The 287739-nt window shown below is 39.6% G+C and overlaps 30 protein-coding genes across 36 annotated transcripts; 5 read left to right on the top strand and 25 right to left on the bottom strand.

Moving 5' to 3' along the window:
- The first annotated feature begins 17638 nt into the window (after window positions 1-17638).
- itgb8 (integrin, beta 8) lies at window positions 17639-38273 on the top strand. The gene is made up of 16 exons (XM_059350707.1): window positions 17639-18272; window positions 19854-19939; window positions 23293-23464; window positions 23616-23722; window positions 23974-24113; window positions 24520-24685; window positions 26685-26843; window positions 27869-27964; window positions 28113-28205; window positions 29243-29383; window positions 31257-31677; window positions 31775-31997; window positions 32128-32231; window positions 33947-34063; window positions 34848-35011; window positions 36540-38273. The coding sequence occupies exons 1-16, from the start codon at window positions 18179-18181 to the stop codon at window positions 36666-36668; spliced, it is 2412 nt and encodes an 803-aa protein (XP_059206690.1). The 5' UTR covers window positions 17639-18178; the 3' UTR covers window positions 36669-38273.
- A 1331-nt stretch (window positions 38274-39604) lies between these two features.
- On the bottom strand, window positions 39605-42162 carry sp8a (sp8 transcription factor a). The gene is made up of 2 exons (XM_059350335.1): window positions 41991-42162; window positions 39605-41308 (listed from the first exon to the last, which is right to left on the bottom strand). Exons 1-2 carry the CDS (start codon window positions 42009-42011, stop codon window positions 40109-40111), a joined length of 1221 nt encoding a protein of 406 aa, XP_059206318.1. The 5' UTR covers window positions 42012-42162; the 3' UTR covers window positions 39605-40108.
- A 20472-nt stretch (window positions 42163-62634) lies between these two features.
- On the top strand, window positions 62635-70733 carry sp4 (sp4 transcription factor). Of its 2 annotated transcripts, XM_059350592.1 has the most exons (7): window positions 62635-63195; window positions 63460-63530; window positions 64467-64817; window positions 64912-66112; window positions 66435-66633; window positions 67210-67409; window positions 68331-70733. In XM_059350592.1, exons 1-7 carry the CDS (start codon window positions 63189-63191, stop codon window positions 68600-68602), a joined length of 2301 nt encoding a protein of 766 aa, XP_059206575.1. In that variant the 5' UTR covers window positions 62635-63188; the 3' UTR covers window positions 68603-70733. The 2 variants fall into 2 exon arrangements, with proteins under 2 accessions (XP_059206575.1, XP_059206574.1); XM_059350591.1 differs by lacking the exon at window positions 62635-63195 and having other exon boundaries at window positions 63305-63530.
- Window positions 70734-72804: 2071 nt separating this feature from the next.
- cdca7b (cell division cycle associated 7b) lies at window positions 72805-80611 on the bottom strand. Its single transcript, XM_059350019.1, has 10 exons — window positions 80283-80611; window positions 78266-78409; window positions 78063-78163; window positions 77624-77831; window positions 77454-77516; window positions 76488-76670; window positions 75633-75776; window positions 75381-75530; window positions 74278-74414; window positions 72805-73860 (listed from the first exon to the last, which is right to left on the bottom strand). The coding sequence occupies exons 1-10, from the start codon at window positions 80298-80300 to the stop codon at window positions 73839-73841; spliced, it is 1170 nt and encodes a 389-aa protein (XP_059206002.1). The 5' UTR covers window positions 80301-80611; the 3' UTR covers window positions 72805-73838.
- A 5056-nt stretch (window positions 80612-85667) lies between these two features.
- LOC131985431 (lactose-binding lectin l-2-like) lies at window positions 85668-86200 on the bottom strand. Its single transcript, XM_059350546.1, has one exon. The coding sequence runs from the start codon at window positions 86187-86189 to the stop codon at window positions 85707-85709; it is 483 nt and encodes a 160-aa protein (XP_059206529.1). The 5' UTR covers window positions 86190-86200; the 3' UTR covers window positions 85668-85706.
- A 2461-nt stretch (window positions 86201-88661) lies between these two features.
- LOC131985000 (lactose-binding lectin l-2-like) lies at window positions 88662-89150 on the bottom strand. The gene has a single exon (XM_059350000.1). It carries the CDS (start codon window positions 89148-89150, stop codon window positions 88662-88664), a length of 489 nt encoding a protein of 162 aa, XP_059205983.1.
- Window positions 89151-91587: 2437 nt separating this feature from the next.
- On the bottom strand, window positions 91588-92076 carry LOC131984994 (lactose-binding lectin l-2-like). The gene has a single exon (XM_059349993.1). It carries the CDS (start codon window positions 92074-92076, stop codon window positions 91588-91590), a length of 489 nt encoding a protein of 162 aa, XP_059205976.1.
- Window positions 92077-94397: 2321 nt separating this feature from the next.
- Window positions 94398-95067, bottom strand: LOC131984989 (lactose-binding lectin l-2-like). Its single transcript, XM_059349988.1, has one exon. The coding sequence runs from the start codon at window positions 95065-95067 to the stop codon at window positions 94573-94575; it is 495 nt and encodes a 164-aa protein (XP_059205971.1). The 3' UTR covers window positions 94398-94572.
- A 2798-nt stretch (window positions 95068-97865) lies between these two features.
- Window positions 97866-98354, bottom strand: LOC131984993 (lactose-binding lectin l-2-like). The gene has a single exon (XM_059349992.1). It carries the CDS (start codon window positions 98352-98354, stop codon window positions 97866-97868), a length of 489 nt encoding a protein of 162 aa, XP_059205975.1.
- Window positions 98355-100818: 2464 nt separating this feature from the next.
- Window positions 100819-101507, bottom strand: LOC131984988 (lactose-binding lectin l-2-like). Its single transcript, XM_059349986.1, has one exon. It carries the CDS (start codon window positions 101505-101507, stop codon window positions 101013-101015), a length of 495 nt encoding a protein of 164 aa, XP_059205969.1. The 3' UTR covers window positions 100819-101012.
- A 2786-nt stretch (window positions 101508-104293) lies between these two features.
- LOC131984992 (lactose-binding lectin l-2-like) lies at window positions 104294-104782 on the bottom strand. The gene has a single exon (XM_059349991.1). It carries the CDS (start codon window positions 104780-104782, stop codon window positions 104294-104296), a length of 489 nt encoding a protein of 162 aa, XP_059205974.1.
- A 2654-nt stretch (window positions 104783-107436) lies between these two features.
- On the bottom strand, window positions 107437-107922 carry LOC131984999 (lactose-binding lectin l-2-like). Its single transcript, XM_059349998.1, has one exon. It carries the CDS (start codon window positions 107917-107919, stop codon window positions 107437-107439), a length of 483 nt encoding a protein of 160 aa, XP_059205981.1. The 5' UTR covers window positions 107920-107922.
- An 818-nt stretch (window positions 107923-108740) lies between these two features.
- On the bottom strand, window positions 108741-109386 carry LOC131984997 (galactose-specific lectin nattectin-like). The gene has a single exon (XM_059349996.1). It carries the CDS (start codon window positions 109360-109362, stop codon window positions 108877-108879), a length of 486 nt encoding a protein of 161 aa, XP_059205979.1. The 5' UTR covers window positions 109363-109386; the 3' UTR covers window positions 108741-108876.
- A 3367-nt stretch (window positions 109387-112753) lies between these two features.
- On the bottom strand, window positions 112754-113245 carry LOC131984990 (lactose-binding lectin l-2-like). Its single transcript, XM_059349989.1, has one exon. It carries the CDS (start codon window positions 113243-113245, stop codon window positions 112754-112756), a length of 492 nt encoding a protein of 163 aa, XP_059205972.1.
- Window positions 113246-115940: 2695 nt separating this feature from the next.
- Window positions 115941-116522, bottom strand: LOC131984991 (lactose-binding lectin l-2-like). The gene has a single exon (XM_059349990.1). It carries the CDS (start codon window positions 116520-116522, stop codon window positions 116034-116036), a length of 489 nt encoding a protein of 162 aa, XP_059205973.1. The 3' UTR covers window positions 115941-116033.
- Window positions 116523-119669: 3147 nt separating this feature from the next.
- LOC131984998 (lactose-binding lectin l-2-like) lies at window positions 119670-120271 on the bottom strand. The gene has a single exon (XM_059349997.1). The coding sequence runs from the start codon at window positions 120269-120271 to the stop codon at window positions 119786-119788; it is 486 nt and encodes a 161-aa protein (XP_059205980.1). The 3' UTR covers window positions 119670-119785.
- Window positions 120272-123060: 2789 nt separating this feature from the next.
- LOC131984995 (lactose-binding lectin l-2-like) lies at window positions 123061-123657 on the bottom strand. Its single transcript, XM_059349994.1, has one exon. The coding sequence runs from the start codon at window positions 123655-123657 to the stop codon at window positions 123172-123174; it is 486 nt and encodes a 161-aa protein (XP_059205977.1). The 3' UTR covers window positions 123061-123171.
- Window positions 123658-130021: 6364 nt separating this feature from the next.
- On the bottom strand, window positions 130022-130958 carry LOC131984987 (galactose-specific lectin nattectin-like). The gene has a single exon (XM_059349985.1). The coding sequence runs from the start codon at window positions 130924-130926 to the stop codon at window positions 130291-130293; it is 636 nt and encodes a 211-aa protein (XP_059205968.1). The 5' UTR covers window positions 130927-130958; the 3' UTR covers window positions 130022-130290.
- A 5049-nt stretch (window positions 130959-136007) lies between these two features.
- Window positions 136008-136816, bottom strand: LOC131984331 (galactose-specific lectin nattectin-like). Its single transcript, XM_059349189.1, has one exon. The coding sequence runs from the start codon at window positions 136624-136626 to the stop codon at window positions 136138-136140; it is 489 nt and encodes a 162-aa protein (XP_059205172.1). The 5' UTR covers window positions 136627-136816; the 3' UTR covers window positions 136008-136137.
- A 2164-nt stretch (window positions 136817-138980) lies between these two features.
- On the bottom strand, window positions 138981-140167 carry LOC131984329 (lactose-binding lectin l-2-like). The gene has a single exon (XM_059349188.1). It carries the CDS (start codon window positions 140150-140152, stop codon window positions 139511-139513), a length of 642 nt encoding a protein of 213 aa, XP_059205171.1. The 5' UTR covers window positions 140153-140167; the 3' UTR covers window positions 138981-139510.
- A 279-nt stretch (window positions 140168-140446) lies between these two features.
- On the bottom strand, window positions 140447-142268 carry LOC131984333 (lactose-binding lectin l-2-like). The gene has a single exon (XM_059349191.1). The coding sequence runs from the start codon at window positions 142093-142095 to the stop codon at window positions 141610-141612; it is 486 nt and encodes a 161-aa protein (XP_059205174.1). The 5' UTR covers window positions 142096-142268; the 3' UTR covers window positions 140447-141609.
- Window positions 142269-142315: 47 nt separating this feature from the next.
- LOC131984332 (lactose-binding lectin l-2-like) lies at window positions 142316-144216 on the bottom strand. The gene has a single exon (XM_059349190.1). It carries the CDS (start codon window positions 143348-143350, stop codon window positions 142862-142864), a length of 489 nt encoding a protein of 162 aa, XP_059205173.1. The 5' UTR covers window positions 143351-144216; the 3' UTR covers window positions 142316-142861.
- Window positions 144217-144402: 186 nt separating this feature from the next.
- On the bottom strand, window positions 144403-198932 carry rapgef5a (Rap guanine nucleotide exchange factor (GEF) 5a). The gene is made up of 26 exons (XM_059349187.1): window positions 198766-198932; window positions 188623-188673; window positions 185817-185923; window positions 185148-185269; window positions 184021-184198; window positions 175726-175807; window positions 175566-175614; window positions 175336-175409; window positions 171787-171972; window positions 163904-164049; window positions 162790-162890; window positions 157458-157536; window positions 157193-157337; window positions 155431-155522; window positions 155298-155328; window positions 154993-155071; window positions 154510-154659; window positions 153878-153975; window positions 152738-152860; window positions 152148-152326; window positions 151946-152036; window positions 151808-151858; window positions 151571-151658; window positions 151421-151485; window positions 148949-149003; window positions 144403-148617 (listed from the first exon to the last, which is right to left on the bottom strand). Exons 1-26 carry the CDS (start codon window positions 198907-198909, stop codon window positions 148499-148501), a joined length of 2685 nt encoding a protein of 894 aa, XP_059205170.1. The 5' UTR covers window positions 198910-198932; the 3' UTR covers window positions 144403-148498.
- Window positions 198933-212483: 13551 nt separating this feature from the next.
- On the top strand, window positions 212484-216412 carry LOC131984266 (interleukin-6-like). The gene is made up of 5 exons (XM_059349120.1): window positions 212484-212527; window positions 212618-212811; window positions 213464-213562; window positions 214015-214158; window positions 215077-216412. The coding sequence occupies exons 1-5, from the start codon at window positions 212512-212514 to the stop codon at window positions 215329-215331; spliced, it is 708 nt and encodes a 235-aa protein (XP_059205103.1). The 5' UTR covers window positions 212484-212511; the 3' UTR covers window positions 215332-216412.
- tomm7 (translocase of outer mitochondrial membrane 7 homolog (yeast)) lies at window positions 216197-220728 on the bottom strand. 2 transcript variants are annotated; one of them, XR_009395554.1, is made up of 4 exons: window positions 220566-220728; window positions 217906-217954; window positions 216505-216616; window positions 216197-216409 (listed from the first exon to the last, which is right to left on the bottom strand). XR_009395554.1 is itself a non-coding variant. In XM_059349121.1 (3 exons), the coding sequence occupies exons 1-3, from the start codon at window positions 220666-220668 to the stop codon at window positions 216601-216603; spliced, it is 168 nt and encodes a 55-aa protein (XP_059205104.1). In that variant the 5' UTR covers window positions 220669-220726; the 3' UTR covers window positions 216197-216600. The 2 variants fall into 2 exon arrangements, 1 of the variants encoding a protein (XP_059205104.1); XM_059349121.1 differs by having other exon boundaries at window positions 216197-216616; window positions 220566-220726.
- A 10576-nt stretch (window positions 220729-231304) lies between these two features.
- hycc1 (hyccin PI4KA lipid kinase complex subunit 1) lies at window positions 231305-253287 on the bottom strand. Of its 3 annotated transcripts, XM_059349757.1 has the most exons (12): window positions 253149-253287; window positions 245143-245224; window positions 244380-244481; window positions 243864-244043; window positions 242912-242992; window positions 242699-242814; window positions 240674-240769; window positions 239851-239967; window positions 238598-238685; window positions 236729-236891; window positions 235356-235699; window positions 233351-233489 (listed from the first exon to the last, which is right to left on the bottom strand). In XM_059349757.1, the coding sequence occupies exons 2-11, from the start codon at window positions 245191-245193 to the stop codon at window positions 235401-235403; spliced, it is 1293 nt and encodes a 430-aa protein (XP_059205740.1). In that variant the 5' UTR covers window positions 245194-245224; window positions 253149-253287; the 3' UTR covers window positions 233351-233489; window positions 235356-235400. The 3 variants fall into 3 exon arrangements, with proteins under 3 accessions (XP_059205738.1, XP_059205739.1, XP_059205740.1); XM_059349755.1 differs by lacking the exon at window positions 235356-235699 and having other exon boundaries at window positions 231305-233489; XM_059349756.1 differs by lacking the exons at window positions 235356-235699; window positions 253149-253287 and adding an exon at window positions 248419-248574 and having other exon boundaries at window positions 231305-233489.
- A 461-nt stretch (window positions 253288-253748) lies between these two features.
- Window positions 253749-257191, bottom strand: si:ch73-345f18.3 (uncharacterized). The gene is made up of 4 exons (XM_059349543.1): window positions 256737-257191; window positions 255904-255982; window positions 255553-255774; window positions 253749-255444 (listed from the first exon to the last, which is right to left on the bottom strand). The coding sequence occupies exons 1-4, from the start codon at window positions 256788-256790 to the stop codon at window positions 255056-255058; spliced, it is 744 nt and encodes a 247-aa protein (XP_059205526.1). The 5' UTR covers window positions 256791-257191; the 3' UTR covers window positions 253749-255055.
- Window positions 257192-257288: 97 nt separating this feature from the next.
- On the top strand, window positions 257289-267368 carry klhl7 (kelch-like family member 7). The gene is made up of 12 exons (XM_059349541.1): window positions 257289-257691; window positions 258469-258571; window positions 258907-259000; window positions 259162-259286; window positions 260697-260872; window positions 261285-261459; window positions 262417-262559; window positions 263097-263337; window positions 264002-264203; window positions 264386-264483; window positions 265107-265290; window positions 266895-267368. The coding sequence occupies exons 1-12, from the start codon at window positions 257563-257565 to the stop codon at window positions 267061-267063; spliced, it is 1839 nt and encodes a 612-aa protein (XP_059205524.1). The 5' UTR covers window positions 257289-257562; the 3' UTR covers window positions 267064-267368.
- Window positions 267369-267443: 75 nt separating this feature from the next.
- Window positions 267444-275343, bottom strand: aste1b (asteroid homolog 1b). 3 transcript variants are annotated; one of them, XM_059349540.1, is made up of 7 exons: window positions 275220-275343; window positions 273605-273855; window positions 272105-272371; window positions 271032-271984; window positions 270714-270945; window positions 269936-270128; window positions 267444-268206 (listed from the first exon to the last, which is right to left on the bottom strand). In XM_059349540.1, the coding sequence occupies exons 2-7, from the start codon at window positions 273840-273842 to the stop codon at window positions 267891-267893; spliced, it is 2199 nt and encodes a 732-aa protein (XP_059205523.1). In that variant the 5' UTR covers window positions 273843-273855; window positions 275220-275343; the 3' UTR covers window positions 267444-267890. The 3 variants fall into 3 exon arrangements, with proteins under 3 accessions (XP_059205523.1, XP_059205522.1, XP_059205521.1); XM_059349539.1 differs by lacking the exon at window positions 275220-275343 and adding an exon at window positions 274182-274258; XM_059349538.1 differs by lacking the exon at window positions 275220-275343 and having other exon boundaries at window positions 273605-274239.
- smarcc1b (SWI/SNF related, matrix associated, actin dependent regulator of chromatin, subfamily c, member 1b) lies at window positions 275102-287439 on the top strand. The gene is made up of 28 exons (XM_059349537.1): window positions 275102-275369; window positions 275717-275836; window positions 277352-277437; window positions 277519-277600; window positions 277686-277778; window positions 277895-277964; window positions 278061-278130; window positions 278222-278297; window positions 279103-279228; window positions 279452-279534; window positions 279632-279738; window positions 279819-279878; window positions 280015-280043; window positions 280708-280823; window positions 280911-280982; window positions 281085-281198; window positions 281429-281582; window positions 281692-281802; window positions 282011-282070; window positions 283532-283790; window positions 283999-284070; window positions 284523-284569; window positions 284666-284774; window positions 284862-284995; window positions 285541-285675; window positions 285831-285972; window positions 286919-287026; window positions 287128-287439. The coding sequence occupies exons 1-28, from the start codon at window positions 275193-275195 to the stop codon at window positions 287193-287195; spliced, it is 2880 nt and encodes a 959-aa protein (XP_059205520.1). The 5' UTR covers window positions 275102-275192; the 3' UTR covers window positions 287196-287439.
- The last annotated feature ends 300 nt before the right edge of the window (window positions 287440-287739 follow it).

Raw genomic sequence — 287739 nt, 5'->3', positions numbered from 1 at the left:
GTGTGGAACATCCTGAAAATTCATAATATATAAAAACACAGTTTACTTTAACCTCATCTGATAACTTCAAATAAATGTACTGGTTTAAAAATTCAAAACAGCTTGGATGTTATTTTTATGAAGAGTGTTTCAATCCAACTGCAGAGAAAAACATCAGCAGCAGCAGTAGTAATTTATCAGTTTTCGTTCGGCTGTAAACAGTTTTTTCCTTTTCCTACAGCTGTGTCACACATGCACAGTTCATCAATACAAAATAGAACAGATACTTAGATAAACACAACATCCGTTAATATACTCATAAATAGATATTAAAATTAAAAGAAACTACAGCAGTTATTGGTCTCACCGACTCAGAATATTGTTTATCTGAATTACAAATGAAACCTGACACCTTCCCTTTCTGTTGCTGCCCGTCTGTCTCGATGTCCTCACATTTTATGTTTGTTTGGCTTTCTCTCTTCCATCCTCACCCTGATGTGAGCTGGCTCACCTGTCAGTAAGAGGTGATTGTTTTGTCGAGGTCACATTGGCACGTTAACAGCTATTCATGCATTATCCATCTCAACAAACACACAGGGTGCCATGGGGCCTCTCACTATCCTTAAATGACCGCATGGTTTAATGTGTTTTAGCGCTTTTAATATTGAACTGGATCTGGCTGTAGTCACAAAACATTTTATCTTACCACTAGGAGGACTCCTAAATAACTTTTAAAGAGTTTCCTCTTAAAACATTTTCACAAAGCTGCTGGGACCATGTTGCTATGGATGATGTCATGTTTCATTCAACAGTGTCGGCTGATTTGGGTCTCATGATAGATTTACCGTAGGAGCTAGTGATCCCCCCCTTTATACTGCTTTCGGAGGTAGTAACAGATGCGCTACATTGGCGAGACTGTTTGAGGCGCGTGAGTTGTTGACATGCTCAGTTTTTAAAGACTTTGTCCAAAATCAGCGAGTTAAGAGCTACTTTAAACCTTAAGATATTTTGTCAATATGGCCCCTGGTTTTTAAGGTATAATAAATAAATGAACAACTTTAACAGCTACAAAATAGTGATAATACTTCAAAGACAGATGATAATAATCACTTGGGGGGGCTCAGCAGATTGGAGGGAAGATAAGGGAAATGCTAACAAAACTCTTTTTTAAAATAAACTGAATTCTTCTTAGTATGTGTTTTACTATAAAATATAATTTACAATAATATACAAAATACTGTATCTAATTTGCCATGCTCATCTTTCTAATTGCCTGCTATTCAAAACACCATTCATCACGTCAGAAGCTGTCAGCGTTGACCTGTTGCTTGTCTTCACCTGCCACAGAACGGATCTGCAAGCTAAGTCGCTAGCATCTAGCTAACTAGTGCTAACTTAAAACAATTGGACACGTATAAAAATGCAAAAGTCCTGACAAACTGACCAACAGCCTAGCTGACAAAAGCCAAAAGGATATTCATGTTGTTATTTTAATATTTGCTTTATTATTGTCAATGGGGTTTTTAAAGATATCTTCCAAAAGGGGGACCTGGTAATAAACTAATGCTTTTTGGGGCACCTTGGCATGAACCAGTTTGGGAACCCTTGGTGTGGGCTAAAGCCAGAGCTCATTACATATAGCCTTAGCTCATACAATTTTTAAACAACAGTATATAAACTACACAGTACAATTTACTGTTTATCTGACTACAAATCAGACTTTGTTTTCCATTACTGTTGAGGGACTTGTTGTGTTTTCCTACAATCTGCATGACATGAAAACCAAGTCAATGAAGCACCAAGCACTCAAATTGAGTGACCAGCTGATTTTCATAGTGAAATTATTATTATTAAGGGGCTCCAATTACACACATTTTGTGATTTGTATAGATACTGGGCTGTTAAAGAAAAAGAAAAAAAGATTATGAGATATGGCCAAAACAACACAAGTGTGTGTGCAAGTGTGTGTGTGTGTGTGTGTGTGTGTGTGTGTGTGTGTGTGTGTGTGTGATTAGTAATGGAAGTGAATGGTAAGCAAGACAGCCACAAAGCGCTATCTCTAGAGTAGAAGATCCTCATGGGAGACATCCTGATAATGAATCCAATTGAGGGTGACTCATTTTCTTAGAAAAATGAGACAATACTGATAAAAAGCAGCACATAGGTTGCATCATAGTGAGTTCAACCTAAACTAAAATAAGGAAACTGCTTTGGGGAATAGTCATCTTTTGTTTTTTTTAAATGTTAACACTGTGCTGTGATCTTTCTTTCCATATTTATTGTGTTTGAAAAGCAACAAGCATATTCTCTAAATTGTTCTCAAACAAATGTGGCAGACTTTGTGTTGACAGTGTCGAAATATCCAAACTGTGTTTTGTATCCGTTTCCTGTATTTTCTAAGTTGTATCTCTCAGCATTTGAGCAACATCTGCTGTGTGGGCAGCAGATCTGCCAAGTAAACAAGGCTCTTATTAACTATTAAACACTTTACAGCAGGGACCGCAGGACACACACACACACAACCACACACAGACACACATTTACACAAAGACGCACAAATGCAAGTAAGTTGGAGTGTGTGTGAGCCAGTGCAGAGTCAGTGGGCTCTTTTTTCCTCCAGTCACAGTGAAATTGGATCTGTCTCTCTCCATCCTCTGTAAGGAGGTTGTACACTTAAACACCAGCCGCTCCGCGTCCCTCCTGGACTCTAATGGACGGACACATGAATGACTTAGTAAGCAGAGTGTGAGCCAACCTGATTCAGCTCCACTACAGACATCTGAGACCTCAAAAACATGCTCATGTACGATCATGTGAGGGGCTACAGAAACAGTCTTTTAGCTGAATTAAGGATGTGTTATCTCTCGTGGACGCTGACCTTTGACCTGCTTCTATAGAGCCACATGCACAGGCAAAAACACGCCTCCACATCTTCTTATGAGACTTATTTTCATGGGCTGGCATTGAGGTTCAGAGAAGCCAGAAAGGAGAAAAGGATGTGAGATCCAGGATATTTCTGTCTCTTGTCCTCTCATCATTTCATGATGTCTGTTTGCAAAGTGGCACCACAAGAGGGCCCTGTCACACAGTCAGAGCTGTCAGTGTCCACAATAACAATATTAATAAACAGGGCCTCCAGAGCAAAGAAGTCAAAGATCACAAAACTCCTCATTCAGTTACAGTGGTGAAAATTATGGGAATGTATTAATTATACTTTTTTTATACACTTTGAATGCGATTATGTTGCTACTAGCAACTATTTCCATTCAAAGATCCGTCAATAATTTTTACTGATTTTGACTGAAGAAAAGAGGAAAACTGCCAATCACAACCAAACCAAAACCAAATATATCCAGTTTACAATTTTACAAAAACACAAAGGAAAAGCCTAAAATCCTCACTTATGTGAAGTCAGAAGAAATTGTAGCATTTTTTATGGATTAAATAACAAACATGTACGGTTGATCCAATGCAAAGTAACAAAACAGTACTACTAAAAATCCTTGAGTTTTGCAGTGTATTTACTGTCAGTTTGCTTTTACAATCAGAGTATCTGACACTCACATTATACAATACAGTTAGATTAGGCAACTGCATGTCAGTGGTAGAACATTACTTTTACTAATGTACCATTTTGAAGTATTTAACTTGAGTATTTCTAATTCATACTGCTACAACACATTTCGGAGGGGAATATTGTACTTTTTTCCTCTTCATTTATTTTGATAGCTGCAGCTAACATTTTTTCATCTCATGACACTTTAGATTTTCATTCTGACTCTTTGGAAGGTTGGGAAGCACAGTACTTCATAACTAAAGTAGTTCAAACTAGACCCCCCGTGACTTGTTTATAGATTGATGCCCCAGTATTCACATTGTAACAATGTCATATATAATCAGTGGTGGAAGAAGTCTTCAGATCCATTACTTCAGTAAAAGTACTAATATTACACTGTGGAATTACTCCACTACAAGTAAAAGTCCTGCATTTAAAACTTACTTAAGTTAAAGTACAAAAGTACCAGCATCAAAATGTACTTAAAGTACCAAATATATAAGTACTTGTTATGCAGAATAGCCCCACTCAGTTTGTATTATATAATCTAAATATATTATTTTATTTGTGCTGATGTATATATGTAAGCAGCAATTTAATTTAGTAAAGATAAGGCTCATTTTAACTTCTAAATATACTGTTGTGAGGTTTCATTTAATATAATGTCTGATTACTTTAAATTTATCATGTATTTTTCATGTTAAATCTCGACTTGAAAAGTAACTAAAGCTGCTAAATGTAGTGGAGTAAAACTATGAAGTTACATAAAATCAAAATACTCAAGTAAAATACAACTACCTCAAAATTGTACTTAAGAGCAGTACTTGAGCAAATGTATTTATTTACTTTCCACCTCTTTGTGTTTATTGAAAGGCGCTATAAAAATCTGAGTTATTATTCCTGTACCTTAGACACTTTAAGTACATTTTGCCGATAATATATATTTTTTTTAACTTAAATCAGAGTTTGAATAAAGGACTTTACATTGATGTAACGCTACTTCTTCCACCAATGAGCACATTCATTTATTAATGAATTAGGAATTAATTCATTAATAAATGTATACATGTACTTAGGAGACAATAGGTCCAAATAAATGATGATTGTTTGATGAATAACCCCACTGACTTTGCTTATTTTCTTAAGCTACATGAGGAACCATGTGTCATCTAAGCATGGTTGCTTTGTTTTCACACTCACTGAGACGTCTTACAGCCTTTTTTACGGATGCATAGCAAAAAACAAACCTACCATGGAAAAACTAGGATTACTTTTACAGTCTGAAGGATATGGGAAGCTGATTTTGGGGGAAATCATGAGTGTGTGTGTTCACCCTGAAGGTGAAAAGTTTGCCTTGATGTTTTCATTCTCCGCCTCTCTCCTGACCACAGGAGCAGCCCACTGAATGACACAGAAACTAGTTCACCCAGGAAGGAAACTCCCTGCTTGCCCAAAAGGACGTCAGTCCAAAGTCCACTGCAGCAGCTGTGTGTTTGTGTGCATGTGTTTATGAGAGAGAGACGGAAGAAAAGAGGGGGACTGAGTCAATAGACACACATTAGCTGACTCCCTCAAGTGTACCGCAAAGCATCAAAGGCTGAGTTTCATAGTGATACTCCGTTTGTTTTAATAAAAACAATCCTCCCTCTCTTTCTTTCCTCTGAAGTTGCAGTTGTGCTGCTGGTATTAGGAGATCAGAGAACTGCTGAAATGCAAACTATAGATGAGTAGTTACGATGACATGTCCATGAATGACGCATAGGGAGGGGGAGGGACACACACACACACACACAACATCACACCATCAACCCTACTTGGACAAATAAATTTACAGAGCGACACACACACCCACACACAGTTGTAGAGGTGATGTAATAGCTTCCTGGAGCGGCTGTTTCCCAGAGTGAATATCTAAGTGTTGGGCTCAACCAAATGTAGGACAGTCCATACAGTGGATACAGAGCAACAAAAGCAACACAAATCTATTTACACCACTCCCACAACTCCATCATACACCCAAAACTCAGACCTGCCCGTTGGAATAATATTTTATGAAGCACATAAACTTCTGTCTCTTGTTGTAATGCTGCAGACCTTAAGAAAAACTTAAAATAAATTAATTCTCACATCTTATCCTATCAATACAAATAACTTATGTTATAAGATATGACCATCCTATTTTGCATTTTGGAATGATCACAGTTTTAAACAAGGTTAATGTTGTGAAATGGAGCAATTTGTTTAAGTTTAGAAAAATGATCACGATTTGAGTTAAAATAACTGACTTACATATGTGACATATTACATACTATTTTTATGTGGATTTTGCACAAATTTTGAACAAATATAACTTTGCAAAGCTAATCAGAAGGCTACTTTCCTGAACAAACAACTGTTAAAAAAGAATATTTAACATTATTATACATTATATTATGTATTACATGTCAACCAATTCTGGAAAAAGCAACTGAGAAAATAAAAAAATAAAAAAAATATTTAAAAAATAGCAAAATAAACATAAAAATCATGTCACCAGCCAATTACTGCCTATTTAAATAAAGAATAAATAAAATAAATATATATCTACATCATCCCAAGCACTGTTTTTTGCATTATATGTTTTTTAATGATTTTTAAAAAGCAGAACGTAAATTGTTACAATGCACATGCAATATTCAAACATACATTATGTGTGTTTAAAACATACAAACACATTCAGACATTAAAAAAAGTTTTGATATTGGAGTATATTTTGGCAACATATTGGCAGATATCGATAAATGCTGATATTTCCATGATAGGCCAATATCGGCTGAATTTATCTTTCAACCAATATAACGATCTGGCTCTACTTTTAAGTTCTTATATTTACAGAGAGGCAAAGAAGCCAAGACACACAGGTCATCTACATTTTTGTAATAATGCTATATTTTGGTGGAGTAATGTAGTAAACTTTAAGATGGTTGCACATATAATAGACACATCACTTCCTTATTTTCTTGTTAACAGAACTACAAAGCTCTGGAAGTACAGATCAGTCGCCTACTAAATACTAACAAGATGGAACACAAAACACATATGCAGGATGAAAAATGACAGTTCACCCACATGAAAAAGTGTCAATGCTTGTATGAAATAGAGCTATTGACTCATTTTACAGCACAACTTCAAAACAAAACCAAAAGTCCTCAGAACTACAAAGCAACCCTGCACAGACTCACAACTAACAGCTGACTAAACAACCACAATATGCAAAAAGGAAGGAAGTCCTGATGATTCTTTTTGTGCTCACAGACATCAGCAAACACACACCAGCTTTAGTGTACAGGCAAACTAAACACAGCACATAAACACCAACCACTGCACAGCGAGGGGTTAATACTCAGGCAGGCAGGTGACGTCATAGTGACTCCTAACTATTTACTATTTACCAAAACAATTTGGATGTAGCGCGACTACTATATTTATGACGTATTAATCAATCATAGAAATGAAACTCAACAGATAAATGTTGAGCGAGAGTCAGTGGCGGCCCGCGTCACAGTTGCACGGTAGCATAACGGAAGGCTCATGACCTTTGACCTGCTGCTCATCATGTGACGTCATCGCCAGACTGACGGCTGCCAGGTCAATCTATTGATAGCTTCATAATTATTGATTGCTAAGTGTTCTTCACTTAAATGAAATGAATAAATAAACGCCTTGAAAAGGCACTTTGGACATGAACTATTTTTTGTTCAAACAATATCTCATTGTACACAAAAGAAACACAGAATGTCTCCATTGTGTAATAGTTTTATTGTGCAATAAAAGCTTGTGTATATAAAAAAAAAGATAATTTTCACTGTACTGCACTTTCAAAATGAAAAAAAGTAATTGTGCACATAAATGAGAAATGTCATTGTCATGCAAAATAAATGTTATTGTTGGTAAGTCTCATTGTTTGAATCAATGTATTTGTATCTTTCAAATATACTTAAATTAGATTTTAAGTAAGCTAAAATAAAGGTTTTGAATTTTTAATCTGATTAAACACTGGCCCCTCCTTGGACTCCACAGTAAAATTGGTCTAGAAGCGCCATTGGGGGCAGGTCCTTGAGGACCCTCAGCTGTCCCCTCTGCATATCCCTATCCTTACCAGACGCCCAAACCATCTTAAGGATGTGAAGTAGAAGTCAATTCAAGTCAAGTCAAACTTTATTTATAGAGCACATTTAAAACAACCGGGGTTGACCAAAGTGCTGTACAGATATCACAGTTGCAGGAAATACGGTAAAAACTAAAATACATAAACACAGTGCAACAATAGAATAAAATAAATTAAAAATATAATAAAATAAATTAAAAATTTAAATAAAATTTTGTTTTTGCAAGATGTCCACTTAAACTTGATTAAAAGCCAGGGAGAACAAGTATGTTTTTAAGGAGGATTTAAAAACTTCAAAAGATCCTGCAGATCGGATGTGCCAGGGCAGGTTATTCCAGAGCCTCGGGGCCGCTGCCACAAAGGCACGGTCCCCTTTGGTTTTTAGTCTGGTTTTAGGGGCGGCCAGTAGCAGCTGACTGGAGGATCTCAGTGTTCTGGCAGGGGCGTGGGTTTTAAGGAGCTCGGTCAAATATTGAGGGGCTAGGCCATTAAGAGAGGCTCTACTCGCAGCGAACTGCTCCAGCCACCCTAATGAAGTGTACCTATCCCAGCCAGGGTGAACCAGGATCTCCTACTGGAGCCAGAACTGACAGGGGGACTTGCTAGTGAGCGTCTGTTGGCCGGGCCAACAGATGCTCAAAACACCAACTGCTGGGTTGGGCGTGGGGGTCGGGTACAGTGTGTTACCTGGGCGTGCTGACCCCTGGCTTTGAAGATTGGTCTGAGTCCATGAATACACCAAGATTATGGCCTGTTTTTTGTTTTTTTTGTTCTGTAATGTTTAGCAATTTGGGGTGAGCACTGACTTTTAATGTATTCAGTTGAAAATATAAAATCACGTTTTTCTTATTAAATCATTGCACATGATTTTCCTGCTTTGCCCTCAGAAGTAAATGCATGGTGTTTACTGCATTCTTTGAAACTTGAAACAAGGAATTGATATTGTTAGAATAATTTGAATATTATACGTTGTTGAAAATGAAATGTTACTGTCTTCTTCTCTTCTTTTTCCTCTTTGTAATTTTTCTCCAACAGTCATCACAGGTCACTATGCATGCGTAATTCACTAAACCTTGATAATGTCTATCTCTATGCATTTATATTAATCAGGCAAAATGATTTTGATACAATGATTGTGTTTGTGTGGTAATGTTGATGTAGAAAACTATGATTACTTTGATTACATATATTCCATTTGCTTAAACTAATAAAGATTCTATAATCACGAAAAATAGTATTGTCTGTCTTATATTTTTTAAACTCTAAAAGAACATGTAGACATTGAAAAATAGTTGGGCTCTTGTTATATTTCTGTAGGTCATAACAAGGCAGTATGTTCGTCATAACAAGTTTGTTAGCAGGTCACAAGGCCTTGTCCTGGGCAGCAGTGATTGTGTTGCCCAGGTGGCCTGATGTGTGACTGTATGAAAGAAGACTGGCGAATCAGCGGAGGGGGAAGGCTGGACTTCCTGGAAGAAATCTACTTTCATGATATAATTAAACTATGTTAGTGTGGAACTGGGGTTTTTTTTTGCAGGGGAAGAGACAAGGTTTTCAGACTTCATGACCTGAAACCTGTCTGTGTGTATCAGGGACAGTTAAACTGATTCCTAAAGTGAATCCCAGAGCTCTGTAATTCACATTTCTTGACGTACTGTAATAAAACTATGTTAAACTGAGAACTCGGACGTCTCCAGCTCATCCTTTCCCCATCAAAGACTGCGCAGAAAAATTGTGAGGTTTTTTCTGTTGGTGACAGATTATAAATTTTCAAGGTTTCCTCATGCAATTTTTCTAACAATATAAAATCTGATAAATTGGCTGTTGGATTTTGTTCATTCTTTGACAACAACAGGAACAGGAACATCAGGTGTAGAAGAAGGTCTTTGACTGGGGCCACTGTATGCGGCAGTGTGTTCAACAGGACAAAGTAGAGGCATATTGTGGGCAGTAAAGTGGGGCAAAGACCCAGTAAGTCCTTCTCTCTTGTCTGCACTGATGCCAGGCAGATTTGCTTGGTGTTAATTTGAGCGATCTGTGGCACAGCAGCTTAGTGGCACCCACTGACATCACATAAGAAGATTAGCAAAGTTGAAAAGTTAAATTGAAGGAAGCTTTATACAAAGACTATCTAACGAAACCAAAGTAAATCACACACTGATATCTGTGGGCCGAGGCTGTGTTCATACTCCTACTCTATGAACTATGCAGTCTGACCTGACATTTCATGATCAGCCCCTAACAAATGCTTTTGATTTCATTACCTGCATCATGAAAAAACTATGTGAAACTATCTGTATGAAATCACTATCTTTGTTTACAGTGCTGACTGCCCTTGGTCTCAGCTGGCTCCCATGTGAAAAAACTGGAATGTTTGCTGGGAAGGAAGGAGGAAAAAAGCTGGGAGGTGAACCAGAAAACTGAGGCAGATGATAATTTGATGGATTTCCCCTATCATTTTCCCTGACAGTGACATCACCTTGAAACAAGACAACACAAAAATAGCTGCAAGACATGTTTTCTCCTTCTGTCATTACTGCTTTCCAAGTGTTTGTTTGTTTTTTAGAAGCAGCCTTACCCAAGAAAACAAAACTTCTCCGAACAGGACAGGTCAGGTTTCTCTTTTTGTTGCATCATTTTTGCTTGTGTCCAAATTACCATAATACACATTGAAACCACCTCTTTCTGCAGGTTTAATCTATACTTGTGTAGCCTTGAGGGAGTACAGCCCGTTAACTCCCCGGCCCTGAGTTCCAAGCGGACACAATGGCCACATTGAGGCCAAATTAGTCATCTACAGCAGAACTTCTGCTGCAATGGTAGTGGGTGTATTACCTGGAAATCTGAGCCTGTTTCCACATGAGTGCTGAGCCACTTTACATCACACACTGCATGGTTGTGTCAGGGAAATATAAGCTGGGTGGAGATTCAGAGGAGCTGGTGGTGAGTGTGGGTGTGTATGTGGGACTGCACACTGAACCACAGGATGGTATATCATTTTTACTCCTCCCTGCTGCAGCCCTGCAGTCCAGAATGTGTTATTCCCCTGAATATAGACGCTGTGGCTGAAAGTCCTTGGGACCAGTGACCTTTCTCCCCCTCCTCCCTCCTTTCCTCTCTCGCTCTCACTTTCTTTCTCGTGGTGAGGCTGGCACTGAGCCGGAGAGCAGCTCTGTTGGCCTTGATAGAATTACAGTTGCAAAGTGCACAGCAGCTGGCACCCAGGATGTGAGAGCACCCAGGAGAAAATCAGGGACTCTCCAAGACTCCCTGCTGAGCGGAAAAGGGCACAATGGGGAAAATAGATAACCAGGCTCCACAGGCGATACATTCTTCTGTTTCACTTTCGCATTTTGAGGACAAATGAGTTAGTGTTTCTGAAATGTGACACGACGATTTACAGTAACAGGTGGTCATCCATCATTGTTTCAAAGACAGGAATTAAAGTGTTTACAGGGAGGTTTATTAACACTTATTTACTAAAATTTAAGTAGATATTACCATGACATTTCACCAGTTGATCGCTTACATTAAGACAATCACTTTTTATATTACAAGTTTTCTGAAAGTATTTGTTTAAATATGGCACTATCTTGTCAAATATGTGATCATTTGCATATATTTTCAGAATTGTTTACAAAAATCTGCACATGGGTTGAAGCCAGGTTCAAAATTCTTGTTTAATTTTGTTCACATATTAGAGTTAACGGTTTTTACAGAGGAAATTTAAATTTGAATCTCTTGTTATCACTCCATAAATCTGAAAATACTGTAAACAGCCAAAATAATAATCATTTTTGCCATGTTTTTCAGAATAAGACGTTCTATAAATCAGGCTATGAATTCTAAAATGCTAAACCCCTCTGTGAAAATCTTCAATGAATGAAACTGGGAAGTTTAATTCCTATCCATTATTATGGTCCTTAGATTAGGCCTGTAAAAATATGTATTGTCAAATTCCATACATTTTGCAAAACACTACAGACGAACAGGGTAAAAAAAATGAGATAGATATCACAGTGAAACTTCCTCAAATGATTACTTACATGAAAACAATCATTTTATTTTGTCTTAAAGTTTTCTGGAATTGTATGTTTAAACGTTTAAACATGCAAATGAGGCATTATGTAATGCTAACTTTTGGTGACTTAAAAAAAAATTACAGATGTAAACAGACAAAGTGTAGTAAAATAAACCCCGAAAAGGGCATTTTGAATGTTTTCTTCCCACTACTAAGACATAAGAAAGTAAATGAAGATATAATTTGAAAAAAACAAATAAAAGCTATTTTTAAAAAAAATCAATAATTGAACACCATTTTGGTTGATTTTACCTTGATTTCATAATACAATACACAATTTAGCACATTAAAAAACTGGGATCAGAACAAACCAACAGCGTGCAGTTTGATTGATATTCCCTGGTCTGCAAAAAAAAAATAAAAAATACAAAAAACATGTTTATGTTGCCCATGTCTTCTTGTATTAAAAGCTTAGATTTCAGTGAGATTTTACTGAATCCCTAAAATGTCTCTGGGTTTTCTAAGTAATTATATTTGATCCTGAAGAGAGTCATTTCGAAGACTACTTACTGAAATTACTAAAATTTCCTCTGAAAAACAAAAACAAGGAAAGACTAACTGTGGTCTGTGAGTGTCTGTTATGTGCTGACAGTCATGCTGGTGGTTCAGTGAAGCGTAGGTGTCTGCATGTATCTGTGCGTACATGCATGACCACAGGGCCACTCATGGTTAACGTACATTTCAACACGGACATGATAAGAACCACGGGGTTTCCTTGGGTATTCCAGGCCGCAAAAACGGATGCTTTCTGAAATTCAAGTACGCCATTATTCCAACCATGAAACCCCAAAGGAAATATGTGATCCTGTTTGTCCCCAGTCTCAGATATGCATCTCAGTAGTTATACCACCTCACACCACCTAACATTCTGCAAGGACAGAGCTTAAAGTTTTCAAGGCAGTGAAACATAACAAACATGTTAGTAGCAAAGTGAAAAATGGATGAGGAAGTTTCACGAACATTTTTGCAGCAGTAAGCTTCAGGGTTTATGGGTATTGTGGTCTCAATATGGAAGAACACTTGTGCAAACAATACCACTGGTATGAGAGGGCGGGGGATTTCTTTTATTATGATTGTATCAAAGTATCTCTGACATTTTCTGCTGATATTTAGAGCTACGTAAAAAGAGTTTGCACTGTACTGTCATATTTTGCTTTCATTGCAAGCATTTTTTTCAGTTCAGTGTTTAACAGGGGTGGTGCACAACACAAGTACTGAGTTAGATATGAAGCCAATTTGCATGTGTGGTCTCTGGGCAGAAAAAATCTAAAAAAACAAAACAATACAATATGATGAACATTCATTATTCATTCATTATCCTTAACCACTTATCCGCACTCAGGTTGCGAGGGGCTGGAGCCGATCCCAGCCGACATTGGGCGAGAGGCAGGGTTCACCCTGGACAGGTCACCAGACCATCACAGGGCTGACACATTAGGCGTGTTTCCACTGAGTACTTTCTGAGTACTTTTTAGAAAGCGGCTGAGTGTTTTGGCTATGCCCACTAGTTAGTTCCCCTCAGCCTCTGTTCCCATACAGGTACTTTTGTAGCGGCTAACCAACGGAGTCCGTGTGACAACAGACCAACGTGGCAAGCAGTGTTGCCAACTTAGCGACTTTGTCAATAAATTTAGCAACTATTCAGACGCCTCTAGTGACTTTTTTTTCAAAAAAAGAGAAAATCGTCAAATCAAGCGACTTTTTCTGGTGTTATTGGAGACTCGTTCCTACTCTTCTTAATGAGTAGCGTCGTCCCAAAGCACTCACAAGCGGCCCTGTCTTCCCGCAGCGGTCTCTCCCGGCTGCAGGCAGCAGAGCAGGAGCTGTTAACCCCTCAGCATCCAGTTTCTCAACCGTATCCAATCAGTGTGGACTAGTTGGTGTCGCCTCAGAAAAGTACCTACCCGAGGCAGGTACTTTCTGAGCCACTATAGTGGCTCACTAGAGGCAAAAGTACCTAATGGAAAAACGCCTATGGAGACAGACAATAATGCTCTCATTCACACCTACGGGCAATTTAGAGTTACCTAAGTACATGTTTTTTGAGTGTGGGAGGAAGCCAAACTATACATTTCATAGTCTCAGAAAACAACTGTGGGAGATGCAGTCACAAAACTTTACAGGGGTGTAGTGGATACCAAAATGAAGGCAGACTTCAAAGATAGGTATGGTCGAAGCAAGGCGAAGGAAGTAGGGAAAGGGCCTACGCGCCCCGCTACACACAGAGTTTACGCCCCTGGACCGATTCACCGTTTGTGTCCTGTGTGATCCCATCACAAGATAATCTAATTATCAAGTTACTGATTAGCCATCACATTTAAGGTTGAATAATTAAAACTTATGGTATTAATTAACACTTCCATTGTTTTTTTTTATGTTATTACAAAATCCCTTTGTTTTGAAGATTAATTTGCTAAAGAGTACCTGCCTTGCAGTATTTTATACATTTGCTCTCCTCATTTATATTTTTCTGTAGACTCACCGTTCTGCACTGAAGGTCACCTCATACATTATTCATGAGGAACAGATGCACATTTATTTCCCATATGACAAACAAACAGCGCAGCTACACGACATGTTTTTTAAGTAAGGAACACAAATCTCAATTTCTACGGAACAAAGAATATCTCCACTGTTGTTATCATTTTTGATTACTGCACCAACAGCAGACACACAGGTGAATGTAAGCAGTTCTGGCATGTTTCTCTGATAGAATAAGTCCAATATTTACTCCTGTTTAAGTAAAACTTGTTAAAAACCACAGTGCCCAAATGTTTTAGGAAATTGTTTAGCTTTTCATTTTATTTTGTGACCAGAAAATTGCTGATCCCAAGGCAGCATTTTCCTGGATTGGATGGATTTGTATATGTCGTTCCAAAGGTCTTGGTATATTGATCTAATATTCTGGAGGGATTTGAACCATTTTCATCCATTATTGATATGAAGAAAATACAATACATAATACAGCACCAAATGTGTGTAACAGATTATATCAACTCAAAGATTGCTACAAAAACTTACGGGGCATAGTTGAACATGGAAATGGACTTCAAAAGGAGAAAAATGAATGTTCTGAACCCTCATACGCCTTAATAGGTTTATTGAATTAATTGATTAAGTCATGTTTATTTGAGATTTTTAACCAGAACAACTTAACACACAGTGCTGAGCTGCATCTGAAATTAATCTTCAGGTTCACAGCTTTCTGAGGACCACTTTTATGTGACATTTACTGTTGACCTGCTATCTCTCCCTAAACATCCACTGCCCATAACCCCTTATTCTCAATAAAGGTGGCCGTATGATCAGAGATTGCACGCTATATTTAAAATATTTTGAACGCTTTATCTTGTTGTCAGATATTCCAGTTTAGGTTTACGTGGCGGGAAGTGAAGATCCATGCTCTCATCAAAGTCACCAGACTTCATTGATAAATACTTTAGACCACCCTTGTTTTCTCCTTGCTTTCTTGTTCATTTAATGCCTGGTACAACTAAAGGTGCATTTCTTTGGACAAATATAATGATAACAGGGAAATAGCTGAGAAGAGTTTAATTTAAAAACTGATCTAGTCATTTTCCATGGTTTTCTTGATAATGATTTTGGTTATTATCGAGAAAGCCATGGAAAAAGGCTAGATGTCAGCTAAATTAAATACACACGCATCTGTTACATCATTTGGAGAATAAAACATATCACCACCTCACTGGGAATTCCTGTTGTCAAGCAATTGTGGTATAGTTCACGCAACAACTTGCTGATTGTTCCCACTGTGACGTTCAAAATAGTGAAGTGGTTACAAACAGAGACACGAGGACAAGACCAGACAATGTGACTGTCTGTGCCACAGTTGTTACTATCACCTGAATAAGAATTTCAGTTCTACGTTGAGTTTCCATGGAGGACTTTGACTATCAGTAGAAATACATAAATACACACAAAACAGGAACATAGAGAGCTTCCTCTGTACTATTTTTGGACTTTTGCGTCACAAAGTGAAATGTGCCTGTCTGCGGGTAGCACATGAATAATGGCAGAAGCCACATTTAAACATCTATTACCTCATTCCTGATTTGTGATGCACAGTTCTGACTGAAGCTGTACTTGCTTGTAAACTTCACCTGATTTGAAAAGAAAGAGTGCGTGTGTGTATGTAAATGTACTGTATGTGTGGGATGAAAATGCTCCGTTAAAGGGGAATTCACTGCACTAAATGCCAGACCTTGACATATAGAGGGGAACTCAGATTGATGTTTTTATATCTGATGATGAGGGAAACTTCTAAATAATAAGTGTGCAATTGTATGGCCCCCATTACAGTAAAGCACACAAAGAAAAGTATTACCAAAAAGTATTTTTCCTCACTTTTTGCACTTGTGGTGGTTAGTTTGGGAATCCCCACTTGGCACAGACATCACCTTTGACCCCGACTTTGTCCTCATATTAACTTAGCCAAAGAATGTGCATGCACCACAAAGGAGAGTGTGGGAGAAACCTCAGTGAGGGAAATCAGAGAGATGACTCGACTTTTAAAGGGGCGATTCGGATAGAAAGCTGTGCAGGTGTTAGAGGGGGAGTTTCGGTTCGAATGTGGACATGAATAACCGATGTGAGTGTGTGAGTGTGTGAGTGTGTGTGTGGTTGGATTGTGATGAGACCAGACCAGCGTGATGGAAAGCCCAGCCGACTGCTAACACAAACACACCACGGGGAGAGAAAGAAAAAAGAGGGGTAGAGGGGGGCAGGGAGGTGAAAAAGGTGGGGGAGGAATGATAGAGAAGAAGTGTGTTTTGTGTTAGCTTTACGACGATGACAGTAGTCGTTAGGATGCTGATGCTGACCAGTATTGACAGGGTCAAGAGAGTATTTACACCAGAGTCCATTATCAAGTTTACTCAGCGGAGAACAGATCCATATTTTGTCTTCCAGAAAACCCCCCAAAACCTTCCTGTCACCCGAGCCAACAGAGGACAGACTTGGGCTTGGAATCTGGATTTCTGAGATGTTTCACACACTTAGAAAACAGTGTGGTGTGTGTTTGCATCATTACCATAATTGAGAGTGACTGCTGAGAGGGCAGAGACGGGGAGGTGTTGGCACCCCCTCCTCCCTCCCTCCAAAAACTCCCATTTGACAAATTATGTGAATGAATGAGAGGAGAGGCGTAGCTGGCTCGGCCCCAGGCTCCTGAGCGACAGATGGGGTCAAACAGAGTAGATAAGAGACTTGTGCAGAGTGAGCTGCACAGGTTGGCACACTCACAATCACTGTTTAGGCTGCGTGCCAAGCAAAACATGTCCACTGTCTCCGCTACCGGAGACAAGCATATAGGATCATGCCAAAGATGGTAGACCATTGTGCCTTTTGTCCTTGCGCGGCTCTGTTTTCCTCCAGCTTAAAATGTTGAGTTGTTTAGTAAGTCTTTGGCTCCTGCTCAGCGGAGCAGCCGGCGAGGCGAGGTTACTCCATGTCATTGGAATCTGTGCACAATGGACTCGAACCTCCCCTCCTCCTTCTCCTCCTCCTTTGCACCAGCTTGTGAACCCCTCTGCAGGAGCTCTGGTTTTATTGACCCCCTCTCCCAACCCCAACCCCACCTCTTTACCCCATCATCCATCCACACACAGTTTGGGTCACACACACACACAGGAGCCCTCAGTGTTGAATGGCTCCCTGAAGAAGCAATATAAACATCAGTGTTCAATTCAAGGCCACGGTTCACTTGGAATGCACCCCACCACAACTCCTCGTAGTAAGCACTTTATGTCTCTCTTCCTCTCTCTCTCTCCTTATTTGTCTCTCTTCCCTCCCTCTTTAACTCTCTCTCTCTCTCTCTCTCTCTTTCTCTCTGATACAACGAGGACTGAGCGTCATTGCCATGGCAACGCCTGTCTGAGTCAGTACAGCGGTTAAAACACGGTCACTCTGCTGGCTCTTCGTGTGGGATGTTCAGTCAGCATGCTGGTGCGCACCGGTCGCGCTTGTCCTCGTGTGTGTAACTCCGCTGCGCTCTGTCCCGGGATGAGACTTCACCATCACCAGCTGTGAGACAGACGGATAGACGGACAGGCTGAGGGGACACGTCGCACACCTGCGGCTCGGATGGAAATAGATGGAGGGACTTGCGCCGCAGCCGCTGTCCCCGCACTCGACCCGATTGCTTCACCTCCTCTCGTGGTCCACGGGGGAGCGCGCTTGTAAGCTGATTTAACCCGGGGGATGTGAATACCTCTCCGGGATTAGAAGGTTATTGGGTGAACGACAATGCCCCGCGGCTCGGTCCGGCACTCCCGGCTATTGTTCGTGCGGCGGCGGAGGACGCAGGGTGCCCGGCTGGTTCATCTCCAGTAGCTTCTGCTCCTGTGGACCCCTCGCTGCTTCGCTCAGGTCGTCCTCCCGGTGTGGATAGGATAATATGACTTCCTGGCTCCGCACATACGGCAGCGTCCCTCTGTGTCTCCTGCTCTGCTGCTCGGTGGTCTCTGTCTGCGCAGAAGCCTCCAGTGCCGGTGAGTGGAGGCTCATTAGGGCCAATTACATCATATCCCATTAGCCTGCATCATGTATCATGTCAAGACATCACTGCGCAGCATCAGCTCCAGTGCTGAGCTCTGCAAGGGGTCGATGGTTTCCCTAATGCTTCATGTAAAGTACTCCACATCACTATCAGATCTTTTTATAAACATTTCCCCTCAAAATAAACCACTTTATGAGCAATTTAGGATTATATTTCCAAGCTTTGAACCAAGCAGCCAGGCTTATAAACTGTAATGGAAGATGCACTTTAGCAATACTAGGATACATTGTTAAAATACTCAGTTAGCTACAAGTTAGACCAGCATTTAAAATCTAAAGTAAAAGTAAAAACATATTTGCACCAAATAGCCTACCAAAAGTAAAAGTACTCCTTCTAAAGAATGTTCTAAATCAGAATATTATATAATTAATGGATTATATTTATGCATTATTTTTATAGTATTAATGTCGCAAGGTGGAGCTCAATTGAATGAACCTAAAATAATTCATAATCATTTATTCGTTGATTTATATTTTGTATTAATGATCAAAATCTGCAAAGTGACAAAATACTAAAATACATTTAGTCTTTGCCTCCAAAATGCAATGAAGTAAATTTTCAAAGTAGCATAAAGGGGAAATACTCAGATAAAGTACAGTACTTGAAATGTGCTTACAGCCCACAACTGCTTATAAACTGCCATATTTAACGTACATAAAGCAGGGGAGTAACAAACTTGTATTCCTTTTTGATGAGAAACTTTCCCAGAATAGCCTATACAACATCCACCTCCTGCTTCAGCATGTATTGATCAGTTATAATTAGAAGTTAAACGCTTCACCCCTTCTGAGCTTTGCCAGAGGCCAGGAGTGCTAATTGGGTCAGAGCTTCTTGTTAGTGGGCTGTTAGGACCTGCAGCAATTCTCTGTCCTACATTCCAACCCGGTAGCTCACTGAAATGGCTCTGGAAAATTGGATTTCAGCAGATAAATCACTTCAATGAATCATTAATCCCACTACAGTGAGCTCAAGGTTCATTTTGTGCCTTTTGTCACCCTTTAAAAATCTTCAGTGTCCACATCATGCTGTGTTTTTATGCTGATGTTGTATAAAAGTATCTTGTAAGAGTGATTTGTCACAGTGTCACTCTATTAATACATTACTGAGCATTTAGCATTTACAAATTGACTCATGATTAGTGTGTGCTCGTTGTGCATGTGTGTGTGTGTGTGTGTGTGTGTGTGGGAAATGATCCACTGCACCACTCCAACAATTCAAGCACCTGTTCCCACACTCCCAGCCGTTTTCCCACTACACGGCCGGCTGATACGTGCTGAATAGCCTCATATGAGATGCTAAGTGGTGCTTCCATCATCAAAAGTGTGCATGAGATCTCTAAATATCCACAGGGGCCCTGCTGCATGGCTAATTAGTGTTGACACACACATTCTTTCATATGCTAATTGCAGACTCTTCTGTTCATCCTATTTCTCCTCCGTCTCTGGCTGTCTGTCTCCTTTTCTCTTCACTTTGTACCACTTTCCACATCCCTTTTTTTTCTCTCTCTCTGCAGGTGACAGTTCGTGTTGGTCTCCCAGCATCACTTCTTGCACTGAGTGTCTCAGACGTGGACCACAGTGTGCCTGGTGCTTCAAGGAGGTAGGAATGTGCATTTTGTGTGTGACAGAGAGGGAAAAAAAAAGGAGAACGTGGCAGACATTCAACAGCATTCCTCAGATGACACACACCAATGCTTTGATGCCATCCGCAGATGCGAATATAATGTGTATGTTCGGGCTTAGTGGCCTGCCCTATGACCTGTGTGAGTGTGTCTGTGTCTGTGTGTGTGAATGTTTCCATGCACACTTTCTCATGCTGCAGCAGAGACAAAGCCACTTTCTATCTGTGTGTTTAGTCTAGGCGCACACTCAGATCTTCCTGAACCTAGAAGAAAAGACGCTATTTAAAAACCTATTTAAAGTAATTTAAAAGGATTTATTTCCTTTTAAAACATGTTTGTTGTAGTGCACTTGGGTCAGTCTTTTCCAAAAAAGTACATGACAGTACACTACATTTAATTTGTATAATTACAAATTACAAATAATTGTTTAACATGCTTTTGACTGCCTATAAATAGTTGTATACAAGTGAATGTTTGTGTACAAGGTAAATAATCTATGTCTGCCTTTTCTTCAACAATTAAAAAAAACCTTTTCTGCATCACTCACCGTTTACTGAAGTATAGCAAAAGGTGAAAATTTTGAAAAAGACCCATTGCTAAAATGTGTATTTTAAAAGCTTAGGACACACTTCTAAAGAACTAAATATAATATAGTAGAGATTCTCATAAAAGAAACCAGAGTGCTTATGAAGAACAGAAACAATGTTTCTTTGCAAATTTGACCACATATCCACGCTACTGCCATGAAACATGTTTGCTGCAGTTCCTCAATTTAAAAAAGACAGAGGATGTGTTGTGTTGGCCACACCCCCCTGTGTGTTACATCACTACGAAGCCCATGATCTGCTTTACATAGTGCATCAGGACCCAAATAGACTGCATGTATGTTGTTTGAAATAAAGGCCTCAGTGTCATGTACCCACGCTGATTTAACCGCATTTTGGCTCAAAGTGTGCTACCGCCTGGGTGTTTGTCTGTATCTGCTTCCTGGGTGTCAGTCTGTGTCGTAAAAAGCCCACCCCGAATCAGCCTTGGGACGCTGTAAAGCCTTCAAGCTCCACACCAATCACAACACACACACACACACACACACAAACTGCTCTGTCTAGACTGTCAACATGTGTGTGTTTACTGACTTCAGGTGCTTTCCCATCCTGTGAACCCTTAACTGACATCATTAAGTAGGGCTGGGCTCACTGGTGTGTGAAAGCACTCACACAACACCTCTTGTCTCCCTACACACACACACACACACACACACACAACGTCACAGAGTCATGGTTGGAAAAGCACTGTAAAGTAAGCAGGTATTTGTATATGCATGCTCACATTTTACCATTAACAGTCAGCGTCAGGCGAAGGGGCAAACTGCATGAGGAAAGTCCGGGGAAGTCACTGAGCAACTTTCTGGTATCCAGAGTGGTTACAGGACAAGTTATAGCCAAAGGGACAGCCATAAATAACCGAATGTAGTCTAGCGTCAGAGTTGACAGCACGCTCGTGTATTCAGTTGCAGTTTTTAGCTGTAATTGTTGACAATTGCTGCTTTGCTTTTCTGTTTCTAAGGTCGGAGAAATCTAAATTTATTGTGCAGCTTCATTCTCTGTCTGCATAATCAGCTGGATGATGTCACACTCATACCAGTCAAACTCGTGATAAGCTGTAAATACACACATCAGTGGTCTACTTTTATGTTTCCAGCGCTTTTCACTGTGTTTGTGAGTGTGTTTCTCACAGACGGAAGTACAAAAGGTCACTAATCCACTGCAAAGCTCCAATGCATGACGCTGTTATGCTGCATTGTTTGAGGTAAATAGCTAATAGACAGCAGAGAGGTTAGTTAAAACAAGATTCATTCACCGAAGCAATAATTAAATCATATACTAAATATGAAAAAGCCAATTGGACCATGTGATCTTTTTTCTTTTCATCAGAACTGCTACTTTCATTTTCATGGGATAGTTCGGATTTGTTTAAGTAGGTTATCTATAGTCAGTTACAGCAGATGGAGGTCAGTGCAGAGCAGGCAGGAGTGCAGCATGGAAGCTGTGGGTGGGGGTGGCTGCAAAAGGTATTTTAGCCACCTAAAAGAAATCAATATCAGGTTAAGTGTACATTTATATTTAGGATAGTTTCACTGCTTTGCCTTGCTGCCAGACAGCCCTCTGTGGCTGGCAGATGAAGCCATTATTGATGCACTCTTCAGAGCTGCCAGACTCCTTTAACTAAACAGTGATTTTACCTTTCAGAGGTCAGTAGTTTCTGGTCTAATTCTGCCTTGATTGGTTAGTCTGTCTGCGTTATTGTTTGTCTTTGGTGAATCTGAACCAACCCTTTGAAACAACAAAGTTGCACAATAACTCAAACAAACTAACTAACCAGCTTTAGACAGCCACTCCCATATTCTGCAAGGAAAAACAACTGTTTTTCTCAACAGAGTCTGGTGGCTGTGATGAAAGCATAGAACAGCTTCATTCCCCATATGAACTATTCTTTCCTCTGTAACCAGATACGACATTTGATCTGGACATGAATGAGTAAGCACAAACACGACGCTTCTTCCTCATACACTAAACAGATGGGCAACTTCAGAACCACACGGTAAAATGATAATGGTTCTTATTCCTGCCTAACGACATCACAGATCAATACAAGAATTAAAATGACTGAAATGAAACTGAGGTCAGTAATTGTGAAACTGGTTTCAATATGCCATGTGAGAAATGAAACAACACGCTTTGAACTAAAAGGATTAACACACTGTACTTTACAGAGAGATTAGAAAATAAAGTGGGTGAAAGAACACATGCATCACAAGCTCTGCACCCTGGTGCGTTTGTGTGTTTACTCCTACATTTGTGAATGGATGTAGTGGGCGGCATTGGAAGAGGAGTGGAGAGTAAATAAAGACTACAGGGATGCAGGAAATGGATTCTTCCGACCTTGAAATATTCGACTTCATCTGTGACTCAAGGAGATATGTGGAGATTACAGCTGCATGCACCAAACATAAAGAGCAGATTTGACAGACTATACATTCATGATGGTCGTATATTTGGCAGCACTAGTGCTTCTTGCCACAGAAAATAATGTGGCATTTAACTCCAAGCGCTTGTTCACTCGCTCATTCCTGAAATGCGATTACCCTGATAACATCTTAAAAGAGACAGCTTACTGTAGTTGCATTATCTTTATGACTGCCTGGCAGCCTTTTCTCCGGTGTCTTGTTTAGTTTTCAGTGTTGTTTTTCTACAAATGTTGAAAGAAGATTAGAGGGAAGGAATGGCAGAAACAGTCATAATCTCCCCTATTGATCTTGTGTGACCTCTAGGACTTTCTGGATGGGGTGGGGTCGAGCCAGCGTTGCGACCTGCCAGTGAAGCTGCTCAAGAGAGGCTGTGACCCGGAGTTCATGGAGCAGTCAGAGGTCAAGGTGGAGGTCAACGCCACCATCAGCAGCACACAGGTGTCCCCACGAGACATCAGCATCGACCTCAGACCAGGTACATGCCGTGCACCTCTGGATTTGTGCCTCGTTTGCAACTTTAAGTCAAATATAAAACAGTGTATCTCAGAATTGCAATGTTTTCTTATTATCATAGTTATAATCAAGTGTGCGTGTGTGTGTGTGTGTGTGTGTGTGTGTGTGCCTAGGGTCAGAGGCCAGCATCGTTGTTGCCGTGAAGCAGCTGGAGCGTTACCCTGTGGATCTGTACTACCTGGTTGATGTGTCGGCATCCATGCAGGAAAACCTCGATCATGTAGGTGTTCACGAATTTCTCTTACAGCAGCTACAAGGAGTTATGCTTATGAAACAGTCTCAAGTTATTACTGATGTATCAATATGGCTTATCAAATCAGCAAGCAATTATTAATGGCTGTATCGGTTCCAATCACCGCACAATTACCCCAAAAAAATTTGCTTTGCAACTTCTTCCTCCTCCTCTTACCGTCTTTTATGTCTGATTTCTCCTTCTTCGCCTCCTGACTCTGCATGTTTCCTGCGGTCCAGTTGAAGACAGTTGGTGTGGCGCTGTCTCTTCGTATGACGGAGCACTCCTCGGACCTTTGGCTGGGTTTTGGCTCATTTGTGGACAAACCTGTCTCCCCTTACATCAATGTCCATCCCTCCAAGATCAACAACCCCTGCAGGTAAAACACACACACAGTTTATTAGTTGAATTACTGAAAAAAGTCATTTTAATTCTCTCTATATAGATCAGTTTTTTAACTTCCCCTGCCACAAATAGAATATACATTTATCACCTTCAAAGTTTGCCTTGTTATATTCCTCTGCTAACTTTTTCTTCTTTTAATGAGACTAGAAGAGTGCTGATTTGAGTGATTATTTAAAAATACATCCAAGGTTGTTCCCATTAGTTGCTCCCAATTTAGTGTGACTCAGAGATTCGTCTGTTGTTGGGGAGCAACACAGTAATGATGATGAGCTGTGCTGCTAGGAGCTAAAACAACACACAGGCTTTTGACATTCACTTTCTTTGATATCTACATCCTTTAATGTTGCAATTAAAAACTTTTTGTCTCCGTCTCTCACCAGTGATTATGAGATTCGCTGTCGTCCGGCACACGGCTTCCACCACGTCCTGGGTATGACAGGAAATATGAGCGAGTTCACACGTGTGATTAAACGCCAGCGCATCTCTGGAAACATGGACACACCTGAGGGAGGACTGGATGCTATGCTGCAAGCTGCTGTCTGCCAGGTCTGTACAAACCAACTTAACATCATGCAATAGAGGTTAGATTAAGACAAACACGTAGTTGCGTACTTAACTTAAAATAACTCAACCATGACTTTTGATTTCACACGGGACACACATCAGTTTCCTGAGTCAACCCCAAACTCCTCCCTGTGCTGACTTTGTCACTCTTTACACCAGGGCTGTAGTAAAGACTTTTTGAATAAAAGTCAAGTCCAAGACGAGGTCCAGTCAAGTCCAAGTCCTGTTAAAGACCATAAGGGGCAATAGTTTATTCCCTTCCAGTGCTAATATAGTGATTAAGGAGTTAGTATAATAAACATAAATAATCTATATATAACCAAGACTTATCTATTTTCTAACAACAAACTAATCTAATGCATCATTTTTGTGGAATCAGCCAATCAGGCAACGTTCTGTAAAAGTGATCCTGAACAACAGCCAGAAACAACTGCACCAATAGCAGATCCTGAGACCAAGACAACTCCAAAGGGTTCAACAAGGCCCGAAAGCAGGACAAGGACAGGACTGACAGGAGAAAAAATGGATTGGACTCAAGCACCAAAGCCCTGCTTTATACTACGTCACCTAATTTCTCCTTAATTGCTTCTGTCAGAATTACTTCAGCCATTTAACAACAAATGATAAAAAATCAACTCAGTCGGCAACATAAATAGCAGTTGACATTTCCCGTTTCTGCAAGCCGCTGATTCAACTAATTTCAACATTTTTCAACAACAAATATGCTGAATATGAACATTTCCAAACTGCTGCAACCCATTCTTAATGAGACACGTGATGATCGCTGCTTTAACCGCATTGCAAACACGGGATTTCTGAAACACACTGTTTTCAGGCATCAAAACAACTCAGTTAAGATAAGGTGAAAAGAATAGGATAAAAAATAAACACAATTTCAGATTAACAACAACAACAAGACGCTATCACCAGTTTCTCAGGCCGGGTTGGCTGGTGCTGTCCACCTTCCCAATCTCCACTCAACAGCAGACCTATATGGCTTTAACATCACATTACTTTGCCACTGAAAACAAAATCCCATTATGGATCAACATATCTGTGGTTTGCAGAAATGTGAAATGCTGACATATCTTTCTGGCGCCTGGGCTGGGAGTAATAAGCTGCATAAAAAGATGACTCGCACCGCCATTTTTGGGTTGAAGACACATTGGTTTATACAGATAGTGGAAAATCTGGCTCACAGAAGCTCAGTGTGTGCAACAAAGAGAAAGGGAGCTACCAAAACATTTTGTTAGAAAAGTAAGATTTTTTTAAACCCCAGTGTTCTTCAGTATGTTGAAAATGTTCAGAAAATAAAGCATAACCCTAAATTTGTTGGTATATCTGCATTCTGGTGAAAGAGACATTTATTCTGGGTGGATGGTGACGCTCTGACTCAGCACTGGATATTACCACTTGGAATCCCACTAAGTAATGACACCACTGCTGGGGTATGGCAGACACACACACACAGAGCTGCTTATTCTATAGCTGCAGGAGGGCTGTGAGTCACACCACACAGGGGGGCCCTGAGTAACCGGCCCGCAGGGAAACACCATGGTGGTCATCACCAGAAATAGACTCTCCATTATGTCAGGCCTACTTATAAACTCACTGGGTTTCCTTAAATACACATGTGCGCACACACACACACTCACATAAACCCGTTTTTCTCACACTGTCGATGACAAGTCACAGACATAACGGCGGAGAGTCTGTGACTGGCGGAGGAATTTATGCTGCCATGTCTTTAATTGGGCATGACAGAAGGAGCTGATCACCACGGGAACTAATGTAGGTCAGATGAGTAAAATGTTTGAATGTGCAGTTTCTTACCACATGTGTAAGAAATATAAAGTATGCACATATTTTCCACATCAGTCTTTGCAGATGAGGGAATCTTTAAAAGTACTACAGAAACAGATTACACATGATTTACACACATTACTTCATTTCCTGATTCCCCTCTGTTTCCTTCTCTTAGAGATCGGTGGGCTGGCGACCGGAGGCCAAGCGCCTGTTGCTCCTGATGACCGACCAGCCGTCTCACCTTGCCCTGGACAGCCGGCTGGCAGGGATCGTGAGGCCACATGACGGCCTGTGTCACCTGGAAAACAATGTGTACACAGGGAGCACGAGGATGGTGAGAGGAGGGAAATGTAATCTTCCAAAACTGTACTCCAATTGCAGATCAACACATTACTGACTTACATACTTAAAGTAATAGCATGTTTTGCTCTCTTGCTGAGAGTTGGATGCATAGATCGATACCACAGGTTTTGTACAGATTGAACAAACAAAGTATAATGTGTTAAACTGCTGGAAGACAGATTTTGCTACCGAGACAGAGCTAGTTATTCATGCTAAACTAAGATGCTTCTGCTGGTAGCTTCACATTTACAGATTAGAGGTCATCCTCTATTCTAACTCCCACCAAGAAAACAAAAAAGCTTAAAAATGTCAAACTGTTCCTTTAAATTGAGGCATGTCTGGCCTTTATCTTAAATTAGTTACAACAATTCCCCTTTTTAAAAGGCTTTTTCGGACAGAAGAGTTCTGGGGACTCTCTAAGAGGAAATGTCCACTGGGGAGCTTCCCCAAGAACAACACAACCTTAAAAGACTTTTTTGTTGTTGTTCACCGTGCCAACAGCAACACGAAAGTGACTTAAGCTGTCTGGTATTTGACAGGTCAAAATTATGTGTATTTCTTATAACTACGTTCTTAGAAATATGGTAAAGTTCTTGCGGTCCAAAAACACTCTTAAAGTATCCACAAGACAAGAACTAGGAAGATCATAGTTCTTAGAAAGAGTGATGTAAGTGTACGTGGATTGGTAGAACATATGATCCAATGCACCATTTTTTAAAACCCATTAGCAGTGTAACACAGAAAAAACATCTAACAGTGAAGTCCAGGCTTTACTGAACATATATGTTGGGGAAACACAAGATGATTTTGAATCATCAGTCTTCATATTGGTATGTAGGTATGTAGTTCTCCAGGGAGCTCTACAGATTCCTGTTTGGTCTGAAAACATAATGGTCACATGCTAACATGGACTGTGTACTTCATCGGGTGCAGCTGAAATATGGACCATGTAGTCAAATTATATGGTTCTGGCAATGTAAAAGGTTTTTTTGTGTCTGTTGTTGGTCTCCTTTTCAGGACCATCCCAGTGTGGGTCAGTTGTCTGACAAGCTGCTTGAAAACCATATGTATTCCATCTTCGCTGTGGAGAAGCAGCAGTACCAGTGGTATGAGGTAATCTCTCCCACACGTGCACACAACAACATATATAAGTGAGAAAACACATGTTGCCATACATAGTTTTTAGGTTAAGGAGGCTCCAAGAGGGGGAATCAATTTTAAATCCTAATTTCTTTACCTTCATGTCCCTTTTCTTCTTTAGGAGTTAGTACGTTTCCTTCCTGGCTCCTATCTGGGAAAGTTAGGCCTCTTCCAGGCTCCGAACCTTATAGAGCTGGTGGTGGATGCATACAAGGTATGGAGCACTCACCTACTGTTTTCAATCTGCAACTTATTTCTTGTTTTGGTCCTTGTTTGGTTTATTATTCATCCTGTAGACAATAAGGAGGAGGACAGGGACGAGTGAAAGGTTAGAGAGAAGAGAGCAGCAGCACAGCATGAGCTGAATTCATGAGAGCCCACGCAGTATCCGTTCACAAGTGTTGAGGCACTAGTCTGCTGATCTGCTGAGGCAACATGAACTCAACTCATAGCACTAATAGCACATTCCTGTTTGCAGAAAAAACAGTTCAGGTTCAGGACGGTGCAGAATGTAGAGAACGACTTGTAATGCAAACCTGAATTCTGCAGTTTGAGCTGATTGATTGGAGATGTTTTTGGTCACTGAAGGCCTAATGAAACACAAAAACACAGATGAGAACAGGAGGTTAAGGAAGGGTAAGACCTTTAGTGTGTATGTGTGTGTGTGTGAGAGAGACTAGGGGTTTGTTCAGTTGGCTGCAGTCTAGGCTATAATCTTGCCTCAGGCACAGCGCTCCATTGTTTGCTTGGAGAATCTGCCGAATCCACAGATCCGGGTGCACAGCCATGCAGACGTGCAGACACACACACACACACATGCATACACAAGCAGCAGAGCCCGAACAGAAGCTTGCATTATAATAGCTATCAGATCCCCGTAGAAACCATGTGTCCTAATCATGGACAAATACAAAGATGCTATTTTTGGCCCCACCTCCTTGTTCCCATAACCACCCCCCACCCCCCCCCCCACCCCCCGTATTTCACAAAGAAAGGAGAGCTTTCTGGGGACATGTGACAACTATAATTAATCACACGTCTCCCTTTCTGTCTCTCTTTCTCACTCTTGCCTCATTACTTTTCACTCACACAGATTATAATCATTAAAGTTTTAAACTGTCACTGTTTTTCCCACTCTCTCTTATCGTAACCCACATTCCCTTGCAAACAGCATAATACATTGGATTTCTTGATATCAGGCAGTGAAGTTAATGTCACTTTCTAATCTCTTCCCACCCTCGCTCTATCCAGAGGTTGTTGTCGGAGGTGGCAGTATCAGTGTCAGTAGAGGACAAGGCAGTCAGCAGGTACTGGGTGTCTGTATCGCCTCTCTGTCCCAATGGATCCACTGCTAAGGACCAGAGCTGCTCGGGGGTGCAGCCCGGCCAGACGGTAAACACACAAGCATACCTTCAGCACCATCAAAGCACACAGCGGATTAAAACTTAAAACTTATTTATACAGATATCTTCATGTTAAGCTCTCAGAGACGTCTCAAGACATTTATTGGTTGTATTGGATTACTTAGAGACATACAAACACGCTCACACACACACGCCACTGAGAGCTAAAGATTTGGCAAATAATCCGAGTTGAGCGGATTACAAGCTGTGTTGAACAGGAAAACATTGCCATGTGATTCCATGACCTCTTCGTCCTGAAATCCTTACCTTGCCCAATATGAGAGACTTCTTTATGCAAACAAATAGGACATTTATATTTAGAAATAGGTCACTGGATATCCACTGCTGTCATACCTGTTCCATTTATTCATAGAGAGAAAGAAAAAAAAGTCTGCACCACTGCAGAAAAGCTTTTCTGTCGCAGTAGCTAATGGCTATACAAAAGGCTTCTGTTCAAAATGTTCAACTACAACAACCAAAGAAACCCCCTTTAGGTACTATTTACAACATTTTCAGTAGATTTAGAAATGTTCTTCCTGTTCACTCCCTACACTGCCGATGAGACTCCTCTCCTCCGTAACCCTTTTGGGGCTCCTAACTAAACACCAACATACTTAATGACTGCTCTATAGTCACTCCATTGTGCAAATAGACTGAAGTTCAGCTCTTTAATCCATGGGCGGATTAAAGCGAATTATGGAAAGTACCCACACTTACCAGAATGGCGATAAAAATCAAGTGAAAGGCCTGACTGTAGATTCAAAGCTTTGGCATGCACGGTTTTCCAACCACATGAACAGAATAATTATTCACCTTAAGAATGGCGCTTAGAACCCAGTCCCAGGTTACTTATGTTGGATAAGTCACCAGGAAGTATTTAAATCTTATCAGAGATTGACGTAATTATGCAATAAGAGGTGCCTAATTCTATGGTATTCCTGTTAGATATACAGCAAGAGTACATATTCACACTCCGCTTCATTTCTCTGGAACTGTGAAGGATCTCTGAAGCAACAGCAGACAAAGAAATTGTTGTTAGCTAGTAAATCATTCATCTGTTTTGTTGGTGTGTTTTTTTTAACCTGTCTTGCCTTGGCAATTCTCCCCTTTCTAACAGGGATGACAATTTAAATAAGCTTTGAGATTTACATTTTTGTTTTTATTTTAGTGCATGTCAGGACTTGAGAGCCATCTCACTCTTGACTCTCAAGTAGCATGAAGGGTGTGTTTGATTTCAGGTGGATAAGCCGAACAAACAACTTTGACCTAAGATTCCCATGTTTCTGTCCGGTATGAAACAAAAAGTCAACATACTTATTTGTAACGTGTAACTGCGCACTGTAGTTCAGTGAGGAAATTGTTGTTTTTAAGCTGAACCCTGATCTTATACCCTGACCTTAGTCAAGTGGGTTTATCGTGCAGAGTTAACCTTGCTGTGAACACAGAAATTTGTTTGAAAATGCAACTTTGCCAAGTGACACGTCCTTCCCGACTCAAACCAAAACTGAAGCAATGGGGTTTCCATGTTTGTGGGTATCACAGTAAAATGTCAGCAACTAACAGTCATAAATTACGTATGGGCAAAAGTTTGATATACAATATGTGAATTCATTAAAAAGATTGTCATTGCTACAACCTGAGGGGACATTTACTTAAATTTTCCTAGTCGGGAACTAATTTTTCTTAGAATTCTGATACCATATACATCTTTAATAAACACAAGCTTCACCATGTTCACCATCTTTGATACTGTACTAACATTTCCTAATTAGCTCTAAATACAAATTACAGCTGAGGCTGATGGGAATCATGTGTGTTTCTGGACCAAAGTGGTGATTAACTACTTTTGTCTTCCCCTGCAGGTCTACTTCAATATCACCATTGGAATGCACTCTTGTCCTGCCGATGGCAAAGATGAAGATGTAACAGTTATGGTTCGACCTGTGGGTTACAATGAATCCACCGTCGTAAGGATCCACTCTAAATGCCGCTGCAGTTGTGGATCAACAGGCAGCTGCAATGATGACAACCAATCACCATGCAGAGGAACACAAGACAGCCACAGTCAGGAGCAGAGGCTGGATCATGGGCCAATTAAGGACTCAGACAGAGATTCAAACTGGAGATGCAGAGCGGGTGGGTCAGATGTGGACTGCAGTGGTCGGGGAGTGTGTGAGTGCGGGAAGTGTGTGTGTGAGCGGAGCAGGCTTGGGACAGTGTACGGGAAATACTGCGAGATAGACGACTTCTCGTGCCCGTATGAAGGGGGACTGCTGTGTGGAGGTAAGTGAGGAACACTTCAGAGGAACTATAATGTGCATTCAGTTTCTAGACAAATCTGTAAAACTGTTTCCTCCCGTCTCGTGTCTGTCCTTCCCAGGACATGGTGTGTGCGTGTCAGGTGAGTGTGTGTGTGAGGATGACTGGACAGGCGAGAGCTGTGGTTGTCCTGTCTCCACCGCAACCTGCCAATCAGCCAACGGCTTGCTTTGCAGCGGGCGAGGCAGATGTGTGTGCGGCAAGTGTTTGTGTGACGACCCCCGACAATCTGGAGACTTCTGTGAGAGATGTCCTACTTGCCAAAGGACCTGCCAATCATACTGGTACTTGTCAGTTTCTGTTTGCTACCACAAAGCATGATGGGAGCTCTTAAATAAGTATTTGTAGTTGAAGCTAATGCTGGTGTACTCTGGCCTGTCTCTCTCTCTGTCTGTCTGTCTGTCTGTCTCTCAGGAAGTGTGTGGACTGCCACTTGTCTCATGGTCTCACACAAAAAGAGGCAGGACACTGCAACACAACCTGTGCCTCACTGGTGGGCTACATGGATGACATATCAGGTAAAGCAAGCTAAGTGAATAGATTTGCTTTTATATATGGGCTTTGCTGCATTTGCTTTAACTTTACAGTGGGACTATGAAAGGTTTTAGTTGAATTTAATCAATTTATCCTCATACAACAGCTGCTCCCTTCATAAATACAGTTATAAAGTAGGACTCCTGGCTAGCAATTATGTGGATTATATATGGAAATTACTGATGCTGGACTGCACTCATGAATGAGAAAGGAGACTCCAGATCTTTTAAGTTAGGAGTTGCTTTTATAAAATGACTCATGAGGAGAAGTTGCATTAGCATCAACTGTGTATCACAGTGCAGTGTCAAAGCCAGTTCTGCCTGACCTTCCCTCAGGTGTGGTATATATATAAATATATATATATCATCATTACGCTAATGTTAGGGGTCAAGTTCGTCAAAATATTACCAAATATGGCTCCTAAACCTATGCATACTTTGGATTAGTCATTGAATGTGCATGAACCAAGGCGCATCTTTCTGTCTACACAGAGCACAGATAGAAAGAGACAAATGCAACAGATCGACTTGGGGGGCTAGCTGTTATTGTCTGATGAACCCAAACAATTGAAGCTACTTGTAAATTGGAGTAAAGGTCGAGTCAGTGTCTAACATTTTTAAATAGGGCAGAGGTCACTCTAAACTGAGAAGATATAGAAACTTCTTTAATAGTGCCCTACTTTTTGTAGGTGTAAATGAGAACAGCTGGGTTTAATCCAATGCCTAGGCTACTTCTGAGCCGCCATCTTGTAAAAAAAAAAAAAGATTCTTTTGAAAGAGTAATTAAACACCATTTTACCCCCTGTAGTGACCCTCTGACCACACCCAACTGTGATATTGCAATGTACTTACCTACACTGGAGTACTCCACTGCATCAAGTTAACCCCCAGGAGGTCAGACAAAACACGTTCTCCAGCTGGTGTTCAGTTGCTCTTAGATGCTTACAGGCAGCACAACAACCTGTAAACACAGCAGTGACATATTTTATTACCACCATGTAAAGCTACTAAGCCGACCAAGTTAGCAAACCGATGCCATATACACATGCAGTAGACACAGAACGAGATTAGTATGGAGTTGAAGTCTTTTTTCTTTGATAGGCACTCTCCCTTTAGCTCTGTTTTGGTCTCCACCAACTGTGAAAAACATATTTGGGTTAAATTCTTCACCAGCTTGTCTCTAACATTTTTTTTGTTGGCTTTTGTAACCTATGAGTTTTAATTAAATTTTAATCCTCCACCAACTCGTGAACAACATATATATTCATATATACTATATTCACTAGCTGGTCACTAACTTTTTCTGTCTGCTGTTTGCTGCTGGGCAGAGAATATACTGCTGCAGAAAATGGGTTGATAAGAAAACCAAAATGAATGAAGACAAACAAAATGCATTTGAACTGCAGGCGATTTCAGAATTGAGTGACAATTTAGTGGATCTGTCACTACCAGTGACACCTTTCCCACTACACACAGTGATTTGGTCTGTTGTTAGAGCGGTATACAAGATTGATTGGTGCGGCTTTAAGGTGAAAACCGTGGAGCCGTAAAACACAGCAGCTCTCTTATAATGCTACTCTCATTGATTCTTTTGTTTTTAGTAATCCTGGAGGATTTGCACTAAGGCTTGGAGCTTAACATGTCTGGACTTAATAACATCTCACTTCAACTTTCTCTCTCTCTTTTCTCTCTGTTTTCAGTCCAAACAGGGGAGATGTGGATCCAATGTATGTACATCAGTAATGACAGCTGTCGCTATCGCTTTCAAACAAGCTCACAGTCGGGTCAGGCCCAGCTTCACATAAGCACAAGACCAGGTATAATGTCAGCACACACACACACACACACACACACACACACACACACACGCCTTTATTTGAGGTCACTTCCGTTGCTACCATTGCTGCACTACAGCACCCTGGTGTATTTGATTTGAGTCAGCAAGCCTGCTGTCAGAGTTACAGCTGTATTTTACATTTCCCCTCAGTTCCCAGCTCACCTTTTCACAGTCATACACACGCAAACACAAGAATTTAAAACCTACTAATCCACACACGCCCCGGGTTACACACATACACGCACTTTATTGCACATCCAAGTGTTACAGTTCATCTCCGCCTTCCCGATTTTTTGGAACAGCACGGTTCATTGTGCGTTCCCCCCGTCTCCCCCTGTCCCTTCACCCCCACCCCTCCACCCAACGGGACACTCTCTTCCGGCTTACGCCCACTCCTCCCGGGTGCAGCAGGAGCCAGGTCTCCATGGTAACCCTGTTACAAAATGTCAGAGCACTCTTTGGGCTCTTTGTGTTGAGCGATGAGCCCGTCATCCACACATGCTCCCCAGCAGATACACAGCCAGCTGACTAGTGCAGCACCACTGGCACAGCTGCCACTGACCGGGATTTTTTTGTTTGTATGGAAAGTAATTAAAGTGCAAACTCAAGTGCAATTATGAGGTTTTTGTATTTTACATTTTATGCTACTTTATACTTCTTCTCCACTGCATTTCAAAGGGAAAACTTTTAGCCCGTCACAGTGAAAGGCACCTTGTCCCAGTTCTAGACAGTGAAACCTTATGTGTGTGTGTGTGTGTCCACAGAGTGTGCCAGCAACAGTCGGCTGGTAGGAACATTCCTGAGTGTGTGTGCGCTGACAGTGCTGTGCGGGCTGGTGGTGGTGGCTGTGTCCCGGCTGCTGCTACAGAAGAGAGGCTTGGCACCAGGGGGCGCTGCTGAGGACGTAGGCTACCACTGCACTGGAAAGGTCAGCTCTCAAAAGTCAAGCATGCTTGAGGTTTTAATTGAGATGTCTCTGGAGTCCTCAGAATTCTTCAGGATATTTTGGTTCGTGTGTTCTGTACTCGAGTGAGAAATTTGAGCCTGCTGCTGGAGGTACAGCTGTATTTTACATTTCCTGTCAACTCCCAGCTCGCCATCTACAGTGTCCAGATTTGCGACTTTGCAATGATGTATGGCACCTTTGAGGAGAAGGAAATGATGGAAATTTTTAACAGGGGGCTTTCTGGGGATATGTGTGTCTAATCTGGTGTGAAAGTGCTTGGAAACCATTCATTAATTGTTCATCGTTCACTGCAGATCATTTGAATGACAATGCAGATTATACAGTCTGTTAAATAGATGCATCTGTTTGGGTAACATTTGAATTCTTACATGGAGCATAATTCCCTGTTGATGTCATGGTTGTAACATTACACTATCAGGGGAAATAAGGCTCATATTAACATAAACTGGAAGTTTTTGTGAAGCTATACTTCCTCAAGTGCCTGGATTGGACCAAAAAAAGGTGCCAGTTCCCTATTTTAGCAGTTGCATGACATGATCTTGTATTTATTTATACTGATTCATATATCTGGGCTACAAGGTAGTGTAGTGAGAGGGCCGCAGGTTTGAACCCAGCTTGTGGCTCCTCTGTGTGGAGTTTGCATGTTTTTCCCGTGTCAGCGTGGGTTCTCTCCGGGTCCTCCGGCTTCCTCCCACAGTCCAAAACCATAAAGCTTAGGTTGATTTGATGACTCTAAATTGCCCATAGGAGTGAATGAGAGCGTGCATGGCTGTCTGTCTTTATGTGTCTGCTGTGCAATAGTCTGGCGACCTGTCCAGGGTGTAACCCGCCTGTCGCCCAATGTCAGCTGGGAGAGGCTCCAGCCCCCGCGACCAGAATTCAGACAAGCGGTTAAGGATAATTAATTAATGTACACTTATATCTTGTAGGGATGACCCTGAAAATGTATTTGACCCATAGTGAAAAATGTGGGTGTGAATCAAAGGCCTGGTCTATTCGGTCTATATGTGGGTGCTGAATGTCTGAATTTTAGATAGATCTGGTTGGTTTCTTCCAATAAATCTTGATATATAATGTATGGCACAGCACAGGCATGGCTTGTGCTTACTGCAACTGCCAGAGCACAGACACATTCAGCTCATAGTCACTAGTTAACATAGTCACTCAATAATCCAAAACACTGGTTTTGCTGAAGCCAGTTCATATAAATATTTGAAGGAGTTTTATAAATAAATCAGTGAAGACTCCAACAGAACAAAATCTCACTTATTTTTGCAAACTACCCGCCAGGGTCTGAAAAAAAAAAAGTATGAACATCAGCCAAACGGAAGAAATGAACTAGTTTCTACATTTTTATCTGTGGACTGAACTTTGAGCAAGCTCTGTGAAGTTTGAACATGCACAACACTGTGCGTGTGTGTGTGTGTGTGTGTGTGTGTGTGTGTGTGTGTGTGTCTATTACTGACTGCATATGTCTGTCTCCCTTCAGGACCTGTCATACATCCCAACAAGCAATGAGAAGACAGTTACTTACAGAAGGGACCGTCTACCTGACCGCCCCGTGGAGATGCACATCCAGGTTCCCAAGATGCCCCTCAGTGATCACTGGCAGTGCTAGGTCAAAGGTCAAAGTCAGAAGGAGACTCGACTAAAGGCTTCTATTCTTCAGAAAACTTCAACCAGCTGCATGCGGAGACTGTGATGATAAACTACACTATGAAACCTCCATGGGATCACATTTGTAATATGAACTGAGCAAACTCTCATAGATTGTGTGACTAATGTGGCCAGTATCCTCGAGATGAAACAAAGAGCACATGCCCCCCACCTCTTCTTCCTCTGTAGCAGCAGGGAGGCTGCTCCCTCCACGGACTAAAGGGTGATCATTCCTCGCTTTCTAGCCATGCAGCAAATATTGCTCTAACTTATATGTGTGTGTGAGAAAGAGAGTGTGAGAGTGTGAGTGTGTGTGGCACAGGTAGATGCATTTATGGTCTATCAATGCTTTCTATTTATGATTTTATAGTAAAAACACTACATGTTTTAGGTTTATGTTATTGTGTGACAGTCCATCGCTCCAACTGAACTATTTCCTTGTCTTAGTCTGCCCCCCTGTGGCCAGCATGAGGTACGACATTTACTGTCAACACATTACTGACCTCAGCTGTCCTGCCTTGGGATTTAATCCATGAAGCACACCAATGACTCTGCATGCCTTTTATTTCTTATTTGTCTTATTTTTTCAGTCATTTGTGACATTCCTTGTCCTCTAGTGGTTTTTTCTTGCATTTGTTGTTAACTGATCAACTGCATTGGAAATTAGTGTTACTTTATGGCATTTTTCTATCATGATGAAGTGAGAATATAGTTTCACGTGATTGTCGGTTTTTGATTATCTGGTTAGACTTGCACTAGAGGAATTGTTTTGCATTATACTACTGAAAACTGTGGGATCTCTGGGGCAGGAGAGCTGTGATGGTGGGTTTGCTATATGTTGGGCATTAGAAGGCATCTATTTTTGCATTAAGTGCATTTGAAGCTAATGTAACAAATCCATAACACTGGAATAACTACGGACTGAAAAATCATATTTAAAAAAGCAACATACTGACAATTAATGACAACTGCATCATTGAACGCCTGCACATGTGGCCTCTATCTGCATCTGCTCATCATCCCAGAGCCATTACTGACGAGTTTAGACTCTGAGACCAACTCCGGGGCAAAAGTACAAATCAGTTGTGAAGGTACTGAGATCAGAGGTGGAATCACACCTCTCATGCACTAGATCCTCTGGATCCAGAGTGCCAGTTGCATGGCATCTTGTAAGACTTTTGTGTGCGCAATCCTTTTCCTCTTTTTGAATTTTATTTAACACAACATTGTTTACAGCAATAGCTGCTCTCCTTTACTGTAAGTCAGGAACACTAATTGTTATTTATTGTGATTTGTTTCCCCTTCTTTTTATTTATGTTAATTGTGCTATTTTATGATAAGGCTACTTGGGGAACAGGTAGTAAGGACTGTTTGTGTTAATGAAGAGCAGCCCCTATCTCTAACCATGAGAATAATTCAGCAATAAGGTCATAATCATCTCATCTAACCGGGCAATGAGTTCGGAGTAACAACAGCACTTTCCTGTGTAGTTTTGCTGACAATTAATGTGACTAGTTGTGTAGCATGAATGTTTCCATCACAATAAAATGTGCAAGATTTTTTTAAATCATTTCTTGAGTTGTTAGCTTTTATGTACCAACAGGTTGTATTTTAAAGGAACAATTAACCCCTAAATACATATATTTTCTCTCACCTGTAGTACTATTTATCAATCAAGACTGTTTTGGTGTAAGTTGCCAAACGTTGGCTTGACTTGTGATGCTCAATGCACAAAAAAATATAAGATAGGATCAGCTTTTGTCTGATATAATGGAACAGGATGGCACTTTGCTTGCTCAAAGCTGCAAAATATATAAAAATATTTCAATAGCTCAACAGTTTCATGTATGAATTACACTAGAAAGTATTAAGCTGCTCAAAACTAGGTCTGTGGATTATCTTGAGTCTGTGCCATGATATCTGTTAATAGACATTGCTGTTGAGCTACTGAAATGTTTTTTTTATATATTTTGAGCACCAAGCCAAGCGCCATCTTGCTCCATTATATCACAGAGAAAAGCAGATATCTCCAACACACTTCAACTCACACCAATCCAATCTAGATTGATAAATAGCACAACAGGTAAGAAGAAAAGTGTGTATTTTTATTTTTTTGGGTGAACTGTCACTGTTTTGTTTTTTATGAAAAAGTAGAAAATTAGTGCTGCATAATTCATACTATTTTGAAAAGTTCAACAAATATTTGTTACTTAGTCAATGCCAAATTCAGCAGGACTAATGTCTCGTATACAAGCTTGCGAAGACTTTTTAATGAATTAATGTGTGAATGTTTCAGTTCAGTTGAACATATGATTTTGTGCTGATCTTTCTTTTTAATTTTTTGGGATGCAACAAAAAGTACATAACACAAGGATGCGACCAACCCATTGGTCCCCCACAAAAAACTGGTGACTGTATAATTGTATTGAACTGAACACTAGGTGGAGATGCACACTGAGACAACTGAGACCAGTGTTAATTAACTATAACATAATGCAGCAATAAGCAGTTACAAGGTATACAAATGTTTGATAAAATATCTAACATCATTTTTTAACAGTGCAGCACAGACTTTAAATTTTAAAATTTCAGTGCCTTAATCTGGCAAATTGTTTTTTATAGGCCTCAGTTACACAGTTAAATTGTCGTTGTTTTTTAAATTATTGTTATTTGATGGTGCATGTCTGTACTAATAATGTTGAATATAAGAGACCTTCACCAAATATAATTTAATCAAATCAACAAAATAAGCTAAATAGATAAACTTTGGGTGCCTGATAAAAAGTCTCTTATACCGTGTGCTTAATTCCTGTAGTTTGTTGTTGTTGTTGTCTTTTTTTTTTTTTTTTTTTACTGGTTTGAACAGTTAAGATATTTACAAGTTATATATTGTTTTGTAATTCTCAGAAAACATATGCATACCCTTTAGTCATACATTTTAATGTACAAAAATGTAGCCTAGATCATATGCTTAGCAAGTCTATCTGTTGTATTGAGTTATTATCATGATTTACACGGAGAAATAAATCATAACAATTTAGGCTTTCACCCCCGCATATTTTAAAAGAACATTACAACACTATATGGCATAACCTTAAATCCAAATTGAGCGTGAATATGTCAAGAAATAACAAAGATAATGATATAACAGGCCATTTGTTTCATTCTAAACAGACAAAAATGTTTGTTTTTTTGTAGAATAAATAACAGGTCTTCAATAAAACAAGTCTCATAAACTGTAGAGTAAAATTTATTTTTTAAAGAAGGCTACAAATAAGATGAGGTAAGGACACAGTGTTCAGCTGAAGTTCATCATAAAGTGCCATTTCAGTTTTTTAAGTGTCCAAGAAAACACAAATGTGTCATCAAATGCCCACGTGTTGCTTTGCTTGTGTTTGTAAATTATTCCAGCGCACTCTGGCCCTCGGTGGTTTGGACAGTCTCACGCAGGTGTATCCCGGGAGACTGGCTCGGGCTACCGGAGAGACTATTGTCCGTGTCGCTGCTACCTTTACCGAGTCCCGGCTCCGCGCCGTCCTCTGAGCCCTCCGCGCTGTGCGTCCTCGAGTGCTTGCTCAGGTGGTCGGAGCGCATGAAGCGTTTGTGGCAGACCGGGCACTCGAAGCGCTTCTCCCCGGTGTGCGTGCGCAAATGTCGCTGGAGCTCGTCTGAGCGCGTGAAGCGTTTCCCGCAGAAGAGCCAATTGCAGACAAACGGCCTCTCTCCGGTGTGCCAGCGCAGGTGAGCCTTCAGGTGAGAGGTCTTGCCGTAAACTTTACCGCAACCCGGGATGTGGCAGCTGTGCACGCCCCTCCGCCGCGGGCTCGTGCCCCCTTGGCCGAGGCTCTCCGCCTCTTGGCAGTTCGGACAATCGCACGTGGCTCTACCGGAGTAGCGCCTCGAGGAGGAGCGGGAGGAGGCGGGCAGAGTGGTCCCTGTCAGAGCAGACCCCCCTGTCGTTGTGGACTCTGTGTAGGGAGCCCGGACAAGTGGCTTGCAGCCGTCGAACAGGTGCTGTGTGGCGGGGAGCAGGTGCTGAGAGGCGCCGGGGCAGAAGGAGGAGCTGTAGTCAGTGCTGTAGCAGCTCAGAGGAGACGGTAACCCGGTCGGGCTTTGTGTTTCCACCCAGCCGGTTCCCATGTCCCACCAACCCCCGTTACTGACATCTCCCACCGGCCAGGGATGCGCGTGCATTCTCGGATATATCCCTATGCCCTCCACCGAGGGGGCTAATTTGGTCAGAAACACAGACCGCTGTGCGTGCGCAGGGTCGGGCACGCTGTTGTCGGATGGCACGGAGGTCTGGTACATTGAAAAGTCATTTCCAAAAGGAGAGGTGGTACTGGTGACTGAAAAGGCGCTGGATGTCTCTGTCAGTCCGGTCCCGCTACTCCTGGAGGTCCCATCAGGAACCCCCAGAGAGGTGAAGCAGGCCCCCAGGCTGCTGGTACCTGGGGCGCCTCTTTTCCACGGGTGGAAGCCCTTCACATGTCCCGGAGCTCCATCAGAGAGAGCAGGAGAGCATGAGGGGCTGGGCTCGCCGATTCGGCTGCAGGTGGCGGCCAGCATGGCCAGCGGTGCGCTGCCAAAGCGGGGCTCCTCCTGAGGGGAAGACACAGACGTTAAGGCCCGACACTCCAGAGTCATGGCGAAATATGATATATGACATAAAGACGCGCAAAATATTAAGATAGTGTTAGACCTTCGATATTCGCAATATTTCGGGCCTCACAGATTAGTTCAAACTCGTAAATTAAAAAATGTAACAGGTTTAACTTTTACAAACAATGTCCCTTTGACTTAAATCAACCAGACTATGGAGGAGCGTCTCCAAGTGTTTTAACAGCAAACAGCACGGACTTGATAGCTGATAAACTTCTTCATATTACAAAAATCAAACTATATAAATGTCTATGTTAATGACAACTCACTTGCCGTATCAAATCACATTACGGCGAGTTTCTAAAATCAAAATTTGCTTTACTGTCTTTCTTTCTCTTTAATAAGTTTTTACTTCTGATAGCTCGGCGTGCATCAACTATTACTATAATCAGTGAAAACAACAGGTAATAAGACTGACGAATAAAAACAACTGCTTGTTGTAATAAAGAGCAAGTTAATATCATATAATATTCCTGGTTGTTGCTGCGACACGAGCTACAGGAGTTAAGTAACATAAAGAACGACGTTAATTGTGTTCCCTGAATGCCACAGACACACGGATACTAATATAGCAATAGAAAAAAATGTTTGTTTCAGCAAATACATAGAAATGTTAACTTACCCCTAGCAGTGTAGCAGCCATGGTGTGTGCTGGGATATCTTCGTGTGTGTGTCTGTGTGTGTGCTCGCGGTGACTGAACGTGACCAGTCTGTGTTTCCCCTCAGACTGCTTTAGTAGTTGTAGCTTCTTCGTGGCTTTGAAGTGGCGCTGAGAGCCTGAGGACCAATCAGAGAGCAGCTCAGGCTGTCACTAAACACTTGCGCTCGAGGTGATCGTAAATTTAAAAAAAAAAAAAAAAAAAAAAAGGGGGGGGGGGGGGGGGTCTCGCGAGCGGCGCGTTCTGAAATGCAACAAGTTGGAGAAAGATATGTTAAAAGACAATAAATTCAGTGGAGTTATTTGACCAGAACACCCTCACACTCACTCAACTTCAAAGGCTTTGTGGTTATATATATATATATATATATATATATATATATATATAGATATAGATATATATAGATAGATAGATAGATAGATAGATAGATAGATAGATAGATAGATAGATAGATGGTAGTTGTTGATTACCATTTTCTATTTTTTTTATCTTTTTTTTTATTTCTATTTTATTATTCATTATTTTTATTTATCCACCATTTATTTATTTAGCCTACTTATTTACAGAGCTCAAACACCACAAGGCTTTATAATGAAGCAGGCAAAGAGGCTTAGATAAGATAAGATAAGATAAGATAAGATAAGATAAGATAAGATAAGATAAGATATAAATACCATGAGATTAACTTTATTAATCTGACATTGGAGAAATTCACTTGTTACAGCAGCCCCAGGGTAAAAAAACAACAACTAACCAATAAATAAATAAAAAACTAGATATAAAAACAAGAAAGAAAAAAAATAACAATTTGCTATATAAAAGATTAAAAACATAATAAAAATAAACAAATATAAAATAATAAATACACATTTCTCTTTTAACCAGTTACATTTAAAAAATGTTAATTTTTTGTGAAAATATACACAGTTTAACCATTAAACAGTAAACATCTGAAAAACTCAAAAGCAGCGGCACTTTGTGCACCTTGTGGACAGTTTAGACAAATGTGTTTAAATGTGTTTGAAGGTAAAGGTTAACACTATAAGGTGTTGAATGTTTCAGACAGAGAAGCTTTGTTTCGTCCATACGGCCTGATGTTTATGTTGTGGAGGCATACAGAGGGAGAGGCTGATGAATGAGAGGCAGGCCGGGTCCGTCCCATCCTGTCCCTGGGGCGTATCTAGTCAGCCCTGGGGCAGGGAGGGGAGGACACCACCACTGCCTCTGCAATTTCATCTCATTCAACACAAAACAAATGTTGTCTTTGAAAAAAACACCTCTTCCTGTTCTATCCTCAGTTTATAGATCATTTAAGTCCAAGCTCAGACACAAGCCGTATACGCAGTGAAGGAAACTTAACTGTAAAGAGGTAAATAGATAATACCATTCTTAAATCAGGGACGGTTAACCAATATGATGACGCACACCCTGGTAATAACTCAGAATGATCCTCAGCCTCTTAATATATGACCAAAACCACAGAGCGAGCATTTCATTTGAATTTCAAATTTAATAAAACAGCAGGATTTAATCAATTTCCTTCATTTGTTTGGTATTAACTGCTTCCCTGCCCTTTCTTCATCTCTCTTGTTCTATCACCAGCCTGAATGAAGTCAGCTGGACACACATAGACGGAAAAGTTAATCACAATCCTCATCCACTCAACACACACACACACACACACACACACACACACACACACACACACACACACACACACACATGCACACACATACAGTGATTGATAGTGCACAAGATTAATTTTGGTGTGCCAAAGACAAATTGTTCACTCCATCAGAGAGCTTAAATTTCACATGGTCGGTTCCCTCAAAATGTTTGAGGGGATATTTCTCAAATTTAAAAACATAGGTAAGTTATTATTATTTGCCATTATTTTTGTGGCTAAAACAAGGTTTACAGATGCAGTAAAGATGCTATAAACTTTACACTCTATGTCCACGTATTCCACTATTTTAAACAGATTTTTGTGTAGGTAGTTTGGGTATAATTTGGTAAAAGGGTTATTATGATGTTGTTCATCTTAATCTCCAGTTATTGGACTGCATGATGTTCCACAGAGAGAGTTATATTAAATGAATAGCTCTCTCAAATGAAACATATCTGTGATTCACACAGTCTAATGTGGCAGGAGCCAATATTGATGTTGGAGAAAAAAAAAGAAAAAGCTTAAAGAAACTCCTAACTCCTACTTAAGCATACTATAGCTCAGCAAATGCAGTCTCAGCTTTTTACTTTATTGAAATACATATGATTTTGTGTTATTCTACCTAAGTTGTGAATTAATTTATTTCAGTATAAATATTAACAGTAGGGGGGCAGACAGACATGCATGTAGATAATAGAGACAATGATAAGCTATGGACTTTAAAGAATCAAGAATGTAGTTTATTTTCTGAAACAAGCTGAAAAATAATATTTAAGTGGTTTATGGCAGTAAAAAGGCCTAAAACTAAGGGATTATAACATTTTTATCTGTTATCAAACCACTTTCACTCAACTATACTTCTCTGGAGTCACTGCTTTCTGTGAGCTGTCCACTGAAGTTATTTAAATTTATCTGTAAATTTGAGTTCTGGGATTTCGAAAATAAGAATTTTAAAATAAGAATTTCATAACCACATTAAACTTTGGCCCATCATGAATCTTTTTGGGTGTCACTTTGCACTTTGCCCGGCAAACTTACACACACACTTCAAAGTGGAGCAAACAAAATCCCAAGCTCCCACGCTGGCCCTCGCTTTCCCCCTCAGCCTGAGGCACGGCGGTGTGCACAGGTGGAGTTTACAGTAGGCCATCTTGCCATCCTCACGAGCCACCCAAACAGCTGTCCCTCTTTTAAATGCATTCTTTTCCCACACTGAAAGTGTGTGTGTGTGTATGTGTGTGTGTGTGTTTGTGTGTGTGTGTGTGTGCGTTAAAGGCCCCCAATGAAACCCTGTCTGAGCCTCAACCTGTTCCTTTAGCGATGATAATGACCACATTATCACGCGCCATCGAACGTCAACAAAAAAAGATTGTCGTGTGCTTTCCAATCACTTTGTGGGCACTGAGACAGAAAAAGCAGAGAGAAAAGAGTGAAATAAAGATCTGGCACCTCTCGGGGAGAAGGATGGCTGAAGTATTTTATTTCTCCTTGGTGTTTTCCTCAACTCCTCTTTTGTTTGCCAGGGTTTAGTCAAAGTGATCCAGAGGGCAGGGCGGCCATCTTGGTCAGCTGCCCTGCTGAGACAATTAGCAGGAGAATCAGAGAATCAAAAGACAAGCTGCTCAACATGACACAAAATATTCATTACAACTCGGGGGTTTGCCACTCAATTTGTGCAAAATAAAGAAAATAAACTGATTCTGAGCTGCCCTGTGGTGCATTTGTGACAATGATGTTGCTGCTTGTGAAGACTCTTCCTACTAATAGTTTGACAATGTTCAAACTTTTAGGGACTTAAAAAACAGTTTTCTCTGAACCTGACTAAAACATCCCCTGAGTCTCTCTCATCAGCTTCATTTCTCCCTTTTTTTTTTCCTCATTTCCATCTTTATTCTATTGTTAAAGGAATATAAGGCAGTGATCTTTTTCCTTTAATATTTTTTGTTGCTTGGATTGTTTTTAGTATGAACTACTAAATTACTGTTGTTCATTACAATGACTGTAAAATTAAACTTCAAAATAAAACGAAGACTGACGAACACATTAGAACTGCACAGTCTACACTGACCATAGACAGGGAAAAAGTAGTGGCCAAGTGGAAGCTAGCCACCTTGACGTCACTCAATGGTTAACTTTGTTGCATTAATTCAAAATGAGCAGCCGACTCCTTAAAGTGTCTTTTAGTCCAACCAAATGCTGTAAAAGACACTTTTAGGCAACAACCATGTTACAATTGACATGACCTGAAAACACACTGTAAAAGGTATAAAGTTTGAAGATAAAAGCACACTGTGTACCTCTTCAATCATACAAAAGCACATCCACATTTATCTTCTATTTTACACTAAATCGGACTATAATTTACAAAATTAACATCATGCAGTATTGAAGCAAGCTTGATGCTAGCAATTGAGATCGTAAACTCATTATGAAAGTTTTAACTGAGGTAATAAACCAAGTGTGAAGTAGAGTCATTTTCTCATAGACCTCTACACAATGGAACTTTTTTTTCATAACCAGTGGAGGCGCCCCCTGCTGGCCATTAGAAAGAATGCAAGTTTAAGGCTGCTGCTTGCAACTGACAGAAATATTTTTCCTCAGAAAATAGCGCAGTTATATTTTTAAATCATAATTTTTTTTTTGGATGAATCTTCTGTGATGAGAGACCCACAATATTGCATATATTATGTTTTTTTTTTTCCTGTAAACCTATGATACTTCAAAGAAAGTACTCAGTCAGTAACAAGTTTCCAACGTAAAAAACAAATCAAAATATCCACAGAAACTCAAACATCTTGCATGCTGCACATGTGTATCTTTATAGATGGACAGATGTATGTGCATATGTGTAAAATTTTGTATGTTCCTTAATGTATAAATGGTAAGTTCATATTTATATGCCTTGTTAAGATGTTTTTTAAATACACTGTATGGTTCTGATTTATGTGATTTGCTTTTAGGTGAGGCAGAAGCCCGTGGCAAAATTAACCTAAAAGACAGTATTGTGAATTATCAACTGAAAGAAGTTTAATAGCATCAAGACATAAAGTTAAATACATTTTATTTTATTCTTATGTCTAATAACAGTGTTAACTTACTTTTGTTGGCTGCCACAAAAATTATTACATAATTAATGTAATTACTTAATGTCGCTGGCAGACTGACCTGAATTTGAAGTTTTGAAGTTTGAAGTTTTTTTTATTTTGCACAAATAAGACAAAAGACAAGGATAAAGAGATAAAAAGAAAAGGAAGGTGCAAGGTAGCGGCAAGAAACCCAAAAGAGCTTATACAGGGCCTCTAACTATATTAAACTTCACAAGTTAAATTAAAACAAGTAACTATCACACAAAAAATAAAATAAAATAAAAATATAGTAAATATATAATAGTGACCAGAGCAATCAGAGCAGCCACTAAATTGTTCTTATACATATTCAGAGAGGAAAACTGTATTGAACTATTAAATTGATCATTCCAGAGTATTGTTCCTCTGTATTTTAAGGAGAATTGCCCGAGGGTAGTACGATAGTGAGGAGGGTGTAATCTTGTTAATTGTCTAGTATTGTACTTATGTAATTGTGAGTTGACATGGAAATATTCACTGAAAGGTTTAGGAATGGAATTTGGAATATACATATATTTAAAGATAAAAAATTTGTCTCTTGATGCCCTTTAAACTCAACCCCTAAAACAAATTGAGAAAGGAAAAAGTTATCCAGGTGAGCAGTGTGCCAGGATGTGCCTGGAGCAGCTCCTCCTTAGCTTCCTGTAATTACTGCGTGGAGAGGGCACGTCCGCCGTCTGTCAGCGTGGGGCTGATGGACGACTGAGGCAGCAGAGCGGGGAGACGTGCTCGGGTTGCTGTGATGAAAACTTTCACATAAGCGATTTACAAGATCCCATTTCATCTGCACTTACAATAAAGGATCAATAAGTACTAAAAACCTCTTTTTTCTCATGCAAACACACGACCTCACTTCCCTTGTCTCGGCCCGTTTTGCTATGTTCATCTTTCAAGTTCTCACATGAAATAAGCTTACACCGCACAAACACACACACATGCAGGGGTCGGAAAGGGCATCTCTCATCTGTGCAGGAGTCTGGGCGAATCCTGGCCAATGTAATTACACTGTTGAAGCAGTTCATTCTCATTCATGTATACAGCACATCTACATACACCAGCAGACACGCTCATTCATGAAATGAGGAGGGAAGAGGTGGAGGAGGGTGGATTCATGGGTGAGGACTCTACTGGGTGTTTGTGAGGCACAAGTTTGGGCTGAAGGTGAATTGAAAATGTACTTTATGGGGAGCATCTCTGTTTTTGTCCCACACACACACACACACACACACACACACACACACACTTAGGTTAGGGTTGATGGATGCCTGGGGTTTGTTCAGTCATACATCACAGAGGTCATTTAAGCTGCCAACACATCTGCTGTCTCTGCCCTCAGAAAGAGAGGAAGAGGTGGAGAGAGGGGAAAGATTTATAAAGGCGAGGGGGAGAATTATGCAGGGTGAGAGAGAATGAGACTGTGATTAGTAACTGGAGTGGATGAAAAGCTCTCTCCCACACACACACACACACACACACACACACATACTCTCGTGCTGTAAAGTGGTATCTTTGCCGAAGCTGCTTGCGTTATGAGTTTCCCTGCTCCTCCATCAACTTTCGCCTTGTCTCTGCTAACCACTGACAATAAAGTTGCAGATTTATGCCGAGCAGCCTTTCTGCGCGCCAACATATTAATGAGATGCGTCTGAAGGAGGAGTCGCCATTGATTTCTTCAAATGCAGTTGACGTTTGTGAGGTGGCTTTATCTCAGACGTTTGAGTGTGTAAATGTTGACGGCAGATCAATAGCTTTTATCCACCCATAATGCACCCTGTTGACTTACAAGAGCCACCTCTTATACGGGTGTTATCACCTTTATTACTTAACCTGCAGCTGCCGTGAGGTCACCACCGATGGGAGGACTATTGTATACCTATTCATGACATACAAGAAAAAGGTTCTGTATTTGATCACATTTAAGAACACAAAGCTTTGTGTTAGCTGGTGAATGTGACTTATTTGAATTTTTCTGTTAAGCTTCTTTTGACACGTAAATACAGTCTGTATTTCTCACCTCCTGCCTCTGTGACATCAAATTAAATTTTTTCAAATTACGACTGGTTAGTTTGCGGAACATCACAAGGTTTTGATCACGCATTCACTCACTTTGCTCTCCTTGGTTGGCTCTCTTTTCTGCTTTCTTGGTGTTTCACCATCAGTTAGCCATCATTAGTCGACACAGGCAACGTTATCATGGTATCAGACCTGCAGGAAAACAAAAACACTTTTGAAGTTACTCTTTTTTCTCCCCATTTACTACATATATGTTCCATCACAGCGAATCATTTATAATGCTTCCTTTTAGATATTTAATATTAGTATTATTCCACCATTCCACGCACGCACGGTTTCCATTAATCCTGTATAATTTGAAATGCTATTCTCTTTAAACATTGTTTTTTTTTAGGTAGTATAATTGTTGTGTTGTATTTGAAGTAATGAAGCGCAGACTTTTTAAATCAATCTGCACTTAAAAAAAGAAGAAGTAGATGTAGTTACCTGCAAATTATTGTGATGAAGACTTGACTTTGGAATTTTGACCATTGCCCTCTCGGTTATCTGGAGCCAGGAGTGATAATATTTTGCTGAGGGGGTTATCAGTGAAAGCTTCCACTACTTTATCATCTATTTTACTCTAAATGGGACCATAATTTACAAAATAAACATTATGCTTCATTAAGAAGACTCATAAACTCATTAGAAAATTGTTTATTGAGCTAATAAATCAAGTGGGAAGTAGCATCATTTTCTCATAGCCTTCTATACAATGATTTATTTTTGCAACCAAAAATATATATAAAATGAGGAAATTATTGTTTGTCAAGATGAATATCCCACTTTGAAACTTAACTTCTTTTTCTTCAATTCTTTGCTTTATTTTGAAAAACAGAGCTTTTCTTTGAACCCATATAATCTCTCTTGTGCTACGCAGATAAACAGAGGAACCAGTAGCACTTATTATGTAGCGTGCATGTACCATGTGGTGACTGTTGTGGGGGTTAACATGACAAATAGCAGCGGATGTGGCATTTAAAGTCTGTTATTATGGTCTATTTGCCACAGCTGGCTCTGACACACAAATTGAGACATATCCAACACACACACTAGCACATCATCATTTCTGAATTACACACACTCCGATAGAGCCGTGTTTCACACACCAGGGAGGAAGGATGATGAGAGGGAGAGAAGAAGAAGAGGAGAAGAAGAAGATGAGGAGTGGGTAGGATGAAGACATAAGAACAGAAAGGCTGGTGATTCCACACGTCACGCATGTTTTGATTTCTCTAATCTCTTTTAAAGCTTGTGTAAGGTTTTTTTTTTCCTTGACTGGAGCTGGTGATGTTCTTCAGCCTCAAGAGCACTCAGATAAACGTCACTACACTCACATACACACAAACTTGTTCTCACTCTCTCCTTGATTAAATCCTGCTCTGACCGTGATCTCTGTTCTCTTCACCAATAGCAGTGTTCATCTCTCTTTCAGCTCTTCACACACACACACACACACACACACACACACACACACACACACACACACACACACACACACACACACACACACACACACACACACACAGTTCTCAGACAAGGAGATTAATTTACTCTAGTTCATTTTTCAAGTTCTGCGTCTTCTCTGTGTTTAATGTGTGGCCGAATGAGTGTGTGTGTGTGTGTGTGTGTGTGTGTGTGTGTGTGTGTGTCCATTGATTGATGCTTAGAAGCCCCGGAGCATAATCATACACTTCCAGACGTCATTTTTCACTTTCAGTGCTGATGGATGGACTTGATGCATCTGATCACTGCTACCTCAGCGTGGGGGGTCTAGGTCATCTTCGAGCTGTGTGTGTGTGTGTGTGTGTGTGTGTGTGTGTGTGTGTGTATCTTGGCTGTGTGCTTGTCTCACTGACCAGCAGTCTGTCTGAGGTAAGTAGTGATTGATTAGACTCCCCCATCCCCACCAGAAGGCCTGTTTGTGGGGTCTCTTCTCCCTTTGCTACCCTGAGGACAGCCGGCCATGACAGTCAACTGTGTGTGGATTTAAGCGGCATTTTAAAAGGTAAATTCCACTGTTTTACCCACCTGTTCTGTTGTGGAGATTTGGGAAATTTTGCTTCTATCATCGTGTATATGTAAACTGCCACTTCAGCTTGCATTGCACACACAATTACCTCCAGTGCTTCCACTTCTACTACAATTTCAGCTACTTTCACAGCTTAAACCTGAACTGATAATTGAACTGCTTTCAGCACTTAAAAATCAACCGCCGTTTGAATCGACAGTTCAAGTCTTCTTAACACTTTCACTTCAACAGAGGTGTCAGGAATTCACCCATAATAGGCATATCAACAGTTTCATCACCAACACTTCAACTCCTTTCAGTGCTAACACTTTAACTGACGCTTAAACTCTTAAAGGCATACTAAGCAGGAATTGTCACCTATTGTTTGGAAACAACATTCAAACTTGGCCCCTCCTCCGCGGCACGATGAAATGAAAGCAAACCCCAGATTCACTTGTTTTGGAATGAGCTTTGTCCGCTTGACGTTTCACCTCTTTAAATTTGCAGGGTGAGGGCTTTCCGCCATGTTACCCCTATTTTTGTAAATAGTAAAAAAGTTAAATTAAATGAAAAGAAAAAATACAGACAGAGACACTGCCACAGACTTGCGTTTGTATGACTCTATACATTTTATATGTTTTATTTTTTTTTATTTTTTTTATAAAACTCCTGCATAGTATACCTTTAAGTGCGGAGAACTGCTTCAATATAAATATATACTATGAATGTACAGGTACAACTCAATACATTAGAATATCATCTAAAAGTGAATTTCCAGTAGTTCAAGTCAAAAAGCCCCAACCAAGTACTGCGTGCATATAGATGGACATTCTTTTCAGAGGCCAACATTTTTTAAATAAACATCCTTTTTTAAAAATTGGTCTTTTGTAATATTCAACATTTTTGAAACACTGAAATTTTAGGTCTTCATTTAATGTAAGCCATAATCATTAAAATAAGAAGGAATTAAATAAATTAATACAAGAAATGTTTCATTCTGTGTGTAATGTATCTATATCATGTGTTATTCCCACTTTTTGAATAGAATTACTGACATAAATAAACTTTTCTATGATATTCTAATTTATTGAGATGTACCTGTATATACACTATATATATATATATATATATATATATATATATATGTGTGTGTATATATATAAATATATATATATATATATATATATATATATTTACTAGTATAAGTAGGCAGCATAAGTAGTACAAGGCATTTTAGTTTTTTAAAATAACATTTGCATCTTTTCTTGTAGTTCTGCTGCTTTAGTTTCCTGTGAGATCAATAAACTCTGTCTTATCTTAAACAACATGCCAATACAAATAATTAGAATTGTAAAGATTTTGAGTTTTTCAAACACTTGAATAACCAGAATCTTTAGGCATTTGAGGTGGTTTAAATGTTTCCAGTTTATGTGTGCGACACGTGAAGAGTCCACATGAATGTCATTCAGAAAAACACTAAACTGTGTGTACTTACTTTTTAATGTGCGGTGTGTGAATAGGGTAACCATGACTTAGTCTATGTGGACCAAAGCACTTTTCAGGACAAACCCATGCAATAACACCCAGCCATACACACACACACACACACACACACACACACACACGCACGCACGCACACATACACACACACGCACGCACACACGCACACGCACACACGCACACACACACACACACACACACACACACAATTCACGCTATGTTCCTGGTTAACTATCGCTCCTCCCACTCATTGCGCTTCACCTCGCCACAATGCCTGCCATAAAATTCGGGGGCTGAGGGAGCAGAAGAAGAGAGGGGGTTAAGAAAAGCACTGAGAGATGGCTTGATGTTAAATTGACTGGAAAAAAGCTGCTTGCTTTTTCATGCTAATTGCTGTGCAACAAATTGTTAATTTATTCCACAAAGAAATGCAAAACACCCCCAGATTTAGCTGGAAATGGTTGCACTATAAGGCAAACTTAAATCGAATACATTTGTTTTTACCACTATCACCATCCCTGCACACACAGAAACACACATATTCTACTTCATGTGGTCGTCAATTGGGTTAGGCTGGATAAAACAGATTGGAGAATTGAACGCAGGTCAATACACATCCTCTTTTCTCCTTCAGCCTCTCCCTCGCTCTTACTCGTTCTCTTTCTCTCACACACACACTCTTACACACATTCCTGCACACTCTCGGACCAGGTTCAGGTGGTTTTGAGATGATTTCATGGTTGCTGTTTTATTGATGGTTCCCGTCAAACATGAAACGCTTCTTTTCCCACCTAACCGCACACACATGCAATGCCTCTGGGCTGTCATTCAGGACATACACAGACAGCCAGAAACAAGGGGCTGGCGTCAGCTCTACCAGGCCCGCAAGTCATGTCAGGTCCTGCACTGAACTACACACACACATAAACACACACATTTACACACTTATCTTGGATCTTTATGGCGTGCTGCACCCTCCACTTAGCACTGCTGTAAAGGTCTTCCTGAACTCGTACAAGAGTACCATCTTCAAAGAGGTTCATGCACACAAACACACACCGAAGAGCCACACAGACTTCTAAGCGGACTTAATCATTTCACATTTGGCTTCAAAGAGACTGTTTAAACACATGCTTGCTCACTGTCTGAAAGCACAGCATGGGTCCCGTTCTCTTTAATAGTCTTGCAATTCAGCTTAATCCTACATCTTTGAGTTCAGTTGCATTCAGGGAGTGAAGTTATAATGGTGAAACAGCTGAGATAATGGAGAGCACATTTCCTTTTCAATGCATTACTCAATAACAACCGCCCCTCATTAACAGAGGGAAGGTTTCAGGGTCTTGACCTATACAAATCACCACGAGGAATCTTGTTATTCTTGCAGAATATAGATGATTGGAAATGTGGTTCTGCAACCTAAAATTTGAATAATTTCCAAGTGAAAAAAGGCATTTTTTGCCAAAAGCCCAACCAACCACGAAACATTTTCAACTACATTTAAAACTTCAGCTTAATGCATGATTTATGGAGTCACAGTTCAACTCAGAGTTCAGTCTCAGTTCAAGGTTTGGGCCCTATCTCTCCCATAATGATGTTACATCTTTAAGCATCTCATCTCCTGTCTTCAGGAGCTCTGTGTCGTGACCTTTGAACCTCTGGGGTCGTATACCTGCGTAGGCTGACCGCAGGTTGACTTTTACCCTCTGTTTGTGCACATGTAATGTGGATGTATGTGTTGATGATAGGGAAGGACTTGCTCTATGAACACACAGATGTGCAAAATGCATAAGCACATGCACACAGCAGCACAGACGAATGAGAATTGTAAATACCTGCAGTTGTCGCCAACATACACATTCTGCACATTCTGGTCATTCAGACACAATCTTTGAAGTTGTCTTCTGAATCGCAGGACATGTAATTATATTCAGCTCTCTGCCTCACTGTTGTTGTTGGAGCAGAGCTGCAGACAGAGCAGTAAACAGTTTGTTAGTATGTGAAGGCCTTTGAGTCGTGTTTGCACGCACACTCCTGAAAAGAAGAACTTCAACATGCAAGTTACATGTGTTTCAAATATATTTTCTGTTGGTAGCCAGTATTTCACAATCACTTCTAACTAACATTGCATGTCAATGACAAAAGAGTTGAGAATATTAGTCATATTTTAACCTCCAATGCTAAAACATGTGAACTGATTCAAGTATGGATGGTAATCTGACAAAACATTTTCTTGATTCATTCACAGTTTGGTATATAAAATGTTAGAAAAATGAAAAAAGAAAAAAAAAAGTGTATCAGCACAGTATATGCTGATACACACAGAGACTGTCCTCCAAAAAACAAGAGTTTATAGAACTTGAATTCCAAAATCGTGGGGGGATTTTCTAAAATGTAAAAAAAAGATAATTTGCTCATCCTTTCTGACATGTATTCAATTGACAACTGTATGAAGAGAGTATATTTTATGTTCATGATCAAAAGAGATACATTGCATTGTTTGTTTAGTGTGACCAATAGTTTAAAACGCAAATATGACAACCAAGGGTTCAGGTTTGGGACATTATGCACAGGGTGGAGTTTAGATGGCAAAATGTGGACTTTTTAAAAATAATCATGCAATACTGAAAAGCCATGCTGTTTTCCTGTAAATATGTTAACTTTGCAGATCAACGTTCTCTGTCCTCTCAATCAATGTGATGTACACATGTAATGTTTCATCATTGAAATACAGGAATGAAAAGCACCTGAGCACAAGCCTGTTTTTATTTATGATTAGCTTCGTCTATCATACCAATATTTCCTGTTGGCTGTTCACAAGTGCAGCCTGTCTTTGATATTGTGATCTTATAAAAAGATATATATTAGAAATGTGATCTCACATTCATTCATATAAGGCTATTAAAATTCAACAATCACTGAAAAACTGAAAGTTTTAGTTAAGGATTCATCATTTGTGCAAACTGTCATTTCCAATTAATAAATAATAATAATAATAATAATAATAATGCATTTTATTTACAGGCGCCTTTCAGGACTCTCAAGGTCACCTTACAATAAACAATTAAAAACAAAACAATAATAATAAAACAGCAATGGCAGTAATAATAAAACTAATATTAATACTAATATTAAAACTATCTATCCCTGCAGAGATCCCTGAATTATCTCACTGCCCAGCAAGTAATAGGCAGAAAGACAACTACAAATCTGAATATAATGCACAGTTAACAAAGACGGACTAAAAGCATGCACACCTTCTTTTCTATGTCCTTGATGCATGGATTCTGATGTTTGGAGTGTGAGAAATGTAACAAATGTAACAAGTTGTAAGATTTGTTTGAACTTATCAAAATGGGTGAAAAACGAGGAGTTTTTCTCCCTGGAGGTCTTCAAGAGTTTTATCTAAAGTCAGAGTTGATGCTCAGCCTCTGTGATGCGTTGCCATCCAGCCACTGATTGGACGCATCTCTGTTGGCTACCATGACAACTGTGGTTAACATTCCGCTCCGCACTCTGGTGTTCCGGGTAATTGCGAAAGAATTCCTCCTGCAACACTTCGGAGTTTAAACAGGCATGCCTCTCACACAGACAGACAGACACACACACATACACACACACACACACACTCTGGACCAGAAACATCCATTTTCAAGCAATAAAGGATTATTATTCCGCACAATTAAACCATATTTAACAAACGTACACTGACAGAATCTGCCAAATTTGTATCCTGATGACAGCCACATGCACAAACACTAATATAAACTCATAGAAAACATTGTTATTGACATTTATAAACACACTCACTCCTGTCAGCCTTATCAGAGTCTTGTACCATTTCTAACATGGACATTACATTTTAGAGGGTGTGACAGTCAGTCAGGCATGCAGCGTTATAAAAGCACAGATAATTATGATGTAGATGATTTGTAAACACTCCCTAATTTCCATCTGACACCCTATTTGCATGTTTTTGTGTTGTCGTTTAAAGGCGGTACATTGGTACATTCAACTTGTTTTGAGTGTATTGTGTAGATGTCCTTGAATCCCAGCGAGGGACAATAAAATATCAAATATCACCTGCTAAAGCTTTCAAGGTGATCTTTAAAGTATCACGGTTTAGGCAGCTTTTTGTTTATGATAGTCATTTTACTGTACTTTTCTTTCTTTTTTGCACAAGGAGCCCTTTAAGTGTACGCTTCCTTCAAATGAACAGCTTTTGTCAATGACATTCAAAATTAGCTTAATATCAGATATGAAAGTATTAGTTAGGGTACAATTGAAATACTTTGACTTTTGAGTGTTTTGCCATATGATGCAACCAACCAAGAGGTTCTGTGAGAGTTGCAGCTGTATTCATGTTTCAGGATATACCATGTTATGAAAATTGACGGTTATTATACCATGTACATTAGCTTATCTACATTATTTGATCAGACTTGACGACTCACACCACACACACATGCGTAGCGATAACTGATTTATTTCTTTTTTTTTTTTGGAACAATTTGTTTATTGAAATTTCAAAACAAATTCCAACATTTCAGTGTCAGTACAAATGACAATGGGTGTTAGATCTCCAGTACTGCTCCAGACAATTACATGCCCAAAACATGTGGAGAAGGGACCCCGTTTCAGTCTTACATCTAGGGCAGTGTTCAGAGTAGTTACTTAACTGATTTATTTCTAAAGAAAGATTACTTTTTTTTTTTTAAAGACGCTGGCTCTTTTTTTCCCCCCAGCTCCTTCATTTTGTTCAAACAGAAAATTTCTCATTATTTAACATACACAATGCATAATAACATTAAAACAATGGTTTCATATTTCAGTATTATAAAGGATTTATTCAATTTTTTATTTCTTTAAAGGGTCTTTTTGTAACTGATAATAATAATAATAATAATAATAATAATAATAATAATAATAATAATAATAATAATTGTGTAATACTGTGATGTTTGTCGTCCTGTGAAAATGTCATACCATTTCAACCCTATCTGTATTCTTATGAATCTATTGGATACTTTAAAAATCACAATCATCTACCACAGTAGATTCCCTTTGATATATTTATTTTCTAGTTAAAAACTAAAGACAATACCTGTTTATTTATAAGGGCAGATAGAATCACAAGTTAATGACAATTGCATAGAAAACAAAATGTGCACGCAGGTAGAAGGAGCTTTGTTTCAAAGTGTTCCAAAAATGTTGGAGAGCACACTCTGATACTGTAGCTATAAATAAAAAGTAAAATCTCAAACCACAGAGAAAAAATCTCACTTCAACCAAGGTGTGGGGTAGACACACCCACACCTTGAGCTGGCACCGTGCCCACTGAGACACACCGGTTGTTTTCCACTTGATCCAGACAGCAGGAAGCGTCAATCAGTCGACTATCATTAAAGTGAGACGATGCCAACTTTCACAGAGCGTCATGCCGGGCCAGTTTAATGTGATGTGTCATCTTTACAGGGATTAAAAAAAAAGTATCACGCCAGGATACTGCACTCATAGAGAAACAATTTAAATTTACAGCTACAGTTTCCCAATCATGCTAAATTGTGTGTAATACAAGTTGATGATGAACCTGTAAAGCAGTGACATCACCTGTTGTCATTCACATTTACTGGCACTAACGGATGAGTAAACAATGACTATCCACCGCACTCTATACTATCTTACGTTATCCTATCTATCTATCTATCTATCCATCTATCCATCCATCTATCTATCTATCTATCTATCTATCTATCTATCTATCTATCTATCTATCTATCTATCTATCTATCTATCTATCTATCTATCTATCTATCTATCTATCTATCTATCTATCTATCTATCTATCTATCTATCTATCAGCTTGTAGCTTGTTAGAGAAAAGTTACCTGAAACATGTCTGTTATCGAATGTCAACAAGTTCTCCAGGTCTGTACATAAACACACACTCACACACAACAGAGGCCTCTGCCAGAAGATTTACTCATGGTAGAAGTCATAAATCTCTTTGTCTTTACAACTTAACCTTTAGGAAACGGAGACATCCTGACGCCGAGGCCCTGTGTGACAAACGCACACCTACGCATACAGGTGCACAAAGCTTGGGGATATAGCACGCGAAAAACCATAACAGCATGCAAGACTGCACTGACTCATACATGCCATCATGCTTATGCATATAGGTGCACCCTTTCAGCTTTACATTCCCTGGCCTGCACACACACACACACACACACACACACACACACACACACACACACACACACACACACACACACACTCATGTTTCAAACTCACGAGACATCTGGAAGTGATGTGGACTGTGCAATCACCTCCAAGATACATATTAAATTCATCAGAGGTGTTTGAAATCATGTTGTACGATGTAAATTACTTTAAAATCTGTTCTTTTTTCACTTTGATTTGAGCCAATAAGGATCAATATTTGATCAGTATCCATGTTAGGATTTTAGAACATGCAGAAATACATGCATCAGGCCATCTACATTAAATCTGCGGTAACGCTTTATAATAAGGTCCTTAATAACCATTAATTAACAAGTAATAAGCACACAAAATAAGGTTTAATAAAGGCATGGCAAAGACATAATGGGTGGGTCATGGGTGTTTGTAATGCCATTATTAACACTTATATAAGCTTATAAACACACAATAATGTTAATAAGAATCTTGTAAGGACTTACAAGGGCCTTATTACTTGTTAATTAATGGTTATTACAAGGACCTTAATATAAAGCGTTACCGAATCTGCTCTTATATAGCTGTATTTCAGCTGATTCTGAGTGATGACATATCAGGATGACACTTCACTTTCACAGTCAAATCAAAGGCATTTTGCTCTGCTCTCAGTTGGAGTGCAGAAAACTGAAAGTGCACGGCTTTAAAGATAGAAAGTAAACCCTGCCGCTTACTCAAATCTAGTCACACAGTTTTTCTTTGGGGATTCAAAATGTCTAACATGCTCACAGTCTTTTTTTGCTCTCTGCTATCTGTTCATTCACAGTCTCAAATCTTGTTTTCACACTAAGTTGTAGTTGCCGTTGCTTGCTCAACAGTTTTGTCATTAATGTATCCAAACCTACTTTAACAAGTTTTATTGAACTCAAGAGAAATATACACTGTATGTTTATTGCAATGTTAGGCTCTACACGTGCTATAGAGGTATGACTTTAATTACAAGGAGAGAAGATAAATATAGTTATGTCTTGTGTATTTTTCTATGTATTGTTTTCTTTTAAAAAGATGGGGGTCGGTACAGACATTGACTTAAAGTACGCTAACTCAAGTACAATTTTTAAGTATTTGAACTTTGAGTATATCATTCATCACAACATTTCAAAGGAAATGATTGACGCCAAAAGTTACTTCACAACTTAAGACCTAGATTTAACTACCTAATAGTATATACAACAGCTAAACTAGCTCCTACTTGATGAGCTTAATTATTAACATGCTGCTTACAAAACTTATTTACGCATTAATCAGTAATACTATTACAATAATGTAAAAATGCATAATTAAAGCGTACTTTGCATATATTATATACTTACAAAGCAGAGCACATTAGAGTATTGCGACTTTTGCATAGTCAAAGCTAAACATTTTTTATATATATTTAAATATAATTGTATATAAATCTAAAATTGAAATTAAAATAATATGTAAGTATGTAATAATATATAAGTCTATGTTTTTAAAAATATTTTTAAATAAAACTTAATTATATATATACATATTTATATGCTTTTATATAGTAATTTTTAAAAATGTATTTATTTTATTATGAATTACTTTTACTTTCCTGTTTATCCCAGGTTATGGGAATGACTGTGAAGCCCCATCTGGTACATGGCTCCATCTAGTGGGAGCAGCTGGAAAACAAATATTACAGCCACTTCCACTTTGTTCACAGTGTAATGATATTAGTTTAATGGATATTTATATTATATATTTTGCTGATGCTACATTAATCCTACATTTTTAAAGCCCCTTAAGGACTAAAGTTACCGTTAACTTAAGTTAATTGTAACTGTGCTGAGGATTAATGCATTCTTTATTACAACAGAAAGTATTATAAAACTAAACATTGGAAATGGGTTTCCTAATGTATAGCAGTTATCTAAAACAGAAGCTAGCCTTCTCTCTTACCAGCCCCCCTCCACCACCTCCACCACCACACAATCACACAGGCAACAACCCTTCTTCAGACCAGACCTCGTTGCTTAGCAACGCCCTGCCGAGTGGCCCAGGGGGCGGGTACAAAGGCACTTGGCTTCCGCAGTAATTACAGTGCATGTGCATGTGTATGTATGTTTCTGGGCCACTCTAGGTGTGTGTGTGTGCATCGTGTGTGTAGTTCGACTGTGTGAAAACACGCTCAGACTACTGGCTGTCTCATGACCAAACACAGAAAACACAGAAGTGTTATCAGGCCTGTAGCAGCCATGTTTCGCATGATTCTCGTCCGATCAGATTTTGAACTCGTAAAGTTTTGATAAGAGTTGTTACAGCATGATAACACTCGTCAGTTTGATCCTCACAATGTTGAAATAATAAATGTGCAACTCAAATGTCCCATTTTCATGTATTTTGAGGTATCACAAAACATCTCAGAATGAATATAAGTGCACAGTTTTCAGTATTATCCGGACTTGGAGTTTTAATGTGACTGGGTGCATCTTAGATAGACAGTGACACTCTGGCTGACAGCCTATGAGCCTAAATATTTCCCTTGTGTGCCAGGGGCATATCCTCAGTTGCCTGCCCGCTAATGATGTTTTCTGCTCGGTGAACCAACGCTGTGACTCCACTTGGCTAAAGTCACTCATCGCTCATGGACGGTTTCTCTGAAGGAGAGGACGAACCGGGCATGAGAACCCCCTGCCTGGGACCATAGTGGCCTTCCACGTCAACATGTTGCAGTTTGCTGGGATGAATTTAACATATTAATTTCCCTTTGGGACATTGGCAGAGGTTTTGGTGCGTGGGTGGGAGACATAACTTCTGTTCCAGGCTGGTACATAAACAAGAAACGTCTGTGTGATTGCTGCCACTGCAACAAATAATAGCAGTTATTTTCACTGCTGCTTTTCCACAGTTAAATACCCATAATTCAACTCTCCAAATGCATTTGATGATCAAGAGCAGCAAAGACAGTTTTGACAACCTGGGCTTGAGTCGACTCATGTCACAATTTTGATGACTTGCAACTTGACAGAAAATGAATGGCTTGAGACTTGACATGGACTTAGAAGATACATTGAAACTAGAATTTCTGTTACATTTCAGTGTTGATCATATTTTAAAATATTCATGTATCATTTAATGTTGCATTAAATGGCTGTTATTATTAAATGCGTATGTATTATGTTGTACTTTGACGGGACTTGGCTTGCTTTAAGTCAGACTCACTCCACTCATTGAAACATAAACTCAAAACCCACATTTTCACTACAATACCTGCCTCCCACTGCCAAATCTGAACTGTCATAAACTATGAATACTGTTTTTGTTTTCTGTATTTTGTATTTAGTACTGCAATATAAATCCTGGCGATTATTATTATTATTATTATTATTATTATTAATAAGACTTGCTTCAGAATAAATAACTTGGGGCTTGCTTGTGACTTGTGATAAATGACTTGAGTCACTGGTTTCCTATCTATAATTATAATATAACTGCTGACAATTAGTAGGCAAACTGTTTCAAACCTTTCCCAGGTAAAGTACTGTAAAGTTGACTAAAGAAGTGGAACAAGGACTGGTGAGGTAAAAAAAAATATATGAAAGACATAAATAAATCAAAATATTTCATTTTAAATGCAACATTGTGACATAATTCACTCTTTACAAAAACCTTTCTGAAGCGAGTATACAATACTCCAGTTCTTCCTCTTCCTCTATAGCAGAGCTGTCATCTTGTGACACCAGAGAGTGGAAACAAACACACACCATCACGCACACACGCACACGCCTCCCTTTCCCGTTCGCCCAACCCCCCACAACACAGAAGTCACCGCCCTTCCCTCTCGCTCTCACACCAACGTGACTACCAACACACTCGCTCCCAACCAGGCCGACGCGCCGGAGCATCATGGGAGTCGTAGTCCCGGCTGCCCAATAGCGCTCGAGAAGGCGAGGCCTCACCAAAATACAACTCCCATCTCGACCCTCGCACGCCGAGCCCCGTCGTCCAATCTGAATATGTGGGAGGAGCGCGTCCGCCCACAAAAGCCACAGCTATCTCCCCGTATCTCCCCCTTAAAAAATCAACTGTGCACGAAAAAAAGGGAATACGCGTAAAATACAAACACTGGTGACGGTTTGTTTTCGGTGCACGACGGACGGCGACGAGGCGTCCCCGCGTCGCGCGGCGTGAGAAACGGCGGCGACAGGCAGGAGCAGCGGAGAGGGTGTTGTCCTGATGCTTAAATGGAAGTGGGTGGGCCTCCACGGTCACACACCGCCAACTTCTCTGTGGATATCACTCTGACAAGCTCTAATTTGCTCGTTTATGGACTGGCATTCCGGTAAAAGAGACATAGGACGGGGCTGCGAGGGGGCCGACGGGCCGGTGACGGCCGCTGTGTTCTCCGTTATCTCCGTTATTCGGGGCTGCTTGATTGTGCCTGCGCTTGGCACCGCCCTTCCTGGCCGGTGGGTGGTTTCGTCAAACGGGCAGATCCGCCACGGCCCAGCGCCGAACATATAGGCCGTCCTCCGCCTCTGTACCCGGCCGGCCTTCTACCGTGAACTACACCCTCTCCCTCTCGGTATATTAATGCGTTATGAGTGGTAGGTACCCTCCCCCCTCTCCGTCTCCACCCCTCTCTCTCTCTCTCTGTCTGACAGATAGGAAGCTCCCAATCCCTTTGATATTGATGATGAGGTTACTTGTTTCTGCTTTACATGCATTGATCATCTTTGTTGTGCTGTATCTGCATTATAATCACATTTTGTTTAGGCTACCTGACTGCCTTATCCTGAGACTTTATACTACTCAGATGTATGATGATATTACAACTGGGGATATTCTCACATTTAACTCTCTTTTGACAGACTCGAAGAAGGAATCATCTGGAACTGAAGGAGGGAAAGCATCGAAAAAGGGGAAAAGTTCTGGATCGCAGGTAAAAAATTAAACAAATAAGAGTTTATCATTACTTTTGCCTTGCATGTAAGGCCAAAAATGCACTCCCTCCCTCCCAGCCAGCCAGACACCTCTGGGGGCGTTTCTCTGGTGAATTCCACTTCCTGCTTCTGTGCAGCCCTGCTGAGAACCACACCAGAGCCTTTTGAATAGGCTTATACGGCTGTCACACTTCAGCCACTGTACTTTTGAATTGTCTGTTTGAATTAGGGTCAATCTGCATGTGGATTTATTTTAAAAACCTGCAGCGTTTGTATGTGGCTCTACAACTGTGGAACTTCTTCTTTTTTTTTATAGGTTGGCTATATCATTTTAGATTTATTTCTGCCTGGCAGTTATTCTTAAATGCATCTTTTGTTGTTAAACGTGTACGACAAGCATTGTCGCGGTGTTATTCCGCACTGTTGTATTTTCTACAGAATCTAGGCTCTTTCCGAGGTGTAAAGCATTAAAAATTTGCTTGCGACCTAGTTCCTTTGAAAGGGAGGAGAGAGAGAGAGAAGGCGGCATTTTCTTCCAGTGTTCTGAGAAAAGAGAAATGTGGTTCTCACACGCCCACCCACTCGCTTCCTGTAATACCGCCCACTTCCACTGACAGCTCTCTCTCTTTCTCTCAGCTTTTTGTGTTTCTTTTTTCCGCACCATGTTTCCCCACCCCTCGCTCTTTCACTCTTAGTCATCTTTGTTTCAAAGTGTTCGTTTTGAGTGCATAATGATACCTGCCCATCCTTTCCCTTTGGCTTTTTATACTTACATGTTGTACTTTCTTGTTTGTGTATGTATGTGAGCTTAATCTGTGTTTACATGTGTCTCTAAACCCGACAGGCTTCTCCTCCTTCCCTTGTCACTCCTGTTTAACAGTTTCTCTCTCTGCCCCTCCCATCCATCCCTCCCTCTTACACCCTTTTTCCTCCAGGATTCCTCGCAGCCCTCTCCGTTGGCTCTGCTAGCAGCCACCTGCAGTAAGATCGGAGGACAGGGGGGATCGGAGGGGGCCCAGGCCCAGGTGGGGGCCCAGCAGATCCAGGTCCAGGCCGGACAGATCCAGCTGCAGGCAGGTCAGCTCCAGGGTCAGATAGTGGTGGACACAGCTGGAGGTCAGGCCCTGGTGCCCCAGCAGCTGGAACTGGTCCCAGCTCAGTTCACGGGGAACGGCTGGCAGATCATTACTGCGGCGCCTACTATGGCCAAAGAGAACACCAACCAGCCGGTTGCAGTGACGGTGGCCACCACCTTGGCTAATGACAGCTCACCAGGTGGACGCAAGGTGAGGAAAGAGGGGGATTAGAGTGGGTTTGAGCAAATATTTTTTGTTGTCTGCCAATGTTTGTGCTCTTAACTTCTCCTTTCCTGTTGGGCAGGTGAAGGCAGTAGGTGGGACCAACAGCGTTGCAGCCAATCAGCAACAGCAGCAGTTCCAGATTATCCAGGTTCAGAATCTGCCCAATGCCGGGGGTGGGGTCCAGTATCAGGTCATCCCTCACCTGCAGACTGCAGATGGGCAGCAGATCCATATCAGCCCAGCTCAGCCAGCCTCCATCGGGGCTCTGCAGGAGCAGGTGCAGCTCATCCAGACCCAGAGTCCGGGACAGACCCAAGCTATTCTCCAGCCAGCCAACCAGCAAGCCATCCTGACAAGTACAGCCAATCAGACGGTCCCGCTGCAGATCCGCCCTGCACAGTCTTTCCCGCTGCAGCTGCAGACTCTGCAGGGCTCCCAGACTCCTGTTATGACCACTGTACCCATAAACCTTGGTGGCATGACCCTGGCTTTGCCTGTGATAAATAGTGTTGGAGGGGGCGGGGCTGTGCAGCTTATCCAATCAGCAGATGGCACATTCTCTATTGCTAATGGCAACCAGCTAGTGACAACAGCAGTGTCTGGGGCAGCTCCATCAGCTGGTTCGACGGTAGTAGCCGAAGGTGACACAACCGTGTCCGATGTTACACAAGTGGTTTCTGCTGGAACAGAGGCTGGACAAGCCGACGGCCAAATTCAGACCAGTGAGGCAGACTCTCAAAGCCAGAACCAGGCTAACGGGCTTCAGAACCAGACAGATACATCAGGAACCATTCAGCAGGTGATCGTGGGCCAGGTGGGGCACCAGTTTATGCAGCAGATCCAGCTGCAGCCTCAGGCACAGGGGCAGGGTCAGGCCCAGGGGCAGCAGCAGCAACCTCAGCACATTCAGACCCTCCAGCTGGCCCCAGGACAAACCCTACAGCCCATCCAGGCCTTCCAGAACCCAGCACAGGTCCTTATACGTACCCCGACCCTGTCTCCCTCTGGGCAGATCACCTGGCAGACACTGCAGCTGCCCGGCGGGGTTTCCCTGCAGGGTGGCCTCGGAACGGCCATGCCACAGCAGCTGACACTGGCCCCGGTGGCCGGTGGGACGACAGTGGGGAGCGGAGGGCTGGTCTCCCTGAGTGGAGCTCCCCTGACTCTGAGCGCAGCTCAGATCAACCCAGGGTCCGGGGTACAGACGGTCAGCATCGCAGGGCTGGGCACTGCTGGGGTCCAGGTGCAGGGTGTTCCCCTCACCATTACTGGTCTACAGGGTAAGACTGCAATAACACTAACTGTAAATGTGAACTGACTAATCTCACCCATCCATTCATTCACTACCATAAGCAAAAATGTGGTTAAAGCTATGTGGTTAGTTCTGCATTTGGAAACTATTACGCTCTAATGGTTTCTTTGCTCCAGTGGTTTCTAAGTTCACTACTTCATACATTTACTATTCAAAATTGAACTATTCCAGGATGTCCTGTTGGCCCAGTCAAATTGTGTCTGAAACTGTACCCACACTACCGCACAGACAATACAACTTGTTTTTGACCAATACATTTACACATTTTGTCATTTTTAATCACCTTTTAGGTCAACCACAGGGTCAGGATGGGGTTAAAGTTCAGTCTTCTCCCGTGACGGTCACTGTTGGCAACGTGGCGTCAGGCTCAGCAATGAGTCCAGACCAGCTGGGCTCCGTACAGAGTTCTTCTGACCAGGAGGGACCGCCCAGCAAGAGGCTTCGTCGCGTCGCCTGCTCGTGTCCGAACTGCAGGGATGGAGAGGGAAGGTAGGAATTACACACAGACCACCATGCATAGGTATGAAGAACTGCTGTTAAATTACTGGTTAATTTTTTACCATACAAAAATATGAATAAAGAACATTATACAGTAATTCACAAGGAATACTTGACAAGTTTACATTAACATGATTTTTCCAAAAGTTTTTTGATGGGTGTCATGTCATGGTGGGAGAACTGAACAGAACACAGTGTAGCTTGTATCCTAAAGTGAGAGATTCGACCTCTCACCATCCAGCACTTTGTAACGAGGAGCTGGCACCCAGAACATACTGAGATTATTCAGAGGCCAGTCAAATGTATTCAGTATTGCTAGAATAATCAGTGACTCCATTTGTTAAAAGTCTGACTAATTCACTCAGAGAAGTTAACTTTACAAAACCGATCATGTTTTTGCTTTAATTTTGCCATTGGGCATGGAAATTACTTTTAGGTAACCATAAAAAACCCATTCTCGCCAGAGTGCAGACCAACTGTGATCCCATTTGTTTCAAGTGATGTGAGCTTTTAGAAAAAACTTGCTCCCCACCTCCAGTTCACTCCAAACTCAACTGTGTGTTGCAGGAACAGCGGAGACCCCACAAAGAAAAAGCAGCACATCTGCCACATGGAGGGCTGCGGGAAGGTGTACGGCAAGACGTCCCACCTGAGGGCCCACCTGCGCTGGCACACCGGGGAGAGGCCGTTCGTCTGTAACTGGATCTTCTGCGGCAAGAGATTCACCAGGAGCGACGAGCTGCAGAGACACAGGAGAACACACACAGGTAACAACATACAGGGAGGTAGACTGGTGGTGTGGGTCACCGTGGACGTAAGGGAGGGGTTGATAGCATTTCAACAAATTTGAATCAATTACTGAATGCAAACTAAGGCTGCAACTGAAGAGCATGTTCATCACTAAATAATCCTAATGTATGGAATGTAAAACATTTTTTTTGCAAAACCCAAATGGCACCCTCAAATAGATTGTTCGAGAAAAGAAGCAGATCATTTTCGATTTTTGCTTGAAGAATCCATTATCAAAATAATTGCTGATTATTTTTCAGTTGACTGCTTTGTTTCAGCTCTGATTCAATCTCCTTTTTAAATCCCATAGTAAAGCATTTCTACTTTTTCAGATAATTCTAGTTTCTTTTCCAACAGCTTCACATGTATTTAGTGACCTGTGACCATCAAAGCCTTTTTCCCAGCTGAAAACAGAAGGCGCTCTTCTGAAAAACATCTAGCTGAGAGCGCTTTGGAGGCACAGCGTGTTTTCAGCTGAGTCCGATTGTTGCATGTAGTTACTATGATAGGGAATATCTGCGAAGTTTAAAATGTTGGAACAAGGTAGAGGGGTTTGGTCCTTGCTCTGGACGAAGGGAGTGCTAAAGCACGTCGGCGAAGAAACATCTGAGTGACCAGCGGGTTGTGTAGGCTGCTGATAGGAAGTTATGCTTGGTCTTTTTGGTATTTTTCCCACACTTTCTACACTGTGATTAGCCAGCTGGGTAAAAAGTGGCAGTAACAAATGCAGCATTTTACCTTAAAGTTGAACGTTTTCACCTATGGGCGACCAAAGAAAACATCAAATGTGCAGCACTCAGCGCAGAGCGGACTTATTTTGTCATAACTGTGAAGAAGGTATCTGTAAAAACCTCTTATTTTATTTATTTTTCGCTAATTCTTTGTCCTCTCCCCTGTAGGAGAGAAGCGATTCGAGTGCCCCGAATGCTCCAAGCGCTTCATGCGCAGCGACCACCTCTCCAAGCACATCAAGACCCACCAGAACAAGAAAGGTGGAGCTGCCGTGGCAATCATCACCACTGATGACATGGAGGAAGACGCCCCAGAAGGCCTGGTCGCTTCGCCTCAGATTGTGGCGGTGGCGACTCTCTCGCGTGACTCTGACCCCGCTACGCCCACCACCTCCAATCACCTGGAGGAAGAGGAGGAGGAAGAAGAGGAGTTTCAATAGGAAACTGATTTCTGTTTCGTCACTGAAGGCTGACTTCCTGTTTTTTTGGGAGTCTTTGCAGGGACTGTCGGGGTGGCTACTTTTTTCTTTTTTTTTTACTTTTAATTTTACATTATTTGACAAATGTCCTTCTCTCATGAAAAGAGACTCAAAAGAGACGGGATCATGTGATGAAACAGAAACAGAAAAATATAAGCATCACATTTTAAAATTAACTAACACATATAACAAAAATTTAACCTAAACATATGAAAGATTAGTTTGGCATTTATTAAATAAATCTATAATAATTCCATTCGCCGTGGGGAAAGGAATGTAAGTAGTGTCTAGATTAGCACAAGACAGGGGGACCTGCGAATCTAAAACCATCCAACATCGAGAGACATTTTCTTAATCGCAACAGAATCTAACTCTATGCACAAAGTTGTGTTCCTGTTTCATACCTGTCAGACAGTGCTGAGGGTCAATCATGGTACAGGGCTGTGCAGAGCAGTGTTAGAGCAGAGGCAGTCTTGGGATGGTGTGTGTGTGTGTGTGTGTGTGTACACATGTGACCTGTCTGAATGAGTGATGTTTGTATTCCCATGCTGCCACTGAGAGGATCTACCTAATTTGAGTTTTATTCATGGTTCAGGTTTAGTCCTCAGATCAGATTCAGGTGTTGATTCCTTCGAGACCAGTCAACGGATAAACTGTTATTGAGAATAAGAGAGGGGATAATTCTAAAATAAAAAAAATAAAAAAAAGTAGAAAAAAGCACATATAAAAGATTTATAAATAATGCATTCCTATTGAGGCGCAGTGGCCGTTAGAAAAAAAGGTTTCTATAGAGAAAAACAATCTAGCTTTCTACATCTTTGTTTGTGTAGTGAAAGCAATACTATAATGACAATCCTAGTGAAACCATGTTTACATTGTCAGGGGAAGTTTTCTCTGTTAATAAGACAAGCCAGTTCGCTTTATTATTAGTGACAACATCTGAAAGCAGTGCTGTCGTCTGAACAAAGCCTGTTACTTTGCAGATACCACAGGGTGGCTTTAACATCACAGCTGCAGTCTATCCAATGCCAGTTTGTAACTTTTATATGATTAATTACCATCAGATGGTGGCTGGTAGATGTAACGACAGTTTGGTTGGGCAGCGGCACCGTCACTGATTTAGCTTTTTGTCTTTCTGTGCTCCGGCGATGACCCCTCTCCACCTCTAACCCTGATGTGTGACCGATGCACCACAATTGCCTTAACACAAGCTGTGGTACAGAGGGAAGCCCAGAGTTAGCTGGACGGAGAAAGAGAAGAGCTCCCCTGCTTTATTAGGAGAGCACTCCGCAGCACAGAGAGGTAGAGTGAGACAGTGATTAGAGCTGTGGGTGGGAGTGGGTCGGGCTATTTAGCTATGTGGATATTATGAGATGTTTTCTGGTGGTGTTGCTGTGTGTTAGTTCAGTGCATACATTCTTTTTAAATTAAAAGATACTTTTATTTTATAGAATTTCTTTTAAAAAGTCCCCTCCCAGTATGTTAACACACAGGACCCCCCACTGTGTACGGCTAATTTATTATTTATCCTTAACTTTTACTATTTGCCTTTTGCTGGACTTGTATTTGTGTGCGTTGATTCTGAGGTTGTGTACAGCATGTTTGAGTTTTTTGCTGTAGTGCTGCTTCTCTCTTCTTTACTCTTTGTGCTTCTGTTTTCTTTTTCTACGTCTGACCATTGCTGTTCATTTCTTCTTCTTCTCTTTGCGCCATAACGTGTTTTTGGAGAAAAATAAACAACAAAAGAAGAAGAGAGCAAAAAAATTTACTATTGTTTAAAGTTGAAAAGGTTGATACCAAACAAATTTAGATGTTTTTGGTAATATTTTGTGTGACAACCAACTTTTTTTTCTTTGATATTTTGTAGTGACATCTCATTTGTAAATCTTTTTCTAAAAGATGTTTGTTCGTCTCCATGACATTTGATAATGGGTTTTTTGCCAGGTTAGCCTCAAAGGCCCCAGTTTATTGATATTTTTAAAACTGGTTTGTACAAACGTGTTATGTCAATAAAAAATAAAAAAAAGGACGACTTCAAGCAGAAAAGATGCTTTGCCTGCATAACACTTGACAATAAAGTGATTAAAACTGTCTTAAATTCCATTCTGGTTATTTGTGTGCATCCATCAATAGGAAATACATTTTAATAGAAACACCATTGCACCCCAACAGTATTTTGCATTGGTACACTTTGACCCTGTTTACACTTGGTTTTAAAATTGCATCTTGGGCGATCGGATCACAAGTAGACAGATGGACACATCCCTGTTTACACCTGTGTCTCCAAGGGCGTCCAGCTGACCACTTGTGTTCAGATTCCTTAATACTACCTACGCACATTTATTACATCAGATAAAAACTTGAGTCGTTGGTTGCTATCTAGCAATAAGCAGCCCGGTAACGTTATGAGTTGTCAAGTTTATTTGGACTGAATCTTCTGCTCAAATCGAGATTAGACATCTGGTTTCACTTGCAGCCCAACCATGAACATCAGTGCTCCTCTCCATTTTTTCAACTGTGACCACCACACAGCATGCACTGATGACACATTTTTATCAAAATATCTGCGTTTACACTACAAAATGTGGTCAAACCCGTTCTAAACCACCTCTGCAAGTGGATTGAGTTACACTCTTATAAAGCGCTGTTCACTTGTGATCTGATTAAAGAAACATTTTAAAACCAAATGTAAACGGGGTCTTAAACTTTAACACACAAACCACACAGTTCTACACAATTTCTTTAAGTTCTCACACCTTGTTTTTTACTGGGTAATGTCTCAGATGTGTTGTGACAGCAGAGATGGTGGTATATATCTGTGCTTCCATATGGGAAGTTACTGTTCCCAGTTACCGTTTGGCTCTTGATTGATTCCAAATTGATGCTGCAAGAATCAAAGACAATCTGTTACCACTCAAAAACACACAGCTGTTTTGACTGATGGGAGTTAGTTTTGCATGTATGGATGGATAATGAGTCTGAAACCATCTAGTTCAGAAAACACGATCTACAAAACACCTCAAGTGTAACTCAGTTACGATCAAAGTGTGACTTCTGGGGGTTCAGCATCAGGTCACTCTGACTGTCTGCCAGTTTACAAAAAGAATCACATAGCAGGCAGCTAACGCATACCTTTGACATGTCACTCCTTTGAAGAACTTCAAAAACACCCAAATCTACAACCTCTCTGCACCCTAGGGTGTTTTTGTTGAGTTTTTAAGGTAAAAGAGAGTTTAATGAAATTAACTCTAAAAGTATCAGAGCAAGTACAGATTTTTCATGTTTTGACTCCATTCTTTTTTTTCTTTAAAACTTTGGATGTACACTGACACATTAGTTTACATTTTAACCAGGAAAATAATCTCCAAAATGTAAACACTGGGCTGAAACATTCTCCAGGATATGGCATTCGTACTGTAAGACTGACATCATAAATAATTCGGTGGTTAGATAAAAGTTGGAATAGACCTTCCCATTTCTCACTCACATTGTGTGTCTCATAAAGATCCAGCGACCTCACGCTGACCTCTGACTGTGCCGTGACCCCTGCCCTGCAGCAATGCTAACTCCTCATTACATAAGATCAGCTGACTGACTCAAGAGCAGCAGTTGACCTGGACCTGACCAGAACACAAGCACAGCACTTGATGACGGCTGAGCAATACATCATACGCATCAGATTTTTCTATATTGTTTCTATCGCAATGTCAAAACAACTAATGGAATATTCACATCATTTGGTCTTTGCTTTATATGATCCGTGGGAACAAAGGTGGAGCATTCAGATGGGAGTATACAAAAATAGGCTCAACAATGTACTGATTTCATAGTGGACCATTTATCAAATGACTAGAAAATTTGTTTTTTTAATGATGTCTAATTTTGGAGATATGAAATGACCTAAAAAAATGAAGATTTTGGCCATATTGCCCAACCCTAGGCTTGATCCACTCTAAATTGCCCGTAGGTGTGACTGAGAGCGTGACTGTCTGTCTCCATGTGTCAGCCCTGTGATAGTCTGGTCACCTGTCCAGGGTTTACCCGCCTCTCGGCCCAATGTCAGCTGGGATCGGCTCCAGCCCCCCGAGTGCAGATAAGCGGAGAAGGATAATGAAATTAAAAAAAAATATATATGTATGCATTAAAAAAAACATGGCAAATCATTTAGATAATGCCATTCTTTATTAAAAATTTACAGTGGACTGACAACAATGTTGCAAAGCTACTCACTTTTAGAAAAGTAGTTGGTATACAGTATGAAATGCTCCTTTTGCATCCATGACATAGAACATAACCACATAACCATGTTACATTGGTCCTAGTGAACATAAAGAGTAAAAGTATTGAAATGAAAACTCACAACTAAAAACTGAGTAGACTTTAAAAACAACAAAAACATCCCTGCATCTCATGCAGCCCTAAATCAGGATATATAAAACATATAAACAGTGTATGTGCCTTATGTTAAAAGCCTACTATGCAGTATTTGTTGAGTTGGCCCCTCCTCCTCATCTCAACAAGCGAGAGCAGCAGTGGTTGAGTGAGACAGAGAGAGTGGATGATGAGGTGGAGCGGCGTTAGCAAAACAAAGAAATGTTTCGGACAAAACATTATTTTCTGATTCTCTGTTTAACAGCCACTTCATTGCGGGAAGGTGACACTTTGCCGGATTTTGTGTGAATGCAGTGAAAGCGCATGCTTCACCTCGTCCGCTGTAGCCTCTTTGCTGTGTGTGTGTGTGTGTGTGTCACCACCGGCCTGCAGCCAAACAGACTCACAGACCTGCAGCTCTTTATACATCCACAACACAGACAGAGAGAGCTGGAGTCAGTGATATGACCTGCTCGCTACCTTTTCTATAAAGCCCTGGTCTCAACTGTGTGCCGTTGGGAGCAACACATCCAATGTGCAAAGGCTGTGGTTACAGACACTGCACATATATTTAGTGGTTCGTATAGGATGAGGGACTGTATGAGTCTATACATTGCCGTTTATTTTTTTTGAAAAATACTGCATAGTATATCTTTAATGTGACATTAAAACAACAACATATCTTTGCTCTTCTTTCTCTAATTAGATAAAAGATTGATCTAAACCTAAAAATGTGCGTTAGAAATGAGTTCTACGGTACTGTGTAGCACAAGATCCTGCTCCAGGTTCTAGCTGTATGAGCAGGTTCTCCTCTTCTCTGTGGACTTTAGTCCAGATCCTTCCGAATGCTGCGAGGGAGACAAAACAAGACATGAGCTCTATCTGCTGCCAGCGATGATTATTGTGATTTGTCAGTAATATTTCTGACTAACCTCGATAAACACATCAGTCTAAAATATCAGAAAACAATGAAAAATTAAAATGGCAATTCAAAGATTTTGTCTTGAATGGCTTTTTTTGTCAAGGTTGCTGTCCAAAACCCAAAATATGTTCAAATTTTCAATTTATATATATATATATAAATATAAACAATTCTAGCAGAATCTCCTAAATCCATGCTCAATGCAAGACAACAGACATTATCCAAAACACTGACTTTTCTTAATAAAATACCTCAAATGTTCACATCATGGCATTTTTAGGGAGATAATTCTTCCCTCCAGGTTAGTGATATTAAACTGTACAGTGAGAATGAGGGGACGCACCTCTCCAGATACTCGTGGACATTGTCGTGGCCGTTGTAGCGGGCCAATCCCACCAGGATGCCGGTCGCACAGCGGCCCTCCTTCTTACGACACAGACTGCAGTTACACATCTCTCGGCAGATGGGACACCACCACTTCTACAAAGAAAAAGGCCCAGATTTAATGTGGGCGACTAGACCGCGTTGTTACTCTGCTACATAAGTGAACCCATGTTCAGGTTTTATGTTGCCAAAATTTGTGCAATAGCTCAGTCACATCTGTGATATTTCTTATACATCTTCAGGCAGGATGGTTACTGATGGGTGGTCACTGAATTGATGCAAAGAGTGGAATAGCTGTCACTGTAAAAGTAGATAAAATCCCACATTTTCCCATCAGATGCAGGGTGGTTGAAAAGTATATAAAAATATAAATATTTTCTGAGTAAATATAAATCAGCATAACAGAAAATGTACTTATCCAAAAGGCCCTCTGATTCTCTATTTTAAGCATGCTATTTTTTTTAAAAATTCTGCAATTGAAAAGTCAGCTATACAAAAAACACTCTTCTCACATCATTTTCCTGTTTCAAAATAATAAATCACGTTTCTCTACATTTTTAGTGGGGAAATCTTTGAAACAGTAAAGCAGCAAGACAGCATAACAAAGCAGGGTAATAAAATCAATACATTCATAGCAACTAGTCAATCACAAAGTAGCCTGACCTAACCATACCCGCTTTATTGTTTAATTTATTCTGCATAGTAATTATAAAATTAACATCATGCTGTATTAAAGGAGACTTGAAATAAGTGATTGACACCATTAAAGCCATTAGGAGAATGTTCTCAGACTTTTTCTACACTTCTTTTTGCAAACAGTGGAGTCGCCCCCGACTGGTCATAAGAAAGAATGCAGGTTTAAGGGACTTACGCAATGGCAATACATATTTGCTATTATTAGTCTCTTGCGTAGGACTCTGTGATATCTTTCTTATGGGACAGGATCCAAAAACAAATGAATAAAAATACATTTAAAAAGGTACAGTCTTGGATGATGCTACATTCATCTCTAGTTTACCAAATGCAAAATAAAATGTCTAAGATGTGTGTATTAGCACTGACCGGGTCAAGCAGCACGTCACGTACGTCCTCCCCATAGCGGTTCTTCAGGCACGGACCACAGAACTGACCTTTGCCCCCCACACAGAAACCACTGCGACACACTGTCTTGGTGTCCAGAGTCTTCTGTCTGCACTGGTGACACGAGCTGCCCTGGTAGAAAAACACACAGACAGAAATGCATTAGTAATGCATTCACAGGACACCTGGCAGGATCAGTATTTTACATTACCGTCAGCACTAAATGTCACTCACATTCTCTTTGTCCCAGATCTTGTCTTTGCTGCGGTACGCTATGTTGTCCAGTTCTTCTTCGGTGATATCGTCAACTGACCTTACGTTGTACTGGCTCTTCCTGGAACGCTTTATCTTTCTCCCATTGGCATATTCCTCATCCACCTGCCCAATCACAACACACAGATTGCAGATGAATGATCATTAATAAGTGCACTTTCTTCCAGGCCTTTGATTTTTGTGACATTATTTATAGAAAGCTACAAAGTAAAATAAATTCAGCCATATCAAATCAAACAAGCCAGATAAAAACCCGAATAAGGCCAAGAGCCACAGGTCCAGAAGAAGGCAAAATAGACAAGATCAAATAAACGAGAATAGAACTTTTTATTTTTAAATCATACATTCCAAAGGCTTTAAGCCAGAGAAAAGCTTTAAAAGTAGCAAGGGACTAAGTGTGTTTGCAGAGCGTTGCATAATGTGGTTAAAGTTGCTTAGATTACTAACTGGTGATAAGTATCTGATTGCCAGTTTATCAATATACAATCAAAGCATTTCCCTTCTATGAGAAAACGTATGAGGAAATTCTCAATAAAAGAAACCTCTCATACCAAGCAAGTTGACCTTTCCTATGAATTTCATTGGATTACACATCCATGAGAGCTGTGAGTTACCAGATGTAAACAGCAGATGTCAGTGTGGAGTGCATGCTGAGCACCTGACTTTGGCACCTCTCCAAAACAATAACGACATCTGTAGCTCCTCCATATGAATGTGTGTATTTATTGTGTTTCTGTCTGTCTGTGTATGTGTGTGAAACAACCGATTGAAAGAAACGCATTTCCCCAAGAGGAATAAATAAAATACTTGTCCTACCTCCACCAGTCTACTGATGTCTATAGATCTTTGGCCTCTGCGTTGGACTGGCTCGCTCTTTTCCTCCACTGCAAAGTTCTCAGGAGGACGAGCCTTACGGGACGGGTTTCTCCTTTCTGACCCAACCTCTGGTACATACTTGCGTTTCTGTGAAGTCACTTTCAAGGGCGACCGCTTCTTCTTCTGCAGAAACAAAACAAAGACACAGCTATGCAATTAGTCCTCCTTGATCTTAAAACAAGATTGTGCATTACATTTTAATGCCTCTCAGTAAAAATAAGAGATCCCATAAAGTGACACACATTACCAATGTATACACAACAAAAATAAATGCATGCTTGCTTAGGCCATAAATTCTATGTATGTGGCATACGTTGATGTTATACACAAGACTTTATACAAATAAACCACTCAAAAAAAACCTAAACGTGGTCTTTGTGATCGACAACCAGATTATTAACGTCTAGATGGCGAGAGTGTTCGCCATCAAAACTTCTTGTTCTGATGGAGTTTGAAAGCATGCTTTGAACAAAACAGTCATTATTATACAGTCATGGAAAAATTATTAGACCACCCTTGTCTTTTTTCAATTTCTTGTTCATTTTAATGCCTGGTACGACTCAAGGTTCATTTGTTTGTACAAATATAATGATAACAAAAATAGCTAATTTTCCATGGTTTTCTTTATAATAATTTTGGTATTATCAAGAAAACCATGGAAAATGGCTAGATATCAGCTTTTAAATTAAACTCTGATGAGCTACTTTTGTTGCTATCATTATATTTATCCAAACAAATGTACTTTTAATTGTACCAGTCATTAAAATAAACAAGAAATTGAAGGAAGTGTGGTCAAATAATTATTTCCATGACTGTATGTGATAGATGTAACGTTACCAGTGATCTGGTCAATCTTTAAATTATTTTCTTATCGGTACTAGTATGTATACTAGTGTGTATACTCACTTGAGGGGTGGTGGGCGGGGTAAGGTCAGCCACGGAGCTCAGATCAGCAAACAGCTTAGCCAGCTGGAAGACAACAACAGAGACCACCAGCGTCAAAGGACATGCGTCATTTTTAGTATACAGTTTGCCACAATATGGAGAAAATAAAAAAGGTTGTAAGTTCTTATTACCATGGCCTTGTTTTCCTGGATGTTCTTGTCGCGTTTCCTCAGGCTCTGAGACAGGCCTTCGTCTTCGTCTTCATCCAGCTGCTGCTGCTTCCTCTGCCTTCCTCTAGTTCTCATCTGTGCAGGAGGGGCTTCTTTGACTTTGTTTTCCTTTTTGGCATTTTGCTCTTCCAGTTTTTGTTTGAGGGTCGGTGTTCTTTTGTTAGGAAACCTGACAAACAATATTAAAAGATGATTAAACTCAATTATCATGTAAAAGGCAAGCGTTTCCTATCGTCACTTTTACAGCAATAAGCTGAATCCAAGCCCAATTCACCTTTTCTGGCCAAATTACAAATATTTGTGCTTGTGCTTTCTTTCTGATCAGGATTCAAGGCGACAAATGTGACAGAAAATAGCTTTATCCGTAATTGAAGTGGGACCAACGATAAAAGACACACACCTCAAGGCTACCAAAAGACTCTTCCTCTTTGGTGGAGGGTTCTCCTCGCCATCAGAGTAGAAACCTGTGTCCACATCACTGTCCTCCTCTGAATTCCCCATCTGGAGAAAGCCGGAGAGAAAGCAAATGTTAGTCTGGTGCTTTGGCTGCTGTATAGCACACATTTTCATCAAGTAACACAGCCAACAGTAAACGTTAAATACCTTGGTCTTTAGCTGTTTGTTAAGAGATCCTCTGTCCTCCTCTTGCTCATCCTCGCTGAAACCTTCAAACTCCTCCTCACTGTCCGAATGGCTGAACAGATGAGCCAGCTCAGTAGTGATAAACTTGGATTTGAAACGTGGAGTCTGTTGACAGATATATCAACCACAGTTTTGAATAAGGTTTGGTGGATATATGGTTTTTGACTTTTAACTATAAATGGGTCACCCTTTTGTTTATTAACTTGCACACGAAACGTGAAAAAATCCAGAGTGCTGCCACTGGTGTCACACTATAACACATATAACACAAAAGACATGGAAGAAACATGCAAGCTAGTAAGCATTAAACAATGCTGGCAAACTCATTTGCATGTATGTGTTTTGAGGAGTAACTGACTGTAACCAGAACTTTTGTTCACACAAAAACTCCACAGGACAATTTCTTAGATCAGTTTTCACATTTGACAGCAGAGGGAGCATCACCCCATCAGACAAAAGTTAATGATGCCAGAACAGAGAATTTAGTTCAGCTGTGCCACTTGCCAGGTAACCAGGGCTGTTATTAAAGTAAACTTGTCTTCTTGAATTTATTTTGGCGGATGCCAAACTAAACATGCAGACGTCCTTATCACTACAGGCCTGTGCATGGTAGGCAACGGAAATTTAAGACCAGTGACAAAGTGAAGTGGAAAAGGAACAGACACTTAACATTGGCATGGACTTCACTTCCTCATAGTTTGGGTCCCACAGAACCCAATGCTCTATGTGTAATAAATAATAATAACTTATTTTTCTAGGCCTTCCTCCTCTTTGTCAAATTGTTTGTTTCGGTCTTAGTCAACTAAGATTTATTTAGCCCATAAGTAATTTTGAATGTGTTTCTTGCTAAATTACTTATTTTGAAAAATACACTGTTGCATTATTTTTTGTGAAGAAACTCAGTTTTACAGATCTTTCTAATAAATCAACCATTTGTTTGGCAGACAAAATGTGAGTCAGCCAGTCTTCTGACCTAGGCTATCTAAAACTAAACATGTTTAAAAACCTTGAAGCGGTAACCCTCCAATATTTGGACATGCACATTTCATAAAGGTAATCAAATCCAAATGCCATCACATCATAGTTATTTCATAAAATAAGAAAAATGGTATGTTATATTATCTATGGATGAATATATTATAACTTATTTTGGATTTGGGTGGAGGTTTTTGTGTGTAAAAACGGTCCAGACCACCACAGATAAAAATCCATTGTATTTAACCAGATTTTACAGCAGGAGTGTAAGACACAGGAAATAACTAATGTATCTGTATCTGGCTTTATAAAAACATCAGTTCAGAATTATCTTTATAAGCAATTCCCATTCATTTAGGTACAGTCATCATTACGACAAGCTGATAAAAATGTTTTTCGAGCTATTAAAAATGGCCAAACACAATATAATAGCCACTAATGACAACAGTGTCTGTGAGACGATGATTTTTATTTAGTCAGTGTAGTTAATGTCCCAGAGCCCACTTGTGGATATCTGCTGAACCAAGACTTGAAGCTCTCCGGCCTTAACGGTGTTGACCTTTGACCTTACCAAAGGAGGGCGACACAGAAGGGACCCGGCTCCTTGACAAAACACTGGTCATTCACTGCTATATTTTGAGCGTCAGCTTTCAGGGATTAGGCCAAAATGTAAACGATCACCTGAACAGTTATGGGAGCAGATCACGTGCAAGCGGGAAAGTAAAAAGGCACGAAACAAGTTTTTACACACAACGTTAAAGATCTAACAACATGCCAGGATGTCTCTGTTAAACAACATACGTAACAGCCCAAACCACCATATTCGACATGAGAATATATATATATATATGAATGCATATTGACAATGAGCCAACTCGGCCAGCCATGCCAACAACGTTGGCTCTTAACAATGGTGTTCATTTGGACTCGTTATGACTTTTTTTCACCACAAAAACAACGTGCAAAGGCAAACTACGTCTAAACACATTGCTCTACGGCTTACCTTTGACGTGAGGGTCATTTTTAATCTTCTTTTTTCGACAAATATCCGTCCAACATATATTTTCTTCTTATAACATGAAAACCAATGAGTAGAAGTGGATTTAAAAGTCAACTACTACAGAAAGCCCGGTGACTGTAAAGGTAGGGGTTGTATTGTTGCTGTTTATACGTTAGTTTATGATTAAGTCCAATAAATGTCTTTTAAGACTCCAGTCATGACTAAAACAATGTGAAAAGGTATCTACTCAATTGCAGTTTTCGTTAAAGATGTATCTTTTTATGTTTAGGAGTAGCTTCTCTTCTACGCACCCCTCCTTCACTCACAATGGTGCAGTCCGTTCTTTCGCGGGAAAACGGCATATGGGCGTGGCTTTCCAAGAGAACCTGCCCCCTGCCTGCCCACGGCCCCATTGACTTATCGTCACCCTGTTAAAATAATCGCCTAACTCATTTTTTTCAAGTTTTGCAGGAAACACAAAAAACTTCACCCAAAGTGTAACATATGGCATTTATTGATCATTTCTGTGTGTTTAAATTATGTAACTTAAGAGAAATAAATGACTTAGGCAATTTTTTGAACATGCCTTTGTGACTTAAGCAAGATATGGTAACACTTTATTTTGAAGGTGTCTACATAAGAGTCGCACAAATTTTTAGGATCCAGTTTAAGGTTTTATTAATTGTTTTTAAGTACTTAAATGGTCTGGCACGGTCTTATTTATCAGAGCTTTTAAAACCCCATAGTACTTCCAGAGCACTTAGGTCGTCGTATCTAACCAGATGCTCCTGGTGGTCCAGACTCTGTACTCGTGGGGACATAGCCTTCTCTGTGGCGGCCCCAAAGCTGAACAGCCAACCTCTCCAGGTCAGAGCTGCACAGTCTGTTGAGCACTAAAACATTAATAAAAACATTAATAAAACATTATTAAAAACCTATTTATTCTCCTTGGTGTTCAGTCCCAGCTAGGCAAGAATCCATGGCTTTTTTTACTTTTTACCCTTTTATTTATTTATTTATTTTTATCTCTTACTTTTTGGATTTAGTTTTTATTAGCCTACTATTTTATTGTTTTACTGTTTTCAGTATTTTATTGTTTTTGTTGTTTTTATTTATAACTATATTTGTGTATGATTTTTATTGTATTTTAATTACTGTACAGCACTTTGGTCAACTGAGGTTGTTTTTAAATGTGCTCTATAAATAAACTTTGACTTGACTTGACACAAGCCTGTCAGAAACATGACATGACAAGTATCATGAGCATTAATGTTACTTTAAAGTCTCATTAATGTTCATGACACATCCCATGTCATGTTTATGACACGCTCATGTCACTCTTATGTAGACACCTTCAAAATAAAGTGTTACCATATCTTGCTTAAGTCACAAAGGCATGTTCAAAAAATTGCCTAAGTCACATTTTATTTTGACTTAGGCATAATAAATCTGCTTAAGTCACACACTTGACATAGGCCATTATCTTAAAGGGGTAAAATCACATGATCTGATCAACTGAGGATGTAGGTGATTTTACCATAGGTGGCTGGCGTCATGAGGAGATGATTAAGGCAAAAAGAACAACAATTTTGACAAAAAATGAATTAGGCGATTATTTTAACAGTGTGACGATATAAAGATTATTATATGTCTATGCATGGCCCGGCCAAGGTGAAAACATGTTGGGGGTTTTCCTGATTGTTGAAGCACTGGCACTTACCACAACTTACACAAAACCAGAAAAATGATAGTGTACAATGTATTGCAAAAGCAAGGAGCTATTGCAAAACTCTCTAAAGTCTTTTAAAATATGGTGTCTTGCATTAATACAGCACGTACAAAACATAATTTCAATAAATAGACACAATTTATTTTTTGTCATCTCAAAATGTTCTAATACTCTACAAACAATCTTTGTGCAAGAAACTTGAATAACAGGGGGAAAATGAGGCTATATTTTGCATTATTTCTCACACATAACGGCAAAATTAGTGACAACAGAGACCAGTGTTTATTTTGATTTGTAGAAGTGTCTTATAAAATTGGAAAATGTCTGTGAAACTGTGAGTTGTCTTCACAGTTGTGTATGTTGTAAAATTACAAACTGAGCTTGCATTCAGTTGGCACATTCCTAAATGGTTTTAGAAATAGTGCTTCAAGAATCACTGTGTATAAGCAGTGAGAGAAAAATAACAATTTAAACATACTTTCAGCAGTAGTGGAATTGAACTGCAAGTAAGTTTATTATTTTAAATGCTCTAAAGTCTAAATTTGCACTTGTACTTTACTTAGTATTCCGATTTTATGCTTCTATTATCTATTATCCAATTCACAACATTTCAGAACCAAATATTATACTTTTAACTCTACGGCATTTATTTATTCATTGGTTACTTTGCAGATAAACACTTTACATACGATCAGTTTCTAATGTGTTGATCTACCCAGTAATTAAAGTAGGTAATTAGAGTTGAAATCAGTGATGTTTGGCAAATAGATAGATAGATAGATAGATAGATAGATAGATAGATAGATAGATAGATAGATAGATAGATAGATAGATAGATAGATAGATAGATAGCTAGATAGATAGATAGATAGATAGATAGATAGATAGATCATATGAAACTGTATTTATTATAAATACAGTTATTAATTATATTAATGTAATTTTACTGAAGTAGCATTTTGAATCCAGGACTTGTGACTATGGTATTTACACTTTTATTTAAGCAAAGGATCTGAGCACTTCTTCCACCACTGTGTAGCCTAGTTAAGTCCTTATTAGAGCAAATGCACATTGCAATACCACCACTTTTACTTTAGTATATAATCTCAATATTTCATTCATCACTGACGTTCAGGTTTAACATTTCAGTGGAAATTGAATAAAATTTAAGACATTAGTTCTGATCGGTATTTGCTATCAATTTCCCAATATTTTTCCTGATGTTTCCTGGAACTTGTGTGCCATATTTCTTATTGGTTAGCTCAGTTACTTCAGTGGTGGCCTGGCAACTTCTTAAAGCCCAGAATTAGTCCACTGCATGGGCTATGACCTGAGTATTTACAACCCTGCTACTCAATGTCCATTGTATCAGCTTTCAAGGCCACTTGACAATTACACAGCACCTGCACCACACCACGATTGTCTATTCTGTCTGTTATTACTGCTTCATCCCCCACTGTTTAGTTGTCAGAGGCTTGCTGGGAAAAACACCCGTCAGGATGACTGCAAAATGATAAGGGTTAGCAGCATCAGGAAACCAGAACGTTGCACTGCGAGTCCAAACCACTTACCGCTTCTTGTCACAGTTCATGCCAGCTGGAACCAGCAGAGATGAGACAGAGGCAGCTGTTTACACATTGCAAAATTGTTCTGGCTTCCCCTTCACTGCCACCACAAATTCTCCACAATTAGTCTTTAACATTGAAATGGACTTCTCTTTTTTTTCTTCCCCCAATTCCAGCTCACCACTCCCCTCTTGTTCTGTCTCTCTCTCACAGTAACATGTCCAACACATGAAAGGCATGGGATCCATCTTTTTCTGTAAATAAACCTTAAGAGCATAGGTTAATGTTAGGTTTTTGTTTGAATTAATAAAATCTTTCCTGCCACATGCCATCACACTGTACAATAACAAATAGTCTGGTTCATTACATACTGTCTATGCACTTCATGTGTTTTTTTATGCACACTGTTCATTGCACCTTATTTGTTTCACGGCACCAACATTTTTATACTGCATATTCATATTTATTCTGCACTGGAATTCTACTCCTTAATACATACTCCTTCTTTAGACACTTTATTTTTACATTACATCTTATTGTATTTTATTGTATTTTTATATTTTTTTGCTTGAAGTATGCCTAGGTTGTTCTTTTTATTTAATTGTGTTGTCATTGTCTCTGTGTGTAATGCTGCTGCTACACTGTAATTTCCCAGCTTGGGATAAATAAAGTCTATCTATCTATCTATCTATCTATCTATCTATCTATCTATCTATCTATCTATCTATCTATCTATCTATCTATCTATCTATCTATCTATCTATCTATCTATCTATCTATCTATCTATCTATCTATCTATCTATCTATCTATCTATCTATCTATCTATCTATCTATCTATCTATCTATCTATCTACCTACCTGATCATTAATTTTCCTTGATATTTAAAAAATGTATTCACTCCATGCTTGCCACTTTCTAAATTCACTCTGTGCTGGCTTCAATCGTGTCTATCTTTGATTCCTCCAGACCACTTTTCATTTGACCCTCTGCTCTTCTCTCTATAACTGACTGACCCTGACTGTATGTGGCACATCTGTCTATTTCTGTCTATCAGAGGGAAACAATTCCATCACACCATCCTTTTATCAGAGTATTTTGTGGTGTGCAGAGTAGATTGAGAAACACACATGAGGCCAGTGGTGTGGTTTCTCCCTTTGACGCTTGTCACTTCTCATACAGAAACTGGTCACTGCACCGCCGCATCATGTCTGTCATTTCTCTCATAGAAACACGAGCTGAGGCGGTTGCATGTGCTGTGATACTGTGTGTTCAGATAGTTGCAGGTGTTAATCACTAGTGTTCATGTCAACATATTAGTAACTTTGAACTAGGGTTGTCACGAAACTAAAATTTTCAACTCGATACCGATACTCAGGAAAATATTCGATACTCGATACCGTTTTCGATACCACAAGGATAAAAACAAAGACCCCAAAATTTAACAGAAATATTTTTAGCAACAAGAAAAATGCAACATGTAAAAATTAACAGAACCACAGGTTAAATATTCATAATAAAAAACAGTTCAGTTATACTTCAGATACTCGATACTTTGAAAATGAGTATTGTATCCGGATACAACGTTTTCGTATCGATACTTTTTTGAGTATCGATACTTTTGACACCCCTACTTTGAACTTTTACTTGTGTTGAAAAAAAGTGATAACCTTGCTCTAACTCAGAAATGAGTACTGTTTTGTACATTTTCAGATTTGCATGAGGGTCCATATTAATACGTAAACTCAAAAAAACTCGTAAACTCAATAAAGAGTGTATGTGTGATTTTGTCAAACCATTAAACCTGGGATGTTCCCAAATGATGATGGGCAGCTGGTTGACACAAACACACAGGGCGCACAAATCTGTACATTGCAATGTTGTAATATTTATGGTGAATAGCTTTATTGTATTTTTATGTTTACCATTAATATTAATTTAACATCCATAAAGGTGTGGAAATATTCAATTGGATTAGTTAGAGTTATCTGTGTGAATGTCTCACTTTCATGAGAAGGAAGATTAGAGAATTGACTGACAGAGACTGTTGAGTGTGCATTTGTATCTTTATTGGGATGAAGTATGAAACGGCCATTTCATGAATGGTCATAAAACTAAAGAGCATCTCAACTACTAAGGACAGGATGTACGAGATACACAAACAGAGGGCAAAGCTTCAGCACACAGTCTGTCATTCCAGTAAATGCCAGAGTTGAGGTGAGCACAGTGTTCATTTCCTGCAGTGTTGTCTGGCTGTGTCGGATGCCAAAAGACAAAGTTGACCACAGACCCATCAGACCACATCCAGCTGCCTTCTTTGTGGATGTCAGTGATTCCAATCCAGGTATATCCCTCAGCGTGATCAAAGTTCTTGACCAGGGATTTGACGAAATTCTGTTCCCCCTGACTGTGGATAGACACCAGGTTGGCTCTCTGTGACAAACAGTGGAGCTCTGCATCAGCCCAGGTCATGTCTGTGGCGACGTACTTGTAGCAGCGGCCGTTGAAGCTGTACCAGAACATGGGACAGTTGCCACGCTGAAGCTTCACTTGCTGGTCGTCTGAAGGAGGCTCAGCACCCAGAGCCAGACCAAACAAGAAGAGGAACAAGAGCATGTTGTGATCTCTCTGTCACAGGAGCAGGATGACAGGCTGTTGGTTGGATTGGAGATGATCTGCACCGTTGGATGTGATCAAGACCCTGAAGGAGACAGGCGACAGGCTGCTTTTCTTTTATATGCTTCAGAGAAGGTGTCTGCACTGTTGGCATACTATAATTGGTCAACTGAACTTGGCAAACACTTTCAGCTGTACGCAACCATACAGGATCTGAATTTAGGCCAAAAAAGATCCATCAGCTTACCAAGAGAGATCAAACAAATCATATTAATTAGTTTTTAGCTGCTTTTGTTTTTAAACCAGACTACACGAGGAAGTGTGAGAAGAATATTGCATTGTGTTGTTGATAAATGATCCTTAGAAGGACTTTAATTTTAAACATGAGGACATCCCTTTGACTTGTTTCCTGTAATGGATCAAAGATGCTGTAAAATCACAGTTCTCCCCTGTCCATTTGATTCATTATGAATAAAGATTTATTTGAGTGTTTACTGCTCCGATCCTGTCTGCTCTCTCTGTTAATACACTTTAAACTTTAAGCTGCTCTAACTGTGAAGTAAATGTTGAGTTTTGTGAACATCAGTAGATATTCACGTGTTGGACAGGTCGTGTCCTTGTGATCACAGCAGCTGTTACACTTGTGCTGTTCCCATATTTATATAACACACAGAGACTGAACCAGACGTGGAAAACAACTTTAATATTATGAATCAATTTAAATAGGCAGGTAAAATAACCTAACCCTAACTTCTTCTCTTCTTAAGAATGAACTTCCACTTTGTTGAACCCCTGAACATGGCACATTAACTTTTGTCACCTCAGAAATACTTAAATAAACAATATCTTACAATAAATAAGTAATACAGCACAACTATTCTGCTCTTTGAACACAATGAGCAGAGGTGTGTTTGTGCATGTGTGCGTCATGTACAGGTTGATAGTAAAAATGAGGACCACAAGGCCTTTCTATGACACTGAATATGAACAGACCATGGCTCTGATTCATCAGCTCTGTAGAGGTCAAAGAATCACTGACTTGGTTTCACAAAAAGCATCTTTAAATGAGATTACAGAGAGAGAATAGCACAGAGATCCTCTTGTGTACAAATGAAAAGCTGAACTCACAACAAAATAAAATCTGGTATGACAGGTAGTTCATGTTGGCTAATGTAATAAACTTTAGATGAATAGCTGTATAACACTCAGTATTCTCTACTTGTGCTATTAAACTGTATAATCTCCCTTTAAAAGGGAAATTCCACTTTAAGAATTTATGAATAAAGGGTCATGCTCTTGTGATGATGTCAAACACATTAAACACACACACCCACACACACACACACACACACACACACACACACACACTTGTGTATTTCTATAAGGAAAACTAATTGATATTATCTTAAAAGTGAGAATAATATTATGTACGATATAAACTTAACCCTTATCACACAGGATCATGTGCAAGTGTCAGAGATGGGAAAACAATGAATTTGTGTAAAAAAAAAAAATATATATATATATAATGTATGATTTTTAATTTAAAAAAAAAAAAAAAAATGAGGAATCCCATCTCTGATGCAATATTCACAGGAAATAATCTGCCTTAAAATTCATTCAAACTGCTGACTTTACACTAACATCTTGCAGTTATTGCATCCCCTGTTTGGGATATTTAAACCGTTTATCAGTTGTTGTGGACGTGTTATAGCGACACAAGGATATCATATGAAATAGCCATAAATATGTCACTTCGTCAGGGGTTTATTTAATGCTAGAAAAGGAATTCCTTAAACTTATAACAGCGGTCGTTGACACAGTATCAGAAATATGTTACGTTAAACTGAAAGTGCTTGTTTTAATTCCATTTCAGAATATGAAAAAAGTTGTTGTGAACACAGTGTTCATTTCCTCCAGCACCATTGTTTGGCTCTCCTGTATTCCAAAAGACAAAGTCCACTGCAGACCCATCAGACCACATCCAGCTGCCTTCTTCGTGGACGTCACTGAGTCCAGGCCAAGTGCGTTCTCTTCTTATTGCATCAAGTCTTTCAGTATTATTTCCATTTCAGAGCTGTAAGCTATTCTGAAAATATGATCTATAACCTTTTTAATTGTAAAATGAATTATACATATCTCAATGGGTCCAAATAAACTTTACTAAGTTATGTATGTAACAGTGTAAAGTGGTGGGGATGAAAATATGAGTATAACTGAACTTATGCTAAAGCAATAGCAATATAGTCATCATTAAATAATTTCATTTTATTCATGAGTGGAGTTATATTTCAGAAAGCACTCACACATTTGTATCTTTATACTGTACAGATTGTAAAACACTCTGAGCCAAATCTGTGATTTTGGGGGATACAAATACAGTTGAACTGAACTGAATGCAGTCACAATGCAGAACTACACAGCAACAGGTGGAAAGTCACTGGGTTGAATCTCACAAATAATGCTTGTTTATTAAGGACACATTATGCGAGATGCACAAACAAACGGTAATGTACGAGAACATGGACGGTCATTCCATTTTGAATCTGCGCCATGGTTTATGTGTCCACAGTGTTCCTCACCTCCACCATTGTCTGGCTGTCCTGTATTCCAAAAGACGAAGTTGACAACACACCCTTCAGACCACATCCACCTGCCTTCTTTGTGGATGTCAGTGAGTCCGATCCAGGTATATCCCTTAGCAGGGTCAAAGTTCTCAATCAGGGATTTGACAAAATTCTGTTCATCCGGACTGTGGATAGACACCAGGTTGGCTCTCTGTGACAAACAGTAGAGCTCTGCATCAGCCCAGCTCATGTCTGTGGCGACGTACTTGTAGCAGCGGCCGTTGAAGCTGTACCAGAACATGGGACAGTTAGCACGCTGAAGCTTCACTTGCTGGTTGTCTGAAGGAGGCTCAGCACCCAGAGCCAGACCAAACAAGAAGAGGAACAAGAGCATGTTGTGATCTCTCTGTCACAGGAGCAGGATGACAGGCTGTTGGTTGGATTGGAGATGATCTGCACCGTTGGATGTGATCAAGACCCTGAAGGAGACAGGCGACAGGCTGCTTTTCTTTTATATGCTTCAGAGAGGGTGTCTGCACTGTTGGCATACTATAATTGGTCAACTGAACTTGGCAAACACTTTCAGCTGTACGTAACCATACAGGATCTGAACGTACACCAAAGCTGTTTGTTTGTTTTTAGCTCTTTGTGTTTTCAAATCAGACTACACGAGGAAGTGTGAGAAGAATATTGCATTGTGTTGTTGATAAATGATCCTTAGAAGGACTTTAATTTTAAACATGAGGACATCCCTTTGACTTGTTACCTGTAATGGATCAAAGATGCTGTAAAATCACAGTTCTCCCCTGTCCATTTGATTCATTATGAATAAGTGAATAAAGATTTATTTGAGTGTTTACTGCTCCGATCCTGTCTGCTCTCTCTGTTAATACACTTTAAACTTTAAGCTGCTCTAACTGTGAAGTAAATGTTGAGTTTTGTGAACATCAGTAGATATTCACGTGTTGGACAGGTCGTGTCCTTGTGATCACAGCAGCTGTTACACTTGTGCTGTTCCCATATTTATATAACACACAGAGACTGAACCAGACGTGGAAAACAACTTTAATATTATGAATCAACTTAAATAGGCAGGTAAAATAACCTAACCCTAACTTCTTCTCTTCTTAAGAATTAACTTCCACTTTGTTGAACCCCTGAACATGGCACATTGACTTTTGTCACCTCAGAAATACTTAAATAAACAATATCTTACAATAAATAAGTAATACAGCACAACTATTCTGCTCTTTGAACACAATGAGCAGAGGTGTGTTTGTGCATGTGTGCGTCATGTACAGGTTGATAGTAAAAATGAGGACCACAAGGCCTTTCTATGACACTGAATATGAACAGACCATGGCTCTGATTCATCAGCTCTGTAGAGGTCAAAGAATCACTGACTTGGTTTCACAAAAAGCATCTTTAAAACGAGACTATGTAACTTTGCAGAGAATAAATAGCACAGAGATCCTCTTGTGTACAAATGAAAAGCTGAACTCACAACAAAATAAAATCTGGTATGACAGGTAGTTCATGTTGGCTAATGTAATAAACTTTAGATGAATAGCTGTATAACACTCAGTCTTCTCTACTTGTGCTATTAAACTGTATAATCTCCCTTTAAAAGGAAAATTCAACCTCAAGAATTTATGAATAAAGGGTCATGCTCTTGTGATGATGTCAAACACATTAAACACACACACCCACACACACACACACACACACACTTGTGTATTTCTATAAGGAAAACTAATTGATATTATCTTAAAAGTGAGAATATTATGTACGATATAAACTTAACCCTTATCACACAGGATCATGGGCAAGTGTCAGAGATGGGAAAACAATGAATTTGTGTAAAAAAAAAAATATATATATATATAATGTATGATTTTTAATTAAAAATAAAAATAAAAAAATGAGGAATCCCATCTCTGATGCAATATTCACAGGAAATAATCTGCCTTAAAATTCATTCAAACTGCTGACTTTACACTAACATCTTGCAGTTATTGCATCCCCTATTTGGGATATTTGAACCGTTTATCAGTTGTTGTGGACGTGTTATAGCGACACAAGGATATCATATGAAATAGCCATAAATATGTCACTTCGTCAGGGGTTTATTTAATGCTAGAAAAGGAATTCCTTAAACTTATAACAGCGGTCGTTGACACAGTATCAGAAATATGTTACGTTAAACTGAAAGTGCTTGTTTTAATTCCATTTCAGAATATGAAAAAAGTTGTTGTGAACACAGTGTTCATTTCCTCCAGCACCATTGTTTGGCTCTCCTGTATTCCAAAAGACAAAGTCCACTGCAGACCCATCAGACCACATCCAGCTGCCTTCTTCGTGGACGTCACTGAGTCCAGGCCAAGTGCGTTCTCTTCTTATTGCATCAAGTCTTTCAGTATTATTTCCATTTCAGAGCTGTAAGCTATTCTGAAAATATGATCTATAACCTTTTTAATTGTAAAATGAATTATACATATCTCAATGGGTCCAAATAAACTTTACTAAGTTATGTATGTAACAGTGTAAAGTGGTGGGGTTGAAAATATGAGTAAAACTGAACTTATGTTAAAGCAATAACAATATAGTCATCATCAAACAATTTCATTTTATTCATGAGTGGAGTTATATTTCAGAAAGCACTCACACATTTGTATCTTTAGACTGTACAGATTGTAAAACACTCTGAGCCAAATTTGTGATTTTGGGCGATACAAATACAGTTGAACTGAGCTGAATGCAGTCACAATGCAGAACTACACAGCAACAGGTGGAAAGTCACTGGGTTGAATCTGACAAAAACACCTTGTTTATTAAGGACACATTATGCGAGATGCACAAACAAACGGTAATGTACGAGAACATGGAATGTCATTCCATTTCAAATCTGCGCCATGGTTTATGTGTCCACAGTGTTCCTCACCTCCACCATTGTCTGGCTGTCCTGTATTCCAAAAGACATATTTGACAACACACCCTTCAGACCACATCCACCTGCCTTCTTTGTGGATGTCAGTGAGTCCGATCCAGGTATATCCCTTAGCAGGGTCAAAGTTCTCAGTCAGGGATTTGACAAAATTCTGTTCCCCCTGACTGTGGATAGACACCAGGTTGGCTCTCTGTGACAAACAGTGGAGCTCTGCATCAGCCCAGCTCATGTCTGTGGCGACGTACTTGTAGCAGCGGCCGTTGAAGCTGTACCAGAACATGGGACAGTTGCCACGCTGAAGCGTCACTTGCTGGTCGTCTGAAGGAGGCTCAGCACCCAGAGCCAGACCAAACAAGAAGAGGAACAAGAGCATGTTGTGATCTCTCTGTCACAGGAGCAGGATGACAGGCTGTTGGTTGGATTGGAGATGATCTGCAGCGTTGGATGTGATCAAGACCCTGAAGGAGACAGGCGACAGGCTGCTTTTCTTTTATATGCTTCAGAGAGGGTGTCTGCACTGTTGGCATACTATAATTGGTCAACTGAACTTGGCAAACACTTTCAGCTGTACGTAACCATACAGGATCTGAACGTACACCAAAGCTGTTTGTTTGTTTTTAGCTCTTTGTGTTTTCAAATCAGACTACACGAGGAAGTGTGAGAAGAATATTGCATTGTGTTGTTGATAAATGATCCTTAGAAGGACTTTAATTTTAAACATGAGGACATCCCTTTGACTTGTTTCCTGTAATGGATCAAAGATGCTGTAAAATCACAGTTCTCCCCTGTCCATTTGATTCATTATGAATAAGTGAATAAAGATTTATTTGAGTGTTTACTGCTCTGATCCTGTCTGCTCTCTCTGTTAATACACTTTAAACTTTAAGCTGCTCTAACTGTGAAGTAAATGTTGAGTTTTGTGAACATCAGTAGATATCCACGTGTTGGACAGGTCGTGTCCTTGTGATCACAGCAGCTGTTACACTTGTGCTGTTCCCATATTTATATAACACACAGAGACTGAACCAGACGTGGAAAACAACTTTAATATTATGAATCAACTTAAATAGGCAGGTAAAATAACCTAACCCTAACTTCTTCTCTTCTTAAGAATTAACTTCCACTTTGTTGAACCCCTGAACATGGCACATTGACTTTTGTCACCTCAGAAATACTTAAATAAACAATATCTTACAATAAATAAGTAATACAGCACAACTATTCTGCTCTTTGAACACAATGAGCAGAGGTGTGTTTGTGCATGTGTGCGTCATGTACAGGTTGATAGTAAAAATTAGGACCACAAGGCCTTTCTATGACACTGAATATGAACAGACCATGGCTCTGATTCATCAGCTCTGTAGAGGTCAAAGAATCACTGACTTGGTTTCACAAAAAGCATCTTTAAAACGAGACTATGTAACTTTGCAGAGAATAAATAGCACAGAGATCCTCTTGTGTACAAATGAAAAGCTGAACTCACAACAAAATAAAATCTGGTATGACAGGTAGTTCATGTTGGCTAATGTAATAAACTTTAGATGAATAGCTGTATAACACTCAGTCTTCTCTACTTGTGCTATTAAACTGTATAATCTCCCTTTAAAAGGAAAATTCCACTTCAAGAATTTATGAATAAAGGGTGATGCTCTTCTGATGATGTCAAACACATTAAACCTGTTGTTTTTCCCAATTTAACACACACACACACACACACACACACACACACACACACACACTTGTGTATTTCCATAAGGAAAACTAATTGATATTATCTTAAAAGTGAGAATATTATTTACGATATAAACCTAACCCTTATCACACAGGATCATGTGCAAGTGTCAGAGAGGGGAAAACAATGAATTTGTGTAAAAAAGAAAAAAATATAATGTATGATTTTTAATTAAAAAAAAAAAAAAGAGGAATCCCATCTCTGATGCAGTATTCACAGGAAATAATCTGCCTTAAAATTCATTCAAACTGCTGACTTTACACTAACATCTTGCAGTTATTGCATCCCCTATTTGGGATATTTAAACCGTTTATCAGTTGTTGTGGACGTGTTATAGCGACACAAGGATATCATATGAAATAGCCATAAATATGTCACTTCGTCAGGGGTTTATTTAATGCTAGAAAAGGAATTCCTTAAACTTATAACAGCGGTCGTTGACACAGTATCAGAAATATGTTACGTTAAACTGAAAGTGCTTGTTTTTAAGTTCCATAACATTCAGAGTGCCATCCATGATTCTGATCCCTTTCTACTGTACAACCCAACACATTACTGGTCAAATATAGTTGCCATTAATAATGCTGTGCCCTGGGCCAGATGAAACTACCTTACACCACTACTGAGCTGTCTTTGAAAGAGACTTTTTAATGTAAACATTAGTTGTGTTTAAAAGTGGGTCTTTACTTTCTGCCTTGTAATGGATCAAATATGCTTTAAAACGCTGTTCTCTCTGTCCATTTGATTCCTTTTGATCTCTGAAATGACAATGAATTTTGTGGCACAAACATTTCCGCTTTGTTGCACTTCACCCACCAACAGAGCCTCAGTGACAATATTTGAATATTTGAAATATGTGTAAGTCTGTGCTGTTCCCCTGTTTGATTAACACACAGAGAGGAGAAAGACATGGGAATATAATTTAATAATAAAATCAACACAAACAAGCAGGTAAACAAATCGAAGGGTAAAATCTTTTCATATGATTATGGTTTACTCATAAATCTAGATCTGTTCAGATATTTCTTTGTTGCACAATGAATGAAAATACACTGATCATGATCTGAAAATGGTCAGCACCAGTGGTCAGGTGAACAGTGACCAGGTTCAATCAGACATATGTAACTATCTCAGGTGCTAAGGATGAATTATACGAGAAGCACAAACAGAGGGAAGAGTTGCAGAACATAGCCCGTCATTCCATTTCAGAGTCCCAGGGTAGTTGTTGTGAACACAGTGTTCATATGGTCCTCCAAGACCATTGTTTGGCTCTCCTGTTTTCCAAAAGACAAAGTCCACTGCAGTCCCATCAGACCACATCCAGCTGCCTTCTTTGTGGACGTCACTGAGTCCGATCCATGTCATCCCCTCAGCATGATCAAAGTTCTTTATCAGGGATTTGACAAAATTCTGTTCATCCAGACTGTGGAGAGACACCAGGTTGGCTCTCTGTGACACACAGTGGAGCTCTGCATCAGCCCAGCTCATTTGTGTGGCGACGTACTTGTAGCAGCGGCCGTTGAAGCTGTACCAGAACATGGGACAGTTAGCACGCTGAAGCTTCACTTGCTGGTCGTCTGAAGGAGGCTCAGCACCCAGAGCCAGACCAAACAAGAAGAGGAACAAGAGCATGTTGTGATCTCTCTGTCACAGGAGCAGGATGACAGGCTGTTGGTTGGATTGGAGATGATCTGCAGCGTTGGATGTGATCAAGACCCTGAAGGAGACAGGCGACAGGCTGCTTTTCTTTTATATGCTTCAGAGAGGGTGTCTGCACTGTTGGCATACTATAATTGGTCAACTGAACTTGGCAAACACTTTCAGCTGTACGTAACCATACAGGATCTGAATTTAGGCCAAAAAAGATCCACCAGCTTACCAAGAGAGATCAAACAAATCATATTAATTCGTTTTTAGCTGTTTTTGTTTTTAAACCAGACTACACAAGGAAATGTGAGAAGAATATTGCATTGTGATCCTTAGAAGGACTTTAATTTTAAACATGAGGACATCCCTTTGACTTATTTCCTGTAATGGATCAAAGATGCTGTAAAATCACAGTTCTCCCCTGTCCATTTGATTCATTATGATATTAACTTAGTGTTTAATGATGATGAATACATGAGGGACAAACATTTCTTCTTGATTGCACTTTACCTCCCACGGAGCCTCAGGGAGACAATATTTAAAATGTGAATAAAGATTTATTTGAGTGTTTACTGCTCTGATCCTGTCTGCTCTCCCTGTTAATACGCTTTATACAAACTCTAAGCTGCTCTAACTGTGAATTAAATGTTGAGTTTTGTGAACATCAGTAGATATTCACGTGTTGGACAGGTCGTGTCCTTGTGATCACAGCAGCTGTTACACTTGTGCTGTTCCCATATTTATATAACACACAGAGACTGAACCAGACGTGGAAAACAACTTTAATATTATGAATCAACTTAAACAGGCAGGTAAAATATGTAGAATCAAATATCTTCACATAACGATGAAGCTTATTCTTTTTATATGACATTTTTCTTTTTGCACAGTAAAGGAAAGACTGATTCTGATTTAAAATGGTCAGGTTCAATCAGACATATGCAACGTTTTCACATGCAAATGACAAGTTATACAAGACGCACAGACAGAGGGATAAGTTACAGAACAGAGATTTCACATCTGTAAAATAGTTGTAGTGAACACAGTGTTTATATTCTCTATAGCTGTCTGGCTGTTCTGTACTCAAAAAGTCTTTTAGAAAAGACTTTTTAATGTTAACATAAGGACTAGGCTACTCATAACATTACAGTTCTGTTTAAAAGTGGGTCTTCAGTTTTAGATCCTCTTTGAATTATTTCCTGTAATGAATCAAAGATGGTCAAAAGTGACAGATCCCCGTTCATTTAATTCATCATGATCTTAGCTAGGCATTGAATCCATGATGACACTGTAAATAAATTATCATAAGTAAGTGTGTTAGATAGGTAGTGTATTTGTGTTAACAGCAGCTGTTACAATATAAACATTTAAATCCACACAAACGCATGAAAAGTATGTAGAATAAATGGTTTCGTCATTACTCTTTACTGCAATGCTAATTCTGGCAATATTACATTTTTATATAAGAGAATTTAGGGGGAAATAAATAAATATTATTATTATTATTGTTATTATTATTATTATTATTATCATTATTATTAATAAATCACCTCTGTACACGTGTATATCCCTGCTTTGAAATTGAAGTCAAAAATAAAAAACAGCTTTACACAGTCATGAAAACAGCCGATAAAACACTAACTACTCTTTCCTGTTGGTTTCCTGTCCATTACAGCATTTGCCCCCTGAGGAAAGAGACGAGTGTCATCACACTAACTTGCTCTCTGCTGCCCTCAAGTGGCCACAAAACATAACAACACTTTTACATTCCAGCATTGCAGCTTTAAATCACAAACCTCTAAAAACAATATCCTACAATAAATAAGTAATACAGCACAACTATTCTGCTCTTTGAACACAATGAGCAGAGGTGTGTTTGTGCATGTGTGCGTCATGTACAGGTTGATAGTAAAAATGAGGACCACAAGGCCTTTCTATGACACTGAATATGAACAGACCATGGCTCTGATTCATCAGCTCTGTAGAGGTCAAAGAATCACTGACTTGGTTTCACAAAAAGCATCTTTAAATGAGATTATAGAGAGAGAATAGCACAGAGATCCTCTTGTGTACAAATGAAAAGCTGAACTCACAACAAAATAAAATCTGGTATGACAGGTAGTTCATGTTGGCTAATGTAATGAACTTTAGATGAATAGCTGTATAACACTCAGTCTTCTCTACTTATGCTATTAAACTGTATAATCTCCCTTTAAAAGGAAAAATCCACTTTAAGAATTTATGAATAAAGGGTCATGCTCTTGTGATGGTGTCAAACCATTAAACCTGTTGTTTTTCCCAATTTAAAACACACACACACACACACACACACACACACACACACACACACACACACACACACTTATTTATTTATATGAGGAAAACTAACTGATATTATCTTAAAAGTGAGAGTATTTTTTGACAATATAAACCTAAACCTTATCTTACAGGATCACGGCCAAGTTTCAGAGAGGACAAAACAGTGAACATTGAAAACACAATTCTTGTGGAGAAAAAAAAACTATTTATAATGTATGATTGCTGATTTAAAAAAAAAAACATACTTTAATAATAAAATCAACACAAACAAGCAGGTAAACAAATCGAAGGGTAAAATCTTTTCATATGATTATGGTTTACTCATAATGCTAGATCTGTTTAGATATTTCTTTTTTGCACAATGAAGGACAATACATTGATCATGATGATCTGAAAATGGTCAGCATCAGTGGTCAGGTGAACAGTGACCAGGTTCAATCAGACATATGTAACTATCTCAGGTGCTAAGGACGAGTTGTACGAGAAGCACAAACAGAGGCATAGATTACAGAACATTGCCCGTCATTCCATTTTAGAGTCTGATGATAGTTGGTGAGAACACAGTGTTCATTTCCTCCATGATTGTTTGGCTCTCCTGTTTTCCAAAAGACAAAGTCCACTGCAGTCCCATCAGACCACATCCACCTGCCTTCTTTGTGGAGGTCACTGAGTCCGATCCATGTCACCCCCTCAGCATGATCAAAGTTCTTGATCAGGGATTTGACGAAATTCTGTTCCCCCTGACTGTGGATAGACACCAGGTTGGCTCCCTCTGACACACAGTGGAGCTCTGCATCAGCCCAGGTCATGTCTGTGGCGACGTACTTGTAGCAGCGGCCGTTGAAGCTGTACCAGAACATGGGACAGTTGCCACGCTGAAGCTTCACTTGCTGGTCGTCTGAAGGAGGCTCAGCACCCAGAGCCAGACCAAACAAGAAGAGGAACAAGAGCATGTTGTGATCTCTCTGTCACAGGAGCAGGATGACAGGCTGCTGGTTGGATTGGAGATGATCTGCAGCGTTGGATGTGATCAAGACCCTGAAGGAGACAGGCGACAGGCTGCTTTTCTTTTATATGCTTCAGAGAGGGTGTCTGCACTGTTGGCATACTATAATTGGTCAACTGAACTTGGCAAACACTTTCAGCTGTACGTAACCATACAGGATCTGAATTTATGCCAAAAAAGATCCACCAGCTTACCAAGAGAGATCAAACAAATCATATTAATTCGTTTTTAGCTGTTTTTGTTTTTAAACCAGACTACACAAGGAAATGTGAGAAGAATATTGCATTGTGTTGTTGATAAATGATCCTTAGAGGGACTTTTAGACTTTTAGAGGGAATTTTAAACAACATCCCTTTGACTTGTTTCCTGTAATGGATCAAAGATGCTGTGAAATCACAGTTCTCCCCTGTCCATTTGATTCATAATGATATTAACTTAGTGTTTAATGATGATGAATACATGAGGGACAAACATTTCTTCTTGATTGCACTTTACCTCCCACAGAGCCTCAGGGAGACAATATTTAAAATGTGAATAAAGATTTATTTGAGTGTTTACTGCTCCGATCCTGTCTGCTCTCTCTGTTAATACACTTTAAACTTTAAGCTGCTCTAACTGTGAAGTAAATGTTGAGTTTTGTGAACATCAGTAGATATTCACGTGTTGGACAGGTCGTGTCCTTGTGATCACAGCAGCTGTTACACTTGTGCTGTTCCCATATTTATATAACACACAGAGACTGAACCAGACGTGGAAAACAACTTTAATATTATGAATCAACTTAAATAGGCAGGTAAAATAACCTAACCCTAACTTCTTCTCTTCTTAAGAATGAACTTCCACTTTGTTGAACCCCTGAACATGGCACATTGGCTTTTGTCACCTCAGAAATACTTAAATAAACAATATCTTACAATAAATAAGTAATACAGCACAACTATTCTGCTCTTTGAACACAATGAGCAGAGGTGTGTTTGTGCATGTGTGCGTCATGTACAGGTTGATAGTGAAAATGAGGACCACAAGGCCTTTCTATGACTCTGAATATGAACAGACCATGGCTCTGATTCATCAGCTCTGTAGAGGTCAAAGAATCACTGACTTGGTTTCACAAAAAGCATCTTTAAATGAGATTATGTAACTTTGCAGAGAATAAATAGCACAGTGATCCTCTTGTGTACAAATGAAAAGCTGAACTCACAACAAAATAAAATCTGGTATGACAGGTAGTTCATGTTGGCTAATGTAATGAACTTTAGATGAATAGCTGTATAACACTCAGTCTTCTCTACTTGTGCTATTAAACTGTATAATCTCCCTCTAAAAGGAAAATTCCACTTCAAGAATTTATGAATAAAGGGTCATGCTCTTGTGATGATGTCAAACACATTAAACACACACACCCACACACACACACACACACACACACACACACACACACACACACACACACACACACACACACACACTTGTGTATTTCTATAAGGAAAACTAATTGATATTATCTTAAAAGTGAGAATATTATTTACGATATAAACCTAACCCTTATCACACAGGATCATGTGCAAGTGTCAGAGAGGGGAAAACAATGAATTTGTGTAAAAAAAAAAAAAGGATAATGTATAATTTTTAATCAAAAAAAAAAAAAAAAAAAAGAGGAATCCCATCTCTGATGCAATATTCACAGGAAATAATCTGCCTTAAAATTCATTCAAACTGCTGACTTTACACTAACATCTTGCAGTTATTGCATCCCCTATTTGGGATATTTAAACCGTTTATCAGTTGTTGTGGACGTGTTATAGCGACACAAGGATATCATATGAAATAGCCATAAATATGTCACTTCGTCAGGGGTTTATTTAATGCTAGAAAAGGAATTCCTTAAACTTATTACAGCGGTCGTTGATACAGTATGAGAAATATGTTACGTTAAACTGAAAGTGCTTGTTTTAAAGTTCCATAACCTTCAATGTGCCATCCATGATTCTGATCCCTTTCTACTGTACAACCCAACACATTACTGGTCAAATATAGTTGCCATTAATAATGCTGTGCCCTGGGCCAGATGAAACTACCTTACACCACTACTGAGCTGTCTTTGAAAGAGACTTTTTAATGTAAACATTAGTTGTGTTTAAAAATGGGTCTTTACTTTCTGCCTTGTAATGAATCAAATATGCTTTAAAACGCTGTTCTCTCTGTCCATTTGATTCCTTTTGATCTCTGAAATGACAATGAATTTTGTGGCACAAACATTTCCGCTTTGTTGCACTTCACCCACCAACAGAGCCTCAGTGACAATATTTGAATATTTGAAATATGTGTAAGTCTGTGCTGTTCCCCTGTTTAATTAACACACAGAGAGGAGAAAGACATGGAAATATACTTTAATAATAAAATCAACACAAACAAGCAGGTAAACAAATCGAAGGGTAAAATGTTTTCATATGATTACAGTTTACTCATAATGCTAGATCTGTTCAGATATTTCTTTGTTGCACAATGAATGACAATACACTGATCATGATCTGAAAATGGTCAGCATCAGTGGTCAGGTGAACAGTGACCAGGTTCAATCAGACATATGTAACTATCTCAGGTGCTAAGGATGAATTATACGAGAAGCACAAACAGAGGGAAAAGTTGCAGAACATTGCCCGTCATTCCATTTCAGAGTCCCAGGGTAGTTGTTGTGAACACAGTGTTCATATGGTCCTCCAAGACCATTGTTTGGCTCTCCTGTTTTCCAAAAGACAAAGTCCACTGCAGTCCCATCAGACCACATCCACCTGCCTTCTTTGTGTACGTCACTGAGTCCGATCCATGTCATCCCCTCAGCATGATCAAAGTTCTTTATCAGGGATTTGACAAAATTCTGTTCATCCAGACTGTGGAGAGACACCAGGTTGGCTCTCTGTGACACACAGTGGAGCTCTGCATCAGCCCAGGTCATGTCTGTGGCGATGTACTTGTAGCAGCGGCCGTTGAAGCTGTACCAGAACATGGGACAGTTAGCACGCTGAAGCTTCACTTGCTGGTCGTCTGAAGGAGGCTCAGCACCCAGAGCCAGACCAAACAAGAAGAGGAACAAGAGCATGTTGTGATCTCTCTGTCACAGGAGCAGGATGACAGGCTGTTGGTTGGATTGGAGATGATCTGCAGCGTTGGATGTGATCAAGACCCTGAAGGAGACAGGCGACAGGCTGCTTTTCTTTTATATGCTTCAGAGAGGGTGTCTGCACTGTTGGCATACTATAATTGGTCAACTGAACTTGGCAAACACTTTCAGCTGTACGTAACCATACAGGATCTGAATTTAGGCCAAAAAAGATCCACCAGCTTACCAAGAGAGATCAAACAAATCATATTAATTAGTTTTTAGCTGTTTTTGTTTTTAAACCAGACTACACAAGGAAATGTGAGAAGAATATTGCATTGTGATCCTTAGAAGGACTTTAATTTTAAACATGAGGACATCCCTTTGACTTGTTTCCTGTAATGGATCAAAGATGCTGTAAAATCACAGTTCTCCCCTGTCCATTTGATTCATTATGATATTAACTTAGTGTTTAATGATGATGAATACATGAGGGACAAACATTTCTTCTTGATTGCACTTTACCTCCCACGGAGCCTCAGGGAGACAATATTTAAAATGTGAATAAAGATTTATTTGAGTGTTTACTGCTCTGATCCTGTCTGCTCTCCCTGTTAATACACTTTATACAAACTCTAAGCTGCTCTAACTGTGAATTAAATGTTGAGTTTTGTGAACATCAGTAGATATTCACGTGTTGGACAGGTCGTATCCTTGTGATCACAGCAGCTGTTACACTTGTGCTGTTCCCATATTTATATAACACACAGAGACTGAACCAGACGTGGAAAACAACTTTAATATTATGAATCAACTTAAATAGGCAGGTAAAATATGTAGAATCAAATATCTTCACATAATGATGAAGCTTATTCTTTTTATATGACATTTTTCTTTTTGCACAGTAAAGGAAAGACTGATTCTGATTTAAAATGGTCAGGTTCAATCAGACATATGCAACGTTTTCACATGCAAATGACAAGTTATACAAGACGCACAGACAGAGGGATAAGTTACAGAACAGAGATTTCACATCTGTAAAATAGTTGTAGTGAACACAGTGTTTATATTCTCTATAGCTGTCTGGCTGTTCTGTACTCAAAAAGTCTTTTAGAAAAGCCTTTTTAATGTTAACATAAGGACTAGGCTACTCATAACATTACAGTTCTGTTTAAAAGTGGGTCTTCAGTTTTAGATCCTCGTTGAATTATTTCCTGTAATGAATCAAAGATGGTCAAAAGTGACAGATCCCCGTTCATTTAATTCATCATGATCTTAGCTAGGCATTGAATCCATGATGACACTGTAAATAAATTATCATAAGTAAGTGTGTTAGATAGGTAGTGTATTTGTGTTAACAGCAGCTGTTACAATATAAACATTTAAATCCACACAAACGCATGAAAAGTATGTAGAATAAATGGTTTCGTCATTACTCTTTACTGCAATGCTAATTCTGGCAATATTACATTTTTATATAAGAGAATTTAGGGGGAAATAAATAAATATTATTATTATTATTGTTATTATTATTATTATTATTATTATTAATAAATCACCTCTGTACACGTGTATATCCCTGCTTTGAAATTGAAGTCAAAAATAAAAAAACAGCTTTACACAGTCATGACAACAGCCGATAAAACACTAACTACTCTTTCCTGTTGGTTTCCTGTCCATTACAGCATTTGCCACCTGAGGAAAGAGACGAGCGTCATCACACTAACTTGCTCTCTGCTGCCCTCAAGTGGCCACAAAACATAACAACACTTTTACATTCCAGCATTGCAGCTTTAAATCACAAACCTCTAAAAACAATATCCTACAATAAATAAGTAATACAGCACAACTATTCTGCTCTTTGAACACAATGAGCAGAGGTGTGTTTATGCATGTGTGCGTCATGTACAGGTTGATAGTAAAAATGAGGACCACAAGGCCTTTCTATGACACTGAATATGAACAGACCATGGCTCTGATTCATCAGCTCTGTAGAGGTCAAAGAATCACTGACTTGGTTTCACAAAAAGCATCTTTAAAACGAGACTATGTAACTTTGCAGAGAATAAATAGCACAGAGATCCTCTTGTGTACAAATGAAAAGCTGAACTCACAACAAAATAAAATCTGGTATGACAGGTAGTTCATGTTAGCTAATGTAATGAACTTTAGATGAATAGCTGTATAACACTCAGTCTTCTCTACTTGTGCTATTAAACTGTATAATCTCCCTTTAAAAGGAAAAATCCACTTTAAGAATTTATGAATAAAGGGTCATGCTCTTGTGATGGTGTCAAACCATTAAACCTGTTGTTTTTCCCAATTTAAAACACACACACACACACACACACACACACACACACACTTATTTATTTATATGAGGAAAACTAACTGATATTATCTTAAAAGTGAGAGTATTTTTTGACAATATAAACCTAAACCTTATCTTACAGGATCACGGCCAAGTTTCAGAGAGGACAAAACAGTGAACATTGAAAACACAATTCTTGTGGAGAAAAAAAAACTATTTATAATGTATGATTGCTGATTTAAAAAAAAAAACATACTTTAATAATAAAATCAACACAAACAAGCAGGTAAACAAATCGAAGGGTAAAATCTTTTCATATGATTATGGTTTACTCATAATGCTAGATCTGTTTAGATATTTCTTTTTTGCACAATGAAGGACAATACATTGATCATGATGATCTGAAAATGGTCAGCATCAGTGGTCAGGTGAACAGTGACCAGGTTCAATCAGACATATGTAACTATCTCAGGTGCTAAGGACGAGTTGTACGAGAAGCACAAACAGAGGCATAGATTACAGAACATTGCCCGTCATTCCATTTTAGAGTCTGATGATAGTTGGTGAGAACACAGTGTTCATTTCCTCCATGATTGTTTGGCTCTCCTGTTTTCCAAAAGACAAAGTCCACTGCAGTCCCATCAGACCACATCCACCTGCCTTCTTTGTGGAGGTCACTGAGTCCGATCCATGTCACCCCCTCAGCATGATCAAAGTTCTTGATCAGGGATTTGACGAAATTCTGTTCCCCCTGACTGTGGATAGACACCAGGTTGGCTCCCTCTGACACACAGTGGAGCTCTGCATCAGCCCAGGTCATGTCTGTGGCGACGTACTTGTAGCAGCGGCCGTTGAAGCTGTACCAGAACATGGGACAGTTAGCACGCTGAAGCTTCACTTGCTGGTCGTCTGAAGGAGGCTCAGCACCCAGAGCCAGACCAAACAAGAAGAGGAACAAGAGCATGTTGTGATCTCTCTGTCACAGGAGCAGGATGACAGGCTGCTGGTTGGATTGGAGATGATCTGCAGCGTTGGATGTGATCAAGACCCTGAAGGAGACAGGCGACAGGCTGCTTTTCTTTTATATGCTTCAGAGAGGGTGTCTGCACTGTTGGCATACTATAATTGGTCAACTGAACTTGGCAAACACTTTCAGCTGTACGTAACCATACAGGATCTGAATTTATGCCAAAAAAGATCCACCAGCTTACCAAGAGAGATCAAACAAATCATATTAATTCGTTTTTAGCTGTTTTTGTTTTTAAACCAGACTACACAAGGAAATGTGAGAAGAATATTGCATTGTGTTGTTGATAAATGATCCTTAGAGGGACTTTTAGACTTTTAGAGGGAATTTTAAACAACATCCCTTTGACTTGTTTCCTGTAATGGATCAAAGATGCTGTGAAATCACAGTTCTCCCCTGTCCATTTGATTCATAATGATATTAACTTAGTGTTTAATGATGATGAATACATGAGGGACAAACATTTCTTCTTGATTGCACTTTACCTCCCACAGAGCCTCAGGGAGACAATATTTAAAATGTGAATAAAGATTTATTTGAGTGTTTACTGCTCCGATCCTGTCTGCTCTCCCTGTTAATACACTTTAAACTTTAAGCTGCTCTAACTGTGAAGTAAATGTTGAGTTTTGTGAACATCAGTAGATATTCACGTGTTGGACAGGTCGTGTCCTTGTGATCACAGCAGCTGTTACACTTGTGCTGTTCCCATATTTATATAACACACAGAGACTGAACCAGACGTGGAAAACAACTTTAATATTATGAATCAACTTAAATAGGCAGGTAAAATAACCTAACCCTAACTTCTTCTCTTCTTAAGAATGAACTTCCACTTTGTTGAACCCCTGAACATGGCACATTGACTTTTGTCACCTCAGAAATACTTAAATAAACAATATCTTACAATAAATAAGTAATACAGCACAACTATTCTGCTCTTTGAACACAATGAGCAGAGGAGTGTTTGTGCATGTGTGCGTCATGTACAGGTTGATAGTAAAAATGAGGACCACAAGGCCTTTCTATGACACTGAATATGAACAGACCATGGCTCTGATTCATCAGCTCTGTAGAGGTCAAAGAATCACTGACTTGGTTTCACAAAAAGCATCTTTAAATGAGATTATGTAACTTTGCAGAGAATAAATAGCACAGAGATCCTCTTGTGTACAAATGAAAAGCTGAACTCACAACAAAATAAAATCTGGTATGACAGGCAGTTCATGTTGGCTAATGTAATGAACTTTAGATGAATAGCTGTATAACACTCAGTCTTCTCTACTTGTGCTATTAAACTGTATAATCTCCCTCTAAAAGGAAAATTCAACCTCAAGAATTTATGAATAAAGGGTGATGCTCTTCTGATGATGTCAAACACATTAAACCTGTTGTTTTTCCCAATTTAACACACACACACACACACACACACACACACACACACACACACACACTTGTGTATTTCTATAAGGAAAACTAATTGATATTATCTTAAAAGTGAGAATATTATTTACGATATAAACCTAACCCTTATCACACAGGATCATGTGCAAGTGTCAGAGAGGGGAAAACAATGAATTTGTGTAAAAAAAAAAAAAAAAGTATAATGTATAATTTTTAATTAAAAATAAAAATAAAAAAAATGAGGAATCCCATCTCTGATGCAATATTCACAGGAAATAATCTGCCTTAAAATGCATTCAAACTGCTGACTTTACACTAACATCTTGCAGTTATTGCATCCCCTATTTGGGATATTTAAACCGTTTATCAGTTGTTGTGGACGTGTTATAGCGACACAAGGATATCATATGAAATAGCCATAAATATGTCACTTCGTCAGGGGTTTATTTAATGCTAGAAAAGGAATTCCTTAAACTTATAACAGCGGTCGTTGACACAGTATGAGAAATATGTTACGTTAAACTGAAAGTGCTTGTTTTAAAGTTCCATAACCTTCAGAGTGCCATCCACGATTCTGATCCCTTTCTACTGTACAACCCAACACATTACTGGTCAAATATAGTTGCCATTAATAATGCTGTGCCCTGGGCCAGATGAAACTACCTTACACCACTACTGAGCTGTCTTTGAAAGAGACTTTTTAATGTAAACATTAGTTGTGTTTAAAAATGGGTCTTTACTTTCTGCCTTGTAATGAATCAAATATGCTTTAAAACGCTGTTCTCTCTGTCCATTTGATTCCTTTTGATCTCTGAAATGACAATGAATTTTGTGGCACAAACATTTCCGCTTTGTTGCACTTCACCCACCAACAGAGCCTCAGTGACAATATTTGAATATTTGAAATATGTGTAAGTCTGGGCTGTTCCCCTGTTTAATTAACACACAGAGAGGAGAAAGACATGGAAATATACTTTAATAATAAAATCAACACAAACAAGCAGGTAAACAAATCGAAGGGTAAAATGTTTTCATATGATTACAGTTTACTCATAATGCTAGATCTGTTCAGATATTTCTTTGTTGCATAATGAATGAAAATACACTGATCATGATCTGAAAATGGTCAGCATCAGTGATCAGGTGAACAGTGACCAGGTTCAATCAGACATATGTAACTATCTCAGGTGCTAAGGATGAATTATACGAGAAGCACAAACAGAAGGTTGGATTACAGAACATGTTATGTCATTCCATTTTAGATTATAGTTGTTGTGAACACAGTGTTCATTTCCTCCACCATTGTTTGGCTCTCCTGTGGCCCAAAAGACAAAGTCCACTGCAGACCCATCAGACCACATCCACCTGCCTTCTTTGTGGACGTCACTGAGTCCAAGCCAGGTAAATCCCTCAGCATGATCAAAGTTCTTGACCAGGGATTTGACGAAATTCTGTTCATCCAGACTGTGGATAGACACCAGGTTGGCTCCCTGTGACACACAGTGGAGCTCTGCATCAGCCCAGGTCATGTCTGTGGCGACGTACTTGTAGCAGCGGCCGTTGAAGCTGTACCAGAACATGGGACAGTTAGCACGCTGAAGCTTCACTTGCTGGATGTCTGAAGGAGGCTCAGCACCCAGAGCCAGACCAAACAAGAAGAGGAACAAGAGCATGTTGGTGTCTCTCTCTCTCTTCTTTGAAAAGGGCTCCAAACTTCTTCAACCAGTAGTAAATACTAATATTTGATTTTGGTTATAATTATTTTGTTAATTATTATTCAGAGTTCCAAACTGATAGTTTAGTAATTTTATGAGACTGATTGAGTTCAATTGTTATCTTTTCTCTGTTTTACAAAGCGGTGCCCAAATACAGGTTAATTAGAGTAAATAAATAATTTAATATACTAATTAATAATTTATGATAACTATCAATAATTATGATAGCCATCTTATCACACTTTTGAACCATGAGACCCACAAAAGTGGTGCTCAGGTTTGAGGCATATGTAAAACCAAACATTGTGTTGTTGTTACTTTTATTCTATCATAACAAATGTTATCAACATTATCACACCATTGAACAAAATAGGCCTAAGCTATGACAGAGTGGAAAGAAAGACAGAAGGAGACAATTTACGAATAAAAGAGCATGTGAGAAACATCTTCATCAAACACGTTATGATGGTTCTCTTCTTATTGCGTCATATCTTTCAGTATTATTTCTGTTTCAGAGCTGTAAGCTATTCTGAAAATATGATCTATAACCTTTTAAATTGTAAAATGAATTACAAATATCTCAGTGGATCCAAATAAACTTTACTAAGTTATGCATGTAACAGTGTAAAGTGGTGGGGTTGAAAATATGAGTATAACTGAACTTGTGTTAAAGAAATAACAATATAGTCATCATTAAATAATTTCATTTTATTCATTTAGTGGAGTTATATTTGAGAAAGCACATACACACACATTTGTATCTTTATACTGTACAGATTGTAAAACACTGAGGCAAATTTGTGATTTTGGGCGATACAAATACAGTTGAACTGAACTGAATGCAGTCACAATGCAGAACTACACAGCAACAGGTGGAAAGTCACTGGGTTGAATCTCACAAATAATGCTTGTTTATTAAGGACACATTATGCGAGATGCACAAACAAACTGTAATGTACGAGAACATGGACGGTCATTCCATTTTGAATCTGTGCCAACGTTTTTGTGTCCACAGTGTTCACCTCCATGATTGTCTGGCTGTCCTGCATACCAAAAGACATAGTTGACAACACACCCATCAGACCACATCCACCTGCCTTCTTTCTGGACGTCACTGAGTCCGATCCAGGTCTCTCCCTTAGCAGGGTCAAAGTTCTCAATCAGGGATTTGACAAAATTGTTTTCTTCCAGACTGTGGATAGACACCAGGTTGGCTCTCTGTGACAAACAGTGGAGCTCTGCATCAGCCCAGGTCATTCGTGTGGCGACGTACTTGTAGCAGCGGCCGTTGAAGCTGTACCAGAACTTGGGACAGTTAGCACGCTGAAGCTTCACTTGCTGGTCTTCTGAAGGAGGCTCAGCACCCAGAGCCAGACCAAACAAGAAGAGGAACAAGAGCATGTTGGTGTCAGAGTCTCTGTAGAAGTCTTTGAAATGATCAGCACTGGTGGATGTTGTCAGGAATCTTGCTAAAACTGTTGAAAGGCCACTTTTATATGCTCCAGAGAGGGTGTGTGCAGGTTTTATTCCTCTGTTTGTGTCATATCATTGGTCAACTGAACATGGCAGTTACACAGAATCTGAACATGATCAAAAACAAAACCTCAAGGTCACCCAGAGATGTCACGTAACTTTTTAACACAAAGAACTCCCCTCAACCAACACTTCCTGTACAACAATCAGACTTCTTTAGTTGTTTTTGGGTACAAAGTCAGTTTACATCAACATCATATTAAGTACTATAACGTGGCTTGAGTAACTTTTCAATTTGGATTATTTGGGGAATCAGCCTTTCAATCTGGTGAGCCTGTCGCCCTTTGAACTAACTCACACTTAATTTATGAGAGGTCACTATAGATACATAAAGCTGTTGTCATTTACTTTTTATCTAGCTCTGAGAAATTCATTGGAAAAATCTTGATTCCACCAATACTCAATTCAACATTACCATCATTAAACAATCTCCTTTATACATGAGTAGTTTTATTATTTTCAGTTATGTTGTTTTTTTCTCCAAATCCATGCATTTTTCTTGTACAAGGAAGTGTTGGTGACAACAAGTTATTAGCGTCTGTTTTTTAAGGCTAATGTCTTACGGCACATTGTAAACTTATTATCTGTTGGAACCAAAACAAAACAGTTCAATAATAAATGTGCGTGAGGAGTGTTTGGATGAAAATTAACCAGGACTCTAAAATGAAGACAAGGAAATAACACACAAGAAATAAATCATCAGTTTTTTTATCATGAGTTGTTGATCTCTATCACAATGTCTACTTCTGTTCATCCAATGTGTCCTTCACCCTCTGGAACAAGTCACTCAGGTCATGGGGGAAGTGATTTATCAGAACCCTTCATATAAATTATGAGTCTGATAAATCGGAAGCCATCACTACAGATCGATAAAGCTGTGGATTGTTCCTTTTATTTTGGCAGAGAGATTTGTTTTGGAAAAACACTTAGCAAGAGTAAAACAACAAAGTGTTACATGGATAGCCAGTAGTGATGTCTGTAATGTAATTTCCTGATGTTAAAGTTAATCTGCATTATTCTGTAATGGACCCAGTATTTGTTCTTAAAGTGTACTGAAGGAGCATATCACTGGACACATGTGCACCAACCACTGATCTTAAACAAAGTAAAGGTGGAACACATATACTGCCATTGGCTGTAAAAACAAAAAGTAACATTACACATTTTTAATACATTTTTAAAAAATGTACAGATGGCAGCATAATATTTCAATATCAGATTTTCTGCTGGTATTTTGGGGCTTCTGGTGGTTTATAAGCTTGCATTGGTTGCTCATACAGGATATAACAGTTGATGCAGAAACTGATCCACTTAATAGCTTTCAATGCTCAGTCTTTCTATTAGACTTTCTATTAACTATTTTTGTTGGACAATATATTGTCCCGGAAATATTGTGACAAATGATATTATTGTAATTTTAGACCCAATTTGTGCCACTGATATGATAATATAATAGGATTATAATGCAAATACACCCTTTTTCAAGAATAATAAACTTTTAATTCTTAAGATTTTTTATGCATGAATGTAAAAAAATATATCCTCACAAACTAAAACGTTTTTTGAGGCATATGTGAAACCCAACAATGTTTTATACTTTTATTCTATCGTAACAAGTTTTATCAACATTATCACACCATCGAACAAAATAGGCCTACGCTAAAACAAAGAGAGGAAAGACAGAGAATTTATAGACAGTCTGCACTTGACTACATGAAATAGTCAAAATATTTATGATAAGGCTTAATTTCATTAAAAAAAACGACAACCTTTCAATCCAGTGAGCCTGTCGCCCTTTGGACCAAGTCACAATTAATCTATGAGAGGTTGCCATTGATCCATAAAGCTATTATCATTTACTTTTATTTTGGCAGTGACATGTTCAGAATTCTTGACACCACAGTGGTACAGCAGTATGTTTTCGATGGAGTCAATGACATATTTTATTGCAGATAAAAAGAGTTATGTGACTCTAAGGTGCCATCTTCAGGTGGCCTGAAGCTTAACAAATGTTGTCTTTTAAAATTATACTAATCATGTTGTTGATAGATAGATCAAACCTTCATAAGCAATGTATGTATGACACAACTATCAGTTTGCCTCTGTACTATCCTATATTGAATCTCTTTGAAAGTATTACAAATAAAAGAGCATGTGAGGCCAGAATGCGTTCTTCCCAATCATCTCCATCAAACACATTATGATGCTTCTCTTCTTATTGCATCACGTCTTTCAGTGTTATTTTTATTTCAGAGCTGTAAGCTATCCTGAAAATATGATCTATAACCTTTTTAATTGTAAAATGAATTATAAATATATTATAGGGTCCAAACACACTTTACTAAGTAATGTATGTAACAGTGTAAAGTGGTGGGGTTGAAAATATGAGTATAACTGAACTTGTGTTAAAGAAATAACAATGTAGTCATCATTAAATAATTTCATTTTATTCATTTAGTGGAGTTATATTTGAGAAAGCACATACACACACATTTGTATCTTTATACTGTACAGATTGTAAAACACTGAGGCAAATTTGTGATTTGGGGCGATACAAATACAGTTGAACTGAACTGAATGCAGTCACAATGCAGAACTACACAGCAACAGGTGGAAAGTCACTGGGTTGAATCTCACAAATAATGCTTGTTTACTAAGGACACACTCTGCGAGATGCACAAACAAACGGTAATGTACGAGAACATGGAAGGTCATTCCATTTCAAATCTGCGCCAAGGTTTTTGTGTCCACAGTGTTCACCTCCAGCATTGTTTGGCTCTCCTGTATACCAAAAGACAAAGTTGACAACACACCCTTCAGACCACATCCAGCTGCCTTCTTTGTGGACGTCACTGAGTCCGATCCAGGTAAATCCCTTAGCAGGGTCAAAGTTCTCAATCAGGGATTTGATGAAATTGTTTTCTTCCAGACTGTGGATAGACACCAGGTTGGCTCTCTGTGACAAACAGTAGAGCTCTGCATCAGCCCAGGTCATGTCTGTGGCGACGTACTTGTAGCATGATTAAAAAAAAAAAAACATACTTTAATAATAAAATCAACACAAACAAGCAGGTAAACAAATCGAAGGGTAAAATCTTTTCATATGATTACAGTTTACTCATAATGCTAGATCTGTTCAGATATTTCTTTTTTTGCACAATGAATGAAAATACACTGATCATGATCTGAAAATGGTCAGCATTAGTGGTCAGGTGACCAGTGACCAGGTTCAATCAGACATATGTAACTATCTCAGGTGCTAAGGACGAGTTGTACGAGAAGCACAAACAGAGGAATAGGTTTGAGAACATGGTACGTCATTCCATTTCGGAACAGGACCAGAGTAGGTGTGAACACAGTGTTCATTTCCATTTGCAACGTTGTTTGGCTCTCCTGCATCCCAAAAGACAAAGTCCACTGCAGACCCATCAGACCACATCCACCTGCCTTCTTTGTGGATGTCACTGAGTCCAAGCCAGTTGCGTCCCTGAGAGTGATCAAAGTTCTTGATCAGGGATACGACAAAATTCTGTTCCCCCTGACTGTGGATAGACACCAGGTTGGCTCTCTGTGACACACAGTAGAGCTCTGCATCAGCCCAGGTCATTCGTGTGGCGACGTACTTGTAGCAGCGGCCGTTGAAGCTGTACCAGAACTTGGGACAGTTAGCACGCTGAAGCTTCACTTGCTGGTCTTCTGAAGGAGGCTCAGCACCCAGAGCCAGACCAAACAAGAAGAGGAACAAGAGCATGTTGGTGTCAGAGTCTCTGTAGAAGTCTGTGAAATGATCAGCACTGGTGGATGTTGTCAGGAATCTTGCTAAAAACTGTTGAAAGGCCACTTTTATATGCTCCAGAGAGGGTGTGTGCAGGTTTTATTCCTCTGTTTGTGTCATATCATTGGTCAACTGAACTTGGCAGTTACACAGAATCTGAACATGATCAAAAACAAAACCTCAAGGTCACCCAGAGATGTCACGTAACTTTTTAACACAAAGAACTCCCCTCAACCAACACTTCCTGTACAACAATCAGACTTCTTTAGTTGTTTTTGGGTACAAAGTAAGTTTACATCAACATCATATTAAGTACTACAAAGTGGCTTGAGTAACTTTTAAATTTGGATTATTTGGGGAATCAGCCTTTCAATCTGGTGAGCCTGTCTCCCTTTGAACTAACTCACACTTAATTTATGGGAGCTCACTATAGATACATAAAGCTGTTGTCATTTACTTTACTCTAGCTCTGAAAATGTCATTGGAAAAATCCACTAATACTCAATTCAACATTACCATCATTAAACAATCTCCTTTATACATGAGTAGTTTTACTATTTTCAGTTATGTTGTTTTTTTCTCCAAATCCATGCATTTTTCTTGTACAAGGAAGTGTTGGTGACAACAAGTTATTAGTCTGTTTTTTAAGGCTAATGTCTTACGGCACATTGTAAACTTATTATCTGTTGGAACCAAAACAAAACAGTTCAATAATAAATGTGCGTGAGGAGTGTTTGGATGAAAATTAACCAGGACTCTAAAATGAAGACAAGGAAATAACACACAAGAAATAAATCATCAGTTTTTATCATGAGTTATTGATCTCTATCACGATGTCTACTTCTGTTCATCCAATGTGTCCTTCACCCTCTGGAACAAGTCACTCAGGTCATGGGGGAAGTGATTTATCAGAAACCTTCATATAAATTATGAGTCTGATAAATCGGAAGCCATCATTACAGATTGTTAAAGCTGTTGACTGTTCCTTTTATTTTGGCAGAGAGATTTGTTTTGGAAAAACACTTAGCAAGAGTAAAAAAACAAAGTGTTACATGGATAGCCAGTAGTGATGTCTGTAATGTAATTTCCTGATGTTAAAGTTAATCTGCATTATTCTGTAATGGACCCAGTATTTGTTCTTAAAGTGTACTGAAGGAACATATCACTGGACACATGTGCACCAACCACTGATCTTAAACAAAGTAAAGGTGGAACACATATACTGCCATTGGCTGTAAAAACAAAAGTAACATTACACACTTTTTAATACATTTTTAAAAAATATACAGATGGCAGCATAGTCTTTAAATATCAGATTTTCTGCTGGTATTTTGGGGCTTCTGGTGGTTTATAAGCTTGCACTGTTTGCTCATACAGGATATAACAGTTGATGCAGAAACTGATCCACTTAATAGCTTTCAATGCTCAGTCTTTCTATTAGACTTTCTATTAACTATTTTTGTTGGACAATATATTGTCCCGGAAATATTGTGACAAATGATATTATTGTAATTGTAGAACCAATTTTTGCCACTGATATGATAATATAATAGGATTATAATGCAAATACACCCTTTTTCAAGAATAATAAACTTTTAATTCTTAAGATTTTTTATGCATGAATGTAAAAAAAAAAAATATCCTCACAAACTAAAAAGTTTTTTGAGGCATATGTGAAACCCAACAATGTTTTATACTTTTATTCTATCGTAACAAGTTTTATCAACATTATCACACCATCGAACAAAATAGGCCTACGCTAAAACAAAGAGAGGAAAGAAAGACAGAGACTTTATAGACAGTCTGCACTTGACTATATGAAGTAGTCAAAATATTTATGATAAGGCTTAATTTCATTTAAAAAAAATCGACAACCATTTAATCCAGTGAGCCTGTCGCCCTTTGGACCAAGTCACAATTAATCTATGAGAGGTTGCCATCGATCCATAAAGCTATTATCATTTCCTTTTATTTTGGCAGTGACATGTTCAGAATTCTTGACACCACAGTGGTACAGTAGTATGTTTTCGATGGAGTCAGTGACATATTTTATTGCAGAAAAAAAGAGTTATGTGACTCTAAGGTGCCATCTTCTGGTGGCCTGAAGCTTAACAAATGTTGTCTTTTAAAATTATACTAATCATGTTGTTGATAGATGGATCAAAACTTCATAAGCAATGTATGTATGACACATCTATCAGTTTGCCTCTGTACTATCCTATATTGAATCTCTTTGAAAGTATTACAAATAAAAGAGCATGTGAGGCCAGAATGCATTCTTCCCAATCATCTCCATCAAACACATTATGATGGTTCTCTTCTTATTGCATCACGTCTTTCAGTATTATTTCTGTTTCAGAGCTGTAAGCTATCCTGAAAATATGATCTATAACCTATTCAATTGTAAAAATGAATTATAAATATATTAATGGATCCAAATACACTTTACTAAGTTATGTATGTAACAGTGTTAAGTGGTGGGGTTGAAAATATGAGTATAATTGAACTTGTGTTAAAGAAATAACAATATAGTCATCATCTAATTATTTTATTTTATTCATTTAGTGGAGTTATAGTTGAGAAAGTACATACACTCACACATTTGTATCTTTATACTGTACAGATTGTAAAGCCCTCTGAGGCAAATCTGTGATTTTGGGCAATACAAATACAGTTGAACTGAACTGAATGCAGTCACAATGCAGAACTACACAGCAACAGGTGGAAAGTCACTGGGTTGAATCTGACCAAAACTGCTTGTTTGCTAAGGACACGCTCTGTCAGCTGCACAAACAAACGGTAATGCATTAGAACACTGCAAGTCATTCCATCTCAAATATGCACCAAAGTTTTTGTGAACACAGTGTTCACGTCCTTCATAGTTGCTTGGCTGTCCTGCATCCCAGAGGAAATATTTGACTGCAGACCCATCAGACCACATCCATCCTCCTTCTTTCTGGGTGTCGCTGAGTCCAATCCAGGTAAATCCCTGAGAAGGGTCAGAGTTCTTGATCAGGGATTTGACGAAATTGTTTTCATCCACATTGTGGATAGACACCAGGTTGGCTCCCTCTGACACACAGTACAGTTCTGCATCAGCCCAGGTCAGACGTGTGGAGACGTACTTGTAGCAGCGGCCGTTGAAGCTGTACCAGAACGCGGGACAGAAGCCACGCTGAAGCTTCACTTCCTGGTCTTCTGAAGGAGGCTCAGCACCCAGAGCCAGACCAAACAAGAAGAGGAACAAGAGCATGTTGGTGTCAGAGTCTCTGTAGAAGTCTGTGAAATGATCAGCACTGGTGGATGTTGTCAGGAATCTTGCTAAAACTGTTGAAAGGCCACTTTTATATGCTCCAGAGAGGGTGTGTGCAGGTTTTATTCCTCTGTTGGTGTCATATCATTGGTCAACTGAACTTGGCAGTTACACAGAATCTGAACATGATCCAAAACAAAACCTCAAGGTCACCAGAGTTTAACTATACATTTTTTGACACAAAGAACTCACCTCAACCAAACACTTCTTGTACAATAAACAGTTTTTGTGGGAAAAAATGTATCTGCATTAACATCATATTAAATACTATAAAGTGGTTTTCAATTTGGATTATTTGGGGAATCAGCCTGGGCTGCTGTAATGATGTCCACAGAACTGACCACTGACAGCTGCTCATTAGATGGTTTCTGTTTACAAGTGGGTCTTCATCACAACTCCACACTACATCTGTGCTTCATGAGTCCAATGAGACACATGCAACTTTTCAATCTGGTGAGCCTGTCGCCCTTTAGACCAACTCACAATTAATTTATGAGCGGTCACTATAGATCCATAAAGTTGTTGTCATTTACTTTATTTTAGCACTTTGTTTTTCTGATTTTCTCTATAATGAAGACAGGGAAATATCATACAAGAAATAAATCATCAGTTTTTTATCATGAGTTGTTGATCTCTATCACGATGTCTACTTCTGCTAATCCAATGTGTCCTTCACCCTCTGGAACAAGTCACTCAGGTCATGGGTGAAGTGATTTATTAGAAGCCATCATATAAATAATGATTCTGATAAATGGGAAGCCATCATATAAATAATGATTCTGATTACTGGGAAGCCATCATATAAATTAGGACTCTGATTTATCAGTAGCCATCATATAAGTTATGATTCTGATAAGTCGGAAGCCATCATTATCGATCCATCAAGCTGTTGACAGCCCCTTTTATATTGGCACAGAGATTTTCTTGGGAAAAACTTGCAATTAAAGTAAGACGAAACCTAGAATATGGTCAATATGCTAAATTGTTACATGGATAGCCAGTAGTGATGTCTATGATGTAATTTCCTGATGTTAAAGTTCATCTGCATTATTCTGTAATGGACCCAGTGTTTGTTCTTAAAGTGTACTGAAGGAACATATCACTGGACACATGTGCACCAACCACTGATCTTAGACAAAGTAAAGTAGGAACATATATACTGCCATTGGCTGTAAAAACAAAAGGGAAATTACACATTTTTAATAACTTAATTAAAAAAAAGTACAGATGGCAGCGTAATCTTTAAATATCAGATTTTCTGCTGGTATTTTGGGACTTCTGGTTGTTTATAAGCTTGCACTGTTTGCTCATACAGGACAGTAACAGTTGGTGCAGAAACTGATCCACTTAATAGCTTTCAATGCTGTCATTCTATTAGACTTTCGAGTAACTATTTATGTTGGACAATATATTGTCCCAGAAATATTGTGACAAACTATATCATTGTAAGTTTAAGACCATTTCATGCAACTGGTATAATGATAATATAATGAGATTAGAATACAAGAAAATCCTCTTAAAAAGCATTAAACGTATCATTCTTAAGAATATTCACACATGAATGGATTTTTTTTTTTAATCCAAAAAGAAAAACAACTGACCAGAAATAATAGAGAAATGTGTCTTAGTATTTTTTTTTTCTATTAATTCGGCTTAGGCGCTGAGTCTAGGTCTTACACAACAGTCAGTAAAACCTGCTGTTTGTCGGGCAGCATGTTGTCTAGGTAGGAGCTGTGCAAGTTGCTGTTTTGTAGGCCAGAGACAGGGCTTTGAATTTGATACGGGCATCAACTGGAAAATAGTGGAGAGATGCGAGTAATGGAGTGAAATGTGCTGTTTTGCGCTGTTTGAAGACCAGACATGCTGTCATGTTCTGCATCATCTGCAGGACCTGTTCCAGGACTTGTGTTGCATGCTCGGTCAAGGTGGGTCTAATCTTCCTAATATTGTTTAGGGAGAAAGGACACAATCGGGCTGTTGTGCCCACACGAACCCTAAAGGTCAGTTGGTCATCAATGATGAAACCCAAGTTTTGAGCAGAACTTGTGGGCACAAGTGGCATTGATCCGAGCTGAATATTGATTGCCTTATATGTTGCAGGATAGGCCGGGATGACAAGAAGCTCAGTCTAAGAGTGATCCCTCTTGAAGCCAGCCTGATTTGGATCGTACAGATTGTTTTCAGAAAGGAACTTGGAGACTTGTCTAAACACTGTGCGCTCCAGTATTTTTGATAGTACAGGTAGGAGTGAAACCAGTCTGTAGTTTTCCACCTGGGCCAGGTTCAGTGTAGGTTTTTTAAACAGGGGAGTGACCTCTGCTTGCTTTAAGGTGGTGGGGAACACGCCTGTTGTAAATGAAGAGCTCCAGTGATTCATTTATACTTGAATGTTATCGTTACAAATTTTATCAACATTATTACACCATTATTACACCGCCTGTCGCCCTTTGAACCAAGTCACAATTTATTTATGAGAGGTCACTTTAGATCCATGAAGCTATTTTCATTTACTTTTATTTTGGCAGTGAAATTTTCAGCATTCTTAATACCACAGTGCTACAATAGTATGTTACCATGGAGCCAGTTACACTTATTTTTGCAGACAAAAGAGTTCTGTGACTCTAAGGTGTCATCTTCAGGTGGCCTAAAGCTTAACAAATGTTGTCTTTTATAATTGTACTCATTTGGCCGATGATGGATGGACCAAAACTTCAAAACCTATGCAAATGACAAATCAATCAGATTGCCTCTGTAGTGTCCTATATTGTATGTCTTTGAAGGTATCACAAGTAAAAGAGCATGTGAGGCCAGAAGGCATTCATCCCAAACATCTTCATCAAACATGTTATAATGGTTCTCTTCTTATTATGTAATTTCTTTCAGTATTATTTCCGTTACCAAATATATATGGGTCCAAATTACCTTCACTAAATTATGTAAGTAACAGTGTAAAGTGGTGGGCTTGAAGATATGAGTATGTTTGAACATGTGCAAAAGCCATAGACAATATAGTCATCATCAAACAATTGATTTTATTCATGAGTGGAGTTATAGTTGAGAAAGTACATACACTCACACATTTGTATCTTTATACTGTAGCGATACAAATACAGTTGAACTGAACTGAATGCAGTCACAATGCAGAACTACACAGCAACTGGTGGAAAGTCACTGAGTTGAATCTGACAAAAACTGCTTGTTTGCTAATAACACATTCTGCGAGATGCACAAACAAACGGTAATGCATTAGAACACTTCAGGTCATTCCATCTCAAATATGTGCCATGGTTTTTGTGAACACAGTGTTCACCTCCGGCATTGTTTGGCTGTCCTGCATCCCAGAGGAAATACTTGACTGCAGACCCATCAGACCACATCCATCCTCCTTCTTTCTGGGTGTCGCTGAGTCCAATCCAGGTCATCCCCTGAGCAGGGTCAGAGTTCTTGATCAGGGCGTTGACGAAAGTGTTTTCATCCAGACTGTGGATAGACACCAGGTTGGCTCCCTCTGACACACAGTACAGTTCTGCATCAGCCCAGGTCAGATGTGTGGAGATGTACTTGTAGCAGCGGCCGTTGAAGGTTTCCCAGAACATGGGACAGAAGCCACGCTGAAGCATCACTTGCTGGTCGTCTGAAGGAGGCTCAGCACCCAGAGCCAGACCAAACAAGAAGAGGAACAAGAGCATGTTGGTGTCAGAGTCTCTGTAGAAGTCTGTGAAATGATCAGCACTGGTGGATGTTGTCAGGAATCTTCCTAAACATCCAACGTTGCATGGCCACTTTTATATGCTCCAGAGAGGGTGTGTGCAGGTTTTATTCCTCTGTTGGTGTCATATCATTGGTCAACTGAACTTGGCAGTTACACAGAATCTGAACATGATCCAAAACAAGACCTCAAGGTCATCATAATTTAACTATAATTTTTTTACACAAACAACTTGCCTCAACCAACACTACAAGAAACAGAGTTTCTGTGAGAAAAAATGTATCCACATCAGCATCATATTAAGTACTACAAAGTGGTTTGAATACGTTTTCAATTTTGATTATTTGGGGAATCAGCCTGGGCTGCTGTAACGACGTCCACAGAACTGACCACTGACAGCTGCTCATTAGATGGTTTCTGTTAACAAGTGGGTCTTTAGTGAGCCAGTTGCACTTTGGAAAAACTCACAATTAATTTATGAGAGGTCATTATAGATCCATAAGCTGTTGTCATTTATTTTATTTTAACATTGTGATTTTCTGATTTTCTCTAAAATGAAGATAAGGAATTATCAAACTAGATATAAATCATCAACATTCATCATGAGTTGTTGATCTCTATCTCTATCACGACGTCTACTTCTGTTCCGTAGAAATGCCAGGAACCTTTCAATCCAATGTGTCCTTCACCCTCAGGTCATGGGGGAAATGATTTATTAGAAACCATCATATAAATAATGATTCTGATTACTGGGAAGCCATCATATAAATTATGAGTCTGATTTATCAGTAGCCATCATATAAGTTATGATTGTGATAAGTCGGAAGCCATCATTATCGATCCATCAAGCTGTTGACAGCCCCTTTTATATTGCCACAGAGATTTTCTTAGGAAAAACTTGCAATTAAAGTAAAATGAAACCTAGCACATTGTCAATGTGCAAAATTGTTACATGGATAGTAAGTAGTGATGTCTATGATGTCATTTCCTGATGTTAAAGTTCATCTGCATTATTCTGTAATGGACCCAGTATTATTTGTTCTTAAAGTGTACTGAAGGAACATATCACTGGACACATGTGCACCAACCACTGATCTTAGACAAAGTAATATATTAACACATATACTGCCATTGGCTTTAAAAATAAAAGGGACATTACACATTTTTAACTTTTTAAAAAAAAAGTACAGATGGCAGCATAATCCTCAATTTTCAGGGTTTCTGCTGGCAGAGTCTGCACAGCCTACCACTGCTGCCAGCACACTTGGCATTAGCACCTTAGCCACTACTAGCGGTGCAGCCACCAGACCAAAGCAGCAATCAATCACATCAATCTTTTGCAGCCATTGCACCGTACGAGCAACATTCCAATAGAAGAAATTAGGCTCACAATTTGTTAATTTTGGGTCTTGCATACCTTCAAAAACACTCAGGACTGCAAAGTAGTTTACTGTGTTATTTTATATTTTTCTACATTTTGTTGTACTGTTGTACTTTGTTATTTACCTCGTTTGTTAATAAAATATTGAACTAATCTCTAGTTTCTTTAGTTGTTAGTACAGATGCTTTAAAACAGGTAAAACAATATAAAAAATCATGATAAAAATCGAGTTCAGACAATATGAAAAAATATTTTGTCATAATTTTTTTTGCCATATCGCCGAGCCCTACATGGAGACTTGTTTAAACACTGTGTGCTCCAGTATTTTTAAAAAGACAGGTAGGAGTGAAACCAGTCTGTAGTTTTCAACCTGGACCAGGTTCAGTGTAGGTTTCTTAAACAGGGGAGTGACCTCTGCTTGCCTTAAGGCGGTGGGGAACACGCCTGATGTAAATGAAGAGCTCCAGTGATTAATTTATACTAGATATGATTGTTGCAAATTTTATCAGCATTATCACACCTTCAAACAAAATAGGCCTAAGCTATAACAGAGATAGGAAAGAAAGACAGAAAAGAGACTTTAAACACTGTCTGTACTTGACTTCATAATATAGGTTAAATATGTATTGTCATGTTTTTATTCTATAGAAAAATCAGCAACCTTTCAATCCAGTGAGCCTGTCACCCTTTGGACCAAGTCACAATTTATTTATGATAGGACGCTATAGATCCATGAAGCTGTTGTCATTTACTTTTATTTTGGCAGTGAGATTTTCAGCATTCTTGATACCACAGTGCTACAGCAGTACGTTTTCCATGGAGCAAGTTACACTTTTTTTGCAGACAGAAGAGTTACGTGACTCTCTAAAATTATACTAATCTGGCTGATGATACATGGACCATAACTTCAAAATCTATGCATATGACACTATCATCAGTTTGCCACTGTAGTATCTTATATTGTATCTCTTTTAAAGTATTACAAATAAAAGACTATGCAAGGCCAGAATGCATTCTTCCAAAACATCTTCATCAACTATGTTATGATGGTTCTCTTCTTATTGCATTATGTCTTTCAGTATTATTTCCGTTTCAGAGCTGTAAGCTATTCTGAAAATATGACATAAAACCTTTTTAATTGTAAAATGAATTATAAATATCTCAATGGGTCCAAATACACTTTACTAAGTTATGCATGTAACAATGTAAAGTGGTGGGGTTGAAAATATGAGTATAACTGAACTTGTGTTAAAGCAATAACAATATAGTCATCATCAAACAATTTCATTTTATTCATGAGTGGAGTTATATTTGAGAAAGTACATACACTCACACATTTGTATCTTTATACTGTACAGATTGTAAAACACTCTGATGCAAATTTGTGATTTTGGGCGATACAAATACAGTTGAACTGAACTGAATGCAGTCACAATGCAGAACTACACAGCAACAGGTGGAAAGTCACTGGGTTGAATCTGACAAAAATTGCTTGTTTGTTAAAAACACATTCTGCGAGATGCACAAACAAACGGTAATGCATTAGAACACTTAAGGTCATTCCATCTCAAATATGTGCCATGGTTTTTGTGAACACAGTGTTCACCTCCGGCATTGTTTGGTTGTCCTGCATCCCAGAGGAAATACTTGACTGCAGACCCATCAGACCACATCCATCCTCCTTCTTTCTGGGTGTCGCTGAGTCCAATCCAGGTCATCCCCTGAGCAGGGTCAGAGTTCTTGATCACGGCGTTGACGAAAGTGTTTTCATCCAGACTGTGGATAGACACCAGGTTGGCTCCCTCTGACACACAGTACAGTTCTGCATCAGCCCAGGTCAGATGTGTGGAGATGTACTTGTAGCAGCGGCCGTTGAAGCTGTGCCAGAACAAAGGACAGTTGCCACGCTGAAGCGTCACTTGCTGGTCTTCTGAAGGAGGCTCAGCACCCAGAGCCAGACCAAACAAGAAGAGGAACAAGAGCATGTTGGTGTCAGAGTCTCTGTAGAAGTCTTTGAAATGATCAGCACTGGTGGATGTTGTCAGGAATCTTGCTAAAAACTGTTCAAAGGCCACTTTTATATGCTCCAGAGAGGGTGTGTGCAGGTTTTATTCCTCTGTTGGTGTCATATCATTGGTCAACTGAACTTGGCACACACTTTCAGTTTCACGTAACCACAGAGAATCTGAAAATGAGCCAAAGCAAGACCACAAGGTCACCCGCATTTGTCACACAACTTTTTAACGCAAAGAACTCACCTTTTGGGGAATCAGCCTGGGCTTTCTGCAAGTCCACAGAACTGACCACTGACAGCTGCTCATTAGATGGTTTCTGTTTACAAGTGGGTCTTCATCACAACTCCACACTACATCTGTGCTTCATGAGTCCAATGAGAAACATGCAGCCTTTCAATCTGGTGAGCCTGTCGCCCTTTGAACCAACTCACAATTAGTTCATGAGAGGTCTCTGGTCGATAAAGCTGTTATCATTCACTTGATTTTGGCACTGTGATTTTCATCGGATTCCATTAATAAAATAAAAACATTACCATCATTAAACAATCCCCTTTATTCACGAGTAGTATCATTGTTTACATTGAAATGTTACTTTTATCTAAATCTGTGCATTTTTTTCTTGTTCAAGTTAGAGTCCATCTTTAAAGGTGGGTGTCTTACGGCACATTGTAAAGTTATTATTACCTATTGGAACAAAAAGAGCACAGTCCACTGATAAATGTGCGTGCAGAGTGTGTGGATGAAGATTAACCAGGACTCTAAAATGAAGACAAGGAATTAACATACAAGATATAAAATTTCAACATTTATCATTAGTTGTTGATCTCTATCTCTATCACGTCGTCTACTTCTGTTCCATAGAGATGCCAGGAACCTTTCAATACAATGTGTCCTTCACCCTCTGGAGCAAGCCACTCAGGTCATCTATCAGAAACCATCATAAAATAATGATTCTGATAAATCGGAAGCCATCATATAAATTATGAGTCTGATTTATCAGAAGCCATCATATAAATTATGATTCTGGTAAATTAGAAGCCATCATATAATTCCCTGATGTTAAAGTTCATCTGGATTATTCCGTAGTGGACCCAGTACTATTTGTTCTGGTGGTTCACAGGCTTGCACTGTTTTTTTGAAACAGGATAGTAACAGTCGATACAGAACCTGCAGCACTTAATATCTTCCAATGCTCAGTCTTTCTATCAGACTTTCTATTAACTATTTTTGTTAGAAGATATATTGTCCCTGACAGTATTCTGTTGAGTGATATCGTTGCAATTTTAAGACCAATTTATGCCACTGACATAATGATAAAATAGTTACAATTACAATAACATTTTCAGCATTTTTTATTTCTGTTCATGCGGCTTAGAAAACATTTTCTGGCACTGCAACTAGGTCTTACAATAGTCAGTAAATAGTCAGTATACCTGCTGTTTTGTCAGGCATCATGTTGTCAAACGAAAAAGAAATTATAGAAAAATATTAAGTAAACAAACCAGCATGTAAACACAACGGGCAATATCAAGGTTAGCCAAAATCATCATGGTTTATATCACAGGCTACGTCCATATTGTAGTGATCATGATAGGCCTATCTATATCAACATATTCACTGAACATCAACATATGTAGCTGAAGTTGTTGTAGGAAAGGTGTCAATACTGAGCAATCATAAGTCATGCTACTGACTGACAAACAGGAAATAAAGGACAATGTGTTGGGGACAGACTAGAAATAGAGCACAATTCCTGTCACCGTTGTTGTCTGCTCTGAGTAAGTCTGCAGCCTACTTGAAGGCTGCAACTTGTCATGATGTATTCAGAGCTGAAACTTCTGTTAACTCCAGGTTGGACAGAGAATGCGAACAATAAAGCGTGCAGTCTAAGTATTTTTTCGAACCTGGTCTCACAGGAATCCGTGAAATAGCCACGGATTCGCTTAACTCAAAATCCGTGGAATAGCCACGGAATAACTCAAATTTCCGTGAAACTGACACGGATTTCGCTACAATGCAGGTTAATGACCGTCATATCCCGTGGCTATTGGTTTGTTCCAAGTCACGTGACTTTCAAGGTTCCGGCGGTCAGAACAAAAAACATGGCGGACAGTTCTCTCATTCATTAGTGAAAAAGTCAATATTTTGACTTAGTTTCTGCATAAAAATGGATTTTGATCACATTTCTAGCGAGAAATGTATGTTTTATTTTCTAAATATTCACTCAGTGAATGTACATAATCACTTTGTATGTTGGAGTAGCCACGGGATATGACTGTCATTAACTTGCATTGTAGCGAAATCCGTGTCAGTTTCACGGAAATTTGAGTGATTCCGTGGCTATTCCACGGATTTTGAGTTAAGCAAATCCGTGGCTATTTCACGGATTCCTGTGAGACCAGGTTGATTTTTTCTCTGCAAATGAGAATTTTCACAAATGCTTGTTGACCAACAATGCTCTTTGACAGTTCAATCCCTGACAATTTGCAGGAAGCTAAAAACAACAACAACAAAAAAGCCAAATTGTTAATTCAAGATAAAGTAAGGTTTGGTTTGTATGAAATTATTTGTGTCTTATATCCATGTGCACCTCATCATGTTTCTTGGCATCTACTTGCAATTTAAGGACTTTGCACATTTGTTTTGAAAGAATGGAAAAACTCTTTACAGTCCAATGGTGTAAATCACTCGCTCACTAAGTCAGCGATACTGACCTTTGTTTTCATAGGATTCACCTCACTTTGCTGCAATCCAGTCAAAAAAAAGCCAAGTTACAGGAGTACATTTTTAAGGATTTAAGTTAAATAGTAGGCTCAGAAACTGAGATGGCTTGTTTAACAAATGAAAGCAACTTCAGGAAGAGCAACTGAGAAGGGATTCCTCTCCCAGGCCAGACAGACATGGAATAGCCTAGATGTTGTGTATACAGCGTAGACCAACAGAAAAAACATTACACCATAGACAACTAGAAAATTTCCTCTGGGGAAATTTTGAAAGGGCCACGGGGGCTACTGCCGGTGTGTGTGTGTGTGTGTGTGTGTGTGTGTGTGTGTGAGTAATTAAAATCACATAAAGTTACTGTGTGTGTGTGCATGCGTGTGTGTGTGTGCACGCGCACGCGCGTTTGAAGCATGTGTGAGGAGTGTGAGCGATTACGCGCGTGTGTGTGTGTGTGTATCTGTAACTGTAATCACATCAAAGATCAAAGGCAATCAGATCAAAGCAATCAACAGAATTAACCGACACCTGTTACTGTTCGGAAAGAGTGACAGCAGCCAGAGGTGGACTGGAATTTCTGGCCTCGAACAGAAAGCATTTTTGGCAAAACCATAATACTTATCATTGATTCGACTTCACTTTGAGCGTCCTGAGTTCTTCCTGAACGTCTACATATGTTTTTTTTTTCAGAAAAATGAAAAAATAGCTTTGTTAGAGCGATCTAAAAAAACTGTTCCATCTTCCTTTTTCAAATATCTCCTTGCGTTTTTAATATGGGAGCCAATGAGGCAGTTGGTGGTTTTGGTGGCGAATCTGTGCGTCGTACGCCCAAACTATAACTCTGACAGCTTTACCAGAGGATTGTGAGTGAGAAGACAAATTTTCCTACGTTTCTATGTATAAATTATTTCTGTAGAGTGAAATTTGCGGCCTGGAGCACAGTTATGAAATTTATTTTTTGACAGTTTTACCTCTCCCTCTAGACTCTGAGCGATGACATCACACACTCTGACACGAACATTCCGTGCAATACACACCCATATAATACACACCCACCTATAATCTCAGAATTTCTCCAAAAATGATCATGGTCATTGAACAGGGATTGATAAAAAACTATATGACCTATCGAAACGCAAAGTAATACACCAATACACAAGACTTGTGTCTACTGTTTAAAGTTTAAATGGAGTCTCTAGGTGAAATTATGCCGGAGAAGTAGACGTCTGAAAATCTTCAATTAATGTTCTTTTTTGCTCATTTTCTTTCGGCCGTCCCATTCATTTCAATGCAAAATTTTGGGCAGTTTTTCGTCTTACGTCGCGAAAAATTCGTATTCCGTAGAGAAAAGTAATAGCACACCGATCCCGATCAAACTGCACGTCTTGATATATAATTTGTCGCAGGACGAAATTGCGTCCGCAAGAGGAATTAGAAGAAATCCACAGTATAACAGTAGTGCTCGGGGCTATTGCTGTATGGGACCAGTGCTCGGTGCGATTGCCCCGATAATTAGGATGACAAAAGTATAGATAGATTGTAAAAAAGGAGAATGCCATGAAACTCAAGTGTCTCCAAATAGAAATCACTCAAGCTGGAGACCTGAAACAGTGACCGACTACACAGAACAAACACGAGCACACCAGTCACACAGATAGGACAATGAAACCAGTGATCTGAGGGAGAGAGAGAGAGAGAGAGAGAGAGAGAGAGAGAGAGAGAGAGAGAGAGAGAGAGAAAGAAAGAAAGAAAGAAAGAAAGAAAGAGAGAGAGAGAGAGAGAGAGAGAAAGAGAGAGAGAGAGAGAGAGAGAAGGAGAGAGGTCAGAGGGGTGCTTGTGAGGCTCAAACACAGTTAGATAGATGCAGCGGCTTTCAGAAGAGGCTGTTTGTACATGCTACCTTTTACAACCATGGAGTATGAACCATAGAGTATAAAATATGGATGTAGTGTCAATGACATTAGCCTTAGCTTTCCTGACTCCCAGTTAATCCAAAAAAGGGGAAAAGAGGTGGAGCAGGTGAGAGCTGAGGCGGGCTGAATGAAGCAGTGAGCCACCGGAGAGCCGCATGTCACTCAAAGCTGCCATGCCCTGAATTATGCATAACTTTAAGATATAATATAAATTAAACAATGTTAATATGCAAGTCTGTCACAGTTGTCATGAATGGGGAGTGAGAGACTAGGGTTGCTATAATTCTGGGAATTTTCAAAGCTGAAAACTTTTACATGGGAATTAGAGGGAATCCACTAAAATAAACAGGGAATTTACAAAATTGAAGGATGGCCCTTAACAGGGAACTTAAATATAGTTGGGGAAAATATACAAGTCCACTTGAATATCTATGGACAAATATTTCAATTTGTACACAACTACACAGTATCTGAACAAGAGCCCAAAATGACCACAAGCTCACCTGGAGATGTCACATAAAACCTATAATTTATTCATTTCAGTCAAATGGTGACATAGTAAAACGCTGCATTAGAAAAGACATGTGGCTTCAGCTGTCAGTACTAACTTTCCTGTTGGTTTCCTTTCCCATTACAGCATCATGACACTAACTTGCTCTCTGCTGCCCTCAAGTGGCCACAAAACATCACAACACTTTTACATTCCAGCATTGCAGCTTCAAATCACAAACTTCTTTTTTAACTGAAGAGCATTTGATTTTGTATATATAAAAAAGGAAGACTAACATAAAAACCATGGAATCAAACAACTTCAAAGAAGGAAGTTTAATGAACTCCACTTAAATAACTATATGTTGCAGTTAAATACGCATATTCCGCATGTTCCACAGAAATGCCAGGAACTTTCAATCCAAGCCAAAGGCCTTTGTACTAAAATTAACTTTCCATTAGAACATCCCTAAAAACACTTTAAAACCTCTGTGTAATAGTAAGGTTTTTATAGGGCTACTGAGGCCACGCCCCCTACATGTGCTGTGCATTCCTCCAGATGATTTCTAGACCCCTGGACCAAACTTTTGAGCCCAGAACACATGACTAGTAGAAGTAACTTTTTATGATATTATGGGCTAAAGAGCTTTGCTGTTTGGTATTAATGTTTAACTTGCAAATACCACATGAAAATGTATTCATACAGTAAATAGCTAGCTGATAAGTTAGATACTAAATAAGCTATAGCTAGCATTTTTTTTATTATTTCATTGACCATTTATGAGGCTGTCTTATCATGTTGCAAACTGCCTCAAATGTGATGCTGTTTTTTTCTGCCTCCTGCAAGATGTTTTTCTGTAGAGGCTTACTATTTATACATCTGTTCATGCCATTGCATTAGTATTTTTATACTGTTTTCTATTGTTTACTTATTCTACAGAAAAATGCCATGTGCACCATCCGATGGAATATTTCCCAAATTCCCCAGCTTAACTTCCCATGGAAAATTTCTGGAAATTAACTGGAAATTTTCCATCTCTTTGAAACTTATGATGGACCAATACTGTTTTTTTCTGTTTTTGTTTTTTTACCAGGCTGTAAACATGCTTACTTTATAATTCACTCAAACCAATGTTTGTGTCCCATGTGAAACAAGTAGTCAACATTGAATTAATTCAACATGTAAATGATGCTACACATCACTATTTTACTTGCATAACTACGTCCTGTTGTGTACGGTAACTTACTAAGTAAGTGACTTGATCATATCACAAACAAAATCTTTTGATGGGAGTCCAGGACTTGTGTAAAATAAATAACAATGTTATAATCATATAATAAACAATTTGCTTTTATTTGAGAGTTTATTCACAAATTAAGACTGTACATACACTCACACATCTGTATCTTTAAGGAGGCTTAGCACATTATTACAGAGCAACAGGCAGACTGCCACTGATCTGAATGTGACGAACATCAGTTGCTATGTACAATTCGGCTTATACGCACAAACAAAAGTATTAGTATGAGAGCACGGCAAGTCATTCCATTTTAAAGCTGCCCCAAAGTTTTTGTGTCCGCAGTGTTCATTTCCTCCAGCATTGTCTGGCTGTCCTGCATTCCACAGGAGAAAGTTGACCACAGACCCATCAGACCACATCCACCTGCCTTCTTTGTGGATGTCACTGAGTCCGATCCAGGTGCGTCCCTCAACAGGATCAAAGTTCTTGATCAGGGATTTGACGAAATTGTTTTCATCCCTACTGTGGATAGACACCAGGTTGGCTCTCTGTGACACACAGTGGAGCTCTGCATCAGCCCAGCTCATTCGTGTGGCGACGTACTTGTAGCAGCGGCCGTTGAAGCTGTACCAGAACATGGGACAGTTAGCACGCTGAAGCTTCACTTGCTGGTCTTCTGAAGGAGGCTCAGCACCCAGAGCCAGCCCAAACAAGAAGAGGAACAAGAGCATGTTGATGTCAGAGTCTCTGTAGAAGTCTTTGAAATGATCAGCACTGGTGGATGTTTTCAGGAATCTTTTAGAAAAGAACAGTTGAAAGGCCACCTTTATATGCTCCAGAGAGGGTGTGTGCAGGTTTTTTCCCTCTGTTGGTGTCATATCATTGGCCACAACAACTTCACTTGTACACAACTACATAGTATCTGAACATGTGACCACCAGATCAAATAAAACCTATAATTTATTAATTTCAGTCACATGTTTACATAGTAAAACTAGAAAAAAATGTTTTAATGTACCTGGTGTGGTAGGACAGCAGCTCAGGATGATTAATGTTAGCAAACTTTGGTTAAATATATTTGTATGACAAACAGCCAGTTTGCAGACATGACTCTTCTCGAGGTCTGCTACTGTTCAGTTTAGCTTTTTAGTGAAATGCGAAACAGCATTATCCAATAACTGCCTTTCGAAACTGCAGTGGCTGTTGTTCAGCACAAGTTACATAAAGCGCTTTGAAAGGGCAAATCCACCCATTCTTATAATCTAATTTGTTTATGTCATTTTTTAAACAAAAAAAACCTGCCTAAAAAGCACGTCCTTTAGTCTTTGTGGCTGAGCTGCTGTATAGGTGTACACTTAACTAAGTCCATTTGTATCGAAGACGGTGTTGTGACAACAAGGGATTAGAGCTTGTCCTGAGTATTTTAATGCAGAGACAAGGACTCAGCTGCTAATAAGTTTCTTTCTAAAGCTGTGTCTTCATCACAGCACATCTATGCTGCAGGACTTAATGTGACATTTGTCTCAGAAAACATTTTTAGGTTCATATTATGTACAGTACAGTGTACAAGTAAGTAAGTAAGTATTATCAGCAATTGGAACAAAAACATCAAAGTCCAAGAGGAACGTGTGTGAGGAGTGGCTAGATAGAAATGAGGGCAACAAGGAACAAGGAAATGACAAGTCTTCCCTTTTATCAGTTTAACAGTTGTTAAACCCTCGCACGTTCAAGAGAGCTGTCCATATAATTTTATTTCTATTGCACGATAAAAGGGTGAATTATTATTATCTATTGGAACGAAAATAACACAGTCCAATGATAAACATGTGCGAGGACTGTTTGGATAAAAATTAACCAGGACAGAAAACAAGGAAATGATAAACAAGAAATAAACCATGTTTATCAACAGTTGTTGAACTCTGGCATGATCTCTATCTCTATCACAACATCTACCGCTGACATCTGCTCCGTAGAAACAGCCAACCAATACTTCCGCAGCAATCTCTAGTGGCCGTACTAAATATGACTGGAGCAAAAGGAGTAGGATGACATATAAGGTATAGAGAAGAAGAAAGTACATGGAGGTCTCAAACACCACAATCCAGTAGTCAGACATTACTTTTAGGGTATTGGTCTTTAGCGTGCTATTTGTTGGGTACATGTGTGTCTTATAGAGGATTTACACTGAGAGGCTACAGGCCAAGATCACAACTTGAAGGACAACAGAAACATCTGTAGATATCTTCTATCATACAGGATTTACACCACATGATTGTAGCTATACTTTCCTTAGCCAATGGCAACAGTTTAGCATACAATGTGTAACTCAAGCTATACTGCTCCACATCCTCCAGTAAAGTTTAATGACTGGGATTAATTTGATCACACACACACACACACACACACACACACACACACACACACACACACACACACAACAGCAATCAATGAATAATGCTCTGCATTGGTGGACCTATAGCAAATAATATTTTTCATGTAATCTGTATATCCTATTATACAGGATTAACATCATATCACAGATCCTGGCACAGAGACGCAGAGATGCAACAGCCAAATGTTTTCTAACAACAACCCATGTTAACTACTTCTCAACGTATAAACAAGAGATAAGAATAAATAAATATTTTTTTATTGAATTATGATAAGTGTTTCCATTATATTACATCAGAAGCTGCTTGAGAACTCTATGAAATGTTAGTTGCCACATGACTCCACTAAACTCTCTGTCCACTTAACAGTGACAGGACGCCAATCACTCACAAAGTCATGCCAACCATGTAAACAACAGCCAGTACAGCATTTTCTCGAAAACAGCGTAAGGGGCACTCAATTGGATGAATTTGCCGTTTTATCAGATTACTCTTGGAGCAAGAAAGCTAGCTAGCACACACCTAAGTTAGCTGCTGCTATAAAACTATTTGAGAATAGCACCGGCCTACCTTCTGTCACGGTCTTCTCTCTGCCCTTTCTCTTTGAAAAACTGCTCCACCACATCAGTAAAATCCACATTTCAAGCGTTGTTGATTCATCCTTGTTCCCAGTTCAGTTTCAATCCTTGCCGCTATCCAAAATCTCCCGGTCACCTGACCTCTCGTCACCATGGACACAGCCAGCAACCAATCAGATTGCTTTTCTTATTTTAACGCTGCATTCATTGGTTCATATTTCAAGACGTACTCCTATGCCAGTCGGCAACCTTTACTAAGAAAAGCCATTGGCCAAAAAAAGAGAAAAATGTTGGAATGGAGCCACAAACCTTATTTTGAGTCTTACAATTAAGACAAAACAACATTACTAATAGGTAACAATGAGCATTTATTTATATGATTTTGTCAGAATGCAACCAGGACCCATGTGAAAATGAGAGGCTGGGCACTGAAAAAAATAACTCAGGAGATTTGGAGTCCAAAGCTAGCCTAGTGAGGGAAACTCAAAACTAGACTTGAAATTGGCAAAATTTGAAATTTAAGTGTCGGGGTGCAGACTTTGATTTTAGTTAACTTAAATGTGAAAACATCTTTTATGCTGTTTCTAAAGTACACATTTTTACAATTGAAGAATACAAATTGCTTTGGGCCTTCAACAATGATAAATTAAAAGTAAAATGTAAAGAAATTACTATTTTGTTTCATATAATTTGTTTGTCACAGCCACAGGGAACAGACGGCCTGAAGCGTGATCTGTCACAGATAGGTAGCCAATGTAGAGAAGCTAAAATTATGTGATATATGCTCAAATGTTCTAGGTCCCACCTGCAGTAATCTGCACCATTTTCAGAAATAATTTAAATACAACAAAACATTACAGTAATCATGTCTTAAGATGGCACAGATATGATTGATTTCTGCATCAGCCATGGAAAGAAAACACCTGATTTTATCTAGTTGCGCTGATGGAAAAAGGCAGTCTGGGTGTTTTCTTTAATTTGATTGTGTGCTGTTGAATGATCAAACTGGTGTGTGTGTGTGTGTGTGTGTGTGTGTGTGTGTGTGTGTGTGTGTCAAACATGGATACTAAACAACATCTCAATTGTATCGAAATTATAGGAGCAAAAAATGATGTGCCATCCAGACAGTCATTCCAAAAATGCTTTGAAGCAAAAAGCAGAGGGCCTAAGACAGAGTCCTGAGGTACTCCATGTTTCCCATCTGAACATTTTGATGCAGTTATTACTACAGGAAACACAATGTTCTTTCAGACAGGTAAGACTTTAACAATGCAGGAGCCAGGCAAGAGATGGCAGACCTCTTTTCCAGATAAAGGTCAAAATAGGGATATCCTATGTTAACTTTAGTCAGTAAGTGACTTTACTTAATAAGTTAAAGTGTAAAGTGGCAGGCTTGATGAGAAACAAAAGGTTTAGACAAAAAAAGTATTCTGAACTTGTGTACAAGACAAAACATTATTATTATCAAACAATCCATGAGTAAAGTTTTATATGAGAAAATACATTATTTTATACATTTTTATTTCAATGTATGCTGAATGCACAACTACATAGGCGTGAAGTCAGTGAGTAAAATCATACATAACTTTCCTAATTGCTATGGACAAATTGTCTGAGATGCACAAACAAAGGTGAATGTATTAAAACACTGATGGTCATTCCATTTATTATGTGTATCAAGGTTTTACGTAAAAACAGTGTTCAGTTCCTCCATGATTGTCTGGCTGTCCTGCATCCCAGAATACAAAGTCGACTGCAGACCCATCAGACCACACCCACCTTCCTTCCTTCTGGGTTTTGCTGAGTCCAATCCAGCTCCTTCCATTAACAGGATCGAAGCTCTTAATCTGGGATTTGACGATTTGACATCCAGACTGTGTAGCAGCTACCGTTGAAGCTGTGCCAGAACATGGAACAGTTGGCCCGCTGAAGCGTCACTTGCTGGTCGTCTGAAGGAGGCACAGCACCCAGAGCCAGACCAATATCATTGGTCAGATTCACTTGGCAAACATTTTCATTTGTACACATTACACTGCAAAAAAGCCAACTTGTATTTTTTGGCCTAAAACAGTGATTTAATTTGGTAAAACTTGGAAATATAAATTACTGACATTTAGGGCAATAATGTAAGTTAGCACAACAAATGAAGCCAGTTGTCTGCTCAAAAACAAGTTTGTGAGTTGTTGTTACTTATATCTTTAAGTTGGGGTTCAAAACAAGGGACAATAGTTCTGCTAACTCTTATTTCTTTGTTGTGAAATTCAGTCATTAGCGAAAGCTAGCGGCTAACCGATGCTAGCGGATAACTGATGCTAGCGGCGCTGCTTGTTACAGCTACAAGAGTAGCCATTAGCGTATCAATGCTAACTCAAAATTGTGGTCACAACATTAGCTGACATTTCATAGCGGCGTTACAATCGTGCCAGAGAAATTCAGAGTTGAGCAAACTCAAAAACAAAACTTAAAATATTTAGTTTAATTGTCCAACTTAAAATGTTACCGAAGTTTGTTGCCTTGAAATTTTGAGTTCACCCAACTTTTCTTTTTTTTGCAGTGTATCTGAACATGAGCCCAAAAATTACCTCAGGCTCATCTGGAGATGTCACATAAAACTTATAATTTATTTATTTATTCACCTCTTTTCAAACCTATCAGAAACCAAAACCTCTTTTTTTCTTCTTCTTTTCTTACCAGGCTGTAAACATGTTTACTTTATAATTCAAGCCATATTTATGTTTATTGTTAGGCTGGGACCTCTAGTGGTCGTAGTACTCATGACAGGAGCAAAGGACAGAGTATACAGTATGTGTACGCAGGAATTTCCCCCAGGACCCCACTGTTTGTGTCCCATGTGAAACAAATAGTCAACACTGAATTTATTTAACATAATTAATTGTAAATAACACTACACGTCACTATTTTACTTGCATAACTACGTCCTGTTGTTTATGGTAACTTTACTAAGTTAAGTAAGTGACTTGATCATATGACAAACAAAATTTTTTGATGGGAGTCCAAAACTTGAGTTTATTCACAAGTAGAAATTGTACATACGCTCACACATTTGCATCTTTAAGGAGGTAGAAAGCCACTGATTTGAATGTGACAAACCTCTCTGTTGCTAAGGACAATTCAGGTTATATGCACAAATAAAGGTAAATATATTAGAGCATGGGCCGTCATTCCATTTTAAACCCCTCTTGAAGTTTTTGTGTCCGCAGTGTTCAATTCCTGCAGCATTGTCTGGCCGTCGTTCATCCCACAGGAGAAAGTCGACCACAGACCCATCAGACCACATCCAGCTGCCTTCTTTGTGGATGTCACTGAATCCGATCCAGGTGTGTCCCGGAAAACGTTCAAAGTTCTTGATCAGGGATTCGACGAAATTGTTTTCTTCCAGACTGTGGATAGACACCAGGTTGGCTCTCTGTGACACACAGTGGAGCTCTGCATCAGCCCAGGTCATTCGTGTGGCGACAAACTTGTAGCAGCTGCCGTTGAAGCTGTTCCATGACGTGGAGCAGTTAGCCTGCTGTAGCATCACTTGCTGGTCGTCTGAAGGAGGCTCAGCACCCAGAGCCACACCAAACAAGAAGAGGAACAAGAGCATGTTGGTGTCAGAGTCTCTGTCCAAGGCTTTTGAGTGTGTGATCTGTGTTGTTGGACAGTTGAAAGGCCTCTTTCTTTTATATGCTTCAGAGAGGGTGTCTGCACTGTTGGTGGGATATCAATGGTCAGATTCACTTGGCAAACATTTTTCATTTGTACACAACTACACAAATACAATCATGCCTATGTGTTCCATAGAAATGTCAGGAACCTTTCAATCCAATATGCCCTTCGTACTAAGTACTACTTAGGGATCTATTGGGATCAGTTTTGATCCGTGCTGTTGATGCAATATCTTCTATGATAGCTTGTATTACAAGAATGAAATCTATTCTGTAAAAGACTTATAACAACAGACCATTTTTGTGAGTTTATTTGTGAGACTTATGCTGTATTTATTATTACTGGCATTTGTATCTCAATGCAGGCTTAATGCACAACTACAGAGCAACATGTGTAAAGTCAGTGATTTGAATCAGACATAACCTTGTTCATTAAGGACAAACTCTGCGAGATGCACAAACAAAAGGGAATGTATTAGAGCACTGATGGTCATTCCATGTATTATTTGTGTCAAGGTTGTTGTGAACACAGTGTTCACCTCCAGCATTGTTTGGCTCTCCTGGATTCCAAAAGAAAACTTGGACTGCAGACCCATCAGACCACATCCATCCTCCTTCTTTCTGGGTGTTGATTTATCAGCAGGGTTAAAGTTCTTGAGGGTGTCTGCACTGTTGGTGTGATATCATTGGTCGGATTCACTTGGCAAACATTTTATTTGTACACAACTACACAGTATCTAAATACAAGCCCAAAAATGACCACAAGCTCACCTAGAGATGTCACATAAAACCTATAATTTATTTATTTCAGTCAAATGTTGACATAGTAAAACGCTGCATTAGAAAAGACATGTGGCTTCAGCTCTCAGAAGGTTGAGGGGACACAAGGGGAGACGTATTGCTTTGTGGTTGACTTTTTTTTTTTTTCATTTACAACTGATAAATAATAACAACATACCAAACATAGGCATATATATTTACACATCAACAATATTACAGTAGTACAAAGCCTTCAATGTGTCCTCCCTTGCATTGTGAACTTTGTGTTTTTTGTTTTTAACATGCAAACAGGTTTTAAACAACAGCTTAAAAAAAGGTAACTTTACACAGTCATGACAACAGCCGATAAAACACTAACTACACTTTCCTGTTGGTTTCCTGTCCATTACAGCATTTGCCCCCTGAGGAAAGAGACGAGCGTCATCACACTAACTTGCTCTCTGCTGCCCTCAAGTGGCCACAAAACATAACAACACTTTTACATTCCAGCATTGCAGCTTTAAATCACAAACTTTCTTCTTAACTGAAGAGCATTTGGTTTTTATTTAGAAAAGAAGACTAACATAAAAACAATGTAATCAAACAACTTGAAAGAAAGAGGTTTAATGCACTCTTCTTCAATAACTATATGTTGCAGTTAAGAAATGCCAAGAACCTTTGAATCCAATGTGCCCTTCGGCCTTTGTACTAAGTACTACTTTTTTGGGGGGGACTTTCCATTGGAACATAACAAAAAACACTTTAAAACCACTGTGCAATAGTAGGGTTTTTTCATGGATCAGGTTAAATAGTACACATTTTTATTGTGAAGAAAACTATTTTTTCAGTAGTGCAGATTTATGTGAGTCTGAGGTGTCTCCCTTAGACAGCAGCATTTGCACAAATATGGTGCTTTAAAAATGAACTAAGCTGGTTGGTGAGACATCAGACACAACTCAGAAAGTAATGCCAGCATGACTAAGATTTACACTTACACAAAAGGGATCTACTGGGATCAGTTTTGATCTGTGCTGTTGATGCAATATATTTTATGATATCTTATATTACAAGTATGTAAGCTATTCTAAATATATGAAATGCAAATTTGTGTAAAATTGTAAAATACTTTTTTTATTTTTTTATTTCTTGCTATAGGTCAAGAAGGGTCATATTCTGTGCTATCTTTTGAAGTTTAGTTTAACACAGGACAGTGGAAGGTGGTGATTCAAAGATATTTTTGTGGAAATGTAAGTAACTTTAACTTGTGTAAAAGACTTATCATACAAACAAACCCTTTTTTGTGAGTTTATTCGTGAGACTTATGCTGTATACATTATTTGTACAAACATTTGTGTCTCCTCATGCAGGCTTAGTGCACAACTACATGTATAAAGTCAGTGAGTTGAATCAGACATAACCTTGTTTTTTAAGGACAAATTCTGCGAGATGCACAAACAAAAGGGAATGTATTAGAGCACTGATGGTCATTCCATGTATTATTTGTGTCAAGGTTGTTGTGAACACAGTGTTCACCTCCTCCAGCATTGTTTGGCTCTCCTGGATTCCAAAAGAAAATTTTGACTGCAGACCCATCAGACCACATCCATCCTCCTTCTTTCTGGGTGTCGCTGAGTCCAATCCAGGTCAATTTATCAGCAGGGTTAAAGTTCCTGATCAGGGCGTTGATGAAAAACACTGTTGTTTTTTTTTGTTTTTTTGTTTTTTTTACCAGGCTGTAAACATGCTTACTTTATAATTTACTCAAACCAATGTTTGTGTCCAATGTGAAACAAATAGTCAACATTTAATTTAATTCAACATAACTTACTAAGTAAGTGACTTGATCATATCACAAACAAAATCTTTTGATGGGAGTCCAAGACTTGTGTAAAATAAATAACAATGTTATAATCATATCATAAACAATTTGCTTTTATTTGTGAGTTTATACACAAGTGAAGACGGTACATACACTCACACATCTGTATCTTTAAGGAGGCTTAGCACATTATTACAGAGCAACAGGCAGACTGCCACTGATCTGAATGTGACGAACATCAGCTGCTATGTACAATTCGGCTTATATGCACAAACAAAAGTATATATATTAGAGCATGGCACGTCATTCCATTTTAAAGCTGCCCCATAGTTTTTGTGTCCGCAGTGTTCATTTCCTCCTTTATTGTCTGGCTGTCCTGCATTCCACAGGAGAAAGTTGACCACAGACCCATCAGACCACATCCACCTGCCTTCTTTGTGGAGGTCACTGAGTCCAATCCAGGTATATCCCTCAACAGGATCAAAGTTCTTGATCAGGGATTTGACGAAATTGTTTTCTTCCAGACTGTGGATAGACACCAGGTTGGCTCCCTCTGACACACAGTGGAGCTCTGCATCAGCCCAGCTCATTCGTGCGGCGACGTACTTGTAGCAGCTGCTGTTGAAGCTGTTCCAGAACATGGGACAGTTAGCCTGCTGTAGATTCACTTGCTGGTCGTCTGAAGGAGGCTCAGCACCCAGAGCCAGACCAAACAAGAAGAGGAACAAGAGCATGTTGATGTCAGAGTCTCTGTCCAAGGCTTTTGAGTGCGTGATCTGCGTTGTTGGACAGTTGAAAGGCTGCTTTTCTTTTATATGCTTCAGAGAGGGTGTCTGCACTGTTGGTGGGATATCATTGGTCAGATTCACTTGGCAAACATTTTTCATTTGTACACAACTACACAAATACAAGCCCAAAAATGACCACAAGCTCACCTAGAGATGTCACATAAAACCTATAATTTATTTATTTCAGTCAAATGTTGACATAGTAAAACGCTGCATTAGAAAAGACATGTGGCTTCAGCTGTCAGAAGGTTGAGGGGACACAAGGGGAGACGTATTGCTTTGTGGTTGACTTTTTTTTCATTTACAACTGATAAATAATAACAACATACCAAACATAGGCATATATATTTACACATCAACAATATTACAGTAGTACAAAGCCTTCAATGTGTCCTCCCTTGCATTGTGAACTTTGTGTTTTTTGTTTTTAACATGCAAACAGGTTTTAAACAACAGCTTAAAAAAAGGTAACTTTACACAGTCATGACAACAGCCGATAAAACACTAACTACACTTTCCTGTTGGTTTCCTGTCCATTACAGCATTTGCCCCCTGAGGAAAGAGACGAGCGTCATCACACTAACTTGCTCTCTGCTGCCCTCAAGTGGCCACAAAACATAACAACACTTTTACATTCCAGCATTGCAGCTTTAAATCACAAACTTTCTTCTTAACTGAAGAGCATTTGGTTTTTATTTAAAAAAGAAGACTAACATAAAAACAATGTAATCAAACAACTTGAAAGAAAGAGGTTTAATGCACTCTTCTTCAATAACTATATGTTGCAGTTAAGAAATGCCAAGAACCTTTGAATCCAATGTGCCCTTCGGCCTTTGTACTAAGTACTACTTTTTTTGGGGGGACTTTCCATTGGAACATAACAAAAAACACTTTAAAACCACTGTGCAATAGTAGGGTTTTTTTCATGGATCAGGTTAAATAGTACACATTTTTATTGTGAAGAAAACCATTTTTTCAGTAGTGCAGATTTATGTGAGTCTGAGGTGTCTCCCTTAGACAGCAGCATTTGCACAAACATGGTGCTTTAAAAATGAACTAAGCTGGTTGGTGAGACATCAGACACAACTCAGAAAGTAATGCCAGCATGATTAAGATTTACACTTACACAAAAGGGATCTACTGGGATCAGTTTTGATCTGTGCTGTTGATGCAATATATTTTATGATATCTTATATTACAAGTATGTAAGCTATTGTAAATATATGAAATGCAAATTTGTGTAAACGTGTAAAATACTTTATTTATTTATTTATTTATTGCCGTAGGTCAAGAAGGGTCATATTCTGTGCTATCTTTTGAAGTTTACAGTAGTTTAACACAGGACAGTGTAAGGTGGTGATTCAAAGATATTTTTATGGAAATGTAAGTCATTTTAACTTAAAAAGACTTATACAAACAAACCCTTTTTTGTGAGTTTATTCGTGAGACTTATGCTGTATACATTATTTGTACATACATTTGTATCTCCTCATGCAGGCTTAGTGCACAACTACATGTATAAAGTCAGTGAGTTGAATCAGACATAACCTTGTTTTTTAAGGACAAATTCTGCGAGATGCACAAACAAAAGGGAATGTATTAGAGCACTGATGGTCATTCGATGTATTATTTGTGTCACGGTTGTTGTGAACACAGTGTTCACCTCCAGCATTGTTTGGCTCTCCTGGATTCCAAAAGAAAACTTTGACTGCAGACCCATCAGACCACATCCATCCTCCTTCTTTCTGGGTGTCGCTGAGTCCAATCCAGGTCAATTTATCAGCAGGGTCAAAGTTCCTGATCAGGGCGTTGATGAAATTGTATTCCTCAAGACTGTTGATAGACACCAGGTTGGCTCCCTCTGACACACAGTGGAGCTCTGCATCAGCCCAGGTCATTTGTGTGGAGACGTACTTGTAGCAGCGGCCGTAGAAGTCATACCAGGACGTGGGACAGTGTCCACGCTGTAGGTTCACTTGCTGGTCGTCTGAAGGAGACACAGCACCCAGAGCCAGACCAAACAAGAAGAGGAACAAGAGCATGTTGGTGTTTCTGTCTGTCACAGAAGTTGAAATAATGTGCACAACTGTATGTTATCGAGAGCTTGAAGAGCGGTTGAAACGCCACTTTCTTTTATGTGATTCAGAGAGGGTGTCTGCACTGTTGGTGTGATGTCATTGGTCAACTGAACTTGGCAAACACTTTCAGTTGTACACAACTACACAGAACCTAACCACGAGCAAAAACGGGACCACAAGGTCATCCGGAGATGTCACATAAAAATGTATCATTTATTCATTACAGTCAAATGTTGACACAATAAAACTTGAAAATAAAAACAACCAGTGTGTAAATATAGCTGTATAACAACCAGTCAGTTTGCAGGCTTTATGACTCTTCACGTGTGTTGCTGTTAGCAATGAGCTATTCAGTAATTTAGTTCTATGTTAAATGCCAGAATGAAGTAGCCTGGCTCTTAACAAATATTGTGCTTTAAAATGATACTGATCTGATCTTGTTGGTGATACATTGATTACAACTACTAAAGCAATGCATGTATGATCCAGCGGTCAAAAGGGATCTACTGGGACCAGTTTTCACTGTGTTGCTAATGCAATATCTTCTTCTGTTTAAATATTTTAAAACATGTGTATAAGACATACTACTTTGTCATACATGTTGAGTTTTTATATGAGTTTATTTATGTGATTCATTCTGCACACTCATACATTTGTGTCTTTATGCAGTCTGATACACAGTAACAGGTGGGAAGTCAGTGAGTAGAATCAGATATAAACTTCTTGTTTGCTAAGGACAAACTGAGCGAGATCCACAAACAAACGGTAATGCATTAGAACACGGATAGTCATTCCATTTCAAATCTGTGCCAATGTTGATGTGTCCACAGTGTTCAGTGGCTCCAGCATTGTCCGGCTGTCCTGCATCCCACAAGACAAATTTGACTGCAGACCCATCAGACCACATCCATCCTCCTTCTTTCTGGGTGTCGCTGAGTCCAATCCAGGTAAATCCCTGAGCATGATCAAAGTTCTTGACCAGGGATTTGATGAAATTATGTTCATCCAGAGTGTGGATAGACACCAGGTTTGTCCCCTCAGACACACAGTGGAGCTCTGCATCAGCCCAGGTCATTCTTGTGGTGATGTACTTGTAGCAGCGGCCGTAAAAGTTGTACCAGGACGTGGGACAGTTTCCACGCTGTAGATTCACCTGCTGGTCATCTGAAGTAGACACAGCACCCAGAGCCAGACCAAACAAGAAGAGGAACAAGAGCATGTTGGTGTCAGAGTCTCTGTCCAAGGCTTTTCAATATGTGATCTGCGTTGTTGGAGAGTTGAAAGCCTGCTTTCTTTTGTATGCTTCAGAGAGGGTGTCTGCACTGTTGGTGTGACATCATTGGTCGGATTCACTTGGCAAACATTTTTATTTGTACATAACTACACACTATCTGAACATGAGCCCAAAATTGACCTCAAGCTCACCTAGAGATGTCAAATAAAAAACCTAGAATTTATTAATTTCAGTCAAATGTTGACATAGTAAAATGCTGCATTAGAAAAGACATGAAAGACAAGAAGACTAACATAAAAACAACAGAATCAAACAAATTCAAAGAAGAAGTTTGATGCACTCTTCTTCAATAACTATATGTTGCAGTTAAACATGCCTATGTGTTCCATAGAAATGTCAGGAACCTTTCAATCCAATGTGCCCTTCGTACTAAGTACTACTTAGGGATCTATTGGGATCAGTTTTGATCCGTGCTGTTGATGCAATATCTTCTATGATAGCTTGTATTACAAGAATGAAATCTATTCTGTAAAAGACTTATAACAACAGACCATTTTTGTGAGTTTATTTGTGAGACTTATGCTGTATTTATTATTACTGGCATTTGTATCTCAATGCAGGCTTAATGCACAACTACAGAGCAACATGTGTAAAGTCAGTGAGTTGAATCAGACATAACCTTGTTCATTAAGGACAAACTCTGCGAGATGCACAAACAAAAGGTGATGTATTAGAGCACTGATGGTCATTCCATGTATTATTTGTGTCAAGGTTGTTGTGAACACAGTGTTCACCTCCAGCATTGTTTGGCTCTCCTGGATTCCAAAAGAAAACTTTGACTGCAGACCCATCAGACCACATCCATCCTCCTTCTTTCTGGGTGTTGATTTATCAGCAGGGTTAAAGTTCTTGAGGGTGTCTGCACTGTTGGTGTGTTATCATTGGTCGGATTCACTTGGCAAACATTTTATTTGTACACAACTACACAGTATCTAAATACAAGCCCAAAAATGACCACAAGCTCACCTAGAGATGTCACATAAAACCTATAATTTATTTATTTCAGTCAAATGTTGACATAGTAAAACGCTGCATTAGAAAAGACATGTGGCTTCAGCTGTCAGAAGGTTGAGGGGACACAAGGGGAGACGTATTGCTTTGTGGTTGACTTTTTTTTTTTTTCATTTACAACTGATAAATAATAACAACATACCAAACATAGGCATATATATTTACACATCAACAATATTACAGTAGTACAAAGCCTTCAATGTGTCCTCCCTTGCATTGTGAACTTTGTGTTTTTTGTTTTTAACATGCAAACAGGTTTTAAACAACAGCTTAAAAAAAGGTAACTTTACACAGTCATGACAACAGCCGATAAAACACTAACTACACTTTCCTGTTGGTTTCCTGTCCATTACAGCATTTGCCCCCTGAGGAAAGAGACGAGCGTCATCATACTACCTTGCTCTCTGCTGCCCTCAAGTGGCCACAAAACATAACAACACTTTTACATTCCAGCATTGCAGCTTCAAATCACAAACCTCTTCTCTTCTTAAGAATGAACTTCCACTTTGTTGAACCCCTGAACATGGCACATTAACTTTTGTCACCTCAGAAATACTTAAATAAACAATATCTTACAATAAATAAGTAATACAGCACAACTATTCTGCTCTTTGAACACAATGAGCAGAGGTGTGTTTGTGCATGTGTGCGTCATGTACAGGTTGATAGTAAAAATGAGGACCACAAGGTCTTTCTATGACACTGAATATGAACAGACCATGGCTCTGATTCATCAGCTCTGTAGAGGTCAAAGAATCACTGACTGTTTCACAAAAAGCATCTTTAAAACGAGACTATGTAACTTTGCAGAGAAGAAATAGCACAGTGATCCTCTTGCGTACAAAGGAAAAGCTGAACTCAACACAATAAATTGTTTTATGAAAAAAACCTTTTAAACTCATCTCCACTAATTCTTTTAGCATCATCCAATAACTGTCTGTGGAAACCACAATGCACAACAAAAATTACATAGTCTCTCTTTAAAGGAAAATCCACTCTCAGAATGTATTAATGTTTTTCCTATAATCTTAAATGGTTTATGCAATATGTGTGGATATGAATAATTCCTGGGGATGAACAATCTCAAGACTCACGTGAAAATAGACTTCTCTAGATTTTATATCCACAGCATAATATCAAATATTTAAATGGCTCAAGTTGGCTTTAAATTTAAATGAATCAATCTGTGTGACTGTAATAGTGTCCACAAAACTCCACATTCAGTGTCAGAGCATTGGTGACGTGCTGGTGACAACAACAGGTGAGAGTCTGTCTGTGAACAAGCTGTTAATGCACAGACAGTGAGTAAGCTGCACAAATTATATTTAAAAGTGAGTCTTCACCTGAACATCACCTTTGATCTTTTTCTTGTAATGAACCAAAGCTGTTTTGGCACTTAAGCTGTCAAATAAATCTTCAGTCTTCCCTTGTCTGTTTGATTCAGTGTGGTGTGCAGGAGAAGCAGCTCTGTGCTCTGAAAGGCTTGCTGTTGAAATGACCATGAACACTTGTGGCAACAACATTTCTACTGTATTGCACGTTACCCCCCATGTTTTATAACTATCCAAACAATGCCAGACATGCATCGCTACATAACATTTAGAAATCTCACTTTGGGATGTTTCCTCTTACTCAGCAGAAATGTACCACTCAAGTGACAGGTTATGCATGGACAGATACAGGGCGAGGACAAAATAACACAAACACTAATGAGGTCTGACAGATGTGATGTTGTGGTACTAAAAGGTGCGTTTCTTGTCTTAATTTCTATGTATATCATTTCTGAATGATTCCCCTCATTCTATGCTGCATTTCTTTCCTGGTGACTACAGACTGAGATTAGCAACAAGGCAGGCTGGTCCCTCTGTGATTTGAATATCAAATAGATGTCATGGCCATGTCAATGGGAATTTGTTTGAGGATTTGCTTGGTTCAGAAATAATTTTTTGTCCAACCAATATGTCGTCGGAGGGCCAAAATAATCAGAGGGATAGCCAAGGTTGTCAAAATGATCGATCATTCCATACTTTTTTGATACCACATGTTGAAAATGATACAATCTTCATTAATTATACATCCGAAAGTATCAAAGTACAGAAGATAGGAAAATTGTTTTTTAACAAGAAATAAAAATAATAATAATTTCAAGAAATAAAACTAAAAACAATATCACAACCTGAATGTGTAGGTCTACAAGGCAGAGAAAAAAGTATTAATACTAATATTAATGGCAATTACAATTCAAATTCTAAATGTGTTGATTTCAGTATCTTTTTCTGTACCAGCATTGTATACAGGTTGTTGTTTGTTTTACAGAAAAAGTTTAAAAAAAAAAGAAATATTTAAAATATTTATTATATTTTGTTTACATTATTTTTGCCGTGGTATCAAAAATGTATAGAGTATCACTGTTTAATTGTACTATTGCATTAAAGTTTAAAGTTCTGGTCTTGTGACAACCTTTGTGATAAATGTAAGTAATGCGTAAACAAAAGCTGTAAAGCTCCTATCAGACAGTCTTACTACAGCGGCCTTGTGTTTCTGTTATTCTGTCCACACCCTGTGATGATTTTCACAGACAGTTTACACGACACCACTTCTGAATGAAGTGATGTTTTCAGTCATAATGTCAAAATCTCTTCATGAACATGATTTTGTTGAATAAAGCTATTTCTTAACAAAGCTCTGTGGTGCTTGACTTATCTGTCGACACAATATAACTCAAGGATTTGTCAAAAAGAAAAATGGCTCTGTGATGAGGCTGTGTTTCCATAGCAACCCGGGAGTGGGATACCATCACACACCCTGAAATCAGTCAACGTAATGTCAGAAAGCATCTCTGCGAGGAGTCTGATCTGCTTTACGTGATCATGGAGCAGACCTGGTTCCAGGGCTCATTCAAGAAAATCAACAAACCAAGTGCTCTACAGTACATCTACGCTGCAGGACTCAATGTGACATTTGGCACTGAAAAATGTATAGGTCCATATTATTATATACAATGTAAAATTATCATTATCTGTTCACACAAAAACATCATAGAGAAGAGTGCATGAGGAGTGTTTGGCTAAAAGTCAACCAGGACTTTAAAGTGGAAACTAAGAGAATTGTTCACTATTCGTCAACAGTTTTAACTCATTCAGGAGAGCTTTAGTGTTTCAAATTTCAACGTGTCAGTCAATTAAATTCTCTCACAGTGTTTCCTCCACATATAAGATACTGCTGCACATTTTTTTACTCACATTTTTAGCTAAAAGACTGAGCCTCTGTGAGAAAAGAGAAAAGTGTTAAAGCCCTGGTTGCTGCTTGCGTTACATAATATGCTACGACACAATAACCAAAAAAGCTCCACATCATACACCTAAATAACTATGGCATGTATCCTGGATACATGCGTGAAGAGGCAGGTATGTGATGAAATCATATGACACCCATCGATGGGGCAGATGCTAGCCATCAGGTTATAAACACATCTAACTCCTCTACGGATTGTTTTGTGGTTGTAACTGAAACTATGAAGAGGCTATCAAGTCCTTGTTGACCTCCGGGGCGGGACGAGACTTGAATGACAGAAATAAAAGGAACATTCCACCTGCTAAACAGGTTCATAAATAACAAAAAGCTCATCACAAGAACAAAAACAAGGGCATATTCAGTCCAATAGATACTGTACAAACTAATTACAGCCTCCTCTTCTCTTTGTCTCAGTTTGGCAAACTTCCGTTTTGCTGCACAGTATTTCTTTCCTGTACACAGTTCACAAAGCGTGTACGGACTTAAATTATTTAACCATGAATCCTTTATAAACGCATGTTAAAAAGCCTTCAGAGAACAGGCAGAGTGCAGCTCTGTGTTTTCATGGGGTTCCTCAGAACTCATGGCACCTTATTGTCCACTTGGCACCACTGCTGGTGGTGAGATTTTGTTGCAGTGTATGTGTGAGTGTGTGGCATTTTTTTCTCGTCCTCCATGTCACACATACTTGGTGCTAGAATTTCCTCTGTGCTGTGTGTCAACTGTGTTTGTGTGTGTGCCTATAAGGGTATTTGTGTGTGTGCGCCTTTAAGCACGGGGCTCCAGCTTGTGTGACAGCTCGAAAAGCGTCTGTTGATTGTCGATAATGTGCAGGTATTGAACGCTCGCCCTCACCTCCGCACTGTCGACCCCGATTACCTCGTTGCCTAAGAGACAAATTCAAAACACAAACATTAGTCACACTCGAGAGTTTTCGCTGCGACACGCATTCACACACATTTGGTACAAACACAGACTGTATTATGGCCGTATAAAGAGAGTAAAGGACTGTCTGGAAATGGTTGCTTAGAAACTGTAAGAAAAAACTGAGCAGCAAAGATGCAGTGCACTAACTTAGCTGCAGATGGCGGTAGATTCCTCACAAATAAATGGATACAAGCATTTATACTTCATCCAAAACAAGCCTGAAAAGGCCATCTAAGTAAGCCTGTCTTATAATTGCACCAAGATAATTCACTCAGAAGGTCAAAGACTCACCTGGCTGGTCGCTTTGGCAGTGGCGAATCATTCTCACCGTGTCTGCGATCATATGCTGTTGGTTCAGAAGAACACATGTTGCATCAGTGTACATTTACATTACATTTACATTTAGTCATTTAGCAGACGCTTTTATCCAAAGCGACTTACAGGAAGAGTAAAAAGCAAACAATCAAGGTATAGTGCAATAAGAGCTATTAGTGCTAGTGACAATTCTTTGAGGAGTAGACTTATCATGTGGTCTAGGAGAGAAGATGCTCTCTGAAGAGCTGGGTCTTCAGGAGTTTTTTAAAGGTAGAGAGGGACGCCCCTGCTCTGGTAGGAACTGGTAGTGTGTTCCACCAGCGGGGAACAAGAAGTGCAAAGAGTCTGGATTGCCTTGGACCAACGGGGGGCAGAGCCAGGCGCCGTTCATTGGAAGAGCGCAGCGGTCGTGAGGTAGCATATGTCTGAATCAGGGAGTTCAGGTAGGTAGAAGCAGTACCAGAGACAACTTTGTAGGCCAGCATTAGAGATTTGAATTTGATGCGGGCTGCAACAGGTAGCCAGTGGAGCTCAATGAGCAGCGGAGTGACATGTGACCTTTTTGGCTGGTTGTAGACCAGACGCGCCGCCGCGTTCTGGATCATCTGAAGCGGTTTTACTGAGCAGGCTGGCAGCCTGTCAGGAGGGCATTAGTGTAAGACCAAACAGTCCGATATCTAATGTTTAAGGGTAGATGTGTATTGTCCAATAGCACTAATTATAAAACGTCTCAGCAGTTATTGTATTTAAAATGTGAACAAGCTGCTACCTCAGCTGACACATACTGAACCTTGACTATTTTGTTTTTGTTTTTATGGCAAAAATGCCTGAAAACAAGTAACAGTTCTACTTTCAGTGACTGTGCTTTCACGAGAAAGTCAGCAGGAAATATTGCACCCTTGCAACACAGAGCTTGGTCTCAGTTAATTTCCCCTGTATAAATAAAGGTTTCAACTGATCAATCAACTTGTTGATGTGAAACAGCACTCCTGCGGCAGTTTGCTACTCTCAGACCTGACAAATTCACCTCCTTTCCACTAATGAGAACTAGAGTTTTAATGACCGGGACTGATTAGCTAGCCAGTAATCTTGTTTCAATGTTTTCTTCTACTACCACCCAGGAGTGATTCTAATTAAAATTGGCAGTGATGCATTTAAAGCAACGCTCTTCAAACAGGTCGGATTATTTCCGTGGTAGTTTTTACAAAGGCAACAAGGAATTTGAGCGAGGTTGCTGCTGTTCAACTTCTTTGCAGCGCTACATGGATGTTTATTAAGACAAAGAAAACAGTGACTGCTTCACTAGGTGGCTGGCTACATAAAATACACAGAGCTTCCCCGGCTTGTGGTTTATCAGACTAGCTTCAGCCTGTGTTGAGCTTGTTTTCCTCATATATTAGCACCTCATGATAACCATAGACTGTATATATATATATATAATATATAGTGTACATAGCCACCGTTTTGAAGTTTGGCATTTTGCTTGTTGCAATCTTGTTTTTCTGCAGCCAGAATGATGATATTTGGACGAGAGGGATGAAGTAATTGCTAGCGAGCTCGGTTTGCAAGGTTCAGAAATGAACAGCAGAATCCTTGAGTGTCTGATAGTACAACTGAACGCTGAACAAGGTATTCATAGGGGACCAAAATATCACAATTAACTTTCATAAAGTGAAGACACACTGTGAAAAGGGTTCAAGTTCTAAGACGAAAAGACACAGTGTGCCTTGATAGCGACCTGTCAATCACAGGGTGGACGTGCCGTAAACCAAACCCTGCTCTAACGTCTTTTTTACTCTAAACGGGACCATCATTTACAAAATGAACATCATGCTGTAGTGAAGAAGACTTGAAACTAGTAATCAGATCATTTACTCATCTTGAAAATGTTAACTCAGGTATTAAATCAAGTGAGAAGTAGGGTCACTTTCTCATAGACCTCTTTACCTCTGGGATATTTGTTACCTCCTCTCCCAACTTGTGAAAAATCTGAAAGTTTTTCCCTATTTTTTTCTTTTTGGCAACATTCTGCTCTGATTAATTACTGTGAAACTAATGTATGATGGGAGCAGCTGTGGCTCAGTGGGTGGAGCTGGTCATCCCCTCATCACTCGGTTGGCAGTTTATCCCCAGCTCCTCCCGTACACAAAGTGCCCTCGGGCAAGACACTAAACCCCAAATTGCTTCTGCTGGCTAGGCCAGCACCTTGCATGGTAGCTCGCTGTCGTGTGTGTGTGTGTGTGTGTGTGTGTGTGTGTGTGTGTGTGTGTGTGTGAATTAGAGGCAAACTGTAACAGAATGCCACACAACTGAATGCATTTAGCATTTATGTGATCAATCAATGATGATGCATTTCATTTTGTTATAAATGTAGTTACTAGACAATTTATATAGTCTGCTCACTCATTTAATGTGGTCTTGCTGAAAAACAAAATTCACTCAACTCACCAGCTTCTCAAAGTTGACAAGGTTGTCGTGGAAGGTCTTATTTCCCTCATGGATAAAGGTGATATCTAAGAGCAGAGAATAAGTGTATTTTTATTGGTTCATTCACCAAAAACAATAAAGTGTGTGTGTGTGGTTGGTTATAGATGATACCTTTCAGGAGAAGAGGCATGAAGGGGATTTTAGGAGGCTTCATCTTCTTGAAGGCTTCCCTGTAGGCTTTGTGGTTCAGAGATGGATCCTGAAGAAAGATTGCGGGGGAATGAAGAAAGAGAGAAAGCAGAGTTAAAGAAAAGGATTGTAAATGGAGATTTCAAGATGTCATTATCAAGTCATAAAGATAAATATTTCAGGCTCTTCATCTATCGCCATCTGTTGAGTGAGTCTCACCGTGATGAGCTCCAACTCTGAGAAAAGCTTCTTGAACTTCCCTGGACATTTCTGAAAAGATAATTGTTTCGTCATAATTGGGTTTTAAATACAAAGAAATGTATGTAAAACACTTAAAGCAACAACATACACACTTACCTCCCAGGTTTGGTTGAGTCGGCTGACAGCTGCTGTGTTAAGACCCATGATGATGGCAAATGCAGAGTTCAAATTTCTTTGGGCTTTACAACTACACATACAAAAAAATAAAATGTAAAAATACATCATAATGCATAGAAATCTTGATGCATATGCACTTTTATTCATGAATATTTCTTAGTGTGTGAGTGTGTTTTCTTACTGAGCAGCGATCTTGATGAATTTCTTGAGCAGCTGAACTCTCTTGTTGAGCGAAACACACATGAGCACCTCGGACATGACCCACTGCTGGACCTCGTTACAGCGCTGGAGCAGGACTGAGAGCGCCGCCATGTGGCCGGTACCAGGTACACGGCTTAGAGTGTAGTACGCCAGCTCTTGCTGCATGTGGAGGGAGGTAGAGTGTGAGTCAAAGGACACATTTCTAGAACCCGAGGTGCTCATTTTGTCCCAACAACAGCCTATACCCCCCAAAAATACATCATTTTACTCACATAAAACAGAGAATAGCAGTAATGAGAGTGGGAAAATGTTGTCTATATTTTCTAAAAATACAGTAACTACCACATAACCGTGTAAGATGCAGCCTGTGTCTCTTCATCTGTACTATATCACAAGACATATTCAGCTCCTCCTAATAGCCGCTCAGCTACAAGAAGACTTTCTGTACTCATGATCCCGCAAGTCTTGTACAGCATTTGCATCTTTAATGCTTATGTTCCAGCAATTTCTGTCATGAATATGAATTATAAAAGATGTGCTCACACCACATATGCATATATGTGTGTGTACCTCGTGAATGGATTTGAAAAGGCTCCAGTCCAGGTGTGTGAGAGCAGCTGCCACATCCCAGGTGTTGATACCTAAGAGTCGCACCGGCCTCCTGCTTAGCTCAGCACTGTCCGTTAAAGGAGGCTGCACACACAAATACATTTCGGTTAGTACATAGAAAGACAATGCATACACAAAAATATAGCACATACTGTACATACATAAACACAGGTGCGGTCTATCTACAGCAATAGGGCCATCTCTAAATAAGCAGTTGCAACAATATCTCACATAATAACCGACAGAACAATGAGGCTCTGGGGGGATTCAGACAACACAGTGTTCATAGGAAACAATATAGCACAGAGCCATTACAGCAAGTGCCTCCTGCCTGCAAACAAGCTGAAGTGAAAGCTGAGAAGGGAGCTGTGATTCTTAAAACACAATTGTTCCTTCCAGTTCTGGTTACAGGTTTTACTCAAATTCTGCATTTGTGAGCCTGACTATTGACCAGTAACTGAGCAGACTATATGTTAAATAAAACTAAACATTACATGCCTACAAGCCTACTGGCTAGACAGTAGATCTAATGTAGAGCATGAACTGGTTTTTCATGAAATACTTCTAAATAGACTTGTCCCAAAGAAACCAAATCCCAAGGTGTAAATCCCAAGAACTGTAGTTTGAAAAAGGCCAAATATTGCAATATTTTTTGAGGATTCACAACTAAAGCTCCACTGTGAAAACATGCCATTATAGACCAACACTTTTTGTCCTGATACAGCACTTTCAAATCCTGCAGTCACAGTTGGGCAACAACAAAATAATTGCGGCTCGCACCTTTTCTCTCCTGTTGAGTCAGAGTTAATAACAATCACCTGGCCTAAGTCTTTCCAGTTCGCTTATAATGCATGGCTCGTCGTAACACTGAAAATATGTCAGTTGGGGATTTGGAATGTTTATTTTCATGCATGATTTAGCCAGAAGATGATAAAAAGGCAGGGAACAATATCAAAAGCCGCAAATGCCCAAATAATCACATATTTCAGAGGTCATGGTTTGCTTTTAAATCTACAAGTTGCATCCTTCGCCTCCATAAATGCCTGTAAAAATTGAGTGTTGCACAAAGACAGAAGCACAAACAGAGAAATATTTACATACCAGAATCTCTGTGAGATCCCTGCGACAGACCACAAGCTTTCCCTGTGGGGTCATAGACTCTGAATACACACAGTCACTGGGCTGTAACAGCCTCCGCTCTACAGAGACAAATATGTGCAGAAAAGGAAAGAGAAGGAGAGAGAGATGGGAACAATTTAGAGCCAAGAGCGTAGAACACTGATCCCCAACCAGGGGTACTTGTACCCCAGGGTGTACTTCTGTAGTGGAGCGGCTCAACTGATAAAAAAAAGCTAAGAAATGGATGGATGGATTATTAAAATACATAGCTAAAAGCAACACATAGTCAGCTAAGAATAAATAATAAACTGTTGAAATATTACTAAATGTAATTGGGAAATAAACAGACAATAAGTAACAAATAAATGGTTGGAATAGTAACATCAGGTCAAATAAATGAACAAATAGGTGAATAGCTCCAATAACAGGATATCTGGTTAATATGGAAAGCTAATTGTAATGGTTGAAATACCCAAAAGTAAATCAGAAATGGTTGAGTGGTTAAAATAGTTGGCCTCAATCAATGATTGGTTGAAGATCCAGTTACTGTCACTCCAAGTTAAGAATGCAAACTTGACCTTGGCATGCATTTCTTTGTGTGTTTGAGTGTGTACCTCCAGTGTGCGAAGCCACAGCAAGCACCATCTCTTCCTCTGCTCTGTCCATCTTCTGACCCACAATCCTCAGCAGCTCATGGGCCTCCAGGGAGGGGTGTGTGTGGACACTCAGGTAGGAGTCAGCACTTACGTATACACAACAAATAACTGGAAAATATGAAGGAAAATGTTTATAGAGCAGTGAATGTACTGTACTGTAAATGTGTTTATGTTACACGGTAAATGGAACAACAAAAACACTGAAAAATCATAAAGAAGCAGATGTAGAAAAGACTCAAGTATTTACAAAGAGTCTGGAGTTAATTTTTGTCAAGAACAGTACTCAAGCAGACAAAATAAACAAAACACACTGTATTTAAGCAATTTGCATGTGCACGCTGAAATTAAAACTCACAGACTGTCATTATGCATAATTGTGTGCCGTCCTGGGCAGTGTGCTTTGTGTTGTGTTTTGTGAGCGTGCTTGTGTCTGTTACTCACCCTCTCTAGTATCAGTTGGTGGGCTTCGGGGCTGCAAACAGTTTTCCTTCAAACTCAACTGCTGGTACATTTGTTTACTCTGACAGAGAGGAGAAGAAACATGGAGATGAATAATACTCAATCTTCACTGAATATGGTGCAGCAATAACATCTGTTCCTGCACCGATACAGCTCAGACTCAACATACTGTAGGCTGACACACTCAGGAACATTTGACGGATTAAAAGCTGTAGCTGATAATGACAAGCAGCATAGATGTAATAAGTATTCCCTCTGATCCACTATCCTCCCTCTTTCTGGCTTACCTTTTGGTTTGGAGGGCAGTCATCCACAGTGCTATAGAAAAGAAAAATGCACAGCCATGAGTCCCACCTATAGTGATAGGTAGACGTATATTACACAGAGAACAAGTCTTTGTGCAGAGACAAACACACTTACTGTCTGCGACGCAGAAGTTTCTGGAACTCCTTCAGGTCTTTCTCCAGTGTGGGGAACTCATACAGATCTTCTAAAACACACCTGTACAGAGTCTAACAGAGAGAAAGAGAGAGAGGAGAAAACAACATTTGTTTGTTTATTTTTGTTTTCTTCAATCAGCAAGGCTGTTAACTGGCAGCAGGAATAGCATCTTAATGCCTTAGTCTTTGGATATTTTCAGTCTCTGTCTCTGCTTTCCACCATGCTCAGTCCCTGAGCATCTTTCTACACTCTCTCCTTATCACACAGAGGCTGTTACAACATTCTACACACAGCTGTAGTAGCTATAATGCATAAAACTTAATATCAGAACTAGAATGTGTATTGATAACAAATGTAAGTGATAAAATGTTTTTTGGGGTGGCGTAAACTTTAAACCTTGTAGTCCTTAAGGTAGTTAACAAAAAAAAAGTTAAGTCTTCAACACTAATTCTCATAAATACTGCTGTTTAATTAGTGAACTAATGACAAGAGGGACAAAGAGAAGGTATGACATACAAAGGAGGATGACGGCATTAGCAGCTCATTTACTGAGTACCATCAAATGTAAACTATGCTGCGTAGGTAGATTACATTAAAGAAACATCAGACAAATGCTGAACCTTGTACTTAAATGGGTGACTAGGCACGCTCTGTGTCTGCGTGTGCCTGCGCGTGTGCTCAGCAGAGAATTATTAAGTAGGATGAAAGCTCCAGAGACAGCAACAGTAGCAACTTGTGAGGATCCACACACACACACACACACACACACACACACACACACACACACACACACACACACGCATGCACGTCCCAAAACACCTGCTTATCGCTGTCATTGACCCACCATAGCCTCCCATCCCAATTCCCCTCTCATTCCTCTGTTACTAGGCAACTATCACCTGGGTTACGCACTCTATATGAGATTATACCCATGCCAACCCTCGCACTTTGGTTTCCATGGCAATCCGGCACTGAGCAACGGAGCCGCCAGGTTACGGAGGGACAAGTGATTGGTGAGTGTGTGTGCTTGTTGTGGACGTGTACACGTGTGATCGCGTTTGTCTCTCTCTCGCTGTGTCACGGTTGTCGCTGTCTGATTCAAATCCAATTCAGCCAAACATGTAAAAATATAGCAGGAACACTGTGGATACAAGCAGCATTTGTTGTGAGAAATCTGATACAAAGAATCTGTATGTGTGTGTCTTCAATGGCCACGATGTCCTGTGTTTATGTACGATAGCAGGCAGAAAAATAACATTTCTGCTAATTTTGTTGCTTGTTTTTAGATATGAATAATTCTCATCTTGTTTTAAGAAAAACATACAGCCTTGTATTATGGTTGTACTCCTCATTAAAGCGCCTGTGTTCTTTATCTTTTTTATTAGTTTGCTTTGTCAGAAAGATTAGATAAAAACATCAACAAGGTTTCCCCTGCAGAGAAGAAGCTCACTTTAACAGGAGACGCAGCAAACAAAAAGATTAGACACATGCACACACACTTTTCAGCTCCCTGTCTCTCTCTGCAAAATGCTTGATGTCATGTCATGCAGTACTTGAGGAAGGACAACCCCATTTTAGAACAAGACAGAGAGACAAATGAAGATGAATGAGGCTTCTTATGTTCCTCAGTGACATATGTGAAAGGACACCAGAGGATCAAACTCATTAAATCATTGAAATACAAGTCACAGAGTGAAAGGAAAGATGAAAAACAAACCGATGAAGCTGAGGAGTGTCTTACCTTCATGAAGCTCCTGACGTGTTCCTCTTCCTTCAGGAAGTCCTTGTAGAGTCTGCTCCAGTGGGAGACCAGCTGCAGTACCTTTCGCTTTCTGAAGAGGGCGTCTTTGCCCTCCTCCTGGCCCCGACAGCGGACACTGCTATAGGTGACAGCAGTCAAGGAGACAACGCAAAACAGTGTGGCGGCTGAAAGAATTGGTGTGTGTGTGTCTGTGTTTGTCTGTGTTTGTTTGTCTGTGTGTGCGTGTGTTTGACAGTAAGGATATTGTCCCAGCAGGGCTTGACAGAGGTCATTGGTGGACATGAACACCAGGTAGGTCAACAGGAAGTCATCAAGCAGCATTTCTGAAACACAGGAAACACATCATCAGTCACTTCCAAGAACTTGACTGGTGAAATGGTCTCATTATTTGTGGAATTAAGACTCCAACACACTGTCCTCTGCACTCACAGTCAGAGATCTAAAAATAATGTTGCGGTCCATAGACCTACATCAGGTTATTTTAAAGACCTCCTTAATACGTTGGTTGACCCAGATGGACCAAACAGGTCCGACTATAGAATGGCATCAGTCATTGAAACAGTCAAATATTATAATCACAACAGGGAAACATAGCCTACAACTAGGGATGGGTACCTTTCACATTTTCCACATTCGGTACTTTTGCGTTTGTTTATGTGGTAATAAATGTTAATTTGTTTAATAATAAAATCATTTTTTTTTCAATTCAACATATTTATTTCTCAAATTATAAACTTTAAAAAATATATCAAAACAATATAAAATCCAGGATGAGCAGTGCTTTATTGTTGAGCGAACGTGCTTTTTGTAACATGAAGGTTGCAGTGTTATCAAAGAATGCAGAGGAGCGCTCTCAGGTGGCAAGTGCACGGAGGAGGAAAAAAAAAAAAGTTGCAAGTGCACGTGTGATTTGTTGTGATGACGTCGTAGCTGCGGAGCACTGGTCAGACAGTATTGTGGGCATAGCATGGTTGGAATAAACAAAGTTGAGTCGGGCTGCTCTGTGCACATATCGAGGATGACGCAGGAGTCCGAGGGATTTAATTTCAGCGAGGCAGTTTGGAGTAAAGTGGCAGGTAATATTCCTGAGTTGAAGAGCGGAGTATTAGCGGAGGACCAGAGATATAGCAGCTAGCTGCTAGCTGCTAATGACTGGTCTACATAAGAATGGAGAGAGCAAACGGAGTAAGGAAGGTCCAATCTGGAGGCAGACGAAGGCCAAGCCTGGGTAGAGACATTGGAGAGATAGCAGCTGGCGGCTAGCAGGCCTAGAGCCGAGCTGTTCGTCTCTGCGCCGGGCTGGAAGAGGGCAGCAGCTAGTGGCCGCGGTGAGCAGACAGGACCAGACGAGGAGGTAAATAAAAAAATAAAAAATAGTGCGATCGTCAGCACGCTTGTTAATCAAAGACATCAAATGAAAACAGGTTGAAATCAATGATCAGTTTAAAGCTAACGCCGTTTAGGTACCGAAATATGGTACCGTTTGATTTTACATGAATCGGTACTCGGTAGTACCGAAGGAATTCGGTCGGTACCTATAAAAGTACCGAATTCGGTACACATCCCTACCTACAACATGACTTAATATACGGAAAAATATGTATGTAGCTGCTTGTCTTTATTATGATTATGTACATATTGGGCTGCATATGTTTTTCTGTATTATTGTTAATGTTCATATTATTAGAATATTCAAAACACTTTCAAAAACTAAAGAAATTCATCAGTGTAGCAAGCTAATGTGCAACTGAGATGGCAGGAGTGTGTGTGTGTGTGTGTGTGTGTGTGTGTGTGTGTGTGTGTGTGCGTGTGTGTGTGAGACTCAGCAGGTGTTCAATGGGTAAGAACCGAATATAAACAGCCCTTGTGGCAGATGGGTAATGAGCCATTGTTGGTGGTGTGAGGGAGCTGTGAAGTGTGTGTGTGTGTGTGTGTGTGTGTGTATGTATGTGTGTGTGTGTGTGTGTTTGTGTGTGTGTGTGTGTGTGTGTGTGTGTGTGTGTGTGTGTGTGTGTGTGTGCATGCATGTGTGTGTGGTGTCAAACTCTTTCCCTGGGAAAATGTGTGACCCAAATATGGCTCTGTCGGGCAGAGAGCAAAGAAATCAATTATAAAAGACTGAGCAAAGGCTGGGGCGTTAATATTTGATCAACAGTCTTCTCTTTAGAAATAAAAATACAACTTTTGAGAAGAAATATTTTTAGGCAGGTCTGACTGAGCTTATCACTTTTTCAAAACCCTGTTGACTTACTTTCTGTAGAGCTCCTTCTTGACCCGCTATTGGCCCCTTTTCTGTCGTTTATTTCTCCATCCCAAACTCTCCTCGCCCCCCTTCCCTACACCCCCATTTTTCATTTTCTCCTTCTCGGCGGTTACATTTACTTCCGCTACTGCTCTCCTCCTACGCTCCCCCTCTCTCAGCTCTCTGTGATGATAAATATCCATTTTCATCTTCAACATATGCCCTCTGCGTTTGCCCGCTGGCACACACAAAGTCAAACACATGCACTCACAGACACAGCAGTGCACACACACCCAAACACACACACACACACAGCACCCTGATGAATAACTCATTCAGTTCTGACCTTGGGGACTTTATCTCATACGAGAGAGAAAGGAAGAAAGAGAGAAAATGTGTGTGTGCTGAACTAATCGCAGTAATCTGCTGCTGTGTTTTTTGTTGTGTGTTTTTTTATGTGTACGTGGGGAGGGGTGGTTGGGGTAATCGCTCTCTCTCTGTGGAAGCGTGTTCGAGCCTGTTCAACATGCTGCACAGCTAAGCCCGCTAAAACGGCACACTGATGCTCAGCACCACCCCAGAGGGCCTACACACACACACATATACACACACTGGCACGCACACCCTCATGCTTATTCAGCGCACATAGACTGAAAGATAGACAAACAGATACAGAGACAAAGACAGCCAAACATGCACATACACTCTTGATCTGCATCCCTGTTTCTACCTCCTTGGAAAAAATGAAAAAAAAGTGTGCCTTTTCTGTCTTCAGTGAATAAATATCAGGCAGTCCTCCTCCACAAAGACCATCTCAGTTCTCTCTCTCTCTCCTACATTCATCTCTCTCCCTCTTTCTTCGTTTGCTTCCTGCAATTCAGTGAGATGGCTCCCTGTGGACTGCTGGGAACTGGTGGTGCTGAGGAGTCGATGCATAAAGGCGCCTTGTCTTAAAAACAGTGGAAATGCACAAGAGCAGGGTTTTATAAAAGTATTACTTTACTGGACCTGGATGTTACTGAATTTAATCTATTCTCATCCAGTGGACAAAGAAGTCAAGATCTGCTGATTATGACAAGAAATCAGTTTCTATTTTAATGATCGTCCTACTTTAACAGCCTAAACCAAAACCTAAACTAACTCACATTACAATTACTTCAAATCCATATTGGAACCCAACAACTATCGCTCAGACAATGATATAGCCTCAGGGTCCAATTGCAGTCCAATAAGCAACTTAAATCGTGAGAATAGAGTGGGAGTTGAAGGACGACGTCAACTCCCGGATTGTTTCTTAAGTAGCCAGTAGTGCTAAGTTAGTTAAGCTACTAGGAGTCGTCACATGACAGTCAATGGGTTCTAAGATTGCATTTCAGGGAATATGTCCTGCCTCTCGTTCCTGCTCTCTCACATCGACTGTTCACATGCAGTCAACCAAAGCCTGGTTCAATGTGATTGGTCAATACAACTCGGACTAAAAACGGAAACCTGGATGCTTTAGATACTGAAATATGGTCTGTAGCACTGAAAACTTTTCAGGTGAAACATATAAATAATGACATATGCATGTAAAGTTTGTTGTAGTCTGTATTTGTTTTATGATAAGACTTTTATCCATCATTATATATTTATACAAACTATATGCTGTAGGCTAGGCCTATTATTTATTTTCATGTTTTGTTAATTTTTTTGTATTATTTTATAATATATAATTTTTTTTATTTTATTTTTTATTGCATATTACTTGATTTTTTTGAATCTGTGTTTTATTTATTTATTTAGCTCTCACACATCACTGCTCCTTATATGCCCGGGTTGAGTGGCCGTCCTTAGCCGCTCGCAGGTTAACCCACTGGCATTGTTTCATTTATAAGGCCTAGGTTTACTCCCCACATACCTGTGTGACTACATTAACAGGACCCATAGCACCTACAGTCTTCGTTCCAACGATACATACCGGTTGACTGTTCCCAAAGTCCGCACTGTACTCGGTAAACAGGCTTTTATGTATCGGGCTCCCTCATCCTGGAATCTGCTCCAGAGCAGTCTCAAGCTGCAGGACCTTATTACGCTCACATCCTTTAAAAAACTCTTGAGAGATCTGGAAGCAGACTCGTATCGCCTTTGCACTTGTTTTTTATGATGTCATGATCTTGTACCGTCCATGCCTATCTTACTGTGTTGTCTGGCTTGCTTGTATTTTATTGTACGTCCATGTTTTATTGTCTGCTCTTGTCATGATGCACTGTCTGTCTTATTGTTGTAACGTTTAACCCTGCTGCTGTCTTGGCCAGGCTTCCCCTGAAAAAGAGGTCTTTGTGTCTCAGTGGGACCGACCTGGTTAAATAAAGGTTAAATAAAATAAAATAAAAAAATTTAGCACATGTATGCACTAAAGACTTTTTCTACATCCCCAGGTCCCCAGTATAGTCTCTATCTTTTAAAGGATCCTTAAAAAGATAGAGAACCTTTTACCTATGGATTCTGCTTTTGTATGCAGACATGCTAATTTAATTTTTATACAAAACAAGTAGACAAGACTTCTTGTATTTTACAGACCAAACCATTAACTGGTTGTGTGCAAAAATGATTACAGTTAATCAAAGTGAAAACAGCAGGTTACAGCCCTTCTTTCACTATAGTCTATGTTCTGACTACACTGCTATGAAGCAAATGACAGAACATTTCCCGAGGTAAAACAAGATATTAGCTTTCAATGAACCCAGTAAGTATAAGGTAGACTTGAGGATTGTGAAAATGAGATATGGCAGTTAACAGCCCACTGAAATTGTTTGCAGCAGAAATGCCGACAGCACCCCGAGGGAATCGTTTCACAAACTCGTTAGAGCATTTAACCTCTTGAATGTTCCTCATATTTACAGATTTACAGGCAATAACTTGGCTGAGTGAATATTCACACGCACCTGGATGTGGTGACTGACTCATGCAGCCACACACACTCATACACACAAACAGAGAGACAGGGGAAGTGCATACCTCCCAGGTTTGAACCCACTATGTTGGAAAATGAAAGAGACGGGGAAAAGTCCATGCCGGGCTGTGTTGTAACTTGTGTGTCACTGAAAATGAAATTCCTTGGAATGAGTGTGGGGAGTCGCTTTCGTTTCAAACGCACCTTTGGTCAAATGGCAGAGACAAACATCACAACTACTTTATAAATATGAAAACCTGTCTAATTTATGCACTTACTTGTGTTTAGTTTAATTCCTTTTTATCTTTTTATAGATATACTGCTGTATTGTGTGTGTGGATGCCTTCTCACGAATGTGTTTACGAAACATGTGTGTTCACACGTGTGTGTTGCCAGACTTACCGCTCTCCCTGCTCTCCGGCGCCCCTCTTTGGTCATCCAACCGCAGGTCACTTAGAAGATGTTCCAAGATCTTGAGCGGCGTCCCCGACACCACCACATACCTGTAAGACGAAGAGTCGCAACAAACTTCCTCACTAGAGCGCCAAGTATGACCATTTTCACCTCTCCATCCTCTCTCCCTCTCTTCCTCCATATTCTCCTCCAAATCGTCGTCATCAATGTAGCGAAAATGGGGGACATCAAATGTACAGATGTTTGAACTGCTACAATCTTCATCATGATTGCTATCCTCGTCATTGTCCTCCTCATCTTCATCGTCTATGTCCTCCTCTGCCTCTGCAAGTGTAGCTAGCTCGGTGGTCATCCTCATATCTAGACACTTCCAGAGAATCTGTCCTTCATTAAGCTTTGCATACCCAGGAAGGGTGCTCTTCTGTGGGGTAAACTACGTTGCCGTCCACCCCTGTAAACTAAGCTCCAGAGATTACACCCCTCTCTCTGACAGCTTCTACAGTAGCACTGTCAAGGGAACTGATTGCTGCCGAAGATGCTGAGCACTGTATACACACAGACATACACACACCCACTTAACCTGCCTGTCACTGACACTCCCTGCATTGTGCCTCAGGTCTTGGCACAAACTGGCCTTAAAACACAAACACTGCACGAAGAAATTTACTTTGAGGAAAAGTACTTGTACTGACACACACACAGACACACAGACACACAGACACACACACACACACACACACACGCACACACACACACACGCACGCGCACACACACACACACACACACACTGATTTGCAGAAGGTAGAAAACCAGTCTTGGTGTCATCTTTGTTTCCCTTTCAGCTGAAAACAAAACAACCATTCTCCTCTTCCTGATCTGTGCCAGAAGCTAAAGCATACATTATCTTAGACAAACACACACGCACATGCACACACACTGTTGACAGCACTGCAGATATTTTGCATGTATGTGCAAGAGTGTGTGGTTGCAACTTGAGAACCCAAAGTAAAAAGCTGAAAGCGAGAGGGAGGAGTACTATTATTATGTTTTTGTTGCTACTGTTGGTTTAGAGGGCTCTAATTATGTAGGAGGAGGGACTGACCTCTTGTCGCAATCCTCCTCTCTGGACCCGCCCCCTGAAGATGTGGGTGAGGGCCGGTCCGATGGCGACGTCACTGATGATGTTACTCTCCGCAACACCAATACGTCCCGTCCTCTCTCCTTCAGACAAACCCTTCCCACTGCCTCCTGGGAGAAAAAAGAAAAAGAGAGAGGGAGAGGCACATGTCACAAAGTGAGGCAAGGACAAAACTGTTGGAAGGCGATTACAGGGAGGGAAGACCATGGACATGTTTTACAGCAGACACTTTAAACGTCGACAAGCAATTAAATTTGATGCATCCGTCTACATTACTGGTTTACTCATAGTGTGTCCAGACAAAGCAGACTCTGATCACTGAAAACCCACTTATATTATAGGCCTATTTAACTGTAATTACAAGAAGTATTGTTTCTGTGTACATGATGTCTGAAATGCCTGAGATTTCTTTGAGGTAATTTGCACACGTTTTTCCCACCAGAGAACAATGACTAGTTTCATCTGTTAAATGTCTCACAAAAATAGATCCCACCTGGGCACAATTTTTACTGACAAAGTTCAAGGGATCATAATGAAAAATGTTTTTCATATAATGTGTTAGAAAAAACAAAGATTAGTCAATATATAGTATCAAATAAATATTGATATTTTGGCTCAAGAATCCATACCCTTTCACTGAAAAGGATAGCTAAGATTTTTTTATAGGGTTGTATTAATCATGGCCAGTGTATTACTTACAGTATAACACGGGAGTTGCTGATTTACCATTCCCCCAATCAGTTAGTTAGTTTGTGTTATTGTTTGACTTTGCAACTTTGGTGAATCCGAGCTAACCCTTTGAAACACCAGAATACCAAAAACAAACTATCCGACTGAGGCAGCAGTAGACCAGCAAGTCCAGTGTTCTGCAAAATAAATTACTGTTTTTGTCAAAAGAGTCTGGTGGCTTTGAAGAATGCTGTAATAATAGCTTTATTTCTCCACAGAAAGGTTCTGTTGATAGCATGGTAAAGCAGTAAAAATAGTCTAAATATATTAAACTGATCTGACTTAAACTTTTCTAGGTGGCTAAAATACATGTTGCTGCTGCCTCTGTCCACAGCATTACATTGCTTTGCTTCCATGATGGTACTCCTGAATGCTTTTCCAAACTGGGGGCATGCCAACTGCCATCTAGTGTAGGTAACACACTTACTATGGATAAGTACCTCAAACAACACCACCTAAAAATTCTGAACTATCCCTTTAAGATCAAACACTTCTCCTACACAAACAAACGCAGCACACACATTCGCTCTCAAGTCCACACATGCAGACACAGATTCTGTTGGCAGCATCACAGGGAAGTATTGCATTTCCTGCCTTCAGAAGAAATGCTATTGTGTAATGAATAACAAAGGGGACAACTAGAAGTGTAGGATGCCACCTGAAATGATCTCCTGCTCCAAAACTGAACAGCAACTTGATCTGTGACTCCGGCACACACACATATACACACACACAGACACACACACACACACACCTGCAGTGACACTGGAACAGAGCTCCAGATGGACAAAGGAGCACAATAAGAAACAGCCCGAGGAGAGGAGAGAAAAAGGAGAAGGGAGAGGGAGATCAAAGGCAGAGGACAGGAGCAGGAGGAGAGATAAAGAAGCAACGTCTCTCCTCCAGCTGCTCGCTGCAGTCTCTGTCGCAGCCAGAGGGGTCGAGCAGCAATCACAACTGACACAGAGAGCTTTTTATGCAGGGCTGTCTGCACTGTTTCTGCCTTTAGTACACACACACACACACACACACACACACACACACACAAACATTATGCAAGACTGTCCACAAGGAGCATAAGGAAATATCGATACACTTGAGTATCGTAATATTATGTTATTGTGTCGACTCTCAAAAACACTATATCAACCTTAAATTAATAGTTAAAATGCAAAGATTCACAAAAAATGGTGCTATAACGTTGGATGTTAAGGGAACGGTGATGAATGCAAATGCAGATCCCACTTAGACTTTTTTTACAGTTAGTATATGGTTGTGTGTTTTTCGTGACAGTTTTCCTAAAATTTGATTAAAAACTCACAATATATCAACATATATCACAACCAATATCATGATACGCATCATATCACCAGAATCTTGCCGATGCACAGCCCTGCTGCACACTGTAGCGTTTGGCCATATTTATCAATATCCAGATACCACAATTACATAACCTCACAGTTAAGATAGTTTGTTTGAAACAGAATTCAGCTAAAGTTTTAACAAAGTTCTAAGGTTCATACACAGTGCCAACAGTACAGTAATCAATAACTGTGATTTTAGACATCAAGGAGCCCTCACACAGAGCACTGCTGATGCAGTCACGGATACTTCTGTAATGCACAAAAACACGTCAATAGTCAGGCCATCATGAACAAGCAAAAACACACACACACCACACACACTATCTCTGTGATCGTCAGATGAAAGGAGCTGTCTGATCTTGAGAGACGGCAGGTGAGGTCTGACTTGGGTCCGACAAAACAATTTTCCCAAAGTGCTGCGTGTGGACATGCCCTGATGACTCATATGTTGTGATACAGATGTTTAATGCACTGAGGTCACCGAATCGTCTCCCTCAGGTATGCTGCTGTGTGTGTGTCCTAGTTTCTCCTAAAACCTTCATCTGAATAAATACATGTATTTTTATGTTGTAAAAGTGTGCTAAATAACTTGGGCTCATCCACTTTTTTAAAATAAAATACTGTTGTTACATGTCATGCAGTCCTTTGAGGGAAATTTCTGACTGTTATGTCCATGTTACCTTTGGTTGTGTGTTGGCTATGATATGCATCATGATACAGAGGTTACCATTTAATATATTGCAATATAGCAGGATTATGACAGGAGGTATGACAGGAAATATATTGTGATTTTTTAAAATCAAATTTTAGGAAAACTATCATTGTATAAAAAATAAGTGCATGTATGAAATCTGAGTTTAAAAAAAGTTTACCTTCTTAACACAATCATAACAGTTGGATCTGCACTTGCCTTTATCACAGTCCCTGAAACGTCCAATATCATAGTAATGTAATATCATAGTAATGTAATATATCATAGTAATAACTGTTTGTGCAATCCTTCTGCTACGAATCTTTGCATGTTAACTCTTAAAGATTTATAGTGTTTTTGATATTCAAGTGTATTGATAGTTTATTACACCCCTTATGTTACTGCAACTGTCCATGTTTACATTACAGCTAAACGAAAGTGATGATACAACAGTTGAATCGCAGTACAGAATATTATTTACTTATTCTGACAGCTTATTATTATTCACTGTCGGGGCGTTCAGGTAGTTCAAAGGTTAAAAAGAACTCGCCCACTACACTGGTTTGATTCCCTGTAGCGGAGCCTTTATCTTGACTGAGCACTTTGGTTGAAAAAACAACAACTGGAGGTGTTGTTCAGGACTCTATTTAGGTCGTCTTCAACTTTGATAAAAGAACTGGAGCTTCTTTTAAGTTACATAAAAGAACATAACTTAAGACATAACTCAAAACAAAATACTTGTCTGAGTCATGAACAGTAAACAAAAGACTACCAGGTCCTCATACTGAACCCACTCCTGTTGCCATTTTTATAATGCAACATGCTGAAATGAATTAGCAATACACAGATGCATACGGCTAACAGATAAGCCAGTGGCAGCTGATGTAAAAAGGTCTGACACTGCATGCAATTAATTACAATTTGGGCTGGCACCCAGACCGCACCCAGAGGCCTGGATGTGATGTCAAGATAGCAAGAGTTCTGTGGCTAAGTGGTCTAAAGGGGACATGCCATCAAACCACTTCATCCAGGGTTCAAATATGAAGCAGGATCACAAGTCTCCCCTCTTTATCAGTCTTCTGACCTTTCCTGTCTCTCTACAACATCACTTATCTGAAAAAGGAAGTGTTCAAGAAATACTGGGGGAAAAAATGAGATTATGTAACTAATTACAGTATAATTGCTATAAAAACAAAGGAGAATAAATTGTTGTACAGTGTTCCTGATACAGTAGCAAACTGTTGATCTTTCCGATAACACACTTGCACTCTTTACACAGATGCCAAGAACAACAACTCGGAGCCAAGAATGGAGGAAGGCAGCATCATAACACACACGCACGCACACACACACACGCACGCACAACTTGACATCAAAAGGCTTGCAGAAAATGCAGCAAAGCAAAAGTCAAACCTACAAAATTCACACTCATGCAAATGTAACTTTGTGCACATACACAGGCATCCACACACACACTCACAAACAATCTGTAAAGAGTTAAGTGCAAACAGCAGCTCCAAGAACAACATTAATTTAGCCTGAGAAAGAATGCAAGCTATGAAAAGGAAAAACATACAAAGAAGGCACTTGCGGAGAGGAGGGGTCACCAAGTGTTATGCAACACAGAAAGAGAGAGAACAAGAAAAGAAAGCAAGATGAAAGGCATTAGACCGGGAAGGAAAGTGAGAGACACGGAGGAGTGTTTGGAAAAGTGAGACATGCAGGAGGCAGCGTGAAAGAGACAGAATGAAGTTTCATAAATCTGAGTATTATCCAATATCTATCAGCTGGAAGGTTAATTAATTGTCTTTGCGAGAAAAGGAATCTTGCAACATAACTGATAAGTTTCAGTCTCATACCCAAAGATAAAACAAATACATTAAATTGGCATATATGTAATACACACCTATAATGGTGTAAAACTGTCATATGTTGGAGGTTATGACATTTATCTGTGGACATAATTGTTACATATTGGGTGACTAACTTACACGTTTTTTGTTGTTCCTGTTAGTGGTTTCTTTTCTGTCTTAATTTTTTTTTTTGCACTGTTTAAAGTACTTCTTATGTAGCTTATGTACAGGTTTAGATTATCTTGATGTATTTAACCCTTGGCTCAATCTTGATACTTGAGAAGTAACTGCCTTGATACATTATCAAAATCCAACTGGAACCATCATGCCAGGTATGCACAAACCTCCATAACTGCTTCTGTGAAGTGGCTTGTTCTCAGCTAACAAGTGTGTCCATCTCTTTCCTTCCATGTCTTCCCATCCCTTCCTTCAATTCAACCATCTGTGCTTCCACCTCATCTCCACCCTTCCCTTCTTGCTGTCACCTTTTTACACTCCTGAAAACTCTTTCTGTTTCCTCTCCCCTCCACACTCAGGCCAAATTCCCCTCTCTGTCTGTTTCTGTCTTTGAATGGTCAGAATTTACGCTCCAGAGGGTCGAGATTTGGGAAGAGAAACTAGAGACCAGAGGACATGCACTTGCTGTGCCCCTCATGGGTCACAAACTGCATACACATCTCTCTCTCTGTGACACACACACTATGACGTATTGTGCAGAGGAAAGGTGGGCCTCACGGAAAGCCTAAAGGAAGCACTCTCTGTTCCCTTTGTGTTCCTGTGTGTTCCTGTGTGTGTGTGTGTGTGTGTGTGTGTGTGCGCATGTGCATGTGCATGTGCATGTGCGTGTGCTTTTAGTGACCAAGCCATATCTCTGTTATGATAGCTCCGGGCCTGATTCCTGGAAATAACGGATAAGAATATGAAAACACAATCCTTTTCAGTCAGCATCACTCAACACACACATATATAGTGCAATATCACAACTATTAGAAAGTGGTACAAGCTACCAGAAAGCATGTGTGTCTGTGTGTTTGTGTCATGCTGTGTAAAATCCCTTGTGCAGGCTGACCTCCAATAAACTCTGATGGCTGATGAATCAAATGAAAGTGAATTCAAGTCTAAAGTGACTAGAAGGCAGAGATGCACCCAATGCACTGTACCGACACATGGGCTATATCACTATGGAAACAGCCCACACTGGTTTGTCAGAGCTTGTCTGTCATGGAAAAAAGAAAACTAAAAAGAAAAAAAGGAAATCACCATGACAACCCAGTAAAAGGAGAGTGGTTTTTATGGTGAATCATGCAAGTTGATTAGTTTTGGTTTCTGCCACATTTCGCAGCCTGAGTACGACAATGAGCTGCCTGAAATGATCATGACACCTGTTACACATCCTCTTACATTGTGGTGCATTACTGAAAAGTATCATAGGCACACATTTATGATTATAGGTCAACATGTGCTTCTGAGAAGATTAAGTGCCCATAAATCTGCAGAAATTATTTCCTTTTAGACTTTTATTGTAAGTACAGGCATCTTCTGTAAAAGTGCTGCTGATGCAACATGATGCGCAATTTTGACCGCAGGATTACACTTGTGTTTATTTATGTTACTTGCACAAGAAGCCCTGGTGTAAACAACGCAGCCATTTCTTTCCACTATCAACCAGGGCTGAAATAACCACAATTGCTGCTTTGTGCCTCTGTGGAAGTCCCACATATGTTGGCCATATTGAAACCATACCATCACCCGGAGTCCGGCGTGCACAGTTCAGCAAATGTTATTGCCTTCTTCACAAACTGCGTCTGGTCTGGTGCCACTATGGCACTACGACAGCAGTAAGAAAACAAAATAAACAGATTTTTCTGTGATTTAATTGCAGTAAACGCATCAAAAGCATGCCAAAGTAACTATATCATGATCCCAATGTGTAAAAAGTCTGCATTGATGCTTCCTGAATGGAGTTTGGTTTGTTTAGGGCTATGCTATGCAGAAGAATCTCAACAATGAGAGACTTTTGACATAGCATCATAAGATATCCTTGATGAATATGTGATGAATATGTGATGAATATGTGCCTTGTTGCATTGGCTTTGAATGCAATTGTGCCAAATTCCCTTCTTGTCTTAAAAGGAAACCATTAAAATAGGAAATAAACTTTTAAAAATGAAAAGGTTCAGTATTTGAAGTCTAGATGAACCCTCTCTACGTTCCTACTAAAACAGGACCATATAAATATTTATCTGTAGTGTCACACAGCAGCACTGCTCCTATAACAAATAATATGCCTCTACTTTGGTATATAAGAAATTAAGAAACCATATGCACTCTGGAAAATCCCCAAGGCTGGGCTTCAGTCAAACTCACCAAGCTGAAGAGATATGTGGTACTAGATTTCACAAACACACGCATCGTGATGTAGGGTGAAATCAGACTGCACTCGCTTGGTTTCCTGCCCTCAGGTGCACTGTAGAGCAGGATTATACAGTACAGCGCTTCTCTGACACCCCACTCATTATGTGCACACACTGACTCAGCCTGCCACAGCACCAGTGGTACATGTCCACACACACACATAAGCTCCCACACATGATTATAGACAGCAAACTCGCGCACACACAAGTTAACACAGACACACGCACAGTACATTCCAAACTGTGAAAAGGGTATGAGATCACATTGCACTAAGCCATTATTAACGCCCACATTAGACAAGCTAGAGAGACGGTGGTTATTTAATCTAAAGTGATATGAATGAAGCTGAGGTTCTGTGTGTGAATATCCAATGATAACTTGAGTTTATGTGTGTGTATGTGTGTGTGTAGGTGCATGTCAGTGAAAAGTCGTGTCCTCATGTACTCAGATGATGTATAAAAGTGAGCAGGTATGGTGTAAATGTGTATACATTGGTGTCTGTCCTTTCAATTGACAGAAAATACAAGTCGGGACGGTCCTGATAAGGATTTACTCACACAATCCCTGCCCCTGAATCCATGAGTAACTCAGATCTGAAGTGTGTGCTTAAATGTGACGACAATAATGATAACATATACCACATCGTGACGTCCATTACTCTCCACTCATACTAACCACATAGCCACAATTCGCTCTGCAGATTACATGGTGGGGGACCAAAGAGTTCACAGAACAACATCAGTCCCTTGAGGAATATTGTACAATATTAATGCCATTAAAGCACTCTCAACTCACCGCCTGGTTCCTGTCGGGCAGTCGGTAGTTGTGATTCTGCAGCAGCCGACAGCCGTCCTTGGCCAGCCGCTGAACGGCCTCCAGCCCCAGCCGACTGGTCAGCTCCTCACGGCCGCACACGTTCCCCATTCCTCCACCGCCGCCGCCACTGCCACCGCCATCACGCAGCGCACACACCCCACCCAGCTGCAACACAGGTGGCATGAACACATATCTCAACCCGCAGTCCCAAGACATGGTGGAAACAAGTCAAAAAGTGTTTGAGGGATGCAGGTCAAGGCAGTTCAGTGTTTATGTCCACAGGAGAGAGAGAGAAGTTTGGGTATAATCCAGAAACATTCAATGAGAAGTTTTCAGTTTCCCCTTTATGTTCATGTGAGGAAAATGAGATGAAATGGTAATCCTGGGTCTGTCTCCTATTCTCCCTAACTATTACACTGTAATTCTATTCATCTGTTGCACCTCTTTCTTTGTCTCAGTCTGACTGCTCTGTGTCAGAGGATCTGGCGGAGAAAGAGTGAGTGTGTGTGATTAGTAGTATAAGTGGGCGGGAGTGTGTCTGTGTGGGAAGAGTGTGTGCTGGAGGGGTGTGTGTCTGGTGTCTGTCTTGTCTCCTCCCCTCTGTATTTGGGATTTGAGAAATGTGTTAACTGCCCTGGCAGTCCAACCTGAGATAGTAGATAGAAAGTGTGTAAAGGTGATTTAAAAAAGGGGGGGGGAACGAGAAACACAAAGCAGCCGACACGAACACCTGAAGACATAAAAAGAAAGAGACAGAAAATAGATTTCATTAAATGAGCTGCAGGACACTGGATAAACTAATGGCTTTGTCCTCGGATAGTCCTGATGGCAGAAATCATGACAGTGTGTGTGTGTGTCTGTGTGTGTGTGTGTGTGTGTGTGTGCTCCCTAAGGTGCCGCTAGTATGATGGTTATCATCAGTGGCGGGCAGCCTGGTCTGTTTATTTTCCTTAGAAAAGGGAAAGAGAGGGGTATTTCATTTGGCTCGGAGTTGGTTAACCCTTCCTGTGAGCTCAACTATCCCACGGTGGCATAATCAAGCTGAGGATAACACACACACACACACACACACACACACATTCACACACACACACGCACGCACACACACACACACACACACAGCATGACAGCATACTCCCACGCTTCATTTTGTTTACAAGGAAAACTCCCCTCAGTGACGACTCTTATCTGTAAGAATAACCTCGTACATGCACCACACACACACACACACACACACACACACATTATATCAGAGCCACAGCCCCCTGTCCCTTGCTGCTTCCTGTTAACCTGTTTTCAACTTCCTGTCCTGGACATAGAACACACCGAGATAAACCTGTCTGTGTCCGTGTGTGTTCTCATTGTGTGGCTGTCTCTGTCTATCTCCTTTTTCTCTCCCAATGTATCCTTTTATTTTGGTCTCTTGTGTTTGAGATCTATGCCAAGTTAAAACTTTCAGTAGGCTGAAGGATAAATGAAACGTAAGCAGTAGTGTGTGGTTTATTGTCCTCCTTCTCATTATGTCAAAATAAACTAAACTAATACTCATGTTACCACTGCAATCTCCCTCAAAAGGACTGAAGGATGAATCTTAAGGACCATGTCCACCGAAACCAAAGTTTCTGCCATTTTTATACGCCAGATCTATGGGGGGGGGGTGAAATTCGCTTGTAAATGTATATAAAGGCCTATGTTTGTTGGCAATTGAGATAGAAATAATTTGTCATTGACAGGACTTAAATCACATTCAGTAAATTAGTAAGCAGTTTGTGTGAGAGAGTGAGAAATGAAGAGGGAACAAGACAGTCTAAAGCCCTTATCACATTGTTACCGGCAAAACAGTTATTTTCACTCCTCACTTGCACAGCGATCACATTTTTCTAGTGGGTTTTTAAACATGCATAGAAGTTAAAATATTCTCTAATTTTCAGCTAATCAAATAAAACAAGAGGCCAGCTTTACCAAATAAGCCAGACAAATTTCAGTTATTCTGACTCGTTTACAGTTGATCCAGTTTCATAAAGCAAAGTCAAATAAGTCATAGTAACAGAGCTTGAACTATGTTGAATTTAGCTTATGTAACCAAATCACCGGAATATGAGTCCGACTTACCAAAATAAGCCTAGTTTACTTGGTATACTCACTTTATGGAACAGACCCCTGATGTATTCACAATACAGTTGTTTTTTTCTACAAAAAGTTTTAAAGCCAGATTTCTACAATATATGTCTTATATCTTGGTTGTTTTTAACTATATATTTTAATCAGATGAAGAATTTTAGTCATTGGACGTCTGGATCTATCAGAGAAACAAGTTGAACAAATGTTGGCTCAGAGCTCCCCAGGACGTCCTTTGTCCACTGAACAGCATCAGAGAAACACTTCAGAGGAGACGTCTGCAGATAATTGGGCTCCGGGTAAAAAAACCTTCTGAACAGTGAACACTAAAGGAACCCTGAGCAGGAGAAGCTGACTGCAATGGAAGCAATGATTGTGAAGGCAACGACTCCCTAATTATACAATGTCAAAAAACTATCCTCGCTATTGTTTTGATTGAAAGAAGAACATGACATATTGGGCATTTAAGCTTATCTTTTTCGACTTCTCTCCTAAGAAAAACAGACAGTCAGGCCTCTAAAAATCAATAAAATACTGTAAAAATCACTCTTCAGTTGCACTCATGAAGTCAGGAGTTCAGCCTTTAACGAGGGGGTCGTAACCATTTCTTTGTGTCAAGGAGTCACAGACCAAAAACATGGGAACCACTGATTTATTGTACTGTGTAATTGTGTTTAAAATATTCTCTTTTTCCTGTTCTCCTCTCTCCTCATCTCTGGTGTAATCTGAGAATGAATAATTGATAGAGGAAAAGAATAATTGATGGAGAAAAGAGGCTTCCACTGTACAGAGATGGGACCTGAAAGCAAACAGGCCTTCCTCTGCACTCTGTTCTGACCCCGTTTCGTATGTTCAGCCGCCTCATGGAGGCACACACAACTTGCATTCTGTGACCTTTTAAAGAGGGCATGGTAGTCAGAACAAGCCAATTATGATCTGTTATTATCGATCTCCCCAGCTGTTACGATTTTCATTGGCCTGTATTGGTCATATTGAGCTTTGTCCATTTCCAGTCCTTTGTGTTTACAGCGATCTGGAAGCAACGGCTGTCAAAAAGCTTCACTGAGCCCCATAAAAAGCTGCAAGTAAACTGTGGAGCAGCATGAACTAATATGACGATTTGTCAGATAATTATATTCACAACGACAGCAACGACGGGCTGCGTATGAGGGAAGGTTGTCCAAATCTTCATGCCGTTACAATTCCAAACATTACTACATTACTATTACTATCTCCACTGACATCATACCGAACTTTATTTAATACTTTATTTTCCCAGTGCAGATATATCAGGAATATTTCCAAGCCTCATTGAAAAAAAAGCATGATAGGGACATTGTTTGGCATAAGCAGAAGTGTATTTCTGTGTGTGTGTGTGTGTGTGTGTGTGTGTGTGTGTGTGTGTGTTACCGGGCTGCTCTCCTCGCTTGGTGTGCGAGGCTCCTGTTGGCTCGTCTCCGTTGCCTCAGAGTCCTGCTCTGATACTGCAAACAACCACAAGCAGGATCAAGTTATTCATGACAGATCTTCACACTCATTACATGACATTATCTTTGTCACGCAATCTTCTCATGATGAAAGAAAAAAAACACACTGGAGAACTTCTCAAGAAAGCACAAACAGACTAAATGTATACTTACAAGCTTTACGAGTCTTTCGGGCAAGAGCAGCCGCCAACTCACTTTGTACCTGTTGGGGAAAACATATAAAAATGATAAATGATCAACTAAAACACACAGCAATGACGCAGCAATGTGAGACTGTTTTTACCAATCTTCAGACACACATGTACACACTGACCGTAGAAGTGAGCCTCTCAAGAGCTTTCATCTGGAGAATCTCACTGCAGATGTCCCTGTTGCCTTCAGAGTCCTCCTCTGACCTTGGATGGACACACACACACACCACACACACCACATACACACACACACACACGCACACACACAAAGCTTTACTTAAAACTGACATTGCATTATTCTGATCAAACATTCTCCAGAGAAATAAGTTTCCTGCAGGACTTTGGTCCGCTCCACGCTGCCCCCTGGTAAAACCAGAAAAGAACTACAGCCTGCAAACACATCCACTTCTCAGCTGGATTATTTTACCTGTGGACCCTAAAAGGGGCTATGTCATGCTCATTTTTAGGTTCATACTTTTCTTTTGGGTTCATACAAGAACATACATTCTTTCATGTTCAAAATATTCATACTTATTATTTTTTGTCATACTATTTGTGCTAGAAAACCTGCATTGATCATCTGTTAGTGCCTGTCTCTTTAAGCCCCCCTGCTGAAAAAGCTCTGTTAGCTCTGAATGGTCAGCGTTTTGGGGTGTTCTGGTCTCTGTACCATCATCACAACCGGTGGAATGACTGTAATGTTATAAAAGCATTATCTACAGATAAAAATAACCAATAAAAGCTTCAAAGCCCAAAACGACAAAATGAAACATGTTCCAGCAAGAATAGGAACCAAAATTGAGGAGAAATTAACAACAACATGAGATTCCCTGACGTTAGCATGCAGCTAGTGGTGTATGTAATGTAAACACTGCAGTAACGGAGGAGTACAGAGAAAATAGAAAAGCCCAATCAAGGTCTTTGTCTGTATTCAAATTGATTCAACTGGATAGAAGCCACATCTCTGTTGTCTGTCTCTCTGTCTGTTACCTTAAATTCATGAAGAAAACACTTTTATTTTTTGTTTCTGGCATGCCTCTACTTCAATTCATCAAGGATTCTCTCAGCTTTTGGAGTTTTCTTTAAGAATTCAAGGTAGCATGGGCTGAGTCATTTATATACAAATGGGCGTGAAGTATTCCTTTATGATTAAGAAACATAATTAGACTTAAACTTACTGTTTATCATCTATCAAGTATATTCATGGCAACTTCTCAAAATGTGAAGATTTGCTGTTTTTGGTCAATGTATAACTGAATATTTTTGTTTTACGGACATTAAATCGGACCACACAAGCTATTTAAAGACATCACTTTGTGTTTCGTGAAATAGTGACGGCCACTTACTGACTAAACAATTAGTTGAAATATACTGCAGCTCCAAACATGATAAACAAACAGCAGATGAGTATATTTTCTGTGTGAATATTTTCTATCCTGCAGAGTGGTATCTGCCTGTTTTATTTTCCCTCCCATCTGTCTTTCTAGTTCTTCACTGTGCACATGTCTTTGTATGGAGCATCTCTCTCTCCACCCCCCATCTCTCTTTCATGTGGTTTCATTTAAAATAGCTCCCAGACACACCCTTCTATTGATGTTAGTGAGGCTATGTGCATGTGTGGCAATGCTGCGGCTGTGTGTACATGTGTTCAGAATGCATATAGATGTGGAACTTGTGTGGAGGATTTTTTTTCAAGCCTGAGTGCATCTGTGAATACATTAGTGTATGTCCTCGTTTGTATTTGTGTGTGTGTGTGTGTGTGTGTGTGTGTGTGTGTGTGTGTGTGTGTGTCTGTGTGTGTGTGTGTGTCTGTGTATGTGTGTGTGCGTGTGTTTGACAGTAAGGATATTGTCCCAGCAGGGCTTGACAGAGGTGTGTGTGCTATATAAACAGGTGGTTGTTTAGGGGTAAACTCAGAGTTATTCCCATAGTAATAATACAAGGTTGTAGAGTTTGTCTTCAACAGTGGCAGACTGCACCCGAGGGCCCCTCATCTAATATGTTCTCTTACAAAACCACTGTTTGGATTGGTCTCCCACACACTGCCTCACCCCCGCACAAGACACACACACACACATTCACACAGACCAATTTGCATACAATTTGGATTTTATCAACAGATCCCAGTGCCACGAGTAATAGTTGTGAAGGAAAGAAGATGAAGCACTGTGTGACTGTGTTTGTGTGTGTGTGTGTGTGTGTGTGTGTGTGTGTGTGTGTGTGTGTGTACGCTGTAATCTGATAAAGGAATGATAGATGCAGGAGCGGGGGAGATGGTGATAACATGTAGCCCACAGCCTGACACTTCTGCTATCGGCTGTGACACAGACAGAGAGAAACAGAAGCAGGTAGACAAACAGATGCCTTAAAGGGGCGTGAAAATACCATATTTTCACTGACGCAATAAAAGATGTTTGCTGCTCTGGCTTATTTCAGTATCTGTCGTCAAAAAATGACTTCTGTCCACTCTCCTTTAACATAAGATAGCTGGTGCTCAAACATCTCAAAGAGCCGGATGAACGAGAGAAAATTATAAATACGAATAAAAAAATGCTGCAAATTTTTATCTTTTCTTGTTCATGACTGGATCATGAGATGTACAAAGTCTATTCCAACTCATCATGCTAAATTTATTCTCATCAGGGTCATTAACTTTTTTTTTTAGCTGGCGTTCATTTGCTAATTTGATGACTCACCATGGAGCCTGGATGTACCAGAGCTGGAGGAGAGGCACAGTGGGAGGTGTGTCACCAATCATTAAGCAGCACAGAACAGTATTGATAGGGGATTAACAGGATTGGTGCTTGCAACGGCTCCCTTTTCATTCCACGTCAAAGGCGCATGCCGTAAGTTGTAGTCATGTTCTGTGATTTACCAGAACAGATCCCAATTTAAAGCTTAGCAATTCCTATTATGCACAATACGTCAACCTATTTTTAAAACACATTCCTTAAGGGAGAGAAATAAGTGCCTACTTTGATCTACCTACTGCATATGCACATGTGGTTGTGATCTGAATGCTACCAACGCAGAATTAAAAGCTGGTAGCACAATGCAGATGGTGTGATTTGTGGAGGAGGAGAGTGTAATCTCTTTTTAAAACCAGTGACTGTTTGGTTGCCCTCCTCTCTAGCCAAAATCTTTCTCCAGCATCCTGTCGAGTCGGCTTGGCTTTTTGCCCTTTTTGGACCGGAGTACCATGCGAGGCAACCAAGTGTGTTTTCTCCTCCCAAGCTAAGGTATCATATTTTAGCTGCTGGCGATTCTGAACTTCCTGTATAATGATATGCAGAGAACACAGGCAGGAAACTGGCAACCCCTTTGTTAATGAATGATCGGTGTTGGGAGGGTTAGTTTTAAAACACATTCCAGTACAGCTTACTGAATATATGCACAATAAATGTATTTAAAGTCAAATTAAGTTAAAAATCATCATGAAAATGAAATGATGTAACATGAATCGGTGCACTTTTAAAAAAATTTATTTATGGGAAGTATTTGCCTCATAAATTTAAGTGCAATTAAAACAAAAACAAACTAGAAGGCCCAGACCTCTACCAAGGTCATGCCCTATCTCACAATGTTAACAAGAGTGAAAAATAATCTGATCTGCTACAGACCTTAATGGGTTCTTCTTTGACACAATATACACATAAAAACCTAACCTCCTTGTCAAAAGAAAAAAAGTAACCCCTTCAAGTAATCTACTCAAGAAATGCATGTACTCAATGTTTTCAGAATACCACCAATTTAAACTGTAAAAGAATACAGTCACTCATACTTCCTGTTACTTGTATGTGTCACTTTGTGTTGAATAATATTTTACAGAAATATCTAACATTTATATTGAAGAGGTTCATTAGGCCTACAGAGGCAAGGTAGTCGAAACTTGTCAGGTACAAGACATTTTGCTTTATTGGCCTTTATAAAGAAACAGTGTAAAAAAAAATCTAATATTAAGTTAGGTATTGTTCGTTTACAGGGTGTCACGATATTACATGTTCCAAACATTATCTGAAATTACAGCCTTAAATGTATTCGGTGAACAGCTATTGTATTGGACTGTATTATACTGTGCAGGTGTTCATGTTACTGTGTCCCACCCTGTGTTTTGTGTCTCTACGGAAGTTGTATGCAACTGATATACTGTACAGGAAGGACTGAAATCAGTGCACAAAACAAACTAGTGTTCATATCTAAATATTAACTTCTCAGTGATCAGTTCACGCTCTGACAATATAAACTCAAACACTAAACATTAAATGAACAAGCGGTGACTTTTGCTGCTGGGGCGGTGTGCAGGACATCTTTTCATAGTTCAGTCAGACAACTCACGTGATACAAAATGTGTTTATTGGACAATAAACATAGCTTAGATTTGGCGTCTAGGCTCCGACTAAATCACTCCTCAGCAGTTACATGAGGTATTGAGGAGTGATGCAATAAATCCCCCAGTCGGAGCCTACAGGTGGATGCTGGGGTGGTGGTGGGACTGAGAAAGCAAGCGGCAGTACAGATGTAGCAGCAGCATAGGCAGGCAGAGGAGAGCGAGGATTACTCTCATCTTAAATAGAGCGCCAGATTGGATAGAGGGTGTGTTTTAGTGGAGGATGTATGAGGAAGGGGCATGTCATGTGTATGGCAGCACAGCTCGAGTTGCCTGCCTGAACTAGCTCGCAGGCGTCGCTCCATTTAAACTTTAATGCTCTTCCCTTACACAGCTCTTCTAAAAAGCACTATATATGCAGGTTTTGCCCTTACTGTAATGTGAGCCACAGAGGAAGAGAGAGAACGAGACTTTCTTGCCAATAAAGCTCATTAAATTGAAATGGAACTGAATTCAGATGGAGAGAGATGGAGAGAGAGAGAGAGATATGAAGGTTTTTTTGTATTGTATAGTAAACTTTTAAGATTTAGTGGACGATGAGATTCTTGTTGTTTTATTCCACAAAAGAATTTTAATTTCTAGCAAGCATTGCAGTGTACAATCTAATCGACTTTAGTGAGCACATTGTGGCTGGTAGAAAATACTATTGTTCAGACACAGCGATCTGCCGAGACACACTGGCAGTGTTGACACAAAATGAATAATGACACACACATATAAACATCTTCTACACATGATGCAGAGCAGATAACCTATTTAATTAGTAGCATGTTGTTCTTCCACTTCGCTAAAGTAGAAATCAGTAGCAGGAGGCCTAACAGTCAGCTAATTTTGCCTTATCAAGTATTAAGTTATCAGCATCAATTTAATGCTTGCCTCATTAGATTACTCTACAGCGAAAGATTGGGAGCCATAATTTATGAGGAGCATGAGCATCAGTTACACACGGCTGCACTTCAAATCCTGCTGCAGCACCTTCAGAAATAGTGTGTTTCTCTATTTCGAAATTTGATGCTTTTTGATAAGCTCATGATAACGAACCTGTTCCAATCGGATATTTGTGGCTTCTGGATAAAGACTTTGTAAGAGAAGAAGTGCTCTCACTTGAAATATAAACCATGGGCACTATCTTGCAACCAGTGCAAAGTGGTGCACAAGACAGTGCAACTCTCATTACTCGCTGTGTAAATAGCAAATGTACTTGCGCTCATCTGTGCACCCAAGGGAGTGTTGGTCTTAAAATGAGATGTGTTCAGGTATATTGTAGATGCGCTGTTTTATAGAAGCAGCAGGAATCGACTGCGCCATCAACCAACAAAAATCTGGTCTAAAGTTTATGTATTTTCCTGCTATTTAAAAGGCCTACAGAGGCGGGTTCACAACAAGCATGCATGCTGCTTGTTACATACACAGGGACACACAGCAGCGCTCCTCCTCCTCAGTTAAATAGCCTATCGGTGCATTTGCCCATATGGAGTCAAATAGAGTTGTTGGTGTGACAGAGGGAAGAGGGCTTGCTTGCTTTTTCAATTTGTTGAATCTGACATTTAAATAACATTTTATTGGGTGCAGGTTCACCTTTTTAAAGGGAATGAGAGATGACACTCTGATTGGTTTAATTCCTATAGTGCCCATAACACACTTCCAAATGTATTAAGCGACTACTTAATATTCCTTAATATGTCTTACTCCGCACCCAGATTATGCACCGTTAAAATAGCCAACATTGGAGTTGGATTCTCCCCCTAATACACTTAAACCATACATTTTTAACCATGCACTATAGATCGTTTAAATAGGGCCCCATATCTGACATATTTTAAAATGCTGATTTAAATTATTTCCATTTGATATCTCATTTCATTATTGACCAAGCAACTCAATGAAATCCAGAAGCCAGAAGCGGCGTTGAACAGGGCTTTAGCAGGTGGTTTAACACACATTTTTATGCTTGGGCAGGTTCAGACGGAGCACATTGCCAAGGATTTTATTTAAACGACTGCATTTTATTAGCCCTCTGGTAATACTACCTCCTTTTTACTATTTCAATAACAAAATCCAGAATCAGCATTAACCAATGGATTAATGCATCATCAAGTCTTTTGGAAGGAGCCAGCTGAGTTATATCAGGTGTTTTTCCCCCCTCACAGTTGCAACTATTCTCCTTTACACCAACAAGAGAGCAAGAGACAGCGAGGGAGGGAGGTGTGAGACGGAGGGAGAGAGAGAGGATGCCTGCAGAGAAATGGTGCGCCAGTTAGAAAGAGACACAGACAGCAGCAGGGTCATAGTGACAGACAGAGTGAGCATGTTGAATGCATAATCTCATTGATGTCTAATCGGTGAAAATGAAACAACAGCACATTTTCAGATGTAGGTTTAAGCAAAAACCTACAAAATATCTTTTAAATCCCTTCAAATGAGTGACAATACATCACCACATCATAAATACATGCAGTCCCACCAGAAGACTGCAGGTAGATTCAGCCATCAGGAAAAAACATTTTCTCAAATAAAATGGTCCAGAACCATGTTAAAATTGGATTTTTAAATAATAATATAATAATCCACTATAATGTATAGAAAGTAACAAAGATGTACATACAGTATGTAACATGAGATTTATATTAGTAAGTATGGCATTCAATTCCCCTCGCTGTCGTGCTCTCTCCCTGGTGTCTGCAAATACACCCTTTGAAGTTGACACACAGATGAATGTGTTGACGTGTGCTCTTGTTCGCTCGCTCTCCATATATACTGATTTTTTTTCTTCACGTTACCCATCTCACTCTCTCTCTCTCTTTCTCTGAGTGACAGATTGAGTTCAGTAGCAGCCTCAGCAGGAATCCCACACACAGGAGCAGGAAAGCAAGGGAACTCTGGCTGACACTACTCTGCATGTGTGTGTGTGTGTGTGTGTGTGTGTCAGAGCCCATCCTGTGCATAAGTGTGCATTTCTTATATGGATGTGGAGGTGTGGGCGCCTGCACTTCAATGTGTCTCTCACATAAGCAGATTGAGGACTTAAAACACAACACTGAATAGAGATTAGGTTTCTAGCTGGGATTTGAGGAATCATGTGTGTGTGTGTGTGTGTGTGTGTGTGTGAGAGAGAGTGTGAGTGTATCTTATGTTGCAAAACAGTAATGCACTTGCAAGTGAGCACGTCCACACCAAATCAAACACAGTGACTTGTAACTTTTTGTGGTAAATCATCAGACAGACAAATGACCTCAATCATAAATCTAAACGGGAACACTGTCACTACCACTTTGATATTTTACCAGAGCAAATGAGCATCCACTTCAGGTCAGTGGAGCTCATCCAGCACATTACAACTGAGCCACACTCAGCATTAACTACGCTCAACATTCTGCAAAAGTTTTACACGTTCGCTCTAATGACAGCAACCCAGTGGCAACAGCGGAAACCACTAACTTATCAATACAACAGATGAATATGACAAATAATATCCATCTGTATGTTCATCCATTAGAGCTGACACCTTTATGTTGAAACTGGAGTAACCATATAAACCAAAAAATATTAAATATTTAATATGTGACAATCTTCCCAAAATCCAAGTTAAGTGTTAACTGAATTTGCACAGTTTTTTTCTTTGTTGACACAATAAACATGGACTAGTGCGATATCCAAAATCACAATATTTGTTAAAGCTAAAAATTTGTGACAAAAAATACCTTACTCAATCAAGTATTGTGGTGCTGCAGAGTTCTACAAAAAAATTTTGTTTGCTACCAATCCTCGCGGAAAAATCCCATCATCATTTTAACATTTTTCAATAAAAATGAGAAAAATTATGTAAAAATGATCACTCACGCTAAAATCATGGATCATAACGCAATTGCAATATCAAAATAACCACAATAAGATATTTTTTTCCCAAATCATTCAGCCCTAAACTCAAGTGCACCGAACAAGCCAGTTTTACAAAGAAAAGTTAACTCTATCCTATCATCCATCCATCCATCGTAGCATAACTTGCAATCAATCTTTAATGAATACTTACGGGCTGTTGGCCCCACCTCCAGAGCGAAACTGGACATATGGGGCAAGTTGTAGGAGGAGCCTAACCGCTTCTGGCCACTCCCCCTCATTTGAGCGAAATTCACAGGAGGCGGAGTCACACTCTTCAAAGCTGAACTGGTAGTAAGAGTTTGAATCTGAAAACACCACCCGCTGGTCCACTGAGGGAAGAACAGACAGAAAAAAAATGTGAGAAGAAGCAGCGTCCTCTCCTCCTTACCATTATTATTTTCGCAGTGATAATGTATGCGTACTTTAAACTTGGCAGTCATCAGGTGTGTGAAGAATAAAACCTATAATAATACCTGATGAAGGTATTATTAATTACAGAGCCTTCAGACGGAAACTTTCCTAAACATATCAGGCAGGTCAAGCACTGCTTCTTGCTTTATTTGAATGTATTGAAATGGGAGCCTAGGCCATTGTTGACTGTTTGATAATAACAAATCATGTTAAACGTACATGTTTCAGTTCTAAGTAGAGACATGGTGACAACAATAAAAAGCTGGATAAACTCTTTGTATCAGTTATGGTGGATTAACCAGACCAATGAATTGCACCTGAGCAAATGTCCCAAAGCAGGCGGCCTCAAGGGGATTAGGTTTGCTTGTTCATGAAAGAAACTTTAATTGCCTTTGAATATTATACATACTTAACAATGATGTGTCATCCAAAGCATACTGTGTGTATTTTCAACAACACAGGGTTAAAGTAATATGAATAATACACATGATTTCTACATTTTCTTTTGAAAAGCCCTAAAATAGAGAAATATGAGTCACATCCATAGTGATTGGAGATTTACAGTTTCTCAGAAGGTTTAGCATGCAGTAAAATGTTCGTTTTTAACTTGGGCTTTGGTAAATAATGAAGGAGGATGTTTGGGATGAAAGAGCCACCTGGTGAATGAAGCAGTTAATTTATCTCTCTATTCTGTTGGAGAATAGATGAACCTGGTGAACTGGTTCATCATATGTCTTTAAACACATGTGTTGATTGTTGCTAAAGTCACTGGAAGCACACTAAAAACCTTCAGGCATCTTAGTATGTGTGTGTGTGTGTGTGTGTGTGTGTGTGTGTGTGTGTGTGTGTGTGTGTGTGTGTTTTTACCAGACAGCAGGACTCCCAGCTCCAGCAGCACCTGCCAGACACGCACACCAGTAGTCCGACAGCGCACATATACACACTGCTCACACAGCCACTGCACCAGCTCCACGCCCACGTAGCTACGCCTGTTAAAACACACACACACACACACACACACACACACACACATATTTAGCACACAAGTACAGCCACACGCACATACACACACTTCTTCCCTCAGCACAAGGCTTGTCTTTTTTTATTTAATCAATATCCATTGATTATTCATTAGTTTTGTGTAAGCCTTTTCCTCTGAATACACTGAATACTTTCCGTCTACTTTCCCCCAGGAAAAACTCCCCGTGTATGTGCGTAGGTGTTTGTTTGTGTGGGTGTGTGATGACGGTTGAAGAGTGCCTATTTATATTTTTGTCCAGATGTTCACATGCTCTTTGCATGCATCTGTAGTCATTGTATGCACAGAATATTGCATGAGAGTGCATGTATTGCCGGACCATCTTGTTCTCTGCTATATAATGTCTACGTCACACTTGCTCATCTTACTGCATAAACAACTTGACTGGCCAATCAGAACAGGGCCCAACAGTGACTGGTGAGTCAGTGTACATGCTCCACCAGACACATCGATTCATCCCTGCACAAAGACAGACACACAAACAGAGACAAGTGTACCGTATGATTCTGGCCAGGTGTATCTTGTCTTTAGCCGGGTATGGTCCATGAGAGAGGAAGGCATTCCTCACAGCCCGACCAGCACATGGAAAGCTCTGGGAACAAGACTGACACAGACACAGAATCACATCAAAATGTGTTTTTGCACCTTTTTTTTTTACTTAATCTGAACACTGACAAAATTCTTGTCCCAGTATTGTTTTGGACATGAGCATTAGACTGCAGAGAGCGAATGTGCCTACATGCTGTCATTGACAACAAGCTCACAAGGACAGCTCGATTTTTTCCCCCTGAGGAATGAAACATTGACTGTGTCTACACGCTTTGCAATAATCTCGCTATTGACGCTACGGTAAATAAGACCGTATTTCAATTAAGCTATTTACATGGGCTGCTTGTTCTGCTTAATTCATATTCAAGTTAACACGTGACAGAGCAGGGTCTGCTTGATAAGGGCTCCATTCACATTATGTTACAACATGGAAGATTCACTCATTGAAGCAGATTTTGCAAATGACTGCAGTAGAACTTTGAAGGATGGTGGAGCATGTGTTAGGTCAGGGATGGGCAACTTAAATGCTGGAGAGGGCCACATTTTTATCATCGACACTAACACAGGGCCACATATAGGTCAGTGTTTAACCAGACATGATGTGCAGTGCAGTAACTTAACATATTTAATGCTCAAATGCATGTATAACAGTATAAATAGCAATACAAAAGGTTTGAAGCAAATAAAAAATCACCACTTACTGTGATTTCTTTTTTTTTCCAGTGCAAGAACAGCAGACCAACATTAATTGCAAGAAGTAATTTTGTGCATTTTTACACTGCACTTTTAAGATTTCATGCTCAAATGCATGTAGTTGTACTGAGGGCCACTTCAAGTGAGGGTGCGGGCCGTATGCGGCCCCCGGGCCTCCAGTCGCCCATCCCTGTGTTAGATAAACTGTCCTCTGCATTGTAACATAACAGGAACACTGAACATTTTTGACCACAAGTAACGCTATGGAGTAATGGTCGTAAGAGTGGGTCCCTGTTTTGTTTGAACATAATGCACATGCAACCAAGAAAACACATGGCAAAGACAATACACAATCTGGTAGATTGGTTTCCTGATCGATTGTAACTTAATGAGCCAGGAAACGACAAAACGCGCAAGCAAAAGGAAAGAAGACTGCTAGCCGATAGCAACATAGATGTTAACAATGCAGGCTTAAAATGTTTGATGTGCAAAGGAAAAAAAGCTTTAAACATTTTGTTAGCCCTCAAGGGTGAGAAACACAGTTTAGAAACATAACCGTGTTTGTTTTAAAAAATGTAATCAACAGGGTACATTAAGGCGTTATACACATGCACGCTGAATGTTTTATGAATAGCCCCAGACGTTTTAGACCCTTTTAGGAGTGACAATTACAGTGGAAGAATAACCATACACTTATGTGTAAACATTTTTAAAATCCTGTTAACAAGGTTAGAACCAGCAGTACTGTGGCTACATCCGCCCAACATTTTGAACCATTTGTGATGCCTCACAAAGAAGAAAGCAGCGCACACTCTGACCTTACAGGCGGATAACTCTGTTATACCTGTCGATACATCAACAGTTTCTTAAAAAAAATCACCCTGGATAAAACACAGATTGCTTGCAGACAAAAAGCTAAAAGGAAAAGACTTTTTGTCTAAAAGGATTAGACATAAAGTTATGTTCGGGTACTGTCAATTCTCGTCCTAATCAGAGTACTGCAGTCTCTGTGAGCTGCAGTATTTGACGGACACATTTGATTTCACCTATGTGTCTTGGGCTCAAAGGGGTTTTCTAACCTCAAAGCACAATTACTGCTGATCATTGTGGCTTCAAGGTGCCCTTCAAACAAAGAACCTGGGTTCAATTATGCTCACACAGCCAGACCTCAAATTGCACTTCACACTGTGGTGTGCTGAGCCATGATCGGCATTCTCGTCAGTTATGGGTGTTGCCAATTCAACAAAATTACTTGGCAGGCAATTAGATCATGGATAAACAATGACAAATTAACTCTATCTTTGCTGAAACAGGTTTTTCTCAAAGTTTGAGTCAGGAAGCGCAAATGAAACAGCACTCACCACTAATCTCCATAGTTTATTGATTGGTCTACCTTGCAGCAACCAGGTTCAATCAATTCTTAGTAAATGTTTTCTTGACTAATACTCGATCTTGTAACAAAACCTAAAGACCAAATTTAAGGCATTCTGCCAGCTAGGTACTCATGTGTGAGGAGTTCTTAGCAGCGTGATACTGCTTTGGGTACCACATCAGTCAGGATATAGCCATTTGTATTTGAAGTTAGATATAAAAGAGAATATACTGAAACAAAATGTATTAAAAAAATACAACACTGCTGAGGGACAAACAACCAAACAGATACAAATATAATAGTAACAGCATTGCACATAAAAAAGGCAGGGTCTAAGCTTCAGATGTTGATTTCTTTCATTTTTTGAACTTTTTATTTCTCAGCTAATGTTTTCAATGTTCAAAGCAAAATATACTAAAATGAGATATTTAAGCCCTGAGGCCTATTCAGAGTGCAGTACTGAAATATTTGTTAAACCGCAATATCATGATGCATGACAAATTAAGACTCACCCACACGTGTGTGTGTGTGTGTGTGTGTGTGTGTGTGTGTGTGGTGAAACCAGCTTGGAAAAAGCCTGAGGTAATAATATCACCACTGATGTCACCTTTATTTGGACAAAACAAACACTTTTGTTTCACAGCAAAACTATATGATGACATCACCTGTGTGTGCATTTGTTTCCTTACCTTGTGTACAGTAGGTCCAGTGCTCGGTCCGGGGATAGTGTCAGGTGATTGCTGTTGAAACACAACACACACAAGCAGTCAGAGCCAACACAACACACACACACACACACACACACACACACACACACACACACACACACACACACACACACACACACACACACACACACACACACACACACACACACACACACACACACACACACACACACACACACACACACACACACACACACACACACACACACACACACACAGTAAATACACTGAACAAACAAGAGTCTAAGATGAGAAAGACCAGTTTCACCATTCCAAAAACATTAGTCAGGCTTTGGTTAAACCAACAGCATTAACAGCCATTGTTCATACATACACTGATACCAGACTGTAAAACATTTTGCCAAAGAATCTTTTTATTAAGTGTATAATCATTAACTGACCTTATAGATTAACAGTGACACATATTCAGTCAAGCACTTGTCATCAGCACAAATGTAAACAGTAATAAAAACACATCTATCAGTTCAATTCCCAACAATAAAATGCAAATGTCAGTTCAACTGTCGTAATATTAAAGTGACAGCATGATAAATCTTTTCTGCCATCATGCCATCATGCTGTAGCCTTTGCCCCGGGCATATCCACTCCACCTCTACTTCCCCTATCAGGAAATAAACTCTTAATCTTTATGGATTATTATGTTGCCAGAGGAGCTAGATGATGGTGTTGACACCGTGGTGACACACTGGTTATAAAACAGATTAAAACTGATAGTAAGTGTTGGATCAAATAGAGCGGAAACAGCACTACATGCAGACATCTGTTTCTGTATTTCACTGCTGAGTAATGCAATGTGATGCAATTTAGTAATGCCTTGTTTCGGTTGTTCTGCAGCTGAAATAAAAGCTTGCTTCAAATGTTTCACAGCCCAATTTTGCTTATTTTAATAATGCTTCTTGAAGATAGAGCAGGAAATGCAATTTTGGTCTATGAACTTTCCAGCTTTTCTCTTTTTTTATGTCATATTAGACTGAATTTTGGACTGACAAATAAGGACATCATCTGGACTGGGATGGCTATTTTTCATGTTTTTTTCCTCACATTTTAAAAACACATACATATAATCGATTAATCAAGAAAATAATTAGATTATAAGTGTTCTGGCACATAGTGTAATATCGAGTACTGCTCCAGCTTAAAAATAAAGAATCTGTCTTGAGTTTTACTGGTAATATATGGCCAATATATATAACCTACTTTGTTAAAACATTTCATTACAGTACTTGAAGATAGGCATATCTTAAAACCTAAGTCTATTGCCTTCAAACCCATGCAGGAAATCATTAAAACATGCTTCCTGAAAGGTTTTATTGTTATACAACATTACTGTGGTTTAAAAAAGCTTTATAATGATGATTAACAGACTTATTGATGTCGAACTGAACAGTATTCAAAAGTATCTAAATTAAGCAAAGATCAAGCAGAAAAATGTACCACCCTTACAATGACACGCCTACGTTTTTACTGGCTAAATGGAGATCATCTTTGTGTAATCAAGGTGTGGCAAGTGATTTTAGGTTAAATACACCTGTATGTCATTTCCAATAGCTGAAACTACACAACCAAAACAAAGGAAACTGGACCTTTATCACAACAAATATTCATGTATGAGGAGAAGGAAAGGATCAAGTAGGACATGACACTGTCAAAAACCTCTTTGACAAGCTTTTTAACCATGTAACCAAATGCTTGGCCGTGGCGGGGTCATGCAGAGGGCATGCTTTTCTGCAGCAGGCCTTGGAAAGCTTTGAAGATTGAGGGTAAAAATAGAGAGAAAAACTTGCTGAAATAAAATGCTAAATTGGGGGATGTCTTATTAGTAGTAAACAGGGCAAGGGTTTAAAAATAGCAATGAAGTGAAGATATAAGATATTAAGATTTTAATTTGTAGGGAGTCGTAAAACAATACATAATTTTTAGAAAGAAATATCAGCTCTGTCATCTGCTTTGAAAACACCGTGGTAGTGCATCAGTGATAAAAATGCAAACTGCATTAGAATGACGATCACGTTGCCAGCGTTCATTAAAGACAGACGGGAGAGAACCTCCTGCAATAGGAGTGCAACTGGTCTGTGAGCTCAGTCAGTGAAGCGGGATCGCTGATAGAGTTGTGGGTTTGACTCCCAATGGAAACCTTCACAGGAAATCGAGCCTGTGCTAGAAATCGCTGCTGCCCTTCGCTTGATGACGAATACAGAGCTGCAGCGAGATGAAATGATGGAACAAATGAAACGCACCTAAGCAACTGTGGAAGATGGATGTAGATGAGGAAATATAAATGAGTTAGCGCGCAATAGGACAAAAGGGGAGAAGGGAGGGAGGCTGAACAAATCACAACAGTCTATGAATATATGATGGGGGGATATGAGCATGACAGATGGAGCGGGAGAGAGACAAGGGGGTGAAAGACGGAGAGATCATTTTAATTGTAATCGTGAAAGGGAGAAAAAGTGAGTGAGACAAAGACAGAGAGGGAGAAAAATGCCTGTTCGTGGCTTTGAGTTGCAAGAAAATGAAATAGATGATTAGAGAGATGTAGAGCAGTGTGTGTGATCCTCATTAGAGCGATGATACTGTCTGGGATGTCACACTCACACAGCAAAAGTGGGGATACACACTTGCAACACACTTTACCGAAAGCGACTGTAGCATAGCTTACATACAGTATTCTTTATAATAGGAATGTACAGATGTGATATAAAGCTCATATGTGTACATTAAATATAACGCTACATCAAGCAGCCAGTTAGCTTAGCTTAGCATAAAGACTGGAAACAGGGGGAAACAGCTAGCCTTGGTCTGTCAAAAGTATGGAAGCACCTATCCGACTTTTTCAGTCCTGAAAATAAAGCCGCTACTAGGGGGTAACAATACATCAATCTGGATGGATATCTCGATTCACTGATCAACGATTCAATATCATTAATGCAAAGTGAAAATATGTATACTTATTTTCTTTAGGATACACTTATGTTGTCTGAATTATTACTTTAAATGTATTCTTTTAATTATTTACTTAAAAGGAATCTTTTTTTGTCTGGAAGAGATCAGTACTACAATCGTCATATCATATTTTGGTTTAATTGTAACTGTAACTTTGTTAAATAGGCGTTTTATATCATATTTTCAGCCCTTGGCCCTTTGCTGCATGTTGTCCCCAGTCTCTTTCTTGCCATTCTGCTTGATCTGTGCTATCTAATGAAGGCATAAAGAGCCATACAATTCTTATTACAAATATGAAAATGCTGTCTTGGGTTTCAGGAAATAGTATTTTTTCCTGTATTCCTATATTTTACAGACCAAACGTTGTTGATCATGAGTTGCATCAGTTAGTAATACTGTGAAGATGTGAGAGCCGACGGATGCAGCTGGAGGTGACAGGAAGTCAAAAAGTGCAGTTTACCCATTCACAATAAAACAAAAGGCTGGAGTTTCACATTTATCCACACTGGAAAACATTTTTAAAAGAGCTCAATTTTTTTGCTGCGAAAAAATGCCAGCTCGGGGTGGACGTCCTCCGAGATATCAGTAAAGATGAGACCTTCTTTTCATCATTTGTGTGTGTGACGACATGCAGTGTTTGGACTGGGGGTTAAGTAGAGCACACCAGCCAGCCAAGCACACAGACTAAATAAATTGTTTCTGACTCTTGCTATCTCTGTCTTGCTCCTTCTTTCTCTCTTTTGTCTTGGTTGCTCTATCTTATCTCTCCATCTCTTTGTCTCCCGGTCTGGTGAACACAGATCTCTCGAGAGGTCTTTGTTTCTCCACCATCATCTCTTTTCACAGACGCACCAGCACTAGAGGAGTTTCATTCATACTGTATCACACGACGAGAGAAATGTCTGCTGGCCATGTTCCTGCGAGTCTCTTTGTCTGTAGTTTTCTCACAAATATACACTCCTCCATCACAGGGTATATAGTGCTGTCGGGACCGGAGGCCGAAAGAGAGTGACAGAAGAGAAGAGAAGATGAATGGAGAGGAATGAGAGCTATAAAGAGAGAGCACATGCTGACACGCTTATCTGTGTGATGACTTCAAAGTGTGTATACAGGGAGAGAGAGAGCAGCAGAGAGCGGGGTCATTATCTGCAAGAAATGGATTACTCTACGATTAGATTGCTGAGCACAGTGTAGAGCTGTAGCACAGTATGCTTGGCAAGCCCCCTCACACACACACACACACTTCACATTCACACTAAGCTCCTGTCGACTCCTCGACAGATTCGTCATACAAGAAAGTCAAAATGGAGACATCAAAGCAGCTACAGCACAATAGACACACACACACACATACACACACACACAAATAGACTAACAGACATTAAAGCTGTAGAGAAATCCACCTGTCAGCCCACGCCTAACAGCCAGCACACATGACCTTTGGCTAACCAACACTTCAGTGATCTATAGTATACGTGTTGATAACAGACTAATTTCAGGACTTATCCATTTCAATACATAAGGAGTAAATGTCATCAGCGTCAGTGAGCCAATAAGCATGCAACATGCCGGTACCAAGATCTAATAATGCCGGTACGTGTCGTATAACAGGAAAAACACTATGTTACACACAGGGACACAGCTCATTTGTGTGTGCTGTTGCATTTTGAGAGGTTTGACAACAGTGTGCATCCAATAGTTGTAAAGAAGCTGAGAAATGGAAATAAAGATTTGTTTCGATATGCATTATGTTGCAAGAAAAATAAAGTTTCAATTGTTTTTAGAAAATTGGTATCCAAAATGCTTTGTTCAGGTACCAGTATCAAAGTAAAGATACCAGTACAAGTACCAATCAGTTATCAATTATGTGTGAATGATACCCAGCCCCAAATATAAGTATAAATATTTTTTATATATTAATAATATAAGCAGGGCTACACGGTGGTGTAGTGGTTAGCACTCTTGCCTCACAGCAAGGGGGTCGCCAGTTCGACTGTGTAGAGTTTGCATGTTAACCCTGTGTCAGCATGGGTTTTCACTGAAAACTCCAGCTTCCTCCCACAGTCCAAATACATGCACTTAGGTTTAATTGGTGACTCTAAATTGCCTGTAGGTGTGAATGAGAGCGTGATTGTCCGTCTCTATGTGTCAGCCCTGATAGTCTGGTGACCTGTCCAGGGTGTACCCGCCTCTTGCCCAATGTCAGATGGCATCGGCTTCAGCCCCCCACGATCCAAGTGCGGATAAGCGGTTAAAGATAATGAATGAATAATTATATAAGCCATTTTTAAAGCCGAAGTGACAAAAACTCAGTTGTTTAAGCTTTTCAAATGTGGATACTTGCTGGTTTTCTGTATTCACTATAACAGTAAACTGAAAAGCTTCAGTTTAGTTTAAATCTTTATTGTCCCTCGAGGGGAAATTTGTTTTGCAGTAAAGGGTAAAAACACATAGAAGGACGACATGGGACATTAGTCACAGCAATCAAAGCAAACAGCCAAATAAAAAGATGTATCTATTTGTTTAAAGTATCAAATTACTGGAATGGTAGCCATGATAAAGTGTTGCTGAGCAGTCAAGTCAAGGTTGAGTGCAAATAAAGTGCACATATTACATCTTGGGGTTTTGATTTCTGTCAAATTGAATTGTTTTTTCAAAATGTGATGAGCGTTTTTCACTATATGCTATATATGCTGACTATTTTCTTTGAAAATAGATGTATGCCAATATCTTCCACTTAATGTTCTTTTAAAACAGGCTTCCATAAAAATGTGTTTGACTTCTAATCAATAATATGAGGAATATCATGTTGATACGTCAAAGTGGGATTCAAACTCGTTTACTTTGTGAATTGATTTTGTACTTCAATACAAATCCCTAAAAGGTTTGAAACCATTTTTACTACATTATGTGTTTTTTTAACGTTTTTTTAAAGCATATAAATGTCCTGATCAATAAGTAAAGTGTATTCCTAAATTGAAATTCATATCCAAGTTGTTAATAAAACTTAAAGTAATATCGGGTCTCTCACTATACTAATCTTTTGAGTTAAATACTGTAATTCTAGTCAGCGTGCATAGGTTTCTACAATAAGTGGGTGTGAATTTTCTGTGCCTCTCTCTCTATCCCTCACTTGCCCTTTCATCTTTCTTATCTCAATGTATAATGCAGTTATGGATGTGAAATATTGCTGGCAGACATAAAAACACATCACAAGCCACTGTTTTGCTGCATGTATAATGCAGAAATGAGATAATCTTCTGAGGAATATCATCAACTACCCTCTAAGACAGTGTTCATAAAATCTGCCTCAACATTATGACTGTAATAATCTCATTTCACAGCCTAAATTATGTGTTTTGAGCAGCATACTGTAAATTCCCATACAGTGTTTTTGTGGCAGTAGGGTATTGCATTCAGGAGCTTTGACTTTATAACTTGTGGTCACATACATTATGTGTATATTTTATAATACACATTCAAATGTCTCATTTAAAGATGAAAAATCTGGTATCAGCTGGAGGAAGCAGTGTAATTTCCAACGAGTAATCTGCGATAAATGCATTAAAGAAAGCTTGAAAGGTGCAAAAAAAGCTGCAACCGAAACACAAAGGCATTATTTAGCTGCTTTTAGATTATTTGTGAAAATTGTGCTACTGATTAATGTTGGCAGCTTTATAATCTGTGAACAAAGTTTCCTGTCCCACACTGACAAACACACTGCTCTTCCTCTATTTTGATGTCAGCAACAATATCCAACTAAGACTAACAGTCTACAGTAAAACTGGTAGCAGAAAACCTGGGACTTGAGGGTATTGTTGGATAACCATAGCAACTAGAAAAGTGCACTGAGTGCAGTTCTCATCGCCAGGTGTGTCTTTTCCTCTCCCCTCCTAAAAAAAGTTCAGACTCACTTAACTGTCCCTCTTGGCTCCCTTATCGTCAAGTTGGCAGTGAAGACGATTGATTTATTCATCTTGTATGATATTTTTCAGATGTTCTGATTCAAAATGAGACCTAACTTTTCAATGGATATTAGTTTTTAAGCCCCAACAAAGGCCAGACTGTTCCCTTCAAAAGACTTGGTAAGGGTTGTTTTCAGCCTGGCGGAGATTTAAACATCAGCTTGACCTATCAGCACCTCTCTCTCCTGCCCAGCCAGCTAAAGCAATGTCAGCCTAAGCCTAGGACTACCTCAGCTACATTTCCTCACCAGTATGTTATACTCTGACAAAATAAAACGTGAAGTCCACAGGACTCATGTATTGGTAAGTGACTTAAAGCTGTAGAATAAGAGTACTTCTGGCTTAACTTCACTTACTTCAAGGTGCACGGAGAAGGGACAAAGGTTAACCTTTACAAACTGGACCAAAATGTTGTCATCCATGTCTCTTATTGGATACCCCACATGCTTCATTATCCCGATTGGTCTATAGCCACATGACCGTTTGCCCATGCCTCTTTTGCAGGTGTGGCACCTACAAAAGAGGAGTTGGCAAATATGTGTGCAGATGAACATGATTGGTTGCCTTTCATATTTACATACCTACCCTATTTAAATCATGTATGTAAAGTGTTTCATGATGACCCTGATGAAGGCCACAAGTCGTAATGTTTAAATAACACATAGTTCACCTGTGTGTGTGTGTGTGTGTGTGTGTGTGTGTGTGTGTGTCCAAAGTGACTTTGGCTCACCACTCAAGTGGCTCTAAAATCTGCCATTTGACTGAGCTGTGGCCAACTATTTAGTGGAGGAGGAAAGATGGATATTTCTACAGCGTAGCTACAGTACAGAGAAGACTGGGAAGTGTACTGGAAGTTAAAAAGTTGGTTCATTTAAGCAGACTTCTCTGCTCCCATCATATTGAAGCCAATGAAGGACAAATACCAGAGCAAGTCACAACACAGAATAATGCAAGACAGGATTCTCAAAGGTGAGACTGCTGCAGGCTGGAACCAAAGGCGACAGATGGCTCTGTGCAACACAACAGTTCAGTTTATAAGCTGTCGGCGAACATCAAAGAAGAACACGAGGAAATGTGAAAATCTGCTAATGTCACATGTGTTGCACTTTTGCAGGGCTCTGAATATGAGAACAAATACATAAAACAGCTCAAGATTCTGCACGTATCAAAAAAAAAAGGTAAAAGGTGTGCAGGGGTCAACCTCTGGAAGAGATACTGCGATTTGAGATCATATCCTGATTTTCTTTTTAGTGTTTCCAATTCTGCGTGTCATTACAGTGCAGTGCAAAAACAATCCATGGCGGTTCTCCTCACACATCTTTCTGGAGAATTTATACATGCATATAAAAACAAGAGTGAGCCAGGTGAAGCATAGCAGCCTGCCAGCGTCTGGAGAGAACCAGTCTGCACAGAACAACCATACCTTTACACTACTTACCCATGCCTCATCACACTCACCCACACAAGCACGCACACACTAAGTTAGATGAAGACAGAAGAAGGAGAAGACGACATTTTTCCTGCAGTATTCCCCTCTTTCCTTCCCTTCAGCTCTGGACAGTTAAATGATTGAAACACAGTCTGCTATTTTGAGTGCGATCCAGCTCCTGACGTGATCGATGTAGCTTCATAATTTGGATACTTCTGTAATACTCAATAGCAAAAAAAACCATTCATTCATCAATTTTTTTATGGTTTCATTATTATGTTATGTATGTATTCTGGAATCTTTTTTTACCTCAACTTTTATATTTTCATATTCATTACAGGATTAACTATGGTTGATTGTTACCACACTTAGATAATTTAATCTTATTAATCAGACAGGTAACAGGAACACTGAGCAGCCTCTTCATGTAAGTCCTTTAGACATCACTTGAAATAACAAGACGTAACATGACATAAACTGTTCATGTCCTCGGTCCAAAATGTTGCATATTTTTAGCACATTTGGCACCAGTAGGGACAAGAAGTCTTGGCACTCTCTCCCTGATTCCCACAGAGGCAATCAGGGACACGTTTTCTCCTGGCTGCCACCGATGATGATGAAGATGAGCAGAGCTGACACTGTGAGCAGATATTTGGCTTGTCAGGTGTGCTCGTTCCACATCAGGGCACAGCATGTCACACACATTTACTGCTTACTAGTACAGTTATCACAAAACACTACCAGAGAACCCATGAGAGGATTTTTTTTTTTGGTTGATGTACAAAGTTGCCATTTGAACTGGGTGTTTATTTACAACAGAATTGAGATGGAACAATTAGTCAAATATAGGGATGGGAATCGAGATCTGGTAGAAATATTGATAAACTCTTGGACAAATGGTACTGCTGTTTGTGTTGAGGTAATGTTAATTCATCTCAACATAGCTGGCATTTTCCAATTTCTCACCATCCATTATGATGAAGAAGCTGCCAACAGTGGAAAACATTCAAAAATGTGGGCTCACTGTGTGTTCAATTTTTTCACATCTTTTTTAATGTCTTTTTTTTGCACCAAATTAAGGAGTGTAGCATCTATTAGCAGTATTAATAATGATCTCCGCTATTATTTGTCATGTCATTTTAAGGTAAATATTTTTGAGTTCTTGATAGTTCAATGGGAGAAAACAAGGCATTTGAAAAAAAAACACCTTGACCTCTCAGAACTGAAAGGAGACTCAATTTTCATATTTTATAACAGGTTACTTATTACTCAGTGATGAAAATATAATGTGTACAGCTTACACCTATGTATATAAATATAGATTTGTAAGAGTGTGTATTTCTAAGTGTATGTATAGGTGTGTGTATAGTGAATAAATAGGGGGGGGGGGGGGGGGGGGGGGGTAGTGTTGCCTTGACTACCGGAGTGTGAAGGTATGGTGTCCAACAGCAATTCTAGTTATTATGGATGTAGCACACGCACACCTACACACACACCTACACACACACACACACACACACACACACACACACACACACCCTCTGCGACAGTAATGCTTGTAACAAAATGAAAACACCTGAGTCGTGACGGGGTTACGAAACAGCCTCGCGGCACAGAGAGGTGTCGGGGTAGCTCGCGGTTGAAAAGATAAAACCGTCAGCCGTTACTAACGTTCATCAAACATAAAACACGGAAGGACGGACAGTCGGTCAGTCAGTCAGTCGGCGGTCGGTTTGAAATACTCACGCTCTTCTTCCGCAGGTGCAGTCCGTGCTTGAGTAGCCCCGGCAGATCCCGGATTTTGTGTTTGAGCTGAGCCTGGTCCCGTGCGCTCCGGTTCCACCGCAAGCCCGCGAGCAAGCCGTCCTCTGCGGGCTCGGAGTCCTCCATGGTGCCTTTTACCGTCTCCGGTGTGTCCTCCAGCTGCCGCCGCCTGCCTCCGCTCCGGGTGTCTACCGTATCCTCACGAGGCGCACCACCGCCCGCGCCCGTTCGCCATTTCCCCCCGCGACCTGCATCTGCAACCAAACCGGCGCTGCGTTAACGACCAACTGAATGTATCCGCAGCACGCGATGCTGCTGCTCCACCCAATGGCTCGCGCGTCCTACTCCTCAGTACTACCAGGTTGATTGTGTGTGTGTGTGTGTGTGTGTGGGGGGGGGGGGGGGGGGGGGGGTCACAGGTGCATAGAAACATTGCATCACTTCCACCTTTCATTCTCTGACCAGTCTGACGAAGTAAAAGAGCGAGTTTCGTGTCAAACCATCAACCATTAACTGCTGTACCGCTGCAGTTTACATTTCAATGTTTATTCATGTCATATGGAAATTTAACGCACTTCCAAAGGTAATAGTAAAGTGGGGGAGGGAGAAAATAAGCAGAAGGATCTCGCAGGGCTACGTCACCACATTACCTGGCTCAAATTTCCAAAAGTAAACAAAGAGCAGCCACAGAGTCTGTGTGTGTGTGTGTGTGTGTGTGCGCGCGCGCGCGTGTAAGGCTGTATAGGCTGTATAGTAAAGCCTATACAGTATGTTCCAGGTTTGAAAGTGTATTTTGTCCTGCATTGTCCCCTCCACAGCTGTGAAGTGTTTAAGATGTGACACTGTCTCTCATGTGGTGCCCCACCGTATACATTTTCATAGTGCTAATAGTCATCATGAGACATACTTTAAACTCTTTACTCTTGCTTTGTTAGAGGCAGTGTGTGTTTATAGCAGAGGTCCTAGTTTGAGCCTCCTATGTGTAAGCTAAAGCCTGACCCAAAAAGTTGGCTGTTATAACCTGCATAACAGCCAGATCGATATGGGGTTATTGAGAGAAATACAGATTATGGAGGGGGGTAAATTCAAAGATTACTGAGGATTGTGCACTGATTTTGCACCATTATGACAATGCATAGGTACTCAGAAGGCTGCTTTCTTAGATAAATAACTTTATTGAATAATATTTACACATAATACATACATTACATTGTCAAGCAATTCAAGAAATGAACACTGAAAAAATAAAGAATACATACAGTAATACACATTTTTAATAAATAGTTTATCAAAAATAACGTCAAAATAAAAATAAATAGCTAACACCATTTACAAAGTATTATTTTCTTCAGTATATGTTCTGTAAAAAAGTTTTCATATTGGCACACATTAGACAACATATTTGCTGATATTGAAAGATAATAATATGACTGTGTGAAATCGTCCAACCATTAACTTTGAGTTTTATGTGTGACAATAATGGGACAAGAAGAAATCCACGGCATGTGTTGAAAAAGAGCTCAGGCCTCTTGGGAAGCTGGTGAAAGTGCATTAAATTTAAATAAAGATTACAAGTGAAAATTATCTGAAAGAGAATTAATTTTAATTCAGTAGATCCAAGAGGATCTGAGCCTGATACTCTAGATGACACAAATCTGAGCAGAGTTCAGCCTGAGTGCAGTGGGTTCAGTTGTATAACTCAGATGTCGAGTCTGCTTTCCTGATAGGATTTGTAATCTGGGATAATTGGCCCCTTTCAGGGACTCAGATTATACCAACACCATTGCTGTCAGATGGGCCACTATACGTACTGTTAAGCAGCTGGATAACACCCACACACACGTAATGAGTTGATAAACAGTGGCTTGCTCGGCTATATTCAACACAGATACACTAACTTTGGTATTCACTGTCACCTTGATGAAACTGACATTGCATACTATATAATTGGGCCACAGCAGCTCTGTCTATTGGGAATAGGCTTAGGAAGCATTTTTTGATTAAGATGTTGTATTGTTTGGGTTTTGGGATCTTTTTTTTAATTGTGGATACAGGGTCTTTCTGGGATTTACTACATTAGGCCATCAAGCAACAACCTCCAGATCTAAAAAGTGAAGTCAATGTGGAAGTCTCTTAAATCTGCATTCTTTCTAATGGCCAGCAGGGGGCAACTCCGATAAGAAGTCCTACTGTGTAGAAATCTATGAGAAAATTACCCTACTTGTAACTTTATTTATTAGCTCAGTGGTCATTTTCCTAATGAGTTTATGGTCTTAATTGATATATTATGTCTTCTTCAATACATGATGTCAATTTTGTCCACAGACCAATATGTGACATCATGTGACAATGTCCATTATTTTATAAAGTCTGTGTTTGCATCCTGGGGTTTTACAGCCAGCTTTGTGTGTCCCTATGATTGTTGTACAGAAACCAAGTAGCAGCCAACAGTTTGCAAGGCTGAGGTAGAGACGGAGGCCAAAAGAAAAGCCTACAATTCTGGTCAGAGGGAGAAAGACCTACACAACTTCTTTTTTATCCATCATGTTGGAAATGTCAATTGATCATCATTAAAGCTCCTGAAAACTTTCTAATCTGATTGTGATCTACCCGGCAGCAGAAAAAAAGCTTCATGTCTGGCCTCATGTACGCTATAATCTGCCAAAGTGCTAAAGGAGAGCTAAACACAATTAATGAGAACTCAAGCCCATCAGTTACTTTTCAGATCATCGTTCAGATAGCTGCCTGTTGAGATTTGGTGGACAGCCATGAAACAATGGTCAGCTTTGAGGAGGAGACATTACTGTTGAGGGAAATGCTGCCAAAGATGCTACTGAGGATTTTCGCATGCACTGAAATACAACAAAGCTACTGGACATTTTAATATAATCCATGCAATTGGCATCATGCACAGGACACGAGTCACATTTGTCAAGACTGAGGAGAATCAGCGTTCTTTCTCCACAGAAGTGGAGAAGCTATGGTTTTCAAAGGACTTCAGTTAGGAGTTAGTGTGCAGCACATGACTAGAAACTTCAATAGCTCTTCAGTAAATCTGAAGAAAGCAGCAGAATTTGTATTTTCAGCAGACGCCTGAAAGTGAAAGAAGGAAAACACTCTGTTTGCTGAATTGCTGAAGAAGCAAAAGAAGAGGAGGGGACTTTGGGCTTTCTTGTGCCGAGTCTGGAGGATGATGAAATATGCTGCTCTGCGGTCCCCGGGGACCCACTGAGACCAGCCGCTGAGACACGCACATACACATGCACACACAGTCACATATGCACACACAGCAAAATCAAATAAACCTGATAGTACAGCATTTGAATGAATGAGCCCTACATAGTAATGCACAGACAGTACTATACAGTACACCGGGGTTACACGATGATGCACAGGCAGAAGAATGGATTATAGGGGGAGGGGAAGTGGAGTAAAAGAGGAGATGGGGAAAGAAAGCGCAAGAGTAACAAGAGGGCCGAAGCAGGGAGAGAGAGATAGTAAACCAATTACCATAGGACTGGAGAAAGCCTTTCATCCTAAAACTGTCACCACACACGCAAATATACACACTTTCTTCTGCCCCTCTCCTGCATACAAATACAGTATCCACATACACACACACATGGTCGGACATCTCTCTTTATCACTCACTCACACACATATTCAGAGCTCTCTTCAAACAAATGCACTCTTGATTAAATATTGAAGAGTGCCCGTGGCGAGCTGAGCAAAGATACAATTCCTCTCCCCTCTTATGGAGCTCTCCGTCCATGGGAAGGAGAAAAAAGCGCCAAAGGAAGAGAGAAAAAAAGAAGAGGCAAGAACACAGCGGTCTGAGAAGAAGGCATAAAGGGAAGGGGAGGATGAAGAAGAAGAAGAGTGTAGAGAGTGAGGGCTGAGAAAACCAGCTGGGCAGCGATGAAAAGACAGGAAAGGAGAAACAGAGAGCAGAATGTGTAGGGAGAGAAAAGTGAGGAGAGGACTGCCATACTAAAATGAACAAGAAAGTGTAACACAGTATGACAGATAAGGTCATGTATAAAAGAACTGAAGCGAGGCTCACACCGTGAAAAAGCTGATATTGCTCTGTGAACTTTTTCAGTAACTGCACTGCTCTTTAATGCATGACAGACATTATAAAAATAGAGTACTTTTTCAGCCATGCTGGTCAGCTGGTCAGTCCACCATTTTAGTCCAGACTAAAATATGTCAACAATTATCAAATGGATTGGATCTCGTCTCATATAAGAGAAAATTGTCAACTTACTTCCATCTTCAGGATTTTTTCACACTCACAAATCACTTGAGACCAACATATCTGCCTGAATCTCACTTGATTAGGTTGACACAGATGATTTTGACAAGTTTTAAGGTTGCATTCACAAAACATCAGGCGGTGCAGCAATTTGCCACAGGATTGCATGTACGAGTGTCACATAAATTACCTTATTGTGTGACATCATTTTGTCAACTTTAACTCCCAGTGTAGCACAAGTAGACTTTTTATTTCATAAATATTGTTTGAATGACCCCAAATCACTGTTTTTTGACCCCAAGTCACTTTTTTTTATATATCACAAGTGTTGTTTCCTCATGCTACAAGTGTTGCTGTAGTTTTGATCCATTTTAGCATTTTTTCCTTTCTCCATTCACCTTGGAAGTAGGTGAAGTTGTGTCAGGAACCACTCTTCTTCTGTCAATATACTTAGAAAAGCCGTACATCCTCCAAATGGTTTGTGGTTGTAGTTTCATGAGGTTCTGATTATTATTATAAGAAATGCTATGAAATGGCTACTATGAGGACTAACATCATCACACTTGAATGAAATGGGGCCCAATGAATCCACAAGAGTCTCAGACTTCCAGTGATACCCAATTTATGCAACTCAAAGACAGTTTAGGGACCCCAGTGTGCAGAAATATTCAAACATAATAGGCAAAAATAACACTTTCTATATAAGGAAAAACTGTGTACGTGAATTTGCTTTAAACTACATGGTATTAGCATAAAATAGGCATTATGTAAAGAGGAGACTTGTAGAGCCCAGTTTAATTCATATAACTTGAGGTCAAAGGTCAGAGGCCACCATGTTCAATCTTTCCTTGGTGAAAATAGACTAAGTTTGGAGCGTTACTTCACCCTCTATCTTCTCGGTGGGAATAAAATTGAGTCTGCAACAGCCCACTGGCAGTCAGAAAAATCGCCGAAGGGTTAGCAGTAATTCATACATAGACTCATCTGTTCTTGTACATAAAATAAAAGTCCAAACACATTTCTTTGTCCTCAGAGGCCCTCAAGCAATTTTTGTTTGATGTGAAGGTCATATATTATTACTGTACTGCGTGGAAAAAAAGCATGGAACATACTCCACACTGTTGCCTCAGGATGTCCCCCTTTCAGAGAGCGCTGAACGTCTCTCTCAGCATGGATGCTGCGTGATTGCCATCTAGTGGTGACTTTGGTGAACTGCAGGTTGGACAGAAGTTCAGTATCAGACTTTATTGCAGCCTCTTCAGCCATCACATGCAAACCTACAATACTCTTTTTATTTGATTTCAAAGGCATGTGACTTGCAGTGCAGGAGTCGAACAACTGAGAGTTTTTAAGATAAGACATGTTAGTGCACAAGAGGATATCAGGGGGAAGGTGGAGTAAAGAGCTCAGAGAGAAGCCAGCACTCACAGGCACTGAAGAGTCTTTTATCTGGAAAGGCATCACTCTGGGCAACGAACACAAAAAAGACTGTTTTGGTCCTGTGAGAAACTTTGTAAAATTTTTCCCTTTATTCTCTTTTATCAGGATATATCTGAATCTGTCATCTATCAATCAATTTTTAGACTTAGTTATATATTTTTTGCATTGCAATCCCAACATGCTAATTAGGCAAAGGCATTGTCAAACAAACAAACAAAAAAACGATAATTTATTTTTATTTTATTTTGAAAGGTGGGAGTTAAAGTAATATTTCTACAAATATTGGTGAAGGCCAACTTGTGGCTTTGACCATCTAATACATTATTTAGCAGGCCAATTGTTTTTTAATTTTCAATTTGCTAATTTGTTCAGGAATTTATCAATTCATGCAGGTCCTGCATTATTATATAATTTATATAAGTAATTTTGTGGCCCTGTCTAGTATATGAATAGAATTAACTTCAGAAGAAGTGGAGCCCTGTGTCAAAATCTAATTTTGAGAGTTTAGTTATTTTACACACACAAGTTCTCGTTGCACTGGATGTAAGAGGAATTACATATTTGGTCATTGGGGGCATTGTTACAAATCAATTAGCAGAAGTACTTTATGGTCATAGTGAAATTCAGGATGTTTGCCTCAATGTGGTGAAGTACTTTAATTTGTCAGTTTTGTCATTGCATTAGCTAAAACAGACATCGCCATTCAGGAATATTAGTATAAATGGGTTTTTTTTTTCAACTATTCCTGGTTTCTACTTCATTTTCCTACTGTACAATAGCATGATACTTAATTTATTGGAAGGAACATTATATATAAAAATACATTGGTTGTTGTTCTGTATATTAGTATTTTTTAATTTGCCTCCTCCCATCCAGCCCTCACCCAATAATAATTATAATAATAGGGTTTCTCTTTGTTAAATGAGCTGACACAGTGGGTTAATAAGATCACAATCAGTTCACTTGCTGACCACTAAGGTCAAACATTTGGTCTCTAACCAAAACTTAACTTAGTTCTCTAGACCAGCAGATGCTCAAAGGACACATGTGACACATGTGAGCCAACATCCTACAGCATGATTTAGGTTAATTTATATCCAATAGTATTCATACATACACATAGTGTATCTTAGTCTGCCCTATTATATTTTAATACATTTTTCAGAGCTCCCACTGCTTTAAAATGTACTTTCCCATCATTTCTTATATCCAACTGTACATCTGTAGCAGTGTCATAGTTGAACTCTTTAAGATGCTTGACATGTTTAATTATATATGCTATGTATACAGTATATGCTACAAAATACTAATTCATCTTGTTAACCTGAACCAACTGGAGAGTGGGACCGTGGGTGTTTTTTTTTTTTTTTTTAATTCTAATTTTGTATTTTTTTCCATCTCAGTTTGTTCATCTATATGTATATCATCATTTCTATTTGAACATGTTTTAGATGTCATGTCAGTATGACGTAATGTCCCAATAAAACAAATTTGCAAAGTGAATAGGTAGATAAATAAATGCAGACACCAAACTCTGAAAAATGTATTGAAGATGGTCTGATACAAAACTGCCACTGTTACAACACATTCACCTTGATGGTACTGCCAACGAATTCCCCTTTCTTTGAATTTGAGTTTCATTGATAATGAAAGAAGAAGAAAAAGAGGATGTGACTAATTTAGATACTAGCTTCGTCTTATCTGATGCAATTAAGATGAGGTTGAAGAAACAGGAGGTTTAAAGTAAAAGACTGTGTGGGAAGTTTGATGGATATAGGCAAAATTTATAATATCTCTAGTATGACTGATGCAAGTAAATTGAATAAACAAATGAAGATACATACGGATGGACCCAATTTGACCTTATTTCATCATAAGAATTTCAGTGGAAGAACAAGAGGAAGAAAGACTGCAGAGGAAGCCTGCAGGGATGCCTGCTAATAATGGAAATTGCAAATATGCTGAATGTTGTTCCAAAGAATCTTTCTACAGAAGAAAATAAAAGACGGGGGGAACTGAGTAAGCTGTGCAAAATGTCTCACAATTAATCTCCCACCGAGCTTATCTGTTCAGGATTTCCTCATTGCCCTGGAAGTGAAAGAGTCAAACTCTCACTACTTTCTGTCAAGTGTGTCAGTTGCTAAAGACCTCAAAATACTGAATGTCGGGTATTTACTGTGTTTTCTTTCCTGTCTAGATGCTGTGAAATGAATGAAGCTACTTTCAGGTGTGGGTGGAAATGTCAGGATCAGAAAAACACTGAGGGGAAATAATCATTTTGAAATATAAGGTATTACTTCTGCCACATTGGAGGGGTTTAAGTTCACCTCCTGCCACACAACCCTGTAGCTAATCGCAATGCCACAAGATCTGGGGTAAATAGGGCCCTATTGTAACCTGAAATACATACTGCACAGCCACTGTATTTAACAAAACAATCTCCATTGGTCACCATTAGCAGAAGCAGTCATATTTCCTGAGCAATTAAAAAAACATGTGCATGTCATAGAATCGATAGCTAATTGGACCTTAAGGAGAGATAGTTTTTTTATGATTGAAACTGTCAATCATTTCAAAAATTGCAAAGAAAGAACATAGTTTGGAAAACCTTTCTTTGTGTGTTTTTTGAGCGCACCGGTCTTTGAAGAAAAACATGCAGTAAATCATAATGTGCGTTCACTCCAAGCTGCTTAGCGCTAAGCCCCTTTTAAAATGCAAAGTAACAAAGTTGGTTGAAACTTTTACACACACACACACACACACACACACACACACGTTTGTGCACATCTGAGACAAATCCCTTTACCATGCACTGAGGATTTACAATAGAGTACAGAGGTGCTTTATAATTTATTTTTTTTAGAAAGAATAAATGTTGTATGTTAAGGGTGTATGGAGTTTGTCTGTGGTTGGTGGAGTTTTCCTACTGTGCACACTTGTGGTAATCATAAATGAATTTGGTCTCGCCAAACAAAAACAAAAAAAGCAGAAATGAGAGTGAGAGCCATTGCTTCCAGCTCACCACTTTCTTCCCAAAACAGGAAAACTGCCGCGTAATAAAGTGATAATAAAGGTAATAAATTGCAATAGTCACATTCATTGAATTCATGAATGGACTGTGATGCATTAAAGGTTCAGAATTTAATCTGATGTATAAATTAAAACTTTGTATGTCCACAGAGCAAACTGAAACATGTCTTGAGTTCTTCAGCAGGGGGGATAATGTCCATGAGCGGCACTTCCCAATAACCTCAGCCACTGCAGTCACCGAGCTATTCTAAAGTGTCAGATTGTCCCCCAAAAGTCCATAAACACTCCCTGATCAAAAGTGGACACAATCCCACTCTTACAACATCATCCACAGAGCAGATACAGCATCAACCAGAGTGCATTTACTGCTTTTTTTTTCAACCAGTTTGATTCCCCATGAGTAAGACTAATAAAGAGACGGGAAGTTACATATCAAAAATAGTAGCAGGGGGAATTATAACAGATTCAAAATTCTGAGTACAAAGCAGCTCACTGGGTAAAGCACTAATGCTGCACTGCTGAATTGCGAAAAAGCAAGGAAGGTGAAGGATATTAAGAATACTATGAGGAAAGAAACATTGAGTTATTTCTTTCCATGGTTGGGGAAGGAGACTGTTCAGTTTGCTTTTTTAAGGAAAAAGGAAATGAGGTATGTGGAGCTGGGTAGTTAGATAGTGCCCGATACTCACCTTTTCCCTTTCATTAGCTTTCAAGTGATTATAGGATAACAAAGTGTGTTGTAGGCATAGCCATGATACATGTAAAGCATAAAGCTCATATCCAATCATATCCCCGCTGAGTTTCCCCAGAATGACGGTTCATGAGGTCATGAGGAAAATCCTCTGTAATTACTTGCTGTTTTGTTTTGTTTCATCATTAAACTTCATAAGAAAAGACTTAGCATGGACACATACATGACCCAAGCCATTGTGAGCTAGTCTGAGACTGCGTCACCTTTACATACTCAGACAATTGAAAGGCGATCAAAGAGAAAATGAAACAGGATTTATAGCAGGAATGAAAACACATGATAGGATCCAGGTCTATGAACAAAGAGGGGAGAGGATTCCGAGAAAGGGAAGGAGGTGAACACGTACTGCTGACTGGAAGAAGGTGCATGGTAGAACAGTGATAGTGCAGTGATAGTGAATTATATATAGGAAATATGACTCAAAATAATTTGGGGGGGGGGGGGTTCTTTAGTAGCCTACTGTGCAAAAGTCTTAGGGAGGTGTGGAAAAAATGGCTGGGAGGATTGATGCTGGTTTTAAGGCAAAGGGTGGTTGATTTGATTTAGATTTCTCTTCTTTTCACTCACATTATTGTGAGTTTGTGTTAATTGGTTAAAAAAAAGATTAACATTTCTATTTTTGAAAGCATTCTCGTTTTACAGCATTTTTTAAATATACCTGCCTAAGACTTTTGCACAGTACTGTATGTCGGATGTTCTACTGTTTCCACCCTGTACAATATGGATAAGGTAAAAAGGTGAGAGTCTTTAGTCATGTTGTGAGGCTGTTTGCACAGCAGTGCTTTGAGCTTACATTAGTCACAATGACAATGCTAATATAACAATGTATAAGAGATATGTTAACATGTTTCCCAATCTTAGGTTAGCATGTTAGCAAGCTAATATTTGCTAATCAGCACTAAGCAAAGCTGAGGCTGAAGAGATTAGTTTTGTTTTAACAAATTAGAGGTACTAAATTACAAGTTTAGGGATCACTGGAGTATTAACACACAAGAAAATGGCTGGGATACTTTCATGGTGAGATCATGTTGGAACTATACACAGCTCTGATAAACAAAGCCAAAGGCCAATACGTTGGAAAAGCAGGCAAGTAAACATCTCTATGAGAGCTTTTAGCTCATCAGCCTTACGGGACACAAGTGTGTCTCAATAGTTCCTCTTTATATTTTGTAACATTTCCAGATGCCAAGATACAACAAATAATGCTTTGAATTACTTTTACATTTGACTTTCACTGTTAAAAAGAAAATGCACAGGTCTGATAAGATTAGAATAATTAGCTTAGTTTATATGTTGCTGAGATGAGCTGTGGCAGGATCTACACATTCACAGTATTTATTGCAGATAATGTAACTGTTCCTGTCTTGCATATAGTGTATTTGTGTATTGTTTTCATGGTTTTCAAAGTATCTATTCAGCACTTTTACATGCCTATAAAGTTGGAATAAAATATGTTTTACCTCTTTCTATGAAAGGATTGTGACAATATGATTTATTCTTGACAGATAGAGTGTATATCTTCTCAAAACTTTATTAATAAATGTCTTCCAAACATCACAATGAAAATCAAATAACAATTAACAGAGGATTGTGTCTGAAAACAAAATTATTCCAACTTTATGGTTGAGCGTGTATTAGCCGACATGTCAGTCATATACACTACTGGTCAAAAGTTTTAGAACACCCCATTTTTCCAGAATTTAATTGAAAATGATGCAGTTTAATGTCTCAGTGTACTCTGAAATTAATGCACATTACAATACACAAAAAGATTCAAAATCACATTTTATGTTGGACTAAAGGACTAAAAAAAGACACAAAATGACCAAAAAAAGACACAAAATGACTAAAAAGACACCTAAAGACACAAAATGACTAAAAAAATACACAAAATGACAAAAAAGGACACAAAATGACTAAACAAAGACATGAAAAGAATTTAAAAATTCTCTTAAAAAAGATTCCATAGAGTTAAGTTGTTAACCCACTTCTTGTTCCCTGAAAAAAGGCCTACTTGTATAATTCTGAAATGTACATTATTTTTTAGTTTTGGTTAACCTTACCTTTTTTTATTTACCTCTGGCAGTTCACCACTTACCTTCGTACCCTCCCTAGCTGTTCATTTGACTTGAACTGCTTGAATTTCAATAAAAAACTGGAAAAATTGGTGTGTTCTAAAACTTTTGACCAGTAGTGTATATACACAGGTTTAAAACTGAGCACAGAGGGACCGGTCTTTGATCAAGGCTTGGATTTGGCTTTTGAGGAAGAGAGAATAAATGATTATATGTTAATAAAACGCTTGAGAAACCTATTCCATCACCTACGGAACCCCAATCATCAGTTGATCTACTTCAAGGTGTGTGAGAGGGCCGACCATACACCACTCGTAAGATTCAACAGTAAAACAGGCAGCGAACCCTAACTTGTGCTCTCTCAGTGTATCTGGAACATTTAAACACATGATGGGATTATGATTTTTGGCAGAAAGTGGTACTAACTTTATCTAATCTGACAGGCCAGTACCCTTGGAAACCCTTGCTGGAAAAACTAGAGGACAGAACTGGCTTCAATCACATAAATTATATGGCTGGAATACTGCATATCCCATTGATTAACTTGATGGTATCTTTAGTCAGACTAACATGCATGTGTTCTAAACTCAGAATTGCAGACTTTCTGTAAATAAGGTGTAGTCTCCAAACCAAAGATGTGGTGAATAGAAGTGACATGTGTAGATCCCCTTAAAAAGAAGCAACATTTGAAGAAAAAGAATGAGTGCCCACCATGGAGGGGAAAAGACCTAATTTTAATAGAGGGAAAAAAATACTAACTATTGGTTGTGGGAATTCCAGACAATAAAGTAGACAGCTAAAAGTAAAAAGTGAGTGATGTATTGTGAAATGCAGATTGGCACACTTGGATGTAACCCAGTGGAAGGCAAATGTGACGATTACAAGGGAAGTTCTTGACAAATTGATTATTAATTGAAATACTTCCTTGAAACTTGTGTTTTCTCCAGTTGAAGGCAAATGTGATGATATATCTAGAGTCAGAGGATATATCTATCCTATATATCTAGGAAAAAATGACAAAATGATTATCCATTGAGATATTTCCTTGAAATTTGTTTTTTCCCCCTCATCTTCTTCTTTTTACAGTGTATAAATGTAAAAAAAAAAAAAAAAAAAAACTGGTAATACTTTCTGGACTCTTTAAAAAAAAAAAAAATATATATATATATATATATATATATATCAAGGTCAAGCATATTTCAAAAGCATTTAATCATCAGCATCATTTAATCATTGTTGTTAATCATTGACATACATTCAGATTAATTAGGAATATGCCATCCATTAAATTCACAAATTGAAAAGTCTAGTACCATGACTAATACTGGAATTTACATGAGGAAATATAAACTTGTATAATACCTATATTTTTGGACATATTTTTACATATACACACAGAATCATAATAATGCTTATTTGGTGGCACAGTGTGACAGTTCTAAATTATTTCAGCTGGTCAGGAGAGGGGAAAATATCTTACATGATGCAAAGGTTGGAAATATTTGGGGGGAAAAGTGTAAATACTCCACGGAGTTGTCAGGGATCAGCAGCTAATACCTCAGTGTAGGATAAAAATTTTAAAAAATCCACCAAAAAAGTAACTTTTTATTTCTGGATATCATTATGTTTTTTTGTTTTTTTAAATAAAATGATTTATTTATTTATTTGTATTCATTGATTTATTTATTTAACCACAAAAAAATTACAACTTATTGAAATACTCCTATGCAAATGTATGGTTTGGAGTGGATTTTCCCTATAAATGTTTTGGCTAAAAATATCATAGGAATTTTTTTCTTCCTCAGAATTATGTCAATGGCAACGGTGTGTGTGTTTAAGCCTGGCTTTATTATTGCTCCAGTTATTGAAATAAATAATGACTTCCTTTCATTATAATAAAGGAGAGTCAGAGCGGCCTGCAGTTACACTGAATCCCTGCTTTGATGATGATGATGAGAACTCCGCAATATTCATCACAACCACTAGCAGTCACCTACGGATGCTGCACCGGATACTTGACGCAAACTCTAAATCCCGTGCCTGTTGCAGGAAGGTATTGGGAAATCCCTTTCACTCTGGAGAATATAAAATGACAGCCCATGGCAGAGACCAGACAACTCCTTCTGGCCCTGGCAGCCCTCAGCATAAGTGGAACAAGTGCCTCCCCGCAGCGCAACATGCCCTCTCAACTCAGTAAGTGATCCGCAGCCTGCGGTGCGCACGTTTTCTTCTTCCTCCTCTTCTCATTCATTCAGTCGCTGATGCTTTTTCCTCTCCGCACAGACACACTGCTGCTCTCTGCGGTGATGCTGGCAGCTCTGCTCCTTTGCGCTCTCGGAGCTCCAGTTGAATCGGTGCCCACCGACATCCCGGCAGGTGACCCCTCAGGTGAAGCGGAAGTGGTGTCCTCTGACCTGCTGAGCGATTCCCCGGTCTGGCAATCGATCCTGGCCGCAACCAAACGCCACCAAGAGGAGGTAAGCGCTTTATCTTCCAGGAGCTTCACTCAACTTTAGTGGGTTTTTTTTTTTTTTTTTTGCAACTTTACTGAACCGTTTTTAACCCATAAGAACCCAACATGTAACGTGTAACAAACACGTTAAATCTTCTATTTTTTGTTACTAGGCTAAGTTTAAACCCATTCAACAATTCTAATCCGTTAATAGGGTGTCCTGTATTGCATTTAACTTGTTTTGACCATATTTCCTGAACAAATTAAAGTCACAATTTTGATAAGCAAAAAGACACATGGTTATTTGTATTTATTTATTATCGATTTATTATTATTATTATGCTACTTTAAAACAAATCTAAAAAATAGTTTGTTGTTAAACAGAACTAATAATGTCACAATTTTGATAGATGTTGTGGGGATGCAGAGAAAAAGGCAAATTTTAAAATACGAAATATTATAAACATAAATATTATAAACATAAATACTATGAGCGCCCAATGTAATGTTTATGCCACATCACAGATCTTTGACATTTAGGGATAGTGTTTTTGAAAACACATCAGAAATGGTGGTATATCCCCCATAACTTTCCTTTAAGGATAACTGGGTCTGGGTTCTTATGGGTTAAAGTTATTGTGTGTTCTGACCTCCATGTCTTTTTCCATTTCTAACAGTTTGAAAATGAATTCCAAAATGCTGTGAAGTATGAATTTCTGGAACATTACAAAATCTCCTCAGTTCCAGCGATGTGTCCTCTCTCCAACTTCAGCAAGGTAGTGTGTCTCCTCCTTTATCATCCACTATACACTGATGAAAGAAAGCTGAGCACTACACTGTAAAAAAAGATAAACAATAGCTACTCAATAAAATTGAGGCAACAGATTGCACGCAATATTATTAATTAAATCTAACTACGTTACAAGTTGAGTTAATAACAACTTAACAGGAAGTGCCTGTCAATTAAAAACTGACTAATTATATTGTGTTGGATTCATTCAAAATTCTCTTGATTTAGAATTACATACACAAAAAAATATATTTAATGTGATCAAAATAAGTAAAATTCTATCTCAAACATTTTTATATTAAAGTTACTTAAACAACTGCCTCAAAATCAAGGACGCATTTATATTTAATACATTTTATCAAATATATTAAGTGAAATGAAATGACTACAGAATAATGTATTACAGTGTAATAAATGGTTTTCTGTTCTTCCCTCCAGGAGGCTTGTCTCCACAGGTTGGTCCAAGGCCTGCCAGTTTACATAGTCCTCCTCAAACATGTGGAGAAGGAGTACCCAGGCAGCTTGATCTGCTCGGAGGTCAGATATCACAGTGGCCTCCTGATCACGCAGATCAAACAAGAGGTGGGTCTGACATGCTGTATGCATACACCTGTTTCCATCCTAACACTGGACATTTCATTTGGAGCTTAGTGCACTGTGGCGTTGTGCTCTTTACTTCATAATTTTTGTTAAAGCCAGTGGTGGAAGATATATTATATTATATATTATTATTATAATAATTTGATCCTTGGCTCTGACAGAAAGCAGCAAAACTCAATTTCAAGTAAAGGTCTCACATCTAAAACTTTAGTGTTTTTAGCAAAACATAGTTATTGAGCAGCATGCCTCCTGTCACATTATGTATTACATTATTTTACTAATGTGATGTGTATAATCGGCAAAGTAATTAGTAACTATAGCTAGTTAATAACAGTAGTTGACTGGAGGTAACAACATGGAAACTACCACCTGGTTATAGCTCATTTAACAAAAGTTACAGTACAGGCCAAAAGTTTGGACACACACCTTCTCATTCAATGTGTTTTTCTTTATTTTCATGACTATTTACATTGTAGATTCTCACTGAAGGCATCAAAACTATGAATAAACACATATGGAATTTTATTTATTTTTTAATTTTAATTATGTACTTAACAAAAAAGTGTTAAATAACTGAAAACATGTCTTGCATTTTAGATTCCTAAAAGTAACCACCCTTTGCTTACTAGAATATAAGACATGTTTTCAGTTATTTAACACTTTTTTGTTAAGTACATAATTCCACATGTGTTCATTAATAGTTTTGATGAATTTACAATGTCAATAGTCATGAAAATAAAGGAAAGACATTGAATGAGAAGGTGTGTCCAAACTTTTGGCCTGTACTGTATATATCCTGCTTTTAATATTTTAACTTTTGATCACATCTGACTGTTATTTTAAAATATATTATATTGCATCCTAGGTTTATAATAATTGTTTACCACTTTTGCCCCACAGATGAGGAACCCTGAAGCTGTCACTGCACTGACCAGCAGCCAGGAGGTGCAGCTGCTTAGGGGGCTTGACAACCCCACCGCTTTCCAAAGAAAGATGACTGCACACAGCATCCTGCGCCAGCTCCACCTCTTCCTCCTCAGGGGCAGACGAGTGATTACCAAAAGGGAGAAGAGCAGAGGACGTCCGGCCTTCAGGACTGGGGCACCCATCGCTTTCTACAACCAAAACTTGAAGGGTGACAGCACTCAGTTATAATGGGAGATCTCAGGGAATATGGGTGCCATTAGCATTGCTACTGTCCTCAAGTGTTGTTTTTTTTGTTTTGTTTTAAAGGGGAAGTGATGAAAGTGCATGCTGAGTGCACCAACTGTAGCGGCTGATTGTGTTAATGTTAAAGGCCTCAGGGCTTGAACCGCCCACTATTGCACAACTTATTTAACCTATTTATACTTAGTGTTATTTATTTGTCATAGGGAAATCCATGATTGTGGGTCTCTTGCACCAAAAACTTAATTTGCACTTGATAATCATTTGATTTTAGTGATTTATTTCTTGTTTTTAAAGCATGAGCAGCATTGCATTCAGTTTTATAAGAAAACATTTTCAAGAAGCAATAATGTGTTTTTATAAACAAGGACTTTATTTTATTTTAACAGTATTTGATTATTTATTTAAATCTATTATTTTAAACTGAATTTGCTGTTGATTGAATTACAATGTAATGAGCCGACCAATATGTGACTGGAAAGATTTTTTGTACACATGGAGAATAAAAAAATTATTTGTTTAGATAAGAAACAAGTTTCTTCATTCCAACACTTCACACATTACACGTCATTGCAGGGTCAGACTTTTCCCCCCATAATCCAATAACGTCATTTGCTGATTGTGATCGGTCTCCTGTTATGTACATTCACCAGGGGTTAGAAAATTTTACTGTTAAAAACAATCTTTTTTTATTCTGTGTGTTTCCTAACTTTAAACTTTAAAAAAATGGGCTTAAGATATCGCTTAAGATTTTCTTTATGACTTTAATAATTAATTCACCCAAATTTTTACAATCAAGACCCAGTTTCTGCCATTTCTGGATTAAGCATCAACAGGATTCAAAAGACAAGAGTGATTTTTTGAAGGATTTATTCTCAGCAATGTTAAATTACAAATAAAAACAGGAAAAACATGGAATGAATGGTTAATCCAAACATTGCTACCCACCACACATTCCCATCAAAATCCCAACAGATAGTCCAGTCCACACTACATATTTTAAGGGACAGAGTCTTGATTCCAGCTTGTTAATCCAAGCATCTCCTATCCATGTAGCCAACACTCTCCATACATCTACTGTATATTTGACCAGCCGGCCATAAACAGTATGGCTGCACATTATCATCCATCACTTCTCAGACACCTGACAGTATGATTTATGGAGAGGGAAGTGAAAAATAATGTCCATTTCCTGGATTTCCAAAGACGGGTGGGCCACATGGTCTCAATGGGGGATCAGCTGTGTGGAGATGTTCCTTAGCCCCATAGCAAACTACAGAAAAGACAAATAAAGATCCATCTAGACTCCAAAAAATCACTTACACAAATCACTTACAAAACCAAGGAAAAGTTCTAAATCTAATATCCCAATTACTATCTGTTTAAAGTATTAAAGGCATAGCTCAGATATTTTAAATTGGGGTGTATGAAGAACTTAGTCAGTTTATTATACCATAATTGGAAGTCAGCATGCTCCCAGTTTGGAGAAGCAGATAGGAATATAGACACTTTAGCTTAGCATTGTACTACTGTAGATGGGGGCAGCAGCGAAACCTATTTTAGCCACGAGAATAAATTAATGTAGCAGGGAAATTGAGCTGTTATTGATGCTTTCTTTAGACCCTACAAACCCCTTTTAAAAAAAACAGTAATCACAGAACATGGGAGTTGCTGATGCCTCGGCTGTTTAGTCTGTGTATAGAAAGGCCCACCTACACATGTATACAAGTCCTGTTTAGTTTGTGTTATTTTGCGAATTTGCGTCACAAAATAACACAAAAAACTAACTGCACGTGGCAGCTGTAGAGCAGCCACTCTCGTGTTCTGTGAGGTAAAATTACAGTTTTTGTCAAAGGGATCTGGTGGCTTTTGACATAATTTCAGTTCCCTGTCAAAAAGGGCTGTCTCATGGCAAGGTGGAGCAGTAAAACATTTAAAATATAGCATTAACTTTAACTGTTTTTTTTTAGGTGACTAAAATATATTTTGTTGATGTCCACAGCAGTACATTTCTTAGCTGACATGATGGTACTCCTGCCTGTTTCCTTCAAACTGGTGGTGTGCCAACAACCATCTACTGTAGGACTATGGATAAGTTCCTCAAACAACCCTGCTAAAAAACATCTTTGCTATCCTAAATAGTAATAATGTTAACAGAAGGATTGTGTAGATATGGGCTTATTTTCAGTAAGTTAAACTACTTGACAGTTACTGGTAATTACTCTGAAATTAAATGAAATACGTCCCTGTGGTGCAATAGTGTGAAAACTCCCATTTAACATCACATTTCACACCATTCTTAGCTGTTTCTGAAACCAGAATAGGGGTCCTGTTTCAGACCTTGCATCAACATGCCTTCTGGCCTTGGTGATCCAATAACAATTAGACAGCTTTAACTGCATCGGTTCACAGGTAGTCTTCAATGTAGATGAGGGCACACTACTAAGAGAATGTGGCCTCAGACCACTTTGAAATGTAGTTGAAGCTGTCACATCTTCATCTTTAGTGCGTTCACACCTGTACTGTATGACTTGACAGGAAGCACAGAAAAACTGTCCTTACCTCAAGACTGTTGGTTCAGGCATTCCTGGATCTGCTCCTCGTTTGAAGCCTGCAAAAACCAAAAAGAACAATTGAAGCATAGTGGCTTACATTTTACATAAGCGCCATAAAATGTGTGACACAGCAAGCAGAACCTAGCAAATAAAAATAACAAAATAAAGAACAAAATACATTTTTACAAATAAATGTGGTCCTGTGCACTTAAAGATGATGCAGCAAAAACCTCGCCGAACAGATACATCTTTTCAACCCTGGATGATGTGGAAAGTGTTCCACTGAGTTAACAAAATTTGACGCACATTACAGTTTATCCCTATGTGACCCCAGTCTGATAAAACAGCAACATTGCATCAGAGAGCTTTGACTTCAGGTCTCGCTCTTGTGGAAAAGGGTGAATGTTTATACTGAAATGTAGTAAGACATCTTACTCACTGCCTTGTACACACAGAGAGGAAAACCTACTCATTTCCCTTTTACTTAACCAGTTCCATTCATACGTCAATACGACTGTGAGGCAACTGATTCATAAGAAAAAGAGATTCCTAGAATACATACAGCCTGGCCTTACAATGCCCTAAATCCAAGGCTAAGCTGGTTATTTAAGTTGAAGTTTTTGTTTTTGATTTATCAATTAATTGTTTTGCCCACAAATGTCAGAAACAAAAGGAAAATGCTTTAATGACTGGTTGTTTCAGTGCTATCGGATCACAATTTCCTATAGGTAACATTAAGATGGTGCTAACACCAGTTTAATGCAAGAAATGATGTGTTCAGTTTAAGAAAATTCTGCCCTTAGGAAGTTAATGAGTTGCAAAAGAGAAAAGCATGTTTTAAAAAAAGGGAAGGGCAAGAAAGGGAGTAAAAAACGAGAGGGGAGAAGGCGTGACATCAGCATTGGTGTTTCCAATATGCTGAAGTCGGAGAGGATTCACTCACAGAGGGCAACTCCACCGGCTGTGAGGTCACACATGCAAAAGTTTGAACTTCCCCATCTTTTACTCAAATACCAAAACTGGATATTTTAGTGCCCCTAAAATAAATGTGTACGGACATGTCCTGTTACATAACTTCCTCTTGTAAATTCAACTACTCAGGACTTACTGGTCAAGTACTTCAAAACCAACAGCCATATCGTTGCACTGTTAAAATAAAGTCATTTTTTGTCAAAATTGTTTTTTTTTGCCTAAATCATCTCCTCATGACCACCTATGGTAAAATCGCCTACATCCTCATGTAGATCATGTGATTTTACCCCTTTAAGATAATGGCCTATGTCAAGTGTGTGACAAAATAAAATGTGACTTAGGCAACATGCCTTTGTGACTTAAGCAAGATATGGTAACACTTTATTTTGAAAGTGTCTACATAAGAGTGACATGAGCCTGTCAGAAACATGACATGGGATGTGTCATGAACATTAATGACACTTTGAAGCAACATTAATGCTCATGATACTTGCCATGTCAAGTCACAAAGGCATGTTCAAAAATTTGCCTAAGTCACATTTTATTTTGCACACACTTGACATAGGCCATTATCTTAAAGGGGTAAAATCACATGATCTCATCAACTGAGGAGTAGGCGATTTTACCATAGGTGGCCGGCGTCCTGAGGAGATGATTTAGGCAAAAAAAACTATTTTGACAAAAAATGACTTGTGTGATTATTTTAACAGTGCAACGATATGGCTGTTGGTTTTAAAGTACTTGACCAGTAAGTCCTAAGCAGTTGAATTTACAGGAGGAAGTTATGTAACAGGACACACAAGCCTGTCAGAAACATGACATGACAAGTATCATAAGCATTAATGTTGCTTCAAAGTGTCATTAATGTTCATGACACATCCCATGTCATGTTTCTGACAGGCTTGTGTGACTCTTATGTAGACACCTTCAAAATAAAGTGTTAACATATCTTGCTTAAGTCACAAAGGCATGTTCAAAAAATTGCCTAAGTCATTTATTTCTCTTGAGTTACATAATGTACACACAGTGTTATTACTATGCCAATAGACATTCTTTGTTACATCCTTTTTGAGTGAAATGATCAATAAATGTCATATGTTACACTTTTGGTGAAGTTTTTTGTGTTTCCTGCAAAACTTGAAAAAAATGATTGAGTATGATTATTTTAACAGGGTGACGACTTATCTTTTAATCCAAACAGATGGGAACTCACTCACATGAGAATATTCTATCTTATATCCAACAGTCAGTTATAGGGCTACTTCACTGCATTGGTTTAACAGTTGTTAATCATTTTTCACTTTTCACGTTAATCGATTTTCACTTTTGCACACTCTGCTTATTATCACCACCATGCATTACATTACAATAGCTGTATCATGCACTAGATTACTTCTCCAGAGGGGGCAATTAAAGTGCCTATTCGGAAGCTAAATGCTAAACATGAATGCTAAAGAACCAATGAAGCTAACTTATTACTAATAAAATTGAATTGAGACTGGAAACCTTGTTTAAATAGTTCTAACATGTTGTTTCTACAAAGGAACAATTGTCATCTATTTCAAAGTTATAGCTGAAGGAAAGTATTAGGCTAACTCCTAGTTGAAGGCTAGCATGCTAAGCTAACTGGCTAACGTTAGCAAGGCATGTCCCTTCAGCCCGCCGTGTCCCCACTGCTCCTGTTGGGATACTGACCGAGGTATAGCACGGTTGGGATAAAGCCCCATCGGATGACAAACTGGCCGCACTGGAACAGCTGCTGCAGCCGCTGTTTGGTCTCTTTGCTCAGTTTAGCCATGTGTGTATCCCGAAAACAGCGAGGATGCTGCCACCACCAAGGACAAGGAAGAGGAAGTGACGTAAGGGACCTTGCTGTCAACTGACATCGTCCATCCATCTGTCAGAGGCCGCCACCTGGTGGACAGACGTGTAACTGCGCATCTGCTGCAGGTCACACACTGAATTTGGCTTTAGCTCTGAATAATTAGGGTCTCGGGGCAATCGCTAATAATTATACCCTAATTATACTGGTATACTGTTATGCTGTGGATTTCTTCTTCTTCCTCTTCCGGACGCAATTTCGTCCCGCTACTAGTCCTACAACTTGAAGAGTTGCAGGACAAATTATACATCAAAACGTGCGGTTTGATCGGGATCGGTGTGCTATTACTTTTCTCTACAGAATACGAATTTTTCGCGGCGTAAGTCGCGAAAAACTGCCCAAAATTTTTCATTGAAATGAATGGGACGGCCGACAAAAAATTAGCGAAAAAGAACAATTGGAGATTTTTAAACGTCTACTTCTTCGACATAATTTCACCTAGAGACTCCATTTAAACTTTAAACAGTAGACACAAGTCTTGTGTATCGGTGTATTAATCCACGTTTCGATAGGTCATATCGTTTTTTATCAATCCCAGTTCAATGACCATGATCTTTTTTGGAGAAATTCTGAGATTATAATGGGTGTGTATTGCACGGAATGTTCGTGTCACAGTGTGTGACATCATCGCCAGAGTGTAGAGGGAGAGAAAAAATTGTCAAAAAATAAATTTGAAAACTGCGCTCCAGGCCGCAAATTCCACTCTACAGAAATAATTTATACATAGAAATGTAGGAAAATTTGTCTTCTCACTCACAATCCTCTGGTAAAGCTGTCAGAGTTATAGTTTGGGTGTACGACGCAAAGATGCGCCACCAACACCACCAACAGCCTTATTGGGTCCCATATTAAAAACGCAGGAAGACAAAACGATGACATAAAGATACAAAATGATTACAAAAAGACACAAAACTATGACAAAAAGATACAAAATGACTAGTAAAGACACAAAACTATGACAAAAAGATACAAAATGACTACAAAAGACACGAAACGATGACAAAAGGATACAAAATGACTAAAAAAAAGACACAAAACGATGACAAAAAGATACAAAATGACTAAAAAATGACACAAAACAACCAAGAATGAAAAAGACAAAATGTCAACAAAAGACAAAAAAAAAGGACCAAAGGACACAAAATGACTACAAATAGACATAAAATCACTAAAAAAAGATTAATAATAAAGATTAATTTAAAAATAAAAAGACAATACAATATTCTTCACCTGTTTAAGAGGGATTTTTGATTCCTACTTGTTCGTTTTTTTTAGACTTGTTTCAGTGTGATGTGGTCCACCGTTCTTTATCTTGTTTTTACTGTTTTATTAGGGCCACGGGGCAATCGCACCGAGCACTGGTCCCATACAGCAATAGCTGTAGGGACCAGTGCTCAGGGCGAAAATAGTAGTTATTTCTGTAGAGTGGAATTTGCGGCCTGGAGCGCAGTTTTCAAATTTATTTTTTGACTGTTTTTTCTCTCCCTCTACACTCTGGCGATGATGTCACACACTGTGACACGAACATTCCAATACACAAATTCCGTACAATATGCACAATACACATTCCGTGCAATACACACACGTATTGAACATCCCTGCTCAATACGTCATTGAATAGGGATTGATAAAAAACTATATGACCTATCGAAACGTGGATTAATAAACCGATACACAAGACTTGTGTCTACTGTTTAAAGTTTAAATGGAGTCTCTAGGTGAAATTATGCTGGAGAAGTAGACGTTTAAAATTATTGTTCTTTTTCGCTCATTTTTTGTCGGCCGTCCCATTCATTTCAATGCAAAATTTTGGGCAGTTATTCGTATTCTGTAGAGAAAAGTAATAGCACACCGATCCCGATCAAACCGCACGTTTTGATATATCATTTGTCCTGTAACTCTTCAAGTTGTAGGACTAGTAGCGGGACGAAATTGCGTCCGGAAGAGGAAGAAGAAAAAATCCATCACCCTGTTTGAGACAGGTTCCTTTGTCCCAAACTCTTTTTCTGGGTCATTATTTGAAGAGGTTTGAAAGGAATTATTTTGTTTGGCAATTAAAACAAAATAAAAATATTTACAGTAATATAAAAGACCGCAAGTAAAAAGTAAAAATTTCTGTTTTTTATTTTGGTAACACTTTATATTAGGGTACACGTATTCAACATTAATTAGCTGCTTATTAGCATGCAAATTAGTAACATATTGGCTCTTAATAAGTCGTTCTTACATAAGAAAACACAAAACCACAAGTGTTAATAGAGTCCAAATAACTCTAAATTAAGTCTTTGTTACTTAGAATATGTTCCCCATACTAAAGTGACATCTTGATCATTACTAATTCACTAATAGTTGGACACTTATTAGCCAACACATGTTCCCTTGTCTAAAGTTGCCTCCTTTTCACACATAGTAAATATGTTATAGCACATAACTACTGCAATGAACAAGTGATGGGTTACACCTTTGAATAAATGGATCTATCTTTGGTGGTTGAATAACAAAGACAGCACAAGTACAAATACCTCATTTATTATTAAGGCTGACAACAAATAGTACCTGAATAAAACAAAAAACAGCACAATATAAAATACTGTACAATATTTAGTAAAAAAAAAAAAGCACAATCAAAAAATATAAAAGCTGCACAGCTCAATATAAACTTTATAGCTCTTTATCAGCAAAACTACATTTGTTAAAGCTTACAACAAATGTAATGAACTGACTGACAAACATTGTACTCTCACAGCCTTTTCACAGCCTGAACTTGCTCTATAACATAACAGAATTTTAACTTAACAAAGAAGCTCACTTGCATTTAAATATTTCATCAACAAGGGGAGGAGTTTGCTTTTGGCCTTCATGTCCTCTATGACAGCTATTCTCAACCTTGGGGTCCCGACCCCAATTGAGGTCGCGAGATGATTTCTGGGGGTCGCCAAATCATTTTGGAAGTCAGCTCTGTCTCCACTGTGTTAAAGTGTTCATGTGTTAATGTGTTTTAGTCTTTTTGTTAATTTTGTTTCCCTTTTTTGGTCATTTTGTGGTCAGTTTGATTCTTTTTTGGGTAATTTTGTGTCTTTTCTGACAAATCACAAAGTAGCAAGTTATTACTTTACAAGGAGTCTCTGGCTTGAAGCTGACTGTTACACACACGCAAAGGACTTATGCAAGATGCAAGTAGAAATAAAATATAAAAAATATATATAAATGCACAGACAGGGAGATGTTTTAGTTGCTATCTGCTTCATTATTTGTCCAAAATTCGTTGTATCAACTGAGTTTGTATGATCTGAACTGTGCGTGGAGATTGTATATAGTGAGGGGGGGTCATGGACAACATGCATGTTAAATTGGGGGTCGCGACTCAAAAAGGTTGAGAACTACTGCTCTATGATGCTCTTCTTCTCAGGGGTAATGTGGGTTGCACACCTCTTAGTAAAGGACTGCAGGGTCTCAGTTGCAGGATCATACTCCAGGGTCTTGAAGGTTTCAGGATCCGCAATGTTGAGCTCCGCAATTGCAGCAGTCATCTTGATAGTTCCCCGGTCCACGTCATTGATTCTGAAAGCTTCAGTCATGGTGCGGACTTTGCTAAAGCTTTTCAAGACTTTTTTTTATCTGCTGATAACCTCAGCTGGCCCTTTCACTGAAAAACACATAAAATAAAAACAAAAGAACACCAGAAATGAGATCAAACAATGGCTTATGGTCAGCTGAAATTGCTCAAACTGGTCACTTCTCTTTTGATAAAAGTATGAAGCATATTCTAGGAATGGGAAAATCTGATCATCTCCTGATATGATTCCACACAATGTGTGGTTCAGAATTCAATACAAAAACCATATTCTATAAGATCTGTTTAGATGGTAAGTCTTACAGTTCAGAATTATGTTTACTTCTGAGAGAGAAATATTTCTAGCAATACATTTGATGTTGAATAATAATAATGTGAATGCTGCAAAACATGGAGCTTAATTCTTGATGAAAGCCACATTTTTGACTTTAGACATTCAATTTTTATTCATCATCAAATGTCTAGTATATTCAGAATCTAGAAGTGATGATGTGTTTTCAGATTTATTTTCATAATTACTTCAGAACATATATTTAACAGCTCTTCCAACACTTTTATTACTTAAACTTCTTTTTTTAATTACTTTTCATGAACACTTTTTGTTAACATGCAGGTGGTTCAAGTTATGCCATTCTTACCTCTCACATGAGCTTTTCCAGGCACAGCCACAGTTGAGCAGCTTAGCAGATTGTTATGAAGATGTATCACACATTTCATCACAAATACATGTCATTTTCAGGGCTTGAGGCAGAAAAAAATCCTGTGCCTGAAATTTTTTATGGGGGGGGGGGGGGGGGGGGGGGGGGGGGGATGATGTCATCATCTGATGTCACCAGGATTCTGGTTCTTTAATGCTTTGATGAGGATAGGAACTCATGATGTCATCACACGATGTCACCAGATTCTGGTTCTAAATCTATGAATAGGAGACAGAATTTTCAGTCCAAACACAGTTCGTCTCAATCAACAGTTTGGTTACGAGAGAATTAGAGGATTTCTTCAAGATCACTTTATTGTTATTTCAAAGTACACTGTAGAAGAAAATAATACTTTGACAATGCCAGGCAAGAAGAAAAATAAAGGACAGCGGGGAATCGACGCGGCAGCAATGCTGGAATTCATGAATGATTGCCCCACGGAGGATGAATTCTACCCCAGCCCCGTGGAAATTCAGAAGAACTCACTGGCCAATAAAGATAATTGGCCAGCGCTGGCCAATAAAAATAATACTTTGACAATGCCAGGCAAGAAGAAAAAACAGCGGGGAATCGACGCGGCAGCAATGCTGGAAAGCATGAATGATGATTACACCATGGAGGATGAACCCCCAAAGAAATTCTACCACAGCCCCTTGGAAGTGCAGAAAAGCACGCTGGCCAATTACATGGATCAGTTTCGAGGACAAAAGGATGTCAAACATCAGACCTGCAACACAAAAGATCAACAAGCAGAGGTGGAGCAGGTGAAAGCTGAGAATGAGGCCCTCAAAGATCAGCTTCAGCCTGCAAAGCAGCAGCAGCAGCAGGCTGTGGAAAAAAACAACTCGGAGTTGCGATTGGAGAGAAATCCATGGAAACTGAAGGCTCAGCTTCAAGCAGAGAAAGACAAGATTAGTCATCTCATGGCTTCACTGGAGGAGGCAAAACAACAGCAGGAGATGGAAGCTAAAGAACATGCGAAGACGAGAGAAGAAGTAAAGGCTCTGAAGTTGGAGCTTCAGTCTGCAAAGCAGCTTCAGGCTGTGCCAAAAAACAACGTGGACTTTGAGCTGAAAAAAACACAAGATCTGCTGGAGGCTGAACGTATTCGCTGTGAGCAGGAAAAAAACAGTATCAGGCAGTACACAGAGAACTACATAAACTCCTTTTTGGGTCAATATCACGGCCAGGTAGACACGAACAGGAAGCTCACGGCTGAAGTGGAGACTCTGAAGTTGGAGCTTCAATCTGCAAAGCAGCTTCAGGCAGCGGCAAAAAACTACTTTGAGCTGGAGAGATGTTTAGAAGAACAGAAAGCTGAGACTACAAGGTTTGCGGCAGACCTGAAAAAAACACAAGATCTGCTGGAGACTGAACGTCAACGCTTTGAGCAGGAAAAAGAGTCTTGGAAGGAGACACAGAACAGCTCAACCTCCTGTCTGGCTCAACTGAACAGCAAGGAAGACGAAAACAGGAAGCTCGTGGCTGAAGTTGAGACTCTGAAGTTGGAGCTTCAGTCTGCAAAGCAGCAGCAGGCTGTGGAAGAAAACAGATTGATGAAAAAGAAAAAACAGATGGCTCAGCTTCAAACCGAGAAAGACAAGAATAGTCATCTCATGGCTTCACTGAAGGAGGCAGAACAAGAAAAGTCTTCTCTCATGGCACAGCTGGAAAAATCCAAGGCCACTCATCTTGCCCAGCAGGAGATGCAAGCTGAAGAACACGAGAAGACGAGAGCCTCATATATGTCTCAGCTAGATGAGCAAAAACAAGAAAACAACGCACTTGTGGCTGCGCTTAAGGCCAACCATCTTGCCCAGATGGAGATGCAGACCAAGGAAAACGAGAACACCATGACTGAAATGAAGAAAAAGCTTGATGATCAGCTCCGGTCTGCAAAGCAACTGAAAGCAGAGAAGGAGGCCCTCCAAAACAAATTGGAGGCAAAGAACAATGAGCTCCGTGCTGAAAAGAGGCTGATTGCTATGGAAAAAACCAACGTGGAGATAGAATTGGAGAACACTCTGCTGTATGAGATGGCTCAGCTGCAAGCTGAGAAAGAGAAGAATAGTCATCTCATGGCTTCACTGAAGGAAGCTGAGCAAGACAAGTCTTCCCTCTTAGCACAGCTGGATGAGAAAAGAAGGGTCAACACCACCATTGCGGCTGCTCTTAAAGACGTTGGGAAGCAGCTGGAAATTGGACATCTTCATTGGAAGGAGGAAAGGACTTCCCTTCTGGCACAGCTGAAAAACTCCCAGGCCACATATCAAGCCCAGTCGGAGATGCAGGAAGAGAAACACATGAATACCGTGGCTGCACTGATGAAAAAGCGAGAAGATCAGCTTGAGAGTAGCCGTCTCCAATGGCAGCAGGAGAAAACCTCCCTGCTAGAGGAAAGCGAGAAGACCAGAGAGTCCTATGTGTCTCAACTGGACGAGAAGAAACGGGACAACAACACCGTTGTGGCTGCTCTTAAAGAGGTTGTGAAGCAGCTGAAGATTGAACAGCTCCAGTGGCAGGAGGACAAGACTTCCCTCACGGCACAGTTGGCAATAACAAACCAGAGGGACACTGACCTAGCAGAACAAATACAGAGCTGGGAGGCCAAAGAAAGAGGGATGAGGGAAGACAACAAGTACCTGGAGAAGAGGTTCAAGGACCAACTGGCCGAGACGAAGAGCTGGCAGGACATCGCTCTTGACCAATACAGTAAGAGGAAAGGCTTCTGGTTTGGCAAGAAGAAGATCGATGACAGAGATGCGGAGCTGGAGAGAATGAAGAGGAAAATGCAAGAGAAGGAGGAGAAGAATAGGATTGTCCATGGCGATAAGGTGGTTGAGGAGGCTGCTGCCTGTCAGTAGCTCTCTCTTCCTCCACTCCTCTCCCCCTCTCTGACAATCTCATGTTGGGTTTTCACCTGGTGCTCAGGTTTCCCAGAAATATATAGGCTAATTCAACACTCTGAATTGGCCCAATGTATATATTAATAAAAAAAAAAAACTCCTCTCCCCCTCTCTGACAATCTCATGTTGGGTTTTCACCTGGTGCTCAGGGTTTCCCGTAAATATATAGTAGGCTATATATTTGGAAAAAACGTAGGGTTTTCTCCTGGATCGCTCAGGTTTACCCGTAAATATATTGTATATATTTCGAAAAAACGTTGATTAAAATGAGTCAGTGTAGGCTTTTCTCCTGGATCGCTCAGGTTTTCCCGTAAATATATTTTATATATTTCGAAAAAACTATCAAAATGAGTGAGTGACGATCTCATGTAGGGTTTTCTCCTGGTTGCTCAGGTTTCTCCCATAATTTAACACCAGTTAAATTATAAAAATAAACAACAATACACCAATCTAGCCTCTGATAAGACACTCTGGTGCAGCATCAGTGCCGGTCCCAAGCCCGGGTTAATAGAGAGGGTATAATATTGTGACATTATGATGTAATGGTTCAAATAACACTGAAACTGATAAATAAGATGAATTTACATAATAAAAATGTTCCAAATGGTATTTTACACACTGTTTTGTAATCAACATGTGACCCTCATCACTGATGGTCTCATGATTTTTTAATTTTTAATATTTACTGGTATTGTAAGTTCATTACTAGAAAATTTCCTCTAGGGAAATTCTGAAAGGACCACGGGAGCTACTACCGGTGTGTGTACACTATGATGACATTCTTCAGAGATTTCAAACTATGCCCTTAAACCTCAAAATGTGTGTGTGTGTGTGTGTGTTGTGTGTGTGTGTGTGTGTGTAGCGAAAATCGCATAAAGTTACGTGTGTGTGTGTGTGTGTGTGTGTGTGTGTGTAATTAAAATCACATAGTTACCTGTGTGTGTGTGTGTGTGTGTGTGTGTGTGCGCGCGCATGTGTGTTTGAAGCATATGTATGACAAATAATATATCAAAACGTGCGGTTTGATTGGGCTCGGTGTGCTATTACTTATTACGTAAGTCGCTAAAAACTGCCCAAAATTTTGCATTGAAATGAATGGGACGGCCGAAAAAAAATGAGGGAAAAAGAACAATAATTGGAGATTTTTAAAACATCTACTCCTCCAGCATAATTTTACCTAGAGACTCCATTTAAACTTTAAACAGTAGACACAAGTCTTGTGTATCGGTGTATTAATCCACGTTTCGATAGGTCATATAGTTTTATATCAATCCCTGTTCAATGACCATGATCATTTTTGGAGAAATTCTGAGATTATAATGGGTGTGTATTGCACGGAATGTTCGTGTCCCAGTGTGTGACATCGCCAGAGTGTAGAGGGAGAGAAAAAATTGTCAAAAATAAATTTGAAAACTGCGCTCCAGGCTGCAGATTCCACTCTACAGAAATAATTTATACATAGAAACGTAGGAAAATTTGTCTTCTCACTCACAATCCTCTGGTAAAGCTGTCAGAGTTATAGTTTGGGCGTAGGACGCACAGATGCGCCACCAACATGCATCCCATATTAAAAATGCAGGAAGATTTCTGAAAAAGGGAGATGTAACAATTTTTGTAGTTCGCTCTAACAAAGCTATTTTTTCATTTTTCTTTAAAAAAACAACCTATGTAGACGTTCAGGAAGAACGCTCAAAGTGAAGTCGGATCAATGATAAGTATTATGGTTTTGCCAAAAATGCTTTCTGTTCGAGGCCAGAAATTTCAGTCTGTCCACCTCTGATGTCACTAAGCCGGAACAGGTGTCAGTTAATTCTGTTGATTGCTTTGATCTGATTGATCCTTTGATCTTTGATGTGATTACAGTTACAGATACACACACACATTTTGGAAATGTAAATGCACTTTGGTAAAGGGTAAAAGTAGCTAAAAGCAGCTTTTCTTGCTTCTCCATTTAGACTAAAAATAGCTAAGATCTTGATGCTTACTTAATGTGCAGAAGAATAATTTCCTTTCTGAAATGATGATATACCATAATGTCTATCATAAAATATCTATGTTGAGCATTTTTTTTCACAGTCCCAAAATACATATACCACAGCACGTGGAATTACAGACTCACTTTGCTGACAGTAAGTTAAACTACTTGACAGTTAGTTATTGGTAATTACTCTGAAATGAAATGAAATACGTCCCTGTGGTGCAATAGTGTGAAAATTCCTGAAATGTCTCACAGCAAGGGCCAGAAAAAAACAAGAAGGGAAAGGAGGGTTGAGGGATTTGAATAGGTCCTGACTGTCTTCTAAATAAAGTCCCTGTGGCAAATAAAGTTGTGCATCTGTTTGTTGAATCTTTATTACTTTTGGGTGATGAATGAAAATCAGTGTTTAATTAGTCTTGATAAATCTTGAAATTATGAATCCAAACGTAGCAGAATGTCTACACTAGTACAGTCCATTTAAAAGAATCAACTAGTCACTTTAATTTCATTAAGATATACCTTACCAGATTCACAATGATTTCTGCTTTTACCATATTTTCTTTTTTTCCCTTTTTTTCTTTTTACAGAAAACTGGAAAGTATGTTAGTCAGTAATATGTCATGTCATGTCATGGTGCACAATCCAACAACTACCATACCACTTTAATCAAATAAGTAAACTTTTTATACTATTTTCTGTAATGACATGATCATGAGAAAGGGCCATGTATGAATTAATTCAGGATTCACAGAGGAGCTGCTATAACTGAGCTATGAATATGGAGAAACTGGTAAGTATTACAAAGATGCTTTCAACAAATAAATAGATGCAGTAAATAGCACAGGAACACAAAATCCCCTTACTGAGTAAATTAAGTAAAATCAATTTCAACAGAAATTCAATTAAGAAAAAAGTTTTAATTGCTTTTGAATCAGAATAGCTCAAATATCGCTAAGTAGTGTCAAATCATTAAAAAATGTATTCCTTGATTTTTTTATTCAGCATTAGAGTGGCCTTATTAATTTGATTGACTTTTTAACTAGTCTTTGTGTTTGTGTTGTTTTTTTTGTAATATTATTTTTTTAAATTATGCAGCACTTGTTCCAAAATGTGCTTATATGGACTGGATCAGAAAAGTGCAATCACTGAGTCATTTGAATATCTTTATTTACAGTGGGTAAAAAAACAGTACTTTTACCTTCAAATTTAACAAATTTTGACATGCCATCTCAGCCTCCTACACTATTTTAATTAGAATATCAAACACCTTTCTCATTGCGTGTTCGAATTGCTAAGTACCTGAATTTTATGGTTTGAAGTGGAATCTGAATTTATGATTGCAATGTTTGGTGGTTCATCACAGCAGAGAAAGAAAAAATATAACTGAGCACACAAGTGAAATATAAACACTTTATTCCCAGAAGTTGTAGCAGTGAGTTTTCTTCAGACAAAGAAAGGCCAATATAAACCAACTTCAGTACAGTATGATGTACAACAGGAGCTTAATCATTTACTTTCTGTAAACCCACATACAGAAACACGATGATTGTTATTGTCCCACCAAGCTATAGACACTTGACAGCTCTAGTACACAGACAACAGAACACACTTTTGCTTGAGGATGGGGCAGCTTGATTTAGGACACCAAATGTAGCAGATGGGTGGAGTTTAAATCCTGTTTTGGTACAAGAGAATATCATCATGTCTTGTGATGTTGACATGAACAAGGAGGGACACAGGAAACACATCACCACAGTACTACAAACATCTGGAATGATGGGTCGATCAGAAAGACGACAGATGCCTTGTTGCCCCCACACACCTCCCCACTGCAGAACACACAGGAATAGGTTTAATTACAGTATTGGTCGAGTTTTAACATCTTTAGTCAGGCGTTTTCCGATTATTTTACCTCAGTGCAAGTCGGTGGACTTCACGTCTGCGTGGCAGAAATTTGTACGGAGCAACAGAGCAAATCTCTCTCACAGGAAAATACCACAGTTAAGAGTCAAACCTCTCTTGTTCATCATAAGAAAATACCAAAGTTGAAAACACAACTCGTTTGCTCTTTCAAGTGCAAAATTCAATACTAAACAAATCATCTCATCCCATCGTCCCCAAAATCTAAATAATCTTCATCAATTGTTTGAAGCTGGAGTTTTATTTTTGCCATTGAAAAAACAGCAATTCAGGAAGGTGCAAGAGGAGCGAGAGGGAAGAACACAAATATTGCTTCTCCATCATGATGACAACACTGTGCGATTGTAAACATAAAGAACAGATTCTTATCATACTGGTTGATTATGTAGTGGTCATTTTTATGATGTGTTAGGGAAGAACGCACAGCTGTAGAAAAAAGGAGTGCGAATAAAGGGAAGTTGTGAAATTGTCCCTAAAGATGGAAAACACTTAATAGAATAGAGTAGGGTTTCGTATTGCTATGGGAAGGGATGTATTATTATTTTTAAAGTAGCAGAAACATTTGTTTCAACTCAGAGAATCATACCTTGTTCATTGCATCAATCAGCAGCCTTTATTCTAAAAACAATTGTACATACACACATACAGTACACACACTCAAGCATGCTCACACATACTCAACATCTGCCCTCTGAAAAACCCTAGGCAAGGTCATGATGGACGTATGGAAAAGCCATGCAGGGCAACAAATGCCAATTAAAATACTTTCCAAATACTTTTCCACACAGTTTTTTAGTAACAAGTTTGTAGTGCACCCATTTATAGACTCTGCTCTTCAACGGAGTGCAGTTTTGTCCTGGCACGACTTCACAGCAACAGTGTATTACTAAAAAAACAGTGAAGCTGGAAGTGATGTCCCAGACGCCCCGCCTCCCACAGGAGATTCTGCTGGGTGGGCTGCAGGAGCAGGGCTGCTTTACAGCACAGACAATCAAAAGATGTTAAAATGGAGTGACGAGAGACCCAGCGGGAGTGTTTGTTCATGCTTTTATGGTCCGTTGCAGTTGGCATGGCTTGGAGTTCCAGGTCACAGGTAAAGGGTCACAGGATCAGAGGTGAGGGTTCAGGTAGTCAGGACTCACAAAGAGTTCAAAGGTCAGAGCCGAGGTGCACGCTGATGCTGGGAGAGCGATGCGTGTGGTTTGGCACCGGGCTCAAATACCCCAGCCCGTCTTCCTGCAGGCTGCAAGAATAGCGGCCAACTTCGGAAGCAGTGTGGTTGCTGGTGGGAGGAGCGTTGCCGCTGGCCACCTGCTCGAAGGAGCGGGAGAAGACTGCGCTGGCGGTGCGTGTCAGGCTGGTGAGAGCTCCTGCCTTGGGCACTGATTGGCTGGAAGTTAATGTCAGTCGCTTGACAGACAGCTCTGCGCTCTCGCTAGCGGCACGGCCTTGTGTCAGGGGGCCTGCCTCCTTGTCCTTGCTGTTGCGCCCGCCCAGCCGACACTTCTTCATCGCCTTGGCCCCCAGGTTGAGCGTGGTAACGCTGTTGCTAATAGTGATGGTGGGTGGGGTCACGTCTGGCCCCACCCCACCTGGCCACACTCCTTCATCCACCTCCGAAATATCCATCAGCTCATCCGGGGAACCCAGATCCACTGCGTCTGTGAGACAGAGAGTCAGAGGGGAAAAACAAGCACTGAAATGAAAAACAGGAGCATGAAGAGGAAAGGATAACCACCTCATCTGTCATTCAGCCCATCTGATCCAATCAAATTATTAACATTAACATGATTTAAAAACAACATAATGCATTCAGTGTTTTTCTATTAGGGCTGTATGACAGAGGAGATCACTGCCCAGCAGGTGGCGCCTTCACACTGTAACTTCAGCTAACAGGAACATCTCACCACCTGACATGAGACAATACAAGATCAGTATTCCAGCCAGGCACACAGGTTAGTTTAACCAGCAACGCTGTGAGACAGAGGAGTGCATGTTTTGTCCCAAAGGCAGGAGAGGACAGAGTCTAAGAGCACAAGCCTAGGAAAGTCCACAAAGGGAGAGCAGAGGGTGGCAAACAGAACGGCACAAATAGGTAAACCCTAAAAATGCACGCACCTTCACTAACTCTAATAAAAGACAAACACACACATCTGTTCTGCCTTCTTCAAGGCATGCATTCACACCTGTGCGAGTGGCCATATGCAGATGCAAATACACATTTTTGATCTGATGCTATCACTGTAACAGAACACCTGTAAACAGCTGGTAAAAGACAGATAGGCAGGTCCTGTTCAAATCTTTCATGGTCAGATTAAGCCTGTTCAAAACAGGTCAGGCATAATCAGATTCAAGTCTGAATTTAACACTGTGAGCAGCTTCTGCTTCAAATAATTGAAAAAAACAAACCTGCATATCTTTCCTCAGCCCCTATCTACCAGTCAGAAGGAAGTAATCTGTGTCCAGGTGCAACCCAGGAGTTATGTGTTGAGGCGTACCAAAGTGTTCGATAGAAGACCCAAAACCTTACTGATCTAAACAACACTGTAAGACTCATCTCCTGCTACTGGCACAGCTAACAGATAATATCTGGGCTTCATGATTCAAGGTCATCAGGACTTTTTAAATCAGCAGTGACCTGACCTCAGGCTTTAGAGTGACTTTTACTAAAAAAAGATCCAGTCAGTAAAAGAGTCGTATAACTACAGTATTTATGTCATCTCTATCAACAAATGTTCTACTTTCAACAGGATCCACTCACCATAAAAACCTTGCTCACCATAAAAACCTCACAATATGTTGGTGATGTGATTCAGCCAAGTACATTATTATGCAATTTCATTAGGTTATTGATTTGTTATTCAGTTAGATCTTAAAAAAGGGACAGTTCACCCCCAAATCCAAATTATTCCTCTTACCTGTAGTGCCATTTATCAATCTAGATAGTGTTGGTTTGAGTTGCCAAGTACTGAATATATGTCTGATATATAGATGTCTGGTTTCTCTTAAATGTAACGGGGCTAAAAAAATAAAAATAAAAAAATAAAAAAAATAAAAAGACATTTGGAAAACTCAACAGCAATGTTTCTTTCCAGAAATCATGACCTGGTTACTCAAGTTAATCCACAGAGCACACAATTTTAAATAGGAACTATTTCCTTTTTTTGTATAGTTAACATATTAAAAAGGCAGACATCTCAATGGCCGATATCTCCAACAATCAGCAACTCACACCAAAATAATCCAGATTGATACATAGCACTACAGGTTAAGAGGGAAAGTATGTATTATTAAAATGGGTGTGAACTGTCCCTTCAAATAATTAATATGATTTAAGGAATCTCAGCAGGAGATCTTCATGAGGAAGCTTCAGCCACAGAGGAGAGCATAAATGAATGAGTGACATTGGATAGACGGATGAAAGGAATAGTCCAATTAGGCGAAGAGAGGAAGGTGGAGCCCAGCGCAAAAGGTAAAGGGGGAAGTCATCATGCAGCTTTTCAGACCACGCCCCCACACATGGTTACCTAGGTTACCCCGGGAGTGGGGCTGGGGGAAGGAGGGGCAGGACCTTAGTACTGGCTCCTCCCTGTGGAGGCCGACCCAGAACCCTCATTCTCCACCATTCGCCTCACAGACTTCTGCCTCCTGACCTCCTGACTCCGCGTGCCGGAGTCATGACCACGGAGTTCCAGGCTGACCTCGGAGGCGGCGCCCAACTGGTCGCAGTCGGACTGGGCGCGGCCGTCAGGGCGCGGCCGCATGGAGTCTCCGTTGGGCATTCGCTCGCCGCTCACGCCTGTCACACTGATCTCGGGGATGGCCACGCCCCCCACTGCGGCCTCACTGTCTACACTCACCTCCTGGGACTCTGGTGGTGGGAAGCATGTGGGGGTTGCAGGACAATACACAACAATACAACACATACAGATGGACAAAAAGACACGTATCATGCACACATACATGAAAAACAAAAAGACGGCCATGTGCACAGGCACACACGACCACAGCAACACAAGACAGAGGTAATTAATGTAATGGCAGAAAAATAAAAAGACAAAAAATCATAGTGATCAGAACATAACACATGGTCAAAGTACATGCAATATGGAGATGAATATGAACACAGTATCTGAGTCACCCCTACACATTAATTAATATTTAATTGTATTTTCCTCCATCATCTGCTCATAACAAAAGCTTTACGCATTAACAAGCAGCTCTGATACGGACACCAATGAGCAGGATCCATGACATGAAGAAGGGGGGTTAGGCTCAAAATGAAAACTACTCATTAAACTAGCTGAAGGCTGTAATTTACCTGCCTTATCTGTTCTCTGGGACAAGAGAATAGCTCTCTCTTAATTCTGAATCACAAAGTCCCATTTGTTCTGTGACAATCTCAATACACAGAGTGCTGAAACCACACAAGCACAACATATTCAGAACTTAAGTGCTCATACAGCAACTCAATTTGTTTCAGACTTTACATTCCTTGTTCCCTGGTTTCCTGATTTTTGCTATCTGTCAAATTCAGTTCAAGATTTAAATCCTAACAGAATTGTGGGGAAGTCATGGTTTTGAATGAGGGGACTCTAAAAGGCAGGTAGAGCACTAGCTAGGAAGCTGAGGAATGTAGCTATACGAGCTGAGGGACTGATGAGGACTATAACACTGATATACACAGTGACTGTAGGACATGGAATGGAAGGGTGAGTGAACAATGACAACATCTAAAGCGCATTCTCTCCCGTTTGGTGTCGGTTTGTTCTTCGATCAAACTATTTTTTTATCACCCCATAAAAAATGTAATTGCAACTTGTGTACTTGTGTACAGTAAATTTGAAAAGTGCATGTGAGAGCATTTCTGTATCTGTCATGAATAAGTTTGTAGTCTCACCGTGTCTCTTCCAGCGGTGTCCCCTGATAGAGAGGGAGGTGACAGCATTTCGGGAGATCCTGGAGGAGGTGGGTGTGATCTCCACCTGGATACTCCGTGCACCCTCCTTGTTGTTGCTCTTCAGTGCAGCACCATGCAGTGACGACTTGATGGCATTACCCACCTATGGGTGAGGAAAAGCACACATCCTGAACTTTGTCGGTTTTTAATAATGAACCACATGCAAACTGTAAAGCAAATCACTACAAACAAACCCAGCACACACATGCTTAGATCTCCCTATATAACTGGCACTGATGTGTCTCAAGGCCAGCTTGTATCAGAATGCAATAAAACAAAATTAAATTCACACCTGAAATCACTATGCATCTTTATCATGGCTCAGAGAAGTATTTTATAATCACAGATTACATTTTTTTTAACTAGAAAGGCACTCAGAGTACATACCTACACCAAGGTATACCCAATATCGCTCCAAGTTAATGTTCATGACAAATCTTCCCAGTAAGGAACCAATTCTTCCCATTTTCCTGACACCATATGAATGCAGCACAAATGCCCTATCTCGCAATGTCAACGAAAGGAGAAGATAATTTGTGTATCCACCCCATGGTTTTTGATCCGCTCTAAAATGTAAAGAGTTCTTCCTTTGTCCATGCTACACCCTTCTACCAAGTTTCATGAAAATCGGGGCAGTGGTTTTAACACAGTTAACAGTTCTCATTAGCAATATCTTAAAGATCATTCATTAATTACTGCATCATAAGTTTATTCTAACCATTTATAGTATACTGGAAATAAGGATTTTTTAAAAAAGATAAACATTTTCTTTTCTCTTTTTTTGCTTGTTGGGCACTTGAAAACATACTTGTACGGTCAGGCAAGTACAACTATGGAAAAAGCTTCTCTATCCCATCACCCACAGAATGACACGGGCTGAAAACACAAGTAATTTAAAAACGGTGAACCAGTATACAATGCATGTAAGAGCAGCACATCTGGTATCAGATAGACATGTTTACTCTTCAGTTAAACTGTTCAGTTCAGACCAAAACCAATAAGATCTGATCAATGCTCCCAATCCTACTAAATGAAGGCATACATGCAAAAGCTAAGTACAAACTGAGCGAGTTGCACAGATTAGTGATAAAAGACAAACAAAAAGCTTTGTAATTCACCCTATATAACTCTATTTCACAAGTTGTTCTGCAATACTTGCTGGAAATTCTCAAGTGGCACTTCCTCTGATTATCATGTAACCGTTGCGTACGTAACATGAGGTACAGGGCATCATAATCACAATACAACATTTGTTTTGTCTGCAACACTTTGGTCTCATGAGGGCACGTCACAAAGCTATGCTAAGATAGCAGCCACCTGGTGCTTTCTGCTGCAACACTCAAATAAACCCACTGAACCAGAAAAACAGATTTTTCAATCCTTCTAGTTGTTAATGGAATGTGTCCAGAAGCGGTTTGTTTATTTTAAACATAACACCATTCTAATGAATGTGTATCCAAAGGTCATGTGTTTTGGTTGTGGAGGAGCACACCTTGACTTGTGTAGTAATGCTGCGAGCTTAGGTTCAATCCTCTACTCCCTGGGCCTCAAGGATTATAGCTTAACGGAGCAGAGTCGAAAGCATGTAAATAATCTAGTGGGATTACATTCTGCTTGCAGTCTCTGACACACACAGACACCAACACAATACAGCATAGTGTGCTGTGCATGAATAGAAAACCACAGTCGAGCATGTGCATCTCAATCACATGCTCTCTCTCAGACGCACACACGGACTGCAGGTTCAAAAACATACAGAGGATGGATATTTGCTAGTAGAAGAAAAATAACAAACATGATTGCACCCACCAACAGAGCTTCAGGGAACAACTCCAGCTGGGCCCGGTACAAAACGTCATCCAGTGCTTTGGATCCCTGTTCAACCTCCCCATTACACCTACACACAGGCACACAAACACATCAATACACACAGCACATGAGTCTAAGATACATCTTCAAGGATCCCTGTGGAGTTTTAGACCACTAGTAACGCAATGGATAATTTCTCAGAGTGGGTCACAATTTTGTTTACATCATGCATGAGGACGCACGCCTGCAGGTGATACACAGTCTTACCGATGAGGTCACTCTACTCCACTGATCAACAGATGGTGGCAACAACATGCCCCAGCAGAGACATGACAAGAAGACTGGTTGTAAACAATGATGTAAACACTGGTGGTTTCACTATAAAAAAAAACTGCTTTTATAAGAAAAGGAAATGCAAAAAAATAGATCTCGACGATACATGCAATGTGTTTTGGTGAGTAAAGGTGGACGTAAACATAACTTGAAAAAAATGTTTGTTTACATAACTCCACAGGGTACCTTTAGCAGGTTGATTATCAGATCAGAGCTAAGACAGTCATAAGTGCATATTAAATGAGTAGAGACAGCAGTTAGTCATTTTTTTATGCCAACTGCTCATTATATTAGTATAAGGTATCACCCCAGACAATATAACAGATAGAGATTTGATTATGGTACTGAGGTTTCTGCTTTTGACAGCAAAAACACTGGTCACCTGGTTAAAACCACAACCACCCAGGGTAAACCAGTGGAGGGACAGATTAAAAAGTGTATTTAAAATGGAAAAATTACAGCAAGATTACAGTTAAAAATTGATAGGTTTAATAAATAATGGTTTCCATTAATACAGGCGATACCTGAGCCCTTGACACCTTTTTTTATTTTATTATTCATTTTATTATTATTATCCCTGTTTTTACTCTTTTATTCTCTTCTATTATTATTATTATTATTATTTATTTACTATTATTATTTTATTTGGTCTTAATGTTGTTCTTATATGTACTCATTATGTCATTAACTTAAAAAAAAAACAAAGAAAGGCAACACAGCAAAATAAACTGGATCATCTCAAAATTCAAAGTGAACAGGCTCAATGACTTTCAACCTCTTTAGACAGTTACGCTAGAGCAGATAAAGACACATGAAGAGGATTTTCAGAGAACACATGTAAGACATGAAAAGACAAAGCTGATCAGTGAGTCTGTGCTGTGTTGGTCTGGCTGTTTGTTCTGGTATCTGTGTTCACTCACAAGGCGTAGTGTATCCCTGTGATGAGCTGAACCAGGAACTCTGACGTGACCGTCAGCCGTGTGCTAATGCCTTTGTATCGCCGTATCTGCTGCCGTGGGTAACCACATATAGACACCCTGGAGGGTAACAAATAAAATAGGAGAACTTGTGTCAGTCAAACAGGGAAGCTTCAATTAAGGAAACCACTCAAGTGACTTCCCTGTGGGGAGCGGATAACAAAGTCAACAATGAGCAAGAAATTGCTGGACACAGACACACACAGACACACACAATGCATGCTACATAATGATTTACGTATGGTTTCCTACATTACCCATACAATTTAAAAGTGCTGAATATGTCTGAGCATAAATTATAGATAGCTCATCTTTTTCAACTGGGTATCATACAAGTTGCAACAAAAAGGATTCAGCTGAAACTAAGGTTAACACCTGCGCGTTTGAAGCTGTAGAAGCTGCTATTTACTGTACACAGCAAACTGTCCAGGGGAAATCAGAGCTGATGACTTCTCTTTAGCTCTGTGCTTATCAGAGCAATGCTCAGCTACAGTTGGCAGATTACCAAAATCACTGAGCGGGGATGTGTGTACATCGCAACTCTTTGCCGAATAGCGGTATCTTGGCTCTCACTGGCAGCAAAGTCTATAAGAGGATCAGATAAGCCAGAGCTTGCAAAATAGCCCCTGTGTGTGTGCATGTGTGTGTATGTGCAGTGTTATTCAAGTAGCCTCCTCAAAAAACATCCACAATCATGAAAGTGACACAAAGGTCATCACATAGTACAAAATTGGTGTGTGTGTGTGTGTGTGTGTGTGTGTTTTACCTGGAGCTGAGCTGGCAGAGTGACTGGAGGGAGGTGGAGGTCATGTAGCTGAGAGCAGCGTTGTAGCACAGCAACAGGAAGGTCAGCACCTCAAATCTCAACAACACAAACACCCTTTAAATAGCACGTCTACATAACAACATAACATGTGAAACTTTCAAAATATCAGATCAGAGTTTCAACAGTTATGCTTCCATCCATACTGTAGATAGAAATCCCACAAAAAGAGGTGGAAAGACGACAAAAGCAATACCCCGACTTCTATCCGAGAGAGATATCATCTTTTTTTATTCAACGTGTTTCTCTTCCTTGTCAAACCCGGCATCTAAAAATCTGAAGTTGTCTCCAGACCATTAAGTGAAGCTTTCAGTCCTGCTGGCAGAAGTGGAATCACTTAGACTAAGCCAATTAATCAGTGATCACACAACTGCCTCACAAATTGCTTTTTTCCATTTATAAAGCAGTACTCCCCGAGCCCAAGTCAGTCCAACAACTTCCCAAAACTACTGCCATGTTGAGGAGATTAAGATAAAACTATCTCTGCATCATCTTAAAAAGCAGCCAGACTTGTTTTGTCACATAAAAATCCTTCCCTATTAAATTATCTGTCCAATGAGTCAGTAAAGTACAAGAACACAGCACTGAAAGAAGTTCAGGATGTTCAGCTCAGACCACCATGACCTTTAGAGTTTGGCTGCAGTGGGGCATTAGATTAATTTCAGAAACCCTAATAGCGACATTACAACTTTGAATGCAACAAAGCAAAGACAACTGCCATGGGCCATCTCTGGAGCTAGTGCATCAAATAATTGGCCATGACAGCAGCTAACCTCTCTTTGAGTTTGAGGACGGGAGTTATTAAAACTATCACATTTAATGAGACTGTCACTTGAAAGTTTAGCTGAAAGTGAAACATTTTAATGGACTTATATCACAACTTATCTCCCTACTGACTGTGTTCAAAACAGGATGTATAACTGGTTCCTCATACATACTAGGATTTATCAACTGGTAATTTAAGTTCACAAACATCCTGGCAAACTTAATTTAAAGGCCGGTGTTTGTTAAATATCTGGATTCTTCTCAGTAAAAGGCAAGGCATTTTTCTTTTTTGCCACAATTAACTTTTTGAGACAAATAAATGTCTTGGCAAGACAAATGCAAATGCATTTGCAAATGCTTTCATTTCGAAAGCAACACAAAAAAAAACACGACAGCATGATTTGGCTGCTAAACTCCTCAGTTCTTCTTCTGTCAGATTTTTCATCCTCTTTTATGTGCGTTTCTATTTTGGTTGTTGTCTGGTGTTTACTGCCAATTCGAAGCAGGCAGAGTGGCAGCATGCTAAAGGGAGAGCCCATTTTAAAAATGCGCCAAACCTCCACCCCACTCTCACCACCCACGCAGCAGACTTTAAGGGAATAATATGTAACATTTCCAAATGAAATTGCTTGAAAATGACTAGACTTATATATTTTTGTCTGACATTAATGTTTCCAACAATGTTCAAACCTGGAGAAATCTGGGATTTTATTCAAAGTAATAAGAGAGTTTTGCAACCCAGTACTCCAGTAGAGACCTGATTTGCTGATATGACATTCCAATATCATTGCAGCTTACTATAATGTGCTGCTATGACAAGTGGCTCATGTCAGCCAATAAGCTTATGCATATATATTACAATAGCGTTCGTCAATTTAAGTATGATTGTTTTGCCAACTGAAAACAGCACGGGGCTACCAGACGACTGAATTTATATTTATGTTCATTACAAAAGCTCCTGTGGGTAGTTCACTCATCTAAAGCACTTTGAGTTGCATTTATATGTATGAAAAGCGCTATATAAATAAAGTTTGATGGATTGATTGATTGATTGATAATGTCAGATAGCAAGTTAACATTATCTTCGCTAACATTAACTTGCATCAACGTTTGTTTTTAATTTTTAATTTTTGACTGAAAGACCCCTACCAACGTAAATGATATACTGAATGCTTAAACAACAGCACCCATCATGCATCTTACCTGTTTTGTGCAGTAAAGGTCTCTCTCTGGAGGTGTGGCCCGCTGTACACAACCCTGCTCAGCCCGTGATTGGCTAGAGCCCCTTCTGTAAGGGCAATGGAGCCGATGGCTGAAGGCTGGAGGTGGGGAGAGAAAGGCATTTTTTTTTTTAACCAAACAATTCTGCAAAAGCGAATAAAAACAATTGTGTGCATTCGTGTGTGTGTGTCGCACCTCATGGTACACTGAAGGTTTGGAGAGGGAAGGGACGGTAAAAGATAATACTTTACTCTGTCCATCTTTATCAACTATTTCCTGTGAAAGAGAAAGACAGGAAAACAATGACAAAATGTTTCTGTGGGCGAGAAAAACACAAGCTTATTTTCCCTGTGTGTGCCCTAAACGTCTAAAGAGTGTGTGCTTATCTCTTCAAGCACACTCATCGGTTGTGTGTGGGTGGACCTCAGGGTCTCCGTTTCCCAAATCAGTCTGCTGGTGTGTGTGTGTGTGTGTGTGTGTGTGTGTCTGTGTGTGTCTTTGCGTATTAGTGTGTTCAATGTGGAACCCACACACAAACCCCAGGGTTTTCGTGTCCCCTGTGTGCATGTTAATGTCAAATAGATTAATGTGAGCCAGCCAGTGTGTTGAGTGACAGCTGACCTATTCTGCTATTCAGAGAGGAAATTAGGGGACACTGCACTTTGTTGATGGATACATCGAGAGACAAAGTGGATGAAAATAGGACTCAACACACTTAAATAATGACTAGTGCTGGCATCTCTCTGTGAGAAGCTTAAGAGCATTTCCAAGGTGCGAACCATCCATATTATGTATTCACACAGTTTCAATTCCTCTATCTCTAACCCATATTTCCTGTCACTCTCCCTGCACGGCTGTCTAACAAGGCAGAAAGTGCATAAAATAATCTTTCAAAACACATGACGCAGATCCCAGAAATAGTTGAGCGGCTAAGTCCCCTGCTTCTGGAACTGCATGATTACACCCACTCGCTAAGGATCATGGACCTTTTCCTCGTTTTTTTCCTTACCTTGCACTTATCACATCTGAAACATTTTATTGTTATTTACAAGACCAGCTCTCCTCCACTGGTAATAAATAAAAAAAAAACAGTTGTGACATAAGAATGTGGTGTCGATAATGTAACACACACACACTTCTCTCCTACCAGGTTATAAATGCCCAGCAGCAGGGCCTCGATGCAGCCAGACGTGTGAGGGTCTCTGGCAGCGCTGACGGACAGGAGGCTCCACAGGAGCTCTGGCAGGAACTGTAGCGTGAAACGCTGCAGCTGTGGCTCACCGCTTCGGTAAAACTCAAACAACTGGTGGCACACTGGCTCCAGCAACTGGGGAAGATGGAGAGTCAAAAACATGGGCACATGGGTACATCCTGACTTCAGTCTCCAAAAACCAGCCACTGTAATACATCTTGCATTTGGCATTTAAGGTGAATCCGTTATGTCAGGAAGGTGCACAGGAGTACTTGGGAAACAGTGTTGGACAGGCAGGCAGAACCAAAAAACAAACCAAAAAAGGTGGGTTGTATAAAAATATAATAATTACAGGTAAATGGTGGCATTGGTTATATGAATACTCAAAATGTTTGGAAAATATATTGTGGTTACACATTTACAATAGACAATGTTCACATGAATAAAAAATATATAAAAGTGTCTCCATACATCGCTGTAGTTCTCTCGGATGACCTTGTAGAGTGCAGGAACCAGGGAACCTTTGTCTTTTAGTGAGGCGGCATATGTGGACACAGCACTGTCAGGGAGGGTCTGAAACACACATAGCTGAAGTTTGATACACTAACCGACTTACTTATATTCTAAAAATAAGCACACAGCGTGACTAGTTGAGAGGCGAGTGCTGAATAGCCAAACATTTGTTGATGTCGTCTAAATTTGATCGGTTTAAATGAATCACATAACTGCTTATTGATTCACTCATTAGGTCCAGAGATATCATTTTAAAAACAAGAAGTCTGCCCAATATTGTGGTTATAGGTCAATGACACAATTGAAAGCAATAAGAGTCATGACAACACATTCTGTGTGATATATTTTGACGGTGTCCTCAGCCTGCAGACACAAGCACTGATAGTGTTTATAGAAGCTGACAGTCACATCAACATGGTTGCATTTAGAGGTCAATTTGACTGAGAGAGGATGACAGGTAGGTCCTCATATGCTCACACAGGAAGTTCCCTTCAACTATCACATATCACACCTCACCGACACGGAGCCTTGTTTTTGCTAGCAGTCACGTATCGGTGAGTGCTCATGTTTGAGTAGGAGCATGCAATTTTCTGGAACGAAGCACTTCAGAGAGTGGGCTTGTTTATGTGTGTGGAAGAAACAAGCAGCGACAGAGAATGTGCTGCAAACTAATCAGGGGTATGAGCTTTTTAATATTGCTCTTTGCGCTTGCAGACAGTACCTTAAATTCTGACAGCCATTCCTCCACCACTCCTTGGTCCATAGCCAACATGTTCCCTCATCTGCAGTGGAGTCACCTCTACCTGCATGAGACGAGAAATACTGTAAACACATAATCTGCATGATTATTGACACACAGCAAACATATAGCGCAAGGGCATACACACTCACACACAAGCAATCACAGCTTGCACTAAAGTCTTTCCGGTTTTTCAACGCTCCACGGTTGTTTGCTGCATCCTCGGGGCTCAACGATTACTTTTAAAAAGGTATGGCTACCTGGCATCATCTTTGTATGCTGTCCATTCATATTTTATGCAATAAGATACTATGACGTTATATTAGCTTAAAAATTAAGATGTGATACAAGAGTAAAACCCTTATTACAGTAAGTATTGTGCTACATTAAGGTGACCTTGGGGGGCATGTTTGCCATTTGCTGTCTGTATTTTTTAATGTGTTAAAAGTAGTTGCCACTGATGGCAACCAAAGGCCAAGAAATGGTTGCCAATGGCAACTGTTACTGTCGAGCCCGGGGTATCATGATAAAAATATTCTCTCACAAACAACAAACAACGCCATGGCAGCGGTGAAAAGTGACTGTACACGCTCCAGGCATCAATTCAATACTCCAAAGAAGCATACGTCTCTCCTCCCCTCTCGCTCTCCTGTTTCCATCTCCAGACACACACCTCTGCAGCAAGTACCTAACCTTTCCCCACTCAGGCTCCCTGATCGAAAAATCACCCACACAGGGAAGCCTGGCTGGCTTTACTGTTGAGGCACTGATGAGGAAAAAAAAATGTAGCACAGCAGAATTAAGACGCTCGTTGAACAGGCTGTACAGTTCCAATGTCGACTCTAAGCAGAGACAGACAGAAAAAGCTTTAGCTAACATTTACTCATGGTGAAATGAATGCCTCCCTCCATCTCTGCCTCCATCCCTGTGTTATGTTTTGATATGCCATGCTATCCATCACAGCCTTAACACTGTCTGCATCTTAACAGTTCTCCTTCCTCTTCTAGGCAGTCAACATCCAGTGAAACCTATCTTGCTTATACTCCAGACCAGGTTTATTTTGCTCTCTATGTCATTTTAATTTTTCATGTGTGTTTTGATAAAGCATCTGCCGGTTCCTATCCGACACTTCTGTCCTGCTGTCACTGCGGTGGGGAAAAAAGGGGAGACGTAGAGTGAAAGAGAGAAAGGAATATATCGGGGGGAAGAAGATGGGGAGCTGATTTCAAATACTGATTCCAAAATATTTATTACAATGTTTTGACAATTACAACACAACGATTTCTCAGGGTGGCTGCTCAATTAAAGACACATGTAATGCAGCAATATGTAATTAGCAGGTTTAATCTGCTTGTTGTGAAAATGCAAAAGGCTCCATAAACTTAACTAAGATCAAACAATAAATCAGGGATGCACCATCTCTTTAACTAAACAGTGATTAAATATTTCTTATGAGGACATCTGTGTTGCTTTTGCATGAATCTCATCTGATGAATTTTAGTTTACAAATAGCTGATTCAATTAAATCGGAGAAAAGAGAGATTCATTTATAATTAAAATAATCCTGGTCTTTTCAAGTACTGTAGTCACCTTGACCAACTCTGCTCTGTGGCTGTCACCACATGACATATGCTTTCTGCTGAGGAGGAGGAGGAGGACACAGCTTCTATGCATCGCTGATGGGTTATTTGTTTTTCACTAGCTGGCTGTTTTCACTGTGGGTTATGTCGTGTCTGTGCTGTGCTGTGTCGTGTCTGCGCTCTGAAACTGCAGGCACAAGGCTAAATTGTCCGTTGAAGAAACAAAAGTCCATGTTTGGTATGTCTGGAAACAGAGTGTGAGAAACAGAAAGAGGGAGGAAGAAGTCCTTCTATGTGCACACTTGTCATGCAAAAACATGCTGAGATTTGAGTTAAAGGTGGCAAAAGTCCACCGTTTAAAACTCCAAACTTCACTTCCAACATGACTGGCACAATCTCCTCATAAAGAGAATTAATCTTTCTGGCTGTGAAAGAAAATATGTCAAACAAGTCCTGGAAGTGAATTCAAAGCAAAAGACAAGAATACATGAAGATTATAGGCTATATTTTTCAAATCACCGTTTGTGTCAAAAAAACCTCTCTAACAAGTGTCATACATGTGCGCAAAACAAAACAAAAATATCTTTATGCTTGATTTTCATCTCGACCTCTGTACCTCCGTTCATCCTCCTACGAATCATAATTTCTTCCTTCCCGTCTTCCCTACTCCTTAATCTGTCTTTCACACTTCGAAATGCTTTATTTTGTATTATTCTGGTCCCTCCATGGCAGCCAGGTGTCTATTTATGGACTGTACCAATGACAGTATGACGGGGGGGGGGGGAGGGGAGCCAGTGACTCATGAAATGGGGAAGGATTATAAAGCAGAATAGCCTCCATTTAGAGAAATTAGTCCTTTGTGGCGGTCTGTTGTTCCGTTCTTTTATGCTGGTGAAGACTACAAGAAGGCGAGCAATATATAAAGACAGAATGTGCGTTTTAATGGCAGGCTTACTGAATAACAAAATAAAGGGCTGTGATTAGAGTGTGGATGAGTCAGGCATGTAAGGACAGGTTCTCCTCCTACAGAGTCACTTTTAACAGGTCAACTTTGTCCAAGCTGGCATCAGGAGCATGTCATCTGTATCATCTGCATCCCGAAAAAGATACTTGAGGACCAAAATCAGCAGCCGCCTACCTATGTGGTATATTTACCTCAGCAGCAAGCTAAGAAGCAACTGCAGCAACACAAACGCAGCAGGAGAGCAGAGCCGCGGACTATCGGGTACAAAGTTAACGGGAGGTAGCTGTATTAAGGTGCATTTTCAAATTAATTTTAATCATATAAAACATGATGCATACAGGTAATAAATGTTAAGCATGCTAAGGCATTACATTAAAAATAAAGGAAATATTGATACATTTTAGTACTGCAATATTTGGTTGTGTGATGCTGTATCGATTATAGACATTTTTTGATGATAAATTACATGCAAAGATACAAAGCAGATATATTGCAAAAAATGCATTAAATGCATTATTTCCTAAAATTTGATTTTTAAATATAAAATATTTTTTAATTAATTTACCATCCCGCAATATATCACAAGGTAGTTCAATTTACGATCATAATTTCCTAAAGCACAACGCAGCATCAAATTGCTTGTTTCGTCCAACTAATTGACTAACTAAGTAATGACACCCATCTATCACCCTCACCATGCATTCTACTACTCACCCCTGAAAAAGATGACGATTCATCCTGAAACTGCGTTCAAACCACAAGAGATATCGTACAAGCGGCACAAACTGTCAGGTCACAAAGATTTCTAGGCTGTTGACATACTGACTGCTGAGAGGCACTAGCAGAGGAAAACAGCAAACTAATTTCCCTGAGAGAACACTACGGAGCGTAATCATGTTATTAGGCAGATGTTTGTCTTCCATATTAGTCTTGCTAACGACTATCCATCTCCAAGTCATTACAGACTCAGATCATGACAGAAATCAATATAAGCCAGAGAGTGCACTACAAATGATGCAGCAGGTGGTGAGCTTCTTCTGTGCATCCCAACCACACATGAATAAACAAGTGGTGGGCATAAGTGGCTGAGTAAGCTTGACAAACACAAGTAACAAACCAATGAAGTGATAAACAAGTACATGCAGGAGTGGGACAGAAACGCAGTGTAGGCGGATGAATAGAGCCGAGATCAATGGTTAAATGAAAAGAGGGAGAGGTAAATTGATGGAGAGAGAGATGGGGGATAAAAGGAATGTATGACAACCCAAGGGAAGGATATCTCAAAAGGAGTGAGACAGCGGGGTCAATAAAAGGAGAGTTGATTAAGTTTCAATCTTTACCGTGGCTGCCCCAGGCAACCTCTCAGGCTCTGACAAATACACAAGAGAAGGAGAGACACTGAAATACTCCCATCTCTCTGTGATCAAAAGAGGCTCAATGAATAGATCTAACCAATGTGTTTTGTAGCCTAGCTGTGGCTTACTGAGTTTTTCCACCAATGCAACGCTCAGCCTCTAATTGAGCCAACTACTTGCCAAGAAGTGAGAATGTGTCATGCATTGCACAACTGTGTATGTGCAAGTGTGTTTCTTCAATGTCTGGTTTGACAAAACCTGTTCCTGTGAGCTAGCTAAAGTTGACAGCTCGTTCCGTCCGTGAATTTACACCCACGCGTCTGTTTTAAACTCAGTGACAAAGACAGACAAACACATACTAGGCAGGCACAGGCGGTCTAATGTCTAAAGTCTAAATGAGCTTATTTTTGACTCCTCCTTCCAACTTCTTCCAACACAAACAGGTCTCCTTTGAGTTTACATTCCTAATCCTCATTGTAAGTGTGCCTGCATGTCCTGACAGAGTTACACCTGAAGCAAACACACCACACAAGCACTACCCTGGACTCACATAAAAAACACAGACAATCGCCATTATCAAAACAGTGTCCTCTGGTGCTCAGTAGTGAAGTGAGAACATACCTGTCTGGGAAAGCTGGCGGAGAACTGAAGCGAGTCCAAGTGAGAATGAATTAGGGGGACACCCACACACAGACACAGCCCTCCCTGCCGATTACCTCATTTCCTATTACACATATGCTTTGGAACCCTTTTTTCAGGAAGTGAGAGGACCAATAAGACTGAGGCTTGAATGGAGGGAAGAAAAGAAGTAGTGCGAATGACAAAGTGGGTGGTTTTGACAGCAGCAAAGCTGCCCCACCTGCTTTTTCCTGTGGTACAGGGTGCTAGCCACACAAACTACTGGTTAGGCTGATAACAACAATGACACCTACATTACTAAGCTCTCAACAAAGTAAAACTACAGGGAGATGAACAGTAACACATATAAAATACGCTGAAAATAACCTAAACTATGTAAAGTATCCTCAGCACTTGTACAGACACACCCATCTACCACTTATTAACTGTTTAACTGCACTGACCAATGTAAGAACCAGGAACTGTAGCAACCTGACTCCACCCAAAACCAACAAAACTAGGTCAGTTGTCAACAGTCAACAAGCTGGACCAGTCACTCAAAGCTCGTTTTAACTTGAATGAAAGCAAAAGCTGTTAAGGAACTATTTAAAGGACCTGTGGCGCTTCCAAGTAAAGGTGGTGGCAGTGTTATATAACCATGATCACAAAGAGTGAAGCCTCTAACATGCTCAGAGCTCACAGCATTACCTGACCTCATGTTCACTGGCCGTGCTCAAAGCTCTTTGCACCATTTGTCACTCCGATGATTGTAGCATTTTTTTTTTCAGTTCATCTCACATCTTTTCCCTGCGGTTTGTTGCTATATTCTTTATTTTGACTAGATTTTTTTCTCATCTTACGCACGTCCACACATGCATGAATAAAGGAGGACTGCTGGTAGCCAAGCAGACATGACAACAGAGTCTGTGGTTTGTGTGTGTGGTTTCTGCTGCTGAAGAAGACAGATACAGAGATCTGACAAGGAGGAATCCTCTTATAGCGCCTACGCTCTTTTCTTCGTTGCCTCTAAGCCAGTGATGCATCTTCGTCCCTCCTCTAGCCCCTTTAATTCCTGTCTTCTTGCCTGCAGAGACCAATGATTAACATTGCTGATTTTTCAATTTCAACGCTCTCTTTTATCTAATTTTTCTCTCAGTTTGTCTCAGCTTTTCTTGCCACAGCTGGATAACTCTCTTGTAATCTATTAATGCTCAGCCCTGGGCTTTCACATTTAAATACCACATTCGGTTCAGATAATTAACTTGATTATCTAGATTTTACATGGAGCTAAAAGTATGCTACATCTACTGGTATCTATGCCTACAATATACTTTTGCTGGAAAAATCAACTTCTGTATTTCAGCTATATTATGCTTTTGTATAGAATTAAGTGCAGAATTTAATTTAAAAAAAAGTTGTGACAGTTTTTTGGTTCAAATAGCCAGGATTTTTTCATGAAACTGCAGGCATGGTGAGTCTAGCTGTGATGCTGGGTGACAACAGAGCCCATGCAATCTTCTTGCTTCATGACCTGCTGGGCTTTCCTGTCAAAAAGCATTAAGAGGCCTGGTACACGAGCAGCCATGAATGCCACATTTTAACAAGCCCGCGCATACTTTTTACGCATGCACACACACATTCACATCCTAATGACACCACTTTAACATTGTACAGTCACCCACCCAACAAACACATCTAATGCTAAAGGACAGGCCTCTTCCTAATGACAAATGCAAACACACACACACTAGCCACATTATTAGGTAGACCTGTGCAACTGCTCCTTCCAGCAAATATCTATTCAGCCAATCACATGACAGCAAATCGATGCATTTGGTCATGTAGACATGGTCAAGTTGACCTGCTGAAGTTCAAAAAAAGGAAAGGTGATTTAAGTGACTCTGAACGCAGCATGGTTTTTGGTGCCAGACGGGCTGGTCTGAGTATTTTACAAACTGCTGATCTGCTGGGATTTTTTTCGCACAATCTCTACGGTTTATAGAGAATGGTGCAAAAAAAGAGAAAATATCCAGTTAGCTGCAGTTCTCTGGCCAAAATGCCTTGTTGATGCCAGAGGTTAGAGGAGAATGACCAGACCGGTTCAATATGATAGAAAGGCAACAGTGACTCTAATAACCACTCGTTAAACAACCAAGGTATTCTGAATACAATCTCTGAACGCACATGTCCAACCTTGAAGCAGATAGGCTCCAGCAGCAGAAGACCACATCGCCACTTTAATAGGTAAACCTTCCTAGCTAATAAAGTGGCAAGCGAGTGTATATGTATGGAAACACAGGACAACTGATGAATTAAGCTGCAAATAGTATCTTATCTAAACAATATCTGGCACACCACTGGAAGCAAAGCTCTTGTGAAGGGCACAGATGTAACACAAAACTTTTGACAACATGTACAGTGGTGAAGAAGCTCTTTTCATACAGCAGGGCTGCCTCGGGCTCTGCAGCAAAGCTTCACACTTGTCTCCATCATACAGGAAACCTGAACTTGCTGAGTGGTACAGAGGAAAAATGCATCACATGACAACAGCTATTAGAAAAATTCTAACATTGCACTATCTAACATATCAGTCAGCAATGGTTTCTGTGCCCCTGCCAAACTGGTACGTACACACACACACACACACACACACACACACACACACACACGATTCACCTGAGGTAAACGTAAATGTCTTAACAGGTCTTGGCAGACCTAACACACACATACACACACACATACATACACACACACATACACACACACACACACACACACGATTCACCTGAGGTAAACGTAAATGTCTTAACAGGTCTTGGCAGACCTAACACACACATACACACACACATACATACACACACACATACACACACACACACACACACACACACACATACACACACACACATACACACACACATACACACACACACACACACACACGATTCACCTGAGGTAAATGTCTTAACAAGGTCTTGGCAGACCTAACACACACATACAGCTGTTACTTAACAGGATAAAGCCAGGGACAAAGTCTTTCTCTGTGACTCAATATACTACTGTAGCAAAATGGGTGAAATGAAAAGCTCCTTTGCTTAACATAGTGGGAAACCTTCACGTTTTATTCGATATTATCTCGCTAGTTAAAGTAATAACTATAATTTGCCCCTGGGTACTGCTAACCAGCTAGTTTACAGCTGTGTTGGTAACACAGATTGCGTTTAAACAACGTGGAATTATGTTACAAAGCATTGGCAGCTCATAGATAAACATTTGGTTTCTTATAATTCAATGTATTTGTTAACCGGTATCAGGCAGTGACTGTAAATGAATCCTCCGCCGTCACACACTCTCTGTCTCGGCTCGCTGAATGACTTCGAGCTGTCACCACGGTTGCTCACAGATTAGCTAGTTAGCTAGCTCGGCTAAGGCGCGACACCAAGTAAATTGGAGAAGTTACAGTTTACTTACGGGCATGCTATCTGGCAGTTTCCTGGTATCGATGTCCTCTATCGTTCCCACAAGACAGGTAAACGGTTATCACTTCGCTACTCAATAAATCTCCTCAATAATTCATCAACACCCGCTCCTTCCATCTTCATTACTTTCTCCACTCAGACTACCCTAGACAAGGGGACTCTCCGAGGAGTGACAGGCGTCTGAGCCAATCAGTGAGCAGTATATAATCTAACTGCCGACACCCCCAACGCAGCATCCAATCAAATTAGAGTCCAGGCAGCACGTTAATAATTTCCACGATCATGGTAGGTTGTTGCTGTCACTGCTCTTTGACAGCACTTATCAACCACATTTGATTTTAATGAATCACATAAATTATTATTAATATTAATATAATTCAATAGACTTTATTGTCAGTATGTTCATGATAGCATTGTATGAATGATAGATTATACTGCAGCATATAAACTGTAGTTCAGTGATGTTTAATCAGTAGCTGCCTTTGATTAATTTGATTAAAATATATTAACAATTATGAACATAATAAGTAACATTACATTTTTAACCATATTGTAGCACAAGCATGAAGACAGAAGTCAAGAGGGACCACAGTTAATATAGTTTGCCTTTAATATATATATTTATTTATTTTTCCAATGTTGTCAATTTACTTGATTTATTACTCTGAGTTTTTCATTTAAAAATGGGCAACTCATCCTCAGGTGTTATCCACTTCATCACACTTCATGCCAAATTAATATGTAAAGCTTAAGCCAAAAGCAGGACTCTAAAACTGTCTCCGTCGGATAAATAATGCATGACCACTTGATAATGACCTCTGGAACAATGGATTTTCCAAAATTAATTATCAAGATGGCATATGACCATGTGTTTGTTTGCTTTCACATTAATAGCAGATGGAAAGCTACCGTTTATAATCAGTTGATAAATGCATGGGCTTTTGTGGATAATAATCAGCAAATCTGAGAACAAAGACCGGCAAAGTCACATCAAACCTCTTGTCCAATGCTATAGGAGACTGTGCATTGTCCTCTATTGCATTTTTTTTTTTTTTTAAATAAATTACAATCCAAATTTTTTTAAAAGATCGAGATTTAAAAAAAACTTTAAAAATAGAAACACATTTATTCATATGATACCTGATTTTGGAATTAGTGCAATTTCTGATTAACAGGCTAAATCTGAGAAACATGAATTAAAAAGCAACTGTTAGAAATGTAAAGTGAGCCTGCAATGCCCCCTAGTGTCAGCTGGAAAATAATGTTAGTCTCTGCTATATTTCTGAAAAACTTAATAAAAGATGTAAATGGCAGATAGCATCGCAAGCTTTTGTGTATTTAAAACAGGCATGATACAATAGGCTACAATAGTGCGTCAAGCTGAGAGAATACTTGGTACATTTAAATGCATGCATGACATTCTGTGTGTGCATAATTGTCAGATTGTGTAAAACCTCCAGAGGTCGGATCAAGTCATTGTTTTGCAGGTCTCAAGTCTTTGCACTCAAGTCCCAAGTCAAGCCCCAAGTCATAAACAAGTCAGTATGTGCTCTTTGCCAAATGTTATTTAAAAACACAGTAAATATAAATCAAATATATAAAAATCATGAATTAATTTGTATTTATTTGTTCTTTGAGGCTCTCTCCTGCAACTAGCTGCCGGATTGATTCAAACAAAGTGGATCTCGGGCAGTTGAGTGTCAACTTGTTGGGATGAACAGTGTTAACATTAGTTGATGCAGAAAATGAAGGGGAATTAGTGTCAAATCCAAGTCGAGTTTCAAGTCTATATGTTTATACATCAAACTGAGTCGAAAGTACTCAAATTTGTAACCTGAGTCTAACTCGAGTCCGCACCTCTGACAACCTGTGTAAATATTTGAATAAAATGCACACAAACTACACAGAAGCCCCTGCTATCTGTGCAGCCTCAGTGAGGACTTCCCCTGCTCGTTGTTTGTATTCCAGTGACAACTCCTTGGCCCTCCTCACTTCATTCAGGTTCTCCTCCAGGTTCTCGTACAGTCTTCCTTGCTCCTGGTAAGTTGCTGCAGCCCCCTTTACTTGCTCAGCCATTTGCTCCTTGCTACGGAGCAGCCAGCTGATCAACTCTTGAAGCGTGGTACCCTTTGAGATGGTGGCTTTGGCGCTTTCAGAAATGCCCTTCACTTCCTCCAGAGCCAAATGTAGATGTGGTGGCAGCGGTTCCTCCTCACTTTCATCAACAGGAGCCACATTGAGGGAGAAGTCATAGCCTTTCATCTTAAGGGAGACCCTGAACTTAGCCTCTGGAAGTGGAGGAAGATGGAGATCAAAAGACATAAACAAAGGAAACAGAATTTAAAAGGAAGGGAAACCTGTTATCACAATGGCAGGGAGCTCTGAGTGTGACTGACCATGCTCGTCTCTGATCGTCCCCACACATTCAGCCAGAGCCAGGGTATCATTGTGGTTGCAGCCGTAGCTCTGACGCAGGTTTCTGATATGTCGGACCATGGCCTCGTAACGCTCGTGCTGTTCGTTGAAAGTCTCAGCCATGTCAGTAAACCTCTGGTCCAATTCTGACACACACACTCGCCTCATCACCAGCCTGCCGATCCGCTTCACGGTCTGTGCATCTGGGGGAGAAAAACATAAGAGTATCACACAAAAGGCACACACAAATAAAACACATGTGGTTCAAATTCATCCATATTTTATTGCAGGTTTAACAGACTGACACATAAACATTTTGAGATATTATGTACCACTGTGTGCTGGCCGGGTCTGCCGGGCTGATCCAGCTCCATTCAGGTCAGAAGGTCTTGGGTTCAGGAGAGGCTCTCTCTGAAATAAAGAGAGTTGATTTCTTCACAAAGAATGATTTTATATATGTAAGTTTTTATAAAGAGACATGAAGCACTACTGAGGATTTAGTTTTATCTGGACACATGTAATGACTTTAACGACAAAAACTCAGTGCCCCATCGCAGTGGTTATGTTTCAAATAGTTAATAAAAAAATCTTGTCGTAGGTGGGTTATACTGCTTTTATGGAGACTTTATTACATTTCAAGGCACTATTTGATCACTTCACTTTGTGACAGAACAACTAAACTATAGTGATTCTAAGTATAAATTTGAGGTACTTTACGTGAGTCTTTTCTTTTCATGCCACTTTCTGCTTGTGCTTCTAATGTTGCACTTTTTACTCCCCACATTTATCAGACAGCTTTGTCTTTTCAATCGTTCCAGTTAATTTTCATCTAATAAAATAAAAATAAATCATATTTCCAGCTCAAATGTGAGAATTTTACTCTTTATGCTTTGAATGTTCTAATTATATTTACATATCGAAGGGCCATGTTTATTGCAGGACTTCATGTGAGACACCATGGAAATACTGTCACTGGGCCTGATTCAAACATATTAAGGCTTAATAATGCGTGTTATACACACCTAACCATTCTCACATTATACTAGACTTGCAGTAAGGACATCACACAGTATTAACTGAACTAAAGTAGACCTAGCGATTAAGTTTCTCGTCTAAACTCGTACAGGACGGATTGACATTTTAATAAAAGTCGATAAACACATACCTCGTCATCGGAGATTTCTCCTGAGGCGCAGCAACAGCAGAGAAAACGGAGCATTTTTCCCTCAGCACTGGGGTCTCTCAAATTGTTTTCAGGTCAATTACTTCTGACAATGAATCTGTAGTCCGCAGATACCAAATGACGTCAACGTCATGCGACTCATGAGAAACTTTTCTTCCTGGTCATGTTTTTCTGGATTACTAACCCTAACCTAGATATGAGTGTGACACAGAGGAATGCCTTCAGGTGTGAGCTGCAGCCAGGTAAACAAAATTCCACCGTTGCTGCCATTTGCTATAACAATTCGTGGCTGCACTGAATCTGAAATGTGCTATTCCAAGCGTTACAAACAACAACAGTGTTTTTTTTTTTGAATATCACAAAGTTTTCCCTATCTACTAACTATTCTCAGAACAAATGAGTCACTCAGTCCTGCAGGTTAATGTGTCAGCCATGTGTAATTCGCCGCATCTGTCGGTAGAGGGCGAATGCGAGTATTTACAACCAAAGCAAAAAACGTAGAAGAAGAAAAAAAAACCCACACAACCCCAGCTAAAACCTGATGTTGCTTGTAATTTACATAACGCTAACTCGTTTTTATTCCCGTTAGACATGGCAGCGAGTTCATATTTATGTTTTTATCTTTGAAGGAGAAGCTGCCACGGCTTTTTAGTTCATAAAAATACTGCAAGCTGCAGGCTGCTGCAAAGCAAAACTGCCTGTGTCTGAGCGACAACAAAGAGACTGCAGCTGCACACCGCTGGTGGCAGTGGTGCATTTAAGTGTTGTGGTTTATTTTAACTAAACACATTTCATTATTCAGGTAGACATGACGGGGGTGGCCTCTCCAGAGAAGGCGGCGAGCGCCAAGAAGAAGAGCGAGAGGAAGTGTGCAACCAAAGAGGAGTACAGACAGCTGTCCAGCATCATGGGAGTTATGAACAACCTGAGGAAACAGGTGTGTGTATGAGAGAGAGAGAATATAAAAAGGACGAGTGTATGTGTGTAACAGGACTGTAGGTGTGTCCCCCCCATTAGTCTGTCCTGATGCTTTTTAATGTAACCAATGTGCAGTTTTCTTGTGCAATACTTCTACACTCTAAACACTTATCTCATACTACTGTGCAATATGCACATTTCAACCTTGTACAATATTGTTTACTACATATTGTTTATATCAGCCCACATCATTTTTCAATTTATTTATATTGTTGATATTGTTCTGTGCTTTTTTATTCTCGCCCTTGTTTATTTTAATTTTTTTATTATTTTTATAACATAACAAATCAAGGGCTGGATCATCTAACAGTGTGTCAAGTTTATTTGAATTTTATTTTTTTTTAATTTATGCTATTTTTTTCACAACCCTTGTTGTTACTGATCCTTCTTCTTTTTTTTTTTTTAATATTCTCTTTATTGCCAAGTTCACATTGGTTAGAATACATGTTTCACACAAAGCAATCATAGTTTTATAAGCTTTTTTGGTATACAAGAAAAAAAAAAGAATAAAAATTAAAACAAAACAAAAACAACAACAAACAAACCAACAAAAAAACAAAACAAACAACAACATGGCAGCATCTTAAAACATAAATAGATTGGATATTCAAAATGGCGGATTACCACACAACTTGGGTATACTGATCCTTCTTTTACTACTTACTGCTGTAACGGTGCAATTCCCCCTTCGTTGGGATAATAAAGGTTTTATCTAATGTCTCTTATCTTTCTTCAGGGGACTCTCTGTGACGTGACCCTGGTGGTCCAGGGGAAGCACTTTCCTGCCCACAGAGTCGTGTTGGCTGCTGCCAGCCACTTCTTCAGCCTCATGTTCACCAGTAAGTGTGGACACAACAAGACATTGACAGGATGGACATGTTTATCATAATGATCTAGTCAAGGTGAAGGGGAACTTCATAGCGAGAAATTGCCTCTGCCCACAGGGCTAGTGTATTTCCAATAGAACATTACATTTTGGGAAGTCATATTATATTCTTTACATTCATTTTGATATGGTGAGTTCAAGGTTTGAAAACTGCTTGGATTTTCAATAAAATGTGCTTTTTAGGTAAAGGAATAAAATAGCCTTGCCAGTTTTGCCAGGAATGTGTAAATGTTTCAGATTTGTTGCCCTCCCTATTTGTAGAAACACCTCTTTTTTCCTCACTTCCAGCCAGAATGATGGAGTCAATGTCCCATGAGGTGGAGCTCAGGAGTGCCGAGCCTGAGATCATTGAGCTGTTGATTGAATTTATCTACACAGCTCGGTAAGAATCCTGGCTACAACAGAGAGTAAATAAAGACATGTAGGCTTAGAAAAGCTGCTAAATGTGACAGCAGATTTGACCGTCCTCTTTTAACTTTCACATAATTTCATCAGAAACACCTCTTCAGTGTTAAACCGTGTGTGTATATGTGTGTGTGCCAGGATCTCAGTGAACAGCAGCAATGTCCAGTCGTTGCTGGATGCAGCCAACCAGTACCAGATCGAGCCTGTGAAGAAGATGTGTGTGGAGTTCCTCAAAGGACAAATTGACGCAACAAACTGTCTTGGTGAGAACCAAGGTTATTATAGTTAACGAAAACTAACGAAATAACGAAAGCTAGAATTGAAAAAACATTTTCGTTAACTGAAATAAAAATAAAAACTAGAGTTTTTAAAAAAACGATAACTAACTGAAACTGTATTGTGTGGTTACAAAACTAACTAAAATTATAGTGAAAATGTCCTTAGTTTTCGTTTTTGTCAACTTTTTTCATTCATAATTCAGTGTTTCTATTTGAACATGCAACACATGGTGAATATGTTTACTGAGACTGGGATGTTTACACTAGAACCAAAATTCAAAACACCCTGAACTGTAAGAGTTAATAACCTTATTGGGGCTGAGATGGATAAACCAAAGGAAATAAAGGCAAAATTTATTATGACCTCTTTGAATCTGGCACCCAACACATAGCCCATTACAAAAAAAACTAACACTAAAACTAATAAAAACTAAACTAAAACTAAGCATTTTCAAAAACTAAACTAAAACTTGAAAATTCACTCTAAAAACTAACTAAAACTAACTGAATTTGAAGACAAAAATTCACAACGAAATCAAAACTAAAACTGATGAAAAATCCAAAACTATTATATCCTTGGTGAGAACAAAAAGACAACAACGGTTAAATCATATCTTCTTTGCTTTTATCACACAATTGACTGAGCCCTTTGATCCTTAATCCATTGAGTCACAAGCAGCATCATTTATTAAAGTAGGGCTGAGTGATTTTAAATGCCGCTTGTGGCCAGTATGTACCATTAAGAGCATCTTTGTTTATAAACCAAAAGTTTGCTAGGGCCAAGTCGTTGCCCTAGTGACAAAGATTCCATCGAAAGGTTCTATTAGTTGTCAGTTAATTGCCTCAGCCTTTCTGGTAGCATGCACAAAATTGGTTCCATTAATAGTGAAGGACAAGCGTTACTTACCTTGTTGTCTGCTGGAATGCTTGCGATGTGCATTGCAAAAATATGTTGTGCATAATCTACAATGGTGTAGATATTGTCATATATTGTCAAAATGAACCAAATAAATAATTGTTGGCAAAAGTAATAACCTACTGATATTCTCAAGAGCTTTACATGATTCCTTTACCCAGAAAATGTATATTTTGACACCAAGATTGACCTTTTAAGTGGCTTGGAAGATATACTGGTTCTCATAGATTTTATATGGGTGCCACCTCCGATCCGCAATCTTGATGAAGGCTCCCACCAAAAATTGAAACCTATGGTCATAGAGAGCATGTGGAAAAAATTTGGTGCTTTTGTCCGGCGTGTCCCCATTCTTCTCAAATCTGGTCCTAAGCCGCCTGACTATTATTTAGATATTTTAAATACTTTTTCCCACATGTATTTGGGTCAGGAAAAACATGTAACTCGTTAGATTGACTGATCCTTGTCCTGTCCTTCTGCAGGTATTTCTTCCTTGGCAGACTGTATGGATTGTCCCGAGCTGAAGGCAGCAGCAGAAGACTTCTTCGAGCTCCACTTCACTGAAGTCTACAAACTGGATGAGTTCCTACAACTGGACGTTACACAGCTCACACACCTACTGCACCAAGATAAACTCACTGTCCGTGCTGAGGCCCAGGTACAAAATATGTACACATTTTTTGACTCCATGCTTCGTTTCTTTTGTGCTATAGCAGGCATGTACAAACTATTCCACAAAGGGCCGTGTGGCTGCAGGTTTTCGTTCCAACCATGCAGCAGCACACCAGACTTGACTCAGTTAATCAACTGATCTCAGTCTTCAGACAGTTGATTGGTCAAACTGTGTGCTTTTGCTTGGTTGAAATGAAAACCTGTAGCCACACGGCCCTTTGTGGAATAGTTTGGACATGCCTGTGCTATAGTATTAAAGAATATGTCAAGAAAAAAAACTTACAGACTTCTTTGTACAACTTGGATTACCAAATAAATGGGGTTTCATCCCAGTAGGACAAAACTGAAAAGGATGTATAATCTATGTTCTCACGTTTTGTTGTTGCATTTTTGTTTAGATTTATGACGCAGCTGTGCGCTGGCTGAAGTACGATGTGTGTAACAGACAGCAGTACATGGTGGAGGTGTTGGGGTGTGTTCGCTTTCCTCTGGTCTCCAAAACGTTCCTCTCAAAGACAGTGCAGGCTGAGCCCCTCATCCAGGACAACCCACAGTGCCTCAAGATGGTCATCAGTAAGTAAGGAGTGATAAAAACACACACACAAACCCACAAACCTTTATTTACTAATGGAGGTAATAAATATGCACAATACACAGAACTGAGTGTATTTTATTCATGTGAAGGAACATAAAAAATGGTGTAATGGATCAACTGACATTGTCTGCTTTGTTTACAAAAATGTTACATTACTTTGCATCATACTCTATTATAATAAAATGTAATACTTATTATTATTGAGGGCAGAATTCAAGGTTTTGGCATATGAGCCACCAACACAGAAGCTGTTGACTCACCTAAAGTGCATGTGTAACACTTTCAATGATGCACAGCGGCAGATGGAAAGGGATGTGTTTTTTGCCGGAGGCTTTCCTCAGCGTTTGTGAGACATTTGTGGGTGTGACCTCTGTTTTCAAAATAACATCATCAAAAGGAAAAATAGTCACATGACAATTTAAGTAATAAGAATTCATATTCTGTTCTTGCAAAAACCTATTTAGTGCACATTCAATTCCCACACAAGAAAAGCAATTGTAACAATTACTTCCTAGGCAGCGCACACATGCACAAAGTGAAGCTAATCTTTTTTTTTACTTGCATCTAAGCTGAAAGAAGGACCAGACAAATTCTGCTGAAGCGACAGAGGTTCTTTTTAAACAGGGCTGAAATGTGTTTCTATGCAGATACCTCATGCCGAACCTCCATAGTCCATAAGCAAAAGGTGTTAAACATGTTATTTGTGATGACTTGATTTGGTAATTTTGGGGTCCCAAACTCTAACAGAATGTCTTCACATATATACATTTGACCCACATTATCTCATATTGTAGATTCTGATTCATGAGAGCAAGTCAAACTGCTTTAGTGCTAGAGTCTCCTGGGTTAAAAGTGACACACACACACACACACACACACACACACACACACACACACACACACCAAAAATAAAACAGCCTGTGCTTTTGGCACAGGTGGGATGCGCTACCACCTGCTGTCCCTGGAGGATCGGGAGGATCTGGGAGAGAGCAGCAGGCCGAGACGCAAGAAGCACGACTACCGCATCGCTCTGTTTGGAGGCTCCCAGCCTCAGTCCTGCCGCTACTTTAACCCCAAGGTACTGGGCTTAAGTCAGCAAATGTTGTATATATATATATATATACAGTCATGAAGAAAATTATGAGACCAACTTTGTTTTCTTCATTTTCTTGTTCAACTTTAGAGCTGATATCTAGCCATTTTCCATGTTTGTCTTGATAATGAGTTTGGTTATCAAGAAAACCATGGAAACAGGCTAGATATCAGCTCTTAAATTAAACTCTTATGAGCTATTTTTAGCTATTATATTTGTCCAAACAAATGTACCTTTAGTTGTGTGTGTATATATATATATATATATATATATATATATATATATATATATATATATATATATATATATATATATATATATATATATCTTGTTCAGTGTTAAAGTGGGAAATGTTCAGTTTTAGTTGAAAAAATCAATTTGACCTCTTTGGCTTGACAGTATATTTTATGTTAATCAAACCAGACATAACAGAAATAAACATAGATTTAGTTTTGTATAGGAAGGTCTATTAATACATTTATGTTTGCTAGTGTTTCAGTGTCAGTTTGACTTTTCATGCAGGACTCCACCTGGACAGACATCCGCTGCCCCTTCGAGAAGCGCCGGGATGCCACCGCCATCTTCTGGGACAATGTTGTCTACATCCTCGGTGGCTCACAGCTCTTCCCCATCAAGCGCATGGACTGCTACAACGTCCTGAAGGACAGCTGGTACTCCAAGCTGGGTCCACCTACACCTCGTGACAGCCTGGCCGCCTGCGCCGCCCAGGGCAAGATCTACACATCTGGAGGGTCGGAAGTGGGTGAGCACAGGGGGGAAGAATGGGTGAGCTTGGGGAGGGGATAGTGAACGTAGATCCACCTCTAAAGGCAAGGCAAGGCAAGTTTATTTGTATAGCACAATTCAACACAAGGTAATTCAAAGTGCTTTACATACACATTAAAAACCGCAAGACACAATTGAAAACAGTAAAAACAGTCAATTAAAACAGGGAAATAGAAATAAAAATATAAATAGGATAAAATAAGATGCAGCAGGATAAAAAAAAGAGATAAAATAATAAAAAGCACAAGTCAAACATTGTGTAGTTAAAAAGTAAGGGCAGTAGAGTACAGCAGATAAGTGTTAAAGTTAAGAGTACGCTTCAGTAAACAATAGTGTTTTCAGTCCTGATTTAAAGGAGCTGACCGTTTGGGCAGACCTCAGATCTACAGGTAGTTTGTTCCACAGGTGAGGAGCATAATAACTGAAAGCTGCCTCACCCCGCTTAGTTCTTGTTTTTGGGATACGCAACAAGCCAGTTCCAGATGACCTAAGGGGTCTGGATGCTTCGTAGAGAGGGAGCAGATCAAACATGTAATTTGGTCCGAGACCATTCAGTGCTGTGTAGACCAGCAGTAAGATTTTAAAATCTATCCTCTAAAGGCATTTAATCATGATGTTATGTACTGTTCGTGTGTCTACAGGCAGCTCTGCCCTCGACCTTTTTGAATGCTACGACACAAGAACAGAGTCGTGGCAGGTGAAAACCAGCATGCTGCTGGCTCGCTGCAGCCACGGCTCAGTGGAGGCCAACGGGCTCATATACGTCTGTGGAGGCACAGTGGGCAACAATGTTTCTGGCAGGGTCCTCAACAACTGTGAGGTCTACGACCCCAGCACTCAACAGTGAGTCACTCTCATCATACAGGTCAGAGCTTTTCAACCCAAGAAAAGATGTGGACTTTTGTCTTCGCCACTGATTACAGTGTTTATGAAAAGGAATATGAGGGGAAAATCTGTTGCTGATTGCTGTGTCTTTGTTGCACTATTGCTCATTTCCTTCCTTGTCTCTGTCTTTATGTCCTTAGATGGAGGGAGCTGTGTGGGATGAGAGAGGCCAGGAAGAACCACGGGCTGGTGGTGGTCAACAGCAGGATCTATGCTGTTGGCGGGCAGGGGGCAGTGGGTACAAAAAAATAGATTATTTTTAAATATTGTTGATATATTTAATCACTAAGGCCCCGTTTACACGAGGACGCTTGCGGGTAAAAACGACAAAATATTTTATCGGAAGTGCCTTTCGTTTAGACGGTGACGGCGTTTTTGGGGCTTAAAAACGCAAAAATCTGAAACCACCTTCCAAAGTGGAAAAGTTAAATACGCTCCGCCGTAGCGTGTCCGTCTACACTGACAAGACGCAAAACTCTGCTCAGATCTGCTCATGTCGCGTATGCGTTTACGTCACATACATGCTCCAGTACAGGAAAATAAACAAAGATGATAACAGAAGAAGGAAGATTCTACGCATGCGCGTGCCACCTAGCCGCCTAGCATGCATACCCAATTGAATTCCACACACTTTTGCGTCACCGTATGCACGCAGATTTCCTCCTGAAAACGCTCGTCTAAACGCGGCATAAAAAGTGAAGACGCGACGCCACTTTTGCGTCTTCTGTTCAGACCGTCATCATGTAAACGTAGCCTAAGGTGTTGGAGAGTTAATTGTACTGCAATAATACAGTTGAACATAGCAGCGGTAGCATATGTGGCCTCTGTACGATACTGTTTTTGTGTGTATGTTTTTGCTAGGTGGACTGGACTCGGTGGAGTATTACGACATTGCCAGTAATGAGTGGCGTGCTGCCTCGGCGATGCCTTGGCGAGGCGTGACGGTGAAGTGTGCAGCGGTCGGGGAAGTCATCTATGTGCTGGCAGGGTTTCAAGGTGTGGGGCGGCTCGGACACGTCCTGGAGTACCACACTGATACTGACAGGTCAGTATATTTACTTAATATTACTAGAATAAAATGGATTAATATATATAGACATTAGTTGGTTTCCATCAACAAATTTCTATGCGCATTTAAAAATTTACATGAAAAAAGTTTGATGGGAACACCAAAAGTCGATAAAACTTTTTCATATAAAAATTTTAATTTTAATTTTACGCTCATTTGAGGTGGTAAAATAGTTAATGGGCTAAACTGGAGATGGTTTTTCCAAATAAGTTCTCACGTAACAAGACGAGCAGATATGAAAGAACAATTATAAGTTGCCCAATTGAATCTTATTCCTGAAAACTTCTAGTTTCTCTTGTGGGGGCCAAAGTTCTCCAATAAGCAACCTCTTTTTTATTACTTTTTCTCTCTCGCGCAATCTCTTCTTCTACTGTTTACTAGCCTACACTAATACATTACACTGCCACCTTCTGACCAAAGTAACTTTATGCAGCTTTGTTTATTCACTCTAAACCAGTTGATGAAAATGTCCCAAATTCGCATTTTCTTTAATGTGAAATTTTAAAAAAATTTGCTTCAATATTCGATTCGACTTTAATGAAATTGTATTTAAAGTTCCAAGAAAAAAAATTTTTTTCCAAAGTTAAATTAACGCATAATATTTCCAAAGTTGATTTGTAAATGTGTTAAATAATCATGATCTCAATACTGACCAAAATAATCATGATTATGGTTTTGCCATAATGAAGCAGCCCTAATAACTGCATGCACAGATCCCACTAAAATAGATTTTTTTTTTGTCTATATTTATTAAGAAAAAATGCTAAATGTGTTTCATCAAGATTTGAAAAATGTAAATACTTACTGCTTCTCTATCCCATGTGATAGTATATGGAATATATAAAACATAGAATTACTTTAATGGAAACAAGGCTGCTGAATTCTGTCACTAATCGAAACTTTGGAAATCTATGAAAATAAATAATAGCCTGTTTAAACTAGGGGTGTGCCATATCGTATCGTTCACAATAATATCGTTTTTTTTTTTTATGGTTAAAAAAAAAGCATATCATGGTATTGGCAATGCTCTTACTTCTTGATGTAGTGGCTAAAGTTGTTTTAATCACAAAAAGCTACGATTACTCCCTGTTGCAAAACACATGCAGCTGTCAAAATAAGAGCACAATGTGTTAACAGAAATTACAAGAAGACTGTCAAAATAAGATGCCTTAAATAAAACATACAAGAACCTTTAATCTTCTTTACAAAATTTCATTAAAATATGCCCCCGGAACCCCTAAATGGTCATTTTTTATTATTTGCTCATACTCAAGAGTCAAGAGTATTTTTTTTGTATTTGGCAACTGTTGAGATTTGCACTTAACACTACATTTTAGATTTTTATTTATTTATACAGACTAAAAAAAAAAATCATATTTTCCATATCTTTTTAAGTATTTCCTAATATCGTCAAGAATATCGTTATCGCAAAAATAGCCTGAAATATCGTGATATTCTTTTAGGGCCATATCGCCCAGCCCTAGTTTAAACCCGGAATTTAATTACCTCACAATTAGTGAAAGTTTTGATCCTTATTCCCATTCCATACTGCCTCTAAATCGGTTCTCTTCTGTCTTTAGGTGGGTGACTTGCAGCAAGGTGCGAGCGTTTCCCGTCACCAGCTGTCTGATCTGTGTGGTCGATACGTGTGGAGTCAACGAAGACGAAGACATGGACCTCATAGACTCTCAGTCACACGCTGCTGCAGCCGCTGCTTCTTCTTCTGCCTCAACCTCCTCCTCCTCATAGGACAGGAGGAGATTCGGTGTTAAGTTATGGTGTTTTATGATCGGGTTGGGCCTCCAGTCAAGTGTGAAGCGGATTTACACAAGGCAAGACCTGACAGCTCCTAAATGTAAATATTCATGTGTATTTTGTCAGAAAACCTGCCTATGTTCTTTAAATATTTCCAGTAGCCACATTTCTGTGTATTACGTACTTTTAAGAGTTCAGATATACTTTTATGAATAGTTTAATTTTGGTTGTTCTGTGTACATATTTAAGTGCTCAGTTAAGAATAAAATGTTAAATGTGATAACTGAAAAAAGTGTCAATGAGTTTGATTGATATTTTTATTATAGAAAGACGCTTAAACTTGAGCACAAAATTCATGAGTATAAGGCATCCCCGATATGAAAAATATTTCATAAGTTGCTGATTAAGATGACAATAGCTGCCATACAATTTCTGGTCAACGAAGTGATAAAATAAGACATTTACTGTTTTATGTAGACTAAAACTGTCAGGTTGAAAACATGCATTGATTACAGTTTGATAAAAGCTCTTATAAATCTGCTAAAACATGGCAAGAGTGTGCTTCGGGGAACTGATCTGATATATTACTTGATTTGAGAGGGCAACAGACATTTTCATAGGCAGAATAATATTAGTAACAAAGGTAAAATTAGTGCAACACAGTCATAAAGGTAGAAGCTCAGTGGTCAGCATTAAGAGGTGTAGTTCTTCACTTGAGAAATGACTTTTTGAGTGTTTTTAATAAAACACTGGAATGTCCTCACTCATTTGGCCCCAACAAGTGCTTCATATGAATCAGTTCATTTTTCCCCGCCTTCTCATCAATCTTCATCAGACTCTTCCTCGCTCATCAGGAGAGCAAACCTGTTGTTTATCTCTTCAGACCCTCTCCCCCCTCCCCTTCCTCCTCTCCCTCCTCCTCCTCTCCCTCTTCCCCTCCTTCCCCGGCCTCCGCCTCTCTTCCTCCTCCCTGCTGCCGAAGAGGAAGAATGGGGTTTGGAGCTGCAGTTCCTCACAGCATCCAGCAGGGAGGAGTACAGTTGTCCAGACAAGGAACCGCCGGCCAGGAGGGTCTCAGCAGCTCGGCCTCCTTTCAGATACCTGATGAGGCCGTGCACCAAGGTGCCACTGTACAAACTGAGATAAACACAGAGAGAGGAAGGCAACCAAATTAGAAAAGAAAAAAAATCCAATTAACGATTGTGGCATTTGCAGGTTTTTGTAGATTTACCCTAACCTGGGTATACCCATACTGCCTTGCACGCTCGAATTTCATTTCGAACCTCCAAGCAGTCTGGCAACCAGAGAGGTTTCTTAGCCCTGTTTTAGGGATCCAATCACAGAGCGGGGAGGGATGGCAAGACGATGACGCGTACTACTCGGCAGACGGAAGCTTGTAGTTTTGTAGTTTCCTTACGGATCCAACATGGCTGCAGCAGACGCGAAACTGTCTTTAGCTGTAGATGGTGTTTTAAATAGTTTAGAGCGAAAGTTGATTTTGAAAGAAGAACAACGTTTGACTTTACACTCCTGTTTCACCCCGAAAAAGGATGTTTTAGCCTTGCTTCTGACAGGATTTGGGAAAAGTCTAAACTACCAACTAGCCCCGCTACCCTAACGCCGGTGATCTCGCTACGATCCGGGGGACAGCGGAGCCGCCGAGAGGCCCGCAGCAGCTTGTTTATTGCCCATAAAATCAGTGGATGTGTGTGGCTGAATGACATGAGGGGGAATAAAGCGTGAAAATAAATAATCTTGCAGAAAGCGAGAACTGGAGAAGCAAAGCAGCAAGCAACACTCTCTCACAGACACACAACAAACATCAATTTCTGTCGCTCTACTATGTCATCTGGTATAACTGATACAATTTTTGATAGACATTCTAAGCGCCCAATAAACGGCTCTGGAGGATCGTAAACCACGCCTCCTCTACAGAGAAATGAATGGCTGGTTTCCAGACTAATCTCATTTGTGATTAGTCTGGTGTTAGCCAGGCTAGGTTTACCCCAGGTAATCATTATAAATCGATTATTGTGCTGAATTTCATTTCACAATGATGCTCTCATTTTGTTTTGTGTTATAAATCCAGTGCAGCTGTCGTGCACTTTCCCCTTTTCTTGCAACTGGAATATAGTTAAATAAAACATGAATATTTAAGTATAGTAGTTGTTAGTAGGTTGCGGAAGTGCACTAATGTCACAACATAGTCATTTGAATTAAATTGATAAAATGTTCTGATAGTTTTTATTTTATTTATTCAAAGTTTGTATGGTATATATTTAATTTATTTAGCTCGTTTCACATTTTTTAGTTTGTTTTTCTGTTGAATTGTATTTAAAGTTCCAAGAGAAAACTTTTTTTTTCAAAGTTAAATTAACGCATAATATTTCCAAAGTTGATTAGTAAATGTGTTAAATAATCATTATCTCAATACTGACCAAAATAATCATGATTATGGTTTTGCCATAATGAAGCAGCCCTAATAACTGCATGCACAGATCCCACTAAAATAGATTTTTTTTTTGTCTATATTTATTAAGCAAAAATGCTAAATGTGTTGCATCCAGATTCGAAAAATGTAAATACTTACTACTTCTCTATCCCATGTGATAGTATATGGAATATATAAAACATAGAATTAGATTAGTCCATACTTACTATTCTATGGTCTAATCAGTCTCATGGACAAACAACTGGATGATGTCACCTTTGGTTTGTGAAAAATTGTGATATACAGACTCAACGACCAGCGAAAAAACAATGAAACCAGATGAATCTATAATGAAAATAGTAATAAGTTACACTTTCTCATAGGTGGTAAATTCAAATGGTGCCTTATCTCTCCTTTTTCATGTCTGTGCCTTACCATGATATGTGGGGATCAGGCAGCGGCAGCAGCAATAGCTGGTTGAGACACAGTGCACTCCAGAGGCAGGCCTGCCATTGGCTGAAACCGTGAGCCACTCCGACATCCAGGCCTCGTCTCTCCCCTGGCCTCACACGCTGTCGATCCAGCCCGGCACACACGTTACGCTCCGCAGCCCAGTTTAGCTGTGGGACTGGGTTGAAAGCAGCAGGTGTCAGATCATTAAATATAGATGATAGATCACTGTTTGCCTTTCTGTAAGATTCAATTCAACTTTATTTATAGAGCGCATTTCATGCACAAGGCAGACTCAATGTGCTTCACAATGTATATACATATCACAGTTAAAAAAATAAAATTAATTGAAGAGTGCAGGTAGACAAGCTATGCCATATTCACCACATATACACTTACTTACTCACACATATGCACCCACTCCCACAACCACACACACACGCACACAGTTCAACCGAATGCTGTTGAAAAAAGATAGGTTTTTAATCTGTTTTTAAAAATGGCTACTGATGTGGCATGTTTAACTGTGTCAGGCAGGGCATAAGCACTAAAAGCTGCTTCTCCTTCTTTGGATCTGGTGTGAGGGATGAGTAAGTTGCCACTGCCTGTTGACCGAAGTGTTCTTGCTGGGGTGTAAGTGATGAGCATGTCTGTGATGTACTGAGGTGCAAGGCCGTGTAGTGCTTTATAAACCAGGAGCAGTATTTTGAAAGATGCATGTTAGTGTTTTGTAGAACAATACAAAAGATTCAACACAACTAACTGGTATGTTGGTAGTGGGGAGCTCCAGGCTGGTTGTTCCAAGACAGCTCTCCGTGAACCATACCCAGCACCAAAGCCTGTAGCTGGAGCTGTGAGGGTGTTGGTACGGCCTCTCGCAGCCAGAATGCTGTCACTGCTACAGCCAGCTTCAGGTGGACAGGAACAGGAGCCAGGGCAGACTCCTTGGTCCCCAAGACTTCTAACAGGACACCAAGACGAACTGCCACAGGTGCCTGGATACAACAATGGGACATTATAAAACAATCCTTCTTAAACTATGAATTCACCAAACATGCATCATTTTTGTTGTCATGTTTACCTGGCCGAGTGTGTCTAGACGTAAGGGGGTTCTGAGTAGACGTGCCTCTACTTGGTTTTTCTTTAAGTTCAGATCCACACGGTCATACTCCTCTACACACATGGTGGCACTAGGGCCCTGAGGCGACACTGTAGCCGTTTGCTCGTTGCTAAATCCTACATTTACACCCTGCTGTGTGCCCAGACCCCTACCTCCACCAACCTGACCACCTCCCCGCCCCCTTCCCCCTCGCCCTCTCCCACCTCTGATGTTTTCTTGTACCCTCACATCCTGGGAGTGGACGTCTGGGCCTCTCTGCAGCAATATCCCATATGTAGCCTGGCGTATGGCGCTCGCACTACAATGGCTGCTGGTTAGCTTGCTGTTCTCCACCTGTGGGATGAGCAGAACTCTGTGCATCACAAGAGCATCTACCACCAGAGGAGCCAACAGCCCCTGTGCTGCAGCCAGCGACAGGCACTCTGGCAGCCCAGAGGTCCCTCCAGGAGCTGCCTTACCTGAGAACCAGCGAGCCAGGGAGCTTTGAGGAGTGATGTGGTACTCCTGCATACCTGCCCACAGCTGTGAACTGAGCCCGCCCTTCTGCCCTCTCTTGCCTCCACCTTCCTGACCCATTAGCCTACTCACTTCCTCCAGGGCCTCGGCTGGACTTGAAAAAGAGGACAGCCACAGGAGGGTGCCCTCAATGCGGGAAGTGGGTGCTCTGCCTTTACCCTTGCCACCTCCTCTCCCTAATGCACTCACATTTAACAGACCCAGCAGTGCTTCAGCCTCTTTTGGAGTGCCATAGTCATTGCCAGCCAGGACAGCACATAAAGGTAGCAACTCTCTGTTCAAGCCCCCAAACCAGCGACACAGCCCGTTAGTGGTGTAGCGCCGAGCTGAGATGTAGCGCTGAGTGGCTTTACCGTTCAGGTTAGTCCACTGGAAATAATGGAGTGGCAGGTAACCACCTATGAGAACAAAGCACATGAGCAATATGTAGAGCATCAAAATCACTGTTATAATTACATTCATTATAACGCTCAATATGGATCCTTGTTATAGTACAGAAATCCTGTTGCTAACCACACCTGGCAGATCAAAGATATAAAAGTCGCTGTCATTGGTCAGAACTGGGCAGCTCCACTGGTGAGCCAGACATGCAATTTCCCAATCAGCCTCTGCTGGACACTGGACCAGTGGGACCCCTCTCTGGATGAGGACCTGAATGAAGACATCTCTTGTGAGGATAGGGAGAACAGAGCCATTGCGCCCATGGGAGAGACTGTCCGCCTCCTTTATCTTGGACTGCAGACGCTGACGCAGCGTGGGAAACTTCTTGTCACTGGGGTCAATCCCTTATAAGCACAAAAAAGACTGGAATTAGAGTTTGAAGTTACTGCAGATAATCTTAGACTTGGTGCAGGTTAGAGTTAACTAATTTTCCAATTAATTCATCCAAGAACTGTTTACACTGGCCCAAACATCTGACTGTATTCTATCATTTAAATAGGATGTATTGTGTGTTATACACCATACTTTGATACATTAATGTCATAAAGTGTAAGATAAGTTTCCTAAAAAACTATATTTTTTCTATTTCATACTTTTACTTCACTACATCACAGAGGTAAATATTTTTCTTTTTAGTCCTCCACTCCTTTTCTGACAGCTTTAGTTTCTGATTTTTTTTTTAAATTCATGTACAGTGAAAAGCATGCATCTCCAGATGGTTTGTAAAATAAATCCCTTTATGTGTTGAGAAAGTTATCCTTCTTCTAAAGCCAAATCCACTTGGATCACCTGAAAAAATGCTCATCAAAAAGCTGAAGCAGCACTTGTACTTGCAGTGGAGTATTTATTAGTGTGTGGTAAGTATTTAACTTCGGTAAAATATCTCATTAACCTCTTTAACTTGCACATTCCTGTTTGAACAACTCCTACCCTCATTTAAATAAATCCATATTTGTACATTTTGTTTCCACTATTTATATTTTATTGTTTGTATGTTGGCTTGTTCTGTTCTTCATACTTTCTATTCATGCTGTTGTTGTTTTTCAAAAAGAAAACCTACTGTGCAATTAAAATGATTTTGACCTGAATAACTATCCCCCCAACTGCTTAACCCTTTATCAGGCAAAGAACCATATTTGGTAACTTGAGCTTCAGTAAATCATACAAGATTCAAGCTTTCCTTTATTGTCATTGTATTAAAAAAGTATGTGCTTCTAATATATAAGGTGCTTTAAAAAAAGACATTCAGACATTACGCATATGTAATAAGTAGTCTAAAAAGATAATAAATAGTTTAAAGGTAAAAGATAAAGTGCTGATGGATGCAAATGATGTGTTGTCGATTTAGGCTTGCTGTGGGAAAGAGACTATAATAAATATAATAATAATAATAATAATAATAATAATAATAATAATAATAATAATGACTATATTGACCTCGATTTGCAATTTAAAAATGAAACATTTTGCAAAAAGTCTTGTAATATCCTCCAATAACACTTCTGGGTAGACATTTTCAATTTCCAGGAGTGCCCTATAAAGGGTTAAAGGGCGTTGGGCTTCTAAAGCATCCTTACCTCCATCAAGTACCACATATGGTTGGATGTTACATGCCGCCAATGCAGACAGGAACTGGGTGAGCAGGCAAGCAAAAGCATCATAGTCCCCTCCATGCTGCTGATCCAACCCGTGGTTAAAGTAGAGGCGGAAGTACAGACTGCAGCCATCAATAACAAGGCGACTGTCCCTAAACCTCACATCTTGAAGGAAGTTTCTGTTCCCCTCCACATAGGTGGTCAGACCATGGACACCCATAGGATCTCAGTGCCTGGGGACACATGGAGTGAGAGGATGAATGAGTTACTCACTGCTGGTGCCACGCAGAGTACTTCAGCCTGTTGGTATGAGGGTGTGTGTAGTCTGCGGTTTTGCAGCTGTACAATTATAAAATATACGAAACTCGCTGCTAGTGCTGAGCAGACAGTCAGCTGCACAAGAGTTTGTTTTTAACAGACATTGTGACTGTCTCTTCGGACCATTATGATAAAACGGAAATGACTGCAGCCAAACAACTCACATAAGTGTATTTTCAAACAGTTATTGAAAAGGTAGCCTTGAATTACAGTATAAATATAAATCCGAGCTGCTACTAACCAAAGTCACCTTATTTCCCTTTCTGTTTACATGTATCGATACATGGCGTAGTAGTTCCTTGTTCCTTGTTATACTTCAAAATAAAAGTCCAAAGAGTTAAGGAAGTTTCTTTTGAAATCATTCGTAGATTTTATCCAACTAAAAAATATGTAAAAAATAAAAAATGAAGAGAGACATTAACGTAAATGTTAGTTTCTCTTTTGGATGTCCAGGAAGTATTGGGCAATGAATTTTTTTTCATTGCCCAATTGTGAAGATTAGGCAAAACCTGTGTGCGTTTTTTTAAGGTGAATATTGATGAGATTTTGTCTTGCTTTGGAGGAATGTATTGTTTTGTCTTGAAAATGATACTCAAAAAAGCCAAGTCTTATCTTATTATAATGGCTAAATGCTGCATCGATAAATCGGAATTCACATGAGAAGCCATGCTTTATTGCCTTTAGCAATAGGTTTAAGCTACATTGATTCAATTCGGTACTAATTAAAACAAAAAGGAATTAAAATTGTAAAAGCATTCAACTTTAGCGCTGAAAACTGTATTTTCTACCTTTTCATTTATTTATTTGTTCAAATTGTTATTTGTTATGTGTTTCCTTTTTCGTAATGTTATGTGCTTGTAAGAGATGTGTTTAAAAAACGAAATCAAGGGCCGGACTTCTCTTGATGTGGGTTTACTGGTAAACCCTCTTGCAATACTATGTTGTTTTTATTATATGAAATAGAGGGGAAAACTTCAAAATAAAAGTCCTGGTTTGTCACAAAGGGGTGTATTCTGCATTAAAAATCGCTTTGGGGTATTAAAAACATATACTTCTGAACAAAAAAACGCTCATAATGAAATACTAAAACGTCAGAAAATTAAAGACTAGTAAAATAAAACATAATAGAAACCCCCTTTTATGCCAGTCTGCGACAATCTCGCGGTGTCTCGCGAGAGACAGCGAGGATGCAAACGCTAGCGAGCGCGCTAGCCAGTTTTGTTCTCTCGTTTTAGATTAATCTCGTTTTATTATGGCCACAATGTCCGGAGGAACAAACCTCGGCAGTACCGGGGCAAGCCAAACCAGCTCCGGAACATCCGCACACCGGAAAAAAGACAGCAGTCCGTCCGCTAGGTTCTGGGAGAGTCCGGATACTTTAGCCCAGCTGGAGGTGGTGCGACAGTGGATCGGGAAGCACTACAAAAAGGTAGTTAGCTGGTGGGGAAGCTAGCTAACGAGCTAGCCGCCCCCTGCTAGCAAGTCCACTGGCTCAGACTGTAAACAAACGTCTCGTGCTTGGTATCGCTACGTTTACACTGGCCAGCAAAATGTGTGTGATGAAGTTAATGGGTGCTCTATATGTTTAAACAATACACACAGAAGATGAAATGCAAATGTTGCAAAATCCTAGAGGTTAATCAGTGCAAATACAACCGTTAAACTGATGAGCCGGATGAGACTATCGGTGAAAGGCAGTAGGTTATATGGTGCATTAATGCAATGATAATGAAACATTCTCCTCTTTATATCCCTCTCACAATCTGTGTCCGACAGTATGTGGTGGCGGATGCTCCATCGTGTCAGGCTCTGGCTGCAGTGACCCTGCAGCTCCTCCAGTTCCAGGAGGATGCCTTTGGCAGACAGGCTACCAGTCCTGCTCTCACCAAGCTGCCTGTGAGTTTGTCTCTCACTTCTTTCTTTTATAATTGTCACTTCATGCCAAGTATTCTGAACCTGCATTACCTCTTCATTTGGTCGTTAGCCATCTCTGGAGTCTCCTTCTGTTTTGGTTATGTTGATTTATAGATAGATAGATAGATAGATAGATAGATATACTTTATTTATCCCAAGCTGGGAAATTACAGTGTAGCAGCAGCATTACACACAGAGACAATGACAACACAATTAAGTAAAAAGAACAACCTAGGCATACTTCAAGCAATAAAATATAAAAATACAATAAAAATACAATAAAATATAAAGTGTCTAAAGAAGGAGTAGAATAGAATTCCAGTGCAGAATAAATATGAATATACAGTATAAAAATGTTGGTGCTATGAAACAAATAAGGTGCAATGAACAGTGTGCATAAAAACACATAAAGTGCATAGACAGTATGTAATGAACCAGGTTATTATTTGTTATTGTACAGTGTGATGGCATGTGGCAGGAAAGATTTTTTATATCTGTCCCTATGACAGCGGAGCTGGAGCAGCCTGTGAGAGAAGGTGCTCTGCTGTCTTTCTACTGTGTGATGGAGAGGGTGCTGATCATTGTCCATGATGGCCAGCAGTTTGTTCAGTGTTCTCCTCTCCACCACAGTCTCAAAAGTCTCCAGCTTGAGACCAAGTACAGAGCCAGCCTTCTTGATAATCTTAGTCTACCTTCATTTTTAGAATAATTGAGATCACTAAATAGTTGCAGGACAAGATACTGATTTTAACTATTTAACCTTTAATCAACAAGCACGTCCAAGACCTGGCCAAGATAGCACCATCGCAAGGTTACAAGTACTGTAAAAGAGAATATGTCAGAGACAGACAAGGGACAATTAAAAATTGAGCAAGTTAAAAACAGACAATAAACAACAGACATATACATACAGTGCCTAGTTTAGGAATAACAATTGCGCTGTTCAGTTACACAGTTTTTATCAGAGCTTTAAACTCTTTCAGGGAGACACAATAAGTCATATATCATTAAGATATAGTGTATTCTGAAAATATAAACACAATAGTAATTGGATTGATCATTTGTTTGACAATAAGATACTGTAGTCACTGAGTCTTAATAAAATGCAATACATCTCCAAGCTTCTTTTAGATGTAGACTTCATTTAAACGCAGAAAGAATGAGGTGACAGAAAATGTCACAAAATTGGTTAAAAACATGCAAAACTAAAGAGGCAGTGCAGACCTCCACCAAGGCATGCCCCACATCGCAGTATTAGCGTTCTGACTATGCATAACTTTCCCTAGTCGGAAACTCATTTTTCTAATTAGTCTGTACGACATGAATGCAGCACAAATGTACTATCTCGCAACGTTAACGAAAGTGAAATATAATATGTGCATGGGCCGTGTGAGTTGGATCCCAACCAACATTGAATGGGTTCTTCCTTGGCCTTTGCAACACTAAGTTTTATGAAAATTGGGCTGACAGTTTTGTCATCCTGCTGACAACCTGCAGGCACAGTGCTTCCTGGACCTGCGGCCAGGTGGTGGACTCTGCCACATTCTTGGCACTGCCTACAAGTTCAAGGCGACACAAGGCTGGTGAGTTGCATCCCCCTGAGGCCTTTGCTTATTCACACAAGTGTCTGTCTTATGATATCTCTTCCTCTCCCTCGTTACCAGGCGGAGGTTTGACTTGCAGAATCCATCAAGAACTGAAAGGAATGTTGAGATGTTTGGTACTATTGAAAGAGCGATGATCCAGGTGACAGATACATATATAAATACACACTCACACCCTTAGCTTAGCCTAACAAGGACACAGCACTTATAAATGTTTTTGTCCACAGAACAACTGTATGTCACTGCCTGTGGTTTATCTGGAACCTACAGTGGATCAGGAGCTGACGAGCAGACTTACAGATATTATCGCCAAACACCAGGTAAAGTGCTGCAGTTAAAGATGAGCAGACAGTGTATTAAACAAACTGATGATGCAGAAAATGTAGTAATGTAGTTCACTATCAGTGCTACAGGATCATAGTTTGTACATCCACAGGGCACGCTGACTGAAGACCCAGCAGTCGCCAGTCACCACATCTACCCCTCACCTGCCTCTACAGAGGAAGGTCAGTTAAAGTTTATGCATTTATATGTGTTTGTTATCTTTGTTTAACTAAGTACCTATTTAACTTGATATTTTTTTCATGCACATTCATTTTCAGATGAATGGATGCGTCCCGTCATGCAGAAAGACAAACACGTCTTGGTACACTGGGGCATGCACCCTGACAGGTAATGCACAAAAACACACACACACACACACACACACTCATACACAATCACAGTACTTACTTGTTGTGTCTTTTTTGCTACTTTTCAACAGTTATGACAGTTGGCTGTCCTCAAGTGATGTTGAAGGAGAGGTTGAAGAGCCTCCACATTCAGAAAAGCCGTGGCGGGTCAGTACATCAGCACACACACAAAAAACATGATTCTTTGCCACTCTGTGTAACACTAACTTTTATTTGTATAGCAGATTTCGAAACAAGGTTACAATAAAAACAAAAGACAATACTAAAAACATACTAAAAATGATCTAAAATAAGTAGAAGGTCAAGAAAAGGCAATACGATAAAAGTGAGTTTTAAGAAGAGATTTAAAAGATGACACGGAGTTTGAGATCTCCAGACGAGGAACTCCAAAGCTTACTTAGGTCTTTCCTTAGTTACATAACACGGTTATGTGCCACAATTACTGTATCAAGCTACACATCAATATTTGACACTTTAGAATAGGGCTGCTTGATTGGGGCAAAAATCAACCGAACTAAACATGAATTCAATATAAAAAATAATACATAATTAGACCAGAAAAATTACATACATTTGGGCTTTAAGGGAGGGGTGAAAGAGCTCTGCTATAAAGGGAAGGGGTGCACTTGATTTATAACACAAGACAAGAGCATAATTGCTAAAAATGAGGTAATACAAAATTATTTTTTATCTTGATTGTCTTGTTTTTATAATCATTGGAAGCCAACATCGTAATTTAAAATAAAATTTGATTAATTGCCCAGCCCTATTTCAAAAGAAGATTACATTGGGTTAAATACAGAGCAGTGTTTTCTTATATGGCAGTTGGCAAGGACACAGTTTAGAACAGGAACATCCCAGAGATATTTGGTGATCTGCTTTGTGTTCTTTTCCGAGGAGATGCACCACATTAATACATAATATACAGTTTGTGTGGGTTTGTGTGCTCCAGGTTCATGCTGGCTGGGTTCTGGACACAGATGTTTTTAATGAGTGGATGAACGAGGAAGACTATTGTGTGGATGAGAGGAATGTACCAGTCATTCTCCGCCGGCGTATTCACCTTCGAGACGACCAGGTATGTGTGAAGCTGTAGGCTTGCAGGTCTGGGGGACTTGTGAAGGGAAAGTTGTTCTCAATTATTAATGCACAGATCTTACTGACTCTTGGTGGAAAATGGACGCAACCGGGAGACTTTGATATTCAGAAAGTGAAATCTCCATCTCTGGGGATTCACTGAATGATCCTTAAACTTTAATTTTCTTATGTTTCTCACCATCTCCCCCTCACCTCTGTCACAGGACTCCAAACACACCCCCTCCAAAAAGAGAAGACGCTCTCCCTCCCCTCCCTCCTCTGAAGGCAGGAAGAAAGGAAAGAAGGGGTAAGATTCAAGTGTTTTAACCAGACTATGCTTTTGGTTTGGTATGTCAGTATCCGCTCCCAGCATTGATTTTTTTTTTGTGTGTGTGTGTGCACAGGAGAAGGCGTGGACAGCAGGAGGAAGAGCCAGAAGAGGACTTAACCAAAGACATGGAGGACCCGACCCCTGTTCCTAACATGGAGGAGGTTATACTACCCAAGAATGGTAAAATATGTGAAAAATACACATAACAGTATCCAGTACAGTAGCATTTTGTCTCTAAACCATTTTCTTTTTTCCCACAGTCAACCTGAAGAAGGACAGTGAGAATACTCCTGTCAAAGGAGGCACCATGGCCGACCTGGGTAGGTTCAGTGTTGGTTGTAACTAATGTTTAGGGAGAAGTGGCTTGTTTAAAAGTTTCTTCCTGGTCTAAAGTTTTTTTTTTGTGTGTGTGTGCACCTTGAGTTTTCATCCTTTCTTCACTTTTTCGTCTTTCAGATGAACAGGAGGATGACTTCCCAGGAAGGGTAAATATGATGACCAAAATGTTTTTAAATGCTGGAGGGCTAGGTATTCTGTACCAAAAGTTGTGTTTCCATCAACAAATTTCCATGTGCATTTTTAGAAGATTTGCATAAGAAAAGCTTGATGGGAACACCAAAATTCAATAAAACTTTTGAAATTACGCATTCAAAGTTTTTAAGCTCGCTTGAGGTAGTTTTTGTCTTTTTTGAAAAAATAGTTAATGCATCAAAACAGGAGATGGAAACGATTTTTCCAAATAAGATCTGACACAGTGAACATTTAACTCATGACTGATCAGCTGTTTTTGCTCTGCCGGTCAAGGCGAGCTCTCTCCATTTTCTCTCATGGTTGGCCAAAGTTGTCCAATAAGCAACCTCTTTTTTCTTGTTGTTTCTTCTCTTGCGCAATATCCACTTCTTCTACTGTTTACTGATGGATTAGCCTACAGCAATACATTACACTGCCATCTATTGACCAAAGTATGTTTATGCAGCTTTGTTTATTCTCTCTAAACCAGTTGATGGAAACATCTCTAAATCACATTTTCTTTAATACAACATTATTAAATTAACTTCAACTTTAATGAAAACATTGCTATTGAGCGCATTTGTTTCACCGATGTGAAAGTGTTAAATGTACTTTGTGTGTATGTGTGTGTGTGTCTAGGAAGATGAGGATGGAAGAGGGGAGATACCTCGTCTGTCGGAGGGAGAGGACAACATCACAGAACAAACGCATCACATCATAATACCAAGCTACACTTCTTGGTTCAATTACAACAGGTAAATAAATAAACACAGATGTACACCGTTGTGAGAAGAGAAAAAAAACCCTAACCCCCTAAAAACCTCTCTGTCCATATATTCCAGCATTCACTCGATAGAGAAACGAGCTTTGCCTGAATTCTTCAATGGAAAGAACAAGTCCAAATCTCCAGAAATGTGAGCACACAGACTGCACACAGACTTCAAGACACAGATTCAAGTCTTAGCTGACAATGGAGATAGCGTCACTAAAAACATGGTCTCTCTTGTGCACTGCAGCTACCTGGCGTACCGTAACTTTATGATCGACACATATCGGCTCAACCCCCAGGAATACCTGAGCTCAACATCCTGCAGACGCAACCTCACTGGAGACGTCTGTGCTGTCATGAGGTAAAACTTTCAGTGTGTGTGTGGGTGTTTGCTACCATGCATTGTCTGCTGCATCTGCTAAATTAAGCGTGGCATGTGGGTGTTGTGAAGTATGAATGCGTTAACGAGTTAAATCTGTTGATGTTGGGAGGGAAAATGCAGTATGTGGTGTACTTAATGAGTCTCAAAAGCAGCTTTTATCTTTAATGAAAACATGGCACATGCTGATTTTTCATGTTCTTTGTGTCCAGGGTTCATGCGTTTTTGGAGCAGTGGGGTTTAATTAACTACCAGGTGGATGCAGAGAGCAGACCCCTCCCCATGGGACCTCCACCGACTCCTCATTTCAACGTTCTGGCTGACACACCATCTGGCCTGGCCCCTCTACAACACAAACCCCTGCAGGTAAGACGCAAACGGAGCATATGACAACAGCTCCACACAGATCTGAAACGTATTTGAATATTCTGAAATGCCTTCTGATAACCTTTGCCGTCCACTTTCACTCTCATAGGTGTCAGCCTCTCAGCACATGTTGTATTTTCCGGAAAAGAGCAGAGACAAACCTTCAGACAGCCAGAACTTTGGTCTGCGCTCTGACATCTACACCAAGAAACACCCCAAGGTCTCAAACCGTAACAATACAAACATTGAAAATGAAAGATATATTTTTTAAGCCTCCAATAGTTTGGATCTTGTTTCAACACTTGCTTAATTTTACATCCCTTTGTTGCTAACATTTTTTTTTACTTTTCTCTCATATAAACAATGTCTGTAATGAAGTGTTTATTAAATCAGAATTATTCTAATTATTCTCATGACATCTGCCTCAGACTAAAGGAGCGAGTGCAGGGAGGGAATGGACAGAGCAGGAGACGCTCTTGCTATTAGAGGTAAGACAATTGTTTATTTTTTATTGGCTTTCTACTCTAGATTTTCCTACAGGGCTGTAACAGAAACATTTTTTTAAATGTGTGATTAATGTAGTGGTTCTCAAACTTTTTCAGTCGGGGCCCCCTTTAGAGGAAGAAAAATCTCCAACAAAATTGTAACAATGGGTCAAGTATAACTTTTATTGAGAGAAACATCAATATTACAACACTTTTCACTTTTCTTTGAGAGTCTTTAATGTGTTCAAATTTAGCTCGAAACAATATAAGTAAACTCAACAAGGTTGCTCTCTGAGACAATACTTTTCCAAATAAAAATATCAAATGTGCAATTATCTTGTTATAACTCCAACAATAAAGTTAAATATTTTATTTCTAACAACAAACAGATTTTTGTCCACTGCCAGAGTTTTGAGACAAAACACAGAGAGGTCCCTCTTCATCTCTGACTACATTCGCTGTGAATCTGAGACTGTGATGTCATATTTTCTCGTCTTGGATATTGGTGGTGAATCATTGTTCACATCGGGCGACATTGTCTTGGTAGTTTCGTCACGTTTTTTTCTTGCCCCAGTAAGAAACCTGTCCTTTCTCAAAACCTTGTCACCATGGCAGTGGATTTGTTTGTTGTACGTTCCTAAAATGAGTTTGGGGTGCTCCGACATTATTTCCACCTGCTACATGTTCTAACGTAAAGAAGAAAAAAAAACACCCAGTAACCAATTACTTTGGGAGATAAATTGTTTATTCCTGATGCATTAGAACAGTTTTTTTTAAAACAATATTTTTATTAGTTTTCAAGTTTTACAATAAAAATAAATGATAAATGATAACATACATAAAGAATGCAGAGCAGAACCCAAACCTTCATACACACACACAATCACACCAGGTAGATTTGCACGAAATTATATAGGCCTATGTATACATACACAAACACATACATACACATGCATGCATTGCACACGTATGCATATCTAAACAACATGTACATACATATATTCTTATAAACACAACCATATACATACTTATACATACATGTAAACATATACACATAATCATAATAATAAAGATAATTTAAATTTAGTGACCCTATTTTCCAGATGCTATAATGTTCACATATGGTTCCCACAATTGTACGAATTCCTTCAGCTTTCCTTTGGTAATGTAAATCAATCTTTCCAATCCCAATCTGATGCACTCTGATAGTTCTTTTTTCCATTGTTTTATAGAAGGAGCCTCCATGCTCTTCCAGTTCAAGGCAATAGCTCTCCTGACATGCAAAAATCCGAAGTCCAACACTTTAGTCTGTTTCTTTGTATGTTTATAATCCTTGGGATAAATTCCCAGTATACAAAGTTTTGCACAGAAGGGAATCCTGACTCTAAACACCTTGCAATAGAACAGTTTACCAAAAGATTTACAACATGTTCTGACACTGTCTCTCCCCCGTGTCCCTCTCAGGCCTTAGAGGTCTACAGAGACGACTGGAACAAAGTGTCGGAGCACGTGGGCTCCAGAACGCAGGACGAGTGTATCCTCCACTTCCTACGGCTGCCAATAGAAGACCCTTACCTAGAAGACTCCTCGGCCTCCCTCGGCCCACTGGCGTTCCAGCCCGTGCCTTTCAGCCAATCAGAAAACCCCGTCATGAGCACTGTGGCCTTCTTGGCGTCCGTGGTGGACCCACGGGTGGCGTCTTCTGCAGCTAAGGCCGCACTGGGTGAGAGGACAGAAGGAGGAGTGTTAATATGTATGTAGTGTAGGCATAGACTGTATAAAAGAAGTGGATGTTGTCTCCAGGTCAATGCTTTTGGTGGGGTTTTTTTAATTTAATTTTTCTTATAACTAATTTATGAGTGTAGGTTTGTGTGTTCAGTATGCAGTAGGTATGTATGTAGTATTTTATTAATTTACATCTTTGTTTGCAGAGGAGTTTTCCAAAGTGCAGGAGGAGTCAGTGGATAAGGTCTCTGAAACATCAAACCAGCTCAACAAATCAGGTAACACTGTAATATATATATATATATATATATATATATATATATATATATATATATATACACACACACACACACACACACACACAGTCATCGAAATTATTATAATTATTATAACTAAAGGTACATTTGTTTGGACAAATATAATGATAACAACAAAAATAGCTCATACGCATTTTCCATGGTTTTCTTGATAATAACCAAAATCATTATCAAGAAAACCATGGAAAATGTCTAGATATCAGCTCTTAAATTAAACTCCTGTGAGCTGTTTTTGTTGTTCTCATTATATTTGTCCAAACAAATGTACCTTTAGTTGTACCAGGCATTAAAATGAACAATAAATTGAAGAAAACAAGGGTGGTTTAATTTTTTTTTTTTTCATGACTGTATATGAAATCTGCCTCTGTGTGATCTACCATGCATTTCTTATTCTGTCTTCTTCTATCCTTCAGAATCGATGGATGTAGAAAAGTTGGACACAAACTCCACCTCCCATCAGGTGAAGCAGCAATAAGAACTTGGAGAGAGTTTTATTGTGTCCGCTGGTGATTTTTGTATCTCACCCTGAGTGTGTCTACATTTGGATTTGTTTCAGGTCCCTTTAAGGGCGGACAGACTCAAAGTGGAACCCAGTGGGGCCAAAGTGGAGGGAGAACTAGTCAAAAGTGAAAACCCTGAAAACTTGCTTGCAGAGGAGAGAGACGGTATGTAAATATGCACAGTGTGTGTGTGTTTACCCTATGTGTGTACATGTGTGCGTGTGTATCAGAGAAATTGTCTCTGTGATCCAGGAAGGGGAGATGACGACGATAGCGTGGGGCGGGGAGACGTGGATGAGCAGAGAGTGATGGAGCTGGATCTGGTGGAGGGCAGCGTTGCCACGGCAGCAGCAGCTGCCCTGTCCTCAGCTGCCACAAAGGCCAAGGTAAAGACCGCCCCTCCACTTCAAAACAGACCAATCACAGCAATGTAAAGTGTTGTCATTGTTAAATAGCTGGGAGTTCTTTCTTCTACAAAGACACGCACCATGTTGAAAATCACAACATTTGCCAGATTAGAAAATGGGATTCTCGCAGAAAGGCTGTTGTAAAGCCGGCTACAAATGGAAATAAACTGCCTTGTTGACTGGGTTTGATTCCAAATGTATCCCCAGTCTTGCTATACAAAGCTATATAAGTTAGACTCCTTGTTGCTGGTGGCAGATTGTTTTCTTCTCTTCAGTCTCTTAATTTATTTTCTCTCTCCCTCCTTGCCATGCTCTGTCACACCCAATTTATTCTACTCACCTCTTATCTCTTCTTTTCTTCCTCAGTGTTTTCCCCATTTTATCTTTACCTCCGCTACCTCCTTCATTTCATTCTTTCTTAACTGTCACATGCACTTAACACCCAGTTCCGTACTCACTTATGGTGTCCGTTTGCTTCCAACTTTATCCTCTTCTAACTTCTTTGCCTCATCATGTGTTTGCAGCATTTGGCGGCTGTAGAAGAGAGGAAGATCAAGTCCCTGGTGGCTCTGCTGGTGGAGACGCAGATGAAGAAGCTGGAGATCAAGCTGAGGCACTTTGAGGAGCTGGAGACCATCATGGACCGAGAGAAAGAGGCTGTGAGTCAACATAAATCTCTGCCGTAGCCAAAACCAACCTTAAATTGATAAACGCAAAGCTGTAACGGCTGACTTTTGACATCTGTTTGTTGTTTATGTCCAGAAGCTAACCCGTAATTAATAACAATCAACACATGCTTGTGTTTGTCATGTAGCTGGAGCAGCAGCGGCAGCAGCTCCTGTCAGAGAGACAGACGTTCCACACTGAGCAGCTGAAACAGGCAGAGATGAAAGTTCGCCAGCAGAGGGAGCAGCAGGGGCAGCCGGGACAGCCGGGATACACAATGCAGCATGCAGGTTAGCCTGGGTATACCCATACTGCCCTGCACGCTCGAATTTCATTTCGAACCTCCAGGCAGTCTGGCAACCAGAGAGGTTTCTTAGCCCTGTTTTAGGGATCCAATCACAGAGCGGGGAGGGACGGCAAGACGATGACGCGTACTACTCGGCAGACGGAAGATTGTAGTTTTGTAGTTTTCTTACGGATCCAACATGGCTGCTGCAGACGCGAAACTCTCTTTAGCTGTAGATGGTGTTTTAAATAGTTTAGAGCGAAAGTTGATTTTAAAAGAAAAACAACGTTTGACTTTACACTCCTGTTTCACCACGAAAAAGGATGTTTTAGCCTGGCTTCCGACAGGATTTGGGAAAAGTCTAATCTACTAATCTACCAACTAGCCCCGCTACTAGCCCAGCTACCGTAAAGCTGGTGATCTCGCTACGAGCCGGGGGACAGCGGAGCCGCAGCAGCTTGTTTATTGCCCATAAAATCAGTGGATGTGTGTGGCAGAATGACATGAGGGGGAATAAAGCGTGAAAATAAATAATCTTGCAGAAAGTGAGAACTGGAGAAGCAAAGCAGCAAGCAACACTCTCTCTCACACACACACAACAAACATAAATTTCTGTCGCTCTACTACGTCATCTGGTATAACTGATACGATTGGCTAAGAGCTACCTACAGACGCTATGATAGACATTCTAAGCGCCCAATAAACGGCTCCGGAGGATCGTAAACCACGCCTCCTCTACAGAGAAATGAACGGCTGGTTTCCAGACTAATCTCATTGTGATTAGTCTGGTGTTAGCCAGGCTACATGCAGGTCTGAAGTCTGAACAAAAAGCACCCTCTAAGAAAAAGATTAACCATCTGAAGACACAAGAAAACCAAATCCAGTGTGGTCACTTAAATCACTAGTTTGTTCCCATGCTTAACATTTGTGGTTCTCCGATTACATTTTAGCCCTGCCTCCTCCTGCTTCTGGCCAGTCCATACCCAACAGGATGATGCCTGGTGGAGGAAACGCCCAGGCGATGGCGCCTCGACACACTGGAGCTCCCAATGGCATGTGTGAGTATTCTTTACTGTTGTCGTAGGTTTAAAATGCTGTTCTGTGTTATTCTAAGCATGGCTAGCCTCTGTGTGGGTGACACTGTCTTCTTATGTCTCAGATCCGTCCTCGCAGCCTGACGGGATTGCACCAGCTCAGCCGGGTCCTCCAGCGTCCAGCCACAGCTGAACTGACCAGAAACAGGACACACACACACACACACACACACACACACGAAAATGTAACACTGGCAGAAATTGAACTCTTCAGTAGTCCCATGTTTATAGACACACAAGCACATAGACGCAGTTAATGTGTATTTGGTCAACGGCTCAGTCCGTCTTATATCTGTGAAATAATTGTGCTCTGACGTCAGAGTTGAGAAATCCGAAGATTGAACTCGACTCATTAAAGTTGTTTTACATGAAACTAAGTGTATCTTGTGTTCCAGTCCTGTTTGTTTCATTGTGTGTGTTGTACATCTTTGGAAAGTGAGGACATTATAGCCAGTCCTCACAGTGGAATTAATCTGGTTTTAATGCTCAGTTTAAAATCAGGTTTAGTCAAGGGGTTTGGTTTAAATGGTTAGCATTAGAGTGGAATTAGGGGTTGGGGGAGAGGCATTATGTCAATGAGGGTCCTTACAAGTATGAAAAGACGTGTGTGTGTGTGTGTGTGTGTGTGTGTGTGTGTGTGTGTGTGTGTGTGTGTGTGTGTGTGTGTGTGTGTGTGT

The sequence above is a fragment of the Centropristis striata genome, chromosome 14 (assembly GCF_030273125.1).
Source record: "Centropristis striata isolate RG_2023a ecotype Rhode Island chromosome 14, C.striata_1.0, whole genome shotgun sequence".
In the NCBI taxonomy this organism is placed as follows: Eukaryota; Metazoa; Chordata; class Actinopteri; order Perciformes; family Serranidae; genus Centropristis; species Centropristis striata.
This window is presented reverse-complemented; position numbering and strand designations above follow the sequence as displayed.

Coding starts and splice junctions, on each gene's coding strand:
- LOC131985000 (XM_059350000.1), bottom strand. CDS start 89,150: ATGCTCTTGTTCCTCTTCTTGTTTGGTCTGGCTCTGGGTGCTGAGCCT.
- si:ch73-345f18.3 (XM_059349543.1), bottom strand. CDS start 256,790: ATGCTCCGTTTTCTCTGCTGTTGCTGCGCCTCAGGAGAAATCTCCGAT. Junction 255,983..256,736: donor GAGAAATCTCCGATGACGAG/GTATGTGTTTAT, acceptor TCTTTATTTCAG/AGAGAGCCTCTCCTGAACCC. Junction 255,445..255,552: donor GACGATCAGAGACGAGCATG/GTCAGTCACACT, acceptor CTCCACTTCCAG/AGGCTAAGTTCAGGGTCTCC.
- LOC131984989 (XM_059349988.1), bottom strand. CDS start 95,067: ATGCTCTTGTTCCTCTTCTTGTTTGGTCTGGCTCTGGGTGCTGAGCCT.
- aste1b (XM_059349540.1), bottom strand. CDS start 273,842: ATGGGTGTCCATGGTCTGACCACCTATGTGGAGGGGAACAGAAACTTC. Junction 271,985..272,104: donor TTATATCTTTGATCTGCCAG/GTGTGGTTAGCA, acceptor TTGTTCTCATAG/GTGGTTACCTGCCACTCCAT. Junction 268,207..269,935: donor CCTGATCCCCACATATCATG/GTAAGGCACAGA, acceptor TGTTTATCTCAG/TTTGTACAGTGGCACCTTGG.
- itgb8 (XM_059350707.1), top strand. CDS start 18,179: ATGACTTCCTGGCTCCGCACATACGGCAGCGTCCCTCTGTGTCTCCTG. Junction 29,384..31,256: donor GGGTGCAGCCCGGCCAGACG/GTAAACACACAA, acceptor CTTCCCCTGCAG/GTCTACTTCAATATCACCAT. Junction 35,012..36,539: donor GCTACCACTGCACTGGAAAG/GTCAGCTCTCAA, acceptor GTCTCCCTTCAG/GACCTGTCATACATCCCAAC.
- sp4 (XM_059350591.1), top strand. CDS start 63,405: ATGTATGATGATATTACAACTGGGGATATTCTCACATTTAACTCTCTT. Junction 63,531..64,466: donor GGAAAAGTTCTGGATCGCAG/GTAAAAAATTAA, acceptor TTTTTCCTCCAG/GATTCCTCGCAGCCCTCTCC. Junction 64,818..64,911: donor GCTCACCAGGTGGACGCAAG/GTGAGGAAAGAG, acceptor CCTGTTGGGCAG/GTGAAGGCAGTAGGTGGGAC.
- LOC131984332 (XM_059349190.1), bottom strand. CDS start 143,350: ATGCTCTTGTTCCTCTTCTTGTTTGGTCTGGCTCTGGGTGCTGTGTCT.
- rapgef5a (XM_059349187.1), bottom strand. CDS start 198,909: ATGGAGGACTCCGAGCCCGCAGAGGACGGCTTGCTCGCGGGCTTGCGG. Junction 184,199..185,147: donor GCTGGGAGTCCTGCTGTCTG/GTAAAAACACAC, acceptor TTCTTCCCTCAG/TGGACCAGCGGGTGGTGTTT. Junction 151,859..151,945: donor GACTCAACCAAACCTGGGAG/GTAAGTGTGTAT, acceptor TTATCTTTTCAG/AAATGTCCAGGGAAGTTCAA.
- LOC131985431 (XM_059350546.1), bottom strand. CDS start 86,189: ATGCTCTTGTTCCTCTTCTTGTTTGGTCTGGCTCTGGGTGCTGAGCCT.
- LOC131984988 (XM_059349986.1), bottom strand. CDS start 101,507: ATGCTCTTGTTCCTCTTCTTGTTTGGTCTGGCTCTGGGTGCTGAGCCT.
- LOC131984999 (XM_059349998.1), bottom strand. CDS start 107,919: ATGCTCTTGTTCCTCTTCTTGTTTGGTCTGGCTCTGGGTGCTGAGCCT.
- sp8a (XM_059350335.1), bottom strand. CDS start 42,011: ATGGCTGCTACACTGCTAGGG. Junction 41,309..41,990: donor TGGCTGCTACACTGCTAGGG/GTAAGTTAACAT, acceptor TCTTCCCCTCAG/GAGGAGCCCCGCTTTGGCAG.
- smarcc1b (XM_059349537.1), top strand. CDS start 275,193: ATGGCCACAATGTCCGGAGGAACAAACCTCGGCAGTACCGGGGCAAGC. Junction 279,879..280,014: donor AGGCACCATGGCCGACCTGG/GTAGGTTCAGTG, acceptor TTCGTCTTTCAG/ATGAACAGGAGGATGACTTC. Junction 284,775..284,861: donor GCTTGCAGAGGAGAGAGACG/GTATGTAAATAT, acceptor TCTGTGATCCAG/GAAGGGGAGATGACGACGAT.
- LOC131984998 (XM_059349997.1), bottom strand. CDS start 120,271: ATGCTCTTGTTCCTCTTCTTGTTTGGTCTGGCTCTGGGTGCTGAGCCT.
- LOC131984266 (XM_059349120.1), top strand. Junction 212,812..213,463: donor CCAAACGCCACCAAGAGGAG/GTAAGCGCTTTA, acceptor CATTTCTAACAG/TTTGAAAATGAATTCCAAAA. Junction 213,563..214,014: donor CTCTCTCCAACTTCAGCAAG/GTAGTGTGTCTC, acceptor TCTTCCCTCCAG/GAGGCTTGTCTCCACAGGTT.
- klhl7 (XM_059349541.1), top strand. CDS start 257,563: ATGACGGGGGTGGCCTCTCCAGAGAAGGCGGCGAGCGCCAAGAAGAAG. Junction 259,287..260,696: donor TGACGCAACAAACTGTCTTG/GTGAGAACCAAG, acceptor GTCCTTCTGCAG/GTATTTCTTCCTTGGCAGAC. Junction 261,460..262,416: donor GTGCCTCAAGATGGTCATCA/GTAAGTAAGGAG, acceptor CTTTTGGCACAG/GTGGGATGCGCTACCACCTG.
- LOC131984987 (XM_059349985.1), bottom strand. CDS start 130,926: ATGACACCAACAGAGGGAAAAAACCTGCACACACCCTCTCTGGAGCAT.
- cdca7b (XM_059350019.1), bottom strand. Junction 76,671..77,453: donor CCCCGCCCACCACCCCTCAA/GTGAGTATACAC, acceptor TTGTTTCTGCAG/AAGAAGAAGCGGTCGCCCTT. Junction 75,777..76,487: donor ACATCAGTAGACTGGTGGAG/GTAGGACAAGTA, acceptor GTGATTGGGCAG/GTGGATGAGGAATATGCCAA.
- LOC131984329 (XM_059349188.1), bottom strand. CDS start 140,152: ATGAAAAATGTTTGCCAAGTGAATCTGACCAATGATATCCCACCAACA.
- LOC131984990 (XM_059349989.1), bottom strand. CDS start 113,245: ATGCTCTTGTTCCTCTTCTTGTTTGGTCTGGCTCTGGGTGCTGAGCCT.
- hycc1 (XM_059349755.1), bottom strand. CDS start 245,193: ATGTTGGCTATGGACCAAGGAGTGGTGGAGGAATGGCTGTCAGAATTT. Junction 244,482..245,142: donor AATGGCTGTCAGAATTTAAG/GTACTGTCTGCA, acceptor TGTGTGTTTCAG/ACCCTCCCTGACAGTGCTGT. Junction 242,815..242,911: donor AACCTTCAGTGTACCATGAG/GTGCGACACACA, acceptor CCCCACCTCCAG/CCTTCAGCCATCGGCTCCAT.
- LOC131984333 (XM_059349191.1), bottom strand. CDS start 142,095: ATGCTCTTGTTCCTCTTCTTGTTTGGTCTGGCTCTGGGTGCTGTGTCT.
- LOC131984331 (XM_059349189.1), bottom strand. CDS start 136,626: ATGCTCTTGTTCCTCTTCTTGTTTGGTGTGGCTCTGGGTGCTGAGCCT.
- LOC131984991 (XM_059349990.1), bottom strand. CDS start 116,522: ATGCTCTTGTTCCTCTTCTTGTTTGGTCTGGCTCTGGGTGCTGAGCCT.
- LOC131984995 (XM_059349994.1), bottom strand. CDS start 123,657: ATGCTCTTGTTCCTCTTCTTGTTTGGTCTGGCTCTGGGTGCTGAGCCT.
- LOC131984994 (XM_059349993.1), bottom strand. CDS start 92,076: ATGCTCTTGTTCCTCTTCTTGTTTGGTCTGGCTCTGGGTGCTGAGCCT.
- LOC131984993 (XM_059349992.1), bottom strand. CDS start 98,354: ATGCTCTTGTTCCTCTTCTTGTTTGGTCTGGCTCTGGGTGCTGAGCCT.
- LOC131984992 (XM_059349991.1), bottom strand. CDS start 104,782: ATGCTCTTGTTCCTCTTCTTGTTTGGTCTGGCTCTGGGTGCTGAGCCT.
- LOC131984997 (XM_059349996.1), bottom strand. CDS start 109,362: ATGCTCTTGTTCCTCTTCTTGTTTGGTCTGGCTCTGGGTGCTGAGCCT.
- tomm7 (XM_059349121.1), bottom strand. CDS start 220,668: ATGGCTAAACTGAGCAAAGAGACCAAACAGCGGCTGCAGCAGCTGTTC. Junction 217,955..220,565: donor CCCAACCGTGCTATACCTCG/GTCAGTATCCCA, acceptor TGGTTTTTGCAG/GCTTCAAACGAGGAGCAGAT.